Raw genomic sequence first — 288358 nt, forward strand, 5'->3', positions numbered from 1 at the left:
GAGCGATTGCCGTGGTTCAATGTTTTGCGTCGAAATCGGACGAACATGACGTCACTCTGACGTCATTTCCGGCCGACCTATGGTAGCTACGAAGTTTAAATTTTGACACTAGGTGTCAAATTGATGCAGCCGAAGGTACTGTACGTTTGGCGTCGATCCGTCAAGCGGTTTGGAAGTTATTGCAGAAAAACGGGAGGGGGGCTATAAATAGCCCCCCCAGTGGGGCGCGGGTTAAAAGGTCAACTTGAAAATTTGACCTCAGGTCAAGATCATGACCTGACCGGAAAAGGTCATGTTGCATATCAGTCGATGCGTCTCGTCAAGACGAACACAATGAGACTAACCCCAGCGTTCTATCTCTTTCCAATCGAGAGTTATTGGCAAAAAATCTGTTTGTAACCTCAAATGACCTCGGATGACCTTTCTAGAGGATATCAGCAAAAACGACACCTTAGTCGTCACGGGTGGTCCAAATCATTGTGATTCTGAAATATTTGGACTGTTCCTATGCGTACACACGGATCTAGAGGCATTTTCGTTTTTCTCCATTGACTTATAATGGAAAGGTCCCGCCACTGACCTGACCTTAGGTCACGCATATAAAAAATCCGAGATATGCAAATTGTAGGCACCTATTACATTATGCAATCCACCAAGTTTAAAACCTCTCTGACAAACACTGCAGGCTGGACATGATTGCAAACTTTTTTAGGCTTGGTCAGTTAACTTGACCTGGTGACCTGACCTGACCTGACCTGGGGTAAAAAATTTCATACATTGTCCAAAATTGATGTGCAAAAAGCTACCCCAAGCGGCGCCGCGGTTTTTTATTCACACGCAAAAAAAAAAAACGCGACAGGGTGGTAACATATGCCCCCCCCCCCCCCACTGGGGCGAAGGTTAATGAATTGTGGTTTGTGTAGACTACTGGCAACATCCCAAATTGCTGAGCTCTTTAATCCCTCAATTTGTGTTAAATGTCTTGCTTGCGCTGATGAAATCAACTCTGAGTATGCTTCATAGTTCATTTGATAACAGTATCACAATTCCGAACCAATTATGTATTCGCTTCCACTTCCCTTACGATAATTGTATTACTCTTCAGGTGAAGAATGCGTACATGTAAGATCACAGATATTGTGTCTGGCTATCCTAACCAATAAACGAGTACAATGGCTCCAGCGCAACAACTAGGACCTATGGCCATTGTAGCTGACATGTATCAAGTTGGAGCATCCACACCACTGTTGCTACGGCCAGAAATATGACAGGCCAGCTATGACATCCGCCGAGAACGTACGCGTACATCTGTTTGGCGAATTATATAATGAATCCTCGGTTACTCAGCATCGAGCATCCATGACATTATTAGACAAATCAGCTTCCCACAAAGATGTTTATGATTGCGTATATCTAATACTTCGCCTTGATAGGACCAGCCCCAAGACCTAACTATCTGGATCAGATGCGTGAAAACCGTATCTCATCCAGTCAGTAAACATTGTCATTGAATGGAAACGTATTGTATGCGAAACCCGTTCTACGTCGCTACCTTGCTGCATATCAGTAATAACAAACATGTTTTTGTTTCATCGCCAACCTCGTTTGTTTATTTCTAGTCAATTGAGAAACCAATTATGTATTCGCTTCCACTTCCCTTACGATAATTGTATTACTCTTCAGGTGAAGAATGCGTACATGTAAGATCACAGATATTGTGTCTGGCTATCCTAACTAATAAACGAGTACAATGGCTCCAGCGCAACAACTAGGACCTATGGCCATTGTAGTATGCTTCTTAAACTGAGTTTTAAGTTTGATGAACCGTAGATTGATGAACCGCGGCCCTGGTGGCGCAGTTGGTAAGGCGTCGGCCCGCGGTGCGGGAGGTTCCGGGTTCGATCCCCGGTGCCGCCCGTTCCGCGGGCGTCGTCCCCAACTGTGTCACCAGGAGTGGGGTGGGCTCCCACATTAGCCGTTGCCCAGGGGGTAGGGGTACCTTCCTGTAAATGGGAATACCGGCCCGTTGGAAGGATGACGAATAAAAAAAAAAATTAAGATCACCAAAGTATTCACTGAAATGCTATACGTTGAGAACAGGCCATCTCATCACGATTTTAGGAGACATTCGGCCAAATGACGTCTATTTTCAGGCTCTGCTCGCTCAGTAGAACCTTGTCGGGTCTCTGATGACGGCGGTGAAGAAGGGTACGTCGAGCTCCGAGTGCACCAGCGAGCAGACGAACGGTCGGTCGAACACGACTTGCACGGGCGTCGGGTGGTGCCCGCCGTCCCAGACGGCCTCCGGCGCCGGCGTCAGCGAGTCCGTGCCGTCCACGTCTGCCGAGACGATGGCGCGCTGCACGAACAGCTCCATGCGCAGCCGGTCGCCCAGGCCGAGGCCGCCGCGGAACATCTCCGAGATGCCCATCTGCTGCGCCATGTCGGCGTACGAGTACTTGTTGGACCAGACGCTGAAGCGCGGGAAGAAGACGGTGGTGTAGGTGAGCGGCGCGCCGGCCAGCGCGCGGTAGTGCACCGTGCGCAGCCGCTCCACCACGCTGCCGCCGTCGCTGGTGGTGAACAGCATCATCCGCATGCCCGGCATGCTGTACGGCAGCGAGACGCCGATGACGCCGTCCGAGCTGCCGTCCAGCAGCGGTAAGTAGTCCTGCTGGATGAGCGTCTCGGCGCTCAGGTTGCCGTAGAACGTGGTGAAGGAGCCCGGCTGCCAGTAGAGGCGCTGCCTCCACGTGTCGCGGAACACCAGGACCGAGGCGAACACCAGCTGGGAGCTGGTCGGCAGCGGCGGGAACATCTGCTGAATCATGTTGCCCGAGGCGTTGTCGATCAGTGAGTTGATGAGCGAGGTGGTTCCCGGCTGGGTGAAGTCCACCTTGGTGCCGCGTAGATTGATGAACCTCTCGATGGCGTAGCATCGCTCGCTGCGCCGCCAGGCCGGCTGTAACTCGCACTTGGGCAGCGCGTCCTTCTGGTAGAGCCCGGCGAACGTTCCGCTGAGTGTGGGTGCTCCGCTGACCAGCTGCAGCAGCGCCTCTCCCAGCCGGCCGGGCTCACGGGACTGTAGCGACGTCTCGATCTCACGGCGCACCAGGTCGTTGCCCATGGTGTGCGCAGCAGCCAGCAGCTGGAGCAGACAGAAGATGCACACCACCTCGTTGTCGTCCTCGTAGGCGTAGGCGGCCGAGAGCAGGATGCGTTCGTTGATGACGTGCAGCGCCGGGTTTGTGCTGATCAGATAGGCCACCGTGGCGGCGTCCAGGGGCGCCGGGGTCGGCGGCGGTGGCGGTGGCGTGGTCGTGGTCGTGGTGGTTGTCGTAGTCGTGGTGGTCGTCGGAGCTGCTGTGGTCGAGGTCGCTCTTCTCCTCTCGGCTCTCAGTCGTCGCCGGCAGGCCCGATTGCATCTCGTGGTGGATGTCGGTGGAGCTACCGTAGTGGTAGTCTTGTTCCTTCTGTTCTTGCGCCTCCGCGATGTTGTTGTCGACTCGGGAGGTGCTTCAGTTGTGCGATTCTTTCTATTCCTCTTTCGTTTGGCGGCTTCAGTGGACGTTTCTGTTGGGGTGGCTTCCGTGGTTCTATTCTTTCTATTTCTTCTAGACTTACGGGTGGAAGCTTGAGTTGAAGTTTCTGTCGGGGTAGCCTCGACACTTCCTTTATTACGAGACTTTGAGGTGGAAGCTTCAGTAGAAGCCTCCGCAGGAGGCGCTTCGGTTCTGTTCTTGCGAGATTTCCGCCGCCTGGGTCTTGTTGTTGATGTTTCGGTTCCAGAGCTCCCACTATTTTTGCTTGATTTGCGTCTGGACTTACTTCCGCTAGCCTCAGTGTTTGATGATGTTTCTGCGGCTGTATCGGTCTTGGATTTGGACCCGGATCCGCTCGATTTTCCGCCGCTGGAGGGCTCAGCTGCCGGCTCGCTGCCGCTCTTGGACTGCGCGTCGGCCAGCGCCACGAGCAGCAGCGCGACGAGCAGCACGCGGCTCGCCCAGCCCATGGTGAAGAGCGCAGAGCGTGTGGCGCGGAGACGGCACAGCCGCTGTCGGGGCACACACACGGCCAACTGGCGCTGCCGACGCCGCCGGTGAGCGGCAGAACTTGGTGACCGTGGCGCCAACCAGTCCTGCAACTGCCGGCGCATCCCCAGTTTCCTTGTCCGGCGGCCGGCCACGCCGCCGCTAGTGACGTTTTCCTTGTTGTGTTCGACCGGCGCGTGCAGGTACTCCGGAATTGATCGCGTGCATTCCTAAAAATGGCACGTCTTCTTTCGTTATTCCCCCATTGTAAGTGCCACACCGTTCGTTAGTTGCATGGCATGAGCACATTTGAAGTGAAGTGCTATAGCGATATAAATGGCAAGAATGTGGCCACTGTCTTTTTTTCCTGCGCGAATGACGACTTTAGAAGCGCTGCAAAACTCTTCTTCTCTACTGTAGAAAAACTACTCCTACTCCCCACTGGGGGGGGGCAGAATCTGCCCCCTCCCGTGTTTCGCAAATTACTTTTAACGCGTTACGCCAGCGACGTCAAACTTTCAGCACCTTATCATGCATCAATTTAAGACGTTTCCTGAAAACTTGAGCGAAATCCGTGATATTTTTTTTTTTTGGAGAAAATGACGTTTTAGTGACGTCATGTCCGCCATTTTCGCCTCAAAAACGGCAAAATTTCAAACGCCGCTAACATCTTTATTTTTAAAGGAATCAAGACGTAACAAAAAAATGTTATACGTGATTCTACTTTGTCTATCAAATAGCCATCTCGGTTTTTTGAAAATGTTGTATTTTAGCCCAATCTTTCTTAAAAAAAACTGACTTTTTGGGAAAATAATTATAAAATCCAAAATTTTGAGTGTATAAAAGACGGAATATATGTCAGAGAGGTGGTCTATGTGCACCTACATAACAATTTCTTAAAAAATCGTTTAACCTTCCAGGCGGTGGGGGGCATTTTTTTGCTCCCCCCTTTAGCTTTTTCAATATATCTCGAGAACCGCTGCGCCGATCGTCACCAAACTTTCAGTACCCTCCCGGGAGTAGCTAGCGCACATGGTGACCAAAAATATTTCCAGAGGCTATGATAGGTTGGCCGCTAATGACGTCAGAGTGACGTCATTTCTGCCATTTTCGACCCAAAAAAAGGTTTCGCGGGAAGAGCTGTCAGGCATACAGCTTTAGAGATACAGAAAAATGTTTCGGACATAAAAGGTGTGGAATCAAGAGTACTACAAAACTGCTATTTCGGTTTTTCGAATTTTTTGGATTTTGACCCCCAAAAATCCAAAAATAGATTTTTGAATATAATAGCTGAAAAATCCTAAAAGTTTTTAATTTCGAAAAAAATGGAATATATGTGAAAGTCCCTACCGCCTTCTATCTACATACAAAATTTGAGATCGATACCTCTTTTTTGGCCAAGTTATAGCGAAAGAACTGTTCAAAATTGATGACGTCAAATTTTCAAACTCATTTTTTAGCAATTCTAGACCTCGTAGCGCAAAACAAAGACCCCCATTAGACTGCCCGTGACGAGCTGCATCGAATCAATACCCATTTTTTTTCTTCAAAATATCAACTTTGAAATTTGACCTTTTTTGACCTGACCTTGACCTGACCTCCACCAGAAAGTGACCTAAACCGTACCTGATGGTCTTATAACCAACACCATTGAGTTGGAAATGAAAAACTGGTCATAAAACATGCATCGCACAACCTTAGTAAAGTTGGGTTCATGTGGTGACCCTTGGCTTGGTGACCTTTGGTGACCTGACCTGTGACCTGACCTGGTATGACCAGTGACCTCTAATAGCAACATATGTACTAGACAACTGACGCCCTATCGCTGATTTTCGACAAAATGCGTTTTACTCGGTGTTATAGCGCTTTCCGTAGAAGCCCCGTGAACTCACCGTTCCACATTTTATCTTTGACCTGACCTGTGACGTCATTGGTGACCCCGAGGTCAATGAAATTTGGTTTCCTTCGACAAATTTGACAGGGCTATCGAACGCCCTTTGAATTTTCCGGATCCGTCCAGTAGTTTCGGAGATACGGGGGGGGGCAAAAAAATGACCCCCCCCCCCCCACCGGGCCGGGAGGCCCACCGCCTGCTGGGTTAAAAAATGTGTAAATTATTCAAAGTTTTATGACATCACGACACACAATTTTTTTGAAAAATAAATTTTTTGGAAGTTCTAGACCTCATACGGAAACAAAAATAACACCATTCGATTCGCCGTGAAAAAACTGCATCAGACAGACACCTTTTTATGAGTTTTTAGGCCTTACTAAACAACTTCAAAATTTGACCTCACTTGACCTGATCTTGACCGGACCTCGACCTGAAAATCATCCAGATGTGGTCCATATCACTTATTGAGTGTGGCTATTGAATTATATGAATAAAATGACCCATAAAACATGTGTCGCACATACCCTTTTCTATATTTCGTTCTAAGTGACCTGACCTGACCTTAGACTTGACCTTTGCATGATATTGCATGCAAAGAATATTGTCTTGGTAGCCTAAGAACACGTTTTAGGCAATCAGTCTCAGTCCATTCTTCGGCAACTACGGTGCAAGGCCGATACTGTAGAAGCCTGCATTTTGTACCCTTGACCTGACCTTGACCTGACCTCTGACCTTCTTAAGCACGAAAATTTTGGCTCTTAAGATCCGCCTTGTTGGGAAGAGCTTTCGATTGCCGTTTTCCCCGTCTTTCTACGACCATCGGTTCGGAAGTTAAACAGGGGGGGGGGGGGCAGAATTGCCCCCCCCCCCCCCAGCAGGGCGCGTATGGCTGAATAGCCCAGCGGGGCGCGGGTTAACCCATGCTTGAATGAGGAGCATGGCTGTTCACACCGGCCTGGCGCGGGCTAACGTCTCATCTTTAACCCGCATCCCTTTGGGCTCGTGGCAGACCCTGCCACATGTTGGGGGTGGGGCTTTCGGCTCCCCCTAAGATCTCAGAAAGTTAACGACCGATTTTCAAAATTCAAACGTTGTTCGATAGCCCCACCGGGGACTTAGCTTTTGACCAAACTTTATTGACTTAGGTAAAACTGATGATGTCACAGCTTAGGTCAAAGGTCGGATTTCTCACCGTTCTCACCGTTTACGGAAGGAATGCGTTTTAACATCGAGTAAAGGGCATACTATCAAAAAGCATCGATAGAACGTTGGCTGCTACAGCGTTGGTTGTTTGGTTGCGTTGGTAGTCGAGTAAAGGGCTTACTATCAAAAAGCATCGATAGAACGTTGGTTGCTCAATACATAGGTTTGTTGCTAAATGAGGTCACTGACACCAGGTCGGGTCACATAAGTCAGCTTACTAAGGGTCGGAATATGAACCCAACTATACTCATTACTAGAATCGTGTAATGCATGCCAACGATTTTATTTAGCAATTTTTCACATTTCAAATTCAATGGTGGTTAACCCGCGACCGCCTGGGGGGGGGGGTCGGATCCGACCCCCCCCCCCTCCGTTTTTCTTGAATAACTCATGAACCACTTTCGCTATCTACTTGAAACTTGGCATACCTTCTCCCCCATCAATTTGACGTCTCCTGTGCAATTTTTAAGAAAAAAAATTCAAAATTTTTTGAGATATATCGATTTTAGTGATGTAACTACATGGCGTTTTTAGTCAAAAAGTGGTAAATGTTTAAAAAATCGCCAAAAATCAGGGTTTAAAGCGAATTGCAAATTAAGGACATGAAAAGACGCAGCTCAACGAGTTCTTTAAAATGGCTATCTCGGATTTTCCATAAAATGCGTTTTTCACCCCTAAAAATTCAAAAAACTATATTTTTTGGAAAACAGCTAATAAAATCCAAAATTTTGGGAACTTCCAAAAAACCGGAGTATATGTTGTAGAGCTCTATTAGAACATTAGATGTCCCAAATTTCAACTTTCTATCTTGATTTTTGACCCCCAAATTGTAAAAAATAGCTCCAACATGCATAGGGCATAGTGACGTCATAAGCATTTTCGTGAATTAGAGGCACTTCTGAACATCGCATGTGAAAACAAATGGCACCACTAGATTCCTGGGACAAAGCTCGTCTAGAAAGTGCATTTTTATGTCAAAAATAAAAAGTTGAAAAATTGACCTTTTTTCTCAGCCCTCGTATAGTATAAACGATTTTTTATGATTTCAATGCACACTTATCACTAGTACAGTGACTTGGGGTCTCATATAACCATTACCATCGGATTAGGCGTGAAAAATAAGCCATAAAACATGTGTCGCACGCCCATGTAGCAGAAATTGAAAACCGTGACCTTTCGTGACCTGACCTGACCTTGACCCGTACTTAGTATGACCCCTAAACACACATGGTACCTTCACTAGGCCTTTGAGGTCATTTTTGGTGAGTTTTGAGCAGCAGCTGTCGATTCCACTGTCCGTAAGCCTAATCATGCAAAACCCCTGAATTTGACCTTTGACCTGACCTTGACCCGAAAGGTGACCTCAATCTTAAAATCTTAAGAGTGCTTTGGGAAGGTCTCGTAGAGACCTTTCGAACGCCGCCTCGCGGGGCTCGATACGACCATTGGTTCTCGAGATAACAGGGGGGGGTCGGATCCGACCCCCCCCCCCTCCCAGGCTGTCGTGGGTACGGAAATAGCCCAGGCGGTGCCGGGTTAAGCGAGGCAATGGTGGTTAGGGTTAGGCGACCATTGGGGCCGTTAGCCCCGCCCCGCTGGGGTCCTGGACTTCTACGTCTTGCTGGGGGGGGGGGGTTCAACACCCCTCCCCTTCTATCTCGGCTCTTGGACCACTTAATGATACGGGAAGGCGGCGTTCAAAAGAGCGTCAAATATAGTGACGAAGTTACATTGGTGAGGTTTTTAATCAGGTTAACCCTCGCCACGCTGGGGGGCTAATTTGGCCCCCTGTGGTTTTTCCTGAATAGCAAGAAAACGGCGGCGCAAAGCGCCGCCAAATTTTCAGCACCTTCCCGGGCATCAATTTGACAACTTCATACAAAATTTCAAGTCTTAGGTCAGCTTAGGTCAGGAGTTATTGAGGACAAACTGAGGTCATGTTCGAGTAAAAATGAGCGAAAAAGATGAACTCTTAAAACGCTCACAAAAACTGCAGTTACAAAGCAATTTCAAAGTTCTTTACATGGTCATGTAGATAAAAGACGGCGCTACAAAACTGCAATCTCGGATTATCAAAATTTTGGGATTTTGACCAAACAAAATCAAACATTATTTTTTTTTTAGAAAAACGGAAAAAATCCCCGAATATCGAAAAAACGGGATATATGCGATAGTTCCTGCGCTCTTCTATATACATACCAAGTTTAAGATCGATACCTACTTTTTGACAAAGTTATAGCGAAAATAAAAACTGTTTAAAATTGATTACGTCAAATTTTTTAGCTCAATTTTTAGCAATTCTAGACGATGTATCGCAAAACAAAGACCACCATTGAACTCCCCGTGACAAGCTGCATCGACTCGATACTCATTTTATGCAAAGATATCATCTTTGAAATTCGACCTAATTTGGCCTGACCTTGACCCGACTTTCACCAGAACATAACCTTAAAAGGACCCTCCCACCTTCAAGCTGATGAAGTAGCATAAAAATGATGTTCCTTGGTTCGGAAAGATCAAAAATGAATATCTACCAAATTTCACCGAAAAATATTCACTGGTTTTCAAGATTTTAGGCTTTTACTTTTGTTTACTTTTTGGGATCTCCGCTGTTCCTAGCGACTTATTTGGAAGCAATAATTTGGCAGCTTCGAAGTGCGGCAGACGTTGCGCGCAAAGCAGTGTATACCACCGCGTGTTAATTAACCCGCGCACCGTAGGGGGGCCGAAACGGCCTCCCCCGTCCTTTTCGGTCGATATCTCCTAAACGGCTGGAGATATCACCACCAAACTTTCAGGACCCCTCCGGGCATCAATTTTACACATTGTGACCAAACAATTTTCCAGAGGCTATGATAGGTTGGCCACAAATTACGTCAGAATGACGTCATGTTCTGTCATTTTCGACCGAAAAAAGACCTTCGCGAGAAGACCTGTCAGGGCCTCAGAGGCCTACAGCTTTGAAGATACAGAAAAATGATCAGGCATAAAAGGTGTAGAATTAACAGGGCTATAAAACTACTATCTCGGATTTTTAAATTTTTTTAGTTTTAACCCCCAAAAAATCAAAAAAGCATTTTTTTATATATTAGCCAAAAAATCCAAAAAGTTATTTGAGTTTTGAAAAAACCGGAATATATGTGATAGTGCCTACCGTATTCTATCTACATACCAAATTTCAGATCGATGACTCGTTTTTTTTTTGGCCAAGTTATAGCGAAAAAAACTTCAAAAATGATGACGTCAAATTTTCAAACTCAATTTTTGGCAATTCTAGACCTCGTAGAGCAAAACAAAGACCACCGTTAGACTCCCCGTGACGAGCTACATCGAATCAATACCCATTTTATGCAAAACTATCAACATTGAAATTTGACCTTTTTTTACCTGACCTTGCCTGACCTCCAACAGAAGTTGACCTAAACCGTAGGCCTGATGGTCTTATAACCAATACCATGTAGTTGGAAATGAAAAATTGGCCATAAAACATGTATCGCACAACCTTAGTAAAATTAGGTTCATGTGCTGACCTTTGGTGACCTGACCTGTGACCTGACCTGTTATTATCAGTGACCTCTATTAGCATCATATGTAGGTACTATGTAGACAACTGACGCCCTATCGCTGATTTTCGACAAAATGCGTTTTACTCGGTGTTATAGTGCATTCCCTAGAAGACCCGTGAACGGTGAAATATCTTATCTTTGACCTGACCTGTGACGTCATCGGTGACCCCGAGGTCAATCAAATTTGGTTTCTGATTACAAATTTGACAGGGGTATCGAACGCCGTTTGAATTTTACGGATCCGTCCAGTACTTTCGGAGATACGGGGGGGGGCAAAAAATGCCCCCCCCCCCCCCCAGCGCGGAAAGTGGCCGGGAGGTTCACCGCCTGCCGGGTTAACCCTCGCCCGCACATGCCATTTTCCCATCCTAGAACGCACATGGGGGGGTTGCCACCCCCCCCCCCCCCCCCACCGCGCCATTTCGTTCCTGTTGGAGATAGAGCTTCGCGGTAAAAATCAAAAAGATTCTTTGCGAAGAGACGAATCCAATGATACCCAGTTTTACCTTCTCAGATCAGTCATTGACCTTCCAGGTCAGGTCAAACTAAAAAATGTTGCTGTTTTGGGTCACCGCCCAGCCAGCCATCCCAAATGGGGCCCATATGGGCTGGAAGTGGGGCATCTGGGCGAATGTGGGTTGGGCTACATCTGGGTATGTCATGGGCGTCCAACTAGGTCCCAGCTGGGCTAAATGGGCTAACATTGCGTGCTGGACTTGGCCGGCGCCTCCACTGTGCCACTACCTTGCCTGATCTGTGCCGCTACCCTGCCAGACTCCTGATCTGGCGGCCGCGCGCCGGCAGTTGGTGACTATAAATAGACGCAATGCGGCGCTGACGGACCGGTCGGGCCTCTACATACACTATCGCTACAAACTCTTCTCCTTTTTCACAATAGGTACGTACGCATCCACGCTTCCGTTCTCGACCAGCCGCCGGCCGCCAACCTGCTGTGGCGGCGTAGTGCAGTGGTTAGGGTCCCCGCGTCATGTTCCATAGGTCTTGAGTTTGAACCTCTGGGGATCTAGTGAGAGGCAAAGGGTACGCGGTTCTCCCACGTGTGACCACATTGCTTTTTGGGATTCACGCAGAAATAGTGGACGACATAAGCTAGGTACCAAATCCCAATTCAAATACATGTGCGCTTTTTGCATGTGTCCGTGTGAGTCCCAACTGGGAAAGCCCGTGTGGGACCCACATATAGGTATACATATATCCCAGCTGGGTCCCATATGAGCCCCACTTGGGCTGCCCATCTGGGTCCCAACGGGGAAAGCCCATATGCGGGCTCAATACGGGCCCCATATGGGTCCCACATGGGCCCCGTCTGGGGTGCCCAGATGGGACCCAACTGGACGCCCATGACATTCCCATCTGGGTCCAAGGTGGGCAGCCCAGATGGGTCCCAGTTTGTTGCCCACTTGGGGCCCATGTGGGCCCCACTTGGGAAGGCTGGCTGGGCGTTGGATATCAACTGCGCTGCTTATCATACACCGATGACAATGCCGAATTGTGGTGCCAAGCCAGCTAAAGCCTCTTTGTCACACTACCCGACCAGTTTTTTGCTTCTGATTGCTGAGGTCATTTCAGGTCAAGTTAGGTCAAGGTCAATGATATATGTTTGTATGTCTGTGTGTGTCTGTGTGTATACTGATGTGTGCACCGATTGTTTATGTGTCCATATTACATGAGATAATGAAATGAGAAGCTTTTATCAAATATCAGTCAAAGAAACTTCACGAAAAGTAAATTCAGCTTGCCTAAAACGCAATGTTTTTAGGTGACCTAGGTTGACCTTGACCCTGACCTTGACATCTGTACCTACATCGTCGAACAACATGTTCCATGACAGGTGGGAGGTAAGACTGGCAAAAAGGCCGAAATCAAGGTGTCAAAGCTCACAAGACCCATAGCCAACGCAAGATATTGGATATTTGTCATTTGGGTCATGACATGACCTGGAACAAGGTCATATCTCCATGGGTGTAGTTTTCCAAAAATCATTGGGGGTGCTCAATAGCTTTCAGAAAGGCATGCCATAGTTTTTGTAGTTTTTTTAGCTGTTCTTTTTTACTGTAGCCATCAGGCATCATGCAAGAAATGATGTTAAATCGGTTCGAGAGCTTGTTTTAATAGCGCCACTGTAAAACAATTTTGGCTCACCCAATGCATTAACCCGCGCGGGGCTGGGGTCTCCAGCCGAACGCGCGGGGTTGGGGGGATAAATTTTACCCCCCTGTTATCTCCCGAACTAATGGTCCGATTTGGAAAATTCAAACGCCAGTCGAAGGATCTCATCACGAATAACTAAAAACATGTACTTAATTTAAAGTTTGAGGTCAAGGTCAAGGTCAGGTCAAGGGTACAAATTGCAAGTTTCTACAGTATCGGCCTTGCACCGTAGTTACCGAAGAATGCAGTGGCGGATCCAGGGGGGGGGGGGGGGGGCAAAATGGGCATTTGCCCCCCCCCCAAACGGCATGATTTTAACATTACGCCTATGGACGATGCATGGAAAGAATCGATAAATTTTTATGGTTTGCCCCCCCCCCCCCAAACCTCTCAGCTGGATCCGCCTCTGGAAGAATGGAGTCATGGACTGAGACTGATTGCCCAAAACGTGTTTGGGCCTGACCTTGGCCATAAGTTTGGCAGGCCAGATTTTGTAATGGACCATTTTGAGTCAACTTTGAGAAATACATAACGTAAAACGGTGGTAAAATCGTTGCTATAGGTATAACATAGTTAACCCTCTCCGGGTGTGAGGAAGGGATGTGGGGCAATGAGTGCACTGACGTGGCGCCCTCGGAGGGCCGGTATGGGATTAAATCTCAGCTACACTAAGGGCTTGTGTGATGCCTTCAGTTATCGGTGGCACCCTCAGAATCACCGGCGTAGGGCCCTCAGAGCCGCCGGTAAGGGAGGCACCGGTGTGGGGCCGCCATGCAGGTGCCGGTGTGGGCGATCAGAGGTGCTAGTGTGATTCTCTCAGAGGCGCCGATGAGGGTTGTTGCGCCGCTAGTATCCGCGGCTGAGTTCGTTCCAGCTTCCGGGTCCGCGATCTCGGTCCGCGATCTCACACAGCGTTCTGAATAACGTAGTCCTGTATTGGTGATCGGTATCCGGCGGGGGCCGCTGCCCGACTGCTGCACGGCCGCACCGTGCCCACGAGCGCAGCGAGCTCAGCGCCACCTAGTCTACTGCACAAAGTTCAGAGGGCAAAGGGCTACGTCACCACACACTACCCCCCTCAACAGGAATGACAGTCGTGGCGAAGCAGACAACACAAAAACTGGCCGAAATAAGACTAAACATCCGTCTAAAACTATTTCAAAGCAAAGCCAGTCGCTTCGAACACGACTTTGTGTCGCCGTCACATTTCGGCTATGAGGCGACGTGGCTGCTTCCGCTGCCTGACGGAAACACGCTGAGCGATGCCCCCAGTTGCTGATCCAGCTCCTGTTCCTGTCGCCGATGAGGTCACACCGCCACCTCTGCTGACCTGCGCCTCCTCGGCACCAGCGTCGCCGCCTGCAGCCACCCGCGCTTCCTCGGAGCTGTCACTGGTAGCGGTCTACCATTGGATATTTCCTCTCCGTTTTTGTGAGTGTCCGAGAGGCGTACATCACCGGACGCTCCAGTCCTTCCTCGTCAGGCTGCAGAAGCACGGCTCCCACGCCGACTTCACTGCTATCTGTGACGAGCTTGAGCGGCGCCTCTGCATCGTACCGCTTTAGGACTGTGTCCCCTGCCAGCAGTTTCCGCACTCTGACCAGTGCGTTTTTGTGCACATTAGTCCATTTCCACGTGGCGCCCTTCTGTAAGAGCTCGTACAGCGGCGCTAGTTCCGTGGAGAGGTTGGGAAGCACGCGCTGGTAGTAGTTGATGCTCCCCAAGACGCTGCGCAGACTTTTCACATCTTTAGGGTCCGGCATGTCGATCACTGCGTCAACTTTCTCCTGTACTGGACGCAGCCCCTGTGCTGAGATGCGCCAGCCGAGGTACTGCACCTCGTCGAGTCCAAGTTGACACTTTTCCCGTTTCAGCTTCACCCCATGAGCTTCCAGCCGAGTTAGCACTTCATCCAAGCGCACGCACAGGTCTGTCATGTTCGCCGCCGTCACCAGCAGATCGTCTTGATAGGCCACACACCCGTCTATGCCATCCAGGATGTGATCGATTGCTGCCTGAAACACCGAACTGCACGCCGATATGCCGAACGGTAGGGATTTCATCCGATACCGTCCTCGGTGCGTGACGACTGTTGTCATATCCCGCGATTCCTCCGCGAGCTCCAGCTGCAGGAAGGCGTCTTTCAGGTCCAGTTTGCAGAACCGCCGTCCTCGGACGCTCGCAAAGATGTCCTCGGCGGATGACGTAGGATGCGTCGCCATTTGCAGCTGCGGGTTTACCGTCAGTCGATAATCACCGCACAGACGCACACCGCCATCAACCCGTGGCACCGTCACCAGTGGTGTTCCCCAGCCGGGCGCGTCGTTTGGACCGACTTTTTCCGCGATCCCGGCCTGCACCCAGCGGTCGAGCTCCTGCTCGACGGCCGGTTTCAGTGCATATGGAGGCGAGCGCACCGGCCGTGACACCGGCCGTGCATCCGGTTTCAGTGTCAGGTGCGCCTTTACTCCACTGATGCGCCCCGGTGTGCCGTCAAACACCGACTTGTGCCTGTTACAGACCGCCTCCAGGTCCGCCGTCCCTCGTTCCGGCGTGACGTCCATCACCGCCGTCTCTCCGCCGCCCACACTTATGTCCAGAGCCCGCAGCCAGTCGCGGCCTAGCAGACGGCGATCGCCAGGCAGGTCCACCACGACCAGTCGCAGTCGATAGTCCCGACCGCGAAACCTTACCGAGACGTCTGCCTCACCCCGGAGAGGGATCCGGTGACCAGTGAATGACGACAACTGCAGTTCAGAAGGTTTCAGTCGCAGCCGCGGGATGACCGTGTCCCGCCCCACAGCAGTGATAGGGCTGCCGGTGTCCACCACCATTTTGATGGCCACCCCGTTCACCGGTAAAGTCATTTTAACCGCCTCCGTTAGGTTAACAGCGTTTATCTGCCCCAGCCCCCACATGTCCGCCGTGGCAGTCCGCTGTCGGCATTGACTGCGCAGATGTCCGATCTGCTTGCAGCGGTAGCACCGCCGCGTCTCCGGTGCCGGTCTGACCCCGTCGGATCCACGAGTGTCAGATTCCCGGCGCCCCGGCCCCGTCGGCCGCCGTGACGCTGGTGCCGCACGCGCTGACTCATCCGGGCGTCGGCTGTTCTGACAGTCCCGCTGAAAATGTCCCGCCGCACCGCAGCGGTAGCAGCGGACCGTGCGCCGCTGGCGGCTCCGGTTACCGTCAGCCGTGCGCTGTGGCCGGACAGCGTTCAGCTGATCCGGCCCCGAGGTCACCACATCGACCTCTGGCCGCTCGTCCAATGCGGTAGTTGACCGTCCGACGCCGTCCGTGCTCAGAGACGCGTTACGGAACTGCGTCACTAGCATTTGCGTTTGCTCGTATGCACGAGCCGTAGCCTGCAAATCTTGCAGTGAAAAGTTGTCTCCTTTGGTTCCGACCGTCTGCAACAGTCGCTCCTGAATTTGTGGAGTCGCGCCGGCCACGCTCCTGTCCCGGAGCTCACGGTCGAGGTCAGCCGCCGGGAACCCGCACCGCCCAGCCACCGCCCGCAAACGAGCCAGGTACGCGTCGAATGACTCGCCGGCGTACATGCTCGTGCGGTGGAACGTTACACGTTCCGCCATAAGGTTAGACGTCGGCTGTAGATACTGGCGTAGTTTAGCCACAGCGGTGTCGTATTGTGACGTTGCAGCCGTTGCAGCCGCGGTCGGCTCCGGCAGGGTGTCGAACACGTCCTGGATGTTCGGCCCCATTAGATGGAGCAGGACTGCAGTCCGCCGCCGGTCGTCTGTTATGTCCATCGCCTCGGCGTAGAATTCCAGACCCTTCAGCCACCGGCTAAAGTCCATCCCCTTTGCAAAAGGAGCCACGCTCGGCAGTCCGGCCGCCATGTTTGCCACCGCCCCGAGCCTGCACCGGGGTCGGGCACTGCACACTGCACTGACCGCGCTGACTCACCAGTCACGCCACACCGAGCAGAGTCCAAAGTTCAGAGTCCAGCGGCCGCCGTCGCCGCCCGCACCACTGTTCACCCAACACGGAGGTGCAATACAAATGTTCCCAACAACGATACAGCGAAACGCAGCGGCAGAGCTGACAGCGTTAATGCACAAAATTATGCAGCAGTATAAAAAATACTAAGCACTAAGCAGAACTAAGCACTAAGCAATATCACCCGGCCCGACGCTATCACTTCACCGTGATGTATATCCGCGCCGACCGCCGCGCACTGCACCATCCAGCACGCCAAACGAGTTTGTCCGAGTCCCGACGCTGTCACTTCCCCGTGACGTATATCCGCGTCGGCCACCGGTGCCGCACCACCAGAACGCCAAATCCGTGAGAACGCCACTTGTCCTTCCGAGACCACCACTAAGCGAATCTCATCCTTGTCGCCAAGTTGTTGCGCCGCTAGTATCCGCGGCTGAGTTCGTTCCAGCTTCCGGGTCCGCGATCTCGGTCCGCGATCTCACACAGCGTTCTGAATAACGTAGTCCTGTATTGGTGATCGGTATCCGGCGGGGGCCGCTGCCCGACTGCTGCACGGCCGCACCGTGCCCACGAGCGCAGCGAGCTCAGCGCCACCTAGTCTACTGCACAAAGTTCAGAGGGCAAAGGGCTACGTCACCACAAGGGTCCTTACAGGCGTTGCTCCGAGCCCTCATAGACGCCGGTGTAGAGCCGTTACAGACGGGTGTGGGGCCTTTAGAGCTGCTGACGCGAACTCTTTACAAGCCGGCAGGGGGTCTCAGTGACCGGCAAGGGGTCCTTAGCGGGCTTAGGCCGGCAGAAGAAGTCCTGCGGGGTCCTAAGAGACCGGCATGGTACTGTCAGACGCCGGTGGGGCCCTCAGGGTCACCGTTGTGGGGCCCTCAAGTCATCAGTGGGTGGCCTTTAGATGCGCAGGTGTTGGGTGGGTCCTCAGAGCCGCCGATATAGGGCTTTAATAGGCACTGGTGTAGACACTCAGTTGGGGGTGTGAAACCCTCAGAGACACCGGTGTGGGCCCTCACAGGCACCGATGAGGGCCCCCACAGTTGCCGTTATGGGGCCCTCAGAAAAATAAGTGTGGGACCATCACAGGTGGGAAATGCCCCTAGAACTGTCCCCTCATAGGCCGGTAAGACCTCTCAGGAGCCAGTAAAGGCTGAAGCAGACTCTTTCCGCGTTCAGGAAATCGCATGCGAGAGCCTATTCAAATACATTGCAATTCCTCTCGCATCAATCGCTCGCGGGAGGTGCGCCGTGCGTGCGATTGATGCGAGCGTGCTTCCATGTATTTGAATAGGCTCTCGCATGCGATTTCCTGACTGCGGAGTCTGTTTCAGGCTTAACGGGCCTTTGGAGACCACCGAGGTGTCCTTAAAAGCCGCAAGAGGCCCTCAGAAGTCGGCGTGGGGCCCTTATGGAGACCTTAGTGTGGCTATTTAGGGCCCATGAGGTGCTCTAACGAGCCCCACGGGGCCCTTCTGAGTAGAAATATGGCCATCGTTAACCCTCAGCTCAGCGGTCAAATGGCGCCGCAGGGCCTCTCGGACCCGAGGGTCCCTTTGAACTCGATGGGGGGGGGAGGGGGTACGTGTCCCCTTCGACCCCTAGCTATGCCACTGTTTCATATGCATCATGTCAGATATTTTAGGCTCGCCCCCCCCCCCCCCTCCTAACTTGAAAATCGTTCGCGGGCCCCTGATAATATCAGATGTAATGTTAAAACAAATATCATGCATCTTAATTTGTGGTGATTTATTCAATGTATATTCTCTTAGTCACTGAATTGAGTAAGCATAGTATTTGCATGATTCACTGGGCTCATTACAGTACTAGGAGATGGACATTCTGATTATTGAGGGCCTTGAGTCAGCTGGGAATGTTTTGAGGAGGCTGGGGGTGCTTTAAGAAGGCAGGGGGTGCTGAGCTCAGGATTGGGGGTGCTTGAGCACCCACAAAGAGATATAAAGTTACGCTTATGCATATCTCCTAAAGCAAAAACCACAGAAACTTTAAAATTTCAATGAACGTCAAGAAAGGATTGAAGAGCTGAGCAGCTATACGAAAAATCAGGCTTCTAGCTCCAAAAATGTTGAGTGCAGGGCAGAAAAACTACCTAGGGGGTGGCAACCCCCCGCCCCCCCCCCCATGTGCGGGCGAAGTGCGGGATTCGGGATTCCATGTGCGGGATTCTACCGTATCGGGAAACTTGATTTGTGTCAAGATTACTTTATAAACTTTATGCGACTGAAATTTTATGAATATGGTAGCGATTTGGTAGCACGTCTTTCGTCGACAGAACCGACGAAAAAAGACATAACAGCACGCGCGCGTGTGCTGCGCGTGTGTGTAAAGATACACGGCTTTGACGGCTATATCAATCAAGGCCGTATAAGAGATATCAATCAGTATACGGCTTTCAGTTTACTGTCACTAGTTCCACTAGTTCTCTATATACCGTGCTGTCATTCTGCATTATTTGTATTTGAATGCTCGTGGTTGTTTTGCAGTGAAATCCCTTAAATCCCTAACGGCAGGCCGCGGGGAGCGATTCTCGGAATATCTTCTCTGTAATGGTGTAAGGGTTTTATTTTTCATTTGAGTACTAAAATTAAATCATGGCCCTCCCTGATGAGATTTCCCAAGCAATTGGGATCCAGGGAATGGGAAATGCTGCATCAGTGTTAAGCAGACCTGCTGAAGAATTCGGAAATGATGTAAGTCTTGTTTTGTTTTTCTGTGATAATATTGAGGAATGTACAAATGAATAATGGTTGCAGTAATTGTCACTGATACAATGATTGGAAACATTTTCAATTTTGACAACTCATCTGTTCCCAAAATGGAAATGCTAACATCCTCGCACAAATTGTTTGGGAAGGGTGACTGGATTTCATGTACAGTCTGTCTTAAAAGTACCGCGCAAAGTGACGGTGGATCCATCAAGCCTGACTGAGGTAGGGCCTGCTATAATTTGAAAGTCACCGAACCAATTGACCTAGGGAATGGACGAGGATGTGAATTGCTTCAGTTACTCAAATTTAGTAGGCCCTTCCTCGGTCAGGCATGATGGATCCACCGTCACTTTGCGCGGTACTTTTAAGACAGACTGTACCTATAACCACTTTTGCGCTTTAAACAAGCATGGATACTGGATACAACAAAAGCACTTGTCTTTTTGCATGAAAAGCCGTCTTACTCTTATGCATTCAAAGTCACCACTTAATATGCTCCTGAATCGTATCCATTTATGGAGACTGTTTCCAAAAATGGAGATGCTGATGTTCCAAAAATAGAAACGCAGAAACTAAAATGTGTGGATAACAGAGCTCAAATGTGTTTTTAAAATTTACATTCAACTAAACATTTGATGTTTTAGAACTAGTTTAACAATAGGCTCTCGGCATTTACCTTGGATGTCAACATAGTTACTGAAACGTTAACCCTCGCCGGCACAGCAGTTGGGGAAACTACGAGGCAAAAGTAAAAAAATTGATTGGTCAATAAATGGACTTTTGATGACCATATATGGGCATAAATGCAGCCCCCGCTACTAAGGGTGAAAAACGGTATAACAAGCCCGTACTTGCAGTATCGCGTCCAGTTATCGGAGAGAAAAGGCTTCTATTCTCCACTAGGAATTAGCGTGATTTGATTAAATTCGGCGAATTGGCTCGAAAATGGCGATAGGAAAACGGCTTTTCTGCAGGTTCTGGGCATCACAATCAGCTGGCCATTCAATAAATGGATTGGTTTTTTGAAAGAAAATTGTTAATAGATTTAATTTAATTACAATAAACAAAGATATTTAATTGTAGAATAATAACTTAACCACAATTAGAAAAACCATAAACAAAATAATAAAAATAATGACAATTTTAAACCACGGCACTGCTTACATTTTTTTGGCGCGTCTGTTTCAATCTGCCATATTTGCCCATCACTGATTGACCTTGAGTTGTAACTCTGCGATTTAGAGCCGCCAGTTAATTGTGCACCGAGTGAGTGTGGGCCTTGTGTGGCTAAAAAACATTCTTATGCCTTATTTTTTTTCATTTGAATGCTAGGATGCATTGAAAAGATGAAGTTGTCTGATTTCATGACCATATATGGTCATCGCCCCGCCCACTCCAGCCGTTGATTGGCTAATCCATTTTTTGTTTGGCTCCTCGTAGTTTCCCCAACTGACAGGGGGGGGGGTTGATGCAACCCCCCCTAAGGTTTTTCGCGAATAACTCGCGTAAAAAGCGTCCGATCGCGACGAAACTTTCAGTACCCTCGCATTGATCAATTTTACACGTTCCCTGAAAATTTCATGACCCTGACCCCAATGACCTTTGACCTGTGACCTCTTTTCCGTGACCATGTTTGGCCGAAATCGCGATTCGGCGTACCTATGTCGGCTCGCATTAGCCGCGCGTTTGCAAGCTTTTCGTGGTTTCAAACGTTCAAATAGTGATTTGATGTTGCTCCCATACATTAGGGTGGGTGTCAAGGTCACCTGAAGGTCAGGTCAGGTCATTGACCTTTGTTGACCTCGGGTGACCTCGGCTCACTTTTTCGAGTTTTACATGTTTCTAGGCTAATTTTTGGAGCTGAATTCGAATTTAGCAACCATTTGAACATTTACGAAGTAGTTTTGGTACCTTCGTAACATGCTACGAAGCTGTCAGAGGCGGTTGACACGTATTACAAATACCCGTCACAACCCCTACCGGTTGACCTGACCTGACCTGACCCGACCTGGTCTAAATGCTTAAAAACATCATCTCTGATCAAAACTAACACGATATTCGTGATCAGAACCCCGGAAAACCACATAGCAGCCACACTTAACGACTTTCTAACAGGTCCCGATTTTCCCGGTTTTCGGGTCATTGACCTGACCTGGAAGGTCACCCGATGACCTAGGACCTTAAAATTGGGTATCATCGGCTTCCTCTCGTGACGGGCAACACGCTCGTTTTTTCCGCGAAGCTCTAGCTCGATCAGGGGCCAAACGCGGGGGGGGGTCGTACCAACCCCCCCCCCCCTTGTGCCGTCGAAGGACGCAAAATGGCCTGTGCCGGCGAGGGTTAACCCGCGCCCCGCTGGGCTATTTAGCCATACGCGCCCTGCTGGGGGGGGGGGGCAGATTCTGCCCCCCTGTCTAACTTCCGAACCGACGCGATGGTCGTAGAAACACGGGGAAATGGCAATCGAAAGCTCTCAACAAGGGGGATCTTAAGAGCATATTTTTTGCTTAAGTAGGTCAGAGGTCAGGTCAAGGTCAGGTCAAGGGTACAAAATGCAAGTTTCTACAGTATCGGCCTTGCACCGTAGTTGCTGAAGAATGGATGGAGACTGATTGCCCAAAACGTGTTCATAGGCTTCCAAGACAATATTCGTTGCATAAAATATCATTCAAAGGTTAAGGTCAAGATCAGGTCAGGTCAGGTCAGGTCACCAAAAAAAAAATATAGAAAAGGGCATGTGTGACATGTTTTATGGGTCATTTTATTCATAGAATTCAATAGGCACACTCAATAAGTGATATGGACCACATCTGGATGAATTTCAGGTCGAGGTCAGGTCAAGGTCAGGTCAAGTGAGGTCAAATTTTGAAGTTTGTTGTTCAGGCCTATAAAGGTGTCTATCTGATGCAGTGTTTCACGGCGAATCGAATGGTGCTATTTTTCTTTCCGTAGGTACGAGGTGTAGAACTTCCAAAAAAAATCATTTTTCAAAAATTGTGTGTGTCATGACATCATAAAATTTTGAATCACTCCCACATTTTTTAACCAATTTTTCTAAAAATTGGTATGTAGGTGCACATACACCACTTCTCTGACATATTGTTTTTTCGATACACTCAAAATTTTGAATTTTATGAGTATTTTCTGAAAAAGTCGGTTTTTTTTAAGAAAAAAATTGGGCCAAAATCCAAACTTTTCAAAAAACCGAGATGCCCATTTGATAGACAAAGTAAAATCACGTAATACCTTTTTTTACGTCTTGATTCCTTTAAAAATGAAGATGTTAGTGGCGTTTGATATTTTGCCGTTTTTGAGGTGAAAATGGCGAACATGACGTCACTAAAATGGCATTTTCTAAAAAAAAATCCGACGGATTTCGCTCAAATTTTCAGGGAACGTGTCAAATTGATATATGATAAGGTACTGAAAGTTTGACGTCGCTGGCGTAACGCGTTTAGAAGTTATTGGCGTAAAACGGGAGGGGGGGGGGCAGATTCTGCCCCCCCCCCCCAGCGGGGCGCGGGTTAAGCGCCGCACCGCAACTTGGGTACACTGAAAAGTCAACTAAAACTAAGATTTCCCAGAAATTATTAGAGAAATGTGGTCCAAAGTGTAAGTGGGCAATGCATAAAGAGTAGCTATCATTTCAATACATAAAATTGAAATAAATGTTACACGTGAGCAAGAATGATGAAATTCATCCACAGAATATGACGGTATTTGGTGTGACGACGGCGCAGACGTTATTTCCATCCTGCTTTTCACTTGTTTGCACTAAGGTTTACATGGATTGCAGCCTACGATTATATTCAGCACATTTGAAATATCATAAAATGCCCACTTAACCCTCGCCGGACCTATTCGTTTTCTACACCGAGGGGGGGGGGGCAGGTACGACCCCCCTGTCGCCGTTTCGCCCCTGGTGCAACTAGCGCGTCGCGGAAAAACGAGCGTGTGCGCCATTACGAGACGCAGCGATTGGTACCCGATTTTAAGGTCCTAGGTCAACCGGTGACTGAGGTCAGGTCGTGTCCCAATGTACGGGTCAGTGTTTGGTGAATAATTTCGCAAAAAACGGCCACAGAACCGCGATTTTGGCAGCATTGTGTTCGCCTCGCTCAGGCGCATCGAATGATATTCTTTTCGTTTGGGTCAGGTCAACTTAGGGTGTTGACCTCAGGTCACGGTCAGGTCAGCGCCCCCAGGTCACGAAGTTGGTCGAAAGAGGTCATGTCGCATATCATTCGATTCGGTAGGTCTTCCTGAGTCCATTGGTGGCTTTCCCGACTCGCTAGCACAATTTGATCGGGAGTTATTTTTACGAAAAACTGATGACCTTGATGACGTCATAAATGACGTCACGCAAGGGCAGCATTGCAAAAGTGACGCATCTAGAGTGCATCAAATCACGATTCTGTGTGCTTGAGATAGTTGGAGATCGTTCCCGGCGCCAGAATAGCAGTTTTTATTTTTCCCCATTGACTTACAATGGTGAGGTCACGAAAATGACCTGACCTCATATGACGTTTAGGAAAAATCCGAGATATGCAAGTTGTGAGACTCGTAATCGATACTAGATCCTGCAAGTTTCATTTTCCTGTGAAAGCTCCTCTGGCAGTGAGAGCGTTGCGAAGTTGCGACATCTGAAGACCTGCAGAGGTTCACTTATGACGTCATAGGTCAGTGACCTGACCTGACCCGAAAATGCGGTTTGTGTCAAAAGATCCGGCTTGAATTAAAGATTAGGTATGCCAAGTTTCAGCTCCCTATCGCCAGCTGTTCGGAGCTATCACGAAAAAACCTATGGGGGGGGGGGGTGGCGGCACCCGCCCCCCCCCCCCTTCTCGGTCGGCGAGGGTTAAGTCTCCACACATGGCTTTTCAACAACTTACATATGATTAAATTAAAGACTGACGACCACCAGGCGGCTGGTACACCGGAATATGCAACGTGAAAAAGAATGGAAAACAAAAGTTCCCGGCGTTCCCGGTGATGCGGTTGTTCAAATCAATGGGCCAATCTTTCAGTAGTCTTTTAAATACGCTATTTTTGTATATGTTGTTATTTTTTTTTTAGAAAAACGTGCTGACTTTTTATCACATCAACATGTTATAAGCATCGCCTCGTTCGTCAACTTTCGGTTTTCTGATCGGGAAGTCGGAGAACAGGAACATAAACTAGAATGCTGGCTGTCGATTGGTGGCATCCTGCACATGCCAAGTTGCACCAAGCAATATCCAGTTTGCTTCAAAGGTAGCAATGCACGCAACGTCTCGATTTATGAAACGGACCGTGTCTATTTTTGGAAACAGCGTATCCATTTTTGGAAACAGCGTATCCATTTTTGGAAACAGCGTATCTATTTTTGGAAGAATGTTCCAAAAATGGAAACGTTTCCATGAATGGATCGATCATACCACACTGTGCCCGACATATATCTCATTTCCTAGACACTTTACCCTAATATACAAATAAAGGAGTGCTTCATATCAAAGGGAGACTCATTCCAATTTCTAAATCCCTTTTTACTATGACCCATATTACTATGATATGATGTTATTTCTAAGCAAGTTAGCCTGCTTTTAAGATGCTCCAGTAAGTGACATTTGGCAGTTGGTTGTTGGCACAGTGTACTGCTGGTTAGCTACTATAGATTTGTAAGATGACCTTTCATCCACTGAGCTAAAAGTAATTTATTTGCGGTACCTATAACACTTGAGCCTGATTTTCTTACCCATACTGTATGTAACTTTAGTTGTCTGTCTTTTCAGGCATCACTGGAGGCTGCTTGGGCTGTAAAAGCTTCAGAGCATGCTGATGTTTACTTCAATGTAAGTGTGTCAATGGGGAATATTTTAAGTACCTAATAACTATGCCAGTGCTGGCATTAGGTAGGACCAATTACGTCTAATGAATGCATATTTATTTTGTTCAAAACTTAAATAATGAAAACAATTTTAGGCCAGTACTTAATGTCAAGCGAAAAATATTGGGTTGGTTTACCATTCATTGGTTTACCATGGGGATGCGATAATTTTTATGCTTGATTGAAGGAATTGATTTTTATTTTGGAAGACTCAACTGACTGGTGTTTGTTCATTCACCCTTCTATATGCGGGATCTAATTCAATGTGTATTCATGGGTGGAGGCTTCCACTGGCGTCCAACTGGCGTCTGACTGAGCAGACGTCCAAGTTGGCGTCTAACTTGGCGTCTAACTGTTGGACGGAGACTTCCAAGCAAGGCGCGTCTAAAGTTAGCTGTCGCCAGATAGACGCAGCCGCTGTCCAGCTAGACGCGTCTAAGACTTAGACGCGTCTAGCTAGACTCGAAATGGAAGTCTCCACCCCTTATGTGCCATCTTACCATCTCAATCATTATTATGCTAGATTATTTTGTACCTACTCATTAGTGTATAACCTATTCTGTTGCTTTGATGCCTGGGCTTTGCTGCTGAGTAATGAACATGGAGCATGCCATGTACAATACCATTTAGTGGCGGCACCTGATTCAACCTGCTCTTTTCTGAACTGCAGATAGTGTGTTCTGTGTCACCAAGACTGCTGCGCCTGACTCCTCACGATGAAGAGATATACACTCTGTTCAGGAAGCAATTCCCAGACCTCACTGTGCAGCTTCTCACTGAGGATCTCATCAAGAATGAAGAAGCCAAGAAGGTAGGTGATATCTTTGTGTATACAAAAAGTGAATGGCCTCATGCATAATGGATGGGCCCTTGAATTTCAGACAGAACAAAAATTTCATTTTCTAAAATACTTCGCGCCTTCATTTTCTTGACTCAGACATTCAAAAAATAATTACGGATATCATATAAAGTCCTGAAATGTGATCTGTATTCTGTCTCTTGATATGGGTTCTAATCTGACAGAGCTGCATAGGTATCAGCAAGCCACACATGCTGGTGGGGGGTGCCAGATTATTTTGCACTGGCATTTCCTGATCGGCAGGTTGAATGACCGATCCCACACAGCTGATCACCTGCATTTCGTTTAACCGACCTACCGCCTAATCGGGTTTGCTGTTTTTATGCCCATCGTGACTGCTATCATTCCGATACTACGGGCGAGTTTTCGTGTTATTATCCATGTTTTCCATGTTTTGAGTCTTACGTTACTCAATCGTGCCAAGCACGACTGAGTAACGGAAGTTTGGAAGCCAGTCAAGTAGCTAGCTCTACGAGAAATAGTAAACCGCTGGAATGCACGTTTTAGAAACGTCGCTGCTTGGCGTCAATTCAGGATAAACCTTAAGAGCGTTTCTTTTTTAGCAGTGTATCATCACAGCTTGGGAGTTCTGACGAAAAGCTCAGTCCAGAAAACCGGAAATTCAACAGACAACCGAACTCACTAACTAAAGAACTGCTTTGGGCCTTGGTTGTAGTAATGCCCCCCGACCGTACCAGGAAGGTCTTGACTCCGACGTGTCTCAAACAAGAGGCGCGCCTCTTCTCCTTGACACTGATTGGCGCGTCCTCCATTCGGTAGGAGTGGCGCGAGTTCTGCAACACGTTCGAGGGCAAGGTGGAGGACTTCAGCTTTGCCACGCTGCTCCGGCTGGACAGCGGCGACGAGTACTCGCAGTCGAACACGGTGGTGGTGCCGCGCGTCCAGTTCTACGCCATCGAGCTGGCGCGCAACCGCGAGGGTCACAACGACCAGCTCAAGGACAAGTTCAAGCCGCAGCCGCGCACCAAGGCCCGGTAGTCGAGTGGTCGGACGCGGGCTGAGGACACGGCTGGACACAGTGCTGGTGGTGCAGTGCTCTGCGGACATAGTGCCGCGAAAAGTGGGAACGTGACTAAGACTCGACATTGAGGTGTCCTTGTGTACGGGAAGGATCGATTCTATCTGTCTGGACACTGGATCTGCTCCGTTGTGGGCGCAGTCTATTCGGTCTGTTTACATTGCGGTTGGTTTCAAGATCGAACTTTGACTTCATTGGGTAGTGCTCGTAGCCTTCCGTGGAGGGTTTTGTAAAGAGACGTCTGCATTTTGACACGCCTTTTTCACAAGGGCATGGGAGCTTGCGGATGCCACCGTGCGTAACACATGCATCTAAATGTTGCTCGAGGAAGGCGATTTAGTTCAGCTTTGCGGCATTAATCCGATTTACCCTCCCCAGGTCAGAGTGGATGAAGCTCCACAAAGTATATCCATCTTTGCAAACAATATTGTTTTATCCCAGGTCAGAGTGGATGAAGCTCCGCAAAATATACCCATCTTTGCAAACAATTGTGTATTATCTTACACCAATATTTATGTCCACATGACAAGTTTGTCTTTCGACAGCGAAAGAGATGCTCACACCGTTAACACTCACAAGGCGCCAACAACTTTTCTTTCTGTGCATTTAGTTAAACAACTTTTCACGGCGGGATGACATCTCGGATGGTGGTTCTGGGTCATGCTCAGGCGAACTGACGGACGGGTATTGTTGAACGGACAGAAAGGGCGGTCATGTGTGTCGTAAGTAAGGGCGGAGGTGACGGAAATATTACGATTATACCGTACAGACTGGTCATGATTTTGAGACCCAGGAGGTACTGTGTTCGGTAAAAGAATGGGGACTGAGAAGTGATTTATGTCGGCGGTGTAATGTATTCTGTGCTATTAGCTATTATATTGTTTTTGTGGAAAATTTTCCCAGTTAATCAACGCCGACTAACGTCGATTATTCCATAAACGTATAACCGTGACAAGAGAAAAACAGCAAGCAAAGAGCATCACTATTTTGTTCGTATTTCTTCAGAGTTTTGGAATTTTGTAAGAAAAAGGGAAAAAGTATTGTGCAACAGTGTCTCCTGGTTCTTTAGCGAACGTTGTATATGAAATAGGAATTCAGCGGCCAGCGGTCATCACCACGTCCACACTTGCATACTATACGGCCCAGTCAAAGATAAAGCATGCTGGATGCTTATCGCGCACACAACAATGTCATTATGATAGCAGTAGCTGCGAAGTTCTGAAAACGATCACATCCCCGAATGTTAATAAGAACATTTTTGTTTTGTTGGGTGAGGCCCTTTCGGTCGACAAGACCATTGCAGAGCCGGAAGGATGATAGGATTTAGGGGGTGACATTGGTCTGGGCAGGCACCCTAGTGAGTCGCCGGGGCTGAGCCCGTCCAGAGGACAGGCCACCCAGCCCCAAGGCACTCACTGCACCCGGCTACGGGGTGCGCTCCCTCGGGAGCAGCGGTGCCGCTCCAAGGGAGCAGCCCGCATGAGATAAAGTTGCCTGTCCAGCCCGGAAGAGGGTTGTGGCGTGGAGGAGAAGGATTTCAGTTTCCTGAGGATAGAAGCACGGATAGGTGTGGTATAAGAACATTTTCTTAACGTATGATGTAAATCTTAGAGATAGGTAGGTACCCTAATTTACAATCGTTTTCGGCACTGAATTATTCTAAATAAGCTTTGCTCTATAAGTAACAACCGAAATCTTATTTCCCAATAGATATTATTGCCTCAAAACCGGCTTTTCTCGCCGCAAAACTCGGACGCTCACTGGTAACGCAGTATTATCACTCCCATCCATAAGCGATAATAGTCGTGAAATGGCTCGATCGGAGACATTCTTCGACAACTGGATATGCATCGATTCGAACTTAGCTGTCGGGGTTTGCTTGTTACGCTCACGAGGTAAGGCCACGTCAAAGTCAAAAATAAATTGTTATGATATTTAGTGGGAACATGGTACAATCCACAGTGCGTTAGAGTTCACCATATGGACACGGACGGTGTGCTCTGACCTTGCATACATGAACAGTTGGAGCACCGAAGCGTTACCGGCATTAGAAAATAGATTGCATCCACTCAGAACCGGGCCGTGCCGGCACCGCACACGCAGCACATATCACAGACGATAACCGGCCGAACCGGGCCGTGAGATAAAGGTAACCCCGACCTTCACACAGGGTAAGGCGGGCGGCATTCGACATCTTCCGGCCTCACGCATGGCCGCATCCGTCTCCATACGACTCGAGTCCCCAGCGCCGTCCGGGGCGCCAGTCCGCCGCACCACCTCACTCCAGGCCGAACCCCTCGGCGTTGCAGATGGCCACGGAGAGTTTCTGTTTGAGCGTGGCGCGGTCGCGGTAGGCCGGCAGCACCAGCTGGTTGAAGCAGGTGTGTGCCAGCGGCAGCATCTCCTCCTTGTTCGGGTACAGGCTCACCTTGAAGGTCATTTCGCCCATGCCGCCCACGGGCACACGGTCGCTGCCCGTGACGAACAGCAGGAACCGCTTCTTGTCTTCGGTGCTGAACTCCTCCAGTGTCGCCCACAGGTTCCTGCAGAGTAGGCAGCCGTAGGTGTCACGGATACTTCACAATTTAGGACGGCAGTTGGGGGGGGGGGGGGATGAACAACACGGTACTAACAAGTCCTTTTTTAGTGGAGTGTCAATGCACTTATTGCCTATTGCCACCCGCAGCTTCTACCCGTGAGACTGGTATTGTGTCGTCTGGCCATTTTTGTTTTCACTCACTGTATGACCACTTGGTTAGGTGTGTGGTCATCGCACATTATACTGTATGACTTGGTTGGGTGTGTAGCCGTCGTATACTCACTGTATGACCTCGTGGTTGGGTGTGTAGCCGTCGTATACTCATTACTCACTGTATGACCTCGTGGTTGGGTGTGTAGCCGTCGTACTCGGTGACCTTTTTCAGCTCTGACAGGTTGATGGTGGGACAGCCGCAGACCACCATCTCCACCTCCTCCGGCCGAAACATCTGCCAAAGTTGATAGGACAGGAGCGGTAGTGACGAAAACGGTGCGATTTGTTTGTGGTCAACCAACATGACGAGTGAACACCTTACACCAGAGCTCCTGCCTTCTAATCTTTTCACTAATCTTCCCTCTTTCTATTCAATAGTTTTTCTTTTAGCTCCGATACGTCCGAAGCCTGACGTCCCGGCGTTTGACGCCCTAATGATGCCCGCTCGTGCGCGCGTTCGTACTCACCAGCAGGGCGTTGGAGGCGCCGAGCGTGTGGAAGCCGAGGTAGAAGGCGCGCACCTGCTCGTAGATGGCCGTGTTGAGGATCCAGTCCAGGTAGAGACGCACGTACTCGTCCCGGTTCTCGTTGGTCACCGGAACCTCCTCGCCGTTCTCTCGCAGGTTCACCGTGATCACCTTCCCAAACTCCTCGATCGAGACGTGGAAGTTGAGGCACAGGTCCTCCTCGACGTTACCCTCGTAGGCCAGTAGCTCCTTCAGGCCTCTTGCTACCTCCTACACACCCAGAGATGTGTGAGAGAAACACTTTAAAGGCATGGCATGAATAAATGCGCTGATACCGGCGGAAGAGGATTTGACAAAAGAATATGAGTAAGTTCTGTGAGGTCAGACGCATTTTGTCATTACTTGGTTATATTTTCGTCGTTTCATTCGCTTATTCATATTCAACATTCGTTGATCGACACAGTCTCCGTATTAATATGAAGTTGATGTAGAGCGTTTTGAGATGTAAAGGGGCAGTGTTAATTACGAGCATGTTTACCAATAAAAGCATGGGGCCTGCCGTTCTTTAGAGGTCGCCATCGGGTAGCGAAATGCATAGATCCTCAATATTTGAGGATAGGACATCCATAGATACCTGCATAGGTTTGGTAATGTAGACACGCCGCACGGCCTGGCACAAACCACAGATGGCCGTATTTTTACTAACCGGCATGATCTGGGCCAGGTCTTCTAGTGTGGGGTGTTTGGCGATGCCCACGGCCACGTGCTCCATGGTGGGCACCACGGGCGGGCTCAGTAGCTTCCTGCCGGCACAGACAACGAACACAGGTCAGACGGCACAAATAGGTAGCTGATATTAGACAGCGAAAGTGGCACAAACGGCTATGTCACAAGGCAGACGGCACACACAGCGAGGAAATATTAGACGATACAGCCATGGTAAACCGGTGGGACGTAGTGAGAATCTTTGGAATTGTGGAGTCGACATATGACAAACGCCAAGATCTCTGAAATGGGTTGTGGCGTATGGATTATTATCCATCGACACTAATCACAAAGCAGCGAAACAAGTGTAGTAATGTGTATTGGGATTGTACTATATCAGTGGTCGGCAGGTCACTCGGGGCTGTGCCCCCTTTTTAGGCGCCAGGCAGGGCCATTACTCCCACCTACCAGACCCCATTGCTGTCACAACCAAGTTTACTGAAATTCCATACCTTTCTGGAACTCTTTGGGTATTTCTGCATTTCCAATGCATCAAATTTAAAACATGACACTTCCTCCACAAAGCATTTAGATTTCAGTATATCCCATTTAACCCTCGTACATATAGGGGCGGCGGGTGGTTTTTCGTTAAAAGCTCACGTAAAAGCCGTTGGATCACGACCAAATTGTACCCTCGAGCCAATCATTTTTTCTTAACCTGCCCGGGAATTCCTGAGGCCAGTTTTACCAACAGAAAAATAGCCGCCTGCCGGAGTTTTTGCCTAAAAACGCTTCACATACGTAAGCGCGATGAGCATGTAAGTGGATAGGGTTTTACCGTTTACGTTTACGTTTACGTAATCATTGGCTTCACATACGGAGCGTAAGCGCGATAAGCATGTAAGTGGATAGGGCTTTACTGTTTACGTTCCGTATGTTAAGCGGTCTTAAGGCGAAAAATTCCGGCAGGCAGCTATTTTTCTGTCGGTAAAACTGGCCTCTGGACCCATAATGATCATTGGCTTATGAGCTTTTTCTGGAGGTCATCTTGAGCCATAAAATCTCACTTCAAGAAGTTATAGCGGGTCCCGATTTTCTCGACACTTGTCTTTGACCTCCGGAATGAGACGAAATGATCAAGGACCTTAAAAATGGGCAGCAGCGGCTTCCTAAAGTCACGGGTAATACGCTCGTTTTTTTTATGCACAGCTCCATCTCAGAGTCCGAGAGGCCGCAGGGGTCCGATCGACTCATCCCCCTTACGTTAGCGGCTGTTGAAACGCCAACAGACGGGCGACGGTTAAAAATTGCAGCTGCTTTTGTACGACTGTACGGAACCGCGGTGGGATGGTGAGGCGAGCAGCTACGTGAAAATTGGTATCTTATCAATGTGTGCTGTGCCTTTGACCTGGGCTAATCTTTGAACCCTGGGATGCAACAGTCACGATGGTTCCATCAATGGAGCCCCTAACTCTAAAATGATAGGTTTTCTCAGAATCCCTCATTACCCCCACCGAAAGGGCTCCATTACCCCCAAAGGGGGCATGCCCCACCATTTGCCGACCCCTGTACTATATAATAGTTAGTATATTAGGATTATCACAATACTCTTAACCTTCCAGGCGGTGGGGGGGGGGGCATCTTTTTGCCCCCCCCCCCTCCCTTTAGTTTTTTCGATATATCTCGAGAACCGCTGCGCCGATCGTCACCAAACTCTCAGTACCCTCCCGGGAGTAGCTAGCGCACATGGTGACAAAAATTTTTCCAAAGGCTATGATAGGTTGGCCGCTAATGACGTCAGAGTGACGTCATTTCTGCCATTTTCGACCCAAAAAAAGGTTTCGCGGGAAGAGCTGTCAGGCCTACAGCTTTAGAGATACAGAAAAATGTTTCGGACATAAAAGGTGTGGAATCAAGAGGGCTACAAAAATGCTATTTCGGTTTTTCGATTTTTTTTTTGATTTTGACCCCCAAAATCCAAAAATAGATTTTTGAATATAATAGCCGAAAAATCCAAAAAGTTTTTTGAATTTCGAAAACCGGAATACATATGATAGTCCCTACCGCCTTCTATCTACATACCAAATTTGAGATCGATTCCTCTTTTTTTGGCCAAGTTATTGCGAAAAAACTGTTCAAAATTGATGACGTCAAATTTTCAAACTCAATTTTTAGCAATTCTAGACCTCGTAGCGCAAAAAAAGACCACCATTAGACTCCCCGTGACGAGCTGCATCGAATCGATACCCATTTTATGTAAAAATATCAACTTTGAAATTTGACCTTTTTTGACGTGACCTTGACCTGACCTCCACCAGAAAGTGACCTAAACCGTACCTGATGGTCTTACAACCAACACCATTGAGTTGGAAATGAAAAACTGGCCATTTAACATGCATCGCACAACCTTAGTAAAGTTGGGTTCATGTGGTGACCCTTGGTGACCTTTGGTGACCTGACCTGTGACCTGACCTGGTATGACCAGTGACCTCTAATAGCAACATATGTACTAGACAACTGATGCCCTATCGCTGATTTTCGACAAAATGCGTTTTACTCGGTGTTATAGCGCTTTCCCTAGAAGCCCCGTGAGCGGTGAAACATTTTATCTTTGACCTGACCTGTGACGTCATCGGTGACCCCGAGGTCAATGAAATTTGGTTTCCACTCAACAAATTAGACAGGGCTATCGAACGCCGTTTGAATTTTCCGGATCCGTCCAGTAGTTTCGGAGATACGGGGGGCCAAAAAATGCCCCCCCCCCCCACCGCGCGGAAGGTGGCCGGGAGGCCCACCGCCTGCCGAGTTATTAACCCTCGCCCGTATGGGGGGGGTCGAACGGACCCCCCATGGTTTTTCGCGAATAACTCGCGTAAAAAGCGGCCGATCGCGACGAAACTTTCAGTACCCTCGCGTTAATCAATTTTACACCTACCCTGAAAATTTCATGACCCTGACCCAAATGACCTTTGACCTGTGACCTACTTTTCGAGACCATGTCTGGCCAGAATCGCGATTCGGCGTATGTCGGCTCGCATTAGCGGCGCGTTTGCAGTCTTTTCGTGGTTTCAAGCGTTCAAACATGTGATATTGTGTTGCCCCCATGCATTAGAGTGGGTGTCAAGGTCACCTGAAGGTCAGGTCAGGTCATTGACCTTTGATGACCTCGGTTCACTTTTTTTAGTTTTACATGTTTCTAGGCCAGTTTTTGGAGCTGAATTCGAATTTAGCAACCATATAAACATTTACGAAGTAGTTTTGGTGCCTTCGTAACATGTTACGAAGCTGTCAGAGGCGGTTGACACCTACTAGGAATACCCGGTAGGACCCCTACTGGTTGACCTGACCTGACCTGACCCGACCTGGACTAAATGCATGAAGACATCATCTGTGATCAAAACTAACATGATAATCGTGATCAGCACCCCGAAAAAAACCCATAGCAGCCACACTTTACGACGTTCTAACAGGTCCCGATTTTCCCGACTTTTGGGTCATTGACCTGACCTGCAAGGTCAACCAATGACCTAGGACCTTAAAATTGGGTATCATCGGCTCATTCTCGTCACGGGCAACACGCTCGTTTTTTTCCGCGAAGCTCTAGCTCGATCAGGGGCGAAACGGCAAGGGGGGGTGCAACGGACCCCCCCCCCCTTATACGTTCGCGGCTGGAAAAACACCAATACGGGCGAGGGTTAAGCTTGTTTTTCCTAAAAATTTCCCTTAAAACATCGCTATCAGAGCTTCCCGGTAGCATCCGTGACGCGGTGTAGCATTCCGCACTCAAAAGTCAAAATCGTTATACAACGAGGGAAATATAAATTATGGTATATAATTATATCGCTGCGCAACAGCCAACACGGGCTGCCGGCATGTGGCTGGGCTATGCGGCACAGCATGCATCAGGCGCTCTCGTAAGTGCCATCTTGTGGAGAGAGCGAGAATTAACAAGCATCTGAGCCATGCGGTACAGCATGCGGCAGGCGCTCATGACAGTGCCATCTAGCGGAGAGAGCGGAAACTAACAAGCGTCCGACTGAGCCATGCGGTACAGCATGCGGCAGGCGCTCTCCTCAGAGCCATCTAGTGGAGATAGCGGAAACCAACAGGCTTCGACTGAGCCATGCGGTACAGCATGCAGCAGGCACTCTTATCAGAGCCATCTAGTGAAGAGATTGAAAACCAGCATGGATGCAAGTAAGCTATGCGGCACAGCATGCAGCAGGCGAGGCCAAGCAGCTATTGTGGAAAACGGAAACCTTGTGGGACGGTAGATTAGAGATTAATGGTGCAATGCATTTGCGCTTGAAAACGTCCAAAATAGGCGCGATGCTAATTGCTGCCTGCATTTTAACATCCGTGAAAGCGATGCCATTTTCACTCTGTCAGCCATATTAAAATCACTAAATTGGATCAGCTAAATCCACGGAATACTTGCGCATCAGTACAGGATATAGTTACATGTCTGAATGCCTTTCTCGTGTCGCTGACTCCGTCCTGAAACACTGACCAGTATACCCCAGTGACTATGGCTCACTTGTAGCAGATGTGCGGGAAGCGCAGGTCGAGGATGATGCCGTTGTAGACGGCCAGTCCCATCAGCACCCCGATCAGGTTATACTCTCTCAGCGAGCCCGAGTGGGTCGTCGAGAACCAGTAGCAGCGAGACTTGTTGTGGTACACGAACATCCCGTAGCTGGACTGGCGACAGAAGGGGCACGCACCGTGAGCTTCGACTGCAGGGGAAATCGTTTCCTATCCAGTGGGCATAAAACCGTTAATTCTCATTTTTTAAGATGGTCCGGTCGCCGGCTGCACATCCCATGTGACCCGGCAGTCGGCCGGCCGCCGCTAATCAACTGAACAAATATAGGACCGTACAAAGATAGTGTACAAAGATAAGACTGACTCCTACTGGAATTTATATTATTTTTATAATCTTCATTTTAGTGTTAATGTTTCAGCCAATCGCAGCCATCGCCCTACCGTACCGAACACAGATCTCGGACACTGTCGGGGCTATTACAGAACCCTGTTAGTCCCAGGCAGTTGTCCTGGCAGACTGCCAGTGCCTGGGCCCGTCCCCGCAAGGCGCCGGACCGCGTGACTTGGTGCGGTCCCCAGAGAGACATTCTGTGCCGCGGCGATATCAATGACTCGGTGTGCTAATTTCCGTAATTTACTGCCATTTCCTCCGGAATATTGCTGAACGTGGGAGTGAAAAATTGAATGGGCCAAACTATCGGATGCGCTTTGAGTACACTGGGCAGTAGGCATAGGTGGCAGAGTGTAGTCAGAACAGAATGCATAAACCTATCAAAGTACGAAAGTTTCAAATATTTCAGTAAATGTTTCTTCATAAGAGATTGTTCTGATATATGCATATTTTTCCATCACAACAACCGAGGACACTGTTCGATGGCGGACTTTGTCTTTTGGTTTTGTGGCCATGTGTCGACCCATTACAATAAAGTAAATAGTTTGTATACTCACGTCGAACACCTTACGAATGATGAGCATGAACCACTCCTTGGTGAGGCCGCCCATGTCGAGGCCCGGCTCGCCCGAGAAGGTGACCTTCAGCTTCTTCTTGAGGTCGCGCTGCTTGTTAGCGATCTGCCCGAGTGGAAACGGGAGGGTGATGGGAACGCTGTACGGATTCGTTTAGTGTGTGGTGTGTATTCTGAACGTAATGTGCACATCGATAACACGATATTCATTCACCGACAAGGTAAAATGTCTCATTGATAACTGAAAACCAGCAATATTTCCGTAGTGTCCACGATTTCAGATGAAATATTTTTGGCTGCATTGCATTGCCGATGTTAAGACCAAAATCTTACATTTTCATATAGCTAGCCAGTATAGCACGGACTGAAGGCATGGGAATGTCAGCGTATCGATAATTTATAAATGGGACGCACTGCCACACCTCTTTGAGCGAGTCCTCCAGGAGCCGCGATCTCCTGACGTGGATGTTGAGGAAGAAGACGTCGATCTGCGGTGGCTGGTGGCGCGACACCTTGGCCACGAGCGACCGGCGCGCCGTCAGAATCATCTGCTGCTCAGAGTCCTGCAGGGGAGGCGGGCACTCAGATTAGCTCCGCTCGGCGAATTCGTCACACGTTCGTTAAAGGTAGTGTGCCACCTTTGAAAGATTTCCCATTTTATTTTTCCTAGGATAAGAAGCTTCTGTTTTTACCTAATATCGCAAAAAAAATCAAAAATGGGCCTGGAATAGTGCCTTTTTCGCCTGAAAGTTTTTCGGTTTTTAGATATGTATAACAACTGTAGTGGGCTCACCTGCAAACAGGCGTCGGGCAACAATCGCGAATGCGGCGCACTTGTGACAATAAGCAAAGGTCATTATAGAGTTACGACCATACGACGTACGGGAATGAGTTATCAGCTGTCTAATCGTAGACAACACAATGTCGAGCCTTAAACTGTAAGCCCGTATTGGTATTGTTTCTTTTATTTGGCTGTCGAACATTATTTATGGTTTGAAATATGATTTTATGTAAAATAATTGATATGAAAAAGCCGTCTTATAAGTTATGACCCCATTTCACCACACGCAAGTGGCAGAAATGACAATGATCAGCTGACGCATTTTTCTTGGCCGAAGTCAGAGCGCGCGGCCCGACGCACCACGCGTATTTGGAAATTCCGACCTCGACGAGCATCAGAAGCCACCTAAAAGGCGTGTTCGAAACCGCAGGAGCTGATGATGAACGGGTTTATCGAAACTTGAATGGATGATCATATCGGTAATAGCGATTTCAGTGTGTGCATTTATTGTTCATAGTGGTGTGAAATGTGGTTGGGGTACGACCGACAACCCGTCGGGGCGAATTTCGCACTGGGGTACTCAAAATTTGAAGAATTTAAGACGTTTCCATGAGTTTTGAAGGTATGGATAAGTTCTAAAAATCCGGTTCTCCTTATCTGGGCCATTAACTCCATACGGTCCAAGAAAGCTGGCACACTACCTTTAAAGGGACTATCCCACCTTTAACATGGGGTTTGAGTTGAGATAGCCAAGTTTGCGGCGAGGTTCAGAAACCACTCTATCTAGGTTGCAACCCCCGCGGCCTCTTGGTGTTGAAGAAATTCGTTCCCTTCATTTGAAAATGGGCCTTGTGCAAGGCCCTATCTTCAACATGGAGCGACCATTAGTGTGACGTCACCTCGTTTAGTCATTCTGATTTAAATGGGTTTGTTCGTTGAAAAATCGCTTAAAACTTGGTCTGAACTTTGTTTTGGTGCCTACAGAGTAAAAAGAATCAGCTTTATGGCAGTAATGTGGCCTGGGGAAGGAGGTAATTTTGGGCTGTGACGTCACATATTTGAAAGTTTGTGTTTGGAATATGGGAAGCCTAAGATGTTTAATGAAAAATAAATGCTAGAACCGTGTTCCTGGTCATCCAATCTATAAAGTCGGGCACAATTTAACTGCTTTTAACAACATTTTAGAAGGTGGGATAGTCCCTTTAACCCGGCAGTTGCTGGGGTATTTCGCCACACACCGTTTGCTGGGGGGGGGGGGGCGTTAAACGCCCCCAGCCGATAACTCGAGAACCAATAGGCGCAGCGAAACGCACGAGGCGGCAAACGAAAGAACGCGACGAGACGCTTCAGATGAGTACTTTAAAATTGAATTTTGAGGTCACAGGTCGGGTCAAGGTCAGGTCAAACACCTGAAATCGGGCTTTCAGTAGCATGGACTTCAGGACTTCGCAATGGGCGCCTTTCGTCATAAACACTGTCTAAACGGTGCACAATCCATCATATAAGGCCTACAAGAGTGTCAGCTCCATGTAGGGGTCAGTCAAGCATAGGTCAGGGTCAAGGTCAGGTCAACCGGGTAGGCACATATCCCCGAAAATCAAAACTGATATTCGCCGCCTGTGACACATGTTTTATGGGTAATTTGGGGCGTAGAACACGATGGTGACATTCATTTTATCATATGTGTACGTGTTTGGCTCAAAAAGTTCAATTTAAGAAATGCGTGTATCATGGTCGTGAAGTAGTCACGAGAAATTGCCAAGATTCAGTTCACGATTTTGGAAAATGCGGAACGATAATCAATAATCGAAGATAGCCATTTGATTGTTCATGGTATTGGCAGTCTAATGGCGTTTACGGCATGCCTGTATGTCTATTTTGTGATTTTATATGATTTTTTGAACATATGCCGTTTTTGGTCGAAAACTCAGAAATCATGACGTCACTAAAACCTCGATATCTCAAAAATTTTCCGACCGATTTTTTTGAAACTTTGTCACAATAAACTTCAATCAATTCCCTACAGGTACCCAAAATTTGGCGCGCCTGCGGCGCGCCGTTTTTATGCTATGGCCCGGCGAAAAAAGTGGGGGCGTTTAACGCCCCCCCCCAGCAACTCGCGGGTTAAGGCATGCATGCCCCCTCTTACTTCTAGTGGCCCAAACGACCTTTCAGGATCTTCCAATGATCATTCGAAAGAAATATGAAATGAAAAGATAGTACATATTTACATCATCCTGTTTATCGCTTGCACGTCGCAGAGCATCTCAAAATATGTTAGAAATGAACAAACATTTGGAAGCTGTCATAGCTCCGGTTCCCCAGCAATACGCCTTTTTACGGTTAAATATAGATAAAGTGCACACAGTTCAGTAATAGTGCAACCGATTTCGACAGTTCGCCATAGGCATAGACAGACTATGCCGTACTGTCGAAATCGCCTGCACTATTACTGAAATGTGTGCACTGCCGCCTAAATTGGGCGTAAAAAGGTGTAGTTATTCAATCGATGATGGCTGATGCCTGAACGCACAGCGTAACATGGCCATATATTTGGGCTAGTTATTATCGCTTCGATTTATTGTTCATTGCGGTCAAGGTGTGACGTCACTCCTCGCGATGTGAACTTCAGATGACCCGTCGTTAATTCACTGCAGTGCTGCATCCGATCGGTAAAGCTGACGACCAATGCGTGATTCAATCAGTAGCGATTCCTCATTTAGCCACAGCATTACATCGTGAATGTGGATCGCTTCATCGTATTTTATCATCAGAAATTATTCTCGCCAAGAACCAGTTTTAGGTAGTACAAGTGGTCTATCAACATCGGCATTTGGTAACCGGTATGAACTGGTGTGGTACGCACGTGGCAGCAGATTGCCTGCAGGACGCTCATGAATAAGATAGAATCAAGTCAGGACCGTGATTGATCTGGATTTCGATTAAAGTTAGGTATGTGGCTACCTGGCGCGATAGGTTCAACATACGTGTACCTACACGCTCACTGGGGATATTTGTTTGTTTGTTTGTTTGTTTGTTTTTGTGCAACTTCTTCTGGCTTAAAAGGCCATTGCACGATGCAGAGCTATGGGATGATATGATATAGGGCGTAGACACTAGGCTTTGCGGGACAACGACAGTGAGCCGAGGCGGCAGAGACCGACCCGGTGAGATCGGATTGCCCCGATGGGACAGTTCAAACGCCGCTCATACGGTCACCCCGGAGAGGCTGCTAACGTGTCCTGGTGTGGACCCGACCTGAGACCTCAACTACTGGCTGTCTGGGGGGGGGGGGGGGGCGCCAGCCCGGAAAGGGAACGTGAGGGAATGCGGATGGCTTTGTCCTGACGATAGTGAGGATGGATGCCCGGAGGATAATTATATTGAATAGGTGCTCTTATATAGCTGTCAGCACGGCTGCTGAAACAACAGAAAAGGGTTCATTGTGCTTCATCTTAGGCACGATGCAAGATGCTATATGCAGTATGCTATATGCGATAAGAAAGATGCTAGGATTTCTTTACACATAGCAAAGCATTGACCGATATGTTACTGGAAATATGCTCGTCGTGTCTGAATGAAATTACAAACCGTTTACTATGTATAACGAGAGACCTATGCCTTTATGCATTCATCCTATGAAACAAAGACCAAAAGATGCAGGGTTGAACGCTCCGTTCTCACCTTTGTGAGGATGGTGCGCTTGGCCACGATGCTGAGTATGAACGGGTACTGGCAGTAAGAGAAGCGGTCGGGCCGGTCGGGCGTCTGCCAGTTGGCGTACTCCTGCATCAGGTCCACGTGGTCCAGCGCGTGGTTGTAGAACTCGGTGTACGAGATCAGCGCCGGACTGGCAGCGTTGTTGGCCGCGTCTGAGAACCGAACGAAGACACACGCTGAGTTTCACCTACCCACTACTGCTGGCAGTCACGCTATGTATCGTAGACGAAAGTTAAATGCTTGGGATGACTTTTCAGGCTTCAATTTGTACAATGTGATATTAGTGGAAGATAAAAGGGCATTAATTTTTTTTACCAGATTTTATTGATGTTCGTACACTGGCAATGTATATTGATTCTGTTACATCATGCCCATTACCCCATGTTCATGTTCGGACTCCTCTGTCGAGAAAAAAAAAATAACACTAGTCCTGCCTGCACCCAACGCGCCGCCATGCGAAATAACGATTTACTGGCGTGGTGAACATCGACGATCGCCGCGGAAAAGGTCAGCGTCGTCATTACAAAGACGACTGATCCAGTCGCCCGCCGTCACCGCCGCGGTCAATACCGGACTTCAGCGCGTAACCTTCAGGGCAATGGACTTAGCTGTGAAGTGACCAACGCGTACCCTCCAGCGCAGTGGCTTTGCTGTGATGTGACCGCATTCATCGAACGACCAACCCCGCCCCGTTTTTATGCGTCTGCGCGGTGACCTGACCCCGGCCTCCACTCACTGATGAGCGCCAGCACTTTGATGGCGGTGGGGATCCACCAGCGCGACTTGTTGAGCGGCGGCAGAGACGCGTCCGCCGGCGGGAACTGACGGATCGTGATGAACTGGATGATGTGCGAGACGATCATCTTCAGGCGCTTCGCCTCCAGACTGCCGCAGACACACAAAGAAGACAGGGTTTAATCTTCTACCGTCACACGGAGATAAATACAATAATACTGAAAATGAATTGAATCACATGTCTATTCAAAAATTGTTCGGTAGGTATAATGCGTGAATTATGTGCTAACTATATCACGTATGCCTAGTTATATGAGCCGATTCGGCTTCAAAAAGCTGGAGGCGGCAGGCCAATATTAATCCTCAGTTGACTGAGCCGGCACTTGTCGGTGTGAGCCGGCACTGAGTCGGTGCTGGGTCGGCACTAAGCCTCATCTCACCATCTGAACCAGCGCATCAGGATCTGGTGGTCGCCGTTGGAGAGCGTGGTCAGCTGCCTCAGCAGGTGCGCAAACACCGTGTACGAGCTCTGTGGCGCGAACAGCGGCGACTGCACCAGGATGAACAGCGCTCGCACCTCGTCCTTGTGAAACAGCCTGTCGACGGGGGTGGAAAACGTCGGGTCAGACAAATTATGAACACACGGTCATAAAAACTGCACGAACAGATCAATGGTATGATCCGAATACATTCCGAATGAGTTTAGAAAATGATTGCTTATTGCGATTCACGCCACACCGACACAACCAGGTTGTGAGTGCCTGAATACTGTAGATGCTAGGTAAGTACATAACTTACCTTCTCTTTTCTTGAAGAAGAGAGTTGATGATTGACTTGAGAACAGATTTCTGCACAATGGACGGCTGCCAGCACAAGAAACGGAAACGCTCGATCATGTGGAAAACTGAGGTGATTGAAATCATACCCATAATCAAACTTCAACAGAATCGTCCTTTCCATGTATTCAATCATCATTAACACGCGTTTCTTTACCGCTTGCACCTGGTCTTAGAATCATCAATGGTTAACGCCATGAGCGAGACATTTCATTCAGCTCCGGTTACGTGACACCTGCTCAGGCTGTCACACACGGACATTCGGCCCGATGCCTGGTGCCACCTGCCTCTGCCCAGACAGTATTCGGCGGTTGCGCGGAAACAGCTCCTGTTCGACACTCACCATCGACTGCAGGGCGTCATGGACGGCGTACAGAAACTCCATCTTCAGTTCGGGGCTGTCCACATTGGCCCCGTCCCGCTCTGGATCCTCCTGAAAACACCGACCGGTCGATGTGACATTCACTAAAGGGCGCCCTGGAGCTCAACTTCTGTCAGTTCGTGATGTGCGAAGGTCCACAAGTGGACCGCTCGGTCGCAGAGTGTCCGGGGATATTGGAACGGTGGTGATAGATGAAATGCTTATGTACATTGCAAGTACTGTGTCGTACAGTCTGTCTTAAAAGTACCGCGCAAAGTGACGGTGGATCCATCGAGCCTGACTGAGGAAGGGCCTGCTAAATCTGGGTCACCGAAGCAATTGACATCCTCGTCCATTCCCTAGGTCAATGGTCGGTGACTTTCAAATTAAAGCAGACCCTTTCTCGGTCTGGCTTGATGGATCCACCGCCACTTTGCGCGGTACTTTTAAGACAGACTGTACGTACAGCGACAGCCAGGCAAAGACAAACGATGGCTCGTATGTCAACCAGATGTTGACAGCGTAAAAGCGTCTTCGTGATAAACGCACATGGAAACACTTGTATACACTCAAAGAGGTAGAAGGAACGGTATCGGCTTTCATGTTTCATATCGGGGTTTCAATCCAATAAACCTTCCTAAAAAAAAAATATGGGAATAGGGATCCAATGCAATAGTTGGTAAGCATATCGAACTGTTCGCAGGCTATCACAGAGCTTGACTCATCCACCCACGCCTATCCTTCCGTTTCTGTTTGTGTGTATGTTCCGGTTCCGGCCGTGTGTGCGTGCGTGTGCGTCGCCGCGGGCTCTGGCGGCCTTGTCCAGGTGTTGATGTGTCCGGCGTGGCTCAGGAATGTGAGGTCAGGTGACTGACTGGGGCAGGGAGGGAGGGGTCGCCGGTCGATGGGTGCTATTGTCGGGTGGTGCCGCACTGCCGACCCTAATCGCCAGCTGACCGGTACTGGCGGCACCAGTCGGCCAACGTGACTCCGGAGCCTTCGATAGCCGTGGCAGTGGCACTGCAACATTTTTAGCTAACAATAGTTGATAGAAAGTAAATGCCTTCACATAATTATTTTTCGAACTTTTTTAAGTCGGTCAGAACTACAGGGGATTTAACATAATGTGCAGGATAAGCATTCGAGTCCAACGCTGCGAGCAGGAGCCATTGAGAAACTGCCGTCTCGCGTGGGTCGGCTGTGCCGCAGCTCTCCGGTGTCGTGCGGTGCAGTCTACCATTCCCCATCTGAGATACGACGACAGGCCGCCCGCACTCGCAGGTCTGACCACCTTGTCTCGTGTGCTCGCTGGTCGTACACAAGCGCTCATGCTCATCATCCTACACTGAATCACAGTCAGAAACTGAAATGAAATGTTCCGACCAGGATTTTACTTTACTGGTCGGCTTAGGACAGCAGTCGCTTGCTAATGGGTCAATAGCAAGTAAGGGCATTTCAAATCACAACATAATGCATACAGTACAATTTAAGTGAGGCGAAAAACGAGCCCTGTAAAGGACATACAGCTGACATAAGTGTTAGCGGAGTGCTGGTGGAGCAGTGAGGTGCCTGTGAGCTTATTGAGGTCAGCGACCAGACCCCGGGACGTCCGTCACACACGTCACACAGAGCAGGTCGATCGATCAGAGTTGGTCGGTATGTAGCCACTGAACCGTTGCGTAATCGTAATGCAGTTGATAACAGACTGACGAGGTAGTCATCTGAGGATATGTGTATCATTGGAACTCTGGGACAGAGTGCAATTAGGTCCATGAATAGGTACTTCGCCTTTAGGTCACCTGCACACCCTTATTGCTAAAAGCCTTTTAACTATAGCTCCCAAGTCCAGCGCGGCACATGACAAAGTAGCATTGATGCTCTATTTACGCAGCAGATATTCGCAGTCGCACTGACCTTGAAAGCGGCACAAATGTCGGCGAAACTTTCGAAGATAGTCCGCAGGTAGACGGATATGTCGGCGTAATTGTCGCTTTCCCGAGCCTTCTGCACGTCCGTCCTGCAGAGATGCAGTGGGATATTGTGAGGGACATGGGTCATTCGCCACAACGATCATCCTGAGTTACATGCCATGGTGATGGTTCTAGAGGGAAAGACATAAATGAGAAGGAGAAGAAAAGACAATGATGAAAATCATTCACCAGCGTCCATTTACTTTTGTTATAATGTGTCTACTCAATGATTGATAATTTATCGTTATGAATACAAGTTTTAGAACTTTACCATCCATTATGCACTCTAAACTCTGTCCCCTACCTATGATATAGCATTGGTCTGACTCTGGTCATTGGTCAGAGCATTCATGTTCAATGTTTATGCCTCCAAAAGCACTGTAACGTCACGCTGGTTCACTTGGCTACGAAAAGCCCGCGGTCGATATGCACAAGTATGCACACACAAACAAAAAACAGGAATGGCCATAAGTGCAGGTAACAGCGGAACGTGGTCATAGCCAGGCATACTTTTATCGATCGTTAGCCAGGAGGCCCTGTCTAAGTGACAGCTCAAAGCGTTAGTCAGCAATGGCTGCTCGGAATGCGTTACTAAGTAATCTGTAACGCTATAGTGCTACTTATATTATCTTCCGAGATTACGATAATGACTCTCGTAAGAGACTATCCAGATCTTGTATCCATAGATAATAGTAAGCGTATTGTATCCAAAATTATTTGGATACAATACGCTTACCAAAATTTTAGATTTTGTATCCAAAATTAAGAAAACCTGAGCTGAGAATGTAAATGCACAAGTTGTTAATTCATTCTTGTCAGCTCAAACATTTGTCATTTGGATCCACGACCCGGCAACAGAGCAGTGAAAGTTCTTTGCCATGTGGTTCATGGGCCGATTCCACGTCGGTTTTCATGTGCAACAATGAGGCTCGACGGATCCAGGTGAGAGTCTGTTCAGTTCTGTTACTTCTGTTGCCAGGTCGCTGGGTATGGGCGCGTGGCTACGGCTCAGACCTATCCTTTGTCGGCGTGTGCACTGTCGGCCGGGGGCAGCTGACAGTGGTTACACCCGGTTTGACGGGACCCGCGCGAATGGCGGCATGGGTGACCGCCGGGTGCACCGGCACCGGCGGTTGGTTCTCGTATCCACCTCGCCTTGAACGGACAGGCACGGCACCTGACCTGGCCATTGGCGGCGCCGCCGCGCCGGGCTGAACCGGGTGGCACCGAAAAGACAGGCCCCACAGCACCCTGAATGGTGCTACATCACCTATTACACGGGTGCCGCTGCACCGATCGACGGCTTGGCACTGCACCAACGGTGGCGGACAGGGTAAATGGCCTTTGAATGTAAGACGGAAAACTTATAGGTCGTGCAAAGGCGAAATATTGAAGGGTGTTGCTTTTCACTTGGATGTGTCAGCATGCCTACACGAGGCTATCAACAGGCTTAGATGCTAATATGGCTGAGGAAATTTGACGTCAGTAATGGAGAAACGTGATGGGGTTACACGATTATAATGATAATTAGATGAACCGCTGTTAACCCTATTAGTGGCAGGGGGGGTTATTTTTATCCACCCCTCAGGTTTTTCGGGAATATCTCCGAAACCGCTGAAGCTACGATGCTGAAATTTTCTGACTTTTCCTAAAACTAAATTGGGCACATTCCCTGAAAATTTCAAGTTCATAACTTTACCAGGGGCGGCTCCAGAGCACTTGGAATTGGGGGTCCTATTCGTGAAGCGAGTCATTTGGGCGAAGATCACGATGCTGCACCAGTTTTACGAACAGTGAATGAAAAATATCATGTGATAACATATACAAAGTTATTGTGCATCCTCTTTTGACACGTTTTTGCTATAATAGGCGGGTCCAGGCGTCCAAAAAGGGGGGTTATGTTTTACCTCCCAACATAGGTGCCCTGACACCGCCTATGCATGACCAATACAATTGTAGTCGTTCTCTCATAAGAAAATTGTAACATAACAAGACCATTACCACCCTTTTTAGAAACAGTACCAACAAAAACCTTATTTACTATACTTTTTGTGTACCCCCAATCTCAATGATCTGTATCCGCCTATGATTTTTGAAAATGCATATTTTTAGGATCCATGTGAATTCCTGGTTCATTCTCTATCGATCGGCAAAAGTTGCGTTAAGATTGGTTCAGAAACCTGGCCGTGATAAACAGTCTAAAATGTATCTGCAATTTGCACGTTTTTACCCCCTCTACCCCCCCCCCCTATTGACATTTTTTAATTTTTATTTGTTAGAAATGTAGATCACGTTGAGCGAAATCGAATGCCGTTTGAATTTTGAAAATCGGCCCGTTAGATCTCGAGATATCAAGGGGGGGTCGTAAACAGCCCCCCCCTGCCACTAATAGGGGTAGCCAGGAGCCTGCCACTAATAGGGTTAAGGGGTTGTCATCCATCTTTATTGATGATGATGATGGGTTGGGTAGCTGGACATCTGGAATGTGGAGGCCATGGGCGCTCATCTATTTTCATATGTATTTACTATTGTCTATCTATTCAGTATCTGTTTCCATTCTCCACTTATCACAAATATTTGGACAAGAGTGGTTATGACTCTTGTTATTTTTTTAATTTCTCGTTTCGTCTTCCGCTTTCACGCACAAAAACCGTTTTCGGATCGTACCTCTGAAAAATTAATAAAACACGTTCTCTTCCAGGAGGCTCTCGCAGTACCCCCTTCCTTCTTCGGCAGCACTCATACACAGAGACTCCCAGTTCCCGATGGACACCAATAAGAGCCCTTATCTCAAATCCTCAGTAAAGATCTCCTTTCCACCAGGGCCTCCTCTAAGGAATTTTCACTGGGGGGGAGGGGGGCAGAGGCTCAGAAGCCAAACCTAGGGTACCCCCAAATCCGGTTTTCTCATCGGATTTAGGCCACTTATTTTTTTTGTCACAGCCCTGATGCCATGATTTTTATTTTTATTTTGAGAAAAAAAAATAGTAGGCCACTTGACCCTATACCGGTGGATCCAGACCGGCACGGACAGGGTGACATTTGGGGTAAATATCCCCCGCAGCGTCCGAAATCGACGAAAGCTTTCGGCTTTCCGAAAATGAAACAAAATGCCTTTATCAAAAAAGCATAAAACGGCACAGCAGTGCGTAAGGAATCTAACCGACCGCAGAAAATGTGAGGGCTTAGGCATCAATTTCCCAAACGCTGGAAACCAACAGCTACCTGCCTGAAAACAGCTCACCATCCTAAAAAGCTACTTGCCTGAAAACGACTCAAGAAACAGGCCACAGGTCAATGAGAATGAGGGTCAGGGAACAGGGTAATTACATTTTCAGGAAATGTGTAGAATTGAAGTAATCACGGGAGTACCTACCTACTAAAACTTTTGCCACGCCGGGCCAATTTTTATGCGAGTTATTCATAAAAAAGTAGGGGTGGGGTCTATTAACCCCTCAATAAGTGAGAGGGCTTATCGCTGCTGGTCCCAAACACTGGAAAAAAAGACTTTTATATGGTGCTCTAAAGCTCAGCTGCACTCTTCTTTGACCGTAAAAAATTTACTCTTAAAGAATAAGCCCGTCTCCCGAAAAAGAAAACATAATACTTCTCCGTGTTGAGCCGTAAGCGCTTGACTGATTGATACTATAGAGGGCGACCGTTAGGGCTGTTTCCTTCTCAAAGTGATGTCCCATTCGGGCTTCAGTCGGCGTTCGATTATAAAATCTGCAATGTCTGACCTCATTCCGCAGCTCTAGGCGGATCTGTAAAAAAACCTGTATATAAGAAACCAACGATATAAAGAAACTAAAATTAGTAACGTGGTGATCGTGGAGATAGTCTGGATTGTTTGTTTGGTAAGCTTACAGTGCAATTTCCTCGTTTTTCTACGTGATTTGCTTAACTGCGTGCCCCCCAGTGACGCGATTTCAGCTCCACTGGGGGGCCAGCGGCATCACTGGGGGGGGGGGGCGCCCCCCCAGTTAACATGTTAGATGAGGCCCTGCTTTCCACTCCCCTCCCCTGCCCCCCCCCCCTTCTGAGCGGCACTCACAGGAACTCCTCGCGGCGCTTCTGGTGAACCGGGTAGACTGGTCGGCGCAGGCTCTGGCTGCCTGTTGACGAGCTGAGCAGCGACTCGATGCTGCGCGACGAGCGGATCGAGTTGGCCGTGCTGAGACGGCTGCTGGAGGTGCGCGGCGGGGTGGTCGGCTGAAAAGGGGTACCATACACTCAGCGGGGCGCCGCTGGGGGCGGCACAAACTCAGCAGGATGCAGCTGGTGGGCGGCACAAACTCAGCAGGGTGCAGCTGGTGGCAGCAGAGACTCAGCTTGATAGGTATACTCAGTCTGTAGCCAGACCTGACAGGACGATGTGGATATTTTGAATACTCTTGCCAGACTTAGATCTTAGTTGCGAATCAAACAGTTCACCCTTCGTCTAGAAAGGGTGTATAACAGAGAAGGACTTACAATGGGCGATGATGCGGGGTGTATAACCTTATACACATTAAGCGGCAATGCAAGCGTAGAAACGGACTTGCTAATGGAAGGCAGTGCGGGTTTCAAGAGCGACTCACAATGGGCGGCAGAGCGGGTTGTAGAAACTTAAATCAGCATATAATGGGCGGCAGTGTGGGATCCTAGAGACTTGTAATGGGCAGCGGTGCGGAGTGTGCGGAGCGACTTTGAAGACATGGTGATAGTGTCAGGAGCGACTTTGACTGGTCGGTGGTGCAGAGACAACATAACAATGGGCGGCAGCGCCGAAGAAGGTAGAGAGCGACTTACAATGGGCGGCAGTACGGGAATGTAGCGCGCGACTTAGAATGGGCGGCAGCACAAGACTGTAGAGAGCGACTTTATAATGCGCGGCAGTGCGAGATTGTGATGAGCGGCTTACAATGGGCGGCAGTGATGATGCAAAGAGCGACTTACAATGGGTGGCAGTGCGGGGATGTAGATGAGCGGCTTACAATGGGCGGCAGTGATGATGCAAAGAGCGACTTAGAACGAATGGCAGTGCGGGGATGTAGATGAGCGGCTTTTAATGGGCGACAGTGATGATGTAAAGAGCGACTTACAATGGGTGGCAGTGCGGGGGTGTAGATGACACTGGCCATGGCCAGCGGTGACAGGTTGACGCCGAGGTGGGAGAGCAGGGCAGCGCTGATGGCCGTGGGGCCGCGCCCCACCTGCGCCTGTTGACAGCGGCACACGCGCACACGCACACGCACGTGCAGTCACACGCAGGCAACGTATCTGCTCTATACGTCCTTTGGCAGGCGGTCCACGATTAGCTACCATTGACTAATTGGAAAATAAATAGTTTTGCTGCGCTATTTTTGCAATAGCGTAAAGCCATAAACGTTTTAGATTTAAATCACTTTCACAGCGTTTACTTAGAGTCGATTTGGTCTTCACGGAATTAATGAAACCGTTTCGATCTCTCACAGCATCTCAATTTAAAAGGTAAAGGGCTCATTTTTTTATATAAAAACATTAATTTTACCCGAAGGATGACCATCACGGTACTGTTGTTGACTGTGCAGTGTGCAAAGCCATTCTTCCCTGTCCTTCTTAATTGCGGATCTTATTTGCATCATCAAATGGGCGGATATGTGTATTACAGAACGCTTATCTGGACAATGTTACAAAATTCACGGAGGTTGACATGAAAGCATGTGGTGAATTGTGAAAAGCTTTCGGTGGCGAAAGCTCCGTTAGAACTCTCTCACCGACTGTGTTTAGGCATCAGTTTGTCAGCTATCATTCTATTAAGCCGTAAGCTAGGATTAGCATCAAAAGCCGAGACACAAAATAAACACAGGAGGCGCTAATTCCTGGCTAAGTAAAGCCATTTACAGGCTGACAGTCACATCAAGCACACGGCACACGCTGCAAGTTGTGCCGGTGTGTTGGGGGCCGTCCCTCAGACCGGCTCGACGCGCGGTCAGACATCCCAGCGGGCACACCAGCGGAGCTACTCACGATGAGGGGGAGCGAAACGCCGCCGTTCTGGGGCCGTCGGAGAGCGACATTGGCGTTGGCCTCGGCGTTGTAGAAGTTACCGCAGTACTGACAAATCTGGCGCACCCGGGCGCCCGTCACCGGCACCGTAACTGGAACAGTGGAGGGGCACATGGAGACGGGTGTCACCGACTCCTCCTGGGACGCACGGAAGATGTCACAATAGCCAATCGTCATGCCTCCGTGGTTTTACCCAAAGAACATCGGTACTTTCTGCGTATTTATCATGGTGAAAAGTGATGTTGAAAGTAAACGGTAAGTACATTTTCTAAACACAAATTTAGCTCGAAATTCGAATGTTTAATTGGACGGATTGACAGAGCCGGAGCTTACGCTAAGAAAGCTTGTTAGGTAGACCCCGACCCCTACCGTCCGATCGCGCAATGCCGGGCAACGGGAGAATTTAGATGCTAAAGTTTAACGTGCCCTTCAAAGCCGGACCAAGGCCATCTATAGCCGGACACGGCCTGTCCCACTCAACTGACTTCAACTGGCTGCGGCTGCTCCCACCAACCGCAGACCATCCCCGTCAGGAGTCTCAAATATCGAGTGCCGGAGCGACTCGAACCCGGGCTGCCACTACCGGGAGTCCAACGCTCTACCAACTGAGCTAAGGGACATGCTACAAAGTTCATGAGCACACAACAATTGAATTAATCCCAGGAATAAACGCATATGAGATGCATGAGCATTGCGCATGTTGCAAAAGAGAGCGACGCTCGACAGTCCGCGCCGGTCGAGGGCAGCTGTGCGCTGGTCCCGGTTTACCTTTGCAGGATGGGCAGGTGAGGCTGTCTGGCAGAGGTCGGGACAGCGGTTCCATTACAGGCTCCACCTCCCGCTCCGCTACCTGAAACGGCAGAGTCGACGGCGAGTCATGTGACGCGATCCACTTCCTGAAACGACACCTGAATAACATGGCACACTCCGCTTACCATGGAACTGCAGTCGACGAGTCAACTGACCTGACACGTCTGCAATCGTTTTGCAGCACATTCGCCATCCTTCAAATTTACACACAGTGCTTTTCAGCTGATAACATGCCAATCCATGCGGGTTAAACAGCTATAGTTTCGTCACTTGCGCTTGCTGTGGAAGGGACAAATATGGAATATGTCCCTTTCTTTCGATCCGTCAGTGATCAATTGGTCTAAAACAGGGGTCGGCAAATGGTGGGGCATGCCCCCTTTGGGGGTAATGGCGCCCTTCGGCGGGGGGTAATGAGGGCCTCTGAGAAAGCCTCATCTTTTTTAGAATTAATAGCTCCCTTGATGGGACAAACATCGCAACTGTTGTGCCCCAGGATTCAAAGATTAGTCGAGGTCAAACGCACAAAGCATGAACTGATTAGCTGGCGCATGCCAATTTTCATGTAGCTGCTCACCATTCCGTACAGTCGTGGAAAGTAACTGTCATGTACCTACTAGCCGGCGCTCGTCTCACATTGGCGTTTTCACAGTCACTAACGCGAGGGAGAGGAGTCGTCCATTACACCCTGACCTGAGCGTCTCGGTCTCTGAGCTGGAGCTTTGCAGAAAAATTGAGCGTGTTGCCCGTGAAGATAAGCAGCCGCTGCTACCCAATTTAAAGGTCGTTGGTCATTGGGTGACCTCCCATAGGTCAATAACAACTGCCGAGTTAATCGGGTCCTGCTGTAACTTCTTGAAGTGAGATTTTGTGGCCTGCCATGATCCCAAGAAAATCTCACAAATCAACGGTTATTTGGGTTAAGGTCATGCCATTTTCAGGACAGATAAAAATGATCGGCTCGATGGTACAGTTTTTTTCGTGATCCGACCCTTTTAACGTGATCTATTCTCGAAAAATACCCGCTACCCATATACGTATGGGGGTTAACCCGCGCCCTGCTGGGGCTCCTGGATTTCCACGCCCTGCTGGAGATGGAGGTAGAACACCCCCTATTAACTTGGCTCCTGGGTCACTAGCGAAACGCCGTAGTCGGCGATCGAAAGAGCGTAAGAAATGATGAAGAAAAAACTATGGTCACCTTTTAGGTCAAATCAAAGGTCAGGTCACCAGAGGTCATCGAACGTAAAATTTCGCCAATTTCCAGGTCAACCTTTGACAATTTTCGACAAACTGGCCTATAGCTCAGGAAAGGATAGAGCTACAGCGCTGCGGAAAAACGCATTCGATAGCTCTCTTAACGTTTTTTCTGATGCCTGCCCTCAGATTCAACCGAAGGTGGTTTAGCCTGCAGGAGACAAAAGCTACCAAAATGTACGATGCTTGCTGATAGTTTTTCTTAAATAACTTTTCACTCAAAACTTGCAAGAGCTCACTTTTATCAGCATCGTGATCCTCCCGTCGAGAAGCATCGAATGTTTTGTTGCAAATCAGTCGATCCGTATCGTCGAGCTGAACACTTATAAGGCATTTTCATCGCTCTGGGATGCCTTTATCAAAAGTTATTAGCGAATAGCTGTTAGATACCATTCATGACCTGAAATGACCTCAGGGACATACAGCGGGGTTACGGGTGCAATTTTCCGGTTCAGCGGTCATGTTTACTTGTAAATAAGAGTGTCACAGTGTTAGGAATGACACTGGTCCAAAAGAGGCGCCTTTCAATTTTGTACCATTGACTTTGCGCCCTCTCCCATTTATAATGGGAGAGGGCGTGAAATTGACCTGAACTTTGGTCACCGACATCAAATCTCCGAGATACAAATTTTGTACATGTTGTTGCCTTTATCAATTCCTGAAAGTTTGAAAGAGATCTGTCACTCAATGCAGCTAAAGTAGGCGTTGCAGTCTTTACTGAGGTGAGGTCACTTGACGTGATCGATCTGGTGACCTGACTTTGAGTGACTCTGGTCTGAAATATTCACAACATGTGCAGAAACGATGTATGATAAAATGTTCCAAAATGGTGGCGCTCCGTGCCAACGTTTTTGAGATATTTGCGAGAAAACCGCAGGGGAGGGGCCTGCGGTTTCTCGCAGATATGGTACCTACCCAAAGAGTCACGGAAAAGTATGGAATTTCAGTAACATTGGTTGTATCACCAATGGTGTCTGGTAGGGTGGGGTAATGGCCCTGCCTGGCGCCAAAAAAGGGGGCACGACCCTGGAGGACCTGCCGACCACTGGTCTAAAACATAATGTTTGGACAACGGTGGTCTTCTCTCCTTATCCAGGTATTGACCGTAATAAACTCACGAACATCCCAGAACAACACATTTAGACAACCCGACCTGATTATAGCAAAAAAAAAACTTAAGTTTGTAAGTTGTAACTACCGATAGAACAAAACGTCAAGCACTGCCAAACTGAACCGATTAGGCTCTGCACATGTCTGCACGTCACACTTATCGATTGCAATTAGTAAAGTGACCCAGGTCTCATCGAGAAAAGGCGATTGCGTGGAAATGCATGGGCCAGCCACACGACATCTTTTATTTATTTATTTATTTCACATCATCAGGTATTTCCACACAAAATGGGCTATTCCAATACCCTCGTCATACAATGTAACACCGCACGGTATAAAAAAAGCAAGTTATAAAGATAGATTAAAAAACACACACACACACACATCTTCATGAGAACAAAATCGCGGACACTTAAAATAAACTAACTATAAACGAAAAAAAAATCACGATGCATCAGCCAACATTTTGCGAATGTGGCGCTTAAAGGTAGTGTGCCACCTTTGAAAGATTTCCCATTTTATTTTTCCTAGGATAAGAAGCTTCTGTTTTTACCTAATATCGCAAAAAAAAAATCAAAAATGGACCTGGAATAGTGCCTTTTTCGCCTAAAAGTTTATCGGTTTTTCGATATGCATAACAACTGTAGTGGGCTGACTTGCAAACAGGCGTCGGCAACAATCGCGAATGCGGCGCACATGTGACAATAAGCAAAGGTCATTATAGAGTTACGACGTACGGGAATGAGTTATCAGCTGTCTAATCGTAGACAACACAATGTCGAGCCTTAAACTGTAAGCCTGTATTGGTATTGTTTCTTTTATTTGGCTGTCGAACATTATTTATGGTTTGAAATATGATTTTATGTAAAATAATTGATAGGAAAAAGCCGTCTCTTAAGTTATGACCCCATTTCACCACACGCAAGTGGCAGAAATGACAATGATCAGCTGACGCATTTTTCTTGGCCGAAGTCAGAGCGCGCGGCCCGACGCACCACCACCGCACCACAAGGTATGAGCAGAAGCCGCGCCCAAAGCCAGGGCCCCGGTAACGTGAGGTAGCCGAGTCGGGGCAGCGTGCGCTGACCCAAGCCGGGGCCGCAGCTTTGGGCGCGGTCTACCGCATCCCCGCGGGCAGCCCCGGGCTATCACATGACACCGGGAGGACGCGCGGCCCCGGCTTGGGTCAGCGCACGCTGCCCCGACTCGGCTACCTCACGTTACCGGGGCCCTGGCTTTGGGCGCGGTCTACCGCACCACCTAACAGGCGTGTTCGAAACCGCAGGAGATGATGATGAACGGGTTTATCGAAACTTGATTGGATGAGCATATCGGTAATAGCGATTTCAGTGTGTGCATTTATTGTTCATAGTGGTGTGAAATGTGGTTGGGGTACGACCGACAACCCGTCGTCGGGGCGAATTTCGCACTGGGGTACCGTAAGGTGGGGCTATTTGAGACAGTGGGGCTATTTGAGACAGTATTTAAAATTGCTATAACATAAAAACCACCTTAAATTTATGCTTACTTTTTTGCTCAGGCGATTAACTGCTTGATTCCACACCTCCCTGAGCAAAAATATCACACAGAAATCAAACGATCTTCATTTTATAGCGATTTTAAATACTGTCTCAAATAGCCCCACTGTCTCAAATAGCCCCACTTTACGGTACTCAAAATTTGAAGAATTTAAGACGTTTCCATGAGTTTTGAAGGTATGGATAAGTTCTAAAAATCCGGTTCTCCTTATCTGGGCCATTAACTCCATACGGTCCAGGAAAGCTGGCACACTACCTTTAAAAGAAGTCATGCTAAGGTGGTTCACATGATGATCTATGGCGAATGTGTTATACAATTTGGATGCACGATAGATGAATGTACGTTTTCCATGGTTGTTGCGGGGGCAAGTGGTTGAAATATGATCCGACTGCCGTGTTCTTCGAGAGATTGATTCATGATTAAACAACGTGCTTCACGCAATCCTATTGGTACGTCCAGCGATAAAATTTTATGAATCATGCACATGTCAAAATAGTCAACTAGCTTTGGAACAGTGAGCCAACCTAAGTCTGAAATGACATCCGAAACATGGTCGTATTTCCGTCGACCGGAAATAACTCGTGCTGCGAAGTTGACTATTTTTTGTAGTTCGGTCAGTACATTTTTGCCACAGCTACCATACACCTGCGCACAGTATCGAATGTGAGAAAGTACAAGAGAATCGACGATACGAGGTAGAACAGAAGCCGGTAGAGTATGTTTAACGTGCGAGATTCCAATGAGAATGCCAAAACATTTGTTAACAACATGTTGCACGTGGCGCTCCCATGACAGGTTTGGGTCTATTATCACACCTAAGTTCCTCACGCTCTCGGTAGACATCACCACTTCACCCATGAATGACACTTTTGGAACTTCATCTAACTGGACTAATTGCCGTCTGTCACCGAAAACCATCAGTTCCGTTTTACTAGGATTAACCATCATACCGTTTTGCATAAACCAGTTACTCAAGATACCTAAAACGTCTTCCATAGCACACTGCATTTCCCGAATTTTGTGTCTCGACCCGGTTAGTGCTAGCTGAGTATCATCCGCATACCTGATTAAAGTTACTCGGAAACCGTTCACAGAGGACGGAATGTGACATGCGATGTCATTGCTTAGAATATTAAACAATAAACTTCCTAACGTTGAGCCCTGGAAGCATCGGTAAGCACCGATATCGGTAAGGGTTCTGATAATTCGTCGCCGATCCTTACCCTCTGAGTATGTCCCTCGAGGTAGCTCTTGAACCACCCTGTCCTAATCTGTTAGAGACTCAATTTTTCAAGAATAGTACTATGATCGACCACATCAAAACACCGACTTAAATCTAAAAGAGCTAGCAATGAAATTTCCGAATTGTCCATACCTTTCAAAATTTCGTCAGTCATTGATACGAGTGCCGTTGCCGTGGAATGATTCGCCATAAAGCCATGCTGATCGATGGTGAATAAATGTTGCTGGGTCAGATAACTAGTCACCTGGGTGTGAACTACTTTTTCAATGATCTTACAAATGACACTCACAATGGTTATGGGTCTAAAATTCGCCGCTTCCGAGGGGTCATTTCTTTTGTGCAAGGGTAGCACCTCTGCCTTCTTCCATCCATCTGGTACAGTTTCCGTCACTATGTTAATTACTATGTTAATTAATTACATCTGTTAATTACTACGCCATTTATGCGCACCTTTTGCGTCATTTCGTACGATGATGTAGTTATTCACGCACAGTTAAAAGGCGACGCCAGATATAACTGTGTACTGTGTAGGTGCATCCAGTGGTGGGCACTCGTAACTTGACCCGGACTTCGATAATGATAATTCGATAACCTTTTTCGAGGTCAGCGACTTCGATAACGATAATTCGATAACCTTTTTCGAGTTCAGCGACTTCGATAGCGATTATTCGGTAATACAATCGGTCACTTCGATAACGCGATAATGATAACGATAACTTCAAAAAAGAAATAAATCGAAAGGATGAAATATTTGAAAGGAATAAGCTTCTAATTAATGTTTAACACATTCGCTCATACAACACCATTATTACCTACCCAGCTGCTTACACAAAAAGGAAGGCTTAGGACAGTAAAAATGTTAATATTTTCTCGTATAAACAAACAAACAAACGTACAAGCAAAAATTTGAATATATTTGGCGACAGAGGTTGTTGGGCTGAAAGACATAAAAAACACACATTTCTCAGTGCTCAATCTACGAAACTGCTATCACAGTTCAAAACCCCATTCAAAACCCAATGTTGAGGGTGAACTTTGGTACGCTCGCGTCGTATTTAATGAAGTTATCGTTATCGATTGGCCGAAACGGGGACTTCGATATCGCTACTCCGATAACGATAATCATTAACGATAAACTTGAAAACGTTATCGTCTATAACGACTTTGATAATCGTTATTGATGGGAGTTATCGAAATGCCTTTCACTGGTGCATACCTCCTGAAATTCCATGAAACCTTTATTATAGCAATCCAAAGCCAAACAGTCGAGACGGTCACTTTGTTACTAGTTAGAGAAAGAACCATGAGTGTCGAACAACTCGCAATATGTAAATGGTGAACTTATGTTGCTTTTTATATGCCACATAAGTTATTCACCAAAAACGGACCCGTATCTTAGGGCATTTGACCTGACCTCAGAGGTCACCGGGTGACCTAGGACCTTAAAATCGGGTATGGTATCAGGTCAACCGGTGACCTCTGAGGTCAGGTTAAGTGTCACTTAACCTGACCTCAGAGGTCACCGGCTGACCTGATACCATAAACTGGGGTATGTAACCAGCCGCTGCGTCTCGTAACGGCGCACACGCTCGTTTTCTTTTTTTTGTACGAGCCCCTAGCTCAATTAGGGGGCGTAACGGCGAGGGGTCGTAACTCCCCCCCCCCCTCCTTCGGTCGGGGCGCATATAGAAAACTAATATGCTCAGCGATGGTTTATTTGCGTAGAATAACCCTTAGGTGCAGAGAGAGAATGACATAAGAGTAATGAGTATAACAACCATCGACAATGCAGTTTGAATTTGAAAAGTAAGCGGCAAAGCAGACGCTTGCAGGTTTTCGGTACGCTTGCAGTAGAAAGTATCACCTTTTGGATGCCTTTTCAGATTACGTCCAAGATCAACCGATGATGAATACGGTATGATCAGGGAAAGCAAGACGGGTACTGGGAAGCTTTACAGAGGAAACATTAACAAACCAATGCGATCCAGCAGAGTGCGGCGCCAAGGGAGCGTTCCATATGGGCCGCCCGCCGGTCCCGGCCCCGGTGTCCGTTCCTCCACTCACCGGCACGCCCGGACTCGCATCTGGCGCGGCTGGCGGCGGCGGCTCCAGGCAGACAGTGACGAGCTCCGGACGGCGGCGCAGCCGCTCCCACAGCCGGCTCATGCGGCGCGCGGTGGCGGGCGGCCGGCCCGGCGCGCGCGACTGGCGCGCCGCCCACCGCCGAACATCGACCGGCACCCGTCTCTGTGGCAACGGCCGGCACACACCGGACTCACCGCCCGGCACGACTGCATTATGAATCGGAGCCACGGCCGACCCACAGCGCGCCGCCGTCTGCCGGCCGTCCCCGCCCTGACCCGACCCGGTCAGGACCGGTCACACTGCCCCGTCCGAGCGACACCCTCCGGTCCCACCCGGTCCCACCCAGATCACAACCCCAACAACCCGGAGACACGGCAGAGTGCGCTGTTGTACTGTATTGAATGCGCTTACAGATGCCCAAAACGGCAGAGGCCGCGATCCCCAGAGGTTCCTAAGGACGCCTCTTCCACCAGTGACCCCGCCACCGTCCGGTGCCGGGACGCCCCGACCCTCGCCTCGCCCCCTACAGTTTACGACCGGTACCAGCGCAAAGCCAAACAGGGCTGGCACAAACACAGGAATGTTCAGCCGCGCAGGCATACAGTGCTCAACTAACCAGTGCAGCGGATGTGCCATTTTCCCAACGCATTCAACAGAACAATCCACTCGAAAAGCCAACAAGCCAGCGACACGTACACAAACAAAAAGTATCAGACACGATTGAAAATAGCGTTCAGCACTGACCTCAAATTTAACAACTGACCACTCACGCACGAACCAAACCTTGAGCAACGTGATGGAAATAAAAACGATCGTGTCGAGATTACGCTACCGTGAAGCCATGTTCGTTGCAACGCTGAGGGTGAGACGAGACGAAAGACAACAAGGCTGCGCCCACCCCCCCGTCTACCGCCGAAATCCAGCCGCTGCTGCAGCTCTCGAGTCGCCCGAGATCGCACCCTGTCTCGGCGAGTCGGGACGGACCTCGAGTCGAGCGATGCCACTGCCACCTAGTGAGCGTCGGCGTTAGTCCTTCTTCTGCGCCTTGCGGCGGAGGGCGCGGCTGCGCACCCCCAGCATCCGCTCGTAATAGTAGTTGACCATGACAGATTCGGGCAGGTTACGGTTGCCGAAGCCAGCCGCCATGCCCTGGAAACAGTGGCACAGGTCAGGGGCCGTCCGTCAACGCAACTTTATGTTCAGCGGGCACAATAATCATACATGGAAATCAGTCCTGGATCAACTCTGTGAGCCATGCTGGAGTCAACTTGATTGAGGTGACGTGACAGCGAACTATTTATAGGACAAAAAAAGTACAGACGAAAATCAAAATAATGACCAAAACAGCTCCACATTGTTTTAAAAACACATTGGTCTCAGTTGCTCTACTCTAAGACATAAACACTTAACCCGCGACCGCCTGGGGGGGGGGGTCGGATCCGACCCCCCCCCCCCTCGGTTTTTCTTGAATAACTCATGAACCGCTTGAGCTATCAACTTAAAACTTTGCATACCTTCTCCCCCATCAATTTGACGTCTCCTGTGCAATTTTTAAGAAAAAAATTTCAAAAATTTCTGAGATACATCGATTTTAGTGATGTAACTACATGGCGTTTTCAGTCCAAAAATGGTAAATGTTTAAAAAATCGCCAAAAATCGAGGTTTTAGGCAAATTGCAAATTAAGGACATGATAAGACGCAGCTCAACGAGTTCTTTAAAATGGCTATCACGGATTTTCCATAAAATGCGTTTTTCACCCCTAAAAATTCAAAAAACTATATTTTTTGGAAAACAGCTAATAAAATCCAAAATTTTGAGAATTTCCAAAAAACCGGAATATATGTTATAGACCTCTATTAGAACATAAGATGTTCCAAATTTCAACTTTCTATCTTGATTTTTGACCCCCAAATTGTAAAAAATAGCTCCAACATGCATAGGGCATGGTGACGTCATAAGCATTTTCGCGAATTAGAGGCACTTCTGAACATCGCATGTGAAAACAAATGGCACCACTAGATTCCTGGGACAAAGCTCGTCTAGAAAAGTGCATTTTTATGTCAAAAATAAAAAGTTGAAAAATTGACTTTTTTTCTTAGCCCTCGTTTAGTTATGTATGGTATAAACGGTTTTTTATGCTTTCAATGCACACTTATCACCAGCACAGTGACTTGGGGTCACATATAACCATTACCATCGGATTTGGCGTGAAAAATAAGCCATAAAACATATGTCGCACGCCCATGTAGCAGAAAGTGAAAACCGTGACCTTTCGTGACCTGACCTGACCTTGACCCGTACTTAGTATGACCCCTATACGCACATGGTACCTTCACTAGGTCTTTGAGGTCATTTGTGGTGAGTTTCGAGCAGCAGCTATCGATTCCGCTGTCCGTAAGCCTAATCATGCAAAACCCCTGAGTTTGACCTTTGACCTGACCTTGACCCGAAAGTTGACCTCAATCTTAAAATCTTAAGAGTGCTTTGGGAAGGTCTCGTAGAGACCTTTCGAACGCCGCCTCGCGGGGCTCGATACGACCATTGGTTCTGGAGATAACAGGGGGGGGTCGGATCCGACCCCCCCAGGCTGATGTGGGTACGGAAATAGCCCAGGCGGTGCCGGGTTAACCCGCGCCCCACTGGGGGGGGGGGGCTATTTATAGCCCCCCTCCCGTTTTTCTGCAATAACTTCCAAACCGGTTGACGGATCGACGCCAAACTTTCAGTACCTTCGGCTGCATCAATTTGACACCTTGTGTCAAAATTTGAACTACGTAGCTACCATAGGTCGGCCGGAAATGACGTCAAAGTGACGTCATGTTCGTCCGATTTCGACGCCAAACATTGAACCACGGCAATCGCTCCCAAGAGCTCAGTTTTTAAGCTAGATCCAATTTCTTTGCATGAAAGGACTCAGAATTGACCGCGCTATCAAACTGCTATCTCGAATTTTCAAAATTTTGAAAATTTCGAAAATTTTATATAATAATATTCAAAATTTATTATATTTTTTTCAAAAAGTTTTTGACTTTACGAAAAAAAAACGGAATATATGTGACAGAACGCATGATTATGACTAACTCTAGCAAGTTTTAGCTAAATATCTTCAAAAATGGCCAAGTTATACGCATTATTGCAAAAAATTCACAATTATTAATTTTTCAAATCAATTTTTCAGTACGTATTTGACATCGTACACCAATATAAATGGCACCATCGTGTTCCTGAGCTCAAACTGCATCCAATAGACACCTTTTTTGTTGAAAAATTTAAACTTCAAAATTTGACCTTTTTGACCTGAGCTGAGAGTGACCTGACCTTAGCTAAATTCGACTCAAAATGACCTCGAATGACACAGACGACATCAAATTCGAAATCTATGGCATAAATGGACCATAAAACATGTGTCACGTGACCGACGCATGATATAATATTTCCGTGACCTGTGATGACCTGACCCTGACCTGAAAATCAAAGTACAAGTTTGGTACCCTCAAGGTATCTAGAGCATCTGTTCACGAGTGTGGAAACCAAAAATGAGCCTGATCTGACTTGTAAGACGGCGGCCAGAGCCCAAAATGTGAACAAGCCAAAATGCTAATAATTTTTACTTTGACCTGACCTGTGACGTCATCGGTGACCTCGAGGTCAATGAAATTAGGTTTCGCTCGACAGTTTTTCCGGGGCTATCAGACACCGTTTGAGCCCCCCCCCCCCCAGTAGGGCGTGTTATACACAGACCCCAGTGGGGCGCGGGTTAAATAAGGAACTAGGAAGGCAGTGCACCAATCACTGAACCATTTCACCAGTACCCGCACGCACCGCATCCCAGTCTACTCCTCACCTGGATCTTGTGCGATGGGCAGCCGAACGTCTCCGTCTCCAGGCCGACCGTGCGCAGCTGAGCGCGGACAAACTGCTCGGCCGACGGCACGAACAGGCGTGGAGACGTGTACTTGGACATGTTGGAGCACACGAAGGCCGGCGTGGTGCTCTGCACGATGACGCCGCGGGCGCGCACCTCGGTGGCCAGGCCGGAGCTCAGCTGGGCCACGTACGCCTGGCGGAGAGTGGACGGACGGTCATACGGCGAACGGTACAGGCAGTGTCGTAGGTGGTGGTGTGGGGGGACTCCCGCCAGGGATCTCCGAGGTCAGCAGTGACTCGTAGCTATGGTGTTATAACACTGTCTCGCCAAAACATACAGAGCCTGCTTTGACGAACACAACACCTGGTTCTATTGAATTGGAAGCCTTGGTATTGCAGCATTGCAACAAATATCATGGGTATTTGCTGTGTTTCCTCTGCCTAGCACTCAAGCAGCTCTACTCAACGTGCACATAACATGGTTCTATGAGCGGCGTTGAGAAGCCGGTTACCTTAACAGTTACCCCGGCCCGGTTACCCTGGTAGTCACCTCCCGGTTACCCTCACAGCCCGGTCACCCTGGTGGTTACCTTAGTAGCCGAGTACTGGGTGAGAAGCGCGGTCCGTTACCTTGTGCCGGTCTGGTTACCCAGCTGTTACCCTGGTGGTTCCCCTCCCCGTCCGGTTACCCTGGTAGTTACCCTCCCGGCCCGGTTACCCTGGTGGTTACCCTCCCGGCCCGGTTACCCTGGTAGTTATCTCCCGATTACCCTGGTGGTTACCTTGGTGGCCGAGTACTGAGTGAGGAGCGCGGTCGGCATCACGGCAGAGAACGACGACAGGTTGATGATGACGCCCTTCTTCTTTTCCAGCATGTGCGGCAGCACGAACCGCGTCATGGCCGTCACCGAGAGCGCGTTACAGTTGAGGATGTTCTCGGTGAACCTGGGCACGGGGCGGGAGGATGTCACCGGAGGCGCGCGAGGGTCCGGAGCTTCGGCCATGTCGACCACCACCACCGGAAAAAAAGAATCTTTAATTGATCGAATTGCGTAAGTACAGCGATAACCAACAAAAACCGAGGGGTGATAAAAGACAAGCTCTCTATTCTCCTCGTGGCCTTAAAGACGTTTATTCGTACGAATTGGCCTCCGCTCTCCCTTCAGTCAAGCCTTTCGCAGTGGACCCAAGAGCCCGGCGCAAGAAAAGCCAGTCACGGATCAGCAGATAAACGACCGGCGAACGCCACTTACTTGTCGTCGGGAATTTCGGTGAAGTACTCCGGGTGGTCGTAGTTCATGCCCACGTTGTTGACCAGCACGGCGATGTCCAGACCCTCCAGACCTTGTTTGACCGGGCCATACGCCGACAGACCCTGGGTGAAGTCCATCGCCACCGTCTTCGTCTTCACACCGTGTTTGGTTTCTGCGGCAAGAGTGGTGAAAAGGCTCAATCCAAATCCACACGACACATTGGATTGGAGAGTACTCTTACGTATCTTCTTGGGCACGCGTTTATTCATATTGGTTTTTGATTCAGTACCATTAAAAATAGCCTCTTTACCAAAGTTGTGGCAACTGCAATCTATTGTCTGCTCCAAAATGTCACACAAAGATATCGTTACAGCTATTCGTATAAGACCCATTCCATCTGTATAGCACTTCAAAGCAGGGTGCAGGCACGCAGCCGGCACAGCAACTTACCAATCTCCTTGGCGACCTGGTCGAGCTTGGACTGCGTGCGGCTGATGAGCAGGACGTTCAGGCCGCGCCGGGCGAACTGAGGGCGGACAGACACACACGGTGAGCCGAGCTGGCAGGCGCAGATCCAGCACGGATCCCGGTAGCTGGCACGGCCATTTTCAACACAGCTGACGATGCTAACCATGTTGAAGAATAAGATAACTGACACAGCCCACCGACACACAAGAAGGGAATGCCATGAATATGACGCAAGTCCTAATGCAATCTTACGCAGTGATTGCAAGGTAAGAAAGTGAATGTTCCAGCAGATCAGTTTCGTTGTGGTTAGAAACACTGCAAAATGAATGTCAAATCATTAAAAAAAACCAATTGAGCGAACAAGGAAAGGTAAAGAGTGAAAACAAACGAGCAGCAAGACCTTAACACATAATATTCATAGTCAAGTTGTTTGTTAGAACAAACTCGGCTATGTCCTTCGGCAGTGTTATAAGACAAATCACTGATCACACCAACCTCCATCGCGTAGGCCTTGCCGATTCCATCGGTGGCACCAGTGATAACTGAAAAGCAAACGTCAGCTGTAACTAACAAACGATGAACGCTAGGATGAGGCTATAATAGGGCGCTTAAAACGGTTGAAATTTATGAAAACGTATTTATGCATTCATACGTTGAGAGGGAATAGTCGATCAAGTTTAGGTTCTTTCAAGACAACAGCATATTTACTCCTACGAAAGGGCGCATGTGAACTACTTGGTAGCAGCAGTTACTGTGTGCTTCATTTACCTATTGTAGTATGAAGAAAATGGTAGGTACCCGATTAAATCTAGCTGGCAGCAATGGAATAATGTTGCCTGAACAAAATTTACTGCAGGAGTCTAAAATTCTAGTCAATGGTGTCCAGCCTCAGCTTACCTGCCCATTCGCCAAGCTTCTTGTAGTTTGGCGTGTGGCCCAGCATATCTCCCAGGAAAAAGATGTAGACGAATCTATACACCGCGAGGGCTATCTTGGACACCAAGAAGAGGGCGGCAGCATAGCCCAGCAGTTCGATAACGCACACCATGGCTGCTCTCTAAATGCTGATTCTGCAACGGACACAATAGGGAATCATGAGCAAATGAGAAAAAGCCGGACCGTTCAAGCAACTCGCTGAATTCTGCGGGGACAGGCATATTTTTGTCCAATCCAGACGGAGCTCTGGAATAATCCCGATAAAAATCGCGATTCCCAGCACTCCTCGGCCCCGATGAATCAGCACATGTTCGGCAGATTACATGTTAGCGCTGAGCTCAGGACACATGGCCGTCTGACACTGAAGCGGTGCCGCCACACCTTAACAACTCGGCTCGGACATGGGTATGAAACGGACCAATCTCAAAAACTGGTCTCGGACGACACAGTCCTAGACCTGGGCCGGGGCGAACGGATGAATAACCACACGGTCGGAACACAAACGCACAGGCAAATGAAGGCATGGACAAGGGACAGGGACGCCCATACGGTGGGAGATACGGACAAAGGATGGGCCAGCAAAACAATGGCCGATGCGAGGAGGGACGATGGGATGGACGCAAACGATAGGGATACTGACCAGGACGAGCGGCGAGCACAAACAGCGGAAAACAAAGATTCCAGATAACACATGATGATGAACTACACCGGTGACAATTAATTAAGATGAGTTTCAAGGCGTTATGACGGGCCAATGATCGGGATGGGTGAGCGCTGATGCAATGACAACCTGTACTTGTACTCTGGTCAAGGGCAACATAGTCGAGACGATAGACACAGACCAGTCCACAAACGAAAGAACACATACGTAAATCTGAAGAGAAAACGCACCCTACTCGCGGCCACTCACCGACAATACCGCCCGGAAACACCCGCCTCAGTAAACACACCCTAAACGTCGTTCGCGCCCGCACCGTCGCACAGTGTGAATACTGGACGGACGGGCATGCTAATGCGCCGGGGAACCGGACGCGGCTGACCGTGCGGCGGGCAGTGGGTCGGCGCCGGCCGGCCGGTCGGCTCGGCCGCGCACCGGCACTAGTTGTCCCAGCACCACCACCGGCGGCGCAAAAACCGGACACAAAAACAGACAGCTTCGTGGCCAACTGCGGGCCGTGCAGCGTCCATGAACGGAGGCAACAAACGCTGAACGGACTGGCCCGAGATATATAAACGGCTCATAACTACAAAGAAACAAATTATTTCGGTAAATCCCAACGAACTACTTCCAAACTCTTGCCTTACAGGAGTTAGTATCAGCTTTCGTCATAAGTTACAGCAAAGGTGACGCACTGCTTAGAAAGTTAATTTGTTCCTCCGTCGAAGGTAACGTACCTTAGCTGCGGATGGTCTCGGTCCTCGCGAGAACAGTTATACGATCAATGGGGCTCACTCGGCAGACGATGCGGGCCGGAGGAATGCGGCCGGACGGCTTATAACCGGACGCGGCGCGCACAACTGAGTCGGTCAGCGGAAGCCAGCCTCTCCGCCCGGTCTGGCCCGGTCTCGCCGCCCCGTGTGAGCCGGACACGTCCGAGCCAGGGACCAGCTCCGACTGTTGACCTCTGACCCCGACTGACGTGCCCGCAAACGGGGAGCCGGCACGGACTTTGAACCCCGATCGCGCCACGGAGCCGGTAGGTAAATACCGCGATGACCATTCGTCGGCGCCACATTGTCACGTCATGTTCCATACTCGGGCGTCAAATCCTTCTCCCCTATGCCTCCGACCCCTGATCCGGGCTGGACGGCTAACTTTTTCCGACATGGACAGCCCCTTGGCGATGACCTGAATGTCACTGTAAAGTAACTCGGTGAGAACGGGACCTATAGGCCAAGTGGCATTTCTATCGCGATGACCTTCAAGGTAAGGTAAGGGTAAGGTAGGTAAGGTACAGGGTGATCGAAAAAAAAGTGTCACCCCTAATTTTAAAGCCATATAACTCGCGATTGGTTGGTCGTACGACTTTGCGCCAGGCAGCATTGGAAAGAGCATACAATTTCCTTTCGAATGGATGTAAATATGCATGGTTTATGCCGCAAACGAAGATGTAGCTATTAACAAAGTATGTTAAGGACGCAAATTGGCGTGTTCAAAAGTTTGGTTGTGCAAATTTGTACTTTTGACAGAGTTTTTGATCTGACAGCTCACGTGACAGCTCACGTGAGCATTTTTCTTAACTGTTCCATGTTACCGCTGCATAAAATTGATAATCCGGTAGTGCAGGTTGTCGCAATAATTCGCTAGTTACCGGCGAATTTGTGAATAATGAGGCCGCATATTTGCAAGGAAGATCTGATAAGGTCTTCCTTGCCTAAGGTCAGCTGAGAAACAAGTCTAAGGTCAGCTGAGAAACAGTCTGCAGTGAACAACATACACTCCATGTGTAATGTGTAAGGTGTGTGTTATGTTGAGTTACGATACTCATTGTTCTCGTTCAGCGGTGTCCGATCCCGTTCGGTGAATTTCGTTTCACGTGAAAGCCGGACATTGACTGGTTTTTGAGCCCATGGGGACATGATTTGGAATAGAAAACAATCATGAATACATTCAATTGAAAAGAAATTGCCTGCTCTTTCCGATGCTGCCTGGCGTGAAGTCATCCGACCTACCAGTCGCGAGTTATGTAGATTTTAAGTTAGGGGTGACATTTTTTTTTCGATCACCCTGTATAAAGGCTGCCTCCTGGTCATGTTAGGCTCTGGTCATAGCTGTGTTTGACCACGCTGACACTTTGAATATTAACAACTCTTTGTGGTAGTCGATTCCACAGGTTGACTACCCTGGTTGAGAAAAATAGGCATCGTTTCCAAGTTCTGTGTTGTGGTTTGGCAAGCTTCAGGCTGTGTCCCCTTGTTCTCTGGTAATGACCTGCACTTCTTGTTCTGTCTTGTAGCAGAAACTTAACATCAGCACTGATCTTGTCAAAACCTCAGATCTTGTTAACTTCAATAAGGTCACCTCTCCTTCTTTCCTCCAGGGTGGCAAGGTTCAAATAGGTCAGTCCAACTCCAAGGCGATAAATAGGTACCAGGTGACGTCACGAGGAATCGGTGTAGGCCTGCTGGCGTCATGGTGTGATTTGGGAACACTTTCGGAAGTTAAAAAGCATTTATGAAATAGTATTAGACATAGTTATAATACTTTTTCATCAAAGTTCTCTCGAATCTTACACAAGTATCCTAAAACAACATATCTATTCAAGAGGTTTCCTCAGAACAGATGCACTATTCACATCCCCAGTAAACATGCCGACGTCGGTCCGACCTCGGCACGACGTCGGCTGGATGTCGGGTACGCCCGCATGTACCGACGTCCAGCCGAGGTCCAGCCGGCGTCGGGCCGACGTCGGACCGAGATCAATAGCTGAGGTCCAGCCGACGTCGGGGACGTCGGACCGACATCGGCCGCTGTTTTGACCGTTAAAATAATATAAAATGCATGTTTCATGTTCCATAAAAAGCTTCTGTATTCAAAATATCCTAAGGAAAGTCAAATCCTCCTCCACGCCGCAACCCCCTGATCCGGACTGGACGGGAAACTTTACCCCATTTGGGATTGCCCGTAAGCCAAGCTCGCCCGTAGCCGGGTGCGGTGAGTGCTTGGGGGCTGCTCGGCCTATCCTTTGGTCAGGCTCAGCCCCGGCAACTCACCAGGGCCGGGCCCAGTTCATATAGAAAGGCCAGTCGGCAAGTGTCACTTTGCCAGAGTGCCACTTATCAAAGGGACACTTTTGGAAACGTTGGTGCAGGTGTGTGTAAGGGTGGCTATATGAATACATTTGTGGGGTCGCCCTTTCCAATAAGTGTCACGTAACAGCAATGGGACTCTTTATGAACTGGACCCAGGGTGCTCGCCAAGACCAATGTCTCCATCCTATCATCCTTCCGACTCTGAAATTGTCTTGTCAGACCGAAAGGGCATAACCCAACAAAACAAACTGAATTCGCCATCTGGCTGCGTGGTTTAGTGGTTAGCGCAGTATCCTGGCGTTCAAATGACACAGGGTCCGAATCCTGTCGCCGGCTGATGCTTTTGGCGCGTTGTCCCAGTAAACATGCCGACGTCGGCGACTGGGGGGTCCCGCCGCCGGTTGATATTTTTGGCGCGTTGTCCCAGTAAACATGCCGACGTCGGCCCCGTCGGTCCAACGACAAACCATCTCGTACACCTCGGCAAACGACCTCGGCCCAACGTCAGCTCGACGTCGGCTGGACTTCGGCTGGACGTGGGTACATGCGGGCGTACCCGACGTCCAGCCGATGTCGGACCGATGTTGAACCGACTTTGGGCAGACATCGGGCCGAGCCTCGGCCCGACGTCAGCATGTTTACTGGGTCATGACTTCCCAGAAACCGAACACGTTACAGGTATGCTAGTGACTACGGGCTGGGTCAGTCTGTCTCTGTATGGCATGTGGGCAAGTCCAGGAATGAGTTTAGTTTCGCTCCCCCGGGCCCTGAACCCTTCCAAGATAGTATAGTATATAGTGGTTACGGATTTTTAGGACGGTCAACAAAGGACCTGTAGGAAATCCGGTCATTTGCTTCTCCCATACTCCAACCATGTAGCTTTCAGCTCATCCTGGCACCACATGCTTAATCAGTTCGCATTCCCCTTCCTTTCCTTAGGTGTTTCTTTGAGTACCTAGGGCAGGGGTCGGCAAATGGTGGGGCATGCCCCCTTTGGGGGTAATGGCGCCCTTCGGCGGGGGGTAATGAGGGCCTCTGAGAAAGCCTCATCTTTTTTTTAGAATTAATGGCTCCCTTGATGGGACAGAGATCGCAACTGTTGTGCCCCAGGATTAAAAAATTAGTCGAGGGCAAACGCACAAAGCATGAACTGATCGCATGCCAATTTTCATGTACATAGCTGCTCACCATTCCGTACAGCCGTGGAAAGTAACTGTCATGTATTAGCCGGCGCTCGCCTGTTGGCGTTTTCACAGTCACTAAAGCAAGGGAGAGGAGTTGTCCATTGCACCCTGACCCGTGCATCTCGGCCTCTGAGCTGGAGCTTTGCAGAAAAATTGAGCGTGCTGCCCGTGAAGATAGGCAGCCGCTGGCCCGCTACTACCCAATTTAAAGGTCCTTGGTCATTTGGTGACCTTCCAGAGGTCAATGACAAGTCCCGAGTAAATCGGCTCTTGCTGTAGCTTCTTGAAGTGAGATTTTGTGGACTGCCATGATCTCAAGAAAGATCTCACAAATCAACGGTTATTCGGGTTAAGGTCATGCCATTTTCAGGACAGATTAAAATGATCGGCTCGAGGGTACAGTTTTATGATCCGACCCTTTTAACGTGATCTATTCCCGAAAAATACACGCTACCCCTATTCGTATGGGGGTTAACCCGCGCCCTGATGGGGCTCCTGGGTATCCACGCCCTGCTGAAGGTGGAAGTTGAACCCCCTCTTTATTCACTTTCGATGATAACACAAAAGCAAATATTCTAGTAAAAGATTATATTGATTAATTTATTAATGTATTAGTATCTCGGTATTGTCACTGACGAAGGCACCCTGAGGCCGAAACGTCTGGCTATTTAGAATATTTGCTTTTGTGTTATCATCGAAAGTGAATAAATATCACATTCACAATGTCTGACACGATACATTGAACCCCCTCCCCCTACTAATTTGGCTCCTGGGTCACTAGCGAACCGCCGTAGTCGGCGTTCGAAAGAGAGTAAGACATGATGGAGGAAAACTATGGCCACTTTTTAGGTCAAGTCAAAAGTCAGCTCACCATAGGTCATCGAACGTAAAATTTCGCCAATTTCCAGGTCAACCTTTGACAATTTTCGACAAACTGGCCTATAGCTCAGGAAAGGATAGAGCTACAGAGCTGCGGAAAAACGCATTCGATAGCTCTCTTAACGTTTTTTTTCTGAATGACGCCCTCAGATTTAACCTAAGAATAACGATTTAGCCTGCGGAGACAAAAAAGGCTAAAATGTACGTTGTTTGCTGATAAAATGTACGTTGTTTGCTGATAGTTTTTCTTCAGTAGCGTTTCACTCAGAACTTGCAAGAGCTCACTTTTATCAGCATCGTGCTCCCCCCGTCGAGAAGCATCGAAGGTCTTGTTGCACATCAGGTGATCCGTGTCGTCGAGCTATACACATCTAAGGTATTTTCATCGCTCTGGCATGCCTTTATCAAAAGTTATTGGCGAAAAACTATTAGATACCGTTCACGACCTGAAATGACCTCAGGGACATACAGCGGGGTTACGGGTGCAGTTTTCCGGCTCAGTGGTCATGTTTACTTGTGATTCAGTGCTTCACAGTGCTAGGAACATAGGCGTAGGAACAGGGGGGGCCAGGTGGGCAAGTGCCCACCCACTTTTCGAGGTGGGGGGGGCCAACCATGTGTTTTGGCCCACCCACTTTTCACTCGAGGCCCCCTCGTCTCGATTTGAGAGGACGTCGTCACCTTCCAGAATAAACAAACTCGGTAAAAAATAAGTTCCACGAATCCCTACGCACGGACTCCAAGGGGCCGTGATGGATCCAAGGAGGCCCTCTGTTCATACTTGTCAGTCGAAGCCCCTGAGACTGATGGCCTGAGAGGCCCTAGTGGATCTGAGGAGGCCCCAATATCCACACTGAGGCCCCTGACACTGGCGGTCTGGGAGGCCCCTCTATCCACACTAGTCAGAGATCTGAGACTGGTGGTCTTGGAGGCCCCTCCATCCACACTAGTCAGAATAGGCTCCTGACACTGGCGGTCTAGCCGAGGCCCCCTGCCCTCACTAGTCAGAGGAGGCCCCTCTATCCTCAATAGTCAGAAGAGGCCCCTGAGACTGATGGTCTGGGAGGCCTGTCCATCTACACTGTAGTCAGAGGAGGCCCCTGAGACTGATGACCTGAGAGGCCCTTATAATCACACCAGGCAGAAGAGGCCCATGAGACTGATGGACTGAGAGGCCCTTCTATTCATACTGGCCACAGGAGACCCCCAAACTTTCGGTCTGGGAGGTCCCTCAATCCACACCAGTCAGAAGAGTCTCCTGACACTGATGACCTGGGAAGCCCTTATCTTCACACTAGGCAGAGGAGGCCCCTGAGACTGATAGTATGAGAGGCCCTCATATTCACACCAGTCAGAAGAGGCCCCCGAGGCTGATGGCTGTGAGGCCCTTCTGTTCATATAACTGGCCACTGGAGGCCCCTGAAACTGGTGGTCTGGGAGGGCCCTCTATCCACACACTAGTTAGTCAGAAGAGGCCCCTGAGACCGATGGTCTGAGAGGCTCTTATATTCATACTGGCAACAAGAGGCCCCTGAGACTGATAGTCAGAGAGGTCCACTCCTAATAATTCTGAGGGGGCCCTCTATCCACATTTACACTTTTCTAGGAAGGCCCCCGAGACTGATGATCTGAGAGGTCCTTTTATTTATACTGTCCACAGGACCCCCCTGAGATTAATGGTCTGAGAGGCTCTTCTATATATTTATACTAACCAGAGGAGGCCCCTAGGATTGATGGTCTAACAGGCCCTTCTATTTATACTAGCCAGAGGAGGCCCATGAGACTGATGGTCTGAGAGGCCCTTGGCCTTCTATTCGAACTAGGCAGATGAGGCCCCTGAGAATGATAGTCCGAAGAGCCATGCGGCGGCAACTGGCCGTGGTCATATTTCGGCTCGGTAGGGCCCCACAGAGCTCATGAGAGCACCTCAAGGGCTCCTAAGTAGACACGCTTATCCCCATAAGGGTGCCATGCCGGCTTCTGAAGGCTCCTTGTAGGCATCTAAGGGCCCTCTCCGGCCTCTAACGGCTCCACCCGCCTGTGATGGCTCCACAACAGTGTTTATGAGCGCCACACAGCGGCGCCTTTGAGGGTCATACTATGTGTCTCTGGGCCCTATATCGGTGGCTCTGGGGGGCCCACACCGGCGCCTCTGTGGGCCACCACGCCTGTGCATCTCAAGGCTCTATAGGTGCATCTGAAGGACCCTCACCGACACCTCTGAGGGCCCCACACCAGTTTCTCGGAGTTCTGAAGGCCCCACACCGGTGACTCTGAGGACTCACCGGCTCCTGAGAGCACCATGTTGATGTCTAACGGCTCCACAAGGCCACTGAAGGTACCACACAAGCTCTCACTGAGCTCTAATGTCCATGTACCGGCCTCCGTGGGATTTAAGCCAGCGCATTCATAGCTCCACACCAGCAATTGTAAGGGCTTCGCACTGAAGTATCTAAGGGTTCCACACCGGTGGCTCTAAGGGCCACATACCGGCATCTCTGAGGGCCCCATACCGGCGTCTCCGAGGGTTCACATCTGGCGGGCACCCATCAGCGACTGAAAGTCCCACACTGTCGACTCCGAGAGCCCCATCTGCGTCTGGGAGCACCATGCCGTCTCTAAGAATCACAGCGGCTCCTCCGTACGAAAGATGGGCGTCTGCATGCCAAAGGGGAGCGGTTCTGAGACAGTAGGGCACCTACGTGCAATAGAGCCAGAGGGGCGCCTATGAAGCCCATAGGGGCGCCTCAATGCGAAAGAGGGGCGCCTCTGAGGCCTACATATATGGGCGTCCACATGCAATAGAGGTCTGCAATTGATCAATGCCATGGGGGTGCATTGATAAGAAACAGGGGCGCCGGCATGGCAAAGAGAGGCGCCTTCAAGTGTCCATAAAAGAGAGACGCCTATGATAAGCGCACATTGTATGCGACAACGGGGCGACTGTCCGGGACATATAGTCTCTGATGACCATACATAGGGCGCTTATATGCCAAAGAGGGCGCCTATGAAGCTAATGGGGGCACCTGGGAAACGAGGAAGACATTTGTGTAAGGGTTTTCAGGGGTCATGCGCCGTTTGCGGCAAATAGATTCTTAAAAAATCGGAGGGGAAATAAGTTTTAAAAATGGTGCGGACTTTCCGCACTGTTCGCAAGCGGTTACGCCTCTGGGTACATCTGCCCGATCTCAGAAGCTAGATTTGGAGGTCATACTTGAAAGCAGCCAGCAGGACGAGGCAAAAGTTGGAGGCCCCTGAAAATAGGAGGCCCCCTGGAAAAGGAGGCCCCTCGACAGGGTGGCCCACCCACTTTTCATGACGTTCCTACGCCCATGGCTAGGAATGACATTCATCCAAAAGAGGCGTCTTTCAATTTCTACCATCGACTTCGCGACCTCTCCCATTGATAACGAGAGAGGGCGTGAAAGTGAGCTGACCTTTGGTCACCTACATCAAATATCCGAGATACAAATTTTGTAGGTACATGTTTTGTTGCCTTTGTCAATTCCTGAAAGTTTGAAAGAGATCTGTTACTCTGTGTAGCTACAACAGGCATTACAGTCTTTACTGAGGTGAGGTCACTTGACGTGATCTGGTGACCTGGCCCCTGTTTCACCGGTGATAGCAGCACGCTGCTATCAAATTGCGCGAGCTGACGTAATGTGATGACGTCATACTGCTGACGTAAGGGGCAATTCTGGCGCACGATTGCCGCAATATTGTTTTACGTCATCAACTAAATGTTCGAAGTTTACGTCCAAACTTTCCTTAAACCCAACTGCTTTAAAATACATCATATTAAAAAATATATATGTTAAAAATAAATATACCATCATGACTGCGTAAACTCTTACTTTTAGGCTCATACGTCACTTAATGCCGCCGCCAAGGTCGCGGCAATCGAGCGCCAGAACTACCCATCACGTCAACAGTATGGCGTCATGACATGACGTCAGCTCGCGAAACGTGATAGCAGCGTGCTGCTATCACCGGTGAAACAGGGCCCAGACTTTGAGCGACTTTGGTCTGAAATTTTCACAACATGTGTAGACAAAATGTGACAAAATGGTGGCGCTCAACTTTTTTTTTTAGATATTTGCGAGAAACCGCAGGGGGGGGGGGGTGAGCCTGTGGTTTCTCGCAGATATGGTACCCAAAGAGTCGCGGAAAAGTATGGAATTTTAGTAACCATGGTTATATCACCAATGGGGTCTGGCAGGTGGGGGTAATGGCGCTGGCTGGCGCCAAAAAAGGGGGCACGACCCCGGAGGACCTGCCGACCACTGACCTAGGGGGACCATGTGTCAACACATACACGTGGATTAACATGTCTAACCAATGGAAAAATTGTTGTTTTCTGTAAAAAAAAAGATTATTGGTGGAAACTTCCATTTCGCGTCTAGCTGGACACGTTTAAGTCTTAAACGCATCTAGCTTGAGCTAGATGAGGGCTGCATCTATATGGCGACGGCTAACTTTAGATGCATCTAGCTTGGAAGTGGGGCCATTCTGTAGAGGTGACTGCGGGGCATGCAGCAGTAATGGTCCCTGAATTACCAGAAAAATTAGCAATACAAGTTTAGAAACATATAGCTTACAGAATGTAATCATTAACACCCTACAATAATTTGAGATAATATTATTAAAAAGTGCTTCAATATGTGTTGCAGTTTCAAGATACCTGCCCTCTATTTTGATTTACCTCCCCCGAACGTCCACCCTTGGAAGTCTCTGTCCAACAGTTAGACACCACGACGTGGTGACCACGTTGACGTTAGACGCCAACTTGGACGTCTACTCAGTTCAAGTTAGACGCCAGCGGAAGTCTTCACCCTATAACAATCACACCCTATTCACGGCCTTGAATCATTGAATCACACCAATTCATACAGCTGCAATGCAAATTACCGTAAGTTGATGCGCCCCGCAACCCGCGTGCAGCAATGCTTGACACAGCTTGACGACATATGCATGACGGAGCGCATTCGTCTTTTCTGGTCTCTTGAAGGGTTTGCGGCTGACACTGACGCAGCAACGGAAGAACGAGCAGAAACTAGCCAATTACCAAAGAGTTCTTATTTCACGAGCACCTTTGATTCATATTTGGAACAAAATATATTTTCAATAAGATTTACAAAACTTGATCATCTTACGTCATCGCTCCAAAGGTCTTGTCTTCAAGTTCCCATGTAAGAAATAAGCATTAAGCATATAAAGTGGGGACTTTAAACCATAAACAAATGTGTTGTACTTTTTGGAACACTTTGTCCGCATGACTCTCTGTTTTTGCGTTTTTCTTTAGTTTTGCTTGATTTTACAATTTGTATTCAATGACGTCATTGAACAGCTATTACCATTATTTAACAGCTATTTCTGGATCCTTGAAACATGACGGGCAAATAAGAGAAAGAGCAAGAAAGAGATAAAAACGGCAGAAGGGCCCGGGGTGAAAATCCGTAATAATTTCGGTATATTCAGGCTTTGGAGGATTCTTTGTGGATTATTCAAGCACCAGGAGAGAGGGAGAATTGAAAATCATGGTACTTGAAAGTACTATGATATGGTAAGCCAGTTTCTTTACCACTTTCTTTCGTACATCGTGCCGGTATTATTGTCGTGCCTTCTTTTTCAATTTGAATTTACTTTTTTCGTGACTCAGTTTATAAGTTCATTTTCATCATTTTCTTCATTTGCATACAAACATTCTATCCATTCTATTTTGTCTCTGAGCTTGCCTAACCAAGGGTTGTTCTATGATAGGTACTCTATGAATTGGGTAATTGCCGCGCCATGTCAATGTCAATGTGTGGATCACCCAGGTATCGGTAACCCTGGCGTCACCGGTAGCGTTTTCGTTCAAGGTTAAGGTTTCCTGCATTAGGCAGCATTAGGCCACCGTGCCAAGCCGTAGCATGCTGTGACGTCACTGGGTAAGAGAACGTACCACGCTATCAGTATCGACTGAGACTCAGATAGACTCAGAACGACTCAGGCAGACTCAAACTGACTCAGGCAGACTTGAACTGACTCAGACCGACTCAACCGACTCAAATAGATTCCGATCGACTCAGATCGACTCAAAACGACCCAAACTGACTCAGACCGACTCAACCAACTCAAATCGATTCCGATCGATTCCGATCGACTCAGACAGACTCAGAACGACTCAGGCAGACTCAAACTGACTCGACCGACTCAGAACGACTCAAACCGACTCAGACCGACTCAAACTGACTCAGGCCGACTCAACTGACTCAGGTCGACTCAACCGACTCAAATCGATTCCGATCGACTCAGACCGACTCAAAACGACTCAGGCGGACCCAAACCGACTCAAATCGATTCCGAGTGACTCAGGCAGACTCAGAATGACTCAGGCAGACTCAGACAGACTCAGAACGACTCAGGCAGACTCAAACCGACTCAGGCAGACTCAAACTGACTCGACCGACTCAGAATGACTCAAACTGACTCAGGCCGACTCAAACTGACTCAGACCGACTCAAACTGACTCAGTCCGACTCAACCGACTCAAATCGATTCCGATCGACTCAGACCGACTCAGAACGACTCAGGCCGACTCAAACCGACTCAAATCGATTCCGAGCGACTCAGGCAGACTCAGAACGATTCAGGCAGACTCAAACCGACTCAGGCAGACTCGGGCCGATTCAGATAGACTCAGGCAGACTCAAACCGACTCAGGCAGTCTCAGACTGATTCAGCTCGATTCCGAGCGACTCAGAAAGACTCAGAACGACTCAGACAGACTCGGGCGGATTCAAACCGACTCAACCGACTCAAATAGAGTCAGTTTCAGTCTGCTTGAGTCGGTTTGAGTTTGCCTGAGTCGTTCTGAGTCTGCCTGCGTCGATCGGAATCGATTTGAGACGCTTGAGTCGGTCTGAGTCAGTTTGAGTCGTTCTGAGTCGGTCTGAGTCGATCGGAATCGATTTGAGTCGGTTGAGTCAGTCTGAGTCAGTTTGAGTCGTTCTGAGTCTGTCTGAGTCGATCGGAATCGATTTGAGTCGGTTGAGTCGGTCTGAGTCAGTTTGAGTTGTTTTGAGTCGGTCAAGTCAGTTTGAGTCTGCCTGAGTCGGTTTGAGTCTGCCTGAGTCGTTCTGAGTCTGTCTGAGTCGATCGGAATCGATTTGAGTCGGTTGAGTCGGTCTGAGTCAGTTTGAGTCGTTCTGAGTCGGTCTGAGTCGATCGGAATCTATTTGAGTCGGTTGAGTCGTTCCGAGTCGGTCTGAGTCGATCGGAATCGATTTGAGTCGGTTGAGTCGGTCTGAGTCAGTTTGAGTCGTTCTGAGTCGGTCTGAGTCGATCGGAATCTATTTGAGTCGGTTGAGTCGGTCTGAGTTAGTTTGAGTCTGCCTGAGTCGTTCTGAGTCTATCTGAGTCTCAGTTGATACTGATAGCTTGGTACGTTCTCTTACCCAGTGACGTCACAGCATGCTTCGGCTTGGCACGGTGGCCTAATGCTGCCTAATACAAGAAACCTTAACTTTGAACGAAAACGCTACCGGTGACGCCAGGGTTACCGATACCGATCACCCATGATCGTAAATACATAGGTACATACATACGCACATTACTCACTTCATTGTACTGTCTAGAATATGCTCACAAACCCTCTTCAGTGTCATACCTGTTCAGGAATGGAAAGAGCACAATAGCCCTGATTCAGACGGATAATAAGTCAAACCCAAGACATATACTTATTGAGTGCTGTTCTATATCATTTTTTTTCAGCATGTTGCTGGTTTTCTCATAGCATATTTGAATCCTCCTTAACATGTTAGCTGTTCAATGGCACTCCTAAGCAAAATATTTGGTATAATTTATATTTTTTGCCAGTTTTTTGCTTCTTGTAACACTGACACTAACATTGTAACACTGATTCAAACCAGCAAATGGCAAAACCATATTTCTTCCAGTAAAAATGCAGGCCCTGGTAGGCAACCACACTTACAATCATTAACCCATCGTATTTTTACCTACAGCATTGATAATAGTGACTACATGCGCAATGGCGATTTTGTGCCATCGCGCATTCAGGCCCAGCAAGATGCCGTCGGTATGGTGTGCCATGCCAAGACGCGCTCCAATCCGGAGAACAACTGTGGCCTCATTACCTCTGCCGGGTGAGTGAGCAGCAGTCCAGACCAGTGACATGATGGCCACATACCTACTTGCAGCTGACTGCTGTGAGCATAACCAGTTGGGACCACACAACCCTTATAAAAGTGATTCAATGAAAAAACTCAATTGAAATGCACCAGTAAGGAGCCTTTTGACTTTTGAGCTGACTAATTAGTGAGTGAGTGTGAGATTAAGTTTTGCATATGCAGAAGAATTAACTAATTAAGTGAGACCTGCAGATAACTTTTGTGTGTCATGCTATGATGCTTCTATCTAGTCCCTGATTTTGTACCAACTTTGAGTGTGTCCTGCTCAGCCATTCTCAAGATGTGTAAGCGGCACTCATGTGCACATGCAGACTGGGTCCCGAGTGACGTGTGCCCGGCACTGTACTCACTTGGCTGAGTTATCCCTAACTTTATATCAAATTCATTAAGTAAGATGTGAGTGCAATCGACCTATGTGTTCTCAAGGTCTGGAAGCGACCCCTGCATCAGCACATTCGCACGCGCAGTAGCACCCCAACTATGATTCATATAATACATTGTCTGGCGGCTACCCGCCAGTATGTCATGTTTCAGCGCAATCGGCCCAATAGTTACCGAGCCATCGTAATGGAAAGAAAATTAACACCTCTTCATTTTGCCCGAGACATGTGCAGTAAGGGAATAGGGACTATCCCCATTACAGACATCGGGACGAGTCCAATCTTAGTCAAAGAGATTGAGTGACCCTACAAAAAAAGACCGCATGGAAATCGGTCCAATGACTGTTGAACCATCAGCCCCTGAAAAGCCTGACCACGGCGGGTCGGCCGCTGACGCTCAGAATTTTCCGGTAATTTACGAAGAACTTCATTTGGCGCTCCGGCCTTCGCGCTCGCTCGTGGCAAGTTGCTGTAGATTTGTTCCCAGGATGTTAGCTGTCGACTCTGCTGCCACCTGCGGGATCATGTGCGCTCGTATGGTGTTGTGCACCGGAACAGGTGGCAGCACATCACCGACGGGCTACTATGATTGTACTCGACGACGAATAGCCCATGGTGGTGCTAGATCTTTGATTTAAAAAAATATATATATATATGTATTAACGAATGAATATGTTTTGACAAACACATGTCGACTTTGTAATTTCATCCCACGTACCATGTTGTAGGAAGAGTGCTCTTACACCAACCTCTATTTTTTTATCGGGACTTCATTCCTTTCCCAAACGCATCTTTTTCGGACATGAAAACGTTAAGCTTCAGGTTAAAAACGGTCACCAGGTCACATCAAGTGACCGTACCCCTGTGAAAAAGTATGGTTCTCCCCTGTTACACATAAGCAGCATGCGTCTCAAACTGTCAATGGATTTAAGTGACAGGATGTGCGGAGCGTGGAGCGTGCATACTTTACATGTTGTACCGGGATCAGCTAAAGTTGTAGATGCCAGTGTATAATCTGTTCGGTCTATTGCTCGGACTTTTTCATCGTCGGGTGGCTCACCCGCCCCTGGCGGCGCTGCGCTCGAGCGTCACACCCCACCACTTTGTCTGACGGCCTTTCTCGCCGCAGGGGTCAGGTGCTGACCACCCTCACCACAGATGCCGGACGCATTCTCTCCAAACTGCACGAGGTCACGCCCAACGGAGAGTCCAACTTCCTCAGCAGTCTGCGCATCGCTCATGTGAGTGCTGGGGAGTCTCTCACTGGAATGCTGGGGTGGGAAGCGCTCGCTCGAGTGCCCGAGTGTCGAGGAGCGCAGGTGGCGGTCTGGCGGCGGGCCCCTGGTGGGAGAGAGGGTGAACGTTGGTGTCAGAGTGGGAGAGAAAAGTACCTAACTAAGAACAATTTTGAAATTCCCAAACTCGTCTTCTTTCTTTGCTGCGGTAACTACCTACACCGGAGCTCTCCATTATCCAGTTAAACTAAGTTCTGATTGACGTTTCTAGCCGCCTTAATAACATTTCAAGCTGCCGGAGAAAAAGTCTATTGCCTGGCAGTGTGCGCTCAGTGACGGCACAGTTATATTACTGCCAGTCACAGTGATAATGGAACCGTTTGATCGAGCGCTGTCAGCCAACAGCCACGCAGATGCCTCTAAAAATAATAATCGTCCCGAGCTCACAAACATCTCCCGTCTTTTATCGCTCGATCTCGAGAAGCTGCCGCAGTCAGTGTACCGCTCAGTGGCATTAGGTTCGAGCTGATGGGATCCGTTTGCGCCAGCGAGCAGGACTAGAGGTAGTGAACGGGACCGAGCTGTGTCCGGGTTTCCTGGAGGACCCCTCCCCTCTGCTGACATCAGCATTGGCTGGTGGGCGTCCAGCTCGGTCACCCAGCAGTCAGCGGCGCCTCCGACTGGGGCGGGGCGGCTGCTGGCACGCTGTCTGTGCCGCTGCTGACGGCGGAGATCGGCGGCCGGCCGGCGACTCCGCCTGGACGCACGGTTCGTCGGAAGGTCATCTCAGGCTCAAAAGAAACTATATATACCATTCGAAAGCTGACGGTGAGCTGAATCCAAAAATGTAATTTTTATCAAAATCGATCGATGGCCTTTTTTGAAAATTGCGTTTTTGTAAAAACTTAATAATCTTTTATTCAACGGGCTGTCCCGGACATTCTTGAAAACATAACCATGTATTTTTGAGTTCCAGTTAAAGCTGAACCCCAAAAAAACCATATTTAGCGAAACAATATTTCCAAACATTAATATGCGTCTCCCACAGCCGACAATAAGGCGCAATCACACAGCTCAGTGTCACGATGGACCAAAGTCAGCCACACAGAAGCGTGAAATGACCCTTATCGACTCGCAGACACGGCGATCTCGGCACACCTGACCGGCCACGGAAAGAACGTTCGGCTCTCGTTCTACTAAATAAATGTCATATTTGTCGGTTTAACTGTCCACATCGCTAATAAAGTTATTCAGGATACCTGTGAAGAAAATTCATTGTTCTGTCATCTTCACATCATGCATTAATTTGCATTTGTCCATGTCTACTTTGCTCAATTGAGCTTGGTATCATGCCCATATAAGGAAAATTGGCCGCGCTGAAATGTCAGAGGTTGCACCGGCCTCAGCTCGGGTGGGGTGGGGGTAGCGCCAGGCGGGGCAGGGTAACCTTTGACCGGTCGCACGGCCGAGCAGCTGTCACCAGTACAGCCTCTAACAGTGAAACCCCGCTCACTTCCCCTGCGCGGGCACTGATCGCAGCTGGATGGAACAAAACATGTATAAGAAAAATGTAAATTAAAGCATGTTGTAAATCAAGCAGAACAATGAATTTTCTTCACAGGTATCCTGAATAACGTTAATAGCGATGTGGACAGTTAAAGTGACAAATATGACATTTGTTTAGTAGAACGAGAGCCGAACGTTCTTTCCGTGGCCGGTCAGGCGGGCCGAGAGCGCCGGGTCTGCGAGTCGATAAGGGTCATTTCACGCTTCTGTGTGGCTGACTTTGGTCCATCGTGACACTGAGCTGTGTGATTGCGCCTTATTGTCGGCTGTGGGAGACGCATATTAATGTTTGGAAATATTGCTTCGCTAAATATTGTTCTTTTGGCGTTCAGCTTTAACTGGAACTCAAAAATACATGGTTATGTTTTCAAGAATGTCCGGGACAGACCGTTGAATAAAAGATTATTAAGTTTTTACAAAAACGCAATTTTCAAAAAAGGCCATCGATCGATTTTGATAAAAATTACATTTTTGGATTCAGCTCACCGTCAGCTTTCGAATGGTATATATCGTTTCTTTTGAGCCTGAGATGACCTTCCGACGAACCGTGGACGGGAGTTTAGGAGGAGGGCATGCGTGGGAAGTCTTCCAAATCATTGGGACTGCGGGGCTGTTAAGGGATGACGTCCCCCCATCCCCCCACCCTACATGACTCTAGCGAAAGTACAAATAACTCCGCAGTGGGACATTTTTTATGACACTGGTGTACTCAATAGAATAGCCGATGTGCATTGAAGGGGGCCGATCTTTCCCTTTTTCCCCATACGTTCTTGGCTTTGCGGCTGTGAGAAGCGCAATAGGGGCGATGGTTGATATTTGAGACCTAGTCTTTTGATAAACTACTGGAGAGCTGTGATCGCCCCGCGCCTCTGAGTGAATGTAGCCCGCCATGCCTGCCGTCTGGGATGGAGGCAGACTGTTGTGAGGTTAGTGACAGACTATTGATAGGTTGCTGACGGGCTGATACCGGTGGCTATACCGGTGGCTCTCGGAGCCAACTTCGTCCTCCGCCCGGGGATGTCCTAGCCTCCCAGCGGATAAACGGTCATCAGCGGGACGACTTTTTCGTACTCGATATCAGTGCTATGGGGTGTGGAAATAGCTCAGGCGACCGCAGGCGACGCGGAAGAATGATATCAGTTATGGCTGTAATGTGCTATAATATTTAGGTTGTTCTTTTCCGGCAGCCCGACGTTGTTTTGCTTCCATGGCCTCGTTTCAAAGACTAATGCTCTAAAAGATATCCCTTGCATACGGATTTTTCTTGTGTTTTAAAGCATCCTGGATTCATCCCATCCTTTCAAAATTATCGCTCGCCCAAAATAAGATGTAGCGAAAACATGCTTTAGACTGCGTAGCTGTCAATCTTTTTTATATGGTCAATTCAACTGCACTTGTTTATTTTAGATTGTAGGGTTAAAATTTAGGAAGTAAAGTGGTATATTCAATGGTAATTAAGCTTTTCATTTACGGAGTCAAGTTAACTAGGTTATATATCGACTGTAGGCGTTTTGGAAGGCTTGACTCCGCCACAGTTAATGTGGCAACTGACATTTCACATCACTCCATCACATTTGATGTGCGCACACGTTTTTATTTGTTATATGTGAACTTAGCTGTGCGTTGGGTGGTCCTAGTACTTTGCGTTCCTCAACCAGAATTTGCCTGCAGAATGATTACCAAACATTATGTAAGCTCTTGCTGGAGGTCTCCGGGCTCCGGGCTGGGTCTAGCCCAGTGGAACCGGATGGTGTCGGCGGCCCCCGCTGCCTGGATTCATCGGTCACATGTCGGTGTTTTCGGTGCTGCGCCGGCACGCACCAGCATCTTCACGGTCATCCGCTCCACCTTTTAGACGCTGGTATCGGCGCGTCCTCCTGAGCGAGCGCGTGTGATGGACGAGACCGCTGATGCGCTTGATTGGCTGTTAATCTACGGCGTCAGTAGAGTTGATGATTGTGTGGTTATTAGCAGCAGTTTTGGCCTTTGCGGGGCAATCAGTCACTCATTTGTGCCAGCAGTGAATAATGGCATGGTGACAGGAGATGCTGCATAAAATAGTCGGCAGTGACATCTGCGGAATTTATGGAAGCTCATTAGAGGCGGGCTGGCGCCAAGCTTCATGTGGATGGGGCTAGTGGCGATGCTGAATATTGACAGCCATTGGATATATTGGATACTTTGTATTTAATTGGTGACCTCATTCCTACCACATGCTGTTCATTGTGCACGCTGCACAGCTTTAAACTGACAAATCTAGTTCATTAATTTTCTTCTACCGTTAATCCATTGTGTACACTCTACAAATTGAGAGCGTGACATCATGTTAGAACATAAACAATCATAAAACCATTTTGAAGAAGAATCATGATGTTTCAACGCAGTTATCAAATTACTATAAATATTCATTGATATATTTTGGCTGGCTTTTTTGTCAGAACACTTAATCTTATGGCATATGTTCCATTGTATATTTATTATGAAGCCCTCGCGGGTGGTTTTAAGGCTAGGGCTAGGGCTTATAAGACACAATGCTAATTTACGGTCATTTGATTTGCGCATGCCTTTTTTCACAGTATTTCATTTGTATGCATCGATAAAATCGAGTTAATGTAGTTTGCATGTTATTCGGGTTCAAGATGGGGCTCGGGGCCCTGAGGTTTTAAGCAGGCTCCACGTGATCTGAACTTTCGAAACCAGCAAAACATCTTTTGGAGACAACGGCCATAGTAAACACTGCACGCGAACAAGTGCGATGTTGATTCTCAACTGACTGCGTGGCTCAGCCGTCTGGCCGATCACTCGCGGCGCACCGTATTTGAACGTAGTCGGCCCAGTTGGTCTTGAGATGCGGAAGCGGTCCCTCGCACGTACACACGTGCGAACTGAACCCCAAGTGACATGTGTTGGACACCTTTGTAACCGGTTTCCAACGGTGTATCGAATATAAATGCAGTCGTTAGATTTAGAAGCGGCCCCCTGCACATGCAATAGCACCCCAACCGTGATGCATGGATTGCATTGCTCGTTTGGTGTCTTCCAATAGGCCAAGTTCCAATGCAATCGGCCCTGTTATTGGGGGGGGGAGGGGTGTAAGGACAAGGAGAGCAATTTTGTCACCTCTTGGTTTTCCACTTGGCACGTGCCGTGGTGGCCACCTATACATCGATCGAATGTAAGGCTAACCGACAAAAAAGATCACTAGTCAATCGGCTCAGCAGTCGCCGAGGTATAAGTCGCAGAAGCCTGATCACGCCTGGCAGGCTGGCGGGCGGCTTATTTCCATTAATCTACGAAAGACTAGGCGCTAGCTCGTAATCCCTCCTTCCTGCCGCCACCTCGTTGCAAATATTCGTCAACTCCTCCCATCCAATTCTGTCACGTAGTCTGGTTGTCGAGCTGACGGGCCACCAGGCGGCTGTTTCGATGATTAGACAGTCGATCCGACCTCAGAATTCCGGCGACGTCTGCACACGTCCGGCGCTGATCCGGCGCCATATATCGGCTGCCGACGGGCCCGGTCGGTTGTCCGTCAGGGAGCCGGCGCCCCGGTCGGCTGAGCCACGGCTGCCGAGTTTCCGTCGCCATGGAGAGCGCGGCGAACTTGACGCGGTCGCCATGATGGGTGGCGGCTGCGATCTCAGAGTCCCCGGAGCCGTCGGCTTATGGTCAATATTTACTGGGTGGCGGGATAATATAGCGGATCTTGGGCTGTGAAATATGTCCATTTGTATGGTTTTCGCCAGACTGCCTCGCTTGTGATGCATCACCGCGGCCGGCGGCCGTGATGGTGTCGTGTGGCGGTGATCCTGTCGCATGGCGTATTACATTGCTCCGGCAGAAAGAGATGGACGGACGGCGCCGGGCGCCTCTGTCCTTATCTGCATGGCGCACAGATTGTTTTGGACGTCCAGCTGTGAGCAGGGACGGCAGTCGATCGCCCCGTGTGGCGCACAGTCTCGGAACTCCCAGCGGCCACATCGGGACACGGACCGTCGTGTCGGCCCGGAGCCGTGCTAAAACCAGAACAGACATTGGCCAGCGCCAGTTCACCGTTTCCCCCCGGGTGCTTCGGCCGTGGGCTGTGGTAGAATGAATGTAAGGGGACCTACTCTCGCAAAGTTGTGGCGACTAAACAGGGGTAATATCAATGAGCGAGGTATTGCGGAAGGCCATCCCTCCCTGGACTAACTACACGTCACATTCCATATTTTCTCGCTATTCTTAGTAAGGTGTAGAATGTAGGTGTAGCCAGCCCATGCTTTCTTGTTCTTATGTGTCAGTAGGTACTAATCTTTTCTTCTGCCAAGTATTCTTTTGTAAAAACAAAGGATCACATGAGCTTATCTCCATTCCCTAGCCTTGTGGATATTACTTGATATGATGCCGAGAACTCCAGCGGAATGTTAGCTAAAAAGCTTGTTTATAGTTCATCTTAACCGAAATTGTGTCTACGTTTTACACGTTGTCTTTGCCGAACGTGTCTGGGGCCAGCTACATTTATTTTGTTTTGTTTCTATTATCTGTATTTATCCGCCGTCTCGCTCCCGAGGAAAAGGCTGGCGCGTTTTCAGGGATTGTAACTATTCGTCAGGCAACACAATGGTCAGTCACAAAGCCAGCCTTTGCGATGTGACCCGCCCAGAAGATACAACACTCTGCCTTGGCGAATACCTTCCGAAAATGACGGACCAAACAGGAATCCATTTTCAGCAAATGACAGATAACGCTGAAATCGCTGAAACGTATGCAGACGAGCATACCCGCATGGGACTGCATACCATATACAGATACAGTCTTCATAAAACATGGCATAACGTACATTTACAGCATCGCGCTATACATTATATACAGTATACACAGGTGGCAGTCGGGGTGGGGGTGGGATGCTGGTCACGACCGCTCGGCGCGCCGTCCAGTGAGCGAAAGAGCCTCCGGCCTCGTCCCGGCCGCCGCGGTCGCGCGCCTGACGTCACGAGGTCAATCCTCGGAGCTAGAGCGTCCGATAAATGAGTGTTCGGGTACGGTGCCTGCCCATCCTGAAAACTAGCATTTTTACATCATTAGGTCCGTGGTAGTTACCATCAGCTGTATTTTACTACTTACTACGCATTTCTGAACGAAAACGGCAAACAACTGTGAAAAGATTTCGCTGACGTTCATGCTATCGTACTTGATGGTGTAATTTCTTTTTCAAACGGCGTTCTGGCTAGTCGTAAAAAGGAACGATTGGCTAAAGTTAAGCAGTCGATGAGCGAAAAATGTGATAGTTAAAGGCGTATTCAGCGTAGATTCGAGAACTTGCAAACGGTAAGTTGTGAATGTGATAAATTGAGACGAGCTCTTCAAGGTAACCACCTCATTTCAAACGTCGTGGTATGTAATGAAACATTTCATTGCACCCTTGTCATGTCGTAGGCGGCATTCCCCAGCACACATAATCATCTTATCTCAGACTTCCACTTCTTTTCGTATGTTTATTTCAGAAACGGGCGGTGGTGGTCGGTGGGCAACGATACGAGTTCTGGCACACAGCTTCTGTGACAGGTCGTTGGGCAACAATCAATTACACTCAGTGATTGCTTACACTCAGTGTGACATCATTACCTAATCCAGGCTGCGTTACTACCTTAGTGAGAATGGCAGCATTTTCATGACTTCGTTTAATCGACCTTTTGGCCCATGTAAAAGATGTCACTAATGAATACTAAACGACTCGGGGTCAGGTCTTTTAATTTGTCTGGCAGGTATTTCGCGTTCCTGGGTAACGAAGTTTGTAGGTGGGACGCCACTCTTGCCTGAATGTCGCGGCGCCGGAGACGCAGAGGGGTCATGGGCACATCTATCACCGCCTCTATAGTTGGAAAATATAATTTAATCACAGCGTCTGCAGATGTCAACTGCTATTTTCAGGAGCTAAGTTTTGGCCACCGCAGCAGGCTCGTCTTGATGTGATTAAATAATCTACCCTCATCTCCTCTCCAGCACGTCTCGAACGGTGCATCTTGTTCAATGATGTTTTGATTAAGTTTGGCTCGCGGGCGAGCTTGCCTCCAGCAGGTAAGTTGGTGCGGCGAGGGACGTCAAACTCCTGAAGGCTGACTCGGCGAGGTCGTGATTTTAATGGTGTGTGCCGCGGCGGGCCGTCCGTCACGCGCACCGTCTGACCGCCCATCGTCTGGTGATCCCCCAGCGAGGCCCTGTCAAACGAGCGCTGAAGGCTCACTGTCGCAATTCATTTGCATGATTTAGTGTGTCCTAGACTGTGGACAATAGGTATAGGGATGAAATCGCCAAGCGAAATGTAGGTTAAACAAAATAGGGTTTTCGTTATTCAGTAAATGTCAGTCTTTGCGTCGGATAACTAAGAGTATCTTTTTTGCATCTATTTTTTATAGAATGTATCAATTATTATTGATAAGATTTAATGGTTTGTCCATGATGTTGATATATTGATCATTTTCCAGAAATGTCACGGTTTAGACTGATTCTCTTTTTCTTATAAGTGTAAGTCATGCAATATTTTGCGGCTCCTTGGCCAAGGTTGTAACAAGGCGAATCACTCCTGTAGCTCCCTCGGGAGCATCATATTTTCGGCTCGCTTGGCAGACAAAGCTTTGTGTTTGATGCTGCAATAAGGCGCAGTGGTTTCGTAATCAACACACAGCAGCTCTGAAACAAAACTGCCAGGGAGCATGCTGCTTGAAAATAACTCCCTGTAACATCAGGTTGTTAGGACCCATTTTCGCAAACTCACTTGCCGGCCAGTGGCCACTTTGTCGGGAAATAGTTCTCACTGTTGAGTGAGAATACTAGGAATTGCATTTATTGAGGTGTACTTGCATTTGTGCTTCAGAACTGCCAAGGCATCTCAATGACGCATCAAAATATAGTGTTCGCGTAGATCGCTCTATTGCTGGGCATCTCAGCCGCTCCTTGCGAGGTGCGCAGCTAAACGCTCTTCATGGAGATTTATCAGGTCCATTTCCATTGCGCGCCGTTTGGATAAAGGTCAGAGGGTGGCAGTTGGCTGTGATGGATGCGCTCCGGACTAGTGAGAGCCTGATGTGCCCGTGAATGGCCGGCAGTCACCGTTTCATGACGGGGTCGGCGCTGTTGTCAGCCCCGCCGTTCCGGCTGTCGGTGTGTCTGGAATGGCTCCTGTCGTCCGGAAATGGCCGGCCGAGTGGCGATGGCTCCGTCGCCTGCACGTGTCGCCGTCCGACGCCCTTGGCACACTGAATATGGGACGTTCTGGGGGCACAGCAGCCGGCCCGGAGGCAATTTCCTCCAGAAGCCCAACATCAAAATACTTTAATGAATGTTGTTACGTTGAAACTGAAATAAGCTCACATCCGTATCTCGTTAAAGGGGATATCTCCCAATGCAGTGGGCTTAGTTCAAGTTCAATTTGCATGCTGTTGACTTACCAGGCGCCGGAGATTGCCTATTGAAGAGATCGTTACTTTACCGGCTGTACTTTCCACGTACCGGGCAACTCTATCGACAATGATCGTGTCCTGAATGTGTGCCTTCTTGTACATTTTTTTATTAGAATCGGCAGCATTGCCTGCCATACGTCTGTTAGATTATTTCATGTCAGATGGTCAGATTAGTTATGCTGTTTTTATTACAGGTATTATGCCTTTACTTTCAAACATTGGTATTTCCCATTTAACAACTTGACGTGCTTTTTTGACGTTTCAGTTAATGCTGATGTCAAGAAATCTGAAATGCATTAGTTTGTTCCGAAAGGATGGCACCATTCTCCCATTTTGAATATCCCTTACTGCAATGCAACAGTGTCTGAAGTTTTAAAAATAACTTCGGTCGTTTGTTACGGAGCAACTCATAAATTTACTTACATCGCTGGCTGCGACATCTCTCTTCTGATGCAATTGCCTAAAGCTATGGGCAGTGTTGCCTTAGTTCCATCACGTTCTATTGTCTTAACTGTCTCTCAAATATAATGCAATGCATCCTTCAGTGGCCCAAGCCGTCGCACAGATTGCCCGCCGTCTGGATTGTGTTGGGGGCCGTCCTTTAGCCACTATCACCGACATGAGCAATGTCCAATATGTCATGGTACGGACATTGTCCATACCATGACACCTCCCTCCCTCAGTCCCCCCCCCCCTCACACACACACACGAAGTACGGCCCTCCAGCAAAAGAGTGGTTGGTTAGCCTATGTGCTTTTGGTGTAATAGCTTTAAATTACGGAGACACTCCTGTAAAATGACTCAATATAAATGAGAAGAGGGCTCGTGCACACCAGGGTTGTGCTCGACTCAAAAAAATTTGCCGACTCGACTCATCTTTCAACTTCAGAAAGCCCTGACTCAACTCTGACTCAAACAAGGAGCTGATTTTTTCCCTTGACTCGACTCATGACTCAAGCGGCTCAATGAAAATATGAGTTGACTCAAACTTGACTCAATTTTTTTTGTTGAGTCAAGTGAGTTGACTCAAAATTGACTCAGATAAAAAAGCTGTTGAGCGGCGGGGGGTGAAAAAAATCCAGCAGCAGGGCCACGGCTAAGTTGTTAAGCGTGTTTGACTCAACTCAATGTCAAGTTATTTTACTGACTCAACTCTGACTCAACTCAACGCCTTAATATTTTTGTCTGACTCAACTCTGACTCAACTCAACAGCTCAACATTTTATCCGACTCGACTCAAATCTGACTCATTTGAGTCAGAGTTGAGTCAAATTTCTGACTCGACTCATGAGTAAAGCACAACCCTGGTGCACACATTTCGGCAGTGGTTTTCAACAGCCATTAGACGTATTCATCAATGTAGATCGATTATTGTGATGTTGGCAACCAACCACTTAATACTGGAAGGCCCAGGGGGATGTCATCCCGGGACCGCCCGTGTATTATTCGCCAATCAGCTTAACACTACCGGTGACGTCACTGGAGGACCGCCAATCGGGGCCGGCCGAGCCCCCGGCCGGCCGGGCCCGTAGAAGGCCAAACGTAGACGTTTTCAGGAAAGCGTAAGCCGTATAGATACAGTGGTGGATGGATTTTTGCTGTGATTCGGCTCTCCAAGAGTGCGTCAGGGTACGAGGACCCGGACAAAGGTCATAATGAACCGGCATCTGATAAAATCCGCTCACCACTTAGGAGCCGACTTCGACCCTTCACCCTCGTAAAACACAAAAGCTTGCCGGTCATCAATCCACCTGCATCTCTGCATCTGCTTACTACCTATATCGACTAGTTACTGCAGCCGTTTTGGAGCCGCTCACGGTCGATAACACACCGGGCGTGCGCTAGCCGCCGGTGCTAAACGCTAACAATTGAGTGCGCGTGGCCGACTGCCGCCCCCATGGCGCTGGCCCCCGGCACCGGCGCGGCGCTGCTGACCCATGGAGGGGGGGGGGGCTGCTAATTAGTTGAGCCGGAATTGGGATAGAAGCCGGTATGGGATTGGGATAGAAGCTCAGCGACACTAAGGGATTGTGTGGTGCCTTCGGTAGGCCCCTCAAAATCACCCGTGTATAGGGCCCTCAGGGCCGCCGGTTATGAAGCCTTTGGAGGCACTGGTGTGGTAGTAAAGTAATCTTGCTGGTGTGGGCCCTCACAGGTACCGGTGTGAGGCTCTCAGAGGCATTGGTGCGGGGCCCCCAGAGGTGCCGCTGTGGGCCCTCAGAGGCGCCGGTGAGGGTCATCACAGTTGCCGTTGTGGGCCCTCAGAGACACTGCAATGTGGGGTTGTCACAGTCGGGTGTGGGACCCTTAGAGCTGCTGGCTCGAACCCTTTACAGGCCGACAGGAGCTCTCAAAGACCGACAAGGGGCTCTCAAGAGGTCTGCGGAGCCTTCGGGAGCCCTGTGGAGTCCTTACATACCAGCAAGGTACACTCAGACGCCAGTGGGGCCCTCAGAGTCGTCGGTGTGGGACCCTCAAAAGTCACCGGTGCGTGGCCGTCCGATGCGCAGGTCCCGTCTTAGGCCGCCAGAGGCTCCGGCGTTGAGCCCTCAGAGCCGCCGATATATGGCCTTAAGAAGCACTGGCCTCGGGACCTCATTCAGGGGTGCCGGTTGCACTCAGAGGTGGCAGTGTGGGGCTCTCAGCTAGGCACCGGTGTGGGGCCTTCACAGCCGCCGGTGAGGGTCCTTGCAGGCGCCGTTGTGGGGGCTTTCAACCATTGGTTTAGGGGGTCATGGTAGGCGTGTGTGGAACCCTTAGAGCTGCTGGTCCCTGATAGGCCGTTAAATGGCCTGCCCTCGGCGCCGCCTGCCCGGTGCCGGGCGGCGGCTCCTGTCCTTACGTCCTCAAACACGCCCGAGGGCAGACGGTAAAGGGCGAGGAAAGGAATGTGAGACGAGGTTAGGTGGCATGATGGGGATGGGGGCGGGTCGCCTCACCGCACAGCGTCGTCTCCTCTCGCCCCCGCGCGGCGACTGACTGTGAGGCGCCGCGGTCAGCCCGCCTCCCCTGTTTGTCACTCTAGGGTGTTATCACTGCCGGTGGCCCGGCCGTGTGTACTTTACCGCCCCGTTCTCCTCTCCCGTCCCCTCCCCGCCCCAGTCCTCATCCAACCCACGATGGTCGCTGCGCCGGTCTCCCGTCCGTTTCCCGCTGGCCAGAACCTCAGTTCTCTTTGTGCGATAACAAACCGTTCTGGCCTTAGCGCTCACTCCCGTGCTTACCTCCCAGCGAAGCATGCCATCCATTTGGCCATTTGAGGCCTGCCCTCGGCGCCGCCTGCCCGGTGCCGGGCGGCGGCTCCTGTCCTTACGTCCTCAAACACGCCAAAAACTGCCAAAACGGAGTGACCTGTAGAGTGTAGGTGTTCGGTAAGGGCCCTCAGAGGCCGGCAAGTAGCCCTCAGAGGACGCCAATAGGCCCTGAGAAGCCGGCAAGGGGCCCTCAAAGGCCGACAAGGGACACTTAAAAGCCGGTGTGGGGCTCTTATGGAGAGAAGTGTGGCTCTTCGGAGCACATAAGGTGTTCTTCCGAGCCCTGTGGGGCCCTTCTGAGTCGAAAGATGCCAGCGTGGACCCTCAGCCGCCAATTGGCGTCGCAAGGCCCCTCGGGCCCGAGAGGCCCCCTGATCCGATGGGGCACGTGCCCCCTGCTCTCCCCCCCCCCCCCGGTGCAGATAGAGAATGCAATCGGCGGTGCGGGACACAACAATTGCAATCGTTCCTTCTCCCGTCGCGAGGTCGCCCATCCGACCCATATCCCATGATTGTCAACCCTGGGGCTCGGGTCGGCAATGTACCGGCAAGGAAATCAGCTTTAGGTGAGTAAAAAGTTATCAAGAGTCATTAGTTGTCGTTACGTTCAGTAATAACAACTATACAGTGCCAAATGTACCCGACGTACAGCTTGGAGCCGGGCGCCGTCCGGTCTCCACCAGTGACGTCACGCTAATGCTTAGCGACCGGTCCATTGGAAATCACGGGATGATTCTACCTCTCTTATACGGCCTTGGGAAGGCCGTACATTTTTACAAGGTAGAGCAGCATTTCCTTAAAAGCACCTCGCGCGTGGATCACGTGAGTGTAACAGAATAGGTCTATGGCTACGCCTCCTGAATGTCGCTGACAATATTTATCATTAGCATCATAATTTTTACTATCGCGGCACAGTCATCACCATCATCATCAGTCATCCCTGGTCGTGATGCCTTGGATGCTATTTCTTAGGGTGTCGCGTTCCCTCCATCACGAACACTGTCTGGTCAGGTAAGGAGCACTTACACCACTCAAGCCCGGAGAGCTGCGGGCTGGTCGGTCGCCGGCTGGCGTCGCTGACCGGCCTTTTATAGCAGCGCCTCAGACGTCGGTCGTCGGGCGGCGGCGGGCGCGCAAAGTTGGCCTCTCGGTCGACGCGGATCGCCCAGTTAGCCGGCGAGTTAATTAAACGGTGCGGCGCTGCCCACCGCGCGCTGGCCGGATACCGCGGAGCGGGCCCGAGCATGGCCCACGCCGGCTGCGTGCAATTTTGTGCAGTCCACCGGCCCACAGGCGTTTGATGAGACTCGCAACGGTGCCAACTTCGATAACGTGGCGACAAGTTGGGTCATATGGCAGCCGCGAGGCTGGAATGATTTTAGGTACAGGTGCACGTAAATTGAAAGCCATTTTTGTTTGCCCTGATTAATGTACTGCTCAAATGTTTCTTCCCAAATTTCGTGCTGCTAAGGGGCACACATTGCCAATAACAACGGACGCCATTTAATTGCGTCCCAGAAAAGCTATTTCTGGCACCTAAAAGCTGACTCGCCCCAAAATTGGTCCTCAGCACCTATTTGGTGGATACCAGCACCAATCATGGAAAATGACCTTAATTAGCTGTTTCTGGCACCTATTCATCGGTACGCCTTACTCTTTTTTCTGAATCTGGCACCTAAATGCTGAGCGTAGCACCAATCTAGTAGAAAAATGAACTACTGGCTGGTAGAATCATGTTGTTCTGGTATAATGACCCCTGGAGTCTAGCCTAAAGGTTGCCAGTGCAGCTACACTCTAAGACAGCCCCGTAGTGATCTCAGCATTGTAGGGGAGAGTGGGGCAATGGCGACACCATAAGCATTTTGCTCAATAGCTTAGCTATTTGAGGCTATTTTATGGTGATTTTGACTGTGGTTGTAGCCAAAGGAATAGGCTTTCAGATAGCACCCAGTTTTAGTATCTCAGATCACTGATGACAGATTCAGAGCCTACGCGAAAATGTGGTGAAAAATGGAGGTGCAAAAAAGCGAGGGGTAATGCCGGCCACAAGTGCCATAGCACAAAAGTCGAAATATCGTCACTGGTATTCATCCTTAAACCGTTCTTTCGATGGAAATTTAAGTGAGAATTATGAAACGACAACTGTGTTCAGCAGTTAACAGTGCACTGCACTGCAACACAACACTGCACTCGCTGCAACACAACTGCACGGCGCCAACAGAGCAGCAAACTAACACAACCGTAAACACAGCAAGCAAACTAACACAGCCGTAAACACAGCAACCCGAAACGTTGAGCTTTAACGACAGAAGTCGCAAACAAAACCGCGTGGAGTCATTCCGGACACGTGTCCGGTATTACCCCGAGGTCAGCTTTATTTTAAGAAAGCAGGCAGCAGTCAAAGGCATTGCGCCGCAAACGCCTCACATCCAGCAGTCGCCTAAGAAAGGCTTAATTGAAGGTCATTGCAAAGCAGCACTTCTGAAAATGCGTTAACACATTTCACAGTCAGCAAATAGATGCAACAAAAATTAAAAATCAGATACGAAAAACACATTTAACGCTATAAAAATGAAAATAATGGAGCTACCGTGACAAACTTGCACCACTTGATAGAATGGCGCTCAACTGAAATGTAAACAACATCAGCTGATTAGTGATGGACAAAGTACTCACTAGAGATGGGTGGCCGGCATTACCCACCGTCCGCCATTGCCCCACTCTCCCATATATGACGTTTAAGTAAGCAAATAATATTGATTTGTTTGAAAAAAAACAATGTCATTTAAATATTTAAAAGTATTTATTTGTAATGCTTAAAGGGAAACATTTTTGTGAGTAATTGTCTCAATTTTGACCATTAAAACGGGTATTGTATTTTTTGACGTCATCAAATAGCTCCAAAAAAGAAATGTAATGTTTTCATTCCGTTCAATGCCGCTGAAGAAACGCGGGATCTTGCGTGGGACATTGTCCGTTGTTTGCCGCGCAGAGTTGTGCCGTGGTTGTACCTTTTTCATCCGTTTCTTACTTATGGCATATGTGTGCATGAAGCTTTGATTTTGTTTTTGGTTATTGTGTGGCCGGTCAGTCAAACGCCCCTGTAGAAACCGGATGCTGCGTTTGATCGAGATGGAGTCAGACGATGATTGCAGAAAGCTAATAATTTTGAAAAGAGGGCCGGTTGCGTGGCATGTCTGTTCAGAGTTGACATTTTGCTTTACTCCAGTTTATGACCTGAGAGCCTAGCTGGAAGTGACGGATCCAAACTTTTCACGTTAAAATGGCTGAGGGTGCAATAATCTCTAGTCTCTACATAGCGGGCTGGTATAGGAGCGTCTTGCTATGCTGCACCATAGCTGGCTAGTGATTCTCTTTTGGCTAGAAATGGCATTAATCATTATCTCCACTGGCGAAAATGGCACTTGACATCACCGAATGCAACGTTCATGTTGTTAGGAATTAGGATACATAAAATCAGGAAGATTACGCGAATTAGGTAGGCAAACGTGGAATAAAATAGGTGCTGGATGTTTTGGTTTTGGTGCTGAATCAGCAAACAGCAAATACGGAGTTCAACTAGACGATCTGGCAACTTTAGGCTGTGTGGAAGCAATTAGGTGCCAGATTCAGATATTAGGGTCGAATAAGCATTTTGGGGCTGATCAGCAAACTTCTAATCCATTCTGAATGCTAGTTACCTGAACTAGACCGCCTGACCTGGCATGGCAAGTGTTTTTTTTATGAACCGTCCGTTACGACCGTGTGTCTGACCTCTGACCTGTCCCTTCCGACTGTGTGACCTCTGACCTGTCCCTCTCGCCGTCCGGCACACAGACGCTGATGGTCGCCTAATGCCGTTGGTTGACCACTGACCCGTGGGGCTGGTTCTCAATGTCCGGAGCCGACCGACCCGTCTGCGGCCTCAGGGGATCGGTCGGGTCGGAGCCACCTTTTAGCTCCTAACCAGGACCTGTCCTGTGCATGGGGCGGCCGGCGCCGCGGGCCTGCACCGTTTTCCGGCGGCGGACGGGCCCCGCCTGATGGTCTCTGGTCTGGCCCAACGACCGCGGCCGTCATGTGATCGCCGCCGTTAGGGCGTCATTGGATCCGATCGGGGCGGCGCCGATCGGTGCCGTGCTGGCGCGGTGGGCGCGAGTCGTGCGACAGCGCGCAATGCCCGCAGCAAGGAGAGATGGACGCACCTCAAGTGATAAGGCCAACGTATTTCCTACTGGGGCTTGGACTCAATATCCGTAGTGCCGTAGTTTAATATTTGTATGTTGTTCAGTGAATGCAGAAGTAGTCGGTTTAGCATTTTTGTACTTTTTTATTCTCCAAACTATAATATGATCGAAAAATTACCATCGCAGCTTCGTATTTTTCGCAGGTCTTCGACAGCGGATGTCTTTCCTATCTGAAGTTGGGGCGCCTATCCATCAGCCCTGTCAGGTTACTTTGCCTCGTCTATCATCACGACTGCGGACACCTGTGCCCTGCCCGGGAGCCTGTGCTGCCGACACTGGGACCGGCTGCACTGACCACACTGCCAGTCTGGGCGGTCAGCAGCGCGACGCGTTAACGCTGCCGCCGCGCTGCACTGAGCCCCTTCACGACACGAGGCGCGGTCCGAGCCGGCCCGGCCCGGCGGCCGGGCTCGGTGCGACGATCAATCGATGATCGCCGCGGCGCCGACACGCTGGTCACTGCCGGAGGCCTGATGGCGGCCGGGTGCCGGGCATCAGCACATCTAACGAACGAATTGATTCCACATACCGCTCTGAGCCAGCGTATAACTTGCCTACCGGTCTGTGGTTGTGGCATCTTTGGCAATGCCGATGAAGACTAGTTCTAATTTCATTGCCTGCCACTGTTAAGCTGATGAGTTTCTACGTTTGCTCGCAGCGCTGGTTTCAGGAATGAAGGCAATACAAGTTCGACCACTTTGAGATTGTACATTTTGTCAACATCGCAGTGAATACGAAAACTTCACATTTTTATGGATATTTGATTAATGAGGCATCGTGTAAGTGCTACAGTTTCTCAGCAGTTTCTTCTGTCCGGTTCTGAGTATAAAGCAGCATTTCATGAGATTCATATTAAATCTCCCGTTCTTCATCACGCACTTTGAGTTGAATGGAAGGTCATTCCCCTGAAACGTCTGGGACGTTTCGCATTGAAGTTATCACATCTGTTACGCCCGGCTGAATATCGCATTTCGCATGTCATCGCTTGGATAATTCAGGATTTAAAATCCATCCCAGCGTTGTGCGTGTTGTGTGAATCCATCCCTTTGCATCACCGCTCCCATTTTGTCTGATTTTTGGCCCGCCCGGCGCCTGAGTGGTTTCCGTCTGAGGCTGGCTGGCTGAGGGAGGGGCGGAAGGGGCCGGTTTTTCTGACCGGCGGCGTCGCTCCGCTCCAGCGGCGACCGATGGGCCCATCACCGCTGTCGCAGACGAGAGGCGCACACTTCACTGTCACACTCATCGGCCAACGGTTCGTTTCAGCTGGCCCTCAAGCACCGTCAGAGCAAGAACCACAAGACCAGAATCATCTTTTTCGTCGGCTCGCCGATCGACTGTGACGAAAAGGAGGTGATCAAAGTCGCCAAGCGGCTCAAGAAAGAAAAGGTCAACGTGGACATCGTCAGCTTTGGAGAGGAGGTCAGTCGTTTAGTGCTCATCATTATCATTCTGGCTTGATCTAGCACAATGTCTCAGTTTGTTGGTATATTGATTACCCTCATAGCCATGCCATTAGTGCTGCCACTTAACTTAATCCGATTGCATATGATTGATGAGTGTTCCAAGGTATCTGAACAGTCAGTGCCTCTCCCGGGTCACACTCTTGGGCCGGGCTTTGTGTTCTGATCTGTTCGTGCCTAATGGTACAGCGCAGTCTTTACAAATGTTCGATGCTATATCTGTATTTCTAGTGAGGGGCCTTCCCCGGGTGTGTGCGCTGGACTCCGTCAGCCCGCGTGTGACCGGCGTCGCCCTATGCGCCGCGCCGTGCTCTGACGTACTGTGATGTGGGCGTGCGTTGCCAGGCGGCCAACACAAACCTGCTGAGCCAGTTCATCAACACCATCAACGGCAAGGACGGCACCGGCAGCCACCTGGTGACGGTGCCGACGGGGCCGCACCTCTCCGACGCGCTCGTCTCGTCACCCATTCTGCAGGTCAGTCGCGTCGCGTCGCAGGTCGCAGGTCGCGGCGGCCGCTCAGGCTGGGTCCGTGCGCCCAGCGGAGAGCCCTTTCGTTTCATTAGTTCGTTTAGTGTTCTCTTTTGATGGATGCCGTGAAAAGTGACGATGTCAGCGCTGAGCTCTCCGGCGCGGAGTTAGTGCCTTTGGCAGGGCTGGTGTCGGCTGTGACCGGCCACAGTTCGGGCGACATTTGGCTCTCGGTTCGGCCCGCCGGTCTCTGCGCTGCTATTACTGCGGCGGGGCGCTGCCCAGCTGGTACCGCTGTGTTTCGCGCCGGCCGGCGGTCCCTGGGCGCTCGTAGTATCTCTGTGCGCCGTCACCTCGCCGTGTCGGCGTCTCCCGGGTCGGGTGGGGACGGACAGCGGGGGAGCGGGTGGCGAGCCCGCGACGGAGGTACGTACGCCGAACATACGTCTCTCGTACGTAGTTGGCCGTATCCAGAGCGCTGGTCCGGAAAGCATTTCCATGTACTTACAATGTGCAATGTTGGTTAGCTGTGCTTGCTGACCGTAATGCTTAGGTACCATGGACGGTTTTAGCTCGGCAGTGTTGTTCTTAGCGGCGCGATGTGCTCTAGCTGACGGGTCGGTGGCGGCAGTGCCGCGCGGGACACCTGTCCGCTCTCACCGTCCCCCACCGTCTCCCACCGTCCGTCCGGCAGGGCGAGGATGGCGCCGGCGCGCCCGGCATCGGCGGCGGGTCGGGCTTCGAGTTCGGCGTCGACCCGAACGAGGACCCGGAGCTGGCGCTGGCGCTGCGTGTCTCCATGGACGAGCAGCGCGCGCTGCAGCAGCAGCAGGAGAGCCGCGAGCCGGCGCCGGCGGCCGGCACCGGCGGCGCGGCCGGCGCGGCGCCCGCCGGCCGGCCCGCTGCCGCCGCCGGATCCGAGGAAGCTATGCTGGAACAGGTGAGCCGCTGCAGCAACACGGGTCGACAAATGATGGCGTGATGGCTGAATGATATTGTCACTGGGTGATTTTTTAAACTACCTGGTCTCTATTCTTCGAGAAAATGAGTTTTACTGACTTTTTTCGGTACAATTTGTGGATGACATAGTTTACTCGGTTTTGCTTTGTCATCTATCGCTGTGGCGTGTTTTTCTTATTACTTCATAGTTTTATATCTACGCTCTTTGGTGTGCTCTTTGAATTTCCTTATGTCCTTATGTCCGGTGCTTCCTTCAGTCCTTATTTTGTATCCTTTTCTCTATATGTCTCATCATAACCTTTGCTCCCTCATATTGTTCCCCATTAATGCTCCCTCATATTGTTACCTGTGCTCCCTCATAGTGTTCACTGTACACTGTGCCTCAGCTGTCTGTTAAGAACGCTGTCGGGATGCCGCTACGATCGCCGGCGTTCGGGATTAGCTCGTAATGGTGGATTATTGGCTGCCCCTTAGGGCCCAGAATACACTACCGCCGCCCAGCAATGCTCGATCACGGCCGACCCAAATGGGCATAATCTATCTACAATGTATAGCGTCGATTTTTCAGCATCCGATACCATGGGGTCCCCCAAGACCTTAGACTGCGAACGTTTACATTGCATTGGGCGCCCATCAGGTACCCCTTGGCCCAAACATCGCCATTACAGCATGCGCGGCTGACTCGTGTATGTCGGCCTTCTGCCGGGTCCGCGCCGTCTCCGCGTGCTGACCCAGCGCGGCCACTGCCAGTTACGTAGCCCGACCTGGTCTGACGCCGGGTCGGCAGAAGACTCCTGGACCTCCACACGAAGCGGAACTGGCTGCTGTATCTCACATTAGAGCTAACTAGCCGACAGCGGCACGGCGCCGAATGGCCGCTCAACTACGGAACGTGACCCCATAACAGCTCGCCTGCGCTCTGAGATGAAGCCTCTTTTACCCAAGTCTGAGTCAAATAGTGCAATCCCATAGTTGTTGATGCAGTCTGGAATTTGTGATTCAGCGACGACTTGTGTTGAATAAGGGAGTTGATGGCGAGATGACTTCAAAGCGATAGGAGCTTGTGTGACCACCAGACCCGGCATGTCCATTGCCTACAAGCAATCAGCTACTGGTGGTATATAAAAAGAGGTATTCGGAAGCTGCTGCACACACACTCTCCCCTCCTCCTCTCTCTGTCTTTCTTGGTTAGATGATGAACCCAAGGCTATAGAACTCCGATGAATCCTCTTGCGCTATGGGCTCTGGAAGTCTGCGTTTTTTTTTTTTTTTAGCGAGCATTCGGTATGGCCGGAATGTCCAATATCCGTGTCGTTCTGAGTGGTGACCTCCCAACAGAATTGAGCATCCATTTAATAAAAGTTGAATCCAGGGCATTGTACGAGATCATAGCCATAAGTCCCCACTCGCCTATAGAGCATGACGTAGTGTGACCAATCTGCCTCTGGCCGAGTCGTCAGTGGGTTTTCTATTTTTGTCAGCCCAGCTCACCACTCAGCATGGCAGTTACATGTTTGGGCCACCCTCTGTCCCTGAAGGGAACAGGATCTAGGAGTGGTTACCGATGGCCGGGCGCCATTTCTTCGGAGGACTTTCAAAAAGTTAATATTTATCGGGTGTTTGGGTCACCCGAAGTTCCCTTACAGCCTTGTATGGCTACTGTCACTCATTTTTGTGTAGGAAGGGGCGCCGGCTGATGCGTCGAAGAAAAACGCCGCAATCTTTTTGTATAGTCGGTTTGTCATTATTCTGAAGCGAGCTGGTAGAGTCTGGCAAGTGGCAGCGTCATGACGTGAATCTGCCGGGGAAGCTGAGAAGTATCTCACATGTAGCTGTGAACCGTGCGCCAATATGAGTCAGGTGACGAGGAGCCCGCAGACAATAGAGCGAGCACTCCACGGGACTCGTTTGAGCAGACAATAGAGCGAGCACACCACGGGACTCGTTTGAGCAGACAATAGAGCGAGCACACCACGGGACTCGTTTGAGCAGACAATAGAGCGAGCACACCACGGGACTCGTTTGAGCAGACAATAGAGCGAGCACACCACGGGACTCGTTTGAGCAGACAATAGAGCGAGCACACCACGGGACTCGTTTGAGCAGACAATAGAGCGAGCACACCACGGGACTCGTTTGAGCAGACAATAGAGCGAGCACACCACGGGACTCGTTTGAGCAGACAATAGAGCGAGCACACCACGGGACTCGTTTGAGCAGACAATAGAGCGAGCACACCACGGGACTCGTTTGAGCAGACAATAGAGCGAGCACACCACGGGACTCGTTTGAGCAGACAATAGAGCGAGCACACCACGGGACTCGTTTGAGCACCTGGTAGCCAGTCTATCGACTCGGACTCGGGATGTTGCGCATTTTGAGATGAACACCCCAATGTATGAATACCGGGATCGCGCCGTGGCTCCAGAGCACACTTCACGTGCGTTGCAGCGAATAATATGTATATCGACGCTATCGACGCTTGCAGCGTCTCATGCAAGTCACCTATTCCAGCAATGGATGTGGTGAGCTCACTGGAGCGCATATCTTTTCTGTTTACTGCCGAGGCATGTGGCGAGATCTCCGGAGCGCCTACCATTTCTATCTACTGTCAAGGCGTACTGGTCCGATGGAAGACCCTTCCCTCGCCTGCTGGGCTGTCGGAGCCCTCCGCTACCCGCGTGGCCAGCCCCGCCTGACCCCCCGCCTCTCCTCCCCGCGTGATCGGACCCAGGTGCCGTCTGGCGGTGGCCCCTGCTGACCGGCCCCGGGCGCTGGTCCCGGGTGTGGTCTGACCCTCGCTGGTCTCTGATGCCATCTGACCCCCACTCCCTGCCCCAGGCGCTGGCCATGTCGATGGGAGGCGGCGGCGGCACTCCGGCGGCGCCCGACTTTGCCTCCATGACCGAAGAGGAGCAGATTGCTTACGCCATGCAGATGTCGATGGCCGACCGTGAGTACAGCGGCGGCAGTCGGCCCAATAGCGCTGGTAGGTAGGTAGCGCTGGCCTGGTGGTGCCCTGGGGAAGGGGCCATCAGGGCGACCTGTGGGACCGGGGAGCGGCCTGTGGGACCGGGGAGCGGTCTGTGGGACCGTGAGGAGCGGCGTGTGGGACTGTGGGGAGCGGCCTGTTGGACTGTGGGGAGCGGCCTGTGGGACCGGGGAGCGGCCTGTGGGACTGTGGGGAGCGGCCTGTGGGACCGGGGAGCGACTTGTGGGACCGGGGAGCGGCCTGTGGGACCGGGGAGTGGTCTGTGGGACCGTGGGGAGCGGCGTTTGGGACTGTGGGGAGCGGCCTGTGGGACCGAGGGGAGCGGCGTGTCGGACCGGGGAGCGACTTGTGGGACTGTGGGGAGCGGCCTGTGGGACTGTGGGGAGCGGCCTGTGGGACTGTGGGAAGCGGCCTGTGGGACCGGAGCGCCTAGAGCGGAGGGGAGATGTCACAGAGAGCCATGGAACAGTGAGCGTATGTTATGTTCTCTGGGAGTAGGACGACGTATGGTTTACTTTGAGTGTCTTATCCAGTGAGACAGTTTACCCATATAAACAGAACGACCTATGAAAACTGTCGGTAGTTTTAGCTCCTGCTAGATTTTGTCGTCAAATTGTCGGGCGCGTTTTCTCAATTTACTTTTAGAGTGTAAATGATATCATCATTTCTGAGCCGTGCCTGTCGATCATTGATGTATCTATGTGGGTTAATCCTACTGGCTGACTACGTGGATACAGGCTTTAGCACGGATTTTCTGTAATTTTACTCGGCATTTGTCCGGTATCTGACAGCGCGAGCCGGGATAGCCGTGAGCCGGACCGTGTCGCTCTGCCTCCCAGCGTCTGCCAGTGTCAACATCAATATTGATGTGAGGCTAATAGTACACTATCGCTGATTGCAGGAAGATTGATGGGGATTTATGGGGTCTTAGTTAACGAACTCTTGGCGTACCCGTGCATCTTATTTGATATTGAACAAAGACAATATGTTTTGGGGCCAACAAATGTCATGTTTAAATCACTATTCTGTGCGAGACCAACATTTCCCTTCAGTTTGCCCGTCAGTAACAGTTGGCACCTGATTAATAAGCTAATATTTAATCGATAACATTGTCCGAACAATTTAAACGGTGTCTTGCCTAGCAGCGGACTTGCATGGAAGAGACAAATGAAGTGGGCGGGCGACAGTTCAATTCCTGCTAACAGATGGGCTTTTATCTGGAAGCAGTGCCACGGAAATTCTGGCAGGATTTTTCCACCGGCGTATAGTGGCATTGATCCAGGCCCGGAGAGCGTAAGCGGGATATGTGACCGAGGGTGTGGTAAAAGAAAAGCAGCGTTGTGATAATCTCAGTTATGCGCCTGGAGTGCAGCTCAATGACATGTGAAACTACCTGCCCCGTAGCGGACGTACTCCATTGAAGGTTTTGAGCTATCAATGTCGGCTAATTGTCGGGCCTCAGTGGGGAATTTACTGGACAAACTTCAGAGCTATAGCGTACAGCGGGTACCGCATATTATCCGCTCTGCGAATGGCCAGCCGGAAATAGCTTTCGCTATATGTGTCTGGGATTAACACGTATTTCCCCTTCTCGTCAACATTAAATCGAATGTTGGCTTCATTGATTCAGTGTTGATTATATTTACCTTGCAGGCTTGGAAACAGTTGAGAAAATATTTTATTAAGTGACATTTTTGGTAGCATTTTCTGAAGTGGACTGCATAGATAAGTAATATATGTTCCACTGACTGTAACTACCAGGACATGTTGTAAGTGCACAGCAAAAATGGCTGAATGACTCATTTCTATTCTCTATTCGCATAACCTCCGCGCCTGGTGGTGGCGATCTGAGGCTGAAGTACGAGTATTTTATAGTATCAATGAGCTTCATCGTTTCATAATTACCTAATAAGTAAATAGCAGGTTAAGCACCAACCAAGCGTTCCAAGCCTACAGTAGTTGTGTCCATTACCTTTAATGGCGATGGCAGAGGTAAGCCTCCGCCGCCATTCTGCCAGTGGCTGCCGTCGCCCCGGTGTAACCCGGCGGCGGTGGCCGCGGCGACATGGGCGGCGACAGCCGACAGGTGCACAGCGTGCGTCATCGAGGACGTCATCCTCGTCACCACGAACAGACGCGCTGGCTCTCCGAAACCGCTCAGTGGTACAAATGCGACCTCGGTCCCTGTCAGGATCGGACAGATTTCGGTGTTACTCCGCGAGTAGTGGACAGCACTTGGGGAGATGACGCCAAAGAGGACGGCGTCCTAAGTGGTTGTCAACCAAATATTTGATTGCAAAATATGTTACCCTTACGTGTTAGGCTTTAATATATTTATTGGTATTGGAAAACTCGACCAACTTTCCGGACGCCCTGCAGCTTCGTACTTACGAATCGAGCTTCAGCGAAACCCTCGTCTAGTGAGTTCTGGATGTCGCGTAACAAGCAGTTAAGGACTTTTCTTTTGCAAAGAGGACATACAGTGTCATGACATGGGTATATATTATCCTTCAAACGAGTACGATTGTGTTCAGTGGTTGCGCCTTTATTTGCATCTGGCATGCGCGGACCGTCATTGTCAGCAATGAGTAATCAAGCTACTCGTACCTACGTATGCGTCCGAACTGATCGGATCTTTCTGTAATCGGATATTGCTTTTCCACTGGTTTCCAAAGTAATGCTCTTTCGCACTATTTTATGGTGGAACAGTAATCAGAAGTAAGGTTCCGGCTCTATCGCATGTTAATGGTTACGAGAAGACAGGAGCCAGTTTTTTTTTCTTGTGCGACAGCATCGTGAAGGCTATATGTGAATCCGGAGCTCAGTCGCGTGGCTTTCGCGGAAAAGTGGCAGTTTGCCTCGTGTCGAACCAACGGTGGTAGTCTGAGCTGCTGTGGAACCCTGAAGCATCAGGGTTCCACATCAGTTTGCCCCTTTACTGACGTCGGAAAGTGGTATGCATTATGCATGCGTTTCTCCCTCTCCCGTCCCAGTGATTTCTTCGGTGACGGAATGACTACGAAGCACGGAATATATATATAGTCTACGACAAGTCGTAGACTATATATTCCGTGCTACGAAGGCAACGAGGGTAGTTGAAACTATTGGGGTTCGCAATGGCTTCAAAGACGATGGGGCCTCAAACGCACCTCTTGTTTCCAACTAAGTATGCCTGGTAGTCGGTAAGACAGATTTCCCGAGTTGCTTGCAAATTCTGACCCCGGTTTATGCCATGGTCTACCGAGTGTTAGGGTCACTAATTCGTTGAGGTACCGCCGGTACTGGGGTATCCGAATTAGTCGGCGAGCCGAATTAGTGCGTTTGTAAAAGCCTGTCCCGTAGTTCAGTTGGTAGGGCGTTGGACTCTCGGTGGTGAGATTCTGGGTTCGAGTCGCTCCGACGCTCGATATATGATACTCCTGACAGGGATGGTATGTGGTTGACTGCAGCCAGTTAACCCGCGCCCTGCTGGGGGTCCTGGATTTCCACGCCCTGCTGGGGGGGGGGGGTGTTTGAACACCCCCCCCCTTGTAACTCGGCTCCTGGGCCACGTAGCGATACGCGGAAGGCGGCGTTCGAAAGAGCGTAAAAAATAATGACGAAATCACTTCGGTCAATTTTTTGGTCAGGTCAAAGGTCAGGTCACCAGAGGTCATTGAAGGCAAAATTTCGCCGATTTCCAGGTCGAATGTCAAAAATTTCCAAGAAGCTAACGCATAACTCGGGAACCAATAGAGCTATAGCGCCGCGGAAAAGCGCATTCGATAGCCCTATTAACGCCCTTTCTGAGTAATTCTCTCAGATTTGACCTAACGTCAACGGTTTTGCCTGCAGGGGGCAAAAACTGCAAAAATAGCCGATTTTTTCGAAAACAGTTTTTCTGCAATAACTTTTGACCCAAGCCTTGTACGAGCTTACTTTTACCGGCATCGTGTTCCTCTCGTCAAGACGCATCGAATGAACTATAACTTGACCTTGAAAGGTCAACTTGAAAATTTGACCTCAGGTCAAGGTCATGACTTGACCGGAAAGGGTCATGTTGCATATCAGTCGATCCGTATCGTCGAGCTGAACACATCTAAGGCGTTTTCATCGCTCTAGCATGCCTCTATCAAAAGTTATTTGCGAAAAACTGTTAGATACCATTCGTGACCTAAGATGACCTCAGGGCATAAACAAGGGTCACGGACACCATTTTCAAGTTCAGTGTGTCTAAACCACTTGTAATTCGGTGTTTGCGAGTGTTTATAATGTCTTTCATCCAAAAGAGGCGCATTTCATTTTTCTCCCATTGACTTATAATGGGGAGGTCGCAAAATTGACCTGACCTTAGGTCATCGATATCAAAATTCTGAGATATACATTTTGTACATGCTATTGCTCTTAGCAATCGCTGAAAGTTTCAAAGCGATCGGTCACTCGGTGTAGCTATGACAGACATTGAAAGTTTTTATGAGGTGAGGTCACTTCAAGTGACCTGGTGACCTGACCTTGAATGACCTTGGTCTGAAATTTTCACAACATGTGTTGATTTGATGTATGATAAGGTGTACCAAAAACGGCGGCGCTCCGCGCCGCCGTTTTTGAGATATTCGCGAAAAACCACAAGGGGGGGTGTTCAAACACCCCCCCCCCAGCAGGGCGCGGGTTAAAGCTATAGTAAAGTGGCCTTTGAGTTGGGTGGGATGGGCCGTGCTCAGCTTTGGTGGGCACGCTTATTTGTGACTTCTGAATCCTCCCCGCTGCCCGATATTGCCCCATCGGACGTGAGGCGCGGGTGCGCACCAAGTTCTGCTTAGCGCGGGCTCCGGCTGTGTCAATCCGTCCGTTGAAACATTCCAGCTTTTTGTACTGATAGAAATGGAATATATAAGAAGATAGAAGATAGAAGAAGATATACTTTGGCTAGCTCTGGGTCTTGGATGTTCAGTTTTCAACCAATTATCTTTAGCTCAACGTCAGTTAGATAGTTATCCAAGCTGTGGAATCTAAGGTCAATTACGTATTTCGATATCATAGCAGAGCGCGTTGTGAAGGAATATTGCCTTGATATGGAAACCCTTGCTGAGTCATTATCTGGATTACTTAGGGCATTAATTGCTGTACACGGCCGATGCCAAGAATGGTAATTGTAGTGTGGCGTCTCCAGCCCTGGCGAGTTGGCGGCCGGTCAAGGTCCTGCTGACCACGATCTGGGGCGGTCGGAGGGTGACCTGGAGGCCAGAGGAGGGCGGACAGACGCAGGTGTCATGTAACTCATCCAGTTCAGCTGAACCTCGTGGCCGGTCAGCTTTGCACGATGCGCAAAAGTGTGGAGACGGTATGCTACAACAATTGTCAATCAACGCCGCTTCACCAGTAGCTCTGGTCATACGTATACGTAACTCCACCTACAGATCCTACGATCGTGTAGTTGTACCTACCTGAGACGATGGGTTCATGTAATTCATTCCTGTTCGACATTCACTTCGAAACTTGTTTCTCAAGGCTGTGGCTATTCAAGGCTCAAGGCTATTCTGCTGCGGCAACGCACCCAAATCAAAATGTTATGTTGCTGCTCAAACGAAACATTGAAATGGTAGCGAATTAATTGGTTTATTATAGTAATGTCTTCCGTTGGTGATACTTTGGATGGTCGGCTCAAGAGTGTGAGTCGCTCCAGGGACGCTGATGGCAGGTCACCGCCGTTGGGCGCGATACGATCTCTGGCTATTAACCCGCGCCCCGCTGCGCTATTAGAGCCCGCCCTCCCACCTTCAAAAAAGTTAATGAATTGGCATGAACGTGATGTTGCTCGGTTTAGAAAGGGCGAAAACGAATATCTACCAAATTTCATCGATAAATATTCACCGGGTTTTCAAGATATCAGACTTTTACTTTTGTTTACTTTTTGGAATCTCCGCTGTTCCTAGCGAATTTGTTTAAAAGTGCGGCACTTTTTGCGCGCAAAGCAGCATATACTACCGCGAGCTATTAAACGTTTTAGTAAAAGATTTAAAATCGTTAGATCTGCGCTGACGTCACACATTCTAATGCATTAGCCCCTCTGAATCCAAGTGCTGCAACTTTGAAATTAAATATTTTCGATTTGAGGCATTTCTCGATCTTGTGAGTGCTCAAACCGGTAAGTGCAAGCCACGGACCCCATTTTGGCTATCTCAACTCAAAACTAATGTTAACACGCGCACCGACGGGGGGACGGATATCCGCCCCCCCCCCCCGCAAAATTTGGTACGACTATTCTCTCATCAGTTTTACACATGGTGTGCAAGTTTGAACCTCCTAACTTTTAAGGTCAGGTCACCAGGTCACTTTGAATGACCCAACCTCAAGTCACTTTTTGCAACTTTGTCACCGTGCCAGAGCTACAGTAGATGTCGGAGGCCTTTGAAAGTTGCAGGATGTTATAAGGTCATTAGTAGCTACACTTTGTATATCTCGGAATTTTGCTATCGATGACCTAAGGTCAGGCCAATTTCTCGACTTCCCCATTATAAGTCAATGGGGAAAAATCAACTCCCTGTTTTTACCACTAAAACGGGTCGGAATGGCCCCATAAGCCATACATGACGTCATATACGATCAACCTTCACTACCTTGAGGTCTGTTTTGCTGTTGGGCAGCTGTAAGTTCATGTGACGTCATCAAAGGTCACCAGCGGTGTTTTGCCAATAACTCCGTATAGGAACAAGATACAGCCGCGCGGATGGTCTCATTGTGTTCAGCTCGTCAATGCGCATCGAATGATATACAAGATGACCTCGAGGTCACGTGACCTGAGGTCAACCTTTGACCTTGACCTTTCGAGTTCAACATATTTATCATTCGATGCGGATTGACGAGAGGATCACGATGATGCCCTTAGTTTGTTCCTACCTTGACTAGTTCGAAAGTTATTCGAGAAAAACTCCATATTTAGTGCCGCCATTTTGACTTTTTTGACCCCTATAACGTCATCGTTGACCTGACCTGAAAATGACCTTAGTAAAAATTGTAGACCTTGTCCGTGCGTATCTCATGCCATTTACCGCTTGTCGCTATCTTGCTTCGTTCTCGAGATCTCGGGGGGGGGGGGGCGGTCATCCGCCCCCCCCCCTCGGTACGAAGTTGGCGCAGACCCCCGTCGTTGCGCGGGTTAAGGCGGGATGGTCACTTTTAGCCATAAGCGCCCCGCTGGGGGGGGAGGGAGAGGGGAGAGCAGATTCTGCCCCCCCCCCCCGTCTTACTTTCAAACCGATAGTCGTAGAAAGATGGAAAAGGCAGCAATCGAAAGCTCTCAACAATACGAATCCATAGGGCCAAAATATTTTTGCCTTATTAGGTCAGAGGTCAGTTCAAGGTGATGTCAAGGGCTCAAAATGCAAGTTAGTACATTATCGTCTTTGGAGTCAAGCTGGCGAAGAATGGACTACGATTGTTGATCCAAAACATGTACTTAGGCTACCAAGACGAGATTCGTTGCATAAAATGTCATGTCAAGGCCAATTTCAGGTCAGGTCACCAAGAGCGAAATACCTATAGAACAGGACATCTTCGGCACATGTTATATGGGTCATTCTACTCATAGAACTCAATGGGCACACTCAATTGATACGTAACACATTTGGATGAGTTTAAGGTCGAGGTCAGGTCAAATTCAGGTCAACTAAAAAAACTAAGGTCAAATTTTGAAGTTGCTTGTTTAGACCTAAAAATGTGTCTATCTGATGCAGTTTTCACGACAAATCGAATGGTCCTATTTTTTGTTCTTATACTAGGTCTAACACAAATTTTCATTTTTTGGAAATTTTGTGTGTCGTGACGTCATAAAAGCTTGAATAACTCCTACATTTTTGAACTTATTCTTCTAAGACCTGGAATGTAGGTGCACAGATACCATTTCTGAAACATAGATTCCTTTTTTCGATTTACTCAAAATTTTGGATTTAATGATTTCCCCAAAAATCAATTTTTGGGAAAAGTTTGGATCAAAATCTTAAATTTAAAAACGAGATAGGCATTTTAAAGACAAAATAGAACCACGTACATATTTTTTGTTACGTCTTAAGTCCATTTGAACTGGTGGTGTTAGAGTAGTTTGAAATTTTGCTCTTTTGAAGGGAAAATGGCGTGACATGACGTCACTGAAACGTCCTTTTCGCAAAAAGCTTCGAAAAAATTTCGCTCAAATATTCAGGGAGCATGACAAAGTGATGTATGATACGGTACTGAAAGTTTGACGTCGCTGATTGAATACGTTTGGACGCTATTGACGAAAAACGGGAGGGGTGGATTCTGACTCCCCCCCCCCCCAGCGGGGCGCAGGTTAAACCACCGACCCTCTGTGGATGAGTTTAAGGTCGAGGTCAGGTCCACTTCAGGTCAACTAAAAAAACTAAGGTCAAATTTTGAAGTTGATTGTTTAGACCTAATAATGTGTCTATCTGATGCAGTTTTCACGACAAATTGAATGGTCCTATTTTTGTTCTTATACGAGGTCTAACACGAAATTTCATTTTTTGGAAATTTTGTGTGTCGTGACGTCATAAAAGCTTGAATAACTACTACATTTTTGAACTTATTCTTCTAAGACCTGGAATGTAGGTGCACAGATACAATTTCTTAAACATAGATTCGTTTTTTCGATTTACTCAAAATTTTGGATTTGTTAATGATTTCCCTCAAAAATATCAATTTTTGGAAAAAGTTTGGATCAAAATCTTAAATTTAAAAAAGGAGATAGCCATTTTAAAGACAAAGTAGAACCACGTACATATTTTTTGTTACGTCTTAAGTCCATTAGAACTGATGATGTTAGAGTAGTTTGAAATTTTGCTCTTTTGAAGGGAAAATGGCGTGACATGACGTCACCAAAACGTCCTTTTCGCAAAAAGCTTCGAACAAATTTCGCTCAAATATTCAGGGAGCATGACAAAGTGATGTATGATAAGGTACTGAAAGTTTGACGTCGCTGATTAAATGCGTTTGGACGCTATTGACGAAAAACGGGAGGGGTGGATTCTGCCCCCCCCCCCCCAGCGGGGCGCAGGTTAAATCACCGACCCTCTGTGGATGGCGGGCCGTGGTGTCCGCCAGCCGCCGGGCGTAGCTGTGATAAACGGGCTGCTGCTGACACTGACGAGATAGGGTGGGTGCGCCCGGCAGAACCGGCTGTGTGGCGGGGAGACGCTGTAGCTGACACTGACCGGCCGCGGTGTCCGCTAGCCGTCGGGTGTACAGGGTGTCTCAAAAGTTCGTATACACATTTCCCATGCCCATAAAGCATATAAGAACCGGCCAAAAATCTAAGGTTTTTGTGTCTGTGTGCACACTAGACAAATATGCATGCTTTGACAACTGATTCGGGAGGTTGGAAATCAAACCCTTTGCTGTATCTCCAAAAATATTTGCCCATACCGATTTTCGTCGCTCCGTCAGCTGCCGGAGGCTGATAAAAGGTTACCAGCTTTCAAGCTCTTGTAAGGGAATCCCCTGCAGTTTCTGCGTCGGAATTAGGTTTGACGAGCTCCCCGGCAACATCCGCTTCTCCCTGAAAGCCGACAGCGTGCATCGACACCATCCGTGAGTATTTTGTAGGTCTTCTCTGGCGCTAACTCCTTCATGAATGACTGGCGCCGACCTCCCAAGCACCATTTTCCTTTTCAAAACAACGCCATTCCTGAACAAATGGGAAGTGCCAGGGGAAAATTTTTCGCAGCATATCGTAGAAGAATGTGTCGGCCATCTGTTTCTTAGACACATTGTGCAAATTTTGCAAATCCCAAACGCTCGTCGTTCCCCATGCCAAGACCTTCGCTGGATTGCGGAGTGTTTTCCTCAGGAGAGGTTCTGCTTTGTAAACGGCCAAAACCTGTCCATCGTGTGGTTTTGTCGGGATTTTGTGTCTAAAAGAAAGCTGTTCGCTCCAGATCTGCCTCTTGAAACTTCGTAAGATAAAACTTAACATTAATTGACACTTTTGGAGGGTCAGTTGTCCTTGGCATTGATGATTTCCGTGCTATTTTCCCCAAAAATTTAGCGTTCTATATATTATAAACAATTTCAAATGATACTTTGTCTTTATTTTACGATGACCTGCAATTTTTGAAACTGGGTAACCTCTGTCTGTGAGCTTCTTGTCAGTTTTCAATAGTTATGCCTTCATTTTCAGCTGCTTTCCGGAGCACGAGTCTGCTGCCGTACGAGGGTCGTTCAAAACGCTGTTAGTCTCGCATGGTTTTGTCCTTCAAAAATTTTAGCCACCGTTTTTATTAGATGACCATCATGTTGTACTCATCCTCGCCGACACTTTGCCATATGTCATTTTCGACTTAACCATTCCCATTACTCCTGAAACAGAGAGTTTCTCAGCCGACCCGATTTTGCGACCTCCATTTTCATGCTTGACCCATGGTCAGAGATGAACCCTTTTTGTGGGCTCATGAAGGGTCGAATGCGTTTGAAAACAATGAGATTACTTGAGGAAGGTTGTTACCAATGCCCATGCAAAATTTCGACTGTTTATTTATTGTTGATTCAGAATTATTGACAAAAAAGCATGGCTGGTACCTGTCAACGAACTTTTGAGACACCCTGTAGATGTGAAGGACGGGGTGCCCTGGCGCTGACGTGACGGGGATGGGAGCGCCCGTCAGTACTAGTTGTGCCGGGGTGACGGGACGCGGTGTGCGCGCTGTTACTGTCAGTGTGTGCTGCGGTGACGAGATAGGAGCGAGCGTACGGCGGCGCGCTCTGGGTCACGACGCGAGCGGCTGGAGGCGCTTGTATGTAGCTCGTCCTGGCGCGGAGCTTCAGTTGCCGGACCTACCATTGCTCCGGAAACTGATGGCGTCTTTATAGACACATATTGCTCATCTCTGACGTCCCGCCAATTTACTGCATAGTCACCGATTTCACAGTCACTGAACAAAATGCGGAGTCGATTTCATGATAGCTATTATTGAAAATTGTTGGCCTTCATAATTTTTGAGATAATGCATAGGTATTCATGCATTCTTCTTCAATATTTTTTTCTGCGATACCTCAGTACTTCTTATTTCTTTTCTTTTTTACTTCAGGACGTTGACTCTGCATTCTGTAAACCCGCATTGGTGCTCTAGGAATTTCGAAAGTTTTACCATTATGACAGCGGATATGTCGCAGGGGATTTACGCAAATGTGCGCAAAGTAATGTCCAAGAATATCAAAGGACCTTTGAAAGGCACTAGTGCGTTTTCTCGTCGATATCAATAATGCAAAGTGCTACGCTGGTTGCAGTGCCTCTATTAAGCAGTTCCATTGCTTTCAGACGCACTGTCAGATAAAAAGTGGAGAACGCAGGAGTAAAATTGAAATGGGAACCGCACTTAGTTCCCACCACCAGCAGACTCCGTGGTGGCGTTCTTTGTTAGCGATAAAAGGATTTCTTCTTCTCCTTTAGTGCAGTCGCTACGCTACATGGTTTCTGACTGAATTTCAGCCGCGGTTGACCCGTAGTAATCTTAGCTGTTTTTTGTGTCTGTTGATAGCCGAAAGAAGGAATGCATTCCCACCATTGCAATATTGTGATACTAACATATCCCTGCAAGCAAGACTGTGCAGTGTGCATTGTCTTGGCCTGTTAGCGAGATGCTAATGAGATGCGAGGCTAGTTATAAGAGCAGCTCCCCAAGGGAGCGGGGCGCTTCTCGTGTTCGTTTCTGCCAGCAGACCAGTGCGTTCTCCCAAACGCGCATCGGCATCGGTTTTCTTGGAAATCGGAAAATCACAGTATTGGATCAGACTTGCCACCTTGCTCGTCACCACGAGTCAGTCAGATGTTTAACTCGAACCGGAGCGTTCTTTGAGCACCGGCCCAACGTCGAGTGGGCCAACAAGTCACCTATCCTTTGGCATTAAAAGCTGTCATGTTTTAATGAGCCTTGATGATGGCAACAGGCAAATGTTTGTGAGAAAATCGTGATGACATGGCGTTTACGTTTGGTCCGAGTATCGCGGTGCTGCAGTGGACCGAGCCCCTCTGTTTTACCCCGAATATTGCGCCAGTGTGTGACTGCGTGTGTGGCCACTACCCAGCACTGAGCGAGCCTTGCGGCGGCACGGTGTGTACTGTGTAGAGGGCGGACGGCCGATCCCCGCCGCGCCGGTAGGCCGGCCGCCGCCTGTCGGTGCGGCCGGCGGCGATGGATGGCCGCGCTGACGCCCGCCCCCGCCCCCGCCCCCGCCCACAGAGGCTGCCGAGGAGACGCCCACGCCGATGGAGACTGACCAGGGCGAGGAGAAGAAGAAGGTGAGTGGCGCGGGCGCCCGCCCTCCGGACCGGTACCTGGAGCCGACCCATCTTACCGGTACCCAGCGCCGAGCCGCTAACCGGCACCGGGCCCACCCAGCCAACCCAATACCTAGCTCCACCCGCTACCCAGCACCGAGCCAGTGGACCTGTACCCAGCGCCAGCCCACCACTCGGCACCGACCCACTACCCAGCTCCTTCGCGCTACCTTGCGCAGACCCCACACCCAGCTTCGACCCAGCCGACCCACCACCTAGCGCCAACCCACCACGCAGCACGGACACACCTTACGGGTACCCGGCGCCGACCTAGCCGACCCACTACCCAGCACTGACCCAGCCGTGGGCCGACCCTTCACCCAGCACTAACCCACCACCCAGCTCCGACCCGCTACTCAACTACGACTCATTACCTAGTTCTCGGGGCCCACCCAGCTTTAACCCACTACCCGAGGCCGACCCATCTGATCGGTACCCTTCCTTCTCAGCACCGACCCGCTTAACCCTCGCCGGACCTATTGGTTTTTTTACATACGCGCCGGCCGAGGGGGGGCGGGTACGACTCCCCTCGCCATTTCGCCCCTGGTGGAGCTAGCGCGTCGCGAAAAAAACGAGCGTGTGCGCCGTTACGAGACGCAGAGATTGGTACCCGATTTTAAGGTCCTAGGTCAACCGGTGACCTCTGAGGTCAGGTCAAGTGCCCCAAGGTACGGTTCAGTTTTTGGTGAATAACTTCGCAAAAAAAAACGGCCGCAGAGCCGCGATTTTGGCAGCATCGTGTTCGCCTCGCTCAGGCGCGTCGAATGATATACTTTTTGTTTGGGTCAGGTCAACTTAGAGTGCTGACCTCAGGTCAAGGTCAGGTCAGCACCCCCAGGTCACGAAGATGGTCGAAAGAGGTCATATCGCATATTATTCGATTCGGTAGGTCTTCCTGAGTCCATTGGTGGCTTTCCCGACTCGCTAGCTCAATTTGATCGGGAGTTATTGATGGAATACTGATATGACCTGGATTACGTCATAAATGACGTCACGCAAGGACAACATTGCAAAAGTGGCGCATCTAACCTTGCATGGAGTGCATCAAATCACGATTCTGTGTGCTTGAGATAGTTGGAGATCGTTCCGGGCGCCAGAATACCAGTTTTCATTTTTCCCCATTGACTTATAATGGTGAGGTCACTAAAATGACCTGACCTCATATGACCTTTAGGAAAAATCCGAGATATGCAAGTTGTGAGACTCATAATGGATACTAGATCCTGCAAGTACCATTTCCCTGTGACATCTCCTCTGGCAGTGAGGGCGTTGCGAAGTTGCAACATCTGAAGACCATGCAGAGGTTCACTTATGACGTCATAGGTCCGTGACCTGACCTGACCCAAAAATGCGGTTGGTGTCAAAAGATCCGGCTTGAATCAAAGGTCAGGTATGCCAAGTTTCAGGGCGGCACCCGCCCCCCCCCCCTCGGCCGGCGAGGGTTAACCCTTGCCCGTATAGGGGGGGGGGGCGAACTGACCCCCTCCCCTAGGTTTCTCGCAAATAACTCGCGTAAAAAGCGACAGGTCGCGAAGAAACTTTCAGTTCCCTACACTTAATCAATTTTACACCAACCCTGAAAATTACATGACCCTAACCCAAATGACCTTTGACCCGTGACATATTTCTCGAGATCATGTTTTGCCGGACTCGCGATGTCTGCTCGCATTAGCCGCGCGTCTGCAGTCTTTTTGTGGTTTCAAACGTTCAAACTTGTGATATGACGTTGTTGATACGCATTATGAAGGGTGCCAAGGTCACCTGAAGCCTGAAGGTCAGGTCATGTCATTTACCTTTAATGACCTCGTTTCTCATTATCGAGTTTTACGTGTTTCTAAGCTAGTTTTTGCAGCTTTTTTCGAATTTGGCAACCATTTGAACATTTTTCGTTACGAAGTAGCTTTGGTGCTTTCGTTGTTCGTAACATGTTACGAACTACGAAGCATTTAGTGGTGGTTGACACCTACTATACATACCCGGCAGGACCCCTACTGGGTGACCTGACCGGACGTAGCCTAAATTTATGAGGACATTATCTGTGATCAAAACTAACGTGGAATTCGTATTCAGCACTCCGAAATAGCCATTTTAGTATCAAATAGCATTTAATGCTCATCAGGTGCAATTTAATATGACTTTCCACTAAACAATCTATAAGCTTGCTGGAACTGTTTGTCCCACTGGCTAAACGGTAAAATCATTGCGGGCTTCCACGACTTTTTGTTATCAACACTGAACAAATCATCTCTCTCTCTCTCTCTCTCTTCTCAAGGAGCATGTTTTTCTGCAGCAAAGCGCCTATTGGTCATTGAACAAGTAAATAATGGTATTATGAAATTACTGCGGCGCGCGGCTGACCTAACCTCTGCCACAGCATTAGCGGCGGGCCATTGCCACTGGAAATCAATGTGACCGAGAGTGAGCGGTGTTGCGCCGGCCGGCCGGGCCGTCCCCGCACTATTGTAGGGTGGGGGCGCAGCTGGTGGCCGAGCTCGCGACGGCGCCGCGCCACAAAGACCGTCCGCCATTCCGGGCAGACGCCACTTTCCGGCCGATTAGAGTCATTTCTTTTTACGAACGAGGGATATACGTAACTGATTGACGGAGATGGTTTAGATTGTGCTCGAGGCTGGGCAAATCAGGATCTGGTATAAGTGCTGCATCTCTGGGACAGCACACCCTATTCACCACACGTAAGCTTGAAATGAGCCTAGTTTGTGGAAGAGAATGTCTCAAGCGCCATTGCAATAGTGGAGGATTCCATTACGTGCACTATTTGTCTGGAAGAAGAGCACAATATTGCTGAACGCGAGGGATTCGAGTTCAGACAAACACGCTGCTCTCTGGGCCGCCTCACCAAACGGCGGCCATTCTGTGACGATAGTTTCGCAGCTTTGTTCGCAATGTTATCCAACAGTTGTGCTCACCGTGATTGTATTGAGAGTACGATCAAGGGCACACGACTCCGTAAAGCCTCCCATCATCTGATATGCTCTGCCAATGACTACGGTATCGCTGCCCGTATGTGCATGTGCCCGTCCACATGTGTCCGTATGTGCCAATGTCCGACATTGTGCTATTCTATAATTTTTGAGAGGACATTTGTTTCGAAACCTTGGTAAAATGCTGAAATCCTACTTGTATTGTTAGATATATACAATAGCGTTATGAAAATTGCGACAAGGTTTTCGTCTTGCACATATTCGCACAATTTTACTTAGAATTAGTATTACTTGATTACCATAAAAACACTTTTCAGCTTAGTACGCGACCATGTCTGTGGCAGTTTCACTGTCAGATGTTTCTAGGCAACAGCCGTGTTCGTTGGAAGCCTTCAGTTTCGTCGTCCAGGATGCTCTAAGGGCTGTGCCAAACAATTCTTGAAATGTGCCTCAGGTCAATTTAACTAGCGGTGGTTGAGGTAATCGAAAGCTTGTCGAAAGCATGTACGTTATCAAATTAATGCACCCGTTTAATCCAAATAATCACTTATCTGGTGTGTTCCGAGTGCCAGAATGGTTCGCCAATGCAGGCTAGATGTTAAGCAGCTATGACATAGACCGTGCTTACAGCTTAGGCAGCAAATTTGACTCCCGGTCATCTTTTTGACACTTTTGACATCCAAAGGCCAGAAAGATACACAGTACACAACCTAATGCACTTCCCGTGATGGTAGTATTATGCTGCATTATTGCATTACATTGCAATGCAAGTTCCACAGCATGACGTCACCACTATTCTCATGTCAGTATATAGTTCCAAAACGCATGTATGTAATTTATCGGGGATAATTCACATGTTAAAACAAGGCGACGTTCGAGTTTCTCAGGCTCAGTTTATGCCCGTTTTGCTCGGTAAAACACGTGCTTGTTCGAAAAACATGATTGGTGCCAGAGTCCTTTTGAAAAAAAAACGGACTATAGTGACGTTATGTCGCGTAAATTTCGCTTGAAAAACTCGAAAACTTGAGATTTGTCTACAATCCTCAATTATTAATGAAACAAGACGTAGGTACCTATTTAAAACATGCTTGCGATTCTGCGTTTTTTTTTCAAATGGCAGTATCAGTCGTTAGGGAATTTTTGTTTCGATTCCAAAACATTTCAAAAAAAAAAAATTGAAGACATCACGACACATTTAATGTTCCATAAATATTTGTTCTAGACATTGCAGAAGCATGAAAATAACAACATTCGATTGGTCGTGAAAAACTGCTTCAGATATAAACTTTTTTGGTCAATTGTCTTACGAACTAGCTTCAACTTTTTACCTCATTGGACCTGGCATTGACCTAACCTCGACCTGAACTTAAACCCTCGCCCTGGCAGGGGGGTCGATGCAACCCCCCCTAAGGTTTTTCGAAGACCAAATTTGGCACAGCCTATGGGGCAACCTTTTTACATATATCCTGAAAATTTCAGATCCGAGTGACCTTGGGTCAGGTCACCAGGTCAGAAAAGCCGGTACAAGGTCATGGTCAAATTTCAATTTTCTTTTTGCACCTGTCCAACTCACAGTTTTGGACTGATTTCCTTCAAACTTTCAGGATGTGCTAAGTTCACCGAGTTGTATAACATATAGTTCGGGTTTTTTGATGTCACTGACCTGAGGTCAGTTAGAGGCCATTACGTCGTAATGTTAACCCTCGCCGGCCGAGGGGGGCGGGTGCCGCCCCCCCCCCCCCATAGGGTTTTTTCGCGATAGCTCCGAACACGCTGGCGATAGAGAGCTGAAACTTGGCATACCTAACCTTTGATTCAAGCCGGATCTTTTGACACCAACTGCATCTTTGGGTCAGGTCAGGTCACAGACCTATGACGTCATAAGTGAACCTTGAACCTAAGTGAACCTAAGTCAATGGGGAAAAATGAAAACTGCTATTCTGGCGCCGGGAACGATCTCCAACTATCTCAAGCACACAGAATCGTGATTTGATGCACTCCTTGCAAGGTTAGATGCGTCACTTTTGCAATGTTGACCTTGCGTGACGTCATTTATGACGTCATCAAGGTCATATTAGTTTTTCGTCAATAACTCTTGATCAAATTGAGCTAGCGAGTCGGGAAAGCCATCAATGGACTCAGGAAGACCTACCTGCCGAATCGAATGATATGCAACATGACCTCTTTCGACCAACTTCGTGACCCGGGAGTGCTGACCTGACCTTGACCTGAGGTCAACACCCCAAGTTGACCTGACCCGAACAAAAAGTATTCCATTCATCGCGCCTGAGCGAGGCAAACACGATGCTGCCAAAATCGCGGCTCTGCGGTCGTTTTTTGAGAAGTTATTCACCAAAAACTGAACCGTACCTTGAGGCACTTGACCTGACCTCAGAGGTCACCGGTTGACCTAGGACCTTAAAATGGGGTACCATTCTCTGCGTCTCGTAACGGCGCACCCGCTCGTTTTTTCCGCGACGCGCTAGCTCCACCAGGGGCGAAACGGCGAGGGGGGTCGTACCCCCCCCCCCCCTCGGCCGGCGCGTATGTAGAAAACCAATAGGTCCGGCGAGGATTAAGCCTATGGGAAAATACTAAATTCGGAAAATTCCGGAGATATCCGCTTCGTTCTATCACTTTTGTGCTTTAAAACCACAGTACTTAACAGCAGGACACTTGTTGCTTCTTTGTTTGGTGTACTTATCCATGGGTCAGGTCAAATGAGGTCAACTGAGGTCAAATGACGTTTTTGCCAATACCTTGGCACAAAATGATGCTAGAGCTTAAAAAATTGTGTCAATGTCTTCCTGGTGATCAGCCGAATCGAATGATATGCGATATGATGCAATTTGGTTAAATTGAGCTTAATTAACCAGGAAAACGCCTTTTGGGCGAAGAACGAGCGAGCGAGATAGTGAGCCCTGCACGTGCGGAAGGGCGAGAGAGTACTTCCAACAGGCTTGTGCAAAGCACCCTTCTAACCGGTCGCTAGTGGTGTGCTAAATTTGAACGCAATCGGCCCAGCCGTTCCTGAGATCTGGAAGCGGCATTCTGCACGTGCGCAGTGCGCACGTGCAAACGGGGTCCAAACTGACTTTTGCACGGCACCTTACTAACCGGTCCCCAACCGTGTACCAAATTTGAGCGCAATCGGTCCAGCCGTTCTCGAGATCTGGAAACGCCCCCTGCACGTGCGCACGTGCGGTAGCACCCTAACCGCAACACATGGGAATGCATTGCCTGGTGGGTGCCTACCTGTATGCCAAGTTTCAGCGAAATCGTCCCAGTAATTACCGAGTTATTGAAATGGGAACAAATTTGGCACCTCTTCTTTGCACGTACAGTGGGGATCACTCACATAGATCAAGAGTATCCGACCTTTGGTAGACTCCCAAGCGGCTGCTGAGATATAAGCCTTTCAAAATCACGACTTTTGCAAAGCAGCCTGAACACCCTTGACTTTTCACGTGGCACGTGCCACGACGGTCACTCAGTTGTATCAAAAGTAGTTTATTACGGGGTAGAAGGGATGGGGCTACCCAGCAAAAAAGACCGCAGGCCAATCGGTCCAGCGGTTGCTGAGATATAAGCCTCTCAAAAGCGTTACAGGCCGGGCCGGGCCGGGCCGCTCATACTGAGATTTTTTCGTTATATTGAAAAGACTTCGCTTCGCTCGCTGCGCTCGCTCGCTCGTAATCATTCGACGCGCTTTGACGTGCTGAGTTCACTGGTGCCTTTCTTTTTTCTCTATCTTAATTAGATCAAAAGTTATAAGCGAAAAACTTTTGACCTGTTTTTAGCGAAATTTTTACATTTATACCCCCCCCCCCAAAAAAAAAAAAAACCCTAAATGTTGACATAGAGCAACCAAATTTGCACAGGGGCGAGAACTCCAGGGGGTCCACCTACCTACCAAATTTGGGTGTTTCTAGGTGCCATAGGAGCCAATCGCGAGGGGGTCGCATCGACCCTCCCCCTCCCCCCCTGCCAGGCCGTGTTATGAAAAATGCCCTGCCAGGGCGAGGGTTAACCAAATAACGTACATAATACAATTGTATTGCTAATTGAGCACTCCCATTTAGTTCTCTTAGTAAAATAACCCACAAATCACGTGTCGCGCATATCCTATTCAGAATTCGTATTTGGTGACCTGACCTGACTTTGACCTTAACCTTTGCATTGCATTCTATGCAATGCATATTGTCTTGGTAGACTAATGACGCGTTCTGGGTGATCAATCTGAATCTTCGCTAACTGCACTCCCAAGTTAATGGTGTAGAAACTTGTATTTTTACTCTTGACCTGAGGGCTGTTCGCGGGCCCTGTGTGCGGTCGGACCGTACACAGGCTGTAAGCTCCGCCCACTGCGTCCCTACGTCAGCCTTCCGTCACCGCACACAGCGACCGCTGTGGTCGGTCGGGACCGGCCACAGGGAACCGTCCACCGCACGCAGCCGTGACGTCAGAACCGCCTACCCATCCCCTACCCCCACGCCTGCTGCACACACCGCACACACCGCACTCAGCAGCTTGCGGTGCCCGTGAACACCCCTCTGATCTGACCTTGACTTGACCTGTGACTCCAGTTAGGCAAAAATTTGCCTCAACTCTTTGTCTTGTTGAGAGCTTTCGATTGCTCTTTTCCCAGTCTTTCTACGATTATCTGATCCGAAGTTAGACAGTGGCCAGAATCTGCCCCCCTCCGCCCTCCCCAGCAGGGCACGCTCGTCTCAATACCCCAGCGGGGCACGTACCCGGCAGGCGGTGGGCCTACCAGCCACCTTCCGCGCGGTGGGGGGGGGGCACTTTTTTGCCCCCCCCCCCGTATCTCCGAAACTACTGGACGGATCCGGAAAATTCAAACGGCGTTCGATAGCCCTGTCAAATTTGTCGAGGGAAACCAAATTTCATTGACCTCGGGGTCACCGATGACGTCACAGGTCAGGTCAAAGATAAAATGTTTCACCGTTCACGGGGCTTCTAGGGAAAGCGCTATAACACCGAGTAAAACGCATTTTGTCGAAAATCAGCGATAAGGCGCCAGTTGTCTAGTACATATGTTGCTATAAGAGGTCACTGGTCATACCAGGTCAGGTCACAGGTCAGGTCACCAAAGGTCACCAAGGGTCACCACATGAGCCCAACTTTACTAAGGTTATGCGATGCATGTTTTATGGCCAGTTTTTCATTTCCAACTCAATGGTGTTGGTTATAAGACCATCAGGTACGGTTTAGGTCACTTTCTGGTGGAGGTCAGGTCAAGGTCAGGTCAAAAAAGGTCAAATTTCAAAGTTGATATTTTTGCATAAAATGGGTATTGATTCGATGCAGCTCGTCACGGGGAGTCTAATGGTGGTCTTTGTTTTGCGCTAAGAGGTCTAGAATTGCTAAAAATTGAGTTTGAAAATTTGACGTCATCAATTTTGAACAGTTTTTTCGCTATAACTTGGCCAAAAAAAGAGGTATCGATCTCAAATTTGGTATGTAGATAGAAGGCGGTAGGGGCTATCACATATATTCCGGTTTTTTCGAAATTCAAAAAACTTTTTGGATTTTTTGGCTATTATATTCAAAAAATCTATTTTTTGATTTTTGGGGGTCAAAATCCAAAAAATTCGAAAAACCGAAATAGCAGTTTTGTAGCTCTTTTAATTCCACACCTTTTATGTCTAAAACATTTTTCTGTATCTCTAAAGCTGTAGGCCTGACAGCTCTTCCCGCGAAACCTTTTTTTGGGTCGAAAATGGCAAAAATGACGTCACTCTGACGTCATTAGCGGCCAACCTATCGCAGCCTTTGGAAAAATTTTTGGTCACCATGTGCGCTAGCTGCTCCCGGGAGGGTACTGAAAGTTTGGTGACGATCGGCGCAGCGGTTCTCGAGATATATCGAAAAAACTAAAGGGGGGGCAAAAAATTGCCCCCCCCCCCACCGCCTGGAAGGTTACGTCTTCCACGCTATGTTATGAGTAATGTTCACAGAAAACGTGGAGTAATCAGCCCAGTAATAACGTAATTGACACAAATTGACCCGTTGGCAATCATTGGATTGATTGAGCTATGAATTGTGTCTTTCCACGATTTTTCCAGCCATATTAATGCATAATTGACAATATTGCTGGTCGCCGTGCTCCCAGTACGCTTTTTATTGTGTTATTGCTATACGTGGCAGCACTGTGGTCGTGGCTGCGCCGTGCTTGGTCTGTGCCGTCGGTGCTATCCGTTCTGCTGCGGATGTTACGACCACTGTGCAGTCTGTAATAGCGATTCTTCCCGTGCGTGATGCATCACCACTCAATCACGGCCGCAGACGCCCGGACAATGCTGCGCTGGGGAGCTCGGCGCCTGCTGACGCCCTGTGCTCTGTGCGCGGCAGGGCGATGACGACGACTACCTAGAGGTGGTGTCCGACCCGGCGTTCCTGCAGTCGGTGCTGGAGAACCTGCCCGGCGTGGACCCGCAGTCGGAAGACGTCCGACGCGCCATGGGCAACATCGCCCGCCAGCAGCCGCCGCCTAAAGAGGACGACAAGGACAAACAAAAGTAGGCGCGCCGCCCCGGTCCACTGCGCGGCGCGCGCCCCTGACCCCACCGCGCGCCCCCGGTCTGTCTCGGTGGTCTCTGCCGCTCCGTGATACGGCAGAGTGGCGCGGCACTGATCAACAGCTCTCCCTAGCGCATCACAGCCGGTGACTTTCTCGCTGTTCTTTCTCGTGGTCCTTCTTTGGAGATGTGTGACCTCTGTCTCACCGAACGGGGAACGGCCGAAGCCGAGGAGAATTTGATCGAGACAATACACGGTTATTATTGGCACTAAAAGGCTTTATACATACATATAGTGGAAGCTCAGACTAATGCGATAACATGCTTATGAATAGATGCACGCGGAATTCAATATTGATAAGCGGTTGCTTTCTGGTTGCTGTGTGCTGAAGCTTGAGCGTTAGTAATGCGCATGCAAATGCAAACAGGCGTATCCCCATAGCAGCCACCTATCCCTAGTGTGGCGGGTAAGCTAACCACAGTCCGCCTCATGCATCGATCTGGCAAGCATCACACTCATTGTTCTGTTTCTTGGTCAATGTTACATTTATTTCTCATCGGCCGCCTTCCGTGTGACAATTGACCCACGACAGGTGCCGTTACGTGTCGCCCATCGGCTGTGCAGGGACCACGCGACGGTCGAGCGCGGCTCAGTCACTCGCCCAATGCGTTTCCTGACTGCGTGTACGGCTGGTGAGCGTCTGGGCGGGCGCGTACCTTGGGCAGAACCCACGAAGACTGCGGGGCGACTATGTAGTATGGCAGTACCACACAACTCTCTTCAGGCGGTTCTGAGAGCCATCGCAAGTGGCTCAATTTTGTACCCGCCCTGGGAATTTTTATTCATTACTAGTCGATGGTAGGTAGTTTAACCCTCGCCCTGGCAGGGGGGGGGGGGTCGATGCGACCCCCCCTAAGGTTTTTCGAAGATAGCGTAAAAACGGCGGCGTGCAGCGCCGCCAAATATGGCACAGCCTATGGGGCAACCTTTTTACATATGACCTGAAAATTTCAGGTCCGGGTGACCTTGGGTCAGGTCACCAGGTCAGAAAAACCGGTACAAGGTCATGGTCAAATTTCAATTTTCTTTTTGCACCTGTCCAACTCACAGTTTTGGACTGATTTCCTTCAAACTTTCAGGATGTGCTAAGTTCACCGAGTTGTATAACATAGAGTTCGGTTTTTTGAGGTCACTGACCTGAGGTCAGTTAGAGGTCATTACGTCGTAATGTTAAGTCTATGGGAAAATACTAAATTCGGAAAATACTGGAGATATCCGCTTCGTTCCATCACTTTTGCGCTTGGAAACCACAGTACTTAACAGCAGGTCACTTGGTGCTTCTTTGTTTGGTGTACTTATCCATGGGTCAGGTCAAATGAGGTCAACTGAGGTCAAATGACGTTTTTGCCAATAACTTGGCACACAATGACGCTAGAGCTTAAAAAATGGTATCATTGTGTTCCTGGTGATCAGCCGAATCGAATGATATGCGATATGATGCAATTTGGTTAACATGAACTTAATTTATTAATTTAAGTTTACTTAAAATTTAAGAAAACTTTAAGTACACTTAAGCAAGCTAAAAAGTATATCATTCGACGCGCCTTGACGTGCTGAGTTCACTGGTGCTTTTCTTTTTGCTATATCTTAATTGGATCAAAAGTTATAAGCGAAAAACTTTTGACCTGTTTTTAGCGAAATTTCTACATTTATACCCCCCAAAACCCCCCTAAATATTGACCTAGAGCAACCAAATTTGCACAGGGCCGAGAACTCCAGGGGGCCCACCTACCTACCAAATTTGGTGTTTCTAGGTGCCATAGGAGCCAATCGCGAGGGGGGGTCGCATCGACCCCCCCCCCCCTGCCAGGCCGTGTTATGAAAAATGCCCTGCCAGGGCGAGGGTTAACATCCGAGCTGTAATTACGTGGAGTGATTTCTCGACGATTTTGCTTCTTTATTTTATCAAAGCTTCCAGGTAAATTGTGCTCGTTTGTTTTCAGTCCTATATAAAAGCGCACTCTGTGGGAGCATTTAATGTGTGCAGCAAATGCCAGACGCACGATTTCAGTGAAGTGGTGAGTCACATGTCAATGTCAGAATGCACTACATCGTTATTATGATGGCGGAAATAATTATGTTATGATATCGGAATAGATAAAGATATAAATAGATATAAATAGATAAAGAGTTTTAAAAGAGAGAAAGTGATAAACAATTAAACATAAACAATAAAAAACTGCGCCCGGCAGAGAGGTTAAAACTTTCCCATTTTCCATACGAGACCAATTGTTGCGCATTGCTTTTAATCCCCGTCCAGAAAGATGCACATTGCACAGATTATTCTTCCAAGAACTTTGAAGCATGCTTCCCAAGCCGGTGTTGCTGGCGTTTGAGCTCTTTAGTGTGATCAGGCTAATGTAAAAACAAATCTCGTTTTGAATGACTTTAATGACACACAGCGACTGAATTTAACAACTACTGTCATGCCCGTCGCGCGGGCAGGTTTGTTTCGGGATCACTGGAGCCTGCGTTATCGCCGCCCGCCCGTTTCGCTAATGAGCTGCTGAACTGAAATCTGAGTTGGCTCAGTGACGATTGTCTTGGTACTGGTCACAGCTCTTTGGAACTGGTAAACAGACGCGGCTGGTTCCAGGCGGTCATAGCGCTGGCGCCCGTCTCCGCCTGTCTGGGCGAGTGAGCTGGACGGCAGCGCACGTCACGGGCAGCTCACTGCTGCCGCCAGCCCCACCGGCCTCAGCTTTGATTACCGCTCTAATGACCTTAATGAGCGAGCCCCAGCCGGCGCCCGAGGGCGGGCGGCGGAGCGGCGCGGCGACCTGACCGGGCACCTCGGCGTGGTATTGAGGACAAGGGCGAGGAGCACGGCTCGGACAGCAGCGACTGCCCCCGGTCAGCCGGCGGTCCATGCGCTGCTCCATCGCCGCCCGACTGCCTTCATCTCCGCAGAAAACACTCAACATTGGGCCTATATTCCTATATAACCTCACCATCTGAATTCACCATGTTATTTATACTGTGTTTATAGCAAATACGTACACTGAATACTGTAGGTGGGGCATTCCACGTCAAATCAAACACCGAAATCCGTCATCCCCTTCGATTTTTCTGAAAATTTGTAGGCAGACTGGGCATGGTTCAAAACTGAGTTACGTATAATATTTTCGAAATTTGATAAAGTATCGCTGAGATATAGGTCATCGAATATAGCCAAAAATGCCACACATCAATTTTTTTAAATGTCTATAACTCTGGTTCCTTTTCTGGTATCAAAATGATATTAACAGGGTCTTGTAGGCAATTGATAAGGCTTTGGTTTTTCATTATAAAATTAAATTGAAGTGACCTTGAAATGCATTTGACCTTGAATTAAAACAGAAAAATGTAAATAGCAAAAAACACGTCACCTTCGATTCGGGTAATTTTTACATATTATGTCCGTCACAATGTTCCTAACCATCTGTGAAAAAATTGGAGTGGGCCATTCATAACTCTCGCGGCAAACGCCGTTTTCATGCATCAACATCACGCAACCGCGCGTGACCTTGAAAGACAGAGTCAAGACATGCTTGCTTGTGTACACTTTCTGAAATGAATGATTGCTGATTAGTGATATCCCGACCCAAACTCTGCGAGAATGGAAATACATAGTCATCGTAGTCAAGCATGCAAGTTCCATAGTAAAAGTGTCTCAGGCAAACGGTATTTTGCGGCGAATTTTGAGCCGTGTGGAAATGCATCATGAAGCCAAAAATTCAACGAAAACATTATCACGCAACGATATCTTCACGTCTTTTTATCTTCACTATACGAAAGAATATACATTTTTGAGTATGTATGGGGAATTTCTAGTTAATCCAATAATAAATATGGCAGTTAGAGACCTGCTAAGAACATGTCGCCGGCTGAGGTGGGATCGGCCGACGCGGGAAACGCAGCAATCACAATTTTGTGTTTACACGTTCATATTTCAATTGTTTACCAACCGATTTTCAAAATTCTTACACCATAAGATTGCCTGTACATTTTTTAGTCTTCTCACAAAATTTGAAGCGAATCGAACGTAATCAGCGGTAAGGAGCGCGATGTAAAGACGGAACCGTTCCGTTCCGTCCCGGCACAGTCTACAATTCAGGCGGCGGCTAGCGGTCGGCGCCGGCTGCCGAGTCGCCGCGTCGCCGCGGCGACAGGATGTTCACTTTACACCGCTAATACTAGACCAGTTGTGAACCGATTTTCTTCTTGCTTGCACGATGAGATGTGCAATTCAATTTTGGACAGGTAGCTATAATTAATTTCGCATTAATACTATGAGATATTGGCGAAAAACAGGAGGGGTGGGGCGAAATTCACTCTTCCCCCTCCACTGCGCGTGGTAACATGCGTTAGCATATGTGCCATTTTCTTCAAAACTTATGAATGGCCCACTCTAATTTTTTCACAGGTTGTTAATAATATGGTAAGCAATAAAATATATGAAAATTAGCCAAATCGAAGGTGACGTGTTTTTTGCTATTTCAATTTTTGTGCTTAAGAACAGAGTTAAGCAAATTTCAAGGTCATATATTTAAGTAGGTGCAATTCTAAACAAATGCTTAAGAAATTACCTAAACAGTAAGGTTTATTTCATTCAAATCAAACAAGTACAACCAAAGTTATGGTCGTTCAAAAATATAGAGATGCAGCATTTTGTAAAAATTCGATGCCCTATATTTAGAAGACCTGTGGTCAGAATGTGCAAAAAACATCAATGTAATGTTCGGGACGACACAGGAACTCGCTCACAAATTTATAATGAAATCGCTGATGGTAAGGTGCAAAACAGCCGATTTTTGTTCGATTTGACGTGGAATGCCCCAGGTACGGAGCGTTATTTAACCCGCGCGGGGCTGGGGTCTCCAGCCGAACGCGCGGGGCTGGGGGGGGGTAAATTTTACCCCCCTGTTATCTTTCGAACTAATGGTCCGATTTGGAAAATTCAAACGCTAATCGAAAGATCTCATCAAGAACAACTAAAAACATGTACTCAATTTAAAGTTTGAGGTCAAGGTCAAGGTCAGGTCAAGGGTACAAATTGCAAGTTTCTACAATATCGGCCTTGCACCGTAGTTGCCGAAGAATGGAGTCATGGACTGAGACTGATTGCCCAAAACGTGTTCTTAGGCTACCAAGACAATATTCCTTGCATACAATATCATTCAGAGGTCAAGGTCAGGTCAGGTCAGGTCACCAAAAACAAAATATAGAAAAGGGGATGTGCGACACATGTTTAATGGGTCATTTTATTCATAGAATTCAATAGGCACACTCAATAGGTGATATGGACCACATCTGGATGAATTTCAGGTCAAGGTCAGGTCAAGTGAGGTCAAATTTTGAAGTTGGCTGTTAAGGTCTAAAAAGGTGTCTATCTGATGCAGTTTTCCACGGCGAATCGAATGGTGCTATTTTTGTTTCCGTACGAGGTCTAGAACTTCCAAAAAATTCATTTTTCAAAAAAAATTGTTTGTCGTGACGTCATAGAATTTTAAATAAATGCCACATTTTTGAACCGATTCTTCTAAAAATTGGTATGTAGGTGCACATGGACCACTTCTCTGACATATATTCCGGTTTTTTCGATACACGTAAAATTTTTGATTTTATAGTTATTTTCCCAAAAAAGTCAGTTTTTTTAGGAAAAAAATTGGGCCAAAATCAAAATTTTCAAAAAAACGAGATAGCCATTTGATAGACAAAGTACAATCACGTATACCCTTTTTTGTTACGTCTTGATTCCCTTAAAAATGAAGATGTTAGCGGCGTTTGAAATTTTGCCGTTTTTGAGACGAAAATGGCGAATATGACGTCGCTAAAACGTCATTTTCTCTCAAAACATTTCCAAAGGATTTCGCTCAAATTTTCAGGGAACGTGTCAAATTGATGTAAGAAAAGGTACTGAAAGTTTGGCGGAGCTGCTCGCCGCCGTTTTTGAGATATTGCAAAAATTCGCGAGGGGGGGGGGGTAAAATTTACCCCCCCCCCCGCCCCGCGCGGGTTAAACGAGCTTTTTTACTGTAATGACTAGCGGTCTGTAAACATAACACATGTTTACAGACCGCTAGTCATTACAGTAAAAAAACTCGTTTAAATAACGCTCCGTACCTACAGGGTGTCTCAAAAGTTCGCTTACAGGTACCAGCCATGCTTTTTTGTCAATAATTCTGAATCAACAAGAAATTAACAGTCGAAATTTTGCATGGGCATTGGTAACAACCTTCCTCAAGCAGCTTCATTGTTTTCAAGCGCATTCGACCCTTCATGAGCTCACAAAAAGGGTTCACCTCTGACCATGGATCAGGCATGAAAATGGAGGTCGCATACTCGGGTCGGCTGAGAAACTCTCTGCTTCACGAGTAATGGGAATGGTTAGGTCGGAAATGACACATGGCAAAGCGTCGGCGAGGATGAGTACAACATGATGGTCATCTAACAAAAACGGTGGCTAAAATTTTTGAAGGACAAAACCATGCGAGACTAACAGCGCTTTGAACGACCCTTGTACCGCAGCAGACTCGTGCTCCGGAAAGCAGCTGGAAATGCAGTCCTAACTATTGAAAACTGACTAGAAGCTCACAGACAGAGGTTACCCAGTTTAAAAAATTGCAGGTCATCATAAAATAAAGACAAAATATCATTTAAAATTGTTTATTATATCTATAACGCTAAATTTTGAGGGAAAATAATGCGAAAATCGTCAATGCCGAGGACAAATGACCCTCCAAAAGTGTCAATTAATGTAAAGTTTTATCTAACGAAGTTTCAAGAGGTAGATCTGGAGCAAATAGCTTTCTTTTACACACAAAATCCGGACAAAACCGCACGATGGACAGGTTTTGGCCGTTTACAAAGCAGAACCTCTCCTGAGGAAAACACTCCGGAACCCAGCGAAGGTCTTGGCATTGGGAATGACGAGCGTTCGGGATTTGCAAAATTTGCAAAATGTGTCTAAGAAACAGATGGCCGACACATTCTGCTACGATATGCTGCGAAAAATTTGCCCCTGGCACTTCCCATTTGTTCAGGAATGGGATTGTTTTGAAAAGGAAAATGGTGCTTGGGAAGTCGGCGCCAGTCATTCATGAAGAAGTTAGCGCCAGAGAAGACCTACAAAATACTCACGGATGGTGTCGATGCAAGATGTCGGCTTTCAGGGAGAAGCGGATGTTGCCGGGGAGCTCGTCAAACCTAAATCCGACGCAGAAACTGCAGGGGATTCCCCTACAAGAGCTTGAAAGCTGGTAACCTTTTATCAGCCTCCGGCAGCTGACGGAGTGACGAAAATCGGTATGGGCAAATATTTTTGGAGATACAGAAAAAGGTTTGGTTTCCAACCTTCCGAATCAGTTGTCAAAGCATGCATATTTGTCTAGTGTACACACGGACACCAAAACCTTAGATTTTTTGCCGGTTCTTATATGCTTTATTGACATGGGAAATGTGTAAACGAACTTTTGAGACACCTTGTACAGTATTCAGTGCACGTATTTGTTATTATGTTGTTATTATGTTGCGCGAATATGTCAAGATGTAAAACGGAGCATGTTTTCAATATTAAGCCTTCGAAAGACGGACACTCGCATTTAGTATTGCTTTCAACTTTCATCGTTAGACATATGGCACCTATAGCACTTAGCAAAATAGCAGTGTAGGCGGTCCTCTCGGAATTCTTGCTGCTGCCTGCTGAGCTACTAATATGTACAGGGTGTTCCAAAAAAGTGAGCCCCCAACTAAGATCGACTGTATCTCTGCAACCGTGCATTCTACAGAGCTGTAGAATGCACGGTTGCAGAGATACAGTCGATCTTAGTTGGGGGCTTAGTATCTTAGATCTTAGTAGGGCGGCTTTCCAAAGCTCTTTGGAAAGCCGCTCATTAGAAAGAGCAATCAAATTCCATCTAGATAGGCCGTAATTCCATTACATATCTTGCACAACACGGCCAGCATTGTAAAAAGCACAATTCAATACCAAATTATTGGTGAAACATTTAGCTGTAAGGGATATGGTTGATATTTCTTCACAACTGACTGCATATTTCAGTTCACGTGGTTTTATTCATTCTTCGCACGTGAACTTTTATCATAAAAATTGAAAACTGAATGGATGACCTAGTTCAACCAGTATTTTACCACTCCAATATCGGTCGTGCGTTGCCGTCAGCAATACTCGTAGGTACACGTTTATCGCCGTCGCCGTGTTTCACCCGATCTCGCAACACATTTTGTTCTGGTCGTTCTCGGTGTAATATGTAATCATTCAGAGCCACACTAGGTAGCCTACTAGAACCGAAATTGACCGTTCTTTCCAACAAGGGGTCTCTCATTATCGTAGGACATACAGTTTTGGATATAAAAGCAATAATAGTTAGAGGGCTTACCGCCGTCGCCGTGTTTCACCCGATCTCGCAATACATTTTGTTCTGGTCGTTCTCAGTGTAATATGTGATCCTTCAGAACCACACTAGGTAGCCTACTAGAATCGAAATCGACCGTTCTTTCCAACAAGGGGTCTCTCATTATCGTAGGACATACGGTTTCGGAGATAAAAGCAATATAAGTTAGGGGGCTCACTTTTTTTGGAACACCCATAAGCTGTCCAGCATTCGGCACGACTGAGCATGACAAATACAATGGTGCCGGAATCCTAGTTCTGCGACCATTTTTAGCGAAGTGACTTACCAAACACCGGACCCTCTACCGACTCCGGGTTCTTTGGCATGACCTCAGAGGTCGTCGTGTGACCTGAGACCTTAAAATTACTGACCAATCGTTGCCTCTCGTAACGTCGCACCAGCTCCTTTCTTTCCACGGAATTTTAGCTCAATGAGGAACAAAACGGTGTATATACCTATAGGGGTGTTGCCAGTCTCTCGGTATGAAGAAAACGAACAGTCGCGGTCAGGGGTCAGCACTTATGTCAATTCAAGTTGGTATCTTATTTTGAGTAGAAGTTAACCAATTATCTTATTTTGAGTAGAAGTTAACCAATTTAAATCGAATGATTACACGTGACCTGCGGCCCATTCAATAAAGCGTGGTAGTAGGTATACAGCAGGTATTTTAAAGCAACGTGTACTTTACGCCCTTTGAAACCACACCTTTTTTGTATTGGATGGCTCGATAATGATATATGGCCGTGTTATTTTCTGGTTGTATGTTTTCGTTTTCCCCTTCACTTGTGTAGTTAATAACATGACACGATTGCGTTCGCAATTTCTTTGTGAAACCGTTTGTGCGCAAATTACAACTGAATGGGTGACAAACCACGTTAGTGTACGCTCTGTTATGAAATCGGTCGTTGGTAACATCATCTTTTCAAATATGAGATCACAATTTTGAATGTGTCTAATCAAGGATGGGTGAGGGTCAGTTGTACCTGATTTGAATGGCCCTCGATCCGCCCCCCCCCCCTCCGTTCGCGTGCACATCAGCGTCGCGTTTGTGAACACTGACGTTAAACGTTCACAGTTGTACGCTGCGATGCCTGTGGTTTCTCCATCAGGGAATCATCATAATAACAATGCAATTGAATGCAATTCGAATAAAAAGTTATTACTCAACGCCGACCAACAGACGTAAATAGTTGAAAGAATTCAGAATAATGTATTATAGAAGTGAACATGTAACTTACACCAGATGTGTTACTGTTGAAAGGGGCGCGCTGCTGAATCAAGCTGGCAATGGCGTGCACGAGCCATTCATCTAACATCGTTTGCACCGACCAAAATAGTAAGGACAGTTTCAGATTACACAGAAGCATGATAAAAGTTTCAGAGTCCACGGTAGGTACGAAGTAGGCCTACAGGCCTAGATGTTAGACACGGCTTCGATCATGCGGTATGAACGCAGCTCAGGACCGGGAGTCAGGGATTTTGAGGCTGCTTGAGCAATGGCTACATGCAGTCTCTGAGATTCAATAGTTCACATCAAATGATGCCTATTGTTCTAGTGGGTGCTGTGCTTACTTGTCAAGCTGGCCCATGTTCATATGGATGCCAGAGAGCAGATAGTTGCAGAGCTGTAGGGAAACGCGTTACTTCACTACGCAATAATTTCAAGGCGACATCGGACAAGAGGCCTAAGGACTTGGACATAGGAAGGAAAAACGTTTCTGTTGCTTTGACAATCTTCTATGTTTTGACTCCGATTGGACTCTATGCTTTGGTTCTGTCTCTTTTCTCTCTCCCTCTCTCTCTCTCTCTCTCTCTCTCTCTCTCTCTCTCTCTCTCTCTCTCTCTCTCTCTCTCTCTCTCTCTCTCTCTCTCTCTCTTCCTCCCCCTCTCGCTCTCTCTCTCTCTATCCTTTCGTCTCTCTATCTATCTGTCTTTCTCTCTCTCTCTATCTCTCTATCTATCCATCTCTATCTCTATCGCTCTCTTTGAGTCCATCATTGTAGTTAGAGTACATATATGAACTGTGTGCTGAACATCATTTAGTTTATGGATAAGAAGCGCAACTTATCGTTTCCTCGGTCGTTTTTTGTAGGTAATCATTGAAACATGGACTGCGAAGAGTAATGATAGACTATCCTTACTTTATAATGAGATAAAAGTGATCAGTTTTATCGTTGCAAATACTAGAAACATATTTACAAAAGATGCAACGTTTTTAAGTGGATACCTACGCTACATGTATTTCAGTTTATTGGTAAGTAGGACAGATACAATTATGTCAACGAATACAAGAGACAGCAAAATGTGTCATGGCTTACTTATGTAAGTAGTATTTCTTAAATAGGTATTCACATGGAGCACATGTGCCATGGTGCAATATTCAGGCTCCGTCACACTGCCGCTAGCGATCCATGTTTCTGCAAAGCGGAGCACAGCTCAGCGGCCAATTTATCGGTCGCTCGGAAGACATAATGCGGAGGTGTGATGCTCCACACCTAAGCTCCATCCCAAGTCGCCTTAGTTTCCTGCACTGTTTGGCTGCAACAGGCCAAAGTTTGTGTTTCGCCAGAATACAGATTGCAGAGTTTTGGATATTGCTGCCAAACTGAGGAAAGTTCAGTCAATGATGGGCTCAATCTGGGGCGCAAATCATCGTACATTTTGTGGTTGTTATTTCCGAATTAATGCTAATTAGTAATTATCCTGAGTTATTCTCCGTTTTGCCAAAATTGGAATGTGTACCGTGCAGTGGGACGGGGCTGTATCTCCATACACTCATAGGTCAAGTAATAGTTCTGCTCTAACTTTCGAGGTGTACACAGTACGTACTGGTAAGTGTCAATCATTCATCAAGTACACAAATTGGTTGTAATTAAGCGTCCGCCTGGGTGAGAGAGACGCAGCTCCGCCTGTTTGGAGGACCGTGCACACGCCGTCTATGTAGCAGGTAGCGGAGTTGGCGGCCACGCGCCGTCTACGTCAAACAGGCGAGCGAGAGGAACACAAAGACGGCCAGCTGGAGCAGGCAGAGGCAGCGGTCGGCGCCGGCGGCCACCAGTCGCCACTCGGCGCGGCGCACCGCCGCCGTGGCCTCCTTGTCCTGTACGGGCGCCCCGTCCTCGGCGAAGGGCGCGCGCGTGCTCTGCAACTGCCGGCACAGGAACGGGGCGGGTGCGACTGTCGGAACAGGGCGCCACTGGCGACAGGCACAGACGTCTGCAACACTGGACGCAATCGTTGATATATTACGGTATGTAACGTGAGTGTCAGCTGCTGTAAACATGGCGAGAGTCTGTAGTTGCGTCAGCGGCTGTCAGAACCTGTAAAGACGTCATCACCCGTCAGAGCCTGTAATGACGTTATCGGTCAGGGAAAGTCCATGGTCTGGCCTAGTTGCCGAAAAGGCCCTGGTGAAGGGCGGCGGTCTCCCGGTCATAACTTCCTATGCATTTGGTACCGATAACAGGCGGCGGTTTGACATTCGGTACCGGTGACAGTCGATGGTTTGGCATTGGGTACCGACGGCGTGACATTCAGAGCTGGCGGTCTGGCTTTCGGAACTGCTGACAGACGGCGCGGGCCGCCGCGCTGAGCGACTCGGTTCCGGAGTGGGAGGCCAATCGGTGCCATTCTCCGTGGGCCATAGGCCGCGACGGCAGCGAGAGACAACAATGGGCCGAGTTGAGCGGCGTCCTTGGCGCCCGATGTGCCGCCAGTGCCGACCGTCGGTGGTCGATATATCACTGCACCGCCCGCACCACCGGAAAACACTCCATAATTCCTGGGCAGCACTCGGAGAGAGAGCTGCATCTGCGCTCCTTGCCTGTCTGTCCCGTGAAAATGATTAGAAACTTGCCGTTTGATCGTCAGTCAGCATTTTCTCTAAATCCCAGGGGCGCGGGAACTACGTTCAGACTGGGGGGGGGGGGGGGCACACCATAATAGAGATCAACCTAGGGTACCCCCAAATCTAGTTTTCTCACCGGTTTTAGGCCACATATTTTTCATCCCTTGGCTTTTTCAACAAAAAAGAAAAAAATTGCAAAAAAGTGTGGTATTCCGTCTCAAAGCTGTGGGGGCAACGCCCTCACGGCCCCAGAGTTGGGGGGCAAGCTGCCCCCACTGCCCCCCCCCGGCTCCCGCGCCTATGCCAAATCCTGAGTACCTATGTACTTTCAATAGGGTTTATTCTATTTTGTTGGGCAATGCCCTCTCGATTTAAGGAGACCACCAGGGTGGCATTGGTTTGGGAGGCCATCATAGTGCGCCGCCGAGGCCGAGTCCGTCCCCAGGGACAAGCTACTCAGCCGCACAAGCGGCCACCTGACCGCCAGTGAGCGTGCTCCGGATGGGAGCCACTCGAGTTGGATGATGTGGAGTGTGGACCATACCGCCCTGAACAGGGGGATGAGATGCTGAGAATGATTTGTGCTTCTGTATCTGCTCCATGAAATAAAAAAGAACTTCAGATCGTTCCCAACAGCCTATATCAAGCGGTAGGCTCGCAACCGTCATGCAAATGCTTACTTATCGTCCCGTCGCTAGGTGGCGCTGGCTGTCAGTGCCTGAATAGGTATGCTGTGCCGCAGCGCTCCTCGTCCGCAGACTGCTGCCGCTAGATGGCTCTGGTGGTTCGCGCTTATGGGAAACGGGTATACTGTACCGGAATACATTGTCCTATCACGAAGTCACTGCTGCACTGCTGGCGAGGCTGTCGCCGAGTACAGATTGGTCGTGTGCTGTTTCAGCTTGACTGAAGAACGCTGAACACAGACCGCTCCATGATAATCGAGTGAGCTGAATGATGCGTCGTCAAACATTCCTCAGCTTGCCATCACAAGCAGCCATGTAAACTCACCTAACAGCAGGGAGACTACTGGGAGAGGTCAAATGACGACGGTTAAAATGTCAAAAGGGTCAGCTCCGTAAGCGGCAAATAGGTAGGTACAACTACAGCCCTCAGCAGACTGCGCGGTAGGTATTCTTTTTTCGACAAAACTGGTAATAACTCAAAAGCTTTGATATCAGTCCGTCGGAACTGACTGCAAATATGATGCGCCTGCTCCACTCCTTCGATTGGGTCTATCACTAAACAAAGTATACGCCTTGTGTGGCAACAAATTGCAAAAGTTTGTTTTGGGGGCAAATATAAACTTTTCGGTTTTGTTGCCAAACTGGATGGAAAATGAATACGATGATAATGCCAATGTAGGGTGCGGAGTCTCGCGCGTCTTGCTGTTACGATTTCTGAGTGACCGAAAGCATAGTATTCGCGTTATTTTCGGTTTTGTCCAAAAAAGAATACCTACCACGCAGTTTGCAGAGGGCTGTACATACATTATTTGAACGGCGTTTGATATAATCAGGCATGTAAAACAAATTTGTAACATACCAACGTTTTGCTATCGCAAATTTGACTGCTAGAACTGTCCGCTTCCTTCTTTTCTTCAACAGTTTCCAATTGTCAACGTTTGACGTTATTATATTGATACGGAACTCCCTTACACCGTGTTCAAAACCAAACGAATTATCCCGCCTTACCTTTCTAAAGGTGCCCACCCATCGACTCAAATTGAATGGTGCAATCATGTGGAATCACCCTTATGGTGAAGATGAAAGAAACTGGGTTAAGCTTGGGATCTTCATTCACGGCACGGAGTAATGGCACGTCAAAGGGGTCAAGCGATTAGGGCAATTTCCGTCAGATGAATTTTTTCAAGCCATACGAAGACTTTTTTGGATAATGATCTCCACTGATATTGCTGTCTTCGGCTTTCGTACCGGGACGGCTGGGACCACTTCTGCGCCTGCCATCTATCGGGCAGTGTTTGGAACTACAGCGGGCGCCGGCCGGCCGCGCCGCGCGGCGCCGTTACCGGGCTATGGAGGCGAATGAAGTGGTATAAAACCAGACGAATTTTACGCTTGTAAAGCAAAAAACGAAAAATGTACACTCACCACAGTGTTCAGCAAAGTACTGGGAACAATATGGATATAATTTAAAGCTAGTACGATGCGAACTGTTGGTTCCCTAGAGCAGTATTTACATACTTGTAGGAGATAGGACTTTAACATTACGGGAGCTTCTAAACTGCGCTCGCAAAGTACTTGATTGTTAATGTTTTCATTTAGAGGCAAAAATTTAAAAATGTACAGTCAGAGCGTTGTTCCCAATGCTTCTAGGTACCAGGGTTGTATACCAATCAAGTCGATTGAATTGATTGATTTGTTTCAACGCGTATTTTGAGTTGATTGGATTGAGTCGATTGACTTTTCGAGATGACTGGTTGACTGACTCGTTTGACTTCAGCGACTGGTTGACTGATTTGATTCCCGAAAATTAGAGTGACTTGTATGATTGAGTCGATTGAATGGAAGGTTCAAATAAGTTTTAGTTGACGAAAAATAATGACACCAATTGATGACATCAAAGATCACAAAACAACACTGAAAACTGCTTGTCATCACAACTGCAATATGGGGTAGAGGGCCAAATAAAGAACAGGGCCTAAGCATGAACAGCCAACTTTGACTTTCAACTGCAATAACTGCTCCAATCCTGGTGATAGAACCTGGCGATGCACCTACCTACCTTTCTGCACTCAGCAGGAAACTTATTTTAAATCCAGATGATAAAGTGCAAGGCCCTATATACTAATAAAGTGTGATTAATTAATAATTCACATCTCCACATCTCCTCAGAAACAACCCACTGAACTCATAAATATCTGAAACCCCTACAAAAGTAACTGAATCAAAAGCGCCGTTTTCGTCTCGCTAATTACGGTTGCGTGCCTAATTAATAGCTAATTTGCTGCATTGTTTAATATGCAGCAGAACGTTTGTTGATCCTTTTCTCCTGAGAGCCTAAGCATAACATATTCAATATATTTCATTTTCCTTAAAATATTTTACCGAATATTATTAAGTGGTTTTAAATGAAATACCTAATAATTACAACGAAATTGGTGTTGTACAACCGATTTATTTTATGATGATCTACCATACTACATGATAATCAATGACGTCATCTTACCAAAAAATGAAAAGACGTAGAATAAGGATTTATAAAAGCTTGGCATACTTATTGGCAAAACGTTTTCTTTGATTCGCAGTCGCACTGTGCCGTTTTCGCGTTTTAATTTTCCTTGTTTCTTTTTCCTTTGTCCTTAACTCATCCTGTGGTTCCAGAGTCCCTGTCCTCTCCATTTCCTTTTAAATATATTTTTAATCCTCATTCCTATCCCCCAGTCCTAACAGTTTCAAATTGTATTGCAATAAAATGTTTTGAATTCTTCACATAGGTACCTAACATTGACATGCCACGTCCAGAGCCGTGGACCGCTAAATACTTCAAATCTCTTCCTTCCCAATCTGACAACATCCCACGTCTCAAATGCACATTGTGTGGAAAGATTTTTCAGGCTGCCCGTCAGTCTCTGTCTAACCGAAACCGTCACATGCAGGTAAGATATTTATTTCTATTTCCCTATGGTTAATATGTTATTGATGCATATTATCCATTAAAATAGACATGGTGTAGGGTAAATGGCCAAATCACGAACACTGCCAAAATCCGAGCAGCCAACTTTCAACTGCAATATCTGATATTTAGTGTAAATTGAGTTGGAATATGGCCAAAATTAAATTGACAACTTTTAGGTGAAAGGTGGTGATTTGGGTTAAGGGGCGAGTCAACTACTGGGTTATTTTGCACCCATTAAATGAATCTTCTGCTACAATTCTACCCATTGAACCTCAATAGGTATCATGATCCACCTGTCCATCACTATAGGTATCCTTCCTTATTACATAGAAACTTTGAATGGCATGGCAATTTATAATTTTAAATGACAATATTTTTATGTTTCTTCTGTAGGTAGGTAGGTAGGTAGGTACACCAGACTGCTATGGACACTTTTCCAAGTTGGTGGGGCAAAAAACCTAATGTTTATCTTGGTTTGAGTCGTTTGATTGAGTTGATTGATTCCTTTCATTGTCGCGTTTGAGTCGATTGAATCAATTCCCGAAAACTGCTCTGACTTGATTGATTTGATTGGTTTCCCAAATTTGTCGTGATTGAATTGATTGCTATTGATTGAGTCGTATACAACCCTGCTAGGTACACAATGAGCATAAATTTAGCTCGAAATGTCATCAGACATTGGTTCCCAGTCCAGTTTAAAACGACACTTTGTGCCGCAGAGCCTATCTCTTCCAATGGATGGCGGCTGGGTGGCGGTTGTAGTGGTGGACAAGATAATTCTTGAGTGAAATGAAATCATTTGCTTTCAAAGAATAAATTTGAAGAACTTGTAATAATTGACAAAAGATCGTTAATTACAGTGTATAATTTCAAGTTCATGGCAAATGAAAATATTTTAAACAATGCTAGTGAACCCCAGTACCGCCGCGCGAGAAAGCAAGTACTCGACGCACGGTCTGCCCGCCACTTCTGAAAATGGTCCGCGGCCGGCCGGCCGCGACCCGACACGTAGTATTCAGTATGACTATGGACTATGGACTATAAGTGCATATCTATCGGAAATTTTGGCAGGAGTTCCACTCACCCCCGCGCCCCACTGGGGGTCCTGGAAGTCCACGCCCTGCTTGGGGGGAGGGGTTGAACACCCCCCCCCCGCCCCCTTCTAACTCGGCTCCTGGGTTATTCAGAAATCAATTACATTGATGTGGCTTTATGACCAGATGCCAACCTTGAAACATTTGAACGCTTTTACTCAGGAAGTGCCACAAAAAGATACAGCAAAAATTGTTTGTCTTAGTCCGCTGAGCTAGAAATGATGCAGAACTTTCCCGCTTCCTTTGATGTTTCTCCACAATGGTCAATAAACTAAAGGATTTCTTAAAGAAAATATTACACGTCACATATCTTTTATCATCAGTTTTATGATCAGTTCCATCCATTAATCATAGAGTGATAAGTCGCTCCCTAAAACGCTGTCGTAACAAATCGTTCCCACCTCTTTCAGCCAGCGGAATTCCATAAGTGCGACCAAACGTTTGGAGACTATTAATAACGGACAGACTAGGCTAAGTCATTTCTTTGACAAGCCTATTAGATGCTACGCTGTCCTCACTACTTCGCTGTCACGCACTATGACGTGGATAAGGCGAGTTCCGCAAGCTTTTAGCAATCCAAGAACCCCTTGGCAAATTATAGTCCCCTGGAAAATAATAGCAAAAGACGGTTTACTGCCACAAAAACACATACCAATAACCAATTACACAGAACAAGGGTCATTATTCAAGACGAATTATCTACCAGCAGCACCAACATTGGTCATAGGCTTCGTTGTGACCAACACTGCTCTATTTGTCAAACAAATGGTAGATATTGTGCATCCAAACATCCCGCCGAGGACAGTGGGGCCCGGCTATTGACCACGACTGTTTGCTCAGTCACCCGCCAGTGTGTGCATGTTTGTGTGGGCATGTTTGTGGTTTGCTTTTCTATTAAACTCATATTTATGAGCTTAGTAGAAAAACACACCACAAAAACTTGTTGGAGCTTAATAAGCTCATAAGATGCATTACATGTACGAATTGTCCTTATGTTCAATCATTAATTTTCAATAAGTATGAGATACGTTTGCAGAATGAGACTTTTGATAAAAGTATTTTTCAGTTTCAAAATAGCAAGTCAACAGTGAACTGTTCCTAGATTTGGCCGTGTGACTGCACAAAACCTCGTCTGCTGCCTAACTAATTTGATTTATTAGGAAAAGCTCCTCGGCCGGAGCGTATGTCGCCACCAGTCTGCGGCGCTGCCGGCTGACGGTCCACTGTCGGTAAGGCAGTTTATGGATCGCCGGCAGGCAGCTGGTGTCGGTCTTCGACACCCAGCGCGGTGGCTGCATCGTCACTTCAGGCACTTACGTGCAGTTGAAGGCCCTCGGTACTGATACCAAGGGCCTTCCATTGCAGTGACATTTATAGCTACCACACTTCAATTGGCAGTGGAATGTCACGCTATAGCACTCCATTAGCACCTCAGTGATGCTGCGCCGTCACTGTACGGACACTGCAGTGGCTGATGGTAACAGTGACACTGCGGTGACAGTGTGTCCCGCCGCAGAAACTCGGTCGTCCTTCCATCGGAACGGGTCTCAGGCATCCGTTGACATGGCGGGCGTTCTGGTTCGTTGCTGGTTGATCTTTTCAGCAGTATTGAGGTAGTAACACCACCGCTGACGGTCGCAGCGTCCAGGCGCTGGGACAGTATACCTATTGGCGGCGGTATAGCGCTGGGGCGGTACCGGCCGCGTCCCAGAGTGGAGGCGGCGTCCGAGCGTGGGACGGTTATACCGGCGTCCGAGCGTGAGACGGCACCGACGTCCGAGCGTGGGACGGCACCGACGCCAAGTGCCGGCGGCGCTCGTTAGGCCAGCGGCAGCCCATAACTTGGCTCGTTCTGCTCACCGACGCCAGAAACGACAGACAAGTGACGCCGCCTCACGTCCATCCGACTCACGCACGTGGCAGGGGGAACTCAATCACGTGTCCTAAGTGTGAGACCGTAAATCACAGGCTACAGGCTCAACCCAGTGGCCCCAGTGGTTTAATGGCGACGGCTGAGTCCAGCTGCAAACGTGCAGATGGTGATGTGCCGCTTAGAAACTACAGTAATCTGTCACGTCCACATAAACAATACATATGTTCGCTAATACAATATTTTCGTTCTCATATGGCATTTAAAATTGCTGTTTTATACATGATCTCATAAAGGCACGGTCACTTTCACCTGCCTTTATGGTTACTAAGCGCGAAGCTCCGACTATAAGTTCAAACTTATTTCGCAAGGATAACGACGATATAGTCACGGGAGTGAGGGTAAACTGGCGAGGAGTGAGATCAAATGACGAGAGGTGAGAAATAGGTACAAAATGGCGAGAGTGACAACAAAATGTCGAAAGCGAGAACAAGCCGCATGCCGAGATTCTATGTAGGTAGAGCATGCGCAATTTATACAAAATAAGTATACATTCTACATTGCATGAAAACCGAAATTCCATCATGCTCAACGAAATTTCATCAAGTTAGGTACGTCCAACATATCCCGACAAACATTTACAATTTAGCTCATTCCCAGTTTCTTACATACTTTCAACCCTCAAGCCGTACTGATAGAGACCTAGGTATACCAGCTATCTCCTGGATCGCTGGTCCAGCGTGCCGACCAATATGAGGCTGCATGGTTTTCTCTGTTCAGTTGCGATCTCGGGGTGGCGGAGTTCGTACAACATGTCATCGATTCCCCCAGTGGACTATCGGTCACGAAATCTATCACACTGGCGTGGCGTGGGGCGGTCGCGGCGGCGGACCCGCCCACAATCCGACGCGTGTGTGTGCCGCCGGTAACACAATACGGCACCCGTGTGAGTGCGGTGTTCCCACGCGTCACGGCTGATACTGCACAGAAGTTGACACAAATTGACGTGTCAATGAGCCGTCGTCATCGAACATCCGAGGGGCGCAGTCCATTGAGGGATGGCGTGCCGCTGAGGAAGAACAGCATTTTGTTTGAGAACAATGTAGCAAACATTCGCTCACCAAACAGGCCTCTGATAGGAGGGATCAGTGTCCACTGATCGTGGGTATAGTTAAACACAATAAATATTGATCATGAGAAAGGAAAAGCATAGCTTGAAACCCAAATAGGTAATAGGTATATTTGGTATAAGAAGACTGTTCAAAAACGAGTTGAATTTTCTTTTACCTGATACAGCAGCGGATCGGTCTACCAGAGCTCTCCCATTTAGTTTCCGATCAATCAGATTGTTCGCTTGCAGCCTTGCTTTTCCTTTGAAATGTCTTCAGAGTAAGCAGTGTCAATATTATCAGGTAATTAGGTTATCACTGCATAACAGGACACGCGTGGTTCAAATATTAGTACACCTTGTCCACAGCCCATCTTCTGTGAATGTGCGTCGGGCTGGCGTCGGGCGTTCCATTTACTGCACTGTGTGGTACCCGTATGTGACTTGATCTTCGCCAGGCATACGGTCAAGGCGGGACCGGACACTTGAGAGCTCTTGCTTTTCAGGATTGACCCTATTAGTCCAGACTTAATGGCTCTTCTCGTCCAGACTAATCGACTCTATTAGTCCAGACTAACTAGTGCGTCAACGAACAGTGACCCACTGCAAACTGCAAAGAAACACATAGCTCAGATGTCTGACGAGAAACTTACACCGTGCACACAGTAATTTTCCCTTTTCTGCTTGGAAAGATGGCGTCCTGTGTAGGCCGGTTCTTAATTTGAAGCGGGCTTTGTTGAAAAAACCTTGTTTCGTTGCCAGCTGTAAACATTGCCACAACAACCACAATATGCGGTGGCCGGTGAGTGCCAACTAGATGTAAATTGGATACCAGCTTTATTGCTATCCTACCGTTTCCAAACTAATGCGGGGTCCAATTCTGATATTTTCATTATAAACTAAATGTTAAACCAAGACCGATCATTTATCACGGGGATGAATGGTCGATCATTGTATGCTAACCCCAAAGCCATTACATTCACTTATTGTGCGAACGTGCGCTCGATCTTGGAGTACTGCACACAGCACAGCTGCGTTATGGGAGGAGGGGATGCCAAAACCCATTTGATCAAAACCGACAAACTTCAACATAAAACTCTTATTTGGCTTAGAGCACGCTGCCATGGTGCCACGACCTCTCAAATGAGAAAATCTCCCTTATCATTTCGGTCTAACATGTATCGCTGCGAGGAGACGGCAGTACGACCTTATCTTCATTCGAAACATCTATCTTACTATTTGAACAGGATCCGTCTGTTTGTTTGTTTGTTTGTCCGCCACGCCGTGTAGTGGGTTCAATTTAGCCGGCCTACAGGGCAGACGGTATATCGTAGGGGGTTGAAATTTGCACACCTTCTAGGTGACAGAACGGGTCAGCGCCTTTTCTAGGTTTCGACTCGCTGGGGTGCACGGTTCGCGCGTGGGGCGCGCCGGAAGAACGCCAATGAAATTTTGATCGGTTCGTAGATCTTCACTGAGAGCCGGGGTCGACAAACTTTGTGAGCTAAATGCATGCCGATCGGCGGCGAGTGCCTCGCATTGGCGGATCGGCAAGTTATTAATTTGAATAAAAAGTGGCGAAAAATGTGTTAATTTTCGTTCGATGGAAACAGTTTGTGATACGAGTTTACAAATGCACCGTGTTTGCCGCAATGCGTCACATTTGTCCTAAGGCTCCATCTTCGTCGCAAATCGCACAGTTTTGTCAAATATAGTCCGATATGGGTGCAATTTGGTGCCAGGATGCATACTCAGCCAACAGGTTCAGATGCGCCGCATTTGACGCCATGCGCCACATTTGTCACAATGCGCCATTTCCGACAAATACGATTAAGCGTAATGGAATGGCACGAAGATGAGCAGGGCTAGAAGCACTTTCAAAGTATGATTCTTTTTTTAGTGACCTGACATGACCCAGCGGTATTGGTAGGGGTAGGGGTAGGGGTAGTGGTAGTGGTAGGGGTAGTGGTAGGGGTAGTGGTAGGGGTAGTGGTAGGGGTAGTGGTAGGGGTAGGAGTATGGGTAGTAGTAGTGGTAGGGGTAGGGGTAGGGGTAGATGTAGGGGTAGGGGTAGGGGTAGGGGTAGTGGTAGTGGAAGGGGTAGTGGTAGGGGTAGGGGTAGGGGTAGTGGTAGAGGTAGTGGTAGGGGTAGGGGTAGGGGTAGTGGTAGTGGAAGGGGTAGTGGTAGGGGTAGTGGTAGGGGTAGTGGTAGAGGTAGTGGTAGTGGTAGGGGTAGTGGTAGGGGTAGGGGTAGGGGTAGTGGTAGGGGTAGGGGTAGTGGTGGAGGCAAAAGCAGAACAGTGGCCCGGGCTGATCCCAGCTGGACGAGATGTGACCTATGTGACCTGGCCTGACCCAAAGTGACCGGGGCTGACCCCTTTGACCCGTATTGACCCCGTATCACCCAAATTTCATCCAACAACGCCCTCAGAACAGTTCTTTTTTAAATTCTCTTCACATTTCCGTCCATATCTATGCTTCTAGACAACACATCGACATGAATCAAACACCATTCGAAAGCAAATTGGCTGGTGCCGCAATTTTTACCTACCACGCAGCAAAGCAAGTGGCGCAGCCGCTTGTCTATATTACTATTTGAGGAAGGCGTAGTTTCTGTCTATTACGAAGGTCGCGACATGGTGCTACGTAGCGCGGGTTACAAGTCACACCGTTGCACCTACCGCGCTGAAGTTTGCGCAACTCATAGAACAAGGATGGACAACGTGCCTTTGATGGGTCTCAGCTCGATCGGATCGATAGCGAGCGCGTGGCGCGTGCCCAAAAAGTGCAAATTCGCGTCATAGACTTTACATGTATTAATCGGCTGGTAAAAACGGGCGAAAACAGCCAAATTTGCCCGACACGGGTCCGGTCCCGGTGCAATATCTCGGTAACCGTGGGCCCGACCGGTACGGGGAAAACAGCATCGTGTAGAGAATCGAACGGGCTATCGAATGGTGTGCGGTGCAGGGGTTGGCACGCGCCACGTGCACCGGGGAGGACACTTTCTTTTGAAAAATGGACGTTTTGGACGGATTTTGGAATTTATATTAATTTCAGGTGATCGTCAGACGGAATGAGTTGAAACAGCGCCTATTAGCAATAAAAATGTACCGTCTCTCATGGAAAAATTGTGAAAAGCTAATTGATCAAAAACAATGTGGAAAAAGTCGCTGAATTAAATGGTATTTGTCCAAAATGTGCCACTAAATAATTACACGGATTTTGCTGCTTAACCTGATAAGTTTGACAATGAAAATGCTATCATTAGAAAGAGCATTCAATTCTCTCCAAGATCCAACCATCACGTTTGCATGACAAGCAACGGTATTCTTAAAAATATAAATGTTTCAAACCTCTGCAAATCCATTTTTAGCAAAAATTATCTACGCCTTTCATTTGTCACAAAACTACGCACCTGAATTATAAAACACATTTGACAGGTTCACTGAACTATTGACAGTTTCTGAAGCAGAAAGCATGCTTATCAGACACGGGCACTTCGATCCGATGGATATTTTTTTCCAAACCAAAACGTTTAGCCATCAAAAAGCAATCGACCGAAATGGATAGATAGCCCAACCGACACAAGAAAACCAAACACCCGCCGATCGTAAATACCCCTTTTCGCGTTGCGGAGCACGCGGGTCACCCTAGTCCTCTACTATTTAGAGATGAGCCTGCTTTACTAGAATTATTTTACTTGCTGCTACTCCTCGTGCTCTGCAAAACCAAGTGCTGTTTCATGTTCCCTATGCCAGGGTGAGCACTGTAAAGTCGAGCATATTTATGAGGATACTCCATCAATGCAACAGGTTCCTGAACTCTGTTCGCACGGTAGACGTTTTTCATCGCAGGTTTTCACCAGTCCCAGAAAAATGTGATTTCATATTTAGCATCTCAATTCTCAACCATAGTCTAGTCGGCAGCAGCATCAGCCATGTCGCTTCTTAAATTGATATCGCTGGTAATGTATAATATCAGTCATTTTATTGTCTTTTATTTTAGATGTATTTTGCAGACAGTATGCTCAGCATCCTCTGTAGCTACGCATTTTCTAGTCCTGGGTCTTTCAATGGTCATTCCATTCTGGTTGGGGTGCCGCTGCTTCATTACCTGCTGGTTGAGGTCCGTGAGGCCTCTACCGGCTGGTTGGGATCCTTGTGCGCCATTACCTGCTGGGTGAGGTCCTAGTGGGGCCTCTACTAGTACTGTTCGTTGAGGATGCATTACCTGTTGGTTGAGGTCGCCGAGCCGCAGCACGGTGCCGACGAGTCCAGTGAAGACGGCGAGCACCGGTGCCGGAGGCGGCTGGCACCGAGTCACCAGGTTGGAGGCGACCACAGCCGCCACGGCCGACACGACGCTCAGCGACAGGCTGGCGCTGACGAACGACACTGCAGCCGGCACACACGAGCGGGTCCGTCACACGAGCGGGTCTAACGAGCGGGCCCGTCACACGAGCGGGTCCGTCACACGAGCGGGTCAGTACGAGCGGGTCCGTCACACGAGCGGGTCAGTGCAAGCGGGTCCGTCACACGAGCGGCTCAGTGCGAGCGGGTCCGTCATACGAGCGGGTTCGTCACTACAGCGGATCCGTCACACGAGCGAACCAGTTTAGGCGTGTACCATCACTTCACATACATACACTGATAGATACCGTACCTATGTAAATGTGTACCACAGACTATCTGGCCTATTTGCCTGCCTGAAGATCTGTATATTATACATATACGGTATCTAGCACCAGTGTATATGTCGAAGGCATCGGGTGAAATCCGGAATTTCATGCAATGTCTAGGCATTACGTGGAATGCCGGCAAAGGCTGAACTATTCGTAGAAATACGCGCGTTACAGCGAATGCCTGAAACTTTTAGTCATAGTTCATGGAATGCCAGGTGGAGACCCGGCAGTCGCTGAACTATGGTCGAGATTATCCGAGCATAACCATTTCCTATGCATTACATGAAATGCCCACGTGACTACCGGCACTTTTTGGAACGATTACTGCAGATGTACGAGCTGTTTGTCCCTGGCTCAGCACAAACCTAACCAACACAGCTAACCCAGCCCAACCCTAATCTAACCTAAGTTGTCTACTTTTCACATAACACGTCAGGTGAGGGTTGATTATAGGTGTTTGTTATGTAGTTGAAAGTAGGTTTTACGCTATATGTTAGGCTAGGTTAGGTTAGATTATGTTTGAGTTAGAAATGAATATGGCCCGACGTTATTTGAACCCGCCATATCGCCACGGAGTTCAACATCCAATATCATGCACCACCATCCCGTTCTACCGGTGACACTTGAATATGGAAAAGGCGCGGGGACTCGCACATCCAGGGTTGCGGAGTCGGAATCAGAGCCGGTAAAGTCGACAGCTATAACCGCAGAGTCGTAGTCGATTTTCGCAACCGGAGTCAGAGTCACCGAAAATCTTATCGACTCCGCAGATCTGGCAAGGCTGCGAGGTCGGACCTGGAGTTGGAGTCAGCTGGATTCGAAAGTTCTGTCTTAAGTCGGAGTCGGAGTCGGATCTGGTTATTGACAGCTGGAGTCGGAATCGGAGTCACCGAAAATTCGTCGACTCCAGCCCTGCGCACATCTGCAGTAATCGTTGCAAAAAAGCCGGTCGTCACTTTGGGCAACGAGTGTGTTCAGTTGATTATGGTCATAGTGACTACCGGTGCAGTCATAATGTAGATAGTAGCCGTTTTCACCACAGGCTATCTGGCGAATGCACCTAATTTGACCAAATTTGTACCATATTTCTTTTATAGCAAATATCTGTAAATTATAAACTCATTTCAGTGTCTTAGTCGATGATAATGTCTGATAGTATGACAAGGAAGGCATATAAGCAATTAGTGCAACCCTAGATAATAGCTACGAAAAAGCACACTGAACCCAATCTGACCAAACCTGCACCAAATCTGACCAAATGTGTGCCAAATGTGTACCAGATAGCCGTCGTGAAAACTGCTAATCTAACTCGAAAGCTACCTTGAAATCACTGAGAAGAGGTTATAGTGAACAGAAATGTCAATGCATACGCGCTGTTCCTGTGAGGCGCTTACCGAGTTTTGGTACAGAGGTTCCACCAACAGGAGGCATCCACCAGAAGAGGTTGAACAGGAAGAATATTAGCGCCACCGAGTGGATGGTGGCCACTTTCACCTTGGCGGGCGAGTCCGGGGGTATCCAGAACACCAGCAGCACGTGAACAGTCAGCCCTGAAAAAGGGAATGACGGTCATCTATTATCGCAGACATCCAAGTATACTTTGACAAAGGGCTTTGTCATTGCATTCGTCGCTGGTTTAATACATACAGGGTGGGGCAGCATAATCGGGAATGCTTTTTGGGCTCTGGTCATGAGTAGGCATGGCATTATTTTGATAAATTATATCATGGCAATGAAACGCCCAAAAGTTGTGCATCATCTGACATGACTACATCCATGAGCATGCAACTTCCTGGAAAAGAGCAGCAAAATAGTTCGACGGTGCTCCAAGTGCTTTGCGCGCGCCCATAGACACTAATGTTAAACGAGTAAAACAAGAACATTTTGTTTAAAACAATGCCATTCCACGTAAAGGTTGCTGGACAGGTCAACGTGTTATCACGGACGATAAGGATTGTGTGGGGATACTTAGGACAAAAACTTAACGTAATCGTCGTAAAATAACTCTTAGCAGAGGACATACAAGATGACTCACTTGAATATAAGGAAGAAGCTCTTGAGCATATTAAAAAGAAACAATGTTCAAAACTTCAGCGACCAAAAATCTTATCACCGACTGGAATACGATAAAAAAGAATGGCATGCCATATAGGGGATTGTATCGAGAATATTGCAGCGGTCATGCAAAGTAAACATCCTGTTGAGGTGATGGACGGTCCAGATCACGTCTTACGAGGACTCTGTCCGTGCTGGTACTGCAGTGAGGACGACATGTTATTGTGTAGGGCACCTCCACCTGAGATGAACCAAAAACTTCTGGTCCTTCAACTCCGCCGATTTAAATCCGACCAAATTCTTTATATGGAGCGTTTTTTGGTAGAAGTTTAATGAACAACTTATCATCAGTAAAAACGGTCTTCAGTGCAAGGTACGAAGCTGATGGGCGATCATGGACAAGCAGGAGGCTGCACGTGCATGTCTTCAAGGGAGGTGCACGTGGTGCACCCTACTTCATCGAGCCCGGATAAAACGAGCACCTCTGGTAAATACATCCACACTCTGGCAGACTCACGTGGAGTCGTCGGAAGAGAGGATCACTGACGGTCCAGATCACGTCTTACGAGGACTCTGTCCGTGCTGGTACTGCAGTGAGGACGACATGTTATTGTGTAGGGCACCTCCACCTGAGATGAACCAAAAACTTCTGGTCCTTCAACTCCGCCGATTTAAATCCGACCAAATTCTTTATATGGAGCGTTTTTTGGTAGAAGTTTAATGAACAACTTATCATCAGTAAAAACGGTCTTCAGTGCAAGGTACGAAGCTGATGGGCGATCATGGACAAGCAGGAGGCTGCACGTGCATGCGCGTGCTTTTGGACCCGCCTTGAGAAGGTCATCGACGCGAAGGGCGGTCAAATAGGATGAGGGATAGGTAAAAGGTGACCGATTGATGGGATGTTGTTAAAATAGTGCTTGGAGCTATATTTTTAAATTCATGACCAAATAATCCCGTTTGATATTTATTCCCGATTATGCTGCCCCACCCTGTATGCATAACGCATGACACGTATTGTTAATTCAACTGCTGTTCGAATCTGTCTTTGCTACTCGTTTTCTGTGACCATGCGCTAGGTAAAAGCACAAAATGTTTGAAAATATCAATTTGTCAGCAATAGTCCCAATGCACAGAAGTGATGTCTACATAAGTGCTGCAATGCATGCAAAGGCATTGAGCGAGTTTCTCTCACTGGATGTATGGAACGCAGGTCAAGTCGATTTAGGGCCGCTCAATGCCAATGATTGCTACTTCCGGCAGGTAATATCTCTCTTCAGACTTCCTCCGAGATCAAATCAATCTCCAGCAAGAGTCTGAAATGTTGCTGGGAGACAAATTGAAACTGAACTCACCCAGATATGAGCATTAAACAATGGACATCCTTGCTGCTTACTTCGATTTTTGTGCTCGTCTATGGGATGTATAGGCGGTAGGCGGGGGACTGGCTCTTTTCTCAATAGGCTACATCAAAAGGATTGCAATATAGTTCGTTCCGTTTGACGCGAAATTGGTTATTTCGTCGTCTGCTGTCATAGAGATGAGTCTCTCTTTCGCCGAGTTACCGTTTATTTCAAGAGTATTCTTGCTTATTACTGTCTAAGAAGAGAAAGTGTCCCGCGGACCACGGGGTCGTGAAAGAACTGCCGCATCAGGCGCGGCCGGCGTAATAGGATCCGTAATAGGGCCATCACAATAAAATACAGATAATTGAAGAGATAGCATGATAGATAGATGAAGAATATCATAGATAGCATGATTCATGTTGTCTATGCTACTATTTATCATATACTCAATCAGCATAGCTCTTATGCACACAGCTGCACCTTATTGGTTTGGGCCGCTTATTTAAGTGCTTAACGTGCTCCGTCCAAAAATATATTTCTTATATTTCTTCGAAGGGTATTTCGATCATTGATGATTGAAAATGAAACGATGAAAGTAGGGAGTAAGAGAGAGAGAGAGAGAGAGAGAGAGAGAGAGAGAGAGAGAGAGAGAGAGAGAGAGAGAGGGAGGGAGGGAGGTAAGGAGGACGACAGCTGCTCGTCGATTATAAGTTCGGTAATGCGAACCCGGCGACTTTGGGCTGATATGCGCTAGCCGCTACTACGATGGCAATTAGTGATGTCAGTTTCGGAAAACCGTGATACCGATACCAAACCAAATACCAACAATAACCATGGGAAAATACTGAAACCAAACCATCTCGGGAAAATCAGGTAAATACCAACTTTTTACCAAATTCACAGCCTCTTTTACGTAACTGACGATTCATGAAATACCAACAGAATACCAAAATGCACCAGCCTTGAAATACCAAATGCCAAGTTGGTATCGGTTTGGCATCGGTACACCAAAAAGTTGGTATCCGATTGATATTTCTACTGGCAATATCTTCCGTTTGCCTTACGGAGAACAACCGATGCTCACAATATTATGATAGCTTTGCTATCAGGCTCCTAGGGATGCATGCAGGGAGGCGCAATGGCATAGAACGAATACAAAGAACATGTAGTTACACAATACAAACAAAAGAAAAGCACTCAGTAGGTATTGTTTGCCACAATCACATACTAATGTGGTCTGGGTCTGAGAAATAGATAGAGTTATACAGCACCACCTGATCCCAGCTTTTCTTCAAAATTCGTTTTCCTAACGCCTGCAATGATATGCACGTTGGATAACATATGAAAAAAACATGACAAAAGAAAAGTGTAGGAAGTTACATCACCTTAGCTGGCTTAATCGCATGCGTATCAATTGATCAGAAATAAATAGTAAGTTAGATAATATCAGCACATGAAAGTGCTGAAAGTGCTTATTAACCCGCGAGTTGCTGGGGGGGCGTTAAACGCCCCCACTTTTTTCGCCGGGCCATAGCATAAAAACGGCGCGCCGCAGGCGCGCCAAATTTTGGGTACCTGTAGGGAATTGATTGAAGTTTATTGTGACAAAGTTTCAAAAAAAAAATCGGTCGGAAAATTTTTGAGATATCGAGGTTTTAGTGACGTCATGATTTCTGAGTTTTCGACCAAAAACGGCATATGTTCAAAAAATCATATAAAATCACAAAATAGACATACAGACATGCCGTAAACGCCATTAGACTGCCAATACCATGATCAATCAAATGGCTATCTTCGATTATTGATTATCGTTCCGCATTTTCCATAATCTTGAAATGAATCTTGGCAATTTTTCATGACTTCTTCACGACCATGATACATGCATTTCTTAAATTGAACTTTTTGAGCCAAACACGTACAGATATGATAAAATGAATGTCACCATCGTGTTCTACGCCTCAAATTACCTATAAAACATGTGTCACAGGCTGCGAATATCAGTTTTGATTTTCGGGTATATGTGCCTGCCCGGTTGACCTGACCTTGACCCTGACCTATGCTTGACTGACCCCTACATGGAGCTGACACTCTTTTAGGCCTTATATGATGGATTGTGCACCGTTTTGACAGAGTTTATGACGAGAGGTGCCCATTGGGAAGTCCTGAAGTCCATGCTACTGAAAGCCCGATTTCAGGTGTTTGACCTGACCTTGACCCGACCTGTGACCTCAAAATTCAACTTTTAAGTACTCATCTGAAGCGTCTCGTCGCGCTCTTTCGTTTGCCGCCTCGTTCGTTTCGCTGCGCCTATTGGTTCTCGAGTTATCGGCTGGGGGCGTTTAACGCCCCCCCCCCCCAGCAAACGGTGGGTGGCGAAATACCCCAGCAACTGCCGGGTTAATTAGCCTGCTTTGGCTGGACAGTTTCCTACAGTATGGCCGCTCAAGCCTGCGTCCATCTTATTCGTCTTTAAAATGCTAACCAAATGAAAGCAGACATCTTGCAATTCTTTTAAGGCTCGTTGTATGTAAGGCATTTGATGATATCGTTTTTTGTTTTACTTTAATGACCTCCTTACAATGATAATGAAACTTTCATCTCAATTCGTTTATTTTTTATATGAATTTTCGGCAACGGGCCATGATCACATATACATATGGTCAAAAGCAAAGTCAAAAGTGTAAAAAGAGAACATGTAGAGTTCTATACATGTTCTCTACATGAAAGCAGACATCTTTTTTTACGCTGGCTTTCATCCCAGCCTCTGATGTTCTTTCTTTGGAACGTGTTTATCTTGGGGTTCCAGCTCAGTTCCCCATAAACATAATCTCATATTAAAGTGTCTGAGCTGCTGAGAGGTGTCATCGTCTGCATTCTGAAGCCCAGCATTTATTTTGAGCTGGTGTTGTTTCCTTTTTCAGACTAGATTCTGTTCTTTTAGCCCGCCATAAGCTATTGTTACTATGAAGTGTGTAATGTTGTGTCATTTTTATCAAGGACGACTTAGTACCGTTGTCATTAAATGCATCGTTAAATTAATGAAACAATGGTAGTCAAACCCTGAGTTGTTTCCGGCTATTTCATATAACTGGGTCATTTCATCATGAGAAGATTAACCCTCATGAATATTCTGAGTGAGTGATCCTAAAAAGCTGCGTTAACGATAACAGGAAAGTGATGCGATTCCATATATGGCGCTCGCTATTAGCTGAAAGCATTCAGTATACTACTGCGAAATGATTTAATCACATCTTGATTACCTCATCAATTTCACGCGTTATTAAATCCAACATTTGAGTTCCTTAGTTTCACGATGTTATCCTCCCGTACATTTTTATTCACCTAAATGGCGATTAAAGAGCGACTGCAGGGCGATGGTATGGAACCTGGGAGGGAGGTAAAATGAAGAGGGAAGCCGATGGCTGACTGGAGTGGAAGGCTGAGACACGCTCACGGCTCACCGGCGCGGCGCGGCGCGGCGGCACAAAGCCCCAGCCGTCGCTCGCCGCCCGCGAGGTCCGCCTGAACCCAGACTCGCTCACTCGGCGCTCGACCGACGCCAGGCACGCCACGGCCTCCCCGACGAGGTCAGGTCAAGGTCACAGCACTCTGGCGAGGTGACGGACAGTATAGGCCCCAAGGCTGACTACGACGGGTACGCATGAACATTGAGCAATGATGTCGTGTTTCCATTTATCTACTAACAAACGGACAAAAGTTTGAAAATCATTCTAATATAAATAAATATATACCTGATACAATAGTTTGAAATAATATGCTCATTGCGCTCTGAATCGATAGAAACAAAGTTAAGACTCGCCTTACGCATAACCGGTAGGACGCCTAATAATCGACCTGACCTGACGTTACCCGACCTCTCCGAAACGCAAAAACTCATAATTTGTGAAATACAAAAATGCCGCAGAAGCCCTCCTTGTAAAAACGCCAAGACGGGTGAGGGTTTAAGTATAACGTGGCATTGTGGTATAAGGGAGCCTTAACGATGCACATTTCAGTTTAGAAATTTAGGTTTAGAAGTCCTAACACCGGAAAGAGTTCACCGAAAAGGGAACTTGTTTCCGATCGCATTTTCGTGAGAATATGGTGTTTGACGTAGTCAGGGGCGTAGGCAGGGGGGGGGGCCACTGGGCCATGGCCCCCCCCCCCTTGGGCGCCGAAGGCGCACTCCAATCGCAAATGCAATTGTGATATAATCGAATCGAAAAACAATCGCGACTGGAGGGCGCCCTCCAATCGCGAATGTGTTTACAGGGAAAGTACGGATGGAGGGCGCCCTCGGAGGACGCCCATTCCAAATACGCCCTCCAAATACGGTTGGAGGGCTCCCTCGGGCGCCCTCCAACCACATTTGTAGGCTGTAGCTCTCTAAGCGTAACGGTGGTCGCCTATGTAAGCCGCTGTCCTGTAAATAAGCGCCCTCTCACCCGAAGGCGCCCTCCTGTAGGTCGCCACCCTGCTACACATTGCCGCCCTTCTGCTGATCGGCGTCCTCATAATTATTGGCGCTCTTCTACCTATTGCGCCCTCATGTGAAATTTTGAAGGCCGCCTTTCTCCCTTTTGGCACCCTCTTGTTCAGTGCCGCCCTCCTACCTATTGGTTCCCTAGTCCTTCCTGTTGAATGCTAATCGGGGCCCTTCTCCTATTGGCGCCCTTGTGTTGATCGCCGCCCTCCTAACCACTGGCACCCTCCTGTTGATCACCGCCCTCCTATCTACTGGCACCTTCCTGTTGACCAGCGCCCTCCGCACAGACGCCGTCCTGTTCGTGTCATCCTCTTGAGCAAAGGCGCCCTCCTCACCATTGCCACCCCCATTTTAATCGTCACCCTTCCGCTCATTGGCGACTTGCAGTTGATGACCGCCCTCCCACCTATTGGCGACCTCTTGTTGATCGCCACCCTCCTATTGGTGCTCTCCTGTTCCTCGCCACCCTCTTACCTGGTGGCGCCCTCCTGTTGATTGTTGATCGGGGCCCTCCTACCTATTGGTGCCCTCCTGTTGATCGCTGCCCTTCTATCCATTGGCGCCCTCCTGCTGCTCGCCAACTTCCTACCTGTTAGCGCCGCACGGCCCCCAGCGGCGGTGCCGTTGCGACGCCGCTCAGCGGCGGTGCCCTCCGCTTATGGTAACTAAGCTATGTTGCTATGGTTACCGGATTGTTTGTTTTGTTTACTTTCTTTCGGCTCGATTTTGACAATGTCTGGCTAGAATCTGAATAATTACGAAAGATAAAGACGAAAGATGTGATTGATGACGTGCAAAAATGTTGTTTGAGTGAAAAGGAAGAATTTTGGCTATGAATTTAAGCATGAACCTTGTTCGTTACGCCGGAGAGTGACAATTTGTCGGTAAGCACTAAATCGTACCAAATGTCGGATGTTATTGTGAAGCGCTTTGCTTATTATTCTGAAATTATCGTGATACGACTGAACAATGTTATGATACGGATGTATTTGTCTGGAACTTACCTTGTTTTGTTTGTGTGTATGCGTGTTTTAGTTACGGCTCGGCTCCTGGCTCGGCTCAAGGCTCCTGGCTCCTGGCTCCTGTTGTACGAGGCTCTGTGGTATCGGCTCAGGCCGTTAGCGCTGGAAGAAGGAGGAGGAATGGAGGAGAAAATATAGAGGACTGAGAGCCCGTGAACGACGTTTCTCATTGACGGCGCGCGAACACATTTAGTAACGACAAATTTCAAGAATGCGACTTCAAGAACGGCAGCGGAAACGGCGAGTTCTCCAGCGCCATCAGACTTCAAGTTCTACAACGCGATAAGTGCCACAATGCCACTAGTTTCAGCAGCTTGCTTTGATTCTGTCGCCATTTGCGCATTGCATTGCCTACCAGATGAACTCTTGCTTTGAAAAACACTATTCGTCAGTGTTAATGCTTGTGGAACATTCGCGTTTGTTGACTGTTGCCGTTGGTACGACTGGCAGCCTGCACCGACTGCGCCAGAAGTACGAGTGTACCATTGGTACCAAATGTTTCTGATGATCAGTGTTGCCATGTTGAACTGCTGCCATTGGTACAAGTGCAGTGTACCCACGTGTTGTGCATAGAACGGTGTTGCCGTTGGTACGTTTCACAGCCTGGCCAGACATGGGTTTGTTTTGGTACCATATGATGCTGCCATTGGTAGGTACATTTGACAGTTGACGATTTGAACATTGACAGTTATATGCTTCTTGGGTACAATATGGTACTGTCATTGGTACATTTCGCGGAACATTGACACGAGATGCACCCGACTATGACAGCTGCTGTTTATCAGTGCTGAACACATTTGGCATTACGCTTTCACATGCACATAGGTATATTAACATACATCAGCTATGGACATTGACATCGAGAAACTAGTAGTGCGGGACCTGAAGCGTGAGCTGGACGCCCGCGGAGAAGATTCCAGAGGGACCAAAGCTGTTCTGAAGGAGCGGTTGGCGCAAGTTCTGAGAGAAGAGGCGTGCTACAAGAAAGCGGTGATGCCCGATGAAGATGCAAGAAGTCAAGCCGATGTTGATCCAGAGTCGATCGCAAGAAAGGAAGCGTTTCAGATGGACATAAGAAGTCACGATGGTACTGATGCAAGATCAGTCAAGTCTACGTCCAGCAGAGCATCTGTCACGTCACAGAGAGCTACTGAAGCGGCCAGATTAGCCGGGCTGAAGGCGAAGATGAATGCATTGAAGCAGAAACATGAACTTGAGGAACAGATAGAAAACTTGCGCAGAAAGCAAGAGGAAGTGCAACTGCTGGCTGAACTAAAGGAGTGTGAAGCCAAAGAAGCTGTGCTGGCACGATTTGAAGCACTTGAACATGAAGAAGACGATGAAGCTGGAAATGAACATAAGCAAGATGATGAAGCACATGAAAGTGAACAAGATGAAATGAAACATGACAAGAAACAAGACAATGAAACGAAAGCAGACAGACATGCAGGTGCAGGAAGAGCATCTCATGACAAGTCGGCTGGCTCAGTTCAGCAAATGGATCTCAACACAACGGACAGGCTGGTGATGAGAAGAATCGGACTTCAGCCATTGGAGTTACGTGCGTTTGATGGAACCGAAGAAGACTTCCTACCATTCATCACAGCTTTCCAGTCTAACATTGCATGTAGGCTGGACAGGGAAGAAGAGAAGCTGATGTACCTGTTGCAGCTGACCAAAGGTAAGCCTCATGACATTGTAGCCACCTGCGTCTACCTGGGTGATGATGGTTACAGTGAAGCTATTCGTCTACTCAAGGTGAGATATGACAATGTGATGAAGTCTAGAGCATCAGTGATCGAGAAGATTCAAAACTACCCGCGCGTGAGATATGAAGATGTGAACGGCCTTGATGACTACTCAGTGTTTCTGCGAGGTGCTCTCAACGCTCTTCACTCACCTGTTTTGGCAGACAGTGGGTTTGATTCATGGATGATCTGCCAGGCCATTCAGAAGACGCCGTGGGTCGCTGATCGCTGGCGCAGAGCGGTCGACAGGATCGAACAGGATCAGAGACGAGACAGAAGAGAAGACGGAGAAAGGAAGAGGACTGACCAGAGGCAGGTCAGTTTCAGAGACTTCGTCGAGTTCATCGAATCAGAAGCAAGGATCGTGTCCCACTCTGTCTATGGAAGACATGTGCTCAGTGCTCAAGAGAAGAAGGACACACGACCACAAGCCACGACCGTGCAGAAAGCACAGCAGCCTGCAGGAAAGCAGATGAAGAATCGGGAGCATCAGCTCCACCAAGAACGAAGAAGTCGAGCTTACGCAAGCAACATGAAGCAACCGGCCAAGTGTGCCTACTGCGAGCATCCTCATGACCTGGAGACTTGCAGAGCTTTCGGGGCGAAGACTGAGGAAGAGAAGACTGACTACATACGTCAACATGGACTATGTTTCGGCTGCTTACATGAAGGACATATCTCCAAGAACTGTCAGAAACGAAGCCGCTGTAAGAAGTGCGAGAAGTCGCATCCTACAAGTATGCACAGAGATGCGCTGCCCAACGCCAACGTCGTGACGGCAGGACATGTGTCACAAGAGTGTGAAGGCGGTGGAAAGCTGCAGGTGCTTCCAGTATCAGCCAACGTCAAGGAACGGTCCGTGCTGACTGGAGCCTTCATAGATCCTGGCAGCACGCACTCATTCATCTCACGTAAGCTGGCAAGTCAGTTAGGCATTCAACCAGACGAGAAGACATATGTAGTCATGTCCACCATCAATGGAGAGCGAAGAATGAAGACCTCGTTGGTCACTGGTGTCAGTATTGGAACTGAAGATGGTGGCAACCAAGTTGAACTTCCAGCGTTGTATGTTCTAGAGCACATACCGGTGGAAAAGCAAGACATCGTACGGCAAGAAGACATCAGCAAGTGGCCACATCTCCGACAACGTGGAGTTGAAGCTGGTTTTACTGAGAAGACATCAAGAGAGATCGGCCTGCTCATCGGTGCAAACGCCAGCGTGGTGTCAGAACCATTGGAAGTGGTGAGCTGCCCAGGTCAGAAGGGCCCCTACGCCGTCAGAACCAGATACGGTTGGCTGGTCTGTGGCGTTGAGGGTAAGAAGGGACCAGGTGCACACGTCGCGCGTGTCAACCGCATCAAGATGCTGGAAGATCCCGAGCTCGAGTTCCTTGACAGCCATGATAGTCGCAGAGGCTACTCAGTCGAGGACGTCAAGTGGTGCCTCAAGGTGGAAGATACATGCAAGAAGGACGGAGAGAAGTACGAAATCGGTCTGCCATTCCGAGATGCGAAACCCGATCTGCCAGACAACAGAGTGATGGCAGCAAGACGACTGGAATCACTGAGAAGAAAGTTCGAGAAGGATCCAAGATATGCAGCTGACTACAAGGAGCAGATGAAGAAGCTTCTGGTTCAAGGATATGCTGAGGAAGCAGCACCAGACTCAGAAGAAGGAAAAGAAGAGCGCTGGTATATCCCGCACCATGGGGTGTATCACCCGACCAAAAACAAGCTTAGAGTAGTTTTTGATTGCAGCGCGTCATACAATGGAGTGAGTCTGAATAATGTACTCATGCAAGGCCCGAACCTGACGAACTCCCTGGTGGACGTGCTAGTCCGCTTCCGACAAGAGACGGTAGCCTTTACCGGTGACATCGAGTCCATGTTTCTTCAGGTGATGGTACCGGAGAGCGACAGGAACTATCTGAGCTTCCTGTGGTGGCCAGAAGGCGACACTTCTTCAACACCACGTGTCTTCAGGATGACAAGACATCTGTTCGGAGCGACATCCAGTCCCAGTTGCGCGAACTACGCTCTTCATCGGACGGCAGAAGACTTCGGCACAGGATACACCCCCGAAGTGAAGAAGACACTGCAAAGAAGTTTCTATGTGGATGACGTATGCCAATCGACGACGTCAGAAGCCTCCGCTGCGAAGATGGCGCAGGACCTGAAGCAGCTGTGCAGCATGGGTGGCTTCCGACTCACGAAGTTCAACTCCAACAGCACCGAAGTTCTGAGAGCGCTATCAGAAGATGACAAGGGAAAGACTGAAACTCACCTTGGACAGGAAGCCTCTTCAAGCGAGAGAGTCTTAGGTGTACTCTGGGATACTCACAGGGATGAGCTTGGATTCAGCATCGACGTAGACGCTCTAAACAGAAGACCACGTACTCGACGCGGAATACTCTCCGCGACCGCAGCCTGTTACGACCCGTTAGGCCTGGCTGCTCCTCGCGTTCTTCAAGGACGGATGATTCTTCAGGAACTGACGCGTCTACGAACCGGCTGGGACGATGACATTCCCAATGAAGTTGAAGAAGAATGGAACAGATGGCTGAGTGGGTTGAAGTCCCTGCCAGACGTTCGCGTGCCAAGATGTTATGATCCGTATGGCATAAGTGCCGCGGATGCAGTGAGTCTGCACCACTTCAGTGACGCCAGTCTGAAGGGCTATGGCACCGCGTCATACATACGCACTGTGCGCGGAGATGGTGAAGTGTTCTGTTCCCTGGTTCTTAGCCGAGGCCGAGTCGCTCCGCTCAAAGCGATTACGGTCCCGCGTCTTGAACTAGCCGCAGCCAAGCTTGCCGTAGACGTGAACCAAGAGCTCTTGCGAGCACTGGACATGAAGATCCATGACGTCACCTTTTGGACGGATAGCACGACCGTGTTGCGTTACATCGAGAACGAGACCTCGCGCTATCACATCTTTGTGGCGAATCGACTTGCTGCGATACACGCTGGATCGAAGAACGAACAGTGGCGGTACGTACCCTCGTCGCTGAATCCTGCTGACATGGTTTCAAGAGGAGTACTGCAAGACAGCGACATGTGGTACAACGGCCCGCCATTTCTCAGGAGCTCACAGGAGAATTGGCCAAGGTCTCCGTGCGTCGGTGAGATTCACCCGGATGACCCGGAAGTGAAGCAAGCGAAGACAAGTTCGGCAGCTGTCGTTGTGCAGAACGAGAAGGCTGACAACTCCAGCGCCAATCCCATCGATCGTCTGATTGAATATCATTCGTCATGGAAAAGACTCACGAGAGCGGTGGCATGGATCCGCCGAACGATCAAGACTCTGCAGCTGAAGGCCAGAGACGAGCAGGGAGCCTCGAATGTGAGGGAGCTCACTCCTGCTGACATAGAAGATGCCGAGAGGATCATCGTGAAACATGTTCAGAAAACTCATTTTCTGCAAGAACTGACTGACCTGGGAGTGGGACGTGAGGTGCGATGTGCCAGTCGTCTGTCGCGGCTGAGCCCATTCGTGGAGGACGGTCTCATCAGGATGCGCGGACGCTTGATGAACTCTGCGTTGGACTGGGCTGCCAAGCATCCTCTGATTCTCCCAGACAAGGACAAGGTAACTGACTTGATCATCGCAGATCGTCACGAGAGGGCAGGACACGAAGGACGTCAGTATGTTCTTTCTGAACTCAGGACTCGATACTGGGTACTGAAAGGGAACAGCGCAGTACGACGGTGTTTGCACAGATGTGTGAAGTGCAGAAGACGACAGCGCCCAGTTGAGGGACAGAAGATGGCATACTTGCCACAGGATCGTGTAGAGGAGGCCACTCACCCGTTCAGTAACACTGGTGTAGATTACTTCGGGCCGCTATACGCCAAGAGAGGTAGAGGTCAGGTGAAGAAGTTTGGAGTCATTTTCACATGCCTCAGCACGAGAGCCGTGCATCTCGAGCTCGCAGACAACCTCTCTGCGGACTCATTCATTTGTGCCTTGCGCCGCTTCATTGCAAGACGCGGGAACGTTCGCCTGATGCGTTCCGACAGGGGAACGAACTTCACAGCAGCAGACAAGGAGCTGAAGGAAGAAGTTGATGCACTGCACGCGAACGAAGATAAGTTGAAGAAAGTGATGCTGGACAAGGGCATCGAGTGGATGTTCAACGTTCCTGCCGCTTCCCACCACGGCGGTGTGTGGGAGCGTCTCATTAGAGGCGTCCGGAAGATCCTGAATGGTCTGTTAACCAGCCAGACATTCACAGAAGAGACGTTGCACACACTCTTGTGCGAAACCGAGTGCATCATGAACAATCGGCCGCTGGTGCCGGTTTCGTCGGACCCTCGTGACGAGGTGCCTCTGACTCCGAATCACATCCTGCATTTGAAGTGTGTGACACCGGTATGTGATTCTTCAAGTGAAGATGACCTGGATGGACCCAAGAGATGGCGACAAGCTGCTTACCTAGCTGAGCAGTTTTGGCGTTCGTGGAGACGGCTATACTTGCCTCTCCTGCAGCAGCGATCTCGCGCTGCCACAAGAAGTCGGACGAACCTGCGGATCGGTGACGTCGTCGTCATGGTAGACGAATCGGTACCACGCGGTGTGTGGCCGCTGGGCCTCGTGAAGGAGACCCTGATGGGTAAGGACGGGCGCGTGCGCTCTGTGAAGGTGCGCGCTCGAGAAACCATGTTCCTGAGACCTGTCACGAAGGTAGTGAAGATTCTGGGCGCAGAAGAGCAGTCTTGGTGAATCGATGGAGCTGCAGCTACACTGTATAACACAGCATGAGTCTAGCAGCACACCGCTAAGTCATTGACACCGGACACTTTAGATCATGACACGCCACACAGGCTCATGATACAATCACAATGATAGAAATCAGGAACGGTGCATGTATATAGGATGCGTTCTACTTGCGTGTGTTGATGCTGATCTCAGCGACGCTTGTTTCGGTAGGCTGTGCAGTGTGCCTATGTGTTGTTATATGTAGGTATAGTTAAGAAGTTGGTTTTGAACCTGGATGGTTCAAAGGGGGCGGGTGTTAGCGCCGCACGGCCCCCAGCGGCGGTGCCGTTGCGACGCCGCTCAGCGGCGGTGCCCTCCGCTTATGGTAACTAAGCTATGTTGCTATGGTTACCGGATTGTTTGTTTTGTTTACTTTCTTTCGGCTCGATTTTGACAATGTCTGGCTAGAATCTGAATAATTACGAAAGATAAAGACGAAAGATGTGATTGATGACGTGCAAAAATGTTGTTTGAGTGAAAAGGAAGAATTTTGGCTATGAATTTAAGCATGAACCTTGTTCGTTACGCCGGAGAGTGACAATTTGTCGGTAAGCACTAAATCGTACCAAATGTCGGATGTTATTGTGAAGCGCTTTGCTTATTATTCTGAAATTATCGTGATACGACTGAACAATGTTATGATACGGATGTATTTGTCTGGAACTTACCTTGTTTTGTTTGTGTGTATGCGTGTTTTAGTTACGGCTCGGCTCCTGGCTCGGCTCAAGGCTCCTGGCTCCTGGCTCCTGTTGTACGAGGCTCTGTGGTATCGGCTCAGGCCGTTAGCGCTGGAAGAAGGAGGAGGAATGGAGGAGAAAATATAGAGGACTGAGAGCCCGTGAACGACGTTTCTCATTGACGGCGCGCGAACACTACCTATCGGTGCCCTACTGTCGAAACTCGGGATGTTGATCGGGGCTCTTCTACCTATTAGCGCCCTCCTGTGGATCGCAGCCCTTCTACCTATTGGCAACATCCGTTGATCGCTGCCCTCCTATCATTTATTTACTCCTTTGGCATGTTCTTCAACTTAGTCGTTCTATTGCACATAGTTGATGTCTTGCCTGTGAAAACTGCCACAAATGAACGTGCATTCAGCACAATGAATGAAGTACCTATACCTACCAAAACTATCTACGCTCTACGATGCATAAAACACGTCTTTGGTCTTAACGGATTGATCCTACTTTACGTGCATCATGGCATCTATATGTATTACGATTAAGTATTGTCAACAGGTTCGGCCGCAACAGCAGGCATCTGAAGTTTCGGTGATTGAAACTGGTTATGTGGGTACACTGTATGCACCTGTGAGAAGGCTATGAAGGCTGGTCTGAGGTAATTTGGATGATGTTTACGCATCTCGCGCTCCGGTATCAATCCGATACGGTGATCTGGTGCGTAGATATGCCACCGCCAATAAACTTTTATACATCGACACCCATGAGCCAAGCTTTCTATACAGTTTGTGTGGCAGCGGCCCGACCAAACCTTAGGTATTTTTTATACCTTCAAATTTGGTAAAAGAGCGAGAGGAGCTTTGAACAGTGATCGTATAAAAGGCGTGCCTAAAAAGCGGAGGAAAAGGTTGTTTTCAAAAATTTCGCGCGCCTTCGGCGCAGCATTTCAAGACCACTTGACCTTTTGTGACCTGGAGTATAAAGAATACACACGATGCAAAATCAATGCAGCACGACCTATACGAGGTTACGCAAAAAAAAACTGGTGGCATGGTAAAAAACGCCTCCCAACCCCCCCCCCCCGTTGAGTGATTTTTTATCTCGCGACCGTATGGCGCCCTCCTTGGGTGAGGTGGCGCCCTCCAAACCCTTGCCCCCCCCCCCTTCGCGATTTTCTAAATACGCCGCTGGACGTAGTCCAGCCGGTAGTCAATATTTAGGCGTTCGTATCTACATCACTCCTCATTGTTGGTTAATGGCTAATGCTTTTCCATTGACATATTCATTTTTAAACCATATAAATGACAAGCTGACTCCTTTTTTCATTGATATATAATTTCAACTGCGTTTTATGTTGAAACGGGTGCATAGATATCGCTCGAAACCAAAAGCCATTGTTCAAATTGCTGCAGGTATTTCTGCCCAAATATACTAAATTCCATTTTAGTTACTTATAAATAGTTATATCAAATTATTACGGAAACGATTTGGCATAAAAATGAGTAAAAACTGGTGCAGATCATTGGAAAATTACCTAATGACGACAAATAAAGAATGGCACTCATGCTGATCACTATCGAAAGATCGCCTCAGGCTCCTTCGTATTCACTCAGCGAAGCTGGGCTGACAAAGGCCTGGTCTCACAGCGAGAGGAATGCAAATGAGTGCTGTTTATTGGCGTGTGCATCAGAATGTAGATTATCATGATATAAAAACATCAAAAGAAGAAGAACCTTCTTCGTAACAAAGTCTCCTTTAATCATTATTTGCGGCACGAGGTTTAGTCGGGCTAGCCTAGAATACATAGCCTTGACACCTTTTCAAACGAGGTGGATTGGTACTGGATGAAGAAGCTTTCCTACATGCCGGAGTATGTCTTAATATATTCCTGCCCGGGGCCGGGATGATTCATTAAATGTCACCGAGGTTTTTCAGCGGTAACTCCGAGGGCCGTTAGGCTCGAGGTGCTTTTCGCTAAAAAAGCGAGGTGACATTTATTGAATTCCCGGCCTTAGGGCTGGAAGGTGTTTCCCATACCTGACAAAAAGCTCACAACTATAAATGATAGTGACGTCAGCAGCCGTGTGGTTCAACGCGTTTAACCACACCCCTTGAACCACACGGCTGGCAATATCAAAGCACTGCATTAAACTTTGAAAAGTGTGGTACAGTGCACGTGCCATTAAAATGCCTGGATGTCTCGATTTAATCATGCAATGTAGCAGGTATGGGAAAAAGCAAAGCACGAGCCGGGCAGTAAAACTATGACCAAGAAACTGTCGGTGTCAAAATGCCATGTTAGTTGATAGGCCGGGCAGGAAACAAAAGTTTCCTGCCCGGATTTACTGTTAGGGCCAAGTAAAGCTGCATATACCACGACACGGTGTATTGTGCTTCCAGCGACCGAAGACCAAGCACGGACACGGCGACCCGCCGACTGACCCAGTCCGGTCACGGTCGCGTCCTTATATAACCACGGCATAGAGCGCATGCGCGGTGACCGCGCGGCGGTCAGGCGGCTCGCCGGCCGGCCGGTCGAGCCGCCGGCCCGGCTCGCGCCTCGGCCCTGCACGACCGGTCCGCGGTCACAATATCCCAACACTCCTCCCCCCATAAAAGAAACGTTTCCACTTGGTCAAGTAACAAAGAAACGCGACACACTACGCGACCGGAACGCGACCGGAAATACAAACTGATTCAGACACTGGTGATGCACATCGAGAGCATCCGAGGCCTAGGATTGAAAACGATCTGGGGGGAGCGACACTCTGCCAGATCTGGTCACATACGCGCCCCGCACAGATGTACTCCCATTCCCCACCTGATCTCGGGCCCGCCGGCAGAGGTAGTACAACGCCAGTGGATCCGGTCCAGTCTCCTCGGACCCCGTCTGCTTCCTGGGACGCGTTTCTGTGGCTGTGTCCAATGCGTCGTCCCTCCGGGTGCTTCCAGACGTTTCCTGTTTGCGGGACTCCCGTTCCACAGCTGGCTTTAGCTGGTTGAAGTGCAGAGCCTTTTCCTTGCCCTTGTCGTCACGGACGAGGTACGTTACTCCTCTCTCTCCTCCGAGGCGGCCGATGATGGTGCCCGGGCCTTTGTAGTACAGTCCCAGTTTCGGCTTCCCGCCGACCGAGACCCTATTATCCCGAATCCATACCCGGTCACCAGCCTCGAACCCTTTTCCGCTCGCGCGCTGGTTGAATCGGGTCGCAGCCTCCGAAGCACTGGCCCGGGTTTTCCTGATAGTCGTCTGATAAGCCTCTGAAATGGCCTTTAGACGCTCTTCAAGGTAGCACCGGATATTTACCGCCCGATCCGGAGGGTTGATGACCGCATCGAGTGGCGTTTTCGGGTGGAATCCGTGCAGCAGAAAGAACGGGGAATATCCGGTGACGCTGTGCACAGAGGTGTTGTAGGCCATGCAGTACGCCTTGATGTCAGCGTCCCAGTTCGCTCCTTGAGGGTCAACGTATTTGGCGACCATGTCCTTGAGTGTTCTCATAAAACGCTCTACCATACCATCACTCTCAGGGTGATAGGGCGTTGTACGCGTTTTCTGGATGCCCAGTCGCTTGCACATGCACTGGAACAATGCAGACTCAAATTGGCCTCCTTGGTCCGAGTGAATCCTGTCTGGCACCCCCATGTCGTAAACCCAATCCAACAGCACCGTGGTTACGGTTTCGGCATCCTGCCGTCTGACTGGGTACACTCGGACGTATTTAGAAAAATAGTCCATGATGACTACTGCATATCGGTTGCCATTCTCCGACACCGGCATCTCAGTGATGTCAATCGCAATTCTGCGGAATGGTTGACTCGTGACCTCCGTCACCAGAGGAGCTCGTTTCTTCGGTGCAGGGCGATGGCGCCGTTGGCAAAGGTCACACGTGCTGCAGTACCGACGGATGTCCGCGAACATGCCGGGCCAGAGGAAGCGCTGTCGCACTCTTTCCGTTGTTCGACTCCGTCCCAAGTGTGCGGACGTCGGATGGTCATGGGCGAGCGTCATGATTCTTGATCGCATCGAATCGGGGACCAGGGCCCGGAAGTCCCACTTCGTCCTCATGCCGAGAACGCCCTCCCGCACTTCGAGCTGCGTCCAGCTCCCACGCAGTAGCTCCCACTCGGCGAGAGGGTGATCGGGCGGTGGTTCCCGACTGCCCAGACAGGCGTTCCGCATGACACTGAGGACCTCGTCCTCTTGTTGCGCCGTCTGCAACTCCGATTGTCCTGGTGCTTCAGTGATTAGGCGTCCCGCCTGGTCACCCTTCGCACTAGGTGGCGCAGTAGGCAGTGCGCAGACTTGGTCAAGTTCTGCTGCGCCTCGAGTCTTCCCCACACATTCCTCCTCTCCACCAGAAGCAGGTTCTTGGGCTCTTGTAGCTGCGGTATGCACGGGTGCTTGACCGGCTTCGGCGGGGTAAGACTTGCTGCGCTTGCCCGTCCAGATATTGCCGTTGACTGGTCGCTGCCGGGACATCGCATCGGCATTGCCGTGATCACGGCCCGGCCGGACAACCACCCGGAACTGGTAAGAGCTCAGCTCGATGGCCCACCGGCCACGTCTTCCCGTCCCGTCCCGTTCCACATTGATGGACTCCGGTACACCCGTGAGTGGTTTGTGATCGGTCACGACTTCGAATTCTGCTCCAACTGTGTACTGGTTGAATCGCCGGATGGCGTGAACGATGGCCCAGAGTTCTTTATCATATGTTGGCCATCTACGCTGTTGCTTTGTCAGCACCTTACTGTCGTAGGCGATGACTCTCTCCGTGTCACCCACCCGCTCCGCGAGCACTGAACCGACTGCAGAGTCGGATGCATCCGTGTACAAGACGAATGTACCACGGAACGTAGGGAGGGCTAACACTGGAGGTGCAGTCAGCGCCTGCTTCAGACTCTCAAAAGCTGCTTCAGCTTCCGGCGTCCACGTCAGGTGGTCACCCACCACCTTGGCCTCCCTCAGCGGCTTCGTGAGATCCATGTATTGTGGGACAAAACGGCTGTAATATCCGCACAATCCGAGGAAGCTCTTCATGCCATCTTCCGTCTTCGGTGGAGCCCAGTCGAGTATCTTCTGGATGTTATGTGGGTCCGGTAGGAGTCCCTCCTTTGCGACCCGGTGACCGAGGAACGTAACTTCGCGCTTTGCGAGGCGGCACTTTTCTGGTTTGAGCTTCAGCTTCGCCGACCTCACTCGCTTGAAGACATCACGGAGCGTTGCGATGTGCTCGTCCTCGGATCTGCTTGATATGATGATGTCATCAAGGTAGACTAAACAGCGTTTCGAGTCCAGACCTGCAAGCACCAGTTCCATGAGTCGCTGGAATGTGGCTCCAGCATTTTTGAGACCCATGGCCATCACCCTGAACTGATGGAGTCCTTTGCCCGTGGAGAACGCCGTCTTTTCTCGGTCCTCTGTGGCCAGCGGGACCTGCCAGTAACCGGTCGCCATGTCGAGCGTCGTGTACCACGTTGCCCCCGCTAGGGTATCCAATGCCTCGTCGACCCTCGGCAGAGGATGCGCACATCCGCGAGTTCGGCTGTTGATCGCGCGGAGATCGACGCAGAAGCGGAAACTTCCATCTTTCTTTCTGGCCAGGACGACTGGGGAGCACCACGGACTTGTACTCTCTTCAATTATTCCATCTTTCATCATCTGCGTCTTCTGCATCTCGACTTGCTCGCGGAGTTTAACTGGCACCCGCCGTGGTCTCTGCTTCACGGGAGCCTCCTCCCCTGTGTCGATGTGGTGTTCGAGCAAATCTGTCTTGCCGATATCACCCGCATACTGACTGAAGATGTCTGCATATTCGCTGAGAATGGTTCTGAGCTTCTCCTTTCCTTCCGCTGAGAAGTCAGATCCGTCCACATCAAGTACTTCTGTCACCGTCGTATTCTGACGCCTTTCTGTTCTGCAGCTCACATCATCAACGTCGTCATCATCACTGTCCCCAACGTCTCCGTCTGCAGCCAGGCACAACTTGTACTCGCAGTCCTTCTCGTTTGTGGCATCATAAAATGTCCCTAGGTCGCTGCCTCTGAGAACACGGACTTCTTCAGACCCAACATTTGTCAAAATGATCGAGACGCACCCGTCGTCGTCTGCAACGACCAGAGCCCTTGGAGTCAGGAGTCCCTCCCGCTCCGCTACGGTTGATGGCTCGAATATCCCGGCTGCACCCATTTCATCACTCTGCACGCCGTCCACTCTCTCCAGCTTACCAGCTACCACGCACTCTGACCGTGCTGGAATGACGACGTTCGACAGTAATCGCACTCGCGCACGTCTTGGTCGAACCTGCTCCCGGCTCGGCAGGGGAACGCTCATGGTTCCAATCTTGAATGAGCCAGCGTCGTCGTCAATGACCGTGCGATGCATGCACGTGAAGTCGCGACCTAGTATCACGTCGTACACGAGGTCGTCTGCCACGGTCACTACCGGGCATCGGAAGCTGACTCCATCAATGCATAATGAGAGGTTTTCCAACTCACCAACTATCTGGAGGGAGGTACCTCCCGCTCCGATAGCATTGCGCGCGCTCGAGCTGAGCCGGATTGTTCTTAGTGCTGGGTTCCCCTCATAAAATCCTCTTCGCATCATGGTGAAGTCGGCACCAGTGTCCACCAGCGCCCATGTCGGAGCGCCGTGAATGACGACCCGAACGGCCGACGCCGTGAGTGGGGACGCTTTAGAGAGGACTGGGACCTGTCCCACGGCTCCAGTCCGGTTCAGTTTTCCTGATGCGCACCGGCGCCCCGCCGGGGATCAGCAGCTCTTGTCTCGGAGTGGCCTCCGCCAGTGCTGCCACCCTGGAAGTATTGGCACCCCGCCATCCAGTGGCCCTGCTGCCCGCAACATAAGCAGAGCGGCAGCGCGCGCCCATCCCTTGTCGACGGCAATGAAATGGGGCAGTGTCGCTTGAGGTGACCCAATTCTCCACAGCCGAAGCATCTGACGCTAGGTGAACCACGGCTACGCTCGGGGCAGTCTCGCTGAAAATGACCCGGCTGCTCGCAGCGGTAGCACCGGGGAAGTCGGCGAGACTTACTCGCATCAGTTGTCGTCTTCGGCGCCATTGTGATGGCCGATATCGACTCGTGTAGCCCGCGAATATGATCTTCGATGGCTGTGAGCCGGTTGTTGTCCGTCACAGTCTTTTCTGCTTGACCCACGGTTGCTTCACCCCCGACCGGGCGGAACGCCCCGATGACGTCGATCTCATGCTTTCGCACTGCCTTGATCGTCTTCCTCGTCTCCTCGAATTCTTTACTAACGCGTACCGCGTCAGTCAGTGTGGATACGTTTTGGCTGATTAACCTCTCTTGCAATTGCGTGTCACGGAGGCCACAGATGAATCGGCCGCACTGGAATCCCTCCATAGCGCTGTGGTCGCTGGGCAGAGCCGGCTGGGCTAGCCCACTCAGCTCTCTGATCCTGGCTGAGAAGTCTTCAACAGACTCCGAAGGTGATTGGCAAACTCGGTTGAGTTCGGCATGAGCCTGCAACGTGCTTATTTGCCGGCCGAACCGACTTTTCAGTGCTTCAACCACCCTGCCGTAGTCCTTCCGTGACTCTTCGGTGAGTGACGCGAATGTGTCCAGTGCGACTCCGTCCAAAAGACCCACCATAGCCGCCAGCCGGTCCCCGGCTTTCATGCTCGCCGTCTGAGCTTCGAATCGGCAGAACCATTTCTGCCACACTTCCCCCGACTCTCCACTAAATTTCGAAGCTCTTGAAAGGAAAATGGTAGATAAATCCATTGTTTGTTATACTGAACTCTACTGGAGAGAACCTCTCACCACCCAAAGTCTCTACTCACCGGCTCCGTCCACCTTTTCCACCGTGAGCTTGAGTAGGCCGTCACAGAACTCTCACAGCAATCTTCTTTCTTAAAAACTCATATGCAGCCCATTTACGTTATTGGTCCTACCGACCGCGCCAAAATATGTTAGGGCCAAGTAAAGCTGCATATACCACGACACGGTGTATTGTGCTTCCAGCGACCGAAGACCAAGCACGGACACGGCGACCCGCCGACTGACCCAGTCCGGTCACGGTCGCGTCCTTATATAACCACGGCATAGAGCGCATGCGCGGTGACCGCGCGGCGGTCAGGCGGCTCGCCGGCCGGCCGGTCGAGCCGCCGGCCCGGCTCGCGCCTCGGCCCTGCACGACCGGTCCGCGGTCACAATATCCCAACATTACTGCCCAGGGCAATGACCTCTAAACTACAGTGTATCGCATTAGCCCAGAGGTATAATTGACAGGGAATGTATAATTGACATCATTAAAGCATGATATTTGCCGCGTAAAATTAGAAAACTAACATTTTTTGGTAAAAAATATCTGCTCTGCTTATCAAGGGTTTTGAAATATTTTGTATTGGTTACAAAGCCGAAATTATGGTAAGATATGCGCCTATAATCGAAATCCGTTATCGCTTGTTGTCTTATCTTCGTTTGATATGTCCTCTGATACCTTGGGCCTAAGTTATTGCGGTATTATTTGACAGTTGTAGTCCTTTCCTCGAAACAAACATGTAAAATATGGAAAATATAATGTATTTCACGAAAGTTTAGCCATAGGGCATCAAAAAAGTACGATTACATAAATAAAGAAAAGATTCTTGCAAGAGCACTGGAAAATTCAACGTTTAATCACTAGAAATATTATGCTTTCTTCTTGTTCTTATGTCGTGGCAAATTATTCATGTATTATGTTCCTTGGAATTTGGGTATCCAGTTGTTATGCCATTCTGAGGTAATATTTTCAGAGACGATTCCATTTGAAGTAAGGTATCTTGATGCATTTTCTTCTATGAATTTCCTTCAAAGCTTTATCTACAGCAGTAGCGCAATCATTGTTAGGAATTTATGGACAAAACAATTGTATAAGTGTCACCAAAACCTGTCAAAACGTTTTAATAGGCATGCGGCATGTAGGAAAAATCTTACTGACCTAAGCCGTACGAAATTATTTGGAAACGAGGTTTGCAAAATTGACGGAGGCCTGAGTGCGGAGCACGAGGGCTGGAGTCAGATTTTGCAAGCCGAGTTTGACTCCAGCCCTCGTGCTCCGCACTCGGGCCTCCGTCAGTCAATTTTGCAAACCTCGTTTCCAACACTGGCGGATCCAGGCTTGCGTTTTGGGGGGGGGGGGCAACTCATGCAGGAGCCAAACCTAGGGTACCCCCAAATCCTGTTTTCTCATCGGATTTAGGCCACTTATTTTTCGTCACAGCCCTGACACTATGAATTTTTTTTTAACTAAAAAGAAAAATATATAAATGGTAGACAACCCGACCCATGCCTTTAGGTTACTTTGTAAACACTTACCATTGCTTTTGTCGACCAGTTAACCCGCTTCGAGTCAGTGCTTGGGTCCCTTTGCGGGCCGGGAGGTGGTAAAACACCCCCTGTCTAACTCGGCTCCTGGGCCACGCACTGATTGAACTATGTTTCATTATCGCTTGGGGGAGGGGGCAAACGGGTCACTTTAGGCCTCTGGGAAGGGGGCATGGCCCTAAATGCCCCCTCCCTGGATCTGCCAGTGTAAGAGACCATTGGAGCTGCAGTTGGGTACCTCAGACGTCAGGGTACGCCCTCAGATGTATAGGACTCGCGTGGAGACCTCTTATGCTATAGTGGACTGAAAGGACCCAAAGGAGCCCGTCTAGGGCTCCCGGAGATAGACGTGGGCCCTCAGGAGCCCGCCAGAGCCCCCAATGAGGGGTAAGTGAGGGATACCAAGTGCCTACAATTGCATATTGCATAAGCCATAACGCCTTTACAAATCAATATATTATGTATCAGTGGCAGATCCAAGGGGGGGCCACATGGGTCATGACCCCCCTTGGTGCCCGGGGGCACCACAGGCCTGTCAGGGGCACCACTGGCCTAGCAGGGATACCACCAGCCCGCCAGGGGCACCACAGGTCTAGCAAGGGTACCACGGGCCTGTGAGGGGCCCCACAGGCTTGTCAGGGGCACCCCAGGTCTGTCAGAGACACCAAAGACCTGACAAGTGCACCACCGGCCTCGCAGGGGCACCATGGGCCTGTCAGGGGCACCAGAGGCCTAGCAGGGTACCACAGGCCTTACAGGGGCACCACCGGCCTTGCAGGGGCACCTTGGGCCTGTCAGGGGCACCACAGTCCTGTCAGGGCCCAGGGGCACCAGCAGCCTAGCAGGGGCACCACAGTCATGTCAGGGCCCAGGGGCACCAGCGGCCTAGCAGGGGCACCACAGGCCTGCCAGGGGCACCACCGGTCTAGCAGGGGCACCACCGGCCTCGCAGGGGCGCCATGGGCCTGTCAGGGGCCCCACCGGCCTCGCAGGGGCACCACCGGCCTCGCAGGCATCACGGCATCACGCAGGGGCACCTTGGGCCTGTCGGGGGCATCACGGGCCTGTTGGGGGCACTTTAGGCTTGTCAGGGGACTCCTGTCAGGTCCCAGGGGCATCAGCAGCCTAGCAGGGGCACCCTAGGCCCGCCAGAGGCACCACAGGCCTGCCAGGGTCCAGGGGCACCACGGACCTGTCAGGGGCACCTCAGACTCCCGTGCCCCCCCCCCTGGATCCGCCAGTGATGCCACACCACGCGAAACACCGCCAACTACCAGCTGCCGCGCCATAAACACGTGCCAACAGCAGTCTTTTGAAGGTCGACTCCGCTCGCGCAACTTTTGACCGACCCTCACTGCTACCATATTTGATATTGCTTCCGATATTATTCTGTGGAAAGCTTTACTTCACCAAGTGGCTAAAAACCTCCATCAAGGTATATTTTCTTAGCAATTTTTCTGACGTTTTTGGGGGGGGGGCCAAACAGGCCACTTTAGGCCTTTGGGGGGGGCCATGGCCCTAAATGCCCCCCTGGATCCGCCAGTGGTTTCCAAATAATTTCGTCGGCCCGGTCAGTAATATATATTCTCACTTGGCCCGCACCGGGCCTATCGATTTTCTACATACGGCCCATACGGCGAGGAGGGCGAGTAGAGACCATCCCCGTTTCGCCCCAATCATACTAGAGACTCCCGGAAGAAACAAGATTGCGTGCTGCCTGCTGGTACGAGGCGCAGCGGCGGTACACAATTTCAAGTTCTCATCTGGGTCAGCCGGTGACCGCTGAGGTCAGCTCAGGACCAGGTGCCCTACGGTACGGTTTTTTGTTTGAATTACTTTACCACAAATGGTTGCAGAGCCCCGATTTTGGCGCTGTCGTGTTTGTCAAGGTCACGCACATTGTTGTTTCGCTGAAGTCAATTTAAGATGTTGACCTCAGGCTAAGGTCAGGTGTAAGTCACTCAGGTCCCAGAATTGGTCAAAGGAGGTCATTGCTAACTACCATTTGATTCGTTTTACTGTTGGTATTTTGGTAACCATTTCAATACTAAGAAAGTCAATTAAAAACATCGCTACATCAACCTTTTAGCTGGAATTTATCCAGACATGCAATATTAGGTACTATAGGTACTATATAGGCGGATGAATGGCAAATTCCCTTTAGTCACCTTCAGAGAAACTGCCGACAAATAAGGTAAGGTCCGGCTACGCCACACTGAGCGCTCCAGGGGTTTGTACGATGATCTTCCGTCATTAGCAGCATGCTTCCGGTACTGCCATATATAGAACCTACTTACTTGTACTATTTTCTCATGGTGAATTGCGCGGTTCTTGCGTGTCATTGGCGAACTAACTTACGTAGCACCTAGTCACTGAGCCTATTTGGGGGGGGGGAACGGCTTTCACAGAAGCGACCCAACAGCGTTCATGCGGAAAATTGCAGCTGCTCGCGCTCACACGACGCATACAACGAGCCTCTCAGATTTGTAATAAAATAATGATTTGATTACATTGCTTGAAATGTTTTGAAGTATTGGGGAAGGACGCTTGCATGTTTATTCTCCGCACTTGTTTGCTGGTTGCTGTGGGGAATGTGTCCCTCACACACTATATAAGAACACTGTAAGGTAAACACTCATGAGTTAATATATTCACTATGACTGGATTACTGTCAACTAGCGCTATGTATGCATTTATGCAATATGTATGCAACATGCATGTTACTGATATATTAGCATATTATATAGTATATGTTGGGTATAATGTATAAACACCAAGTTCCAGCCAAGACTAACTTTATTAAGTCTGAATTCTTAACTGGCATATTTTGTGGCTCGTGATACCGCGCGCGTGACCTGTCATTTAAGAACCCTTCATGCCCCCCTTTGGGGCCTTGGCCGCACGCGGTGGTTGTCGTCTGATGCAGGTGGCTGGCCGCGGCCCCGGTGGGACCACAGTCGGATACTGAGAGCGTGGCGCGGCATCGGCGGCTGTGCGAAGATCTGGCCGCACTGAGCCCTGGAGTTGAGCTAGCGGTGGCTCGTGTGAGGGGGTCGCACGAGCATCTGATCGAGTCGGATTGAGAGACTGGAGTTTCTTCAGGAACCGACGATTTCGCAGTGTTACGCGACCGCTCCCGTGCATCCGTATGCTATATTGCCGGTTGCCCAGCTTCTCCACTACTACTCCCGTTCTCTCCCAGCGCTTGGGTGCCGGGCCCCATTGATTTTGAACAAGCACCGGGTCTCCTTCTTCCAGTGGTTCTAGGCAGCGCCTAGTGTCGACTATCTTGGCGTGCAACTGAGAATGGCCCCGTTCGCGTAGATCTCTGAGCTTTCCCCACTCGGGTCTGGCGAATCGCGGAATCGGAAGTCCGTCTCTGAGCTCCCGACCGAATATGATTCGGGCTGGTGACTCTCCCGTCGGACCACGGCCGGGTGTGTTGTGGTATTGGAGCAGTGCGCGCGTCACCTGGCCGTTGTTTAGCTGGCCGGATCTGCTGGTATTCTCTTGCAGCAGGCGCTTCGCTGTCTTGACGGCCACCTCTGCTCTGCCGTTGCTCTGGGGATAGTGAGCCGAAGAGATGCGATGTTTTATCCCCCATTTCTTGAGGAACGTTTTGAACTCATCACCATTGAAGGGCGGTCCGCCATCTGTTTCAACCACTTGAGGCACTCCCCAATGTCGAAAGTAGCTGTTGAGTTCAATCCTCATCGGTTCGAAGCTGCCATATGTTTGTTTGCTCACATGCATCCAGCCAGAGTAGCGGTCCACACATACCATATAGTGACTGCCAGCCAGCTCAAATAAGTCAACAGCGACCATTTCGAACGGGAATTCAGGGCACGGCGGATCCAGAGGTGGCTCGCCCGGCTGTGATGGCGCTATTTTCTGACATGTTCGGCACTGCGCCTTCTTCTGTGTGATGGCCGCGTCCATTCCCGGCCAGAAAAAGCGATAGCGGGCACTGCTCTTCATGCCGACCTCCCCTTGATGTGCAGAGTGTAGGCAATCCAGGACCTCACAGCGCAACGACTTCGGCACGAACATCTTGTGTTCATGAAACGGTACCCCTTCCAGCTGATGGAGTTCATGTCTCATTGGCCAGAAAACTTTTAAGCTTTCCTGTACTTCATTTCTGCTCTGTGGAAATCCACGTGTTATCAAGTCCACTAATTCTATGCTTGTCTGATCGGTGGCGCATTCGGCTTTCAATATCTCCCACGAGATTGCGCGGAAGTCATCTGATGGCACTGAAGACGCCGCGACTCGAGCGCCGGCCACCATTGATTGGTGTATTCCGGAAGCGGCTTCGGCTTCTTCACTTGTGGGAGTGACGCATAGAGCTGCCAGCAGCGCGTCCCTTCCACCTGACGTTGGATACCTGGATGTAGCGTCGGGGCCAGAGTTCAGTTTGCCCGGAACGTACTTTATCCTGAACCGGAACATCAGGGACTTCTCTTTCAGGCTGAACAGGCGGGGATTTTTTATCTTTTCAAGTGCCTGGTCCGAGAAGAGCTTCACCAACGGCTTATGGTCTACAACAACGATCAGGTCTGGGCATCCCAGCACAAACATCCGGGCTTGTTGGAGACCGTAAACCAGCGCTAGGGCTTCTCCTTCGACTGGGGCATAGCGAGCCTCCGCCTCAGTGGTAAAGCGGCTCCCAGCAAAGATCAGCTTCCAATGTCCGGGTCCGCAGTGAGGGGCATCCTCTAGGCTGCAGCTGCAGTGCTTCTGTTGCAGGACGAACCCGATGCCCGTTTTGCTCCAGTCAGTGGAGAGGCAAGTTGGACGGTTCACTTCGAATGCCCTGACTCCGTCTTCCACATGTTGTGTGATGACGTTTTTCGACTGGTTGAACAACAGGTCCAGGGTGTCGTCCCAGTAGAACTTGTTGCCTTCTTTCGTTTTTAGGAGCTCCCTGAATGGCGCCATTACTTTTGACTGTGCGAAGGCGTATGAGACCTGGTTCACTAGCCCGAACCAGCTGCGGACCCCGGTTATATCGGTCGGCGTCGGGAAGTCTCGGATGGCATTCAGCAGCTGCGCAGTCGGCCTGTAGCCGCTTGGGGTGACCGTAAAGCCCGCGAAGTCGACAGTGTCTGCCCCGAAAATGAACTTGGACGGGTTGAACACGACACCATTTTTTCCGCACAGAGTTATGTAGTTCATTGTATGCCAGAATGATTTTTCCAGCGTTTGATCCCACAACAAAGAGTCATCCACACATTTCTTCAGGCGCTCGACTCCCTCCGTAATATCATCCATGCGACGAGTGTAGCCGTCTCCAGACGCGTGAAAGCCTTGTGGTGCGCGTTTATAGCGATATCTCCCGAACTCCGTAATAAATGTCGTAGCATCTCGGGCTGCTTCGGCCAGTGGAAGGCTGTGATATCCGTTCCACGCATCCAGAACAGTTTTCTTCATCCCGGTGGGTATGTCCGCCACGAGGTTAAATGGCGTCGGTGTGTGGTGTGTTTCACGGAGCGTGGCTTTGTTGACGTTGGTCAGATCCACCGTTCGACGTGGAGAGCCGTCCTTCTTCACAGTCACCACCATCCGAGAGCACCACCGAGTTGGAGTTCCTTGTGGCACGGGCTCGATGATGCCGAGGCTCACGTCTTGATCCAGGTCAGCTTTGACTCGTGCCTTCCAGTGGAATGGCACCGGAATGGGCGTGTGGACGGCCTGCGGCGTCACATCCGGAAGGAAGTGTATGTCGATGGGTGAGCCGGACATCTCTTGGAGCGGTTGGTGCTCGCACGTGTTAAATGCACTGGCGGCGAAGTGGTTCCTTATCCACTGCTCCAGCTTCTCTCGGTTATCCTCTGTGGCTGGGAATGGAATGGTTTTCGGCGGCTCCGGCACCGCTGACCGTTTCGGACAGCCACAGGGTGCACAGCCCTCCGGCGGCTGAGACGCGCTGGTGGCGGCGCCTGAGGAAGCCGCTGGTGCGGGGAAACAGCCGGACACTGCTCCGAGGTCTCTCAGTGCCCGTTCAGACAGGTACAGGCCACGAGTATTCCGTGAAATGTACACGACCTGTCTGGTGACGCGACCATTTGCTTCGATCCGCAGGAGGAGAGAGCCCATCACGTCCAAACTTGTGCCCGTCACGCCGTGTATCCGATGCGATGTCTTTAGTAGGAACCTCGCTGGACACTGGAGGAGCTCCAGTAGCTCCGTGCCACCGGAACAGGTCATGGCCCCCGTATCGGCGCACCCCACGGTTTTCGCTCCATTTATGACTCGGGCGCGCTCTCTGCTAGTGAGGTGCTTGCCGAGCTTGGCATGAGCGTCCTGTATGACAGTCACAGCTACTGTCAACTCAGGATGACGCTTCGGCGCGCTAGGAACGAACTGGTCGCCTTCCCATTCCATATGTGGCACTGTCGTTTGCTTAACACCGTTCTGAGGTGTAAAATGAGAGTCCTCTGTTGCTGATACCGTACTGGGCGTCGCGGAATCGCTCATATGGGCCTGCGTAGAGAGTTCACTCGGTTCACCGCCGAAAGTGTCCGCGACTGATCCACTGCTTACTTGGGACTGTTGTTTGTTTCGGCAAGCCCGCTCGAAATGATTCAGCTTGTGGCAGTATCCACACGCCTTGCCTTTTGCAGGACAGTTTATGTCCTGGAATCGGGCATTGGAGACCATATGCCAATCCCCACACCAGTTACAGAGGGCATTCTTGCCCCTTGGTCTGCTTGAACCGGCGTGTGGGAGAGACTTCGGATGCCTTTGTTGCCGGTAGGTCGAACGATGGGCTGCTGTGACGTCGGGCTGGAGTTGTGGTGCGTCACTGATGAGCGGCGTGTCCCGGGACGCGCCGTTCTGCAGAGTTTTCTCACTGTTTTCAGCAGTCTGCATTGCCTGCAGACGTCTATATGTAGTTTCGAAGTCCGGGCACTGATCAGCCGCAGTGAGAATTCTGTTTTGGTGCTCGGTGCTGTGCAAGCCGACGATTAGCTGCGTTTGCAGCACATCATCCTCATAGCTGAGTGGACCGGGTTCCCTGCTGTCGGCCAGAGGTCGATGGGCTGTGACATTAAAGTCACAAAGAGCCGCCTTAGCTCTCAGCCTCGCGACATACTGTGCCAGATCCTCGCCTTCTCCCTGACGCATAGAGTGGAATTGGCGCCGATGGACGGCTGTGTGAAGACCCCGGACGGCGACCGATTTGATTTCCTGCAGCAGGTCGTCTTCTGCGATAGTAGACAAACTTGTCCCCCGAAGGTTAAACAGCCGTCGCTCCAGTTCAGGGCTACAGGCGGACAGTAACTGATCCACTGCTGCTGTCGATGTGAGCCTTGTAGCGGTCTTGTAACGCCCCCATTGGAAGATAAACAACCTCCAGTCCTCTTCGGATGCGTCCAGTCCAATGGTTGGACGTGGTGCTCTGGGAGCCTGAGGTTCTCGAGAAGCTAACAAATTATTAAACTGCTCTTGTGTAAGCGTGATAGTTGCTGTCCTATCTGACCGCGCCATGTTGGGTATAATGTATAAACACCAAGTTCCAGCCAAGACTAACTTTATTAAGTCTGAATTCTTAACTGGCATATTTTGTGGCTCGTGATACCGCGCGCGTGACCTGTCATTTAAGAACCCTTCAGTATAAACACAAATTAAAGCAAATTGTTCATGCCAATTGACACGCTGTTAACCCGCGCGCTGCTGGGGTGTGTGTTTGAACACCCTCATTGTGGTTTTTCGCGAATATCTCAAAAACGGCGGCGCGGAGCGCCACCGTTTCTTGGTACACCTTATCATGCATCAACTCTACACATGTTGTGAAAATTTCAGACCAAGGTCATTCAAGGTCAGGTCACCAGGTCACTTGAAGTGACCTCACCTCATAAAATGTTTCAATGTCTGCCATAGCTACACCGAGTGACGGATCGCTTTGAAACTTTTAGCGATTGATAAGGGGAACAGTATCTATAAAAATTATATCTCGGAATTTTTATATCGGTGACCTAAGGTCAGGTCAATTTTGCGACCTCCCCATTATAAATCAATGGGGGAAAATTGAAATGCGCCTATTTTGGACGACAGACATTATAAACACTCCCAAGCACTGAATTACAAGTGGTTTAGACACACTGAACATGAAAATGGTGTCCGTGACCCCTATTTATGCCCCTGAGGTCATCTCAGGTCACGAATGGTGTCTAACAGTTTTTCGCAAATAACTTTTGATAGAGGCATGCTAGAGCGGTGAAAACGCCTTAGTTGTGTTCAGCTCGACGATACGGATCGACTGATACGCAACATTACCCTTTCCGGTAAGGTCATGACCTTGACCTGAGGTCAAATTTTCAAGTTGACCTTTCAAGGTCAAATTATAGTTCATTCGATACGTCTTGACGACAGGAACACGATGCCGGTAAAAGTAAGCTCGTACAAGCCTTGGGTCAAAAGGTATTGCAGAAAAACTGTTTCCGAAAATATCGGCTATTTTTGCAGTTTTTGCCCCCTGCAGGCAAAACCGTTGACGTTAGGTCAAATCTCAGAACATTACTCAGAAAGGTCTGTAAACGGGCTATCGAATGCGCTTTTCCGCGGCGCTGTAGCTCTATTGGTTCCCGAGTTATGCGTTGGCTTCCTAGAAATTGTCGACATTCGATCTGAAAATCGGCGAAATTTTGCCTTCAATGACCTCTGGTGACCTGACCTTTGACCTGACCAAAAAAGTGACTGAAGTGATTTCGTCATTAATTATTTTTGGCTCTCTTTCGAACGCCGCCTTCTGCATATCGCTACGTGGCCCAGGAGCCGAGTTTGAAGGGGGGTGTTCAAACACCCCCCCCCCCCCGGAGCAGGGCGTGGAAATCCAGGACCCCCAGCCGGGCGCGGGTTAAAGGGACTATCCCACCTTCTAAAATGTTGTTAAAACCAGTTAAATTGTGCCCGACTTTATAGATTGGATGACCAGGAACACGGTTCTGGCATTTATTTTTCATTAAACATCTTAGGCTTCCCATTTTCCAAACACAAACTTTCAAATATGTGACGTCACAGCCCAAAATTACCTCCTTCCCCAGGCCACATTACTGTCACAAAGCTGATTCTTTTTACTCTGTAGGCACCACAACAAAGTTCAGACCAAGTTTTAAGCGATTTTTCAACGAACAAACCCATTTAAATCAGAATGACTAAACGAGGTGACGTCACACTAACGGTCGCTCCATGTTGAAGATAGGGCCTTGTACAAGGCCCATTTTCAAATGAAGGGAACGAATTTCTTCAACACCAAGAGGCCGCGGGGGTTCCAACCTTACCTAGATAGATAGTGGTTTCTGAACCTCGCCGCAAACTTGGCTATCTCAACTCAAACCCCATGTTAAAAGTGGGATAGTCCCTTTAATACAACTAAACGAATAAATGATAATAATTGAATAAATAAATAATAGATAAACACCTGTCACATCTTTACTTTACTGTGCAAAATTCGCCTTAGAGTTAATCCCGAATCCACAACACTCTACATACTACATACAGTGTACTTACAATGCTGCTTGCCAATTTAGTGGCGAAACACCAGAGCAAGACGAGAGAAAATCGCGCTGCGCCCAGTCAGTGAACCGTGGCGATACTTACCGAGGCACGGCAGGATGAAAGACATGGCATAGAGCAGCGACACTCTGGCCACGTGCATCTCCACGTGCAGCTCGTGCCACACGGAGCCGGGACAGCAGTTGTAGGTGGTGTTCACCAGCGAGCCGTCGACCGAGGTGACGCGCCAGTGCGAGTCCGTCTTGACCATGTCGTTACTGAGCACCAGTTTCTGAGGCAAGGGGGCACCGGCGGGCTGGGTATATCGGTGCACCGGATAGGACTCGGTGCAGTGGAATCTCAACCGAACAGGGCATCAGCGGGATAAGACATCAGCACTTCGGGGCAGGGACGTGCGTAATGAAGTATCAGTTAAAAGTGGATAGCTCTATGGGCTTGATATCAGAACGACAGTGTACCCTACACACAGAAAAATATTGACACCGTTAGCGGTGTAATTGCACAGTACATATCTGAGCACTTGAGGAAAGTTAATTTAGTCCCTTCCCCGCTTAAATTACTCGCGCTTCTAAATGAACACCAGGAAGAAGGTAATAGAACACTGTTAGGAGGGTTGGGTGTTTTACTACATGTAGCAAAACACCCAACCCTCCTAACAGTGTTCTATTACCTCATTCCTGGTGTTCATTTAGAAGCGCGAGTAATTTAAAGGAAGGGTGCCACCTTCCGAAATTTTTGTTCTATGAATCTATTTTACTTATTTGAATTTTTAGACGTGGTTAGCGCGTCCACAATATACAAAAAACCGAAACATTGCATTTAATACATTGGCCAAAAAAAAGATCGTTGTTTATATCACCACTACAACTCAAGGTCGTTTAATGTGGCAGCTAGGACGGCTGGCATATCCTGTTGTCATGGCAACATATCATTCTGCCATTTGCATTGATGGCGCAACTGAGACAAAAAGATGAACAAATAAAAAGGAAGAAGATTACATGATTTGAACTAAGTTGTAGGTAACCAAGTAGGTAACTGTTGGCCATATTTGCCAACATTAAAGAACATCAAATAAGTCGAGTAAAGGTTTTTCCTTTACAATGCTTAAGAGATCTATGGAACCCTTCACCCTTCATGCAACTTACTAGAAAAACTTCCCAATTAAAATTTTAAAACTTAAGTGTATACCATAAAGAAAAAATATACCCTTTCAAAATGATAAAACATGCTTCAAAAGTATAACTTTTATACATACCTTTGCTGATTTCATGTTTTATAAAATACCCTTAACACGACGAAGAAATAGTGCTGAAGATTTTTGCCTGCCCGAATGCTGGCAGCAAAACTCGCAAATGATAACTTCACGTGCGGATTCAATGCTGACCGTCTCGAGCATAGGTAAGTGAAGCCGGTTTTTAGGTTCATGTGAGGCTAATCTTGTAAAAACTGCGTTGTGTCCAAAAGGTGGCACCCTTCCTTTAAGCGGGGAAGGGACTAAAATAACTTTCCTCAAGTGCTAAAATATGTACTGTGCAATTACACCGCTAACGGTGTTAATATTTTTCTGTGTGTAGGGTGGCGTCAGTACAACATGACAGCCAAGGGAATGGACATCAGTGCGACAGTGATGGATCAGCACAGCAGGTCACCTGGTGGATGGGAGATCAGTACAACAGGGCGCCTGATAGATGGGAGATCAGTACAACCTATAGCGACCAAAGAGGCAGGATTAGATATTAGATGCTAGTACCAACAGCATCAGTTACATAACATCCAGAGAATAAGAGACCTACGACTTACAAGTTTCCTATTATCGCAATCTACGAGCAAAGTAGATGCGTTCCTAATATCTATGGCGACTTGCATTAGTAATTATACGCATATAGTTAATGCCATAGATAACATGAATCAGGTTATCATTTTAACGATTTAACATCTTAAAAAGATGTTAAATTTAACGTAATTTAACGTAAATAACGTAATTTAACGTCTTTAACGTCTTTTAACGATTCATGTTATCTATGTTAATACCAATCCAAGTTCACCGTAAGTTCAATAACGCTATTTACCAGTATAACGCCTTTTGGGGCGACTAACGGAGCGAGCGAGAGGGTGGGCCTTGCACGTGCGAAATTGCGAGGGGGTATCTCCAACTGACTTGTGCACGGCACCCTACTAACTGGTCTCTAGCGACGTGCCAAATTTGGGCACAATCGGCCCAGCCGTTCTCGAGATCTGGAAGCGGCACCCTGCACGTGCGCACGTGCAAAATGGGTCCCAACTAACTTGGGCACGGCACCCTACTAACCGGTCCCTAACTGTGTACTAAATTTCAGCGCAATCGGTCGAGCCGTTCTCGAGATCTGGAAACGACCCCTGCACGTGCGCACGTGCAGCAGCACCCCAACTCTGGCACATGGATATGCAGTGCCTAGTGGGTGCCTACCTACATGCCAACTTTCAGCGCAATCGGCCAAGTAGTTACCGAGATATTGCAACAATTACAAAACGGACACCTCTTCGTTTTGCACGTGGCACGTGCATAAGGGGTCACCCACATGCATCGGGAATAGTCCAATACTTGGTAGAAGGAATGAAGCTACCCTACAAAAATTACCGCGTGTAAATCGGTCAAGTGGTTGCTGAGATATGAGCCTCGCAGAAGCGTGACCACGGCCGGCCGGCCGGCCGGCCGGCCGCTCATACTCAGAAATTTCCGTTAATCTAAGGAAAGACTACGCTCGCTTCGCTCGCTCCGTAATCAGGACCTAACAGCCCAGTTTGAAACGGTTGGAATGGAATTGAAGCAATGTTTACACCGATGTCATCTAATTTCAAATGGCCGCAAAACTTTGTCAAGGCTTCTTGTGGCTGTTCTTAGAAACACGATGTATAAGCCTTTGCTGTGAATTGAAAGCCAAATCCAAGCATCACTAAAAAAAGACCGGGCCTGAAAGTCATCTGCTGATCAAACAACAAGTTCGATCAAAAGATATCGAGACAGACAACTTGTTTTTGCCGCTTCTCCTTAACTAGCAGGCAGTATTCCGATTTCCGATACCGCGCCACGCTTTTCCGACTTACCCCGTCGTGGGTAGCCGGTATAACTTCGTGGGTGTCTCTGTCCAGCGACCACGAGGAGAGTATCACGGTGCACTTCTGCTGGTCGTACGGCCAGTTGGCCATCTCCTTCTGACAGCGCACGCGAAAGGTGGACGGTGTCACCCACACCACCAGGCCGGTGCTGTTGACCGGCACCGGCGCGTGCATGTAGATCGGCTCCAGGTGGGTCACACTACGGCAGAGGCGGCGAGCAGGGGTCAGCAGGGGTCAGCAGGGCGGTCAGCAGGGGTCAGCAGGGGTCAGCAGGGCGTCAGGACGCTCCGGCCACCGGCGCGTCAGCTGCAAACGGTCGCTCTGGCCCGGGTCCAAGTCATATTTAACCCGCGAATTGCTGGGGTGGGGGCGTTAAACGCCCCCACTTTTTTCGCCGGGCCATAGCAAAAAATAGCAAAAACGGCGCGCCGCAGGCGCGCCAAATTTCGGATACCTGTAGGGAATTGATTGAAGTTTATTGTGACAAAGATTCAAAAAAAAATCGGTCGGAAAATTTTTGAGGTATCGAGGTTTTAGTGACGTCATGATTTCTGAGTTTTCGACCAACAACGGCATATGTTCAAAAAATCATATAAAATCACAGAATAGACATACAGACATGCCGTAACCGCCATTAGACTGCCAATACCATGAACAATCAAATGGCTATCTTCGATTATTGATTATCGTTCGACATTTTCCAAAATCTTGAACTGAATCTAGACAATTTCTCGTGACTACTTCATGACCATTATATACATGAATTTCTTAAATTGAACTTTTTTAGCCAAACACGTACACATATGATAAAATGAATGTCATCATCGTGTTCTACGCCTCAAATTACCCATAAAACATGTGTCACAGGCTGCGAATATCAGTTTTGATTTTCGGGGATATGTGCCTACCCGGTTGACCTGACCTTGACCCTGACCTATGCTTGACTGACCCCTACATGGAGTTGACACTCTTGTAGGCCTTATATGATGGATTGTGCACCGTTTTGACAGAGTTTATGACGAGAGGCGCCCATTGCGAAGTCCTGAAGTCCATGCTACTGAAAGGCCGATTTCAGGTGTTTGACCTGACCTTGACCCGACCTGTGACCTCAAAATTCAACTTTAAAGTACTCATCTGAAGCGTCTCGTCGCGTTCTTTCGTTTGCCGCCTCGTGCGTTTCGCTGCGCCTATTGGTTCTCGAGTTATCGGCTGGGGGCGTTTAACGCCCCCCCCCCCCCCAGCAAACGGTGGGTGGCGAAATACCCCAGCAACTGCCGGGTTAAGAGTAAGAAAAAGTTTTTTTGGACATACTCGTAGTATTCATCACAGCACAGGAGTGATGTGATTAGAATTGAACTACGTCTTTGTGGAAATAATACTGAAAATGCCTATCTAAGTTGACACAAGAGCATCTGTTTGCCTTTCAGTCCAATGTGTGCGGTCATCTGTCAGGTCTCACCCGTTCATGAGATAGATGTCGGGTAGCCATATCTGTGAGCTGTACATGAGAACCACTCTGGTGTTTCCGTAGTCACTTGGCTGCCAAGTGAGTCGACGATCCATCCAAACCTGTGAGAAAAACAAAGAGTCAAAATCTACGTTGGAGATATGTCCTGGATATCAACACAGAAAGGACGTGTGACACACCCAACAGTCACTGTTCATGTCGTTATGATTTATGGTAGTACCAGGGCTGATGGAAGGAGTCACGAAGCTGTGTGTATAGCTCTATGATATAGCGTTGCTCGGGACCAGGGGCAGATGTGGTTCTACTCGTTTGACAGAACAGTCCTGATGACCTAGGGAACATGTGGATCTATGACAGAGCAGGGCTGGGGACAGTCTCTGCCACTCGGCAGAGCTCTCAGCCAGCCGATGTGAGTTCACTGAGCCGGTCGGCGGCGCGATGGAGGCTCAGTGGGGCTCAGTGAGCCGGTCGGCGGCGCGATGGGGGCTCAGTGAGACGGTCGGCAGAACGATGTGAGCTCAGTAAGCCGGTCGGCGGGGCGCTCTGGGCTCAGTGAGCCGGTCGGCGGGGTGCTCTGGGCTCAGTGACGGCAGAGCGATGGGGGCTCGGTGAGCCGGTCGGCGGGGCGCTCTGGGCTCAATGAGCCAGCCGGACCGGCCACGGTTCCTGCCCAGCCGGCCGCGCGGAACAGAAAAGTCACCGGACCGTGAAACACACTCCGCCGTCCGGCCACGGAGGACGACACATATTTAATGCTCGTAAGATACAAATGTATTTCGTTGAAAGTAGAAAGCTGTTAAATGCCTATGAGAAATCGACAACAAGCTTCATGTGAAATGAATAAAAAAGGTAACTGTGCTTGGCGGGTTTATTGACCTAATCTAGCAACGAAGTTAAAATCTATAGACCATCGTTTCATTTTTATCCAAGAATTATTCTTGGAAATGCTGTGGTGTATGGGTCCGTGAGGTCGACATGGCTTTACATGCGGAGAGTAAAAGCAGTCCCGCGGATCGCATCAGGTGGTCCCCATTCTCGGTCGCCGTTGTTCCCCGACGTCCTGCTACTCACCATAACAGTCCAGGCGTTGATGGTTGCGGTCAGCTGATATTCGTCCTAGGAAACACAAACGGGGCCGACGTGAAAGGAATGTCCAGTAACGCCCAGATATAATTTAAGAACGAAAAGACCGCTTATATTCGTGGCAAATTCTCACAGAACCAGCCCGATCGGCTGCAGAACTTAGGGTCATCCACTGGGGCGCTGGGAGTGTATCTTATAAAGTGCTTGTGTGTGCCTATGCTTATGAGTTACAAAGCTTCAACGATAGAACTGGTGTAGGGCGGGCATTTGATTTCACGCTGGCTGGTCTCTGCATTCGTGTGATGAATGAACGGGCTGAGTTTGCTGGGTGAAATTTAACGAGATAATGAACAATGAACATTTTGGTGGGTATTGTGCCAAATTTTAGGCTTGCGAAAAAGCGTCTTTTAACCAATTTCTCAGGTGACATGTTTCGTCAAAGTTTAGCCTGATTGACATTTGCCATTACTGACGAGTTCCATTGAATTGGATTGCATTTAACTGCCACTCGCATTGCATTTAACACTACCACTCGTCAAATTCAATCCATGCTCCCGCGCGGGGCTGGGGGGGTAAATTTTACCCCCCCCCCTCGCGAATTTTTGCGATATCTCAAAAACGGCGGCGCGCAGCGCCGCCAAACTTTCAGTACCTTTTCTTACATCAATTTGACACGTTCCCTGAAAATTTGAGCGAAATCCGTCGGAAAATTTTTGAGAAATTGACGTTTTAGTGACGTCATGTTCGCGATTTTTGCCTCAAAAACGGCAAAAGTTCAAACGCCGCTAACATCTTCATTTTTAAAGGAATCAAGACGTAACAAAAAAGGTTATACGTAATTTTACTTTGTCTATCAAATGGCTATCTCGGTTTTTTGAAAATTTTGGATTTTGGCCTAAATTTTTTCAAAAAACTGACTTTTTTTGGGAAAATCATTATAAAATCCAAAATTTTAAGTCTATCGAAAAAACCGGAATATATATCAGAGAAGTGGTCTATGTGCACCTACATACCAAATTTTAGAAGAATCGGTTCAAAAATGTGGGAGTTATTCAAAATTTTATGACGTCACGACACACAAAATTTTTGAAAAATGACTTTTTTGGAAGTTCTAGACCTCGTACGGAAACAAAAATAGCACCATTCGATTCGCCGTGAAAAACTGCATCAGATAGACACCTTTTTAGGCCTTAACAACCAACTTCAAAATTTGACCTCACTTGACCTGACCTTGACCTGACCTCGACCTGAAATTCATCCAGAGGTGGTCCATATCACTTATTGAGTGTGCCTATTGAATTCTATGAGTAAAATGACCCATAAAACACGTGTCGCACATGCCCTTTTCTATATTTTGTTTTTTGGTGACCTGACCTGACCTGACCTGACCTTGACCTTGACCTCTGAATGATATTGTATGCAACGAATATTGTCTTGGTAGCCTAAGAACACGTTTTGGGCGATCAGTCTCAGTCCATGACTCCATTCTTCGGCAACTACGGTGCAAGGCCGATACTGTAGAAACTTGCAATTTGTACCCTTGACCTGACCTTGACCTTGACCTCAAACTTTAAATTAAGTACATGTTTTTAGTAGTTCGTGATGAGAGCTTTCGATTGGCGTTTGAATTTTCCAAATCGGACCATTAGTTCGGGAGATAACAGGGGGGGGGGGTAAAATTTACCCCCCCCCCCCAGCCCCGCGCGTTCGGCTGGAGACCCCAGCCCCGCGCGGGTTAAATTGCATGTCGTTACCTTGAATGTTGAAACTATTACAATGATACAGATTACGGAGCACTCCAAAAACGTCTGTTTTTCAGCATCTCCCGTTTCGTAGTTGACCTCGACCGTCCATTACGTTGCTGTTCCATATAAACACTGTGACATTTGATGTGACAGAAGCACCAGCTCCCAGGGATGACAAGACCTGGCAGACGACCGTCGAGTACTTAGCTTACAATTTGAAAGCTGCGCATCATGAGCGTGATGAAGGTGGCCGTGGGACCCTGTCGATTGTTGGGTGGCCGGGTCGTGACGTCATAGTGCCGATCGCGCAGAATGGCCTTCTTGATAGCGGCTTCATTGTCGTCTGAAACGGCAGGCAATGAATGAACGTTTAGCAAGCTATCACATTGAAAGTTATCGCTTTACTTGAATTAACCCTCGCCCCGTCGGGGGGTGCAATTTGCCCCCCCCCCTGTAGTTTTTTTCCTGAATAGCAAGAATACTGTTCGGCGCCAAATTTTCAGTACCTTCCCGGGAATCAATTTGACACCTTCACACAAAATTTCAAGTCTAAGAATTGAAATTTTACACCACAGCATTTCTCAATAACTTCTGGCCTAAGGAGACCTTAGGCCAGAAGTTATTGAGGTCAACCTGAGGTCATGTTCAAGCAAAAATGAGCAAAAAACGTGGAATCTTGAAACGCCCACAAACGCTACAGTTACCAAGCAATGTCAAAGTTTTTATGGTCATGTAGCCAAAAGGCGGCGCTACAAAATTGTTATCTCGGATTTTCTTAAGTATATGGGATTTTGACTCCCAAAAATTCAAAAACTTGATTTTATTAGAAAAACGCGAAAAAAATCCCAATTTTTCCGAATTTCGCAAAAACCGGAATAAATGTGATAGTCCCTGCGCTCTTCTATATACATACCAAATTTTAGATTAATACCTCTTTTTTTGGCCAAGTTATAGCGAAAAAAAAAACTGTTCAAAATTGATGACGTCAAATTTTTAACTCAATTTTTAGCAATTCTAGACCACGTAACGCCAAACAAAGACCACCATTGAACTCCTCGTGATGAGCTGCATCGAAGCGATACCCATTTTATGCAAAAATATCAACTTTGAAATTTGACCTAATTTGACCTGACCTTGACCTGACCTTCACCAGAACATAATCTAACCTGACCCCAAAGGCTGCCTGACCCACATAATTGTATTTGGCATATAAAATGGACCATAAAACATGCATCACATGATATTTTCATATTGTGACCCTCAGTGACCTGACCTCTGTGACATGACCTGGTAGGGGAGAGTGGGGCTATTTGTTACAGGGGTAAGTTGTTACAAAGCAAATATCTTTGAAAATGCTCTTGATATCGCGCTACTAGAGGAGAGTGGGGCTATGCGTTACACTTTTTGGTTTTCTGCTCTTAGCGGCCAACCTATTCAGTTAACCCGCGCCCCGTAGGGCTACCGGCGGACCCTACCACCAGTAGGGGGGGGGGGGGGGCGTTTCGCCCCCCCCCTAAGATCTCGGAAAGTTACCGGCCGATTTTCAAAATTCAAACGGCGTTCGATAGCCCCACCCGGGAACTACCTTGTGACCAAATTTCATTGACCTAGGTCAAACCGATGACGTCACAGGTCAGGTCAAAGGTAAGATTTTCACCGTTCACAGGCATTTCAAGAAATGTGTTGTGAAATCGAGTAAATTGGTAATTTATTGAAAACCATCGATGGTACATTGTTCGTCAAACACATACTTTGCTATCTGAGGTCACTGATACCAGGTCAGGTCATAGCGAGGTCAGGTCACCGGGGGTCACATTATGAAAGTGTCGTGTGATACATGTTTTATGGTCCATTTTACATGACAAATGCGATTATGTGGGTTAGGTAGCCTTTGGGGCCAGCCTAGATCACGTTTTGGTGAAGGTCAGGTCAAGGTCAGGTCAAATTAGGTCAAATTTCAAAGTTGATATTTTTGCATAAAATGGGTATCGATTCGATGCAGCTTGTCACTGGGAGTCCAATGGTGGTCTTTGTTTTGCTCTACGAGGTCTAGAATTGCCAAAAATTGAGTTTGAAAATTTGACGTCATCATTTTTGAACAGTTTTTTCGCTATAACTTGGCCAAAAAACGAGGTATCGATCTGAAATTTGGTATGTAGATAGGAGACGGTAGGTACTATCACATATATTCCGGGCTTTTCGAAAATCAAAAAACTTTTTGGATTTTTCGGCTTATATATCCAAAAAAATGCATTTTTAATTTTTGGGGGTCAAAACTCAAAAATTTCAAAAATCCGAGATGGCAGTTTTGTAGCCCTGTCAATTCTACACCTTTTGTGTCTTGATCATTTTTCTGTATCTTCAAAGCTGTAGGCCTGACAGGTCTTCTCGCGAAGGTCTTTTTTCGGTCGAAAATGACAGAACATGACGTCATTTTGACGTCATTTGTGGCCAACCTATCATAGCCTCTGGAAAAATTTTTGGTCACAATGTGTAAAATCGATGCCCGGAGGGGTCCTGAAAGTTTGGTGGCGATATCTCCAGCCGTTTAGGAGATATCGACCGAAAAGAACAGGGGGGGGGGGCGTTTCGGCCCCCCCTACGGGGCGCGTGTTAACTAATTTCAATGATATTTGCTTTTTAACAACTTACCCCTGTAACAAATAGCCCCACTCTCCCCTATCAGTGACCTCAAATAGCAAACTAGATGCCGGCAGCGCTCGTGCGTTGCCTTGGGCCAGAATTGGAGGATTCATAGCCCAATGAAATGTGCATTATTTTGGAGGCCTTGCCTGGGACTACCATTGAACCGATTTTGAGGTTGATAGCTTAAAATTTCTTTGAGCCAGAGGACCTCACGTCAAAACGGTTTTCCGACCCCAGCACGTGCAGCCTGCACCCCTCGCAGACGGTGACCCCCCTGGAAACTGGTTCAAGGTGTTACCGATGTGTCCCGCCAGTATGGCTTTGCCCGTGACCTCGGGTTGACCTGTAGCCTTGACAAAAAAAAAATTCGTGTCACCGAAACTTTGAAGCGGAATAGCATGTGCCACGAAGCACCGAGCGAACCGAGGCCAGCACCAAAAGTTTACCTCGCCGGAGACGAATCAAACGGTCCCACTTTCGTCCCGATCGGTCCACCCATTTTGACTCCTGAGGCCTCTTGCACCAAACTACCTACCTAGGTAAATTCCGATTATACCTAAATTCTCTTGCACCAAACTACCTACCAAAAAACGCTACCGTGAAAATTTACCTAGAAATTCCAACGAACGGCATCGGAACTTACCAGTTGTTAAAGTCCGACCGGCTGTTTTCCTCTTGCACCGAAAGCCGGAAAGAGGTACTCGCGGAGGAATTTTTGACGATTTGACGGTAAACTCGGGCTTCCAAAATAACTAGCAAAACCTTAGGTAAAATGATTCAATTAGTAATAATAGGCACAATACATGATAATCCACGGGTACTTTGATGTAAATTAGGCATTATAAAATGTTTAAGACAATGATAAATCAATCCTTTATGAGTGAATAATAATATAATTGACCACATACTCCATAGGTACACTGAGGTGCTTCTCCGTATCAACGCGATAAACCTCCGTAACAAAACAGCCTCATTAAAGACTCACTCGTTGCCATGGAAACGAAGCCTATTTGTTCAAATAATTTGATAGCTAGGCAGCTTTCATCGGTATTTACATAAATGAAAAATGATTTCATAATACCAAAATATATATTTATAGAAACAATATCCATTTATTAGTTTTCTTTGCTTACTATTTGTTTGCGCCCACGAATAATTCGTCGCCGAACAGCCAATCAAAACAAATCCTAAAAACGCGAGCTGTCAAGTTTACCTAGGTAGCTAGGTAGGATGGTGCAAGAGAAGTTACCGTCGTAGGTAGTTTTACTAGGTAGGTATTTTGCCGATTCTACCTAGCTAGGTAGTTTGGTGCAAGAGGCCTCAGGTCCAAAAAAGCTTGGACAAACTCACTCACATACTCACTCACTGACAAACAGGTTCAGCCGAACTTTTTTTCAGCGACCCACCAATGGGAATTTCCGGATGCAAAAGCATGCTATCGCATGCTTTTGATCATCCAATTCTGGAATATGTGTTTGACCAGCATTTCCCCATCGATGATTTTCAATGAAATGCATTTTACTCGATTTCACAACGCATTTCTTGAAATGCCTGTAAACGGTGAAAATTCGACCTTTGACTTGACCTTTGACGTCATTGGTTTGACCTTGGCATTATAGAGTTCAGTGGACCTAGGTCAATGAAATTCAGTAACAAGGTAGGGCTATCCAACACCGTTTGCCGCTTGTCGCTATGTTGCGTGGTTCTCGAGATCTTAGGGGGAGGGGGCAAATTGCCCCCCCCCCCCCACTCAGCAGGAAGACGCCAACGTTGCTCGGCAGACCCCAACGGGGCGCGGGTTAACCCTCGCCGGCCGAGGGGGGGGGGCGGATGCCGCCCCCCATAGGTTTTTTTCGCGATGCTCGGAACACGCTGGAGATAGAGAGATGAAACTTTGCATACCTGACCTTTGATTCAAGCCGGATCTTTTGACACCAACCGCATTTTCGGGTCAGGTCAGGTCACTGACCTATGACGTCATAAGTGAACCTCTGCACGTTCTTCAGATGTCGCAACTTCGCAACGCCCTCACTGCCAGAGTAGCTTTCACAGGGAAATGAAACTTGCAGGATCTAATATCCCTGACGAGTCTCACAACTTGTATATCTCGGATTTTTCCTAAAAGTCATATGAGGTCAGGTCAGCTTCGTGACCTCACCTTTATAAGTCAATGGGGAAAAATGAAAACTGCTATTCTGGCGCCGGGAACGATCTCCAACTATCTCAAGCACACAGAATCGTGATTTGATGCACTCCTTGCAAGGTTGGATGCGTCACTTTTGCAATGTTGACCTTGCGTGACGTCATTTATGACGTCGTAAGGGCCATATTAGTTTTTCGTCAATAACTTCCGATCAAATTGAGCTAGCGAATCGGGAAAGCCACCAATGGACTCAGGAAGACCTCCCAAATCGAATTATATGCGACATGACCTACTTTGACCGATTTCGTGACCTGTGGGTGCTGACCTGACCGTGACCTGAGGTCAACACCCGAAGTTGACCTCACCCAAACAAAAAATATATCATTCGACGCGCCTGAGCAAGGCGAACATGATGCTGCCAAAATCGCGGCTCTGCGACCAATTTTTGCGAAGCTATTCACCAAAAACGGAACTGTACCTTGGGACACTTGACCTGACCTCAGAGGTCACCGGTTGACGTAGGACCTTAAAATCGGGTCCCAATCTCTACCCCCCCCCCTCTACCGAGGGGGTCGTACCCGCCCCCTTCCCTCGGCCGGCGCGTATGTAAAAAACCAATAGGTCCGGCGAGGGCTAAGGCTCCCCGATGCTTGAGAAAAAGGTGGTTTCAACGAGCAGTGGGACAAAGTGACCGATAACCTCAGGTAGGTATAACAAATCTGTCAGTCTGTGACTCATAAACTGGATGATTGAGGAGTCATGAATTTTGGAGTCCAACGCCTTTAGTGCGTCACAAAGATCAAGTGCCTTTTGTTTGGTCCTTCTGCGATTGAGTTAATAAGAAGTACCTACTGAAATTTTACGGAATAACCATTCACATGTACCGCAAAATACGGTGGACTCGAAATTGCCAAATGAATAAACGCGTTTTTACCAGACAGAACATAATATCATGTGTAAATAATCTAGGTACAAGAGAACATGCATATAATCCATCCAATGCAATATGCATTCATTCCACTTAGCGTCAGAAAGTTGTACTCGCATTGGTGTCAATTAGGATATACTATAGGTACAATATACATATCCTTCATGCTTGATTAAAATGCAAATTCGCCTTCTTTACAAAGTCTTTACCATTGCCTTTCCTGAATTTTCTCTTTCACGGGATATACCTCATTCATAGCCGCAATCGTTCGTAGAACCAAAAATGCGACGTATTTTGCCGTGATTCGGCATTAGTGCTATGTAATAGCATGGATGAGATAACAGATAGCATGGATGAGAAAACATGGATGAGATTATTATCTCATCCATGGTAATAGTGTGCAGGCCCGCAGGAGACGGCATTCACCGGTAAGAGACATATCACATTAATGTTTGCTGGCGGTCCGGTCACGTTGACTGCAATGAATCCCAAAGAATGTGTACAACGGAGACCCGATTCATTTTGACCGCGCTTCCTTGTAGAGCTAACAGCAACCCAGTCTAATCAATGTCGTACCTGGTAGTCCGCGTCCCCCCTCCACAATAGTTCATATAAACAAATTTCTGGTACCCTGCTAAACATATAGAACGATTGCATGAGTGGTCTATTTTCAAGCACATCGACCTGTACAAAGCAAAAATGCATGGACACAATGTTTAGCACTGTTCGAGCTTCTTCGCGCAACATTGTGTGCGCACTGGTGCATGTTATGTAAGTCACCAGATGTCTACTGATAAATGTTCATTGCTTTTCCATTTCCCTACTAGTCACTAGTCGCTTGACCCTATTGCGGGCTGCAGGTTTCCTCTTTATGGACATTCTATGAGGGCAGGTCCAGCAGGACAATACCTAGCCGTTTTCACAACAGGCTATCCCGTATCCGGCAAATGCACCTGATTTGACCAAATCTCCACCAAATTTCTTTTATAGAAAATATCTTCATTTTATGAATTTATTTCAGTGTTTTAAAGCTCTCTGATAATATGACAAAGCAGGCGTATAAGCAATTAGTGCGACCCTAGCTGATAGCTGCTAAGAGACACACTGAACCTGATTTGACCAAATCTGCACCTAATCTGCAGGGCTGCGGAGTCGGAGTCGGAGTCGGAGTCGGAGTCGGTCGGAGTCGACAGTTGTGACCGGAGTCGGAGTCGGAGTCGGAGTCGATTTTAGAAACCCGAGCCGGAGTCGGAGTCGGAGTCACCGAAAATCTGTCGACTCCGCAGCCCTGCTAGGTCTGCGGAGTCGGAGTCGGGAGTTGGAGTCGGTCGGAGTCGACAATTCTGCCCGGAGTCGGAGTCGGAGTCGGAGCTGGTTTTTGAAAGCCGGAGTCGGAGTCGGAGTCGGAGTCGCCGAAAATCCATCGACTCCGCAGCCCTGCTAATCTGTACCAGATGTGCACCAAATGTGTACCAGATGGCTGTCGTGAAAACGGCTAATACCCCTGCCAATTGACTTTTCGCGCGGCTGGGTGGTTTAACCTATCAGACTATACCTAGTATATACCAACTTATTCGACGGAACGGGCTCAGCCGTCGGTGGCACACTAGCCAGAATGTGGTCGAATCAGGCCAATATTGTACTTTTCCCTTCCTTTGGCATCCCCATGGTCCTGAACTGGTCCTTTGATCCAGACCGAAAGATGTGTGGTGCTGAAAGGTGTTACGCGCTGAACAGAGCAAACAATACTGGATTATCGTTGCGCCTGAACTTGATCTTAGCCGTCGACTTGTTAGTTGTTGCGCGTTCAAAGCCGATATTATTGGTACCGTCGACATAACCAGTATAGCGCCTTTTGGGGCGACTAACGGAGCGAGCGAGGGGGTGAGTCTTGCACGTGCGAAATTTCGAGGGGGTACCTCCAAGTGACTTGTGCACGGCACCCTACTGACCGGTTTCTAGCGATGTGCCAAATTTGAGCACAATCGGCCCAGCCGTTCTCGAGATTTGGGAGCGGCACCCTGCACGTGCGCACGTGCAAAATGGGTCCCAACTGACTTGTGCACGGCACCCTACTAACTGGTCCCTAACCGTGTACCAAATCTGAGCGCCATCGGTCCAGCCGTTCTCGAGATCTGGAAACGACCCCTGCACGTGCGCACGTGCAGCAGCACCCCAACTCTGGCACATGGATATGCAGTGCCTAGTGGGTGCCTACCTACATGCCAACTTTCAGCGCAATCGGTCAAGTAGTTACCGAGATATTGCAACAATTACCAAACTGACACCTCTTCGTTTTGCACGTGGCACGTGCATAAGGGGTCATCCACATGCATCGGGAATAGTCCAATACTTGGTAGAAGGAATGAAGCTACCCTACAAAAATTACCGCGTGTAAATCGGTCAAGTGGTTGCTGAGATATAAGCCTCGCAAAAGCGTCCGCACGGCCGGCCGGCCGGCCGCTCATACTCAGAAATTTCCGTTAATCTAAGGAAAGACTACGCTCGCTTCGCTCGCTCCGTAATAAACACACGCCTTTTTGTTCCAAGCGTTTTGCCTTCTTGACCCAAGCTGTACCGTTTGGCGCTCAAATCAAATTAGAATCCTTTGCTATCTGGTGCTGCCTAAATGAAGCCATTAGATTAATCTTTTTATGCACTCGCTCATACCATCATCAGAGGCTGCCTAACGCAGCCCCAACTCAAAGTTAACCCGCGCCCCGTTGAGGTCTGGCAGGTTCCACGTCCTGTTGGGGTGGGGGGTGGGGGTGGGGGGGGGGGGCAAAGGGCACCCGTCGTATCTCTGGAACCAATAGCCAGATCGGCTAAATTCAAACGGTATTCGAAAAAGTCACCGAGATGCACAAGATAGGATATAGATGACATTAATATTTGACCTGTGACGTCACAGGGAGGTCAAACAAAGTCAAATCAGTCCAATTTGCAATGACGAGAAGTCGGTCATAAAATGAAATCGAAGTTTTCAAAATGAGTCTGGATATGATTTATATGATAGATCTGACATGTAGATAGTGGATGATGACCTGTGACATCACAACAGGGGTCAGCCTCGACCAATCAGAAAACACTTTCGTGAATCGTAAGGAAAAACATGTTAAATTGTGAATATTCGAGTCTTTATGAATATATGTCATATATATGCAACCACAGAAAACTCCTTGACTATCTTTATCGACCTATGACGTCTCAGGAAGGTCAAAAAAGGTCAAATGGTATCGGTTTACAACGAAAAACATTTTTTACGTAAAAGTGATTTTACTCACGTAAAGGATCATATTCAGTCAGCAAGAGATCGATAAGAATCATAAATATTACCTACTCCTGACTGATTTCAAGCACAAATACCGAAAATTTTGTGACGTCATAAGAACAGTCGCTACTTTTTCAGTCCTTCAAATGGCTATATCTCAGGCAGTTTTAGAGATATTTTGTTAATTTTTGGTATGTGTAAGGCCAGTCAGGGTTCTCTAACATTTCTTCCGGTTTTTGAAAATTTCCCCAAATTTCAAAAAAAAAATCTTAAAAATAAATTTTGAGTTAAAAAATCCCTATATCTAGGAATTTTTACATTTTGGAAATTTCCAGATAACCATTTTGTTTGCCATGCTTTTTTATACCTACGGTTTAATTTTGGAATCGCTAAGTTGAAATCCTGATTTTCTGCGATTTTTCTTCGTAAACAACTTTTTCGACGAAAAATCGCCGAGCATGAGCTCAGTTTGACCCTTTATAGCTCGTGACCTGAGATGACCTGGGACCTGTTTTTTTTTCAGGAGTTGTGTAGAATTGATGTCCGGAGAGATACTGAAAGTTTCAAGCCGAAATTCGCAGCCGTTTCTGAGTTATCTGCGAAAAAACACGGGGCCCTTTGCCCCCCCCCCCCCCAACGGGTCGCGGGTTAATTGATGAAGCCTTGATATGATGTGTGCTAACAATCGGTACAGTGTTTTATGGTTAATATTGGAAAGGTGCCACAATCCAGCCTCAAACATGGGGAGGCGCATCCATATTTCGCTTTTTGTGTGCCCAATATCGCAGATTGAACACAGTAGATACAAGTGTACTACCGATCATACAATACATACATACACTGAACTTACACACTCTAAAACGCGATGCGTAATCCTCATGGCTGAATTTTAGATTGGTTGACAGATCTCGGCCGACAGCATGTAGCGACAAAATATGTACATCTTGCACGATTACCTAAGTAAACTAAGAACTTCCCAAGTGGGCTCAAGTCTTCCTCAGAAGAGGCTCCCCGGGACCTCGTCGACCTTCATGTGCCACTGCACTACCAGTAAGAGCACTCACCGAGATCCTGCCCACACCAGGCACCCCTCCCGGCCCCGGACCCACCTGTCTGCGCCGCGCATCCCAAGAAGAACACCAGACCAGCAACTAGAAGGACACGCTGTCCAGTGGCAGATGACATGCTGCGCCCGCTTCCAGTCCCTGCGTGCCCTGCAGATCACGGTCTGTCCACCCTGGCTACCGCTGCAATCCGGTCGCGGTTGTGCCGTTGCTGCCGTTGCTGGTGCCGGCACGCGTCGCGCGTCCCTCTGCAGGGCGGAGCGGCCGGCCGGTGCCGACACCCGATCGTCGCTCTCCGCTCTCCGCCTCGTGGTGTCGGGGCGGAGCTGTCACGCCCCCGAAATCTGACGCCTGAGTGCTGGTGGGTCAGATTACGGCGCAGCACGGTCGGAGGCCGCCGCCCGTCGAGTGGCCACAGCCTCCCCGGGCTGAGGATTTGGGCAGGCTACGGCGCGCAGCTTGACTCATTCTTGTAGAATGCCCGCTGCTCACTCGTAATGCCTAGATACGTTACGATAAATACTAACCCGCGCTCCGTCGGGGTCTGCCGGGCCGAACGCGCCCTGTTGGGGGTAGGAAATTTGCCCCCCCCCTAAGATCTCGAAAAACCACGCAACATAGCGACAAGCAGCAAACGGTGTTGGATAGCCCCAGCGAGGAACTACCTCGTGACCCAATTTTATTGACCTAGGTCAAACCGATGACGTCACAGGTCAGGTCAAATTTCGAATTTTCACCGTTTACAGGCATTTCAAGAAATGCGTTGTAAACTCGAGTAAGATGTATTTCATTGAAAATTATCGATGGGGAATTGTTCGTCAAGCACATATTTTGCTATTTGAGGTCACTGATGCCAGGTCAGGTCACAGAGGTCAGGTCTGAGGGTCACAATATGAAAATATCATGCGATGCATATTTTATGGTCCATTTTGCATGGTAAATGCGATCGTGTGGGTCAGCAAGCCTTTGGAGCTAGTTTAGCTTATGTTCTGGTGAAGGTCAGGTCAAGGTCAGGTCAAATTAGGTCAAATTTCAAAGTTGATATTTTTGAATGAAATGGGTATTGGGTACCTATATTGATTCGGTGTAGATTGACATGGGGGGGGGGAGTCTAATGGTGGTCTTTTTTTGCGCTACGTGGTCTAGAATTGCCAAAAGCTGATTTTGAACATTTGATGTCATCATTTTTAAACAGTTTTTTTTTTGCTATAACTTGGCCAAAAAAGAGATAGCGATCTGACATTTGCTATGTAGATAGAGCACGGTAGGTACTATCACATAGTTTCCGGTTTTTTCCGAAATTCGAAAAAATTGGATTTTTTTTGGCTAACATATCCAAAACTCTAGTTTCTTACTTTTTGGAGTCAAAACTCAAAAATTTTACACGGTGGTGGCAAAATCATGACACAGTGGGTGCTTAAAGCCTTTATGTATTAGTCAGTTTTCTGTACCTTCAAAGCTATTGGCCTGACAGCTCTTCGGGCGAAACCTTTTTTTGTCGAAAACGGCAGAACATGACGTCACTTTGACGTCATTTCCGACCAACCTATCATAGCCTTGTGATTTTTTTTGTCACAATGTGTAAAATGGATACCCGGGATGGTTCTGAAAGTTTGGTGACGATCGGCGAAACGGTTCTGAAGATACATTGAAAAGTCTGGAGGGGGCAAAAAATAGCCCCCCACCCCCCACCAGGGCGCGGGTTAAGTGGGCTATAAAAGTAGTTGGGGAACCGTGTGGAGAACGCCCTGAGGGATCTGTTCGCATAGTTTAGTCAGAACCTCATGAAAAGCAGCGCCGGCAAAACAACACTTCTAGTGATTGGTACCTACGAAATGCTTCGTGGTCTGTCCCACGTCACGCTCCACAGTCCACATTGAAGGCGCGCATTGCCGAGCCAGAGACAGCCAAAAATCTAGGAGTGGTTTTCGACAGACACCCATCTTTCCAGCCGCATGTTTATGGGCTTGTCAATCGTTGTAACGGTCTGCTGATTGGTTTGCATCACGCCAAGCATAGACTTTCGGATGATGGCATGCCCACTGTCATCAACTGATTAGTGCTACTGCTCTCCATCATTCGATTCTGTATTCTCGTCTATGGTAGCGCTTCAAAACAGGCTCTGCAACGCATTCAGGAGGCTATGAATTTCTGTGCCCGAGTTTTATCTGGGCGCAGAAAACATGACCACATCAGTGACGTGCTCTCACAGTTAAGCTGGCTTTCCGCTCACAACCTATGTATGTATCGCTGTGTCTGCTTGCTAGTATATGTATGTCAAGCACTGGTCAGCGGCGAGCCAGCCACAATCGCCCAGTCGATCACGACCACCAGCCAGGTCCACGACAGGAGCCCACGTACCAGTTATCGGCAACAGTTGCGACCGCCGATGATCAGAACAGAAGCTGGCCGGCGGCAGTTTATATACAGGACTGTCTCCGCGTATAACAATGCGCTGTCCCAGTCTGTTCGCAGAGGTCGAAAAGACGGCTGAAAGAACACTTGATACAATCGCAGGGATGCTAGATCGACCGAATGTTTGCACATCATGTGTGTCAATGGAGTGCTTGGTCAGTGTGATGTGATTGTGTTCCCACTCATCATGTTAACATTTTATATCTTTACCTGTTCTCATGAAAAGCCACACCAGTGGATGAGACGCGATGTCAATACATACATAGTATGTATGCATACATACATAGTTCTCAAACATTCAAATGAATGCTTAATTCAAAAAGGTTTATTTACAGTTTTCCGAGCTTACCTTCGCACAAATGCACTTCAAAGAATAAACCAGTAAAACATAGAAGCCAATCGGGGGACATCGAAGTTCAATGACTTTTTCTTAAAATAAGCAATTGCTCTAATTCTTAACCCGCGCCCCACTGGGGGGGGGGCATTCATAGCCCCCTCCCGTTTTTCTGCAATAACTTCCAAACCGCTAGACTTATCGACGCCAAACTTTCAGTACCTTCGGCTGCATCAATTTGACACCTTTTGTCAAAATATGAACTTCGTAGCTAATATAGGTCGGCCGAAAATGACGTCAGAGTGACGTCATGTTCGGCCGATTTCGACGCAAAACATTAAACCACGGCAATCGCTCCCAAGAGCTCAGTTTTTAAGCTAGATCCAATTTCTTTGCATGAGAGGACTGTGAATAGACTGCGCTATCAAACTTCTTTTTCAAAATTCTGAAAATTTGGAAAATTATATATAATAAAATTCAAAATTTATATTTTTATATTTGTTTCTATTTTTTGACTTTTCGAAAAACCAGAATATGTGATAGAACACATGCTTATGACTTTCTTTAGCATGTTTTAGCTAAATATCTTGAAAAAATGGCCAAGTTATACGCATTATTGAAAAAAACACAATTATAAATTTTTCAAATCAATTTTTCAGTACGTTTTTGACATCGTACAACAATATAAATAGCGCCATCGTGTTCCTGAGCTCAAACTGCATCCGAAAGACATGTTTTTGTTGAAAAATTTCAACTTTGAAATTTGACCCTTTTTGACCTGAAAGTGACCTAACCTCAGCTATATTCAGATGAAAATGGCCTCAAATGACACAGGCGACACCGAATTCAAAATCTATGGCCTAAATGAACCATAAAACATATGTCACGTAACCGACTTATGACATAAGATTTTCGTGAACTATGATGACCTGACCCTGACCTGAAAATCAAAGTACAAGTTTGGTACCCTCAGGATATCTAAAGCATCTGTTCATGACTGTGTAAACCAAAAATCAGCCTGATCTGACTTGTAAGACGGCAGTCAGAGCCCAAAAAGTGAACAAGCCGAATATCGATAATTTTTACTTTGACCTGACCTGTGACGTCATCGATGACCTCGAGGTCAATGAAATAAGGTTTCGCTCTACAGTTTGTCCAGGGCTATCATATGCTGTTTGAATTTTGACGATCGGCCCAGTAGTTTTGGAGTTAGGAGGGGGGCTATGAATAGCACCCCCCCCCCCCACATTGCCCCAACAGACGGTAAATATAACTTTTGAAAATACCCATCTCCAATATTAGTGTTTTCTGAACCAAAATTTTGCGAGGAATCCGATGGTGTGGTCCCCGAAATTTGAAAAATTTCCATTTTGGAGATAGCACCTATTTTTTGAACAGTAAATATTCGTCATGCATAAAAGTCAAATAAATTGAAAATATAATGAGTGATTATTTGTAACAACAAAAGAATGTGTCGAACATAAATAACTAGGGATGCGGAGCCGGAGCCGGAGCCGCCGGAGCCGGCATATTTTGCCCGGAGCCGGAGCCGGAGCCGGAGCCGTGAAACAATATAGCCCGGAGCCGGAGCCGGAGACGGAGCCGTGAAATAATATAGCCCGGAGCCGGAGCCGGAGCCGGAGCCGTTAAAAAGGGGGCGACTCCGGCTCCTTTTCTTACGAGGAAACAATTATTTACTTAGTTCGGTTTGACAGTACAAGGCGTAAAACAATGTGGTATTCAAAATAGCCTTGTTATACAAATACAGAAGCAACGTGTACCAATCCCATCGCCTTTTTTCTTCCACCCATATTCAATTGATCGCATAGGAGATATACTGAGTAGAAGCCGGAGCCGGAGCCGCCGGAGCCGGATCATTTTACTCGGAGCCGGAGCCGGAGCCGGAGCCGCAATGACATTTCACCCGGAGCCGGAGCCGGAGCCGGAGCCGATTTTTTTCTCCGGAGCCGGAGCCGGAGCCGGAGCCGTCTGAAATTTCCACGGCTCCGCATCCCTGTATATTTTATCTGCGATGATACTATATCTGCTCATACATGTACATAAACTATAGTTCGTTTTTCTTAAGTTTGCCCCTCACTGTAAACGTCTTTTTAAACATAGCACGAGAATTGCTAGCTGAATTACTGAGAAAACTGGTTGGCGCACATTGATTTGACCAGATTTCACAGACGATCAATTTCATCAAATTTATTTACTATTTTACTATTATTACTATATTTCAGTGACGTACCCAAGGGGGGGCCACGGGGGCCAAGGCCCCCCCCCCTGAGCGCCGAAGGCGCTCAGGGGGCCCCTCAGGCCCAGGATATTTTTTTTTAAACACTGGATAAAACGTCTTTTACTCGGAAGAAAAATTGATATTAAAGTTTCATTTATGTGCCCTGGGTACCCGAGGGGCCCCTGCAGTCATCCAAGGGCCCCCAGTTTCCTGGGCCCCTGGTCGCCTAGGGGGCCTCTGGTAGCCGGGGGCCTGGTCTCATGGGGGCCCCTGATAGCCTGTGGCCCCTAGTCGCCTAGGGGGCCCTGGTCGCATGGGGGGCCTCTGGTCGCATGAGGCCCCTGATCGACTGGGGGCCCCTAGTTGCCTAGGGGGCCCTGGTAGCCCGGGGCCTGGTCGTATGGGCCCCTGATAGTCTGTGGCCCCTAGTCGCCTAGGGGGCCCTAGTCGCATGGGGGGCCTCTGATTGCATGATATTGAGGCCCCTGATCGCCTGGGGGTACCTAGTCGCCCAGGGGGCCCCTGGTAGCCGGGGGGCCTGGTCACATGGGGGCCCCTGGTTGCCTGGGGCCCCCGGTCGCCCCTAGTCGCCTGGGGGACCCTGGTCGCCTTGGGCCCCTGGTAGCCTGGGATCCCCTGGTCGCCTGGGGGCCCCTGATCGCCTGAGGGCCGCTGGTCACCTAGAGGGCCCTGGTCGCCTGGGGACCCCTGGTAGCCGGGGGCCTGGTCGCATGCGGCCCCCTGGTCGCATGGGGGCCCCCTGGTCGCCTGGGGGCCCCTGATCGCTTTGGGGACCTGATCGCATTGGCCCTTGGTCGCCTGGAGGGCCCTGGTCGCCTGGGGCAGTGGGGCCCCTAGTCATCTGGATGACCTGGTCGCCTGGGAACCCCTGGTCGACTGGGGGCCCCTGGTCGTCTGAAAGTACGCTTATCACCTGATTGATCTAAAATCATTTGAGTGGCTACTGGCTACTGGATATAAGTAGTGACTGGAGTAGGCACTCATCTGAAGGAGCCAATATCTTTCACGGTGCCGGAGATATCACAGAAAAACAAAAAGGCTAAACTGAATACCCTCCAACCTTGGCCCCAAAGGCGTCATTGAATAACACAGGGATGTGGGTCGATTTGCAATCGCATTTCCTCCAGTCCTATTCCTCCAATTAATACAGAGTGTCCCAGAATTACCCAAACATTTATTTTCTGGCTAAAAGTACAATTGCGCTCGATTCCTAGTGAAACATATAATAGCCGCGTTTACATAGGGCTAGTTGCCAGATAGTGGAATTCCTATAACGAAACATTTATTCCCCACTATTATATTATATACCTGTTACAGGCAAAGTGAAAACTCGGGCATTTTGCAAAATGCCCAGGCAATTTGCAAAATGCCTGACCGGCCAGGCATTTTGCAAAATGCCTAGGCAGTTTGCAAACTGCCTGACCCACCAGGCATTTTGCAAATTGCCTAGGCAGTTTGCAAAATGCCTGGCGGGTCAGGCATTTTGCAAAATGCCCGAGTTTTGATTGGTTTGTTTTACCGATTTTGTTGACTGCAGGCGTTGACCACAAACGTTCCCATGTGCCTGAGCCCCAAACACATTCAGTATTTACGAATATACCCACGTCTTGCGCCACTTCCGTCGAGATGGAGTTAGTACCGAATGGACTGCGTAGCTTGAGCCAACGTCTCCCTACCTTTCGTATACGGAGTTGTAGCCGTGGCACGTGGCACGTGTGAATGCTGCGATGGGGCGCGGAGCAGGGCACAGAGAAACACGGGCGCGGAAAAACGGCGACCGACCGAATATTGACCCGACATTCCTCGCTTCCCGTGCTGACATCACGGCAACGGAGGGCTGCAGCGACACGGGGTTGCCACCGATCGATAGAACAGAGATAAGCGTATCCAATAAGCATTTTTGTTAATCACGTGTCACGTGGAAAGAAATAGTCTCTATACCTATCTTGAGAAATCGGCAATTTTTGGTACATTTCAGGAAAAGCATTGTCATTTAAAAACAATGCATTGTAATGTAATGAGATGAAATGCATTCCATGGACTTCAAGAGCATGTGACTTTTCAAGAAATGAAGTTTTTGGTCGTCCACGACACACGTGCACACCTTTATAAAAAAAGACGCTTACATATTACAAGTTTTACATGCAATGGGCGTGTTCATCATTGCAAGGTCATTATGCATTGATAATGCAGACGTGTGGCCCGCATCAATCTGCATCGGAAGCACATTCTTTTCTGATTAATATCAAACCAAAGTATCTACTATCTTCAAAAAGTCATCAAGGCTCTTAGAAACATTGTACCGTGTTAACGCGTGTTTACCGATAAAACCGCGCCGGGCGCCCGGCAACCGGCGCGGAGGCCGGGCCGCTGCCTGTGGCTCAGTGACCTTGATCTCGGCAGCGCTACCCGGAGAATGTCTCACTGTGTGTCCTCCCACTTGGTGTGCATCGCTTGTGATTAACCTCTGTAGGCGGCACTTACAATATGCTTACGCATCGTCGCTGGTGTGAGTTCGATGTCAGGCATTTTGCAAACTGCCTGGGAAAATAATTTCAGGCAGTTTGCAAAATGCCTGGTGGGCCAAGGCAGTTTGCAAACTGCCCAGGCATTTTGCAAAATGCCTAGCGAGTCAGTCATTTTGCAAATTGCCTAGGCATTTTGCAAAATGCCTGGTTTTTCACTTTGCCTGTAAGATACCTACCTACATATCCGGAATTGGAGGATGTTCAGTAATTGAAGCGCTCGCTCATAAAATGCCGTGCGTTTCATGCACACTCCTCAAGCAAAAATATTTTTACTTTCCAATTTTCCACATTTTCTCAAGGCTTAGACCGTTACAGAGACCGTTTTAATTGACTTTGATGAAGTTGAACGCGAGAAATCACAACCAAATGCTACATTAGGTTGTAAAGAACTGAATTGCGTTTTCCCACACACGTGGCATTTTCTCACCTACGTCTGCAGGAGAGACCGGACCCACTATGCCCCCCCCCCACCCCCACCATCGAAAGGTTCTTCATGACTCCCGGGGGCCCCCGGGGAACCTGGGGGGCCCTATGCACTGTGGGGGGCCCTTCGAAAGCAGGTGGCCCCCTCCTGGGCGAAATCCTGGGTACGTGCCTGCTATATTTACTATATTTACTATTTTACTATTTACTATTACACAGACTCTTAGCTTGTATTTGCCAATACCTACAGCCCCACAGGGATAGACGACTTCTCAGGAGTTATGTCTGAGCTAATAAATGAATTGCACGGCGCATAAAGTTAAGGCGCATTGCATAAAGTTAAATCGTCGGTGTTCAAAACTTATTTTTCAAAATATTATTCAGATCTACAATACAATGTGCACTAACCAGTTTTCTCAGTAATTCAGTTAGCAATTCTCGTGCTGTGTTCAAAAAGACGTTTACAGTGAGGGGCAAACTTAAGAAAAACGAACTATAGTACATTAACCCGCGCCCCGCTGGGGGGGGGGGGGCAGAATCTGCCCCCCCCCCTCCCGTTTTTCGCCAATAACTTCTAAACGCGTTACGCCAGCGACGTCAAACTTTCAGTACCTTATCATACATCACTTTGACACGTTCTCTGAAAATTTGAGCGAAATCCGTCGGAAATTTTTTTGAGAAATTGACGTTTTAGTGACGTCATGTTCGCCATTTTCGCCTCAAAAACGGCAAAATTTCAAACGCCGCTAACATCTTCATTTTTAAAGGAATCAAGACATAACAAAGAAGGTTATACGTGATTCTACTTTGTCTATCAAATGGCTATCTCGGTTTTTTGAAAATTTTGGATTTTGGCCAAAATTTTTCCAAAAAACTGACTTTTTTGGGAAAATATTCATAAAATCGAAAATTTTGAAGTTATCGAAAAAAACCGGAATATATGTCAAAGAAGAGGTCTATGTGCACCTACATACCAATTTTTAGAGGAATCGGTTCAAAAATGTGGGAGTTATTCAAAATTTTATGACGTCACGACACACAAAATTTTTGAAAAATGATTTTTTGGAAGTTCTAGACCTCGTACGGAAACAAAAATAGCACCATTCGATTCGCCGTGAAAAACTGCATCGGATAGACACCTTTTTAGGCCTTAACAACCAACTTCAAAATTTGACCTCACTTGACCTGACCTTGACCTGACTTCGACCTGAAATTCATCCAGAGGTGGTCCATATCACTTATTGAGTGTGCCTATTGAATTCCATGAGTAAAATGACCCATAAAACATGTGTCGCACATGCCCTTTTCTATATTTTGTTTTTGGTGACCTGACCTGACCTGACCTGACCTTGAACTTGACCTTTGAATGACATTGTGTGCAACGAATATTGTCTTGGTAGTCTAAGAACACGTTTTGGGCAATCAGTCTCAGTCCATTCTTCGGCAACTACGGTGCAAGGCCGATACTGTAGAAACTTGCATTTTGTACCCTTGACCTGACCTTGACCTGACCTCTGACCTACTTAAGCAAAAAAATTTGGGCTCTTAAGATCCGCCTTGTTGAGAGCTTTCGATTGCCGTTTTCCCCGTCTTTCTACGACCATCGGTTCGGAAGTTAGACAGGGGGGGGGGCAGAATCTGCCCCCCCCCCCAGCAGGGCGCGTATGGCTGAATAGCCCAGCGGGGCGCGGGTTAACCCTCGCCGGCCGAGAAGGGGTGGGGCTGGTGCCACCTCTTAGGGTTTTTCGCGATAGCTCAAAACACGCTGAGGATAGACAGCTGAAACTTGGCATACCTAATCTTTTATTCAAGCTGGATCTTTTGACACCAGCCACCCTTTCAGGTCAGGTCAGGTCTGAGGTCACTGACCTATGACGTCATAAATGAGCCTCTGCGAGGTCCACAGATGTTGCAAACTTGCAACGCCCTCAGTGCCAGAGGAACTTTCACAGGAAGATGAAACTTACAGTACGTAGGTATCCTCCAGAGGTCTCACAGCTTGTATATCTCGGATTTTCCCAAAGGTCACATGGGGTCAGTTCGGTTACGTGACCTCACCATTGTAAGTCAATGGGGGAAATATGAAGACTGTAATTTTGGCGCCGGAAATGATCTAAAACTGTCCCAAGCACATGAAATCGTGGTTTCATGCATTCATTGTAAGGTCCGATCATGAAACCACGATTCCATGTGCTTGGTTAGTGTAGACATGGCCGTGATAGACTTAATGTAACACATTAGTCACATTGTATTGGCAAGCAAGACCAGTTCGAAACCAAAGTCAAAGTTCAGTTCAGGCCCTTTCAAGTCCCAATTCCAAGCGTAGCCCCCCGCTCCAGACCGAATCCCCCCCGTCAATGACAATGACCTTCAGACGACCTTTCGTCCGAGAAGGTTCCAGGAGAAAACCCAATCGGCGGCTGCCCTGGCGTCGCAGCGCCAGCCAATCAGCAGCCGCCATCACTGCCACAGCCGTCGCCGCAGAGCACGGCAAATAGCCCACGGCGCGTGAGCTGTAGCCGCGGGCGCTCGCAGCGGCAGAGTTCCACTTCCGACTCTGACTCAGTCGGTCTCGGAGCGGCAGTCCATTCATTGGCGGCAGTTCATTCATTGCCAACATATAGCCGCCCGAGCAATAGGCGGCGGCACAGGAGAAGGAGCCCTCCTACACTCCTCCCCGCTTACAAAGAGGCGCCAGCCGCATGAGGCGCGCCGGCTCCAGCGCGCGTCCCCTGGGAACCAGAATAAAAATGCGTCACAACGAGTGACGCCAACAACGCGATATATACAAACGACATAAAAGGTCAGCTCGGGTCATCGGGGCACGAGACAGGACACACATCAGCCGGTAAGGGTAAGACTAGACCCACTGCCGAACTTTCCGCCACTTACGCCACGCGCTAGTCGCTCGACGCGTTCAGATCGTGTCCATCTAGGCTCTGCTGGCCAGTCAAAGCACAAGATAAAGCGCGCTAAAGGCAGCTGCGGCTGGGCAGTGTTGCGATCAGGTGTCTTACATTACGGCTACATATCGGTCAGGGGGCCGACGCTCACGCGTAGAGCGTCTCGGAGCCACCGGGGGTACCGCAGTGCGAGGCAGCGGTATCGGCCGGAAGGTCACACGGAGACCAACCGACTGCTCTGCACCCTGTGAAACGGCAGCCTCAGCTCGAGGCTCAGCTGCAGAACGCATAGGCACTTCAGTTGCGCTCCCTGGGACAGCACAGAGACTCGTCCCCGCGACAGGTGGTGACCCAGCGGTCTCAGCCCGTGTCGCACTCGCCGACTGACCAGCCTGCTCAGCAGAGTCTGAGCGGCCACTTACCGGGTCTGCCGCGCCACTGGCGGCTGGATCTGGCTCTGTCGTGTTACCAGAGGGCACGGTACATGGCTTTAACCTATTGTGGTGCACACACAACATTTTCCCGTCCTCCAGTCTGACACGATAGTTAAGATCTCCGCGCTTGGCGACTATTACCACGGGTTTCCAGGGCCTCATAAACTTGTGATAGTCGCCACGCTTGGCAACACCACGAAACAGCATCGCCCGATTCCCCACACTGTAATGAAACTCATTCATTTTCCGCTCATACAAACGCTTGTTTTGAGTGTGCCTCCTATCAGACACGCTGAGGGCCTCTCGGTACGCGCTACGGAGACCGTTACACAGCTCGTCTACATACTCCGCGGCGGACCGAGCACGGGCCGTGGTAGGGGAGTCGATCTCAGCGTCAATGGGCAGGTTCGGCTCCCGACCGAACATCAAAAAGAAGGGACTGTACCCCAACGACCTGTGAATCTGGGCACGGTAACCGAGCATCAGCAGCGGCAGGTGACGGTCCCACTCGCTGTGATTATCCGTCAGGTACTTCGCCAGCATCCCTAGGATGGTCCGATTGACCCGCTCACAGCGGCTGTTTCCCTGTGGATGGAAAGCAGTGGTGCTCGTTTTCTGTATGCCCATGATTCGGCACAGCTCCGACATCACCTGGCTTCTGAAATTGGCGGCGCAGTCAGAGTGAAGACGCTTGGGACACCCAAAGCGGGAAAACACTTGTGACGCCAGAGTTTCCGCGACCGTCACAGCCAGCATGTCAGGAAGCGGGAACACCTCCACCCAGCGGGTGAAGTGATCACAGGCCACCAGCAGGTGTCTGTTGCCGCGCGCTGTAGTGGGAAGGTCGGTCAAAAAGTCAATGGACACCACCTCCCAGGGCTCAGTTGCGTACAACTCGCCCATAGACGCCCGGGGTGGCGGGTTGGGGGAGCTGCGGCCAGCACAGCGGTCGCACTGCTGACAGAACTTCTCCACATCTGAACACATCCCCAGCCAAAAGAATCGTCTCTGAGCCTGTTTGAACAACTTCTCATGACCGAAGTGTCCTCCACACGGGCCCGCATGCAGAGAAGTGAGCACACCTGCCACAAGCTCAGACGGAATTACCACCTGCAGCGCCTCAGGGGCCTGCGGACGGCTGCGGTACACTTTGAAAATTACGCCGTCGAGGAGGCGTAGCCGAGACCAGTGCCTCAGCCACGGCCTCACAGCGCTCGAGACGGAATGTCGGGAGGGGCACGAGCCGGTCGCAAGTAACCGTGCCAGCTCGGCCAGCACTTCATCCTTACCCTGCTCACTCTGAATGAAACTGAGGGGCCAATTAAACGCAGAAATGTGCTGGCAGCTCTCCGTCTGACAGCCCACATCTTCAACCTTCAGCGCCTCACCTGCTGCATCGGGAGCGCACTTGGCCCTCTCCGGCCTCACTGCGGCGGGTTTTGGGACTGGGGGCACTGGTGGGCGCTGCAACTTACCGTGACCCCGGCGTCGTTTCCCCGGTCACAGACACGGGAAATGTGCCCGTCTCGGCCGCACGTATAGCACCGTGCGCGCCGATGGGGACACGCCGCGCACAGATGCTGCTCGCTGCCGCAGGCAAAACATGCGCGCCGGCCGCGCCCCTGGCGGCCCTCGTCCGGCCGGCCCGCGTCCGACCGACCGTCCCGTGCGCGTGCTGCCCCCGCTCGCGCCGGTCCCCGCTCCCGAGCGGCGGGCTGGGCCGCCCGCGCGACCTGAAGCTCCAGCTGCTCCAGCCGCTGAAGCACCTTTTCCAGCATCTCATTCCCACCAGCTTGGCTAACCTGACGCACCGAGGCCCGATCCTGAACCGGGACGCGCTCACTACGAATGATGTTGCCCACTTTCTCTACAGCTTTTGGGAAAGTCGCGATACCGGTCGAAATTATCTGCTGCTTATACTCTCTCGGCAGAGCCGTGAGGAAAGAGTGGAAGAGCACCTGATCGCACACACTCCCTGGGAACGCTTCAGCCACTAGCGAACGCAGCCGGATGACAAACGCGTCAAGAGAGGTCGACGGGTCAAACTTTAACTGCTGAAGCTGGCTATGAGCATCCAGCGCGCACGGTTTGATGAACAAGTGGCGGAGAGCACTAGCAGCCCGGCTGAACGTGTCCCTCTCCTCCCGTGGGAGGGCCTCAAAAGCATCCCGTGCGAACCCGGTCAAGCACAGCGGCAGAAAGCGCAGCTTGAACTCATCATCCAAGTTGTGAAAAGTGTAGAAAGTGTCCAGATCCGCCAAAAATCTGTCACAGGCTGAGCCACTCTCCCCGGCGAACTTTGGCGCCTCAAACGAAAATCCACCGATCGCCCCGCGGCGCACGTCCCCAGACCCACTCTGCTCCCCGTCCCTGGGATTCATTTTGCCAAAATGACACACCTATCTACACATCACAAAAAATTCATATGTTACAGGCAAAGTGAAAACTCGGGCATTTTGCAAAATGCCTAGGCAATTTGCAAAATGCCTGACTGGCTAGGCATTTTGCAAAATGCCCAGGCAATTTGCAAAATGCCTGACCGGCCAGGCATTTTGCAAAATGCCTAGGCAGTTTTCAAACTGCCTGGCCCACCAGGCATTTTGCAAACTGCCTGAAATTATTTTCTCAGGCAGTTTGCAAAATGCCTGACATCGAACTCACACCAGCGACGATGCGTAAGAATCATTGTAAGTGCCGCCAGCAGGGGTTAATCACAAGCGATGCGCACCAAGTGGGAGGACACACAGTGAGACATTCTCCGGGTAGCGCTGCCGAGTTCAAGGTCACTGAGCCCCAGGCAGCGCGAGCGGCCCGGCCGCCGCACACTGGGCCGGGGGTCCGGAAAAGTGCTAGAAATTATTTGTGATTGAGTTGTTGATCTCAGTGACAAGCAAACATGCTAAAAACGAAGTGGGGCTGCTTAACCCTCGCCGGACCTATTGTCGGACCCCCCACCCCCTCGGCCGGCCGAGGGGGAGGGTTGGTACGACCCCTTTTTGCCGTTTCGCCCCTTATGGAGCTAGAGCCTCGCGGAAAAAACAAGCGTGTGCGCCGTTTCAAGGCGGAACGATTGATACCCGATTTTAAGGTCCCAGGTCAACCGGTAACCTCTGAGGTGAAGTCAAAAGGCCCAAGGTAGGGTTTGGTTTTTGGCAAATAATTTCGCAAAAAATGGCCGCAGAGCAGCGATTTTGGCACCATCGTGTTCGCCTGGCTCAGGCGCGTCGAATGGTATACTTTTTGTTCGGGTGAGGTCAACTTAAGGTATTGACCTCGAGTCAAGGTCAGTTCAGAGCCCATCAGGCCACGAACTTATCGAAGGAGGTCGTATCGCATATCATTCGATTCGGGAGGTCTTCCCGAGTCCATTGGTGGCTTTCCCGAGTCGCTGGCTCAATTTGATCATGAGTTATTGACGAGAAACTCCTATGACCGGTGTGACGTCATAAATGACGTCACGGAAGGTCAAAAATGCAAAAGTAAAGCATCGGATCTTGCAAGGAGTGCACGAAATCACGATTCCGTGTGCTTGAGATAGTTTGAAATCATTCCATGCGCAAAAACAACAGTTTCCTTATTTCCCCATTCACTTTTAATGGTGAGGTCACGTGACCTCGAAGAGTAGCAGGCATTAGCAAAAATTGCGAGTAGGGCATGACAGAAAGATGATTGGTGGTTTGTATGGCATGGCCATTTTTAACGGCTCGAAGTAACATTTCTCAAAAAGTCTAACTAAAGAGCAAGTTGTTGTTGATTATCACTGACTTGTGTTTAGGGGTTAATAATGACTGAATTTTTGAGTTTGGCCCAGAAATGTTGACAGCATTGTGTGCGTTGATCAATTCTGAGCTCAGGGACATATATTTTATTTAGATTATAAGCGTTTGTTTTTCACAACTTCCAGCGTTTTAAAGAGCGCCGGGCCTTCAGTAGAGCGGCGAGGTGACAATTGCCCCTACATCATGTGGTTTACTGGCGCATATCTCGAAAAGTAGCAGGGAAAAGCAGCAAAGCACCTATATGGAACAAAAGATGAGTAATCAGAGGATAGTATAAAATGTTCATTTTTAGCTGCTCGAAATAACGTTTTTATAAAAGTCTAATTAAAAAATTGGATATGATTTTAAATTACGTCTTGCAGCTGCTTGCAAACAGCTAGCTTATCTTGCAGAAAAGCGATGCAATATGTCAGAATGATGTTGGCACAGTGAACAACAGTGCCCTGAACTAGTCTGACAGGAAATTTCGTTCAAAACGACGATTGGTCAACTAATAAATTACCACTAAAGTTCATCATTAAAATCGGTAAATGTGGTGGCCTATAGAGAGTCTAAATTGTCTTGTGTTTGGCGACAACTGACGAGCTCAATTTTGACCTTAGGGCAAAACTAGCATCGGAATCGTATTCTTCGATCAATTTGGGATTAAATGATACCTATTTTGTTCATATTGCGGACAGTCAGTTTGGGGGAATTTCTAGCGCTTTTTCAGGCTGCCGGCCTACAGTGCGCCGCGCCGGCTACCGGGCGCCCGGCGCGGTTTTATCGGTAAACACGCGTTAACCCTTTTCCTGGCGGGCTCCGCCGGTACAAGAAACTGGCGGGGGGGGGGGGCCGATTCGGCCCCCCTTCAGATCTCAAAAACTACACATCGCAGCGACAAACGGCGAACGGCGTTTGATAGGTCGTTTAAAGATCTACAACTTTTACAAACAACATTTTCAGGTCAGGTCAATATTGAGGTAACCAGAGGTCATCAACGATAAAATGTTTTGGAATTAGTTACCTATATAACTTTTAAACTAAGAAACATAGAGACATAAGACCAATACATTTTTTGTTGCTCTCGCCGAGGCGATGCGAAATAAGTATGTGATGACCTTCACAGGTCAATTTGAAATTTGACCTGAGGTCAAGGTCAGGTCATTCATCAATGAGGTTGTGGGGTATGGTCATGCTGCATACCAAACGACGCACCTTGACCAGGCGAGCAGTTTGGTACCACTTACAAGTCTTTAGCACCATCATGTCGTGATTTATTGACAGAAAAACGATTTATGACGTCACATGACCTCAGATGACCTTTGCCGGTGCCCCTGTCAATTAGCGGCACCAGGATCATCACCGATGAGATAATCTTCCATAATACTGAAAGAATTGGGTGGTTTTGACTCGTTTACACGAAGCAGGAGGCGTTTCAATATTTTCCCATTGGCTTACAATGTAAAGGTCACGAGTCTGGCCTGACCTCAGGTCACAGATATGAAAATTCTGAGATATACAAATTGCACATACTGGTACCCTAACTAAAGCCTGAAGAGAAGAAATTGATCGGTCAAAAACTCTAGCTCTGGCGTGATTGCAAACTTTTCTGAGGTAGGGTCACTAAACCACCTCTGGTGACCTGACCTGAGGTCAGATCAACTCAAATTTTTTAGAAATGTTGCGTAAAAGCCTTTTGAGAAAAGTCAGAAAATTTGAGCTTCCTAGCTCAAAGCGTTTGGGAGAAATAACCAAAAAACCTCAGGGGGGGGGGGCTCCTGAGGCCCCCCCCCGCCAGGAATAGGGTTAAACACGGTTATGTTTCTAAGAGCCTTGATGACTCTGGAAATACTTTGTGTGAATATTGATCAGAAAATAATGTTATTTCGATGTATGGTAGCTTGGTTGGCGAGCCACACGTCTACATTATCAATGCATTGTGACTGTGTAAAGATGAACATGCCCGTTGCATGTAAAACTTGTAATTTCTAACGTCTTTTTCTTACAAAGGTGTGCACGTGGGTCGTGGATGACCAAAAACTTGCTTTTCTGGAAAAGCGGAAAAGCCACATGTTCTTGTTGTCTATGGAATGCATCTCATCTCATTCCAATGCATTGCCATTGTTTTTTAAATGCTGTTTTTCCTGAAATGTACCAAAGATGGCTGATTTCTCAAGATATAGACTATTTCTTTCCACGTGACACGTGATTAACAAAAATGTTTATTGGATACGCTTGTCTCTGTTCTATCGATCGCTGGCAACCCCGTGTCGCTGCGGCCCTCTCTTGCCGTGATGTAAATAAGCACGGGAAGCGAAAAATGTCGGGTCAATATTCGGCCGGTCGCCGCGTTTTTCCGCGCCCATGTTTCTCTGTGCCATGCCCCGCGCCCCATCGCAGCATTCCTACACACGAACGGCTACAACTCCGTATACGAAAATTATAGGGAGACGTTGGTTCAATCTACACCATTCAGTAGTGGTTCCATCTCGACGGAAGTGGCGCAAGACGTGGGTATACATATTCGTAAATATTGAATGTGTTTGGGGCTCAGGCACATGGGAGTGACATGGTCAACGCCTGTGGTAAACAAAAACGGTAAAATAAATCAATCACAACCCAGGCATTTTGCAAAATGCCTGACCCGCCAGGCATTTTGTAAACTGCCTAGGCAGTTTGCAAAATGCCTGGTTGGTCAGGCAGTTTGCAAACTGCCTAGGCATTTCGCAAAATGCCTGGCGGTCAGGCATTTTGCAAATTGCCTGGGTATTTTGCAAAATGCCTAGCCGGTCAGTCATTTTGCAAATTGCCTAGGCATTTTGCAAAATGCCCGAGTTTTCACTTTGCCTGTAACACATACACTTCACAATAGACACAACATAATCGATTAATGTACTTATCTTATAGCCGTCTGTCGATGAAGATCCTCGCCGTCTGCCCATCCATTGGCCCGCCAGGCCGTCAGGCCGTCAGGCAGCCGGCAGAAGCGGCCGCGGCGATCAGCTGACGCGCAGCCGGCCGAGCGACGAGCAGCGTCACGTGACTGCTGACGTCACAGCAGCTCTGGGCCGAAGCCGGCGGCCGAGGAGCGGCGGCTGCAACTTGAAAGCGACGAAGAAGACTGCGACAGCGGTCGCCACGAGCAACGGCGACGGCGGACGCACTCGGAGGCGATCATCGCAATCACAAGGACCGCCACGATGGACGGCGGCGACGACCGAACTTGAAACGGTCACTTCAGTCGCCACGGGTCGCCACGACTGACAGCGGCGACGATCGAAGAACTTGAAATCTTGAAAGAAATCTTGCGACAGCAGGTGGGCGGCAACAGATCAAGCCAGCCACTGCCCGCTAACACCAAAGACTAAGAAGGAGGATCAGCTGGCCACTCACTTAACAGTTCAACCAGTCGAGCCAGCGCATGGCTAATGGAGCGGCCGCTCACCTCTCGTCGAGCCAGCGGAGCTCACCGACAAGCCGCTCCAACAAACAGCGGCAGAGGCTGCCCACTGAGACACCAGACTGCACTGATTCACCATAGTCCTGGGCGGCACAAGTCACTGACAGCCTCGACTCAGGCACAAAATCATGGCCCAGGCGCGACCAGACACGAAAACTCACAGTTCCGAGCAGAGGTCGATAAAATGCTTGGAGTTGCTCCAACGAACATCTTAGTCCCATCACTGTCTCCAACTTAGCCCTCGCCTGGCGGGGGGGGGGCAGTCTCCCTAAGTTTTTTTTCGCGAATAGCGTAAAAGTTGGCGTCGCGTAGCGCCGCAAAATTTGGTACAACGTCTGGGAATGCGCCTTTTGCTACCTATCCTGAAAATTCACTGCCATCCGCCGCGTCGGCACACCGATATCTCCTCACCTTCTCCCCATACGGCCTTGATTCCCCAACCCAACTCACACCATCACACTACTGCATACGGTGACCGGTCGCACGGTGGATCTGAACGCCTACGTTTCCGCGCCAAAGTCTGAAACAACTAACGATTATCATCAGCTTAGAGATGTTGAAATTTAGCATTTTAAAGCTTTTAATTTAAAAGTTTATATGTGTGCTTTAACGCACTTGTCCTTATTGATTGAGAAAAGAGCGGACTTTTTATCGTATTACCTAATACGAAGTAACGCAATCGAAGTGTGATTTCGGTCCACTGTGCGTTTTCAGGCGCGCTCGATAAAACACCCAGGCCTGGAGAAAGTTGGAAGGGTGATTTTCTGATCCTCCTCACCACAAAATGACCCTAAGCGAAAAAAATGCCCGCAGGGCGCTGCCAACGCGTGCCAGCGGCCCTGCTAGTAAGGGCGAAAATCAATGTATGTGTATGCGGAGCACACCCTTAGCGCTACGATGGCTCCTTGGAGACACCTGGAGAAACCTCTGCCGGCAGAAGGGTCAGGTCCCTCGCAGACGGCGCGGCACGGCGGGAGCTCAGCGGGTGGCCTAGCCGGAAAGAGGATAAAAATAGCCGACTGGCCCGACCCAGCGAGGGGTGACCGAAGGGTGACCAGGAGTGAATGAGGGAACATACACGCGGTACCGAGCAGCCAATAACAGCACCGGACGATTAGTAAGTCATAAGTCAATGCTGTATTTTAGGCGTAAGGAAGCATCCATGTAGACGGGCGGACTGTCTCCAGCTCTTCCAAGTATTGCTAATATCTTGCTCCAACGAGCGTTGGCACGTTGGAAGTTTTATCGACCACTGGTTCCGAGTTCACTGGTCGCACTCGCGAGGTCGGCCGGGGCAGAACACCGAGGTCAGTCGAGACCATCTTCATTTCTTGGTAGCCGGTAGCCGGTAGGTATAATATCCGAATCAGGTCATCGTTATGGCTTATCGCGAAAGAGCGAAGCTCGTAAAGCCGCTGCCACCAAATGTAGACATGGCCGTGATAGACTTAATGTAACACATTAGTCACATTGTATTGGCAAGCAAGACCAGTTCGAAACCAAAGTCAAAGTTCAGTTCAGGCCCTTTCAAGTCCCAATTCCAAGCGTAGCCCCCCGCTCCAGACCGAATCCCCCCCGTCAATGACAATGACCTTCAGACGACCTTTCGTCCGAGAAGGTTCCAGGAGAAAACCCAATCGGCGGCTGCCCTGGCGTCGCAGCGCCAGCCAATCAGCAGCCGCCATCACTGCCACAGCCGTCGCCGCAGAGCACGGCAAATAGCCCACGGCGCGTGAGCTGTAGCCGCGGGCGCTCGCAGCGGCAGAGTTCCACTTCCGACTCTGACTCAGTCGGTCTCGGAGCGGCAGTCCATTCATTGGCGGCAGTTCATTCATTGCCAACATATAGCCGCCCGAGCAATAGGCGGCGGCACAGGAGAAGGAGCCCTCCTACATTAGTTTTAGATCATTTCCGGCGCCAAAATAACAGTTTTCATATTTCCCCATTGACTTATAATGGTAAGTTCACGTGACCGACCTGACCTCATGTGACATTTAGGTTAAATCCGAGATATACAAGTTGTGAGACTTCTGAAGGATACTACGCCCTGTAAGTTTTATCTTCCTGCATGAAAGTTCCTCTGGCACTGAGGCCGTTGCAAATTTGCAGCATCTGAGGACCTCGCAGAGGCTCATTTATGACGTCATAGCTCAGTGACCTGACCTGACCTGAAAACGCAGTTGGTGTCAAACGATCCAGCTTGAATAAAAGATTAGGTATGCCAAGTTTCAGCTGTCTACCCTAGGCGTGTTTTGAGCTATCGCGAAAAACCCTATGAGGCGGCACCCGCCCCACCCCTTCTCGGCCGATGAGGGTGACAGCTGAAACATGTTTGCGCAGATATAGTATCATCTCAGCTAAATATATATCTCTAATTCATGTTCAACACATTCTAGTGTTTTTATACAAACAATAACTCATTATATTTTCAATTTATTTGACTATTATGCCTGACGAATATTTATTTTTCACAAAAATAGGTGCTATCTCCAAAATGGAAACTTTTCATATCTCGGGACCACACCATCAGATTCCTCGCAAAATTTTGGTCCAGAAAACACTAAAATTGGAGATGGGTAATCTATCTTACTATTTGAACAGGATCCATCTGTTTGTTTGTTTGTTTGTCCGCCACGTCGTGTAGTGGGTTCAATTTAGCCGGCCTACAGGGCAGACGGTATATCGTAGGGGGTTGAAAGTTGCACACCTTATAGGTGACAGAGCGGGTCAGTGCCTTTTCTAGGTTCCGACTCGCTGGGGTGCACGGTTCGCGCGTGGGGCGCGCCGGAAGAACGCCAATGAAATTTTGATCGGTTCGTAGATCTTCATTGAGAGCCGGGGTCGACAAACTTTGTGGACTAAATGCATGCCGATCGGCGGCGGGTGCCTCGCATTGGCGGATCGGCAAGTTATTAATTTGAATGAAAAGTGGCGAAAAAATGTGTAGATTTTTCGTTCAATGGTAACAGTTTGTGATACGAGTATACAAATGCACCGCGCTTGCCGCAATGCGTCACATTGGTCACAGGGCGTCATTTTTGCCGCAAATCGCACAGTTTTGTCAAATATAGTCCGATACGGGTGCAAGTTGGTGCCAGGATGCATGCTTAAACAACAGGTACAGATGCGCCGCGTTAGCCGCAATGCGCCACATTTGCCACAAAGCGTCATTTCCGAAAAAAAGGAATGGCACGAATAGGGGCAGGGCTTGGAACACTTTAAGTCTGATATTTTAGCACTGATTGAATCCAATTATTTTGTGACCTGACATGACCCAGCGGTGTTCGTAGGGGTAGGGATAGGTAGGGGTAGGGGTAGGGGTAGGGTAGTGGTAGGGGTAGGGGTAGTGGTAGGAGTAGTAGTGGTAGGAGTAGTAGTAGGGGTAGAAGTAGTTACGGAGCGAGCGAAGCGAGCGTAGTCTTTCCTTAGATTAACGGAAATTTCTGAGTATGAGCGGCCGGCCGGCCGGCCGGCCGGCCGTGGTCACGCTTTTGCGAGGCTTATGTCTCAGCAACCACTTGACCGATTTACACGCGGTAATTTTTGTAGGGTAGCTTCATTCCTTCTACCAAGTATTGGACTATTCCTGATGCATGTAGGTGACCCCTTATGCACGTGCCACGTGCAAAACGAAGAGGTGTCCGTTTTGTAATTGTTGCAATATCTCGGTAACTACTTGGCCGATTGCGCTGAAAGTTGGCATGTAGGTAGGCATCCACTAGGCACTGCATATCCATGTGCCAGAGTTGGGGCGCTGCTGCACGTGCGCACGTGCAGGGGTCGTTTCCAGATCTCGAGAACGGCTCGACCGATTGCGCTCAAATTTGGTACACGGTTAGGGACCGGCTAGTAGGGTGCCGTGCACAAGTCAGTTGGGACCCATTTTGCACGTGCGCACGTGCAGGGTGCCGCTTCCAGATCTCGAGAACGGCTGGGCCGATTGTGCCCAAATTTGGCACATCGCTAGAGACCGGTTAGTAGGGTGCCGTGCACAAGTCAGTTGGAGGTACCCCCTCGCAATTTCGCACGTGCAAGGCCCACCCTCTCGCTCGCTCCGTTAGTCGCCCCAAAAGGCGTTATACTGGTGGTAGGGGTAGTGGTAGGGGTAGGGGTAGGGGTAGGGGTAGTGGTAGGGGTAGGGGTAGTGGTAGGGGTAGTGGTAGGGGTAGGGGTAGTGGTAGGGGTAGGGGTAGGGGCAGTGGTAGGGGTAGGGGTAGTGGTAGGGATAGGGGTAGGGGTAGTGGTAGGGGTAGTGGTAGGGGTAGGGGTAGTGGTAGGGGTAGGGGTAGTGGTAGAGGTAGGGGTAGTGGTGGAGGCAAAAGTAAAACAGTGGCCCGGGCTGAATCCATCGGACGAGAAGTGACCTATGTGACCTGGCCTGACCCAAAATGACCGGGGCTGACCTCTTTGACCCGTCTTGACCCCGTACCAGCCAAATTTCATCCAACAAAGCCCTCAGAACAGTTCTTTTTTAATTCTCTTCACATTTCCGTCCATATCTATGCTTCTAGACGACACATCGATTTGAAACGAACACCATTCGAAAGCAAATTGGCTGGTGCCGCAATTTTTTTTCTACCACGCAGCAAAGCAAGTGGCGCAGCCGCTTGTCTATATTACTATTTGAGGAGGGTGCGTCTGTCCGTTACCGAGGTCCCGACTTGGTGGTGCTTTGCGTGGACTACAGGCCAGACCGTTGCACCTAGCCCGGTGAAATTTGCACAACTTATAGATCAAGGATGCGCGACGTGCCTTTGAGGGGTCTGGGCTCGATCGGGTCGATAGGGAGCGCGTGGCGCGTGCACAAAAAGTGCAAATTTGCGTCATAGACTTTACATGTATAAATCGGCGTGCGAAATCGGGCGAAAACGGCTAATTTTGGCCGACACGGGTCCAGTTCCTGTGCAATATCTTGGTGACCAGGGGTCCGACCGGCACGGGGAAAACAGCATCGTGTACAGAATTGAACGGGCTATTGAATGGTGTGCAATGCAGAGGATAGCACGCGCCACGTGCACCGGAGAGGGCACTTTTATTTGAAAAATTGCGTTTTTTGAGAGATTTTGGAATTAATTTTATTTTTAGGTGACCGTTAAATGGAGCGAGTTGAATCAACGCCTATTTGCAAGAGAAAGGTACGGCCTCTCATATAAAAATTGTGAAAAGCTGATTGATCCAAATCAAGGTGGTGCAAATCACAGGAGAAAATGGTGTTTGTCAATTTTGTGCCACTTTATTAATCACACGGGGTTTGCTGCATAACCTGATACCTTTGGCAATTGAATATGGTACCATTGGATAAAGCATTCAATTCTGTCCAATATTCACTCTTCATTTTTGCATGATTAGCAACAGTATCCTTAAAAATGTAAATGTTCCAAACCATTACATTGTTATTTTTAGCGAAATTCATCGATGGCCCTCAAAAGACTTCACGCCAGTTTTCGAATCATTCTAAAGTAGAACGCATGATAATACGACACGGGCACCTCGATGCGATGTATCTTTTTGTTTTCTTACAAAATACTTGGCCGTCAAAAAGCAATCGAACGAAATGGATATCTACAAACCAAATCGACACAGACCAACCCAATACCCACGGGTCAAAAAATCCCCCCTTCGCGTTGCGGAGCACGCGGGTAACCCTAGTCACAAGCTATTTACCGTACCGTCTTTTGGGGCAATGTGCCCCCCAGTGGGGCGTGTTATACACAGACCCCAGTGGGGCGCGGGTTAAGTGTAACAACAGATGAGGGTGCTATTTTGCATAAATTTATCTATTCCGAAAAATCATTGGTCTTACTGAACTTCATCAACACTAGAGCATTGCCGCAATCAAATAATAAAAAACCTCTTTCTGGTTTATCAGTTTGTTACGTATCCTTGTTACGTAAAGTAGTTTCCGAGCCAAAAATGATATCGATAATCGATTAATTAATATTTTTAAACAAATTATAAGTCCCCGCCTGCCATATGCAGAGCACACAGAATAAGATAAATTGACGCCTTTCGCGCATTTGTAAATCTTTTGCTAAGAGCAACAATGCAATCAGTGCTCAGGATTACTTGAGCAGGGAAATGTGTTTTAGGAATTAACATTCTACGGGCAAGAGAAAACCCGTTTGTACTGCTTATTTTCTTGTTCATCTATACTAGTTAACAGGTGGCATGTCCCCGGGCGCGTTCATAGAAGAGCACCCGTATCGTGTGGCAGTTGTATAATTGGCCGTGGCGCCTCGGTTACCGGCGGTGGCGCGTCACTCTGTTCCGACGGTATTGGCACGGATCACCTTTCCCGGCGCCGAGCCGCCAACCAATCGCCGCGGCTCGGTCCAGTCTCCGCCAGCCCGGGACATCGCCCCGACACTGACACCCCTGACCGCGCTGCGACACTGACACCCTGTCAGCGCTCCTACAGCGCTCCGACACCAGATTTTCTTTCGTTTTTAACCATTTTGTGGCAGAAGACGAAATCTGTCCAACCGTCATATTTTCCATTAACAACTGAAAACGAAAACGCCCATGACTTTTTTAGACTTTTTCTAAAACATTATTTTGCCTACTCTACGAAAAAAAATACGTTCTTTTAAAGGGACCCTCCCACCATCAAAAAAGCTAATGAATTGACATGAAATTGAAGTCGCTCGGTTCAGAGAGGGCGAAAACGAATATCTACCAAATTTAGTCGCAAAATGTTCACCGGTTTTCAAGATATTATACTTTAACTTTTGTTTACTTTTTGGGATCTCCGCTGTCCCTAGCGACTTTATTTGAAAGTGCAGCACTTGTTGCGCGCAAAGCAGCATATACCACCGCGTGCTGCCAAACGTTTTAGTTAAAAGATTTAAAATCGTTAGATCTGCGCTGACGTCACACATTCAGAGGGGGCATTCTAATGCATTAGCCCCTCTGAATCGAAGTGCTGCAACTTTGAAATGAGATATTTTCTATTTGAGACATTTCTCGATCTTGTGAGTGCTCAAACCGGTAAGGGGTCCCATTTAGGCTATCTCAACTCAAAACTAATGTTAAGGTGGGATGGTCACTTTAATGCGTAAGTCAACCCTCGCGGGCCCGGGGGCTTTTTTAGCCCCCTGGCAAATGATAGGTCCCGAACGCTTAGGGATAGGAAAGCAAAACTTTCAGTTCCTTTTCTCCTGTCAATTCAATGTCTTCTGAAGTGAACAATTTGGACCTAGCCCCTTTGCTGACGTCACAGTGCTGATTTTTCTAGACCCCTGCACGGCAAACTTTGGCGTCACAGAGGCGAACTTCAAATGGCTGCTAAAAATAGAGTTTTAGAGATAAAAACTAATTACGAGCACGGTTGTGTAGCGTTTGATCTAGAGAAAATAGAAAAATAATTGTAGTGACCTGAGTTCAGAGGTCAGGTCAACGACCCTGAGCTGTGGTTTTAGTTTTTCGCAACTAACTTCAACAGAAATTGTCCTAGGGTACGGCAGTGGTACCAACGCATTCGCCTTGTCAAGCCGCGTCTAATGATATGTATTTTGTTTGGAAAAGGTCAAGTTTTATGTTGACCTCATGTGACCTCGAATGACCTTTGATTGACCTTGACACATGAAAGGCCGTTTATGATGGATTCGTAGCCGCTGATCACGAATCTGGCATCTATTTTACTCTAAACCTTCATTAAAAGCCTCCAGATGGCAAAATTGTCTTAATTATTATTGCTAACTTGAATCAGTGAAATAGCCTCTAGCAAGGATACTCTTTTGTGACCTTGACCTTTGAGCAGCCTTGTATCGTAGGATGAACCATAAATAGGGACCTGATAAGCCTCATAACATTTCAAAACATCTTGGAATTTAGCTCGCAAGATGTACGAAAAAGTGCAAAGTTTGAAGTCAATTTTGAGTATGACCTTGACCTTGACCTTTGGTTTTGAGCACTTTTTCGGAATCCTCAGATTCTCTTCTTTTGTTTTGTTTGACACCCAATTATGCCGTTTTTTTTTTTGCATCCTGCCGTCCTCCAGAACGCCTACATTGAGATTATTACACATGTGCCGGTTTCTGCCTTTGACCTTGACCTCTGACCTTGAAAATTGACCTGAGGTCAACATTTTTAGATGCTTTAGAATCGTCTCGTAAGGGCCTTTCATTTGGTACCACTTTTGTTTCCGTAGCTCACTTATTTACGGAGTTAGACAGGGGGTGGCGAAAAACGCCCCTCCCCGGGCTGCGGTGGTTGGGATTACCCCGCGGGCCCAGCCGGGCTAAGAGGCACTTGGTGTGTGAGTTCCTACCAGCGAATTCCTGGCAATAGTGGTGTCAAGTTATGACATGCAGATTTGAAATAATGCCTCATAGACAATCACAAGCACTTGAAAGTAGGGACAGAAATGAAAAGACGTCCCAGGGGCGGAGCTTCATACGTGTGTTTATAGTTGGTGGGGCGGCTGCCTCACCAACTTGCCATTCTGCCTCACCAATTAGCGTTTGTCCCCACCAACGCTCCATTTGTAGCTCGTAGCTCATTTGTACTTTGTGGCTTTGTGGCTGTGGCAAGTCAATCTATTGTCGCATTGATAAGCTTTGGAAGGTCTCGGTAATGCAAAAGATTATCTCTGCAATTATCAGAATCGCATTTTATTAAACTTGATAGAGGACATTGCAGGTTTGACGACTTTTTGCCCCACCAACTTCCCTGGAAAAGCTCCACGCATGGGACGTCCGTTTGATAAATTATTATGAATCATGTGATGCACTTCTAGTCAGGAATATTTTTTTGACCCGCGCACCGAAGGGGGTCTGCGCCAACTTCGCACCGACGGGGGGGGGGCGGATGACCGCCCCCCCCCTGAGATCTCGAGAACGAAGCAAGATAGCGACAAGCGGTAAACGGTATCGGATACGCACGGACAAGATCTACAATTTTTACAAAGGTCATTTTCAGGTCAGGTCAAAGATGACGTCACAGGGGTCGAAAAATGGCGGCGCTAGATATGGAGTTTTTCTCGAATCACTTTCGAATTAGTCAAGATAGGAACAAACTAAGGGCATCATCATGATCCTCTCGTCAATCCGCATCGAATGATATATATGTTGACCTCGAAAGGTCAAGGTCAAAGGTTGACCTCAGGTCACGTGACCTCGAGGTCATCATGTATATTGTATATCATTCGATGCGTCTTGATAAGCTGAACACAATGAGACCATCCGCGCGGCTGTATCTTGTTCCTGTATGGAGTTATTGGCAAAAAACATTTGGTGACCTTTGATGACGTCACATGACCTTACAGCTGCCCAACAGCAAAGCAGACCTCAAGGTAGTGAAGGTGGATCGTATATGAAGTCATGTATGGTATATGGGGCCATTCCGACCCGTTTTAGTGGTAAAAACAGGGAGTTGATTTTTCCCCCATTGACTTATAATGGGGAGGTCGCGAAATTGACCTGACCTTAGGTCACCGACATCAAAATTCCGAGATAAAAAAATTGTAGCTACTAATGACCTTAAAACATCCTGCGACTTTCAAAGGCCTCCGACATCTACTGTAGCTCTGGCACGGTGACAAAGTGACTTGAGGTTGGTTCATTCAAAGTGACCTGGTGACCTGACCTTAAAAGTTAGGAGATTCAAACTTGCACACCATGTGTAAAATTGATGAGAGAATAGTCGTACCAAATTTCGCGGCGCTACGCGCGGCGAAAATAACCGCGAAAAAACCGCGGCGCTACGCGCCGCGGTTTTCCTGCTATCCGCAAAAAAACCTCAGGGGGCGGATATCCGCCCCCCCCGTCGGTGCGCGTGTTAGTTTTTGATTATGAACTGCTCAGTCGAAATTCAAAAGATAGTTTGTTCACCTGGGTGATCCCAGATGCTCAATGCTCATAAAGACAAACTTCGCTATTTGATACCATTGGTCAAAATCATACTCATGTATAGTGGCTGTGGTAATTACCTGATTACACGTTAACATTGGCTGAATAACAATGAATGAGTAGAGCCTACACCTTATTTCCTACACCTTATTTCTCTTTTTCTCCGCCGCCGCCGCAACCGCCGCCGCCGCTGCCGCTGCTGCTGCTGCGGCTGCTGCGGCTGCGGCTGCCGCTGCTGCGTCTGCTGCAGCACAGCGGCGCGCCGGCTGTTATGTCACTGTTATGTCACTGTTATGTCACGACACATGTCACATCGCTGTCCTGTGTTTTGTTTACCACAGCGAGCGCGAACGGTCTGTGACTGCAGACGTGATGCAGGGCGGCGCGGCCGGTCGGCCCGGCCGCCGTGATGGCGGGTACGGTGCTGAGGTGATGGGAGAGAGGTCGACCTGTTTTTAGGGCCTTGGGTCGACCAGTGTGACTGAGCGCTAGATGTCCGTGTAGTCGTTTGGTTGGAGCGCCGGCTGCGGGCAGCCGCTGGTCAGCGGGGGAGAAACTCTCTCCCTCTACCTCTCTAACCCTTTTACCATTTTTTTCTTGCTCAGGTGGTGTGTACCCTGCCCCCTTAGGTTTTAAGTTTAGTTTTTAAGTACTGGCTGTTGTTGCTTCTGTGGGCCTGCGTGATTGCCTCGGCTGGCTTTGTGGTTTCACTGGCTTCGCAGAACGGCTGCTCTACAACGGTGCCGCCCTCGGTCACTTACGGGTGCGGTTTTTCTTCGATGAAGCCAACGACTACGCTGTGATGGCCGCTCGGGTCGCGGTGAAGTGACTGTGATATGTCACGATCGTTCGTTAATACATACTTGAAAAAAATGAATGAGTAGAGCGCATTATTGATTGCTCAGCGCTCCTGGATTTCTGCGCCCTGCTGAGTGTTTGAAACCCCTTCTCTCCCTTTTACCCTTCCAGGCGGTTGGGGGGACATTTTTTGCCCCCCCCCCTTTAGTTTTTCGATATATCTCGAGAACCGCTGCGCCGATCGTCACCAAACTTTCAGTACGCTCCCGTGAATAGCTATTTTACATAGTGACCAAACATTTTTCCAAAGGCTATGATAGGTTGGACGCTAATGACGTCAGAGTGACGTCATTTCTGCCATTTTCGACCCAAAAAAGGTTTCGCGAGAAGAGCTGTCAGGCCTACAGCTTTGGAGATACAGAAAAATACTTCGACATAAAAGGTGTAGAATTTAGAGAACTACAAAACTGTTATCTCGGATTTTTAAAATTGTTGGATTTAGATCCCCAAAAATCAAAAATAGATTTTTTGAATATCATAGCCGAAAAATCTAAAAACTGTTTTGAATTTCGAAAAAAACGGCAGATATGTGATAGTCCCTACCGTCTTCTATCTAGGGGAAGCCGGGGGAAGCCCGGGCGCGGGGGAAGCCCGGCCACCCCGTTTCCGGCTAAATTATTCACAATAAAATGCTAAAGTGTTTGTCCTTCAGCGTGGCAGCTGAGGTAACGCCAGCGTATAAGTAACGGCTAACAAAAATTGTATAGGTATTGTTATAGTAATAGAGCAAAAATGATATTTTAAGGTTTTTTTTTTTTGCTAAAAACTGAGATAGAGAGATTGCACTGTTTATGTTATGCCATACAACCCTAATATTTATACGAATGCTATGAAAGGATCGTTTAAGTGTTTGTAGTGAGGGGTGATGAGGCAGGCTGGCCTAAGTATGACATTGTTTCCAAATATCGCTGTTCTAAATTAAAATTGGCACATTTGGGTAACCCCGGGCGAGTGGGCGAGCTTACCCCCAACCGAGAGCAATGCTACTAAACCACTATTTTATATGAGATGATATATACTGACTTACTGAGTAGGTTTGGTTTGCACCTGCCACCTAGCCCAAAGATAAATTTCGAAAATAAACATGTTATCATAGACAAAGCCTCTTCGGCCTGTCGCTCTATTCCAGTGCCTATAGCTATCAGGTATGGACGAAGGGCGATTGCTTGCCTGGTTTTTACTGCAGCATATGGGAGATATCCGCTCCATTGTAACGGTTTTTAGTCACCCTCCATCAGTTTATATCAATAAGTGACTAAATTTATGTTTGTATGCTACAAGAACAGTCATGTCACTTGAGGTCAACTAGGGTCAAACTACGTTTTTGCAGATAACGCGACAGACAATGAAGCTAGAGCTTCAAAAATGGTGTAGTTGTGTTCTTCTTCATCAGCCGAGTCGAATGATATGCAATATGATGCATTTAGGTAGATAAAAAAATAAATTTCAAGGAATTTTGAAATACACATTTTTTGTCCATTTTGCATCACGATTTTCATCGACCTGTGCTCTATATGTGATAGACGCTAGCTAAAATACCAGTAGTGACATAAGCTCTAAGATGTCCAGAGCTAAACAGTACCTTAACCCTCGCCGGACCTATTGGTTTTCTACATACGCGCCGGCCGAGGGGGGGGGGCGGGTACGACCCCCCCTCGCCGTTTCGCCCCTGGTGGAGCTAGCGCGTCGCGGAAAAAAAAACGAGCGTGTGCGCCGTTACAAGATGTAGAGATTGGTACCCAATTTTAAGGTCGTAGGTCAACCGGTGACCTCTGAGGTCAGGTCAAGTGCCCCAAGGTACGGTTCAGTTTTTGGTGAATAACTTCGCAAAAAAACGGCCGCAGAGCGCCGCTTTTGGCAGCATCGTGTTTGCCTCGCTCAGGCGCGTCGAATGATATACTTTTTGTTCGGGTCAGGTCAACTTAGGGTGTTGACCTCAGGTCAACGTCAGGTCAGCACCCCCAGGTCACGAAGCTGGTCAAAAGAGGTCATGTCGCACATCATTCGATTCGGCAGGTCTTCTTGAGTCCATTGGTGGCTTTCCCGACTCGCTAGCTTAATTTGATCAAGAGTTATTGACGAAAAACTAATATGACCTTGATGACGTCATAAACGACGTCACGCAAGGTCAACATTGCAAAAGTCAGAGGCGGATCCAGCTCAGAGTTTTTTGGGGGGCAAACCATAACAATTTATCGATTCTTTCCATGCATCGTCCATAGGCGTAATGTTAACCCTCGCATGCGTAGGGGGGGGGGGGTCGGATGGACCCCCCCATGATTTTTCGCAAATAACTCGCGTAAAAAGCGGCCGATTGCGACGAAACTTTCAGTACCCTCGCATTGATCAATGTTACACCTATACTGAAAATTTCATGACCCTGACCCAAAAGACCTTTGACCTGTGACCTCTTTTCCGAGACCATGTTTGGCCGGAATCGCGATTCGGCGTATGTCGGCTCGCATTAGCCGCGCGTTTGCAAGCTTTTCGTGGTTTCGAACGTTCAAACATGTGATTTGATGTTGCTCCCATGCATTAGGGTGGGTGTCAAGGTCACCTGAAGGTCAGGTCAGGTCATTGACCTTTGGTGACCTCGGGTGACCTCGGTTCACTTTTTCGATTTTTACATGTTTCTAGGCTAGTTTTTGGAGCTGAATTCGAATTTAGCATCCATTTGAACATTTACGAAGTAGTTTTGGTGCCTTCGTAACATCTTACGAAGCTATCAGAGGCGGTTGACATGTACTACGAATACCCATCACATACTGGTTGACCTGACCTGACCTGACCCGACCTGGTCTAAATGCTTAAAGACATCATCTGTGATCAAAACTAACACGATATTCGTGATCAGCACCCCGAAAAAACCCCTTAGCAGCCACACTTTACGACTTTCTAATAGGTCCCGATTTTCCCGACTTTGGGTCATTGACCTGAACTGGAAGGTCAACCAATGACCTAGGACCTTAAAATTGGGTATCATCGGCTTCCTCTCGTCACGAGCAACACGCTCGTTTTTTCCGCGAAGCTCTAGCTCGATCAGGGGCCAAACGGCAAGGGGGGGTCCAACCGACCCCCCCTACACATTAGAAGCTGGCAAACACCGCACACATGCGAGGGTTAAAATTATGCCGTTTGGGGGGGGGGGCAAATGCCCATTTTGCCCCCCCCCCCTGGATCCGCCACTGGCAAAAGTGACGCTTCTTACCTTGCAAGGAGTGCATCAAATCACGATTCTGTGTGCTTGAGATAGTTGGAGATCGTTCCCGGCGCCAGAATAGCAGTTTTCATTTTTCCCCATTGACTTATAATGGTGAGGTCGCGAAAATGAACTGACCTCATATGACCTTTAGGAAAAATCCGAGATATACTTGCTGTGAGAATCATAATGGATACTAGATCCTGCAAGTTTCATTTCCCTGTGACATCTCCTCTGGCAGTGAGGGCGTTGCGAAGTTGCGACATCTGAAGACCGTGCAGAGGTTCACTTATGACGTCATAGGTCAGTGACCTGACCTGACCCAAAAATGCGGTTGGTGTCAAAAGATCCGGCTTGAATCAAAGGTCAGGCATGCCAAGTTTCAGCTATCTATCGCCAGCGTGTTCGGAGCTATCGTGAAAAACCCTATGGGGGGCGGCACCCCCCCCCCTCGGCCAGCGAGGGTTAATATTTCACTTTCCGTCAATATTTGGAAGACACATAATGGTTTCATCAACTCGTTGTAATGCGCTGGAGAGGTGGCCGGCGTTACCCCTGTGACTGGCTTACCACAGAAAAATTAATACTTTTTTAAAATTTGAATTTCGCAACCTTATACTATTCCCATGGCTATTTCCACAAAACTAAGTTTTTGGGACAACACGGGCAATTAACTAATCTAGCTAACAGGATATCAACATTTTATGCATCACGCAAGGTATGTCACAAAATGAAAAAGAGCTTACTATGCCGGGCTTCCCCCGGCTTCCCCTACACACCAAATTTGAGATCGACACCTCTTTTTTTGCCAAGTTATAGCGAAAAAACTGTTCAAAAGTGATGACGTCAAATTTTCAAACTCAATTTTTTGCAATTCTAGACCTCGTAGCGCAAAACAAAGGCCACCAGACTCCCCGTGACGAGCTGCATCGAATCAATACCCATTTTATGCAAACATATCAACTTTGAGATTTGACCTTTTTGACCTGGCCTTGACCTGACCTCCACCAGAAAGGGACCTAAACCGTACCTGATGGTCTTATAACCAACACCATTGAGTTGGAAATAAAAAACTGGCCATAAAACATGCATCGCACAACCTTAGTAAAGTTGGGTTCATGTGGTGACCCTTGGTGACCTTTGGTGACCTGACCTGTGACCTGTCCTGGTATGACCAGTGACCTCTAATAGCAACATATGTACTACACCACTGACGCCCTATCGCTGATTTTCGACGAAATGCGTTTTACTCGGTGTTATAGCGCTTTCCCTAGAAGCCCCGTGAACGGTGAAACATTTTATCTTTGACCTGACCTGTGACGTCATCGGTGACCCCGAGTTCAATGAACTTTGGTTTCCTTCGACAAATTTGACAGGACTATCGAACACCGTTTGAATTTTCCAGATCCGTTCAGTAGTTTCGGAGATACGGGGGGGGGGCAAAAAATGCCCCCCCCCCCCCCCGCGGAAGGTGGCCGGTAGGCCCACCACCTGCCGGGTTAACTAAGGCTCCTGGGTCACGTAGCGATACACGGCAGGCAGCGCTAGACAGAATGTCAAAAGGCTGTGAAAAATTCGCTTGCCGTTGCTTAGGTCAATTCAAATGCCCATTGTCCAAATGTCATCACATGTCAAATTTCGCCAGTTCAGTCATTTTTTCTTCAAATCGGCGCATCGCATGGGAACGAAAAGAGCAGTTGCGCCGCGGAAAAGTGCATTTGATTTGCTGGTAATGTGAACAAACTATACAGCTGGAAAAAGTATGTAATTCGTCATTGATTCAAGGCCCTAAATACACTTTTAATTTACATAAAGAAACCAAAATGCCACAATTTGATTTTATGTTTTGTCGAGTTTACTAAAAACAGTACCTAAAGCGCCTGTTGGGACGACCAACGGAGCGAGCGAGAGGGTGGGCCTTGCACGTGCGACATTGCGAGACGGTACCTCCAACTAATTTGTGCACTGCACCCTACTAACCGGTCCCTAGCGATGTGCCAAACTGATCGCAATTGGCGTAGCCGCTCTCGAGATCTGGAATCGACCCCTGCATGTGCGCACGTGCAGCATCACCCCAACTGTGGCACATGGATATGCGTTGCCTAGTGGGTGCCTACCTACATGCCATTTTTCAGTGCAATCGGCCCAGTAGTTCCGTTCCGTTCCGTTCCGTTTAAATTGAATATCATTTGGGATCACACATTGAACAGTGTATGACACTGGCCAACTGGATTGGTTGGATAAGGATTCACGTGTCACGTGTTAGTTACCGAGATATTGCAATTGCTACAAAACTGACACCTCTTCGTTTTGCACGTGGCACGCGCATAATACCCACACCCACATGTATCGGGAATAGTCCAATACTTGGTAGAAGGAATATAGCTACCCTACAAAAATTACCGCATGTAAAACGGTCAAGTGGTTGCTGAGATATAAGCCTCGCATAATCGTCCGCACGGCCGGCCGGCCGCTCATACTCAGAAATTTCCGTTAACCCTCGCCGGACCTATTGGTTTTCCACATACGCGCCGGCCGACGGGGGGGGGGTGCGACCCCCCTCGCCGTTTCGCCCCTGGTGAAGCTAGCGCATCGCGGAAAAAACAAGCGTATGCGCCGTTACGAGACGCAGAGATTGGTACCCGATTTTAAGGTCCTAGGTTAACCGGTGACCTCTGAGGCCAGGTCAAGTGCCCCAAGGTACGGTTCAGTTTTTTTGTGAATAACTTCGCAAAAAGCGGCCGCAGAGCCGCGATTTTGGCAGCGTCGTATTCGCCTCACTCAGGCGAGTCGAATGATATACCTTTTGTTTGGGTCAGGCCAACTTAGGGTGTTGACCTCAGGTCACGGTCAGGTCAGCGCCCCCAGGTCACGAAGTTAATCGAAAGAGGTCATGTCGCATATCATTCGATTCGGCAGGTCTTCCTGAGTCCAGTGGTGGCTTTCCCGACTCGCTAGCTCAATTTGATCGGGAGTTATTGACGAAAAACTAATATGACCTTGATGACGTCATAAATGACGTCACGCAAGGTCAACATTGCAAAAGTGACGCATCTAACCTTGCAAGGAGTGCATTAAATTACGATTCTGTGTGCTTGAGATAGTTTGGAGATCGTTCCCGGCGCCAGAATAGCAGTTTTTATGTTTCCCCATTGACTTATAATGGTGAGGTCACGAAAATGACCTTACCTCATATGACCTTTAGGAAAAATCCGAGATATACAAATTGTGAGACTCGTAATGGATACTAGATCCTGCAAGTTTCATTTCCCTGTGAAAGCTCCTCTGGCAGTGAGGACGTTGCGAAGTTACGACATCTGAAGACCGTGCAGAGGTTCACTTATGACGTCATAGGTCAGTGACCTGACCTGACCCGAAAATGGGGTTGGTGTCAAAATATCCGGCTTGAATCAAAAGGTCAGGTATGCCAGGTTTCAGCTCTCTATCGCCAGCGTGCTTGGAGCTATCGCGAAAAAACCCTATGGGGGGCACCCGCTCCCCCCCCCCGGCCCCCCTCGGCCAGCGCCAGCGAGGGTTAATCTACGGAAGACTACGCTTGCTTCGCTCGCTCCGTAATCATTGAAAAGTGAGTGGTATGCCAGCAGAGAGAAAGCCCAACCTAAGGTAACGAAATGTATGTATTTCCTGTCATCAGCAACTGGTTTCATCGAAAGCATCCAGACCACGAAAATACGTAACATGCACGATGATGGAATGCAATAGGAATAGACAGTGCCTACTGTCTATGCATGTTACAGCAGTTTACAGTTAAACCATTGCCGAGAGCTCGGAATTCAAATCATGAAGTCTAGCGTTTTAATGTAAAGCATAACACGTGAGCCTTTATACACCTGCCTATGCTCATACGATAACATTTGGAAAGTAGGGGACTAAGTCTTCACCTTGTGGACTGGGAGGCCTTCATGAGCATCAACAAGGTGTAATGAGGCGTCTGCCGTCCACAAAGCTATTTTGATCCTAAAAAGCCAACTCATATCAAATATCATGGCATATTTAGGATCAGTAGGGCTCAGGATTTAGTCCCCTAATTTCAAAATGAGGATGAAATAATTGTAAACACATGCACTAGCGACAAGCAACACTTAAAACATGGTATAACTATCACAATTGCTCCAACGATTGAGACAGATGGACATAAAAGACATACATTTAAACATGAAAATATTGTTATTCTCTTGCCTTAATTTTATAATTTAAATATCTACCACATCTTAACACTTTGAAACACATCACGAGTGCACTATACCAACACTTAAAGCAAACAAGCAGCTCGACATCGACTGTAAAGGCGGCCGCACACTGGGCCATTCGGCGGGCGAGATTCCGCAAAAGCGGAATGTCGCGGGCGACATTCCTACAGCGGCTTTCCGCTTGTTTTCAGCAGTTTACAGGACCATTCGGCGGTGCGATCATAGGTGCGATTTTCTACTTAGTATTTTCAGGAACTTTATGTGAAACATTTTATGATAAATATAAACGAATGCAAACTAAATACATTTAAGCAAATACAATATTTGCTTATTTAATGCGATTATGCTATATTTCTGTACAATAAAGTTTTGAATATCTATTAATTTGACATAATTTCTGGAGGAAGTTGCAAAAAAATAAAGCTCGTGATTAATGTAAACAACCGTGTTTGTCGACAAATGCAAGAAACCTAAAGACAATTGTGGAGAGGCACATAGTAACCCATTATTGGAATAACCAATGAAGTGTATAAAAACCATTTAATATGGGGAAAGAAGTGCCGCTACGATTTTTTATCAAGTGAAGTCTATTTCTCGGCTGCTCCATCAATAGTTGGTGAGTTTCAAGTTCCACAATTTCGGGTGTCCGCGGCGTCGCCGCGGAAAAAGCTGAACCGGTCCAGCTTTTTCCGCAACTCCGCGGCTGTTCGCGCGCATGCGCACTCTACCCGCGGACAGCTAGCTGGCAGCGGTCGGCTGATAATTTTATCGTTTCGGCAGCTGATTCGGCGTCCACGAAAGCGTAATGTCGCCACGGAATTGCGTTTTTGCGGAATGTCGCCCGCCGAATGGCCTAGTGTGCGGCCGCCTTAACTGATATGATCCGTGAACGTTTTTCGGCGCTGAAGGTACGCAAATATTTTTGCATTAGAAAACAGCTATTATTGATTTACAAAAATTAATGTGTCGGCGCCTGCTAAGACGGGGAAAAAGGAAGGGCAGAGCAGGAAAACACGGGTGACAAAGTGGTCAATGAGCATTTTGAATAAAAACATAAAAGATACGCACAAACTAAATACATGCACTCCAAGATCAATCACATATCACAGAGAGCACAATGCGTCACAGTCACGTTGACAGTCATAAACGAATGTTTCTAGCTCCGGTGTGTGTCTGTTAACACACGACAGCATGCCACTGTACCAGCAAGCTGCCGAGTACGCAGCGGTTAATGTGCGACGCAGTTGTGCTGTGCTCGACGTGCACACCAGCGTACAGGTCTTGCGAGATAAAACGGTAGGTTTTGCACTTTTACATTTCCGGTTATATCTCAGAAACTAATCGATCTACGATGAAGCCATTTTACACGATCATGGCCGGCTTGTTACCCAACAAGTCGATCGCATGTTCAACACTTAAAAGCTTAAGACGACGAAGATATAGCCTGAAGTACACTAAATTTTCTAGGTGCAAAACCTACCGCTAAAACCCGCGAGACCTGTACATAACTGACCGTGAGTGATCTCAGGTACGCTTCTCATTACACTCGCCCGAACACGCCGGCCCTATACGGACAGCTATGTGGTCGGTTCCCTGTACATTCACCTTTCCGAGCAATGCAGGAGTTAATGACACGCACAAGTACACACCTCGGAGACACATGTCCGTCTTTCTCGGGATCGACGTCTCTTTGACACCAACAGCACAGTACATAACAACACTTTCAATGTTTATTTTCACGTATTGGCATTTCATTGGTAGCTAAATTAGCGTGTGTCTTACTTTTGGCGTCGGTCACGGGACCCAGCATGCCTTTCCTGGTCATTTCACCTAACTGATGAATAAACTCATCTAACTCTAGCTATCAGTGTCATTGCACTATAATATTGTATCTCATAGCATCGCCCATGTCTGTCGATCAGTTTTATCGGTTGACGTCTGCCCAGTACTGACAGCAGTCAACTGACATGTGTTTGGGTTACCATCAAACCTCTTCAGCTCATTCGCCGATCACAGCGCAGCAGTCTGCTGAAGGCGGTGCGAAAGTCCTTGTTGTAAATAGTATAGATGATCGGATTGAGGCTGGAGTTGACGTAGCCGAGCCAGGTGACGAAGTCGACCACGCGCTGACTGGGCGGCGCGCAGTTGGTGCAGAACGGCACGATCGCGTACATCAGGAAGAAGGGCAGCCAGCAGACGACAAACACGCCCATGATGACGCCCAGCACGCGCGCCGCCTTGCGCTCCTTGGAGAGCGAGATGCGCTGCTTCTCCTCGATGAACTGGTGGACGCTGATGCCGTTGGCGGGCTTGTCTGCGCGGCTGGACAGCGGCTCGGGCTCCGGAGATGGCTCGGTCTCGTCCTCCTGACTGGCGACCGACTCGAGCTCGGCCAGCGGCCGGGAGCTGGTCCGCTGCGGCGGCGCCGGCACCGCCAGCGTGCCCAGCTTGCGCGTGCGCTCGCGCAGTCGCCGCTTGGTGGCGAAGAAGATCTTGGCGTAGACGACCGACATGATAATGAGCGGGATGAAGAAGCTGCCGCTGGAGGAGTAGACGACGAACAGCCGCTCCTGGGTGAGCGTGCAGGGCGTGTCCTCGGTGAACTGGGCCGGCCAGTCGTTCCAGCCGAGCAGCGGCGGCACGCTGATGACCAGGCTCAGCGCCCACACAGCCGCGATCATCGTGTTCACGCGCCGGATGGTGCGCTTCTGGGCGTAGTTGATGGGGTCGGTGATGGCCCAGTAGCGGTCCAGCGCGATGACGCACAGGTTGAGGATGGAGCTGGTGCAGCAGAGGATGTCGCAGGTGAGCCACATCTGGCACAGGTAGCTGCCCAGCAGCCACTGGTTCAGCAGCCGGTAGGCCACGTTGAGCGGCAGCACGAACAGCGCCACCGTCAGGTCGGCCACCGCCAGCGAGACCACGAAGAAGTTCTGCACGGAGCGCAGCGGCCGGTAGGTGAACACCGAGATGATGACCAGCGAGTTGCCGACGATGGTGACCAGGATGATGGCCAGCAGCAGGGCCGTGGCGGCCACCGTCTCGCCCAGCTCGCGCTCGTCGTCCAGCGGCGCGGCCGAGGCGTTCAGCTCGGGCGCCGTCCGGCCCGTGATGGACGCCTCGCCACCAGACATGACGCCTCGTCTCGGCCGGAGTCACCTGCGAACGGACCGGCGGCGAGCAGCGGGTCAGAGGCGGCGAGAGGCCTGTCAGAGACAGCGAGACAAGGCTTAGAAAAGGTTAGCCGACGGTGAAACCCCGCGCCGGCCAGAAACAGCAGGGATGCGGTCAGAGGCGGTGAGATGGGGAGATAATGGCGGCGTGATGGGGGTTAGAGACAGAAGCTGTCGCCTTATGGGTGGCCCAGTGTGGCCCACAGATGAACAAAGTATACGCACCCCCTGCGACAGATGGTGATCTGATCTGAGGGAGATGACCTAACTGAAACGCCCTGTTAGCTAAAACGCTTATCCGCATTAAGTATGTTTAAGAAGACACTCTAACCTTAGTTAGCTTCTCCAGACAGCTACGTCGCCCATTGTGCTACGAATGATCAGCGAGATACATCGCTCAGAGATCCGGATTTATCCAGCTTCTATGTATTTGCCTCCACAAGCAGATCAAACGTTTTTGTTTCGAAAATGGGGACACAAATAAACCAGTGCATGGCAAACAAGTCGTGAAACATGACACAACTGTTCTTCATTTGCAGTTTTACTTTAATTTCATTGCTGATTGTCTTTATCTAACTACATATAGGTGTAAAAATAGGAGGTACAATGTTATGGATAAAACGCTAATGCAGCATAATGCATCATAGCCATAGCTTGTGGCTGCCGAAGAGGTAAATATATTTGGTGTTGTGTTGATACGGTTCCGCGGATAGCCAAAAAAGCTGCCTGGACCACTGCCAACCAGTCGCCAGCAGCCCGTGACGCCTCATAAAAGGCGATGAAAGGATATGATACTGAGAATATGGGCGGGCCCAGCGAGTAACAAGATTCGACAGAGACTAACATCAAGGCTGGTTACTGAGGACCTGCTGAAAGGCTCGATTCGCGAGACTTTTGGACTGAATAGAATTGCCCTAATAGAATTGCTCCCTTTGCGATTCTTAGAAAAAAAATTAGGTAGTCGCGGTCACGTAGCAATTCTTACCATGGGACGCATTTTTTTGCATGACATAACCCAGAAAAAGAGGGGACCATATCTACCGTTGTGTCTGATTGTGAAAAAACTGATATAAACTATTCGTTTTAATGAAACGGGAAAATATTAAGTCTTCCTGTTCTCATTTTGCTGTATTCAGGCACTTACTAAGACCAGCATTCACATGCATTTTTTCGCAGCTTCTTGATGGTGTTTAACCCGCGCCCGGCTGGGGGTCCTGGATTTCCACGCCCTGCTAGTGGGGGGGGGGGGGGTGTTTGAACACACACACCCCCTTCTAACTCGGCTCCTGGGCCACGTAGCGATACGCGGAAGGCGGCGTTCGAAAGAGCGTCAAAAATAATGAGGAAATCATTTCGGTCAATTTTTTGGTCAGGTCAAAGGTCAGGTCACCATAGGTCATTGAAGGCAAAATTTCGCCGATTTCCAGGTCGAATGTCGACAATTTCCAAGAAGCCAACGCATACCTCGGGAACCAATAGAGCTACAGCGCCGCGGAAAAGCGCATTCGATAGCCCTATTAACGTCCTTTCTGAGTGATTTTCTCAGATTTGACCTAACGTCAACGGTCTTGCCTGCAGGGGGCAAAAACTGCAAAAATAGCCGATTTTTTCGGAAACAGTTTTTCTGCAATAATTTTTGACCCAAGCCTTGTACGAGCTTACTTTTACCGGCATCATGTTCCTCTCGTCAAGACGCATCGAATGAACTATAACTTGACCTTGAAAGGTCAACTTGAAAATTTGACCTCAGGTCAAGGTCATGACCTGACCGGAAAGGGTCATGTTGCATATCAGTCGATCCGTATCGTTGAGCTGAACACATCTAAGGCGTTTTCATCGCTCTAGCATGCCTCTATCAAAAGTTATTTGCGAAAAACTGTTAGATGCCATTCGTGACCTAAGATGACCTCAGGGCATAAACAGGGGTCACGGACACCATTTTCATGTTCAGTGTGTCTAAACCACTTGTAATTCAGTGTTTGGGAGTGTTTATAATGTCTTTCGTCCAAAAGAGGCGCATTTCAATTTTCTCCCATTGACTTATAATTCAGATTCAGATTCAGATTCGTTTATTAGCAATAAGTCCACAGCACGGTGGCTTTTCACCATTGCACGTCAATTGACAAGGGATAGGTATAGCAGGGACAAGCACATCACATGCATTCATATACAGACTATCATATAGACATCCAGACAATGACGCGTAAAACGAGCGTTTCAAGGCGGTTGAGACATGATCACACTTTTTAGGTGTCTTTTAAAATTTGTGATACCGGGATCGAGCCCCAGTTCATTGATGATAGTCACACCGCGGCAACACAGGCGACGTTTACCGGTTTCTGTACGGATACGTGGTAACGTTATTCGACCAGCATTTCTGGTGGCATGGTCATGGTGCATGTTTGATGGACGCCCGATGGTGCTGAGCAGAGCCTCTGGTTGTCCAGTGGTAATCGTCGACTGAACAGTACAGGCAGTGTGGTATATGACAAGCTGCTTGGCATCCATCCACCCTAAGCGTTGAAATACATCCGAGACATGTTCTCGCCTTGTCCTTCCGCTGACCACACGAGCACAGAAGTTTAGAAGCTTCTGAATCCGGTGGAGCTGCGTGCCGTTACACGTACCATACACAGACATACAGTAGCGCACGACAGAAATGACGAGAGCCTGCACTAGACAAGGCAGTACGCTCTTAGGCATTGCGTGTTTCGCGTGATTCAGTGCCATCAACATGCCCGTGCATCTTTTTGCCACCGAGCCAATGTGTTCAGTGAATTTTAAATGCGAATCAAATGTGACACCTAGATTTTTTACAACACTTGTCGCCTGGATCTGAGCTCCGTTGAATTCCAACACGAAAGACTCCATTCCTCTTAGCATTGCAGGAGTTCCCATCACTATCATTTGTGTTTTCGCCTCGTTAAGTTTCATCCTATGTTGACAAAACCAGTGGTATAGTGTTCCAAGAGATTGTTCCATGCGCGCCTTTAACACGTCCATGTCCTGCTTCTTGCCACTCGTCAAAATCTGCACGTCATCGGCGTATTGTACAATGGTAACATCATCCGGCACATGCAGGCCCAGGTCGTTTGAGAAAAGCGTGTAGAGCAAACAGCTTAGTGAACCGCCCTGATAGACTCCAAGTCTGTTTGGTTTGGACGCCGATGTGAGAACTGCGCCGTCAGTGCGACGTATCACAACCTGCTGCGTGTGCCCCTCTAGGTAGTTCTGAAACCATTCTGTATCAATCCCGTATGTGTTCATTTTGTCCAAAAGAATCTGGTGAGGTACAATGTCGAAGCATTTCGACTGATCTAGGAGGGTGAGAACCGATACTTCTCCGTGATCCATGGCCCTTAATACCCTGTCTGTAATGACACTGAGAGCTGTCTCTGTCGAATGGTGTCTACGGTAACCGTGTTGTTGCTCTGACAATAAGTGATGGATCTCTAGGTACTCAACCAGTTGCCTTTGTACGAGTTTTTCGACCAATTTCGATATAGCGGGCAGGATAGAGATCGGGCGGGTGTCAGAAGGAGTCTTGGGGGCTTTCACTTTAGGAATCGGGATAACATGAGCGTGTTTCCATGACGTAGGAAACTGGGCGGTGTGCAGGCATGAATTGACAACATCTAGTAGGACTTCGCTGAAACCCGTGAAATATTTCTGCAGCATGACAATGCTAATTCCATCATCTGTGGTTGTGGCAGACGGTTTCATGGAGAGCAGAGTTGCAATCAAGGTGTCGAGATCGACTGGTCGAACCCTAAACGAGGCGGTCGTCACACGTGGCAGCCGCGTATGTACTGGTTCAGGTGCAGCAGGAACGCTGGCAGCGGTGGTTGGTCCTACTGTGACATAATATCTGTTTAGGGCATCAGGCGTCATGTTGGGTGGTTCGGTCGGAGTTTTCTTCCTTCCAATGACAGGCGTTAAGATGCGCCACAGGCTAGCGCGACTACCTTTGTCGATCTCGCGCTGGTAATACTCGCGAGAATCTTTGCGGACAGCGGCACGGCACTGTGTTGATCTCTCGGTACAAGTCGCGGTCTCCTCCATCTAGTGCGGCGCGGCGCTGTTTCAGCAGGCGCGCAGTGCCAGCCGACGTGGGCGGCCCCCGGTTCGTTCGCAACCGAGAGCGCCGGAGCGGTGCTATTCTATCTAGTGCAGCTAGGAAGATGCGCTTAAACTCGTACCACTTGCGCTCAGGGCCGTAACTGAACCACACAGGAGACCAGTCAGTGTGTCGTAAGGTTTCACTGAATGAGGCAGAGTCGACCCTCCCCAGTGAACGTCGCAGCACGTATTTACTGCCAGTATGCACATTCCCCATTCGACAATCAACCATGACACGGGTAATATCATGGGGACCGCCATAATGACAGCGCGTTACGCCCACTCGCTGCAGCTGTGCCGGTTTACTGATGCCGACAACATCAAGCAGGCTTGAGGCGGGTCGGTAGGTAGGAATAGTCCGGTTGGTGACATGAATACCGTACGTATTCAGCAGCGACAGAAGCTGATGTTCGCCGCCGCGCCCTCCGGTTTTGAGAAGGCACATATTAAAGTCGCCAGCAATAAGGACTGTCGTGTTCGGGTAGTTAACCATCATGTGCTGCAGTTGTTGCTCAAAATCATCAAGATCGGCAATCACCTGCGCGGCAGCGCTCGAGGGGACACGGTAGACGGATGCAATCAACAATTGGTAATGCTTGCTGGTTCGTATTAGAACCCACAATATTTCCAGATTTGAAGTGGGCACGGATCACCTTATGTGATCCGTGAAGTGGGTATACCGGTGTCCGGCGTCGGTACCACCTCACAGCTGATGCTCTCACGCACAAGCACAGCAACGCCGCCGAATCCGCTGGGCTGCCGCGAAGAAGAAGGTCTGTCTTGACGATAAAGTCTGTATCCGGTTACTGTCATTAGCCGGTCTGGAATGCTCGGCCGTAGCCAAGTTTCACACACGACAAAAATGTCAAAGCCGTACACTCCGTGTAGTTCTTGTCTAAGTTCGGGTAGTTTGGGCTTTATCGATTGTATGTTCAGATGTCCTATCAGGAGTTGGCCCGATGGCTGGATCCCCGGTTGTCGCCACCTCACGCCGCCCCTGCAGCCGCGCGCCCTTGACCTCTTCCCACGGCGCGTGCGCCGCGGCGCCGGGCCAGCCGGCCGGTGGGGAGGGGCGGCCGCTCCGGTTAGCGGGGTGACCCCGCCTGCGCGCGCAGCACGCTGGTGACGTGTTATCAGCTGGTCACTGACGTCATAGGGGACGGGGTCAGCTCGCCGATGGAATGTGTCGCCCCAGGGCAGACGCCGGGCCGGCCGCCACGGAGCCGGCGCAGGAGCGGTTACGCTAACTAGCGTGTGGGCGACAGCTAACACCACCAACGACCGTAGCAGATCTCGGTGCATGATGTTTGCAGTGTAATGCAAACGGGTTTCACTCGCACTGCAGTCACTAATCACTCAATCACACAATCACTCGCAATCGCACTTAGCCTTTCACACTGGATAAGGCACGCGGGTGGGCGCGGAAGACAGGAGAGCACCCGAGCACGTGCGGCCGCCGGCGCCGCGCTCAGGGAACTAAAATAATGGGGAGGTCGCAAAATTGACCTGACCTTAGGTCATCGATATCAAAATTCTAAGATAAACATTTTGTACATGCTATTGCTCTTAGCAATCGCTGAAAGTTTCAAAGCGATCGGTCACTCGGTGTAGCTATGACAGACATTGAAACTTTTTATGAGGTGAGGTCACTTAAAGTGACCTAGTGACCTGACCTTGAATGACCTTGGTCTGAAATTTTCACAACATGTGTAGAATTGATGTATGATAAGGTGTACCAAAAACGGCGGCCGTTTTTTGAGATACTCGCGAAAAACCACAAGGCGGGGGTGTTCAAACACCCTCCCCCCCCCCCAGCAGGGCGCGGGTTAACAATAATACACCATTGGATGCTTTGGCTCAGTTCGCATCTGGCACCAGCCTTTTTTATATATTTTTTAGTTAAAAACTGGATATTTTTAACCTGAACCCGACCTAGCCATTAGCCATCAGTTCAATTGACCACAAACTGTCTCGGAAGGCAGAGACAGACGCTATTTTTTTATTCCATGACCGGAATGGGGAAAACATGTATATATGAAACACATTTCTTGTGATTTCCTATAACTTTTGTGAACTAGCATAGCCTAACACTAGCCTCAAGCATGGCGAGCGCAGGATAGGCACAGGATTCGCACTTGTAGCGTTCCTTACAGTTTTACCATGGATGAGATAATAATGGATTGGTGTCTTCGCAGTTTTTGGCGACATTGAGCTCAGGCCTGCCATCTAGCGGGAGAATTGTCGTAAGTAAGGAGCAAGCCGAGTGAACGCCGCTGATTAGCATTGTGACACACGGGAGTGTGGTGTAGTAGCAGGCTTGTTGTGCAATTTTTCAAAAGGTTATGTCTTTATATGTCAGTAAAAGCGAAGAAATTAATAGATTTATGTGCAGGGTCAGTAATAAGATAAGCAGTTCCATGTTATTTCCTCATTAAATCGTGAAACAGGGAGTTATTGGAGACTTCGCCAGCACGTGTCGTTTTCGCTATTTTTCACATGAGTCTTTACTTGGCCTAAATCAAACAAATTGTCCGATCAAAGAACAAAACGAACGTAAGTACTATCTATTAAGTCTAATGAAAAACTTAAACGGAATTGCTAACGTCATTGCCGCTAAATATGTCATTCAAGACGCTCTATGAAAAGGACCCAACCGGTGGTGCGTAGTCGATGAAATTTCAGTAACTCAATGGCTCCAACTCCGATTCCGTTATCCAAATATCGACTCCGACTCCTCCAGGCAGAACTGTCAATTCACACAGACTCCGACTCTGACTCCGACTCTGCAGCCCTGGTAAGTCTGTGGAGTGATGACTTTTCGGTGACGTTCGACTCATACTCGGGCTACAGCTTTTAAAAATCAACCGACTCCGAGTCGGAACAGAACCGCTGGCTCTGACTACAACTTCGCAGTCCTGGCCCAAGATAGCCGCCTAAAACAACTTTTATGTGTGATCTTCTTCGTACATTGTTAATTAATGTTATTTTAAACAAGGGGTGGAAAAGGGAGACGAAGCCCTCGCAAACAAGGATCTCCTGTTGCGAATCAATCAGCTGCTGGAAAAAAGGCATAAACACCACGCATCTCATTTAATCGTTTTCCTAACAGCTCTGCACCAATGTAAGCACTGATCAATGCAGTGCGAGCATCGATGTGACATTTGTGTACCTAGTTTGAGTGTTATCCGCCCAGCCGTTCTTGAGATATGGAAGCGGCACCCCGCACGTGCGCACGTGCAGTAGCATCCCCATAGTGACACATGGAAATGCATTGGCCACTGAGTGCCTAACTATTGACGAAGTTTTACTGTAATTGGCCCAGCCATTGCGGAGTTACTTTATGTGGAACAATTTCGACACCCCTAAGTTGGCACGTGACACGTGCCGTAACATTAACTAAGATGAAGAAAATCGGGCGAAATTCGGAGAAGAAGGAATAAGCCTACCAAATATGTAAGTGACATATTGTTAAACTGCTGTACCATTGTGAGTAAATGACCATATAAAAGGTCGTACAATCCGATGGTACTGGGCGTTTCAATACACACCGTCTTACGCATTTTATTTTCGTTATTACCTAAAGGCTGCTTGACGTTTTTGGCTTTCAAGCATTTAAGACGCTTTTGTCGTCTCAGGTCCAGTGAGATTACCTCCAACTCGTGGGAATATGCACTTCAAGCCAACTAACACACCACACCCACGTGTGTCATAATGCTGAGAGATGGCGTTCACTCGGCTTGCTCCTAACTTACGATAATTCTCTCGCTAGATGGCAGGCCTGATCCCAATGTCGCGGATCCCAATGTTAATTTCCACGAGACACCAATCCAGTGTTATATCATCCATGGTTTTACTAAACGTTTCAAAGTCGCCCACGCTGCGAAACACAGTTCTAGTTGGTAGCAGCAGCAGGAAGGGCATAACTTACCATGCATATTATTTTATGATTGCAAATAGTGCATGAGTTTTTATAAGTACCTATATATCACAATATTTTAACCCATGAGCCGCTGGGGGGGGGGGGAGACATATAGTTGCCCCCTCTACGTTTTGGGGAATATCTCCAAAACCTGAAAAGCCACGATTCACGTGAAACTTGGCATAGCTTCAAATGAATACGTAGGCAATGTTTGAGGAAAGTTTGGTGCTTGTAGCACTTGAGATGACGTCACAGTGACGTCATAAATTTTTGTCGTTTTCCGATATGAACCGTTCCTGATGTCGCTGAGCATGAAACTCAACTGTTAATGAGCTAGACAGCACCTGCTGTCATCCTTAAACATCTAGGTAAGTATGCTTGCAACTAGCTCCTGACCAATAATTATTGGTCAAGATAAGACCAATAATTATTGGCTAATAATGACCAATCATAATTGGTCCTTAATATTCGGTGTCATATATCGGATATATTGTGAGGAAACTGAGAAAAGCAAATCTATAATTTGACTTCTGACATCGTGACGTAATTTCAAATGGAATCGACACCAACACAACCTCAGCTAGGTATTCAGGAACATGTGTGCAAAGTTTCGTTCTATCTCTTCGCGTTGCGACGATATCGTCGAAAAAGTAAGAGGGCAACTATACGAGTATGCCCCCCCCCCCCCCCAGCGGTCGGGGGTAGTCCCAGCGGCCGCCAGGTTAAAAGATTTTCGTTTTTATTCAATGTAGGTCTTAGAACGTACCAAAAGTTATTATATTTCCCATTACAATTCTATTACTATTTTTTTTTAATGTAGTTCTTAGAACGCACCAAGAAAATTCTTCTATTTCCCATTACAATTATATTATTATTCGTTAAATTATATTATTCTTAAACACAAATTCTTAGTAACTTAGGAAAGCCATAAGTTTTCCCATTCAGACCCGGGATGGCACGCTCACAGAACAGGGGCGGCCCCCTGCAGCTGCGATGCCCTCCGCAGATCAATGGGCTCAATACCCTTAATGAAGTGACGCCAGCATGGCTCAGCAATAAAGAAGATGTCACGGTAGAACAGACGCCGCCTGAAGGCAAACGATTGATTGCATTTACCATGAAATACAGAAAAAGACGTACAGCGCAACCACCGAGCAATAATTAACGAAGCTCATTGTCATGATATTAGGAGATAACGTCTTGTCATGAAAGCACGGTCTATAGACAAGAATAGTTTCTAGGTTGTGTCGTAAAGAAAAGCTTCTTTTGTTTGGAGCATGTTTAGGTTGCCACAGAACGGCCACGTGCCATATACGCATACACCGGGCAGGGGATGGTGCCCTGTAACAGACCGTCACCGTTATGCCATCCCTTGTAACACCACTGAAGTCCTCGCTAATAACTGATACTGTGTTATTCCCACTGGTAGTTCTGATCGCATTCGGTGTGCGAGCTAACGACGAGACTCGGTTTTATCTATGGCCAGGATTTCGAGTTGAGAGTCCTCCGTATTGTCAGTAAAACTGTAAAACCACCATGCCGGACAATACCCTTGCAAAGGTATCTGTGCGCCGGGCGTTGAATTGGCGTTCACTGGATAATATTGCCAAATGTTTATTACGTTCAGTGTTTTTCTTTTACTCTGCGGCGTATCAGACGTCTGAAAGCATCGGCTAAGCCGTGTGAGAGGTTTCCTGCTGTTGGTGAGTCCACATAAAATCTTACCGTGTTCCAGAGTCGGTTATGGTATCGTGTTTACAAAGCGTACACTTAACAATTACAAAACGACTCATGCATACATTGCGTAGTATCTTGTCTCCCCTGTAATCAACTAAATAATAAGAGAATGTAATATGAACACCACACGGCAAAACGGTGGATGAAAACACGGCTCCGCTTGCAAACAGCAGACCACCATTGTGCCGTACCAGTGAGCATTACCATTGGTCCGCGGTCCGAATGCGATCCAACCAAAATATGCATTATGTCTGCAATGTACCTATGTTTCAGTAAATTTTAATCATAACTTTATGAGTGAGAAATGAGAATGGGCTGGATGGTAGGATGTTGTGTGTTGCAGCAGGCTCTCAGTACCTATTGGTTTTATTCCTAATAGGTACTCACATATGACATAGGTATATCAAATTTGAGAACACATATGTATGTAGTATGTACCATTCACCATTCAAAAAGCTATAGGAATCAAAACTGGAGGTTGTTCATTCCGAAATCATCCATGACCATCCGTTTAGGAAGGACTACGGAATTCACCTTATCAATAAGCGCAGCATTGGGGGAGCTATTGTGCGTTGTTGTACTCCTCAGACACGTGCTTCGCCCGCAGACCACCTCCCTGACGCGCTGACACGTCGACGTTATGGGCGGCGCTCGCAGTCGCATTAGAACAATGACTTGCTGTGGAAGGGCGCCAGTATGGCACCATCAGCCCTTCCGGCGGGCTGCCGGATGCCGTGCGACACACAAAAAGGCAGCCGTGTGCGACCTTTCAGTCTCTCACAGAGTAAATCATCACACACTGTTTACCACGTCCTTTGCCAGGAGTTGTTATCTTAGAATAAGAAATGTCACTAGCGAGTTTCCAGATCGTCTTATCCGGACATCTAAAAAAGGAAGTGAGCCGTCTGATTCGACCTCCTTGGTAAACTTCATTTTTGGATGCTGACCATTCAAAAAATCGAGGAACTTATCCACATGTGAAATGTCATTGAAAATCAAAAAGCAATCATCCACATACCTCTTGTAGTATGATGGACGAAATTCTGACGGGCACGTACTTAACCATTTTTTCTCATGGAAACAAAGGAAGATGTTAGCAAACGTTGGACCTAAGGGTAGACCCATACCCACACCATCAGTCTGTCTGTACAGTTTACTGTTGAACAGAAAGTAAGAGTTTGACACAGCTAAGTCAAGCATAGCACGGAAAAGCTTTTTAGGGATGCCACCTATGCTGTATTTAGGGCCTTGATCGCAACCACGAAATCAAGAAATCAAGTTTAAGAAACGACGACATGCCGATATTGAGAAGAAATGTACAGAAACTCGGAAAAGCATTTATCAAGTTCTATCTTTTTTCAAGTTTTACTGGCTTATCAACGTCAGTAAAGATGTTCTGGCCACCTTCAAAAGAAAACATGAATCAATCCACGCAAGAAAGCTCGCTCGGCTCGGAATTGAGAACTCGCTTCAACCTTGTGATCCAAACAAGGTCATCTTCAACTTCTCTTCAAAATCCATTCCCTCACGCATCAAGACACTGCTGGCGTTTGGGCTGGATTTCAGACTGCCTGTTTGGAGACTGAGCTTCTACAAATATTTTCTACATTTTGAAACTCTGGCTCAGTCGATCGCTCACCTCCCGCTCGCCGCAAGATTCACCTTTCAAGAAGTCAAACAAAACTTACGATCAGTAGCCTTTCGATTTTACAATGGTTTTAGACCTTCCAAAGAGTTTTCTCCCATTTTCTCCAAGTCAGATGTAGTGTTATTGAAGAGGTTTGCCTCTGACCAATCAATTGTTGTAACTCGTCCTGATAAAGGTAAGGGCGTAGTTATCGTAGATCGAGACCAATATGTTGATAAAGTCGAGACAATTCTGGCAGACCGTTCTAAGTTCTCTATTGTAACTGAACCTCTTCACAAGCTTTTGCTCAAAGTGGAAGATAAAGTAAACAGACTATTAATTAAACAAACTTAACCCGCGCCCTGCTGGGGGGGGGGGTGTTTGAACACCCCCCTTGTGGTTTTTCGCAAATATCTCAAAAACGGCGGCGCGGAGCGCCGCCGTTTTTGGTACACCTTATCATACATCAATTCTACACATGTTGTGAAAATTTCAGACCAAGGTCATTCAAGGTCAGGTCACCAGGTCACTTGAAGTGACCTCACCTCATAAAAAGTTTCAATGTCTGTCATAGCTACACCGAGTGACCGATCGCTTTGAAACTTTCAGTGATTGCTAAGAGCAATAGTATGTACAAAATGTATATCTCAGAATTTTGATATCGATGACCTAAGGTCAGGTCAATTTTGCGACCTCCCCATTATAAGTCAATGGGAGAAAATTGAAATGCGCCTCTTTTGGACGAAAGACATTATAAACACTCCCAAACACTGAATTACAAGTGTTTTAGACACAATGAACATGAAAATGGTGTCCGTGACCCCTGTTTATGCCCTGAGGTCATCTTAGGTCACGAATGGTATCTAACAGTTTTTCGCAAATAACTTTTGATAGAGGCATGCTAGAGCGATGAAAACGCCTTAGATGTGTTCAGCTCGACGATACGGATCGACTGATATGCAACATGACCCTTTCCGGTCAGGTCATGACCTTGACCTGAGGTCAAATTTTCAAGTTGATCTTTCAAGGTCAAGTTATAGTTCATTCGATGCGTCTTGACGAGAGGAACACGATGCCGGTAAAAGTAAGATCGTACAAGGCTTGGGTCAAAAGTTATTGCAGAAAAACTGTTCCCGAAAAAATCGGCTATTTTTGCAGTTTTTGCCCCCTGCAGGCAAAACCGTTGACGTTAGGTCAAATCTGAGAAAATTGCTCAGAAAGGGCGTTAATAGGGCTATCGAATGCGCTTTTCCGCGGCGCTGTAGCTCTATTGGTTCCCGAGTTATGCGTTGGCTTCTTGGAAATTGTCGACATTCGACCTGGAAATCGGCGAAATTTTGCATTCAATGACCTCTGGTGACCTGACCTTTGACCTGACCAAAAAATTGACCGAAGTGATTTCGTCATTATTTTTGACGCTCTTTCGAACGCCGCCTTCCGCGTATCGCTACGTGGCCCAGGAGCCGAGTTAGAAGGGGGGGTGTTCAAACACCCCCCCCCCCCCAGCAGGGCGTGGAAATCCAGGACCCCCAGCAGGGCGCGGGTTAAAAAAGATGCAATCATTTCAGAAGAAACGTACAGTAGACTACATGTATCTGGATCAGCGCCTGGTGTTCTTTATGGTCTTCCCAAAGTCCATAAGCCAAACCTGCCTTTTCGTCCCATATTTAGAGCGTGTGGAACCGCCACATACTCTCTGGCGAAGTTTCTCGTCCCACTTTTGGCACCTATCACTGAAAACGAGTACACTGTAAAGAACAGTCATGAATTCGCTCGAAACATAAATGATATGAAGCTGTCCAGTAGCATGATAATGGCAAGTTTTGATGTTGAAAGTCTAACTATTTACAAGCATACCCGTCCAGGAGACCATAGATATAGCTGTCAATTCCTTGATGAGTGGTTGCGATAGCATAGGTGGCATCCCTAAAAAGCTTTTCCGTGCTATGCTTGACTTAGCTGTGTCAAACTCTTACTTTCTGTTCAACAGTAAACTGTACAGACAGACTGATGGTGTGGGTATGGGTCTACCCTTAGGTCCAACGTTTGCTAACATCTTCCTTTGTTTCCATGAGAAAAAATGGTTAAGTACGTGCCCGTCAGAATTTCGTCCATCATACTACAAGAGGTATGTGGATGATTGCTTTTTGATTTTCAATGACATTTCACATGTGGATAAGTTCCTCGATTTTTTGAATGGTCAGCATCCAAAAATGAAGTTTACCAAGGAGGTCGAATCAGACGGCTCACTTCGTTTTTTAAGAAATGTCATGTTGGGAAGTACAACATGGCAAAATTGGACACCGTACAGCAGTTGTCAACACTGCATAAATACTACCAGCATAACGTACGTTCCGTTCATTTTGACGTTTTTTTGTCCTTTCAAAAGCGAACAACTCATAAATCTATTCTTTGGAACACAGTTTATGTATGTGTAAGTACAATAGTTACAATATTTCAGGCCATCTTTTTCCTCATTGCATTCCCTGGACTTTTGTTTGAACCCTTCGCTCGCACAGCCGTGAGCATATCGTTCACAAGCAAATCGATTACGAAGACATGGATGATTGCGAAAGTAGAATCAACCTAAAAAAAAGCATAATATTACTGTAAGAAAAACGAAACCCTGGTGTCCTTCAGAGGGGCGTGGGCGTGGCTCTGGCGTCGGTGAGGAGGCGTGGATGTGACGCTGGTGTCAGTCAGATGTTGTGACGTTGAGATATCAGTATAAGAAAGGATCGTCATTTCCGTCCACTGTCCCCTCGCCTAACTGCGGCGGACGCGGCCGGCCATGATAACCACGGCTGTCCAGGCACTCAGCGATGCCCACGTCACCAGGTCAGTGGCGCGTGCAGCGCGGCTCGCTGCTACTGCATATCGCTTTTGAGGGAATAGCCATGGCGAGTATATGAGCGGAAAAGAGAGAGAGAGAGAAAGAGAGAGAGAGAGAGAGAGAGAGAAGAGAGAGAGAGAGAGAGAGAGAGAGAGAGAGAGAGAGAGAGAGAGAGAGAGAGAGAGAGAGAGAGAGAAAGAGAGTGACAGGGAGAGAGGGAGGAAGGGAGGGAGGGAGAGAAAGATAGGAAGAGCTAGGCAGACATACGGACATGGATAAATTTCATACCTGGCATGTGCAAATGGCATATGCATGCACAGTGCACACATACCAATATAATGCATCGAAAACCATTATTCATAGATAACATGAATTATTATTATTATTATATTATTATATAGAATTATGCATTATTATATCTAAGGAAAGTCATGTTCAGCATGACGAATATTTGGACCCAGCGTTTTTATCAAAGCATCATTATGTGTTCTGCCAGCGAGCCAGGTGTTATGTGGGCATCAATGTCCGGATATTGCCACCGGAGCCGGAGCCTGTTTGAGCCATCAGCTTTTTTATATAATAAAGCCTGAGGGATTCCTTACAAATATATTGGGATTCGGTGTTGGCATATTACATAAGCCAACCTAAATCGGGCAGTAATCTATGTGTAGTCGACTACAGAATGATGTTCCACTCCTTAGAAGCTATCAGTTGACCGGAGCGCTAAGTTGTGCCGTTTATTACGCAATTAAGCGTGTCGATTGTGAGCATTCGGACAAAGCTATAATTTGTGAACTCAGCCCGTGTGATGCGGCACAGCCTGCCACTCCAGGCAAATAATTACCTGTGAAAAGTGGAACATCATTCTGTAGTCGACTATACCTATTCTCATCAACGTGCAGAAGCTGTTAAAAGGAAGCGAGAATTTCTAGACGACGAGCCGCGCATGCCTACGTCTGTAATAAGTAGAAAGTATTTATATCGAGTAGGTATTTATAGAGGCAAGCATTTGCTTGGCCATAGCCATGCGCATTCGTAAATACCAACGCTAAAGTCTCTGTCACAGTCACACAAACTGCGGCGTCTCGCCCTGGGCAGCGTCTCTAAGTTATCTATTAGCGGACATCGGCCGCTAGTAGATTAGGTGGTATGACGCCATGACAGGAGCTATCACGCGCTGTCCAGCGGGCGCTCCGCGGTGCCGCGGTGCCGGCCGTGTAGTAATATCACGCCGGAGCCGGCGCCGGCGCGCCGCGGGCAGTCCGCCGCGGCTCAGATGAGGTATGCTGAATGCGGATGGATGCCGCGGCGCACGGACGAGCGATGGACGAGCGGGCCGGCTGTCGCTGGCTATGACGCCGGGAGGTGAGGCGGGAAATGGGCCGCCTCGCCCCCCCCCCCCCCCATCCCCCGGAACATGATGGAGTGGGCCGAGCGGCCACCAAATGCCACCCGCGCGACTGAGCCGCCACCGCCGCCGCACTGACCCATATAGGAACGTGTCGTGATTGAGAGACGTCTTCCATGGAACACTTCCCAATTCTGCAGTGCTGCCGACATGAGATACCAGTGGTGTCTCGTGTTTTTAAATGAGAACCTCATTTACGACTGCCAGATCTGTTTTTACGGCATCGTTGTGTGGACATCGTTACGACGTTGTTGAGCCGGACGCCGCAGAATCCAGACGGAATAACGTCCCAGTTGCTAGGAATGTGCCATCCAGTCTTGAGAAAGCATGAGAAATAGGCGAAGTAGAGCATACCATCCTTTTTCATAAACTTCGTCTTCTTATTATCAAATTACAATTATACTTATATGTTTATGCTAAGGAACAAGGATATAGATGCATGCTTTTTGAAAACCTCTACATGGGAAAAGGAGCATCGACAATTTTGCCTCAAGAAAAACGCACACCAAAAGTAAGATTCTGGGAAAAACAGACGCTTTTCCTTACCCCCTAAAATCTCTTTGAAGTACGATTCGATAAAATTATTACATCAACTGAAAGGCAGTGCAATGCTATTTTGTTTGCTGCTACTTTTAATCACTTTCACTAATGAAGCCTTACAAAGAAACGCGTAAGACCAAGACACTTTATACTTCGAGGCGAAATATATTGTGACAGCCGACTGGAAAATTAGAAGAACAAAAACTTTGTAATTTGTATAAAGCACCAGTAGCACCACTATCAAGTGCAGTTATGTGCCTGGTGTAGACATTTCATTTTAATGAAGGGAAGCAACGTAATATTTACAACGCAAAGAGTTGTCGATAGCGAATGCACAGAACAGCTGGGAGGACAAGAGTTTTGGACTGCCTTAGTTTGAGCATGAGAAGGTCAGGAGTGAGGCAATCGACGCCTGACAGGCTGTCCAGGTTTTAGACGGCGCTCAATAAGAAACTGGGACGTGACATCCAGCTGATAGGGGACGCAGCAGGACGGAACAACCGCACAAACGCCGCCGCCGCAGCCCGTAACTGGCTGCGATGCGCTTCGGGGAGCACCCCTTTTCTCAGCTGGATATGAATACATGGCCCGCGCATTACTCGGACTTCACACCCTATAGAGCGAACCAGATGCACCCTAGGGTGTGTAGGGTGTGGACGTTAGCAGAAGTGCACCAGATGAAAAGGGAAATCAGCAATGATCTGAAAGTGTTTGTTAAGTGCTCGATTTGGGGCATGTGACCGGAATCTGCTGGTGGCGTAAGTGACGCAACGCGCGTCTTTGTACCCGGAGAGTTTGGTAACCTCATGGAAATTGTGCAGTGTGGACGGCAGTCGGCACCGAGCACGCAATTGAGTACTACACCACAAAATAGCATCGTTTGGTGTGACTTTGGTCTTCCAAATCCGTTTTTTCGGGAACTCTCGGTACCTATTTTTTATACACATATCACAGATAACAGTAGTACCTACTACTGTTATCTGTGCACATATTTATTGAATCCAGAAAAGATTCTATCTGAGACAGTCAAACGATTATCAGCTGCATTCTGTTAGATCAAGATCAGCTTGCCTGTTACGTGAGATTATTGATGCCGAGCTATCAATTGATGCCACAGTGATCGCATCTATCGTTTATCTATGTAGCTAGACGCTTTATGAGCTCGCTATCGGCATGCCAACGTTGTACTCTATGGGACACAATGCTCCTTTAAATCAGGAATGCCAATAAACTAATGGTATTGCCAGACGGGATAAAAATAGTTTGGTCCTCCATTCATTAGTAGTGAGAAGGACTTATGTTTAGTTTTATATTATGCTAGGTAGTGAAGTGAATAGGTATATGTACAACAGTTACAAAACATCATTTCGATCATTGCATGTTACAATACTGAGTTTGGACCGTTCGTTTCGTTCAACAGCAACTGTTAATCAGTAATAAAATGTTTTCAGCCATCCTAGACAGAGCATCGATCTAAGGGGTAGCCGTGACCTCAGTTCTAATAGACGATGTCACAATGCTAGTTGCCCTGTAAACTGCTAATCTGGGATGAGTGTTGCAGTATCCACCCCCGAATCGCGCAGGTACATACTACCACCGTCTGATTCCAGCAGTGCTAAAACTGGCAACGATAAAAGCTGCCTAGTTCTAAAGGCCATAGATACCAACAACTCAACAATTTCACCAGCATGAGCTGGAGAGGATACCATTGATTCAAAATGAAAAGATAATTGATGAACATGAACCATTTACCCATATGCGTATTGCGTAATAAAATATCCGCAGTCGCATCACCAATCAGTCGGCGCACACAAATCGTGCGCTAAGTAGAACAACATTGACGCCCGTGCCATTCACCGTGTAGTGCACCGTCTGTCGATGCGCCAGGCTTTGCCTAGCACCGGACGTGCCACGCGCCGTTCGTGTTTTTCCGTGTCGTCGGGCCTGTGGTCTGGCCAGGGAAATGACGACTGGCACGAGGGTGCGAAACACACACACTCACATCGCAACGCGCCAACGACGCCGCGTGCAATCAAAACATGTTTTGGCCTCAGGCGTTGGCCGTTTCGACGGAAGCGGTCGCGGTCGCCACCGATGGTCTGTGCGACGCTAAAGCGGTCCGAGGGCAGTGCGACCGAGCGCGTCCGGTTTCAGTACTGAATGAGCACTCCTCACACTCTTGCCCTCCTCGTGTCCCCATGTCCGTGTCCGCTCGTGTCCCTGCCTGTGTCCGCCGTGTCCGCTCGTGTCCGGCTCTGTTTGTGCTTGTGTCCCTGTTTGGGTGTTCTCGTGTTTCCCGGCAATGCCTGCAACTACGTAGAAGGTACTATCGAACACCAAATGATAAGAGCAATGAAACATCGACATCGAAAAACAAAAACGATAACTGAAATACTCCGACGAACAACATGAAGCTGATGCTCGTCGTACGATGCTTGACATTCATGACTTATGATGGAATGTAATTCCTTTCACGCGGTACCCTTTGTTCGTGACCGGAACTATTACAGCTTTCCACGCGAACAGACGATAGCGTCACTTTCCATATGTTTGCGGTGTATTTCCCGATGTTTAACGCCTCACATCATCGACTGATTGCCGCTCAAGTGCATAATCGGCAAAAAAAGGTTCAACTACCTGCTAACGGACTAGCAAGCTATGTTGCCATGGCCTCGCAAACTGCGGCTGATTTAATAAAAGGGTGTAAATTACGACTGACGCAATTCTCCACAGCTTTTGCCGCATTTCACGCCCAAATCGTTTCAAAGAGGAATTGCGCGTCCAACGATATAATAATAAATGTCACTTATTATGATATTAGTAGTCGACGATGTACTCAAATGCCTACAGTCCAAAACAAACAAAAACATAGATAACAAATGGCACATGATAAGCCCCTCGATCCTAACAAAGCCGCTCATTTCTAGAGGGTGTAGTTTCTAAAGGCGTAAAATGCACCTTGATGTACATAAAATACCACTGAGCCTTATGAACTCGGCAGCTGAATGCGTAATGTCGAGCATCTAGCGCTTTTTTTAAGAATAGGTGCAACTGCAATGAGAAGGCATGACAAAGCAGGATAACAGTCCATTCACACACCTGCCATGGCAGGCCATTCAGAGAGAAAAATTTCACTTATGACTATTTATAGCCCAATAAGATAATGTCTACGGAAAAGGGAAGCTGCAGACTCCAACAATCAACAAATATCCTTGGTAATAATCACTTAGATGCATGTAACGGAGAGTTGGATGGTTTTGCCGTCGTGGTACATTGGCTGTCTTTACCTGTGCGATACCCAACGAAAGTGGACTAAAGGTATTATTTCACTTCTAACCTTAAGTTTTGAACTACCTTATCGGGGATTGTTAGCCGTGGCAGAACATTACTTAAACTTATAAGAGCGCCTTATCGATACATCAGTAGTGGTGTTTGAAGCTGATTGGTTGCTCGTCTATTTGCGTTCAGTTCTTTAATCGTAAAATATAGAAAATGATTCCACAATTGCTAGTGCGGGCTTGATTTATATCATAGTTACAAAATAATCTCTGGGAGGCGGAATATTCTCTTCAACTATTTATCGGATGATTTTGTGGAGTTATTTCTATTATCAAACTATGTTAGTAGGGGAAGTTGGGGCAATGCCGGAGTTGGGGCAAAGCCGAAATTCGAGATATTTCGAAAACCGTAAGACATGGATGCCACCTGTCAGTGATGCTCTGAAGCTTAAGTGACTACAATTATCGCATGTTTGTTACGAGTCGTCATTCGGAATACTTCGACTGTGAGGGCGCCAAGAGCGTTTTCAAGGTACGTTTCCCTTGAACTACATGCGCCTTTGAAGCTGCATTTTTTACTCATTATGCTACCGTTTGTCTGGCCAATTCGGTCAAGTAATCTTTAGCATGTCTTTGCATAAGTGTGCTGCCTATTTGAAATTTATACAGCACGTTGAAAAGTTATGGGCCTGCAAATGAAAGTATGGCTGGCTGGGGTAATGCCGAAAACGTGCGATTACGCACGTGTTAAAAGCACGCTACGTGGACTTTACTGCTGTAGAATAGCAACGCGTATTTTTAGTCACATAAATTACACTTTCAACCGACACAACGGCCTGTTACCTATAAGGAATGATTTACCTGGCATTTTCTTATTATATCACACAATTATAACTTCCAGTGTGCATCGCGTCCTCAAGCTCTTGAAACGTGTGTCAGCTTTGATGAATTCTGGATAAAGTTTGAGATAAAATGGCAAAACATCAATGTCGGCATTCCCCGTAGATCATTTCTCCCATTTTCGGCTTTCCCCGCAGTCCGGGGCAACGCCGAAAAAGTCACTTCTTTGATATTTTTAGTTTGTGCGCTTAACGGTATGCGAATTCATCAAATGCGCCTGGTATGTTTGAAAGGCAAAAGACTGGCCTCTCGAATGACGCCAACAAGAATAGCGTATGTTGTCTACCTTGCGTGCTACGGGCGTCAGAAAAAAAGTCTTCGGCGTTCCCCCAACTTCCCCTAATTAGAAGTGCCTACATGATTTAGGTCATTCACTAATTATGAGGTGCCGGAGTGAATATGCACATGTTATATGCCGCGTGATTCAAAAATGCAAGAACGGCAATTTGGAGCAGCAGGGGTGAGGGCCGAGGGGGGAGCCGTAGAGGAACGAAGGAAAGTGGATTTATTGATATGGAGTGGAGTGAAGCAATTGTAGAAGCGTAATTGTTGAGTTCATGGCGGATTTCGTATTGAGTTGAAATCGATAAACGCTTTACTTTTATTCGATCTCTTTCTAGTACAATACAAGCTATTTCGGCTCGCTTCAAAATGGACACAAATACTTTCGATTTGAGGATCATCCCAGAATTCGATGGAAGACATCCAGTGCTCGAGTGGCTGGAAAAAGTGGAACTCACCTGCAGACTGAGGTCAGTGACAGAGTTGGAAAACGTTATTCCGCTTCGTCTAACTGGTGGCGCATTTAACGTTTACCAGCAGCTCAGTGAAGAGGACAAGGCCGATGCAAGTCGGATAAAAGAGGCGCTGCGAACGGCATTCGCAGCTGACAAGTTCACGGCTTATGACCAGTTCATCTCCAGGAGACTCCGTGCTGGTGAGTCCGTCGATGTCTATCTTTCTGAGCTTAAACGGCTAGCTCTGTTGTTCGGAGGAATCCCTGATACTGGTCTGATATGTGCCTTTGTGGCCGGTCTGCCGGACTCTGTGCGTCAGACTATGAGAGCTGGGACCCGTATCGAGTCGCTAACCCTGAGTGAAGTGCTCGGCCGTGCGCGGGCACTGCTGGCGGACGACTGCGACACCGCCGCGGCGGTTCAGACTCGTCAGACTTGGCGTGGTGCTACTAGCGACAAGCGCCAGCGTGGGGAGACTCGTGGGCCAGTGAAGTGCTACCGATGTGGAGAAGAGGGGCATATCGCACGCCTCTGCCGACAGGTAGTCTGCTTCCGGTGTCAGAAGTCGGGTCACACGATGGCTCACTGTCCGGAAAACAGGCAGGGAGGGGAGACGTCAGCGCCAGCCTCCTCTCCGCGCTAAGCGGCGCCCTCCCTACAAGACAATTAGAGGTCAATGGCACCAGCGGCTTGGCGCTGGTCGACTCTGGATGTTCCCGCAGTATTGTTGATCAGTCCTTCTGTCCCGGCTGGACCAAGAGAAGAATCAATGTGAGAACTGTAAGCGGCGAACGGTACCAATGTGACGGCAGTGGACCTATTCGAGTGTGTCTTCCGAACGGTGCTGCTGCTGATCTTGATGTCCTAGTGGTGATGGAGAAGCCATTGGGTTTTGATCTTGTGCTTGGCATGGACGGCATTGAGGCATTGGGAGGAGTTACGCTGGTAAACTCCAGTCAAGTGCAGTTCGGAGGTGAGCTCAACTGTGCTGCCGTTCAACTGACAAAACCAGAACCGACAGAACCAGAGCTGACAGAATCGGAACCGTTGAAACAAGGAGTGATGAACCCGGAACAGACAAACATGGAAACTGGTCTGAGTGGGAATGAGAGCCGTGTGAAAGTGCATGTTGATGAGGCAGATTTTCAAGCAAGTTACGATGAAAAGGATAAGAAGTGGACTATGAGCTGGAAGTGGGCGGATGGCTCGGCACCTGAGGCGCTGAGGGACACCGTGTCGGAGTATAAAATACCGCCAGAGAGCCGTGAGGAATATGAAGAGGAGCTGAAACAGTGGGTGGAAAACGGTTGGCTCGAGCCGTACGATGAAGAGAAACAGGGGCCGCCGAAGGGAACAATTCCTCTCATGGCGGTGCTGAATCGGAACAAGGAGAAGGTGAGACCAGTTCTAGACTTCAGACAGCTGAATTCGTTCGTTGATGCGCATACCGCAGACGCAGACGTGTGCGCCGAGAAACTGCGCGAGTGGAGGAAAAGGGCACTGATGGAGCCATGATCGACCTCCGAAAAGCATACTTGCAAGTGCACGTAGACGAGTCACTTTGGCCCTATCAAACAGTTGTCTTCCATGGCAGACGGTATAGTCTTACGCGTCTTGGCTTTGGTTTGAGCGTCGGGCCTCTGGTGCTGAAGAAGGTGTTGGCCACTATCCTGAGCTGGGACGCAGACATCAGACGCGCTACTTCAGCATACATCGACGACATCTTTGTCGATGAGAGTGCTGTTCCGGCGGAGCGTGTTGTGGCGCACCTCAAGAAGCATGGCTTGGACTGCAAGCCTCCGGAGCGCCTCTCTGGCGGTACCCGTGTCCTTGGACTTCGGGTACAGGAGGGGGACGGTCATCTGGTCTGGAGACGAGACAACACTGTCGGAGACGTCCCAGAGCCACTGACAAAGCGGGCTCTGTTCTCGCTATGTGGTCGGCTCGTCAGTCACCTTCCGGTCTGCGGCTGGCTGAGGCCGGCTGCCTCCTTCATGAAGAGAGTGGCGAATGCGACTACAACGTCGTGGGATGAACCGGTGACGGACCCGAAGATACTGAAGATGTTGGAAGAAGTCATGCAGCGAGTGGATGCAGCAGACCCAGCACGCGGCAGATGGGACGTGGATGGAGAAGACGCAACAGTATGGGTAGATGCGAGCTCCCTGGCCCTAGGTGCTGTGGTACAGATCGGGGGAGAAGTGGTTGAAGACGCATGTTGGCTAAGACGTGACGAGTGCGCCCATATAAATATGGCTGAGCTAGATGCAGCACTCAAAGGCATCAATCTCGTGATTCCATGGGGAGTCAAAACAGTGAAACTGATGACAGACTCGCGGACAGTCTACCACTGGCTGAGCGATGCGATTTCAGGAAAAGCAAGAGTGAAAACGAAAGCGGCGGGGGAGATGCTGATTCGTCGGCGACTGGAGACCATCAGAAGCACGGTGGAGGAATACGGTCTCCAGGTAGACGTGAGCTTCGTCACGTCCAGAGAGAACAGAGCTGACGCCCTCACCAGAGTGCCGCAGAAGTGGCTCGCTCCGACATCAGACGGCTCTGCTGTCCGTGTTGAAGTCGGTGGCGCCGACCAGCGAAGTGACGGTGGTGTAGCCGCCGCCGCAGCAAGTCATGACAACTCAGATGAGATCCGGCGCATACATGACTCGACTGGGCACCCTGGGATACGGCGCACCTTCTACTTCTGCAAGAAGTCCGTACCAGCAGTCACCAAGAGCCAGGTGCGCGCCGTCGTCCATCAGTGTCAGCAGTGCCTGTCGTTGGATCCAGCTCCAGTCAGGTGGTGTAAGGGAGATCTCAGCGTTCCGGAAACGTGGACACGGCTGAGCATGGACATAACACATGTGAACGGCGGCCAGTATCTGACGGTGATAGATAACGGCCCATCTCGCTTTGCTGTGTGGCGGAAGTTGAAGAGGCAGGACAGCAGCAGCGTCATCGAACAGCTGGAGCAGATATTCTTTGAACGAGGAGCGCCGCGAGAAATCCTAACGGACAACGCAGCGGCATTCCGTAGTCGTGCCTTCTCCGAATTCAGCAAGCGATGGGGCGTGACCATGCGATTTCGAAGCGCCCACCGACCCTCTGGAAATGGGATAGTGGAGCGGTGCCACCGGACAGTGAAGTGTATTGTAGCCCGCTCAAGCTGCTCAGTGCAGGAGGCACTGTACTGGTATAACGTGACACCCAAGGACGACGTCAGTGCTGAATCTGCTCCGGCGAATCAAATATACCGATATGAAGTGAAAATACGTGGAATCGACGAGAACTCCAGCGATCCTGGTGTAGTCGTGTGTCGGTTCAGCTTGGGAGATCGCGTGTGGGTTCGAGATCCCAACACACGATGTGACGTACCCAGTTCAGTGGGAACGGTCACCAAAGTGGTGTCGGCCCAGACCGTGGAAGTCGACAGCATTCCTCGTCATGTGCGCGATCTGCGCCAAGCTTCAACAGACTGCACTCAGGAGTCGGAGCCCAAGTATGAACGAGAAGAGCCCGGAGAAGACGCAGAGGAGTCATGGCTGATCCAGATACCAGCTCCAAGAACGACAGGAGGCTGCGAGCAGATAAATGACGCTGATGGTGCCTCCCAGCTCGAGTGTGAAGTGTCTCAGGCCACAGCGGCTGAGGTCAACGAGACTGAGAGTGCGGACAGCCCGGCCTCAGCCGTCGTCAGACAGATGCCAGCAAAGACGTGTAGCGTGAGGACCCGGCAAGGACATTGTAGTATTTGCCTCTGAAGTCTGCCCACGCGCGCTGTTGTATAGCGCTGCTCCAACGTTGTCTACATACAATTTAATGATCGGAGATCAGGGGGGAATGTGGAGTTATTTCTATTATCAAACTATGTTAGTAATTAGAAGTGCCTACATGATTTAGGTCATTCACTAATTATGAGGTGCCGGAGTGAATATGCACATGTTATATGCCGCGTGATTCAAAAATGCAAGAACGGCAATTTGGAGCAGCAGGGGTGAGGGCCGAGGGGGGAGCCGTAGAGGAACGAAGGAAAGTGGATTTATTGATATGGAGTGGAGTGAAGCAATTGTAGAAGCGTAATTGTTGAGTTCGTGGCGGATTTCGTATTGAGTTGAAATCGATAAACGCTTTACTTTTATTCGATCTCTTTCTAGTACAATACAGATTTGTCGTTACCAGTAAGTGGTAGTGCCTACTACGTGAAAAAGTACTCTGTTATGTGAACGCTGCCTCTCGTATCTTTATTAAAGAATAATAAGCATGAATTTCGACGAACAACAGCATTTTGAGTTTCCTATTGCAACAAAAAGCTGCACGACATAGATATCATAGTTGAAAACAAACCGCACAAATGGTCCATCATGTGCAGGTGGATTCGGAGACTCTGAGAGGGATTTTATGTCCCTTCATCATCATCATCATCATCATCATCATCATCATCATCATCATCATGTATTGCTAACAAAACAAGTATCAAACAGGATATGCATCCCTTATTTTATTGTGGCGGCTTCATAGGCTAAATGACCCATAATAGCCGTTTTCACGACGGGCTTTCCGGCGAATGCACCTGATTTGACCAAATCTGCACCTAATTTCTTTTACAGCAAATATCTTCATTTTTTGGAATTTATTTCAGTGTTTTAATCGATGATGCTCTCTGATAATATGACAAAGCAGGCATATAAGCAATTAGTGCAACCCTAGCTGATAGCTGCTAAGAGACACACTGAACCTGATTTGACCAAATCTGCACCTGATCTGCACCAGACGTGCACCAAACGTGTACCAGATGGCCGTCGTGAAAACGGCTAATGTCACCACGGGATTATTTTACCAAGCCAAGCGGGATGACTTGGCCGGTATACGTTCAGAGCCTTCGCTGCAAATGCTGAGTTGCTAAGTTTGTGGTGCCGATCTAGCTGGGGCAATACCACTGTGACATAGCCTATCTTCAAGGGAATAAGTCTACGTACCATAATCTCAGCAGACCACTGCCATTTTCAAAACGAGTTGCCTAAGAGCGAAATCCATGGTGGTGGGAATGGGAAGGTAACCGGAAGGCTTTATGTGAGTAGTGGGAAGGCCTTTTTGGATTTTCCATGAGAGATATATGGCATTCACATTTTACAGCAATGTAAACAGTAACTAGCGTTCAACTTAGTTGGCTTGATCAAGCTTTATATTAAATAATTAAAGCTTTTAAAGCAAGGTCATTTCATCAATCGTAACTCAGTATACTTAATGGGTTTTAAAAAATCGTTGCAGAAAGATGAAGCGATTTCATTAGTTGACAAAAGGATGCAGAAATAGATCCCTGAGACTTGGGCGAAATTTTAAAATCACTTGAACCAGCCCCGGGTTAAAGACATAGTCACAAAGAAAGTCTGACAATGAATCAACCTGGAAAATTCGTGTGAAATATTCACCATTGATGGCGGTGGAGGTGAGGACGATATTAGGGAGTACGGCATCCAACTAACAACGGCCAATTTGGCCTTCTGTTGAGGTGCTTTGGTCGCCTTGCTGAATTTGGTAGCGCATCATAATTCTATCACGAATGCCTAGTTATTCTATGTTGAATCCTCACTGCTCTGGGGGCAATGAATGCTAGACAAGCCATGGAAAAATGGAGCTGAAATATACAGTAAATTTTTAAGTGCATCATTTTCTTAGGCAGTCAGTTCACACAACTCTCCCCAACGTGCCAGTGAGCAGTGGCACACAGCATAGCATTGTCGATGGCCGCGGCTAAACGGGCCAAGCTGTTTCGGCTGGGCTGGCTCACCTCTGGCCGTGGCTGACGGCTGGCGGCAGGGAGGCTCAGAGGGCGGGCGGCAGGTGCTCAGACGGCTGGCGGCCGTGGACGCACCGCGCCGTCTCCTGACACGACTGACCCCGGCCCGGCACCCACCAACCGGCCGACCTGGCGGGGAGCGACTCGCGCAGCGCGGCCGCTCCTCGGCGCCTCTGCAACAGGCGCACCGACGTGGCCACCGACCCGGACCACCTGTCCTACTCGAACACCCGCGCCTCGGCGACCGGTGTCACCGTCAGTGACACCGGCGGTCCCGATCGGTGTCACCGGTCATCTAAAGGACACCGGCCGCGACGATCACGCGCCGTCCCGTGGCGCAGACGGATGCCGTCAGCTACGGACACACGTCACAGAGCTTGTCACAGAGCATTATCTCTGGTTGATTAGCACAAAAGATTACATGTGGAAGCCACAGCAAGGCGTATTTTCTAGGGAACAGCGCATCTGAATTCTGAAAAGAGCACACCTTTTTACTCTTTGGTTGAAAAACAGACGTCGCGATTAACCCGCGCCCTGCTGGGGGGGGGGGGTGTTTGAACACCCCCCTTGTGGTTTTTCGCGAATATCTCAAAAACGGCGGCGCGGAGCGCCGCCGTTTTTGGTACACCTTATCATACATCAATTCTACACATGTTGTGAAAATTTCAGACCAAGATCATTCAAGATCAGGTCACCAGGTCACTTGAAGTGACCTCACCTCATAAAAAGTTTCAATGTCTGTCATAGCTACACCGAGTGACCGATCGCTTTGAAACTTTCAGCGATTGCTAAAAGTAATAGCATGTACAAAATGTATATCTCAGAATTTTGATATCGATGACCTAAGGTCAGGTCAATTTTGCGACCTCCCCATTATAAGTCAATGGGAGAAAATTGAAATGTGCCTCTTTTGGATGAAAGACATTATAAACACTCTCAAACACTGAATTACAAGTGGTTTAGACACACTGAACATGAAAATAGTGTCAATGACCCCTGTTTATGCCCTGAGGTCATCTTAGGTCACGAATGGTATCTAACAGTTTTTCGCAATTAACTTTTGATAGAGGCATGCTAGAGCGATGAAAACGCCTTAGCTGTGTTCAGCTCGACGATACGGATCGACTGATATGCAACATGACCCTTTCCGGTCAGGTCATGACATTGACCTGAGGTCACATTTTCAGGTTGACCTTTCAAGGTCAAGTTCTAGTTCATTCGATGTGTCTTGACGAGAGGAACACGATACCGGTAAAAGTAAGCTCGTACAAGGCTTGGGTCAAAAGTTATTGCAGAAAAACTGTTTGAAAAAATCGGCTATTTTTGCAGTTTTTGCCCCCTGCAGGCAAAACCGTTGACGTTAGGTCAAATCTTAGAAATCACTCAGAAAGGGGGTTAATAGGGCTATCGAATGCGCTTTTCCGCGGCGCCGTAGCTCTATTGGTTCCCGAGTTATGCGTTGGCTTCTTGGAAACTGTCGACATTCGACCTGGAAATCGGCGAAATTTTGCCTTCAATGACCTCTGGTGACCTGACCAAAAAATTGACCGAAGTGATTTCGTCATTATTTTTTACGCTCTTTCGAACGCCGCCTTCTGTGTATCGCTACGTGGCCCAGGAGCCGAGTTAGAAGGGGGGGTGTTCAAACACCCCCCCCCCCCCCAGCAGGGCGTGGAAATCCAGGACCCCCAGCCGGGCGCGGGTTAAAAGATGGCATCCTTCGTTGAGCTAAGTAAGTGTATGGTGTTTTTTTGTAGTCTTATAATGAAGCTATTTAATTAAAACATCAGTTTTTTTGTCGTTGAACTTCCAACTAGGTAACCACGAAATGTCTAACCGCAAATGCCATGTGAAAATCAAAACTCCACAGAGTCTTATCAATGAGAGATAGTAACATAGCTTTTTGTTCGAAGACGAACATGAAAATCTATGACTTTTTTTTAGTCAAGCAAACAAAGCAAACAAACAACTACATTTACAGGTAGCTATCAAATTTAATGTAATGCACGAAACTGCGGTTGATCCAATATGTCATTCATGCCAGCTTTCATCCCATATGAGCCCCAAAAGTGCACCATGTTGGGACCCAGATGGGTGTGTGATGGGCGCCCAGCTGGGGGTCAACTTTGGTAGCCCAGATTTGGTAGCCCACAAACAGCCCACGAAGATGCTAGACCAGCAGCGTGCTATGCTCTGATCAAGAGGAAAACCGAATAACAAATCTCGTATAATGATTCGAATGGAAATGAGCTCGAGTTTCACTGCTCGACATTTTTGCAACTTAACCCGCGCCCGGCTGGGGGTCCTGGATTTCCACGCCCTGCTAGTGGGGGGGGGGGGAGTGTTTGAACACCCCCCCCCCCCTTCTAACTCGGCTCCTGGGCCACGTAGCGATACGCGGAAGGCGGCGTTCGAAAGAGCGTCAAAAATAATGAGGAAATCATTTCGGTCAATTTTTTGGTCAGGTCAAAGGTCAGGTCACCATAGGTCATTGAAGGCAAAATTTCGCCGATTTCCAGGTCGAATGTCGACAATTTCCAAGAAGCCAACGCATAACTCGGGAACCAATAGAGCTACAGCGCCGCGGAAAAGCGCATTCGATAGCCCTATTAACGCCCTTTCTGAGTAATTTTCTCAGATTTGACCTAACGTCAACGGTTTTGCCTGCAGGGGGCAAAAACTGCAAAAATAGCCGATTTTTTTCGGAAACAGTTTTCCTGCAATAACTTTTGACCCAAGCCTTGTACGAGCTTACTTTTACCGGTATCGTGTTCCTCTCGTCAAGACACATCGAATGAACTAGAACTTGACCTTGAAAGGTCAACCTGAAAATGTGACCTCAGGTCAAGGTCATGACCTGACCGGAAAGGGTCATGTTGCATATCAGTCGATCCGTATCGTCGAGCTGAACACAGCTAAGGCGTTTTCATCGCTCTAGCATGCCTCTATCAAAAGTTAATTGCGAAAAACTGTTAGATACCATTCGTGACCTAAGATGACCTCAGGGCATAAACAGGGGTCATTGACACTATTTTCATGTTCAGTGTGTCTAAACCACTTGTAATTCAGTGTTTGAGAGTGTTTTAATGTCTTTCATCCAAAAGAGGCACATTTCAATTTTCTCCCATTGACTTATAATGGGGAGGTCGCAAAATTGACCTGACCTTAGGTCATCGATATCAAAATTCTGAGATATACATTTTGTACATGCTATTACTTTTAGCAATCGCTGAAAGTTTCAAAGCGATCGGTCACTCGGTGTAGCTATGACAGACATTGAAACTTTTTATGAGGTGAGGTCACTTCAAGTGACCTGGTGACCTGACCTTGAATGACCTTGGTCTGAAATTTTCACAACATGTGTAGAATTGATGTATGATAAAGTGTACCAAAAACGGTGGCGCTCCGCGCTAATGACGTCACTCTGACGTCATTAGCGGCCAACCTATCATAGCCTTTGGAAAAATTTTTGGTCACCATGTGCGCTAGCTGCTCCCGGGAGGGTACTGAAAGTTTGGTGACGATCGGCGCAGCGGTTCTCGAGATATATCGAAAAACTAAAGGGGGGGCAAAAAATTGCCCCCCCCCCCCACCGCCTGGAAGGTTAACCCGCGCACCGACGGGGGTCTGCGCCAACTTCGCACCGACGGGGGGCGGATGACCGCCCCCCCCCCTGAGATCTCGAGAACGAAGCAAGATAGCGACAAGCGGTAAACGGCATCGGATACGCACGGCCAAGATCCACAATTTTTACTAAGGTCATTTTCAGGTCAGGTCAAAGATGACGTCACAGGGGTCGAAAAAGTCAAAATGGCGGCGCTAGATATGGAGAGATTTTTTTCTCGAATAACTTTCGAATTAGTCAAGATAGGAACAAACTAAGGGCATCATTGTGTTCAGCTCGTCAATCCGCATCGAATGATATATATGTTGACCTCGAAAGGTCAAGGTCAAAGGTTGACCTCAGGTCACGTGACCTCGAGGTCATCATGTATATCATTCGATGCGTCTTGACGAGCTGAACACAATGAGACCATCCACGCGTCTGTATCTTGTTTCTGTACGGAGTTATTGGCCAAAAACCTTTGGTGACCTTTGATGACGTCACATGACCTCACAGCTGCCCAACAGCAAAACAGACCTCAAGGTAGTGAAGGTTGATCGTATATGAAGTCATGTAAAGTATATGGGGCCATTCCGACCCGTTTTAGTGGTAAAAACAGGGAGTTGATTTTTCCCCCATTGACTTATAATGGGGAGGTCGCGAAATTGACCTGACCTTAGGTCACCGATATCAAAATTCCGAGATAAACAAATTGTAGCTACTAATGACCTAATAATATCCTGCGACTTTCAAAGGCCTCCGACATCTACTGTAGCTGTGGCACGGTGACAAAGTTGCAAAAAAGTGACTTGAGGTTGGGTCATTCAAAGTGACCTGGTGACCTGACCTTAAAAGGTGGGAAGTTCAAACTTGCACACCATGTGTAAAATTGATGAGGTTATAGTCATACCAAATTTCGCGGCGCGTAGAAAAACCTCAGGGGGGGGGCGGATATCCGCCCCCCCCCCCCCCGTCGGTGCGCGGGTTAAAGGAAGTCGGCTACACACGGATACACTATGGGAGAAGGTTCGGTTCCTTATCGACGCGTAATGAATCCATAAGTTCAGCTCAATATCAATCTATATATCCGCAGAGCCTTGCCTTCAGTAAACTTTCAGCGGCTGATGATCGACTGTCAGTATATAGCTCATCGGCGCTGGCCTCAGGGCAACCGTCCATGCGCTCTGATGTCGATATTCATCTGCTGACAGTTTTCCATGGACTGTTGTGGACGCGTATTGTATTATGTAAGAGCGGCAGTACCTACGCCTCGCTTCTACATATTGATCGGTGCTCAACTGTGCTATAGCTGCCGGGCAAAAAGTGTGGAAACAAAATATTTCACAATAAAATAAGATCTAAAACTGCCAAAACACACAAAAAGTATTAGGTAGAGACTAGAGTACATCCTGGCTTAGCTCGTATAGTTAAATACATACCTATTTTGCAGGTACCTATAGGGGAGACCCGGGAGGTATGGGCCCCCTGGAGCCATCGGAGTTTTGAAGAAGTATTGCGTATTTTTACACATTTGACCGCGTAAACTGGTAGCAGCCATTCCGTTATAACGGAATAAATACCTACAACCCACGTGATTAAAAAAAAACTCCGTCAGTCTTCTTTGGCAATGAGCGATGATAAAGCGCTTTTTTGCCATCTTCGAGTAAAATACAGAAATACTGTACTACAGAAAATTCGTGGTAAATTTGAACCAGACTCGTTTTATGATGTCAGACCAATGCTAGCATAAAGTTTAACCCTCGCCCGTATAGGGGGGGGGGGGGTCGAACAGACCCCCCCCCCCATGGTTTTTCGCGAATAACTCGCGTAAAAAGCGGCCGATCGCGACGAAACTTTCAGTACCCTCGCGTCCATCAATTTCACACCTACCCAGAAAATTTAATGACCCTGACCCAAATGACCTTTGACCTGTGACCTACTTTTCGAGACCATGTTTGGCTGGAGCCTGGAATCGCGATTCGGCGTATGTCGGCTCGCATTAGCCGCGCGTTTGCAGTCTTTTCGTGGTTTCAAGCGTTCAAACATGTGATATGATGTTGCTCCCATGCATTAGGGTGGGTGTCAAGGTCACCTGAAGGTCAGGTCAGGTCATTGACCTTTGATGACCTCGGTTCACTTTTTCGAGTTTTACATGTTTCTAGGCCAGTTTTTGGAGCTGAATTCGAATTTAGCAACCATTTTAACATTTACGAAGTAGTTTTGGTGCCTTCGTAACATGTTACGAAGCTGTCAGAGGCGGTTGCCACCTACTACGAATACTCTTACTGGTTGACCTGACCTGACCTGACCCGACCTGGCCTAAATACATGAAGACATCATCTGTGATCAAAACTAACATGATATTCGTGATCAGCACCCCGAAAAAAACCCATAGCAGCCACACTTTACGACGTTCTAACAGGGTCCGATTTTCCCGCCTTTGGGGTCATTGACCTGACCTGCAAGGTCAACCAATGACCTAGGACCTTAAAATTGGGTATCATCGGCTTCCTCTCGTCACGGGCAACACGCTCGTTTTTTTCCGCGAAGCTCTAGCTCGATCAGGGGCGAAACGGCAAGGGGGGGTCCAACGGACCCCTCCCCCCCTTATACGTTCGCGGCTGGAAAAACACCAATACGGGCGAGGGTTAAAGCATGAAAAGTAAGACTGGATAGACAATTTGAAGCTTTCTTGCAAGATTATGAGCTGAGATGCTATGCAAATTCTGGAGTCCTAGCCGGGAGGTTCGGGCCACCAAACCCCGTTGATTCTAAATCAAGAAAAAGATGCTTTCATTGAGTGTCATCTTCAATAAGTTTTATTTTTGTCGCGCAAAGTTGAAAATTTAACTTCAAATTTCATTCGAACAGAAAAAAATTATTTATTTTATTTCATGGGGCATGATTGAGTTTATCAAAATACATATGTGCCCAAGTGACCTTCATGAAGTAAGCTGTTGGCTGCTTATGCGGTTCCTGGGCTCTAAGAGATATCAAGGTAGATACCAACGACGAGTATTGTTCTCATTGTCGAGAAAAGAATATGAAACATGGCACCGGCTCATACCTCCCGGGCCATGGTCCATGCCTCCCGGTGTATTTTGATGGATCCAAAAAGCACATTATTTATTGAAAGTTATCTCGAGACAAAATAGTTGATCCCAGATGCCTAATATCAGGCACACTTTGCAGGCGAAAGGCAATTTCACGTGCACAGAGTGAAAAACCGGGTCTAGCCACTGCCCACTGGAAGAAAATTGACTTTTTACAAAACCGGCCCATTCCTCCCGGGTCTCCCCTACATACGAGGTGTACATAGTATATAGGTACACACTACACAGCACATGCTTATAATGCTCAGAAAGGATCACAATGATGAAGAAGCTCTGTAGGACTACAAAACTTTAACCCTCGCCCGCACATGCCATTTTCCCATCCTAGAACGCACATGGGGGGGGGGTGGTTGCCACCCCCCCCCCGCGCCATTTCGTTCCTGTTGGAGTTAGAGCTTAGCTGTAAAGACCAAAAAGATTCTTTGGGAAGAGACGAATCCAATGATACCCAGTTTTACCTTCTCAGGTCAGTCATTGACCTTCCAGGTCAGGTCAAACTAAAAAATGTTGCTGTTTTGGGTCACCGTTGGATATCAAGTGTGCTGCTTATCAAATACCGATGACGATGCTGTTTTCTGGTGCCAAGCCAGCTAGAACCTCTTTGTCACACTACCCGACCAGAATTTTGCTGCTGAGGTCATTTCAGGTCAAGTTAGGTCAAGGTCAATTATATGTGTTTGTATGTCTGTGTGTGTCTGTGTGTATACTGATGTGTGCACCGATTGTTTTTGGGTCCATATTACATGAAATCATGATCTGAGAAGCTTTTACCAACAATGCAGTCAAAAAACTTCAAAAAAAGTAGGTACATTCAGCTTGCCTAAAACGCAATTATCTTAGATGACCTAGGTTGACCTTGACCCTGACCTTGACCCCTGTACATCGTCGAACAACATGTTCCATGATAGGTGGGAGGTAAGACTGGCAAAAAAAGCCGAAATCAGGGTGTCAAAAGCTCATAAGGCCCATGGCAAACGCAAGATGTTGAGAAATGGCCATTTGGGTCATGACATGACCTGAAAAACAAGGTCATATCTCCGAAACCAAAAATCACAGAAACTTGAAATTTTCAGTGGACATCAAGAAAGGATAGAAGAGCAATAAACGAAGAATCAGCCTTCTAGCTCTAAAAATGTTGAGTGCAGAGCAGAAAGACTACCTGGGGGGGGGAGGGTGGCAACCACCCCCCCCCCCATGTGCGGGCGAGGGTTAAAGTCCTTTAGGATCCTGTGCATCTCACGCCCTCAAGGGTTTACGTGAAGGGGTCCTTCGTCTGTGTCCGATTTCGTCGATTGTTCTTGAGGACTTGACAGTCGTGTAACTATTTGTGAGGGCCAAAAAGTCCCTCTTTCAGGATTATGCAAAGTTTTCAGAAAATTATTTGTAAGGGCAACGAAATCTGCATAAAATATGTACAGAACCTGCAGTCTGACGCAGTTCTGATCTTAAGTGGTTGCAGTTTGTGGTGTTTGTGGTGTGGTTTGTGGATACGCACTGCAAGATCCTTCGCAGACGCTATGAAGGATTCCTGGTAAGACCCTGTGAATTGTGAGAGATTCGAACAACACATGTAAAAATTTCGTATGGAAAAAAATCCCTTAGGGGAGATTTCTGATGATTTATGCTGAAAAAGCCTATACGAATCCTGAGGCATGTTTCCATTCATCTACCGTACTGTTTGGAAGCGCCATGCTTGATGCCGTATTCTATGTGCCGCGATACGCCGTTAGGAAACATGGCAATGGTCCGGTAATAGCCCTACGTGAATGCTTACAGCAGGTGCTCCGACAAGCGCCCTGTGACCAGCCAAAAATGCTGTATGAACTGGTATGAACGCTCCTTTGCCGATAATGGATTTCCATTGACCTATGACGTCATAATTGAACCTCTGCTAGGACCTCAGCTGTTGCAACTTTGCAACGCCCTCAGTGCCAGAGGAACTTTCACAGGGGGATGAAACTTACAGGACGTAGTGTCCTCCTGAGAAGTCTCACAACTTAAATGTCTCAGATTTTTTCCTTAAATTCACATGAGGTCAGGTCGGTCAAGTGACCTGATCATTAAATCAATGCGTAAAAGTGAAAACCATGCTATTTTAGCGCCGGGTTAACAATCTCAAAGTATCTCAAGCACACGGAATCGTGATTTCATGCACTCCTTGCAAGGTCAGTTGCTTCACTTTAGCATTGTTGACCTTGCGTGACGTCATTTATGACGTCACTTGGGTCATAAGTTGTTCGTCAATAACTCCCGATCAAAGTGAGCTAGCGAGTCGGGAAGGCCACCAATGGACTCAGGAAGACCTACCGAATCGAATGATATGCAATATGATCTCCTTCGACCAGCTTCGTGGCCTGGGGGGGGCTCAGACCTGACCTTGACCTGAAGTCAACACCTCAAGTTGACCTCACCCAAACAAAAACTATACCTTTCGACGCGACTGGGCGAGGCAAAGACGGTGACGCTAAAATCGCGGCGCTGCAATCGTTTTTTGTTGTTGTTGTTGTTGTTGCAAAGTTATTAACCAGTAAAACGTCTTATAGGGCGACAAACGGAGCGAGCGAGAGGGTGAACCTTGCACCTGCGAAATTGTGAGGGGGTACCTCCAACTGGCTTGTGCACGGCACCCTTCTAGCCGGTCTCTAGCAATGTGCCAAATTTGAGCGCAATCGGCCTAGCCGTTTTTGAGATCTGGAAGTGGCACCCTGCACGTGCGCACGTGCAAAATGGGCCCCAACTGACTTTTGCACAGCACGCTACTAACCGGTCCCTAACCATATACCAAAATTCAGCCCAATCGGCTCAGCCGTTCTAGAGATCTGGAATCGACCCCTGCACGTGCACACGTGCAGCAGCACCCCAACTGCGGCACATGGATACGCACTGCCTAGTGGGTGCCTACGTACATGCCGATTTCCAGCGCAATCGGCGCAGTAGTTACCGTCCCGAGATATTGCAATTGTTACAAAACTGACACCTCTTCGTTTTGCACGTGGCACGTGCATAAGGCGTCACCCACATACATCGGGAGCAGTCCAGTACTTGGTAGAAGGAATAAAGCTACCCTATACAAAAATTACCACATATAAATCGGTCAAGTGGTTGCTTAGATATAAGCCTCGCAAAAGCGTTAACCCGCGCCCCACTGGGGGGGGGGGGGCTATTTATAGCCCCCCCCCCTCCCGTTTTTCTGCAATAACTTCCAAACCGCTTGACGGATCGACGCCAAACTTTCAGTACCTTCGGCTGCATCAATTTGACACCTTGTGTCAAAACTTAAACTTCGTAGCTACCATAGGTCGGCCGGAAATGACGTCAGAGTGACGTCATGTTCGTCCGATTTCGACGCAAAACATTGAACCACGGCAATCGCTCCCAAGAGCTCAGTTTTTAAGCTAGATCCAATTTCTTTGCATGTAAGGACTCAGAATTGACCGCGCTATCAAACTGCTACCTCGGATTTTCAAAATTTTGAAAATTTCGAAAATTGTATATAATAATATTCAAAATTTATATTTTTATATTTTTTTCAAAAAGTTTTTGACTTTTCGAAAAAACCGGAATATATGTGACAGAATGCATGATTATGACTATAAGTTCGTTTTATATGATTATGACTATATGACTATACTATATGATTATGACTATACTCTGTTTCGTTTCAAGCTTGCAGCCGAAGTGCCCTGCTGAAAGCAGTGCGTGATTTCTGTATATACAGCTCTTACATTATAAGACGCAAATTCTTGAGCGGAGGTGCGATCTGCCGAAGGAACTCCGACTGCAAGCTTGATATGAAACAGACTATAGTTCGTTTTTTTCAAAAGGACTCTGGCTCCAAGTACGTTTTTCGGAGTGCGTCTAGCGGCTGGTAGGGACAATTATGAGACAGTGCTTGCGCGCTCTATACAAACTGAATTATCGCAAGGCTACTAAATCAAATTGTATTTGCGCGTGGGTATCTTCGGTCTTTGTTATTGTTTGGGCTGGCTGGCTGCCGACAGGTGTGCGTTTGTTATTTATTTTTGTTTTCGGTAGGAAGAGACATCTCATAATTTTGAAGAGATAACTTTTTGCTATTGACACGCTCAGAAGATTGATTGAAAATGTGACGAGATGAAAATATTCAAAGATCACTGAAGTGCTGAAGAATCTGAGATACTGAAACTGAAGTGAAAGTAGCAAGAGGTTGTTGTCCCAAGTATAAATTGAAATAGATAGGTATGGAAGTGCATCTATATAAATCATATCGCCAATGAATGAATACCAACTGAGTTTATTGGTGGTTTATTGGTTTCCCAAATCCCAGATGGATCATTGTAGACCATGTTTCTCTCTCTCTCTCTCTCCCTTTATTGTGCCGGCTGTCTTCGACTCCTCAGGGTATCCAGACTCAGCGCATTCAGCATGTTTGTGACGCTGCTTCGTCGATCGTAGTCTCCTGTGATGAATCGTGCTGCTCGACGCTGTACAGATTCAACAGCTGACACACGAGCCTTCACAGAGTTGTCCCACACTGTTGCTGCGTATTCAAGCTGGGGTCTGATCAGCGTCTTGTACGCTGTTAGACGAATCTTGAGCGGACAGTGTGAGATGTTTCTTCTTAGAAAAGCCAGGGTGTTCGATGCCTTCCTACTGATGTTGTTGACCTGTTTCTCCCATGACAGTTTGCTGTCGATGTCAAGGCCTAGGTATTTGATGCTGTCAGATGTTCTTAACGCTTCACCATGAATAGAGTAGTTCTTAGTTATGGGTGATCTCTTGTTTGTTATGCGGATGACTTCGCATTTGTCTGAGTTGAATGACATTTGCCAACGATGCTCCCAGTTCTGTAACGACTTCAGGTCTTCTTTACAAGTTTGTCTGAGTCGCTCGTGTTGTTGATGACGCGGTACACCAAGCAATCGTCAGCGAACAGTCGAGACGTCGAAGTGACACATTGGGGTAGGTCGTTAATGTAGACGAGGAACAGCAGAGGACCAAGGACTGTTCCCTGAGGGACTCCCGATGTCACTGGAGCTGGTGCCGACTGTTCTCCATCGACGACCACTTGTTGGGTTCGGCCGTGGAGGAAGCTCTCAATCCACCGCAGTGTCTTTCCTCTCACTCCGTAATGTTCAAGCTTGGTGATCAGTCTCTGGTGTGGTACCTTGTCAAACGCCTTGCTGAAGTCTAAGGCAATGGCGTCAATCTGTTGTTGCTGGTCAAGCCCTTTCGCCAGGTCATGTATAGTGGCGATCAGTTGGGACTCACAGGACCGTTTCTTTCGAAAGCCGTGCTGCTGGTCGGCGAGGATATTGTGCGCCTCCAGGTGGTTGATGATATGACTATGGATGATGTGCTCCAGGACTTCGCAGCTAACCGATGTGAGACTCACAGGCCGATAGTTGCAGGCTCGGGCTTTGTCACCTTTTTTGAAAATGGGGGCAACATAAGCCCTTTTCCACTCAGCTGGGACCTGGCCTTGATCAATAGAGGCTTGGAATATGATTGTAAGAGCCGGCGCGAGCACTGCTGCCATTGCTCTCAAAAGCTGACTTGATATTTGATCAGGTCCACTGGCTTTATGAGGATTGAGGCTTTCTAGAAGTTTGATTGTATCAGAATGCAAACTTCCTGCTGGATTTACCATGTTCTGTTATGTTCACATAATAATGCAGTATGTGTAACTGGTTAATCTTCAGTATAAAATGTTATTAACATTTGCAGCCATGTGTTTTGTCAGATTAATCGGAAATTAAAGTTTGACTTGCATGCTGAGTGGCATGCTTTGGGCACCAAGTTTGGTGTTGTGCCCATACTCATAATGATAACTTATTTCTATATTTAGTTATTAAAACGTCATCTAAAATGGAAGTGCAATATTAATATCAATATCAATATTTAATGTCAATATTCTATGATTAAAGCAAAAACATGGTGACCTACCTTCTGATGTTTGTGAGATGTACCTTATTGAATATCTGTAAGCCGAAGCGGTTGGGAGTGCAAAATCGTCTCTCTCTTGATTCCGACTTCCAGTATATTATAACGCAACCGCTCACGCCAGAATGCCTTGAGCATCGAGTACCGACATCAACATGTCTAACGCTCTCCGCGTCCTGAAACGTATTACAATGCCATTAACAAAAATCCCGTAATAGGAGCGCGAACCAAATTGACTAAAGCACACAAACTCATTACAGAAGTGAACATAACAAATATCCGCAAATCAGTCAAAATGATAAACTCACCGTTCAGCAGACGCACAGCACAAACAAGCACAACGCCTTTCGCTGGCGCTCCGATCAGTTTGACCCGTCTGACGGCGCCGGCTGATCGGCCGAGCGCCGGCCGGCCCTCAGGCTACGTGGCCGCGCTCTCATTGGCTGACCACTAGAGCCGCAGAATACCGACGGTAACAAACACAGTACCTACACTCTTCCCCCTTAACTGAAAAAACAACAGAACAAAAGCACAGAACAAAACGGGCAAAAACTAAGCATAACATCAATCAAGTTGAGCATTACAAACAGGTCAAAATTCACACATCCAGGTGGTCGACGTAGAAAGAGACGCGTTTCCATGTGGTGGAAACATGGCAACATCGGAGTCTGCGCGCTAGACACCTCAGTCGTCTGTCACAATCCATTTCAGCCTTCACCAGCCCGGGTCAAGAACTTTATCTGACCGTGTCCGTGCACAACGATTTACATGTTACAAAACATCACACACTCTACAGATCGGCATGAAATCTAACACAGTAAATATCACCTATCGTCGTACCCTAACCGGTCAGGCGGAACACCTTTGGTTCGCCTGTCCGATCGTCTCGGAACGGCATCGGCCTGCCCATCGCTCTCCTGAGCGACGGAACTCTCGCCGTCATCAGTCCCCAGACCAGGCTCCTGTTGCACTCTCTGACCAGGGGACTCACTCAGTGAACTGAACGGCACAACGGGCGTGAAACTCAACGCGAACGGATTGAGTAATGAAATGACTGGAGCTCGAGACTCGGGGATTACACTGGTAGGATCAGCTGGCTCATCAAAACGGCCATTCCACTGAGGTCCACCCGCCACCCCCTTTGAGTTACAACTCCCACATTCCATCCCTCGGGGAGACACACGCGCCTGGGTCCCAGATGAGAGATCAGCCGCAGAGCCCTGGCTAATCCGGGGCTTTAGTCTATTGTGGTGCACGAGGAGAGTCGACTTGGCACCCTCTAATCTAACACGGTAGTTCAGTTCTCCCACCTTATCCACTACAACTGCAGGCTTCCAAGGCCTGAGAAACTTATAGTAAGCTCCCTTAGGAACCACACCCTTATGAAGATACACTGCATCACCAGGGGAAAAATTAAAATCGTTGATTTTCTTCTCGTACAATGCTTTGTTTTTCTGGTGACTTAACCTAGAGTTTTCTAAAGCTACGCGATGCAAACACTTCAAACTGGACCTCAGCTCATCGAGATACTCTGAGATGCCTCGAGTGCGGCCACGCAGAGGAGCGTCGAGCTCCATCTGAGCAGGAAGACGTGGCTCCCTCCCAAACAGAACACAGTACGGTGATACACCTAGTGAGCGGTGGACCTGAGCTCGCAGGCCCAGTAGCAGCAGTGGAAGATTCTTGTCCCACTCTGAATGCTCGTGCTCTTCGAGAAACTTCGCGAACATGTTTATCAAAGTACGATTAGTGCGCTCGACAATGGAATTGGACATCGGATGAAAAGCTGTCGTGGTCGACCGATTGATACCCAACAGCTCACATGTCTTTCTCATGATCTCACCAGTGAAATTCGCGCCACGATCGGAGTGGATTCTTCTCGGACACCCAAAACGTGACACAAATTCACGAACAAAAACAGAAGCAACCTCAGCAGCCTCCTGCGTCCTCAGTGGATAGGCCTCTACCCACCGTGAGAAGTGGTCAACCACAACAAGAAGGTGGCGATGCCCACTTGGGGTCTCTGGTAAAGACGACAGAATGTCTAAACCGACTATGTCGAGCGGCTCAGAGGCTGCAAGCTCTCCCAACGAAGCTCTGGGCGCCGGAACTGGAATGTTCCGCGAACCGCATTGAGGACACCTCTTACAGAACGACTCTATCTCTGACAGCATCCGAGGCCACCAGAACCTGAGCTTGACCTGTTGGTACAGTTTGTCAGAGGCGAAATGGCCACCAGTCGGTCCGGTGTGAAGAGAAGCCAACACACTGCAAATGAGAGAGCGCGGTAGAACAATCTGTAACTGGTCGGTGTCAAACGGCCTTCGCTTGTACACTCGGTACAGTACACCATTCAGTAGTCGCAGGCGGTACCATTGCGAGAGAAACCGAGCTGCTGTTGCCGAAAGTTCCTTCTTTTTCGGCTTTCGACCGGCCGACAGATGCCTGCTGATCACAGACAGATCTGCATCTTGGTCCTGCTCATCTCTGAGATAGCTGACTGACCAGTCAGAACAGGACACACGAAACACATCGGGAGAAGCCTCGTCCGTCTGACAGGACTTGTCAGTGACATCCAGGGGTCGGCGACTGAGCGCGTCAGGCACGACATGCTCAGCGCCAGGACGATGCTCGATTGTGAATTGAAACTGAGCGAGAATTTCATACCAACGAGCCAAGACACCCGTCGGATTTTTGAAGTTTAACAACCAACGGAGGCTGGCGTGATCGGTTCGAATGATGAACCTGCGACCAAGTAAGTATGGGGCAAACTTGTCAACAAAGAAAACAACAGCAAACATCTCACGTTTTGTGACGCTGTAATTCGACTGGCTCTTAGAGAATCTGTGGCTACCATAAGCTATGACCTTTTCGTCGTCACCGACACGCTGCTTCAGAACGGCACCTGCAGCGTCTTGAGACGCGTCGGTCTCCAAGATGAAAGTGCCAGCATCAGAACTGAAATCGGGAACAGTCAGGACCGGTGCTTCACATAGCGCGGCACGTAGTTTGTCGAAGGACGCCTGTGCCTCCTCAGTCCAGACAAAAGCCTTGTCCTTGTGCAGCAGACGCTGCAGCGGAGCGGCGATCATAGCGAAGTCTCGAATGTGCTTCCTCATATAACTGGCCATGCCGAGGAATGAAGACAGCTGTGCCACAGAACGAGGAATGGGCCAGCTTCGAACTTTCTCAACCTTCTCTGGATCGACAGCTATTCCTTCAGCTGAGATCACGTGACCCAGAAATTTCACCGTCTTCTGGAATAGTGAACACTTCTGCAGGTTGATGGTCAGACCTGCACTGCGAAGTCGCTGCAAAACGAGCTCGAGCTTTCCAATGACGTCATCAAAGCTTTTGCCACCAATCAAGATATCGTCAAAGTACGCCAGGGCGGTCTCTGGAGGAACATCACGCAGAACCAAATCGAGGAGCCTGGCGCACGTCATCGGCGCACCATTGATGCCTAGAGGCAAGCGCCTGTGCCTGTAGGATCCAAACGGAGTCACAACAGTGGTTTTGTCAGCGTCCTCGGGGGCGACTCCGATCTGATAGTAGCATTGTTTGAGATCGAGGACACAGAAAACAGAATTGCCACCGAGAGAATCAAGAAGAGTGTCAACTCTCGGAATACCGTAAGCGGGAATTCGAGTCACGGCATTGACTTTCCTTAAATCGGCACATATTCGAATGTTTCCATCCTTCTTGGACACAACGCAGATGGGGGATCCCCAACTGCTACCGAAATTCTCCTCAAGAATGCCAGCATCCACCATGCGGTCCAGCTCTGCCTTGACTTTCCCTTGAAGAAACGGAGGGATCCGGCGAGCCGCGGACCTGGTAGGTGGAGCATCACCGGTATCAATATGATGCTGAACCAGAGGCGTGAAACCCAATCGACCATCAATCACGTCCTCGTATTTGGCGAGCAGAGAAATGACAGCTGATCGCTCCGGATCACTGAGATCGCTCTGAGAAAGATCGAGCTGCTCTCGCCAAGTCGTTTTGCTGCTTTCCGTCTCAGCCAGCGGACACTCGGCAACGCCTACCTCAAGCTGTCCGAGCTCAGATCGTTTCCGAATTGTCACCGGTTCGCTGGAAATGTTTCTTACAATGCAGGGCACAAACTGGCCTGAAACTGAAACAAAGGAGGGCACCAGCTCCACTCCCTCCATATCAGCGTTCGGCTCAAACAAGGCTGGCCCTCGAAAGTCTGAATTCGGGATGAAGGCCGGTATCACAAGCTCATGACCAGGAGGGACAGAGATGTCTTTCTGCACGATCACTCGTCCAACAGAGACAAGCGAAGCAGAAACAGACCGGACTACTCGTGACGGCGTCAAAACCAGTTGTCCCCCAGCCAAATCAACAACACACGGACAGGATGCTAGAAATTCAAGGCCGAGCAGGACTGGGACATCGATAGACTCAGACACAAAGAACGGCATCACTGTCGTCTGACCCGCCAATTTAAGTGACACGTTTGCCCTACCGAGCAATGGCAGAGGGTCCTGAGCTGCGGTCTTGGCCACAACCGACGTCTTCTGAAGAGGCGGCCGATTAATTAGAACGTCGAAAACAGACTTGTTCATCAAATTGATACTACTCCCTGTATCGAGCAAAAGACAACATTGAACTCCTCCGACTACTCCATCAAAGGTCATATCCGGTCTCAAGGGAATTACGCGCTCGAAGTCCTCGGCGGACCCGACTCTGGTGCCGCTCGAGTCTGATGCCCCGGCGACGGCAGGTGCATCTGGGGAACAGCCATTCCCTGTGGATGTGGAAACGTGACCACCGGCGGTTGCACGCGCGGCTGGTGCGACCACTGAGCGCCGCTCTGGTGCGTTGCGCTCATCGCCCCTCGGAAACCGGGCTGGGGCCGCCCGGGCGGGACGGAACCGACGGCCCCGCTCGGGTTTTCCGTGCTCTCAGACGGACAAACCTTGGCCAAGTGTCCCTTGACGCCACATCGGTAGCAGACGGAATTGCGACTGCGGCAATCCCGACGGACGTGTCCCTCCCCCGCTGCACCTATCAGGAACACAGTAAGGCCCCTCACAAAGTCATTATCCCCACTTCCTCACCTCGAAAATCCACAGTCCGGCGCACCAGTAGCTCAGGCGCGCGAGCAGTCCACAGCGCACGCAGTAGCTCACGGTGCAGTCAGCTGACGCTCCAGCGGTGACCCGTGTCCGCCGGTGCATCCGTCCTCCCGGCGAGCCACGTCAGGCGCCGGTCGCTGACCTTGGTCAGGCCGCAGTCAGCTGATCACGAGCCAGACAGCCGCCCGGCCGGCGGGCGAGGCAGGTCAGCTGACCAACCGCCCCAGGCCACGGCCGCCGCGACTCAGCGGAGCCCGGTGTCCGCCAGCGCTGAGCCGGCCGCTGAACCGGGAATCGAGCCGGCTGGCGAGTCAAACTGAAGCTCACAAGCGATTCTGAGCCATCCAGTCTGCAGTTGCAGAGCAACTCCGGCCTCCCAAAGATGGGAACCGACTGGAGACTCCCATCACACTTGACGAATGGCGCCACAGCACTCCCGATCGGCCACGTGGGTCCGAAAAGACCAGGCTGCCACCAAATGTAAGCCGAAGCGGTTGGGAGTGCAAAATCGTCTCTCTCTTGATTCCGACTTCCAGTATATTATAACGCAACCGCTCACGCCAGAATGCCTTGAGCATCGAGTACCGACATCAACATGTCTAACGCTCTCCGCGTCCTGAAACGTATTACAATGCCATTAACAAAAATCCCGTAATAGGAGCGCGAACCAAATTGACTAAAGCACACAAACTCATTACAGAAGTGAACATAACAAATATCCGCAAATCAGTCAAAATGATAAACTCACCGTTCAGCAGACGCACAGCACAAACAAGCACAACGCCTTTCGCTGGCGCTCCGATCAGTTTGACCCGTCTGACGGCGCCGGCTGATCGGCCGAGCGCCGGCCGGCCCTCAGGCTACGTGGCCGCGCTCTCATTGGCTGACCACTAGAGCCGCAGAATACCGACGGTAACAAACACAGTACCTACATATCAATATGAAGGGGCTAGCTTGTATTTCCTGGTCTAATGTGTGCCGTCGAAGGTCCTGCTTCAATCAATGATAGTGCCTACTTACCTGTCATGCATTGAAAATGGTGCAGTTTTTCAATGCATCTGTGAGAGCTGAAAGTTGTCTGTGAGAATGTATCAGGGTGGATCAAAGTTTGTGCATTGCAACCAGAATTGGAATTGAGACTCTGGAAGACTATTATCAGCACTAGTGAATTCTAACACTGAACACTCCTTCCATGCTCCAAAACTTGATTGTCATAATCTTTGCTATTTTTATGCCAAAAGCAATGAA

General features: G+C 48.5%; 8 protein-coding genes across 15 annotated transcripts; 3 read left to right on the forward strand and 5 right to left on the reverse strand.

Annotated features, from left to right (window-relative positions):
* Positions 1 to 19147: 19147 nt before the first annotated feature.
* Positions 19148 to 27810, forward strand: LOC122363337 (protein PBDC1-like). Of its 4 annotated transcripts, none has more exons than XM_043332479.1 (5): positions 19148 to 19172; positions 19334 to 19540; positions 25330 to 25389; positions 26095 to 26235; positions 27064 to 27810. In XM_043332479.1, exons 2-5 carry the CDS (start codon positions 19442 to 19444, stop codon positions 27280 to 27282), a joined length of 519 nt encoding a protein of 172 aa, XP_043188414.1. In that variant the 5' UTR covers positions 19148 to 19172; positions 19334 to 19441; the 3' UTR covers positions 27283 to 27810. The 4 variants fall into 4 exon arrangements, with proteins under 4 accessions (XP_043188414.1, XP_043188412.1, XP_043188415.1 ...); XM_043332477.1 differs by having other exon boundaries at positions 19163 to 19231; XM_043332480.1 differs by having other exon boundaries at positions 19167 to 19231; positions 19361 to 19540.
* Positions 27811 to 29241: 1431 nt separating this feature from the next.
* LOC122363335 (probable E3 ubiquitin-protein ligase HECTD2) lies at positions 29242 to 59538 on the reverse strand. The gene is made up of 18 exons (XM_043332471.1): positions 59210 to 59538; positions 51958 to 52039; positions 51151 to 51281; positions 50244 to 50360; positions 49214 to 49371; positions 45104 to 45206; positions 43172 to 43261; positions 42791 to 42855; positions 42433 to 42588; positions 41994 to 42142; positions 41222 to 41409; positions 37179 to 37319; positions 36740 to 36862; positions 35784 to 35947; positions 31248 to 31344; positions 30542 to 30811; positions 30194 to 30309; positions 29242 to 29865 (listed from the first exon to the last, which is right to left on the reverse strand). Exons 1-18 carry the CDS (start codon positions 59309 to 59311, stop codon positions 29601 to 29603), a joined length of 2517 nt encoding a protein of 838 aa, XP_043188406.1. The 5' UTR covers positions 59312 to 59538; the 3' UTR covers positions 29242 to 29600.
* Positions 59539 to 59610: 72 nt separating this feature from the next.
* LOC122363336 (very-long-chain 3-oxoacyl-CoA reductase-like) lies at positions 59611 to 76868 on the reverse strand. Of its 4 annotated transcripts, none has more exons than XM_043332476.1 (8): positions 76480 to 76868; positions 65717 to 65889; positions 65315 to 65361; positions 64802 to 64877; positions 64352 to 64523; positions 63881 to 64043; positions 63076 to 63291; positions 59611 to 60379 (listed from the first exon to the last, which is right to left on the reverse strand). In XM_043332476.1, exons 2-8 carry the CDS (start codon positions 65865 to 65867, stop codon positions 60257 to 60259), a joined length of 948 nt encoding a protein of 315 aa, XP_043188411.1. In that variant the 5' UTR covers positions 65868 to 65889; positions 76480 to 76868; the 3' UTR covers positions 59611 to 60256. The 4 variants fall into 4 exon arrangements, with proteins under 4 accessions (XP_043188411.1, XP_043188410.1, XP_043188408.1 ...); XM_043332475.1 differs by having other exon boundaries at positions 76274 to 76511; XM_043332473.1 differs by lacking the exon at positions 76480 to 76868 and adding an exon at positions 67151 to 67387.
* Positions 76869 to 76957: 89 nt separating this feature from the next.
* Positions 76958 to 125831, forward strand: LOC122363338 (26S proteasome non-ATPase regulatory subunit 4-like). The gene is made up of 9 exons (XM_043332481.1): positions 76958 to 77134; positions 79578 to 79718; positions 81273 to 81384; positions 99151 to 99306; positions 99693 to 99824; positions 100513 to 100758; positions 103620 to 103731; positions 115980 to 116038; positions 125395 to 125831. Exons 1-9 carry the CDS (start codon positions 77109 to 77111, stop codon positions 125563 to 125565), a joined length of 1155 nt encoding a protein of 384 aa, XP_043188416.1. The 5' UTR covers positions 76958 to 77108; the 3' UTR covers positions 125566 to 125831.
* A 9378-nt stretch (positions 125832 to 135209) lies between these two features.
* On the reverse strand, positions 135210 to 203006 carry LOC122363326 (acetylcholine receptor subunit alpha-type acr-16-like). Of its 2 annotated transcripts, none has more exons than XM_043332453.1 (9): positions 202713 to 203006; positions 192828 to 192958; positions 190859 to 190903; positions 189779 to 189888; positions 188308 to 188518; positions 185308 to 185494; positions 151652 to 151807; positions 149807 to 149970; positions 135210 to 137163 (listed from the first exon to the last, which is right to left on the reverse strand). In XM_043332453.1, exons 1-9 carry the CDS (start codon positions 202786 to 202788, stop codon positions 136990 to 136992), a joined length of 1254 nt encoding a protein of 417 aa, XP_043188388.1. In that variant the 5' UTR covers positions 202789 to 203006; the 3' UTR covers positions 135210 to 136989. The 2 variants fall into 2 exon arrangements, with proteins under 2 accessions (XP_043188388.1, XP_043188389.1); XM_043332454.1 differs by lacking the exon at positions 202713 to 203006 and adding an exon at positions 195905 to 196570.
* On the forward strand, positions 160250 to 166538 carry LOC122363325. The gene is made up of 2 exons (XM_043332452.1): positions 160250 to 166221; positions 166373 to 166538. The coding sequence occupies exon 1, from the start codon at positions 160352 to 160354 to the stop codon at positions 165635 to 165637; it is 5286 nt and encodes a 1761-aa protein (XP_043188387.1). The 5' UTR covers positions 160250 to 160351; the 3' UTR covers positions 165638 to 166221; positions 166373 to 166538.
* Positions 203007 to 240751: 37745 nt separating the features above from the next.
* LOC122363329 (probable G-protein coupled receptor No18) lies at positions 240752 to 269495 on the reverse strand. The gene is made up of 2 exons (XM_043332458.1): positions 269361 to 269495; positions 240752 to 242460 (listed from the first exon to the last, which is right to left on the reverse strand). The coding sequence occupies exon 2, from the start codon at positions 242433 to 242435 to the stop codon at positions 241296 to 241298; it is 1140 nt and encodes a 379-aa protein (XP_043188393.1). The 5' UTR covers positions 242436 to 242460; positions 269361 to 269495; the 3' UTR covers positions 240752 to 241295.
* A 15406-nt stretch (positions 269496 to 284901) lies between these two features.
* On the reverse strand, positions 284902 to 286999 carry LOC122363327. The gene is made up of 2 exons (XM_043332456.1): positions 285640 to 286999; positions 284902 to 284966 (listed from the first exon to the last, which is right to left on the reverse strand). Exons 1-2 carry the CDS (start codon positions 286667 to 286669, stop codon positions 284902 to 284904), a joined length of 1095 nt encoding a protein of 364 aa, XP_043188391.1. The 5' UTR covers positions 286670 to 286999.
* Positions 287000 to 288358: the final 1359 nt, after the last annotated feature.

Source organism: Amphibalanus amphitrite, unplaced genomic scaffold (genome assembly GCF_019059575.1).
Source record: "Amphibalanus amphitrite isolate SeventyFive unplaced genomic scaffold, NRLGWU_Aamphi_draft 000616F_arrow, whole genome shotgun sequence".
NCBI lineage: Eukaryota > Metazoa > Arthropoda > Thecostraca > Balanomorpha > Balanidae > Amphibalanus > Amphibalanus amphitrite.

Bases quoted from the DNA above. Each gene is read 5' to 3' on its own strand.
- LOC122363326 (XM_043332453.1), bottom strand. From the start codon at position 202,788: ATGTCATCTGCCACTGGACAGCGTGTCCTTCTAGTTGCTGGTCTGGTG. The intron at 190,904-192,827 runs GTAAGCTAAGTA...TGTGTTTCCTAG, and splicing joins TGATGCGCAGCTTTCAAATT to GACGAATATCAGCTGACCGC. The intron at 151,808-185,307 runs GTAAGTATCGCC...TCCCTTTTTCAG, and splicing joins TTTCATCCTGCCGTGCCTCG to GGCTGACTGTTCACGTGCTG.
- LOC122363325 (XM_043332452.1), top strand. From the start codon at position 160,352: ATGAATGCATTGAAGCAGAAACATGAACTTGAGGAACAGATAGAAAAC.
- LOC122363337 (XM_043332479.1), top strand. From the start codon at position 19,442: ATGGCCCTCCCTGATGAGATTTCCCAAGCAATTGGGATCCAGGGAATG. The intron at 19,541-25,329 runs GTAAGTCTTGTT...CTGTCTTTTCAG, and splicing joins CTGAAGAATTCGGAAATGAT to GCATCACTGGAGGCTGCTTG. The intron at 25,390-26,094 runs GTAAGTGTGTCA...TCTGAACTGCAG, and splicing joins ATGCTGATGTTTACTTCAAT to ATAGTGTGTTCTGTGTCACC.
- LOC122363329 (XM_043332458.1), bottom strand. From the start codon at position 242,435: ATGTCTGGTGGCGAGGCGTCCATCACGGGCCGGACGGCGCCCGAGCTG.
- LOC122363335 (XM_043332471.1), bottom strand. From the start codon at position 59,311: ATGAGCCGGCTGTGGGAGCGGCTGCGCCGCCGTCCGGAGCTCGTCACT. The intron at 52,040-59,209 runs GTGAGTGGAGGA...CTGCCGTTTCAG, and splicing joins ATGCGAGTCCGGGCGTGCCG to GTAGCGGAGCGGGAGGTGGA. The intron at 51,282-51,957 runs GTAAACCGGGAC...CCACTGTTCCAG, and splicing joins CACCTGCCCATCCTGCAAAG to TTACGGTGCCGGTGACGGGC.
- LOC122363327 (XM_043332456.1), bottom strand. From the start codon at position 286,669: ATGACCTTTGATGGAGTAGTCGGAGGAGTTCAATGTTGTCTTTTGCTC. The intron at 284,967-285,639 runs GTATTCCGAGAG...TCCCGATTTCAG, and splicing joins GACTCGAATTCCCGCTTACG to TTCTGATGCTGGCACTTTCA.
- LOC122363338 (XM_043332481.1), top strand. From the start codon at position 77,109: ATGGTACTTGAAAGTACTATGATATG. The intron at 81,385-99,150 runs GTGAGTGCTGGG...GGTTCGTTTCAG, and splicing joins GCAGTCTGCGCATCGCTCAT to CTGGCCCTCAAGCACCGTCA. The intron at 103,732-115,979 runs GTGAGTACAGCG...CCCCGCCCACAG, and splicing joins GCAGATGTCGATGGCCGACC to AGGCTGCCGAGGAGACGCCC.
- LOC122363336 (XM_043332476.1), bottom strand. From the start codon at position 65,867: ATGGTGTGCGTTATCGAACTGCTGGGCTATGCTGCCGCCCTCTTCTTG. The intron at 64,878-65,314 runs GTTGGTGTGATC...GTCCGCCCTCAG, and splicing joins GCAAGGCCTACGCGATGGAG to TTCGCCCGGCGCGGCCTGAA. The intron at 63,292-63,880 runs GTAACCACCAGG...ACTCTCCGCCAG, and splicing joins CTCAGTACTCGGCCACCAAG to GCGTACGTGGCCCAGCTGAG.